General features: G+C 38.8%; 1 protein-coding gene, 1 non-coding gene and 3 pseudogenes across 5 annotated transcripts; 3 read left to right on the forward strand and 2 right to left on the reverse strand.

Annotated features, from left to right (window-relative positions):
* LOC110132255 (actin-related protein 2/3 complex subunit 1A pseudogene) overlaps positions 1-1,044 on the reverse strand; it is a 2,137-nt pseudogene extending 1,093 nt beyond the window's left edge.
* A 13,889-nt stretch (positions 1,045-14,933) lies between these two features.
* On the forward strand, positions 14,934-15,850 carry LOC110132260 (ferritin light chain pseudogene; annotated as a pseudogene).
* A 6,437-nt stretch (positions 15,851-22,287) lies between these two features.
* LOC139034168 (TAF5-like RNA polymerase II p300/CBP-associated factor-associated factor 65 kDa subunit 5L pseudogene) lies at positions 22,288-24,194 on the reverse strand (annotated as a pseudogene).
* Positions 24,195-49,591: 25,397 nt separating this feature from the next.
* Positions 49,592-194,170, forward strand: LOC110132251 (ubiquitin carboxyl-terminal hydrolase 9X-like). Of its 4 annotated transcripts, XM_020885471.2 has the most exons (45): positions 49,592-49,956; positions 77,314-77,565; positions 84,543-84,688; positions 87,586-87,665; positions 90,186-90,298; positions 91,624-91,842; positions 94,729-94,844; positions 95,043-95,294; positions 95,370-95,508; positions 98,775-98,927; positions 100,164-100,268; positions 107,158-107,364; positions 108,416-108,552; positions 110,238-110,371; positions 117,454-117,541; positions 125,427-125,769; positions 126,962-127,057; positions 127,454-127,665; positions 128,845-129,085; positions 129,392-129,541; positions 130,303-130,423; positions 140,414-140,544; positions 140,720-140,998; positions 144,396-144,521; positions 146,694-146,819; positions 147,855-148,024; positions 150,966-151,074; positions 151,411-151,557; positions 152,581-152,727; positions 154,646-154,868; positions 158,505-158,725; positions 160,453-160,643; positions 165,843-166,016; positions 170,497-170,638; positions 171,811-172,558; positions 172,851-172,974; positions 173,931-174,156; positions 174,650-174,779; positions 182,415-182,600; positions 182,988-183,208; positions 183,293-183,381; positions 190,104-190,260; positions 190,416-190,628; positions 191,012-191,107; positions 192,613-194,170. In XM_020885471.2, the coding sequence occupies exons 2-45, from the start codon at positions 77,473-77,475 to the stop codon at positions 192,748-192,750; spliced, it is 7,659 nt and encodes a 2,552-aa protein (XP_020741130.2). In that variant the 5' UTR covers positions 49,592-49,956; positions 77,314-77,472; the 3' UTR covers positions 192,751-194,170. The 4 variants fall into 4 exon arrangements, 3 of the variants coding, with proteins under 3 accessions (XP_020741130.2, XP_070320707.1, XP_070320706.1); XR_002312416.2 differs by lacking the exons at positions 182,988-183,208; positions 183,293-183,381; positions 191,012-191,107; positions 192,613-194,170 and having other exon boundaries at positions 190,416-190,504; XM_070464606.1 differs by lacking the exons at positions 140,720-140,998; positions 190,104-190,260; positions 190,416-190,628; positions 191,012-191,107; positions 192,613-194,170 and having other exon boundaries at positions 182,988-183,377.
* Positions 187,608-187,714, forward strand: LOC139034170 (U6 spliceosomal RNA). Its single transcript, XR_011486598.1, has one exon. It is a non-coding gene; the product is annotated as a U6 spliceosomal RNA (small nuclear RNA).
* Positions 194,171-288,358: the final 94,188 nt, after the last annotated feature.

The raw sequence follows: 288,358 nt of genomic DNA on the forward strand, positions 1-288,358 counted from the left end.
TTGAGAGCCCAGTTGAAACCTTTGATGTGTCCATTATGTTCTTTGAGCTGGTGAGATTTCACCCACTGGCCCCCATTCTTCTTATAGAGGTGGACTTCATGATTACTGGGGCTAAGGGTGATCTGGGTAAGATCCCTGTTCCAGGCACGACAGGTGATTGGCTCCAGTTAAAATTGATGCAGGGACATTATTGTTAGTATTTTCAAAGGATAGAAAGTTGGGATTGGGCTGTCTGGACCAACTCAAAATTAAATTCACAGACTGGTCAGTCGAAGGGAACAGGCTCCCACGGACATGGGCAGAGGACCCTCAAGTTAAATTTTTTAATACCTGTAATCTCAATTGTTAACTAGAAATTATTCAAGAGTCAACTGCAGCAAAGCTCTAAAAGTGGCATTTATTGAAAATAGCTAAAAGTGTTGAGTAACATAGGATCCACTTTTTTTTTTAAACAAAATACATAAAAACTAAATCTCCATTATCTTGTGTGTTCCTTCAACAAACAACTACATTTAACAGAAAATGAATATTTAACAATTTACTGAAAAATGGAAAAATTTTCAACAATTCTCCCTAGTTTGACTAAACTTTTGGAAAGAGATAAATATCTAACACTACATTTGTAGGGTAAGGGAGTTAGAGAAGGCAAGGTTCAGAAAAAGAACAAGACTGGACTTTACAGGAACAGATCACCTTTAATGAGGTGAGAAGGGGCAGCAGTCAGATTAGTGAGCTGCTGCACTAACCCAAGAAAAGTATATATATGTGTAAATCTTGGAGAAGGAAATAGCAACCCACTGCAGTATTCTTGCCTGGAGAATCCCAGGGATGGGGGAGCCTGGTGGGCTGCCGTCTATGGAGTCGCACAGAGTCAGACACGACTGAGGTAACTTAGCAGCAATATGTGTAGATTTACCATCTTAAAGGGGCCAGTTCTTCTCCAAGGTTGTTGGAATTAGTTAAAAGGCTGGGGCAAGGAATTCTGGAGATTGGCCAGAGGCTGGGATTGGCTGGGAGCTGGGCGTAATCAACCTTAATGTCCATTTTTTCTTTGGGTGAGAGAGTTCTTTGTTTTGCATAGAATGGTGGGGAGGACCTGGAGGGGATTTTAACTCCAGGCTGTTTTGAACTGTGTGACTTCCCTTCATTCCAGACCCTAAGGAATGTATATAAAAAGAGAAAACAGAGGTGGGCGTCCTAATGTTCAGGGCTTCTTCATGCTGATAAATGTGGGTCAGGGGTTTGGGGTCTGGGAGGAAGGAAGTCTAAGGCCCATAGTGTTGATTTTCTATTCTACTGTCAGGGTCTCAAGCAAAAGAACAGTCTTGACTTGGTCTCAGGAAATGGCTCGGATTTGGTCTTGGAGGAATCCCTGGAAAAGATTAAACAAACAAGGCCCAAAGGTGAGTAGGAGGATGATAAAAATGAATGGTCCAAGAAGGGGTAAAACCCAAGGCATCCAGTTCCAATCTGTTAACCATGACTGCCAGGAGTTGCTTGATCTCTGGTGGATTCGTGAGGCTTGATCTGTAAGGTTTTTTGCAGCTCCTTGGACAATACCCAGACTGGTTGGCATAGAAACAGCAGGATTCGTCTAGAAAAAGGCACAGACCTCCCTTCTCTGCAGTGAGTAGATCTAATCCCCTTCTATTTTGTAATACTATGGCCGCCAAGGAATCAAGTTGATTTTGGATAGTTATTAGGCCTTGAGCTATTTCCTGGAGGCTGTCTGATAGGTCTTTAGATAGTGTCTAATAGTTTTGGATGGAGGCGGCTAACTGGCGGTTCCTGTTCCAGCTCCAGCCGCTATTCTTAGTCCTACTAAGGGGAATGAAATGAATGGCTCGTTTTATTTGCTTGTGGATGAGAGGAATAGGCAAGGGTTGATCATTGGGGGCTATTAAAATGTTTGGACTGGAGTATACCAGGGTGCAGGTTCTGGTCCAATTAGTAGGTAGACAGAGGTATGTAGACATCCCACACAGGAAAAATAGGCCAGGTGTCATAATACAACAGCTGAAGTCGATGGCGAAGAGGAGTCGAGGAGGGTTTTGATTGTTTGTTCAGGATGCTCTGAGACCCCTCTAAGGTGGCTCCAGCAATGGGAAAGGCGGAGGAATTGGTTGAGCGAAACCACTTGTAAAGGTTAAAGAGTGTCCTGTGGGACCAGAAACATTATATATAGCCTTTCCAGTGGCAAAGAGTAAGGTGGAGGTATGGTTGCACATGGAGTTAGGGATTGTGCCCACGGGTTGGTCATATGAACTGTTTTGGGAATTTCTGGATATGCAAAAAGGAGCTGGTTGTAACAGTGTTACTCTCTGGGCAATAGGGCCTCCTATTGGATTTTTTTTTTTTTTCATTTATTAGTTGGAGGCTAATTACTTTACAATATTGTAGTGGGTTTTGTCATACATTGACATGAATTAGCCACGGATTTACATGTATTCCCCATCCCGATCCCCCCTCCCAGCTCCCTCTCGACCTGATCCCTTTGGCTCTTCCCAGTGCACCAGGTCCGAGCACTTTTCGCATGCATCCAACCTGGGCTGGTGATCTGTCTCACCCTAGATAATATACATGTTTCGATGCTGTTCTCTTGAAACATCCCACCCTCGCCTTCTCCCACAGAGTCTAAAAGTCTGTTCTGTACATCTGAGTCTCTTTTTCTGTTTTGCATATAGGGTTATCGTTATCATCTTTCTAATTCCCATATATATGTGTTAGTATGCTGTAATGGTCTTTATCTTTCTGGCTTACTTCACTCTGTATAAATGGCTCCAGTTTCATCCATCTCATTAGAACTTATTCAAATGAATTCTTTTTAATGGCTGAGTAATATTCCATGGTGTATATGTACCACAGCTTTCTTATCCATTCGTCTGCTGGTGGGCATCTAGGTTGCTTCCATGTCCTGGCTATTATAAACAGTGCTGCGATGAACATTGGGGTGCACGTGTCTCTTTCAGATCTGGTTTCCTCGGTGTGTATGCCCAGAAGTGGGATTGCTGGGTCACATGGCAGTTCTATTTCCAGTTTTTTAAGAAATCTCCACACTGTTTTCCATAGTGGCTGTACTAATTTGCATTCCCAACAACAGTGTAAGAGGGTTCCCTTTTCTCCACACCCTCTCCAGCATTTATTGCTTGTAGACTTTTGGATAGCAGCCCTTCTGACTGGCGTGTAATGGTACCTCATTGTGGTTTTGATTTGCATTTCTCTGATAATGAGTGATGTTGAGCATCTTTTCATGTGTTTTTTTGCCATCTGTGTGTCTTCCTTGGAGAAATGTCCATAGTTCTTTGGCCCATGTTTTGATTGGGTCATTTATTTTTCTGGAGTTGAGCTGGTGGAATTCCTTGTATGTTTTTGAGATTAATCCTTTGTCTGTTGCTTTGTTTGCTATTATTTTCTCCCAATCTGAGGGCTGTCTTTTCACCTTGCTTATAGTTTCCTTTGTTGTGCAAAAGCTTTTAAGTTTCATTAGGTCCCATTTAGGTTTATTTTTGCTTTTATTTCCAATATTCTGGGATGTGGGTCATAGAGAATCCTGCTGTGATTTATGTCAGAGAGTGTTTTGCCTATGTTCTCCTCTAGGAGTTTTATAGTTTCTGGTCTTAAATTTAGATCTTTAATCCATTTTGAGTTTATTTTTGTGTATGGTGTTAGAAAGTGTTCTAGTTTCATTCTTTTACAGGTGGTTGACCAGTTTTCCGAACACCACTTGTAAAAGAGGTTGTCTTTTTTCCATTGTATATCCTTGCCTCCTTTGTCGAAGATAAGGTGACCATAGGTTCGTGGATTTATCTCTGGGCTTTCTATTCTGTTCCATTGATCTATATTTCTGTCTTTGTGCCAATACCATACTGTCTTGATGACTGTGGCTTTGTAGTATAGTCTGAAGTCAGGCAGGTTGATTCCTCCAGTTCCATTCTTCTTTCTCAAGATTACTTTGGCTATTTGAGGTTTTTTGTATTTCCATACAAATTGTGAAATTATTTGTTCTAGTTCTGTGAAAAATACCGTTGGTAGCTTGATAGGGATTGCATTGAATCTATAGATTGCTTTGGGTAGTATAGCCATTTTGACAATATTGATTCTTCCAATCCATGAACACGGTATATTTCTCCATCTGTTTGTGTCGTCTTTGATTTCTTTCATCAGTGATTTATAGTTTTCTATGTATGAGTCTTTTGTTTCGTTAGGTAGATATACTCCTAAGTATTTTATTCTTTTTGTTGCAATGGTGAATGGTATTGTTTCCTTAATTTCTCTTTCTGTATAAAGGAGATTTCTGTATGTTAATTTTATATCCTGCAACTTTGCTATATTCGTTGATTAGCTCTAGTAATTTTCTGATAGAGTCTTTAGGGTTTTCTATGTAGACGATCATGTCATCTGCAAACAGAGAGTTTCACTTCTTCTTTTCCTATCTGGATTCCTTTTACTTCTTTTTCTGCCCTGATTGCTGTGGCCAACACTTCCAAAACTATGTTGAATAGTAGTGGTGAGAGTGGGCACCCTTGTCTTGTTCCTGATTTCAGGGGAAATGCTTTCAATTTTTCACCATTGAGGGTAATGCTGTGGGTTTGTCATATATAGCTTTTATTATGTTGAGGTATGTTCCTTCTATTCCTGCTTTCTGGAGAGTTTTAATAATGAATGGATATTGAATTTTGTCAAAGGCTTTTTCTGCATCTATTGAGATAATCATATGGTTTTTATCTTTCAATTTGTTAATGTGGTGTATCACATTGATTTGCAGATATTAAAGAATCCTTGCATTCCTGGGATAAAGCCCACTTGGTCATGGTGTATGATTTTTTTAATATGTTGTTGGATTCTGTTTGCTAGAATTTTGTTAAGGATTTTTGCATCTATGTTCATCAGTGATATTGGCCTGTAGTTCTCTTTTTTTGTGGCATCTTTGTCTGGTTTTGGAATTAGGGTGATGGTGGCCTCATAGAATGAGTTTGGAAGTTTACCTTCTTCTGCAATTTTCTGGAAGAGTTTGAGTAAGATAGGTGTTAGCTCTTCTCTAAATTTTTGGTAGAATTCAGCTGTGAAGCCATCTGGTCCTGGGCTTTTGTTTGCTGGAAGATTTCTGATTACAGTTTCGATTTCCTTGCTTGTGATGGGTTTCTTAAGATCTTCTATTTCTTCCTGGTTCAGTTTTGGAAAGTTATACTTCTCTAAGAACTTGTCCATTTCTTCCAAGTTGTCCATTTTATTGGCACAGAGCTGCTGGTAGTAGTCTCTTGTGATCCTTTGTATTTCAGTGTTTTCTGTTGTGATCTCTCCATTTTCGTATCTAATTTTGTTAATTTGGTTCTTCTCCCTTTGTTTCTTGATGAGTCTTGCTAATGGTTTGTCAATTTTGTTTATTTTTAAAAAAAAACAGCTTTTAGCTTTGTTAATTTTTGCTATGGTCTCTTTAGTTTCTTTTGCATTTATTTCTGCCCTAATTCTTAAGATTTCTTTCCTTCTACTAACCCTGGGGTTCTTCATTTCTTCCTTCTCTTGTTGCTTTAGGTGTAGAGTTAGGTTATTTATTTGACTTTTTTCTTGTTTCTTGAGGTAGGCCTGTAATGCTATGAATCTTCCCCTTAGCACTGCTTTTACAGTGTCCCATAGGTTTTGGGTTGTTGTGTTTTCATTTTCATTCATTTCTATGCATATTTTGATTTCTTCTGTGATTTGTTGGTTATTCAGAAGCGTGTTGTTTAGCCTCCATATGTTTGAATTTTTAATAGTTTTTTTCCTGTAATTGAGATCTAATCTTACTGCACTGTGGTCAGAAAAGATGACTGGAATGATTTCAATTTTTTTGAGTTTACCAAGGCTAGATTTATGGCCCAGAATGTGATCTATTCTGGAGAAGGTTCTGTGTGCACTTGAGAAAAAGGTGAAGTTGATTGTTTTGGGGTGAAATGTCCTATAGATGTCAGTAAGGTCTAGCTGGTCCATTGTGTCCTTTAAAGTTTGTGTTTCCTTGTTCATTTTCTGTTTAGTTGATCTATCCATAGTTGTGAGTGGGGTATTAAAGTCTCCCACTATTATTGTGTTACTATTAATTTCCTCTTTCATACTCGTTAGCGTTTGCCTTACATATTGTGGTGCTCCTATGTTGGGTGCATATATATTTATAATTGTCATATCTTCTTCTTGGATTGATCCTTTGATCATTATGTAGTGTCCTTCTTTGTCTCTTTTCACAGCCTTTATTTGAAAGTCTATTTAATCTGATATGAGTATTGTGACTCCTGCTTTCTTTTGGTCTCTATTTGCGTGAAATCTTTTTTTCCAGCTCTTCACTTTTAGTCTGTGTCCCTTATTTTGAGGTGGGTCTCTTGTAGACACCATATATAGGGGTCTTGTTTTTGTATCCATTCAGCCAGCCTTTGTCTTTTGGTTGGGGCATTCAGCCCATTTACATTTAAGGTAATTATTGATAGGTATGGTCCCGTTGCCATTTACTTTGTTGTTTGGGGTTCACGTTTATACAATTTTTCTGTGTTTCCTGTCTAGAGAATATCCTTTAACACTTGTTGAAGAGCTGGTTTGGTGGTGCTGAATTCTCTCAGCTTTTACTTGTCTGTAAAGCTTTTGATCTCTCCTTCATATCTGAATGAGATCCTTGCTGGGTAGAGTAATCTAGGTTGTAGGTTATTCTCTTTCATTACTCTAAGTATGTCCTGCCATTCCCTTCTGGCCTGGAGGGTTTCTATTGATAGATCAGCTGTTATCCTTATGGGAATCCCTTTGTGTGTTATTTGTTGTTTCTCCCTTGCTGCTTTTAATATCTGTTCTTTGTGCTTGATCTTTGTTAATTTGATTAATGTGTGTCTTGGGGTGTTTCACCTTGGTTTATCCTGTTTGGGACTCTCTGGGTTTCTTGGACTTGGGTGGCTATTTCCTTCCCCATTTTAGGGAAGTTTTCAGCTATTATCTCCTCGAGTAACTTCTCATGGACTTTCTTTTTGTCTTCTTCTTCTGGACTCCTATGATTCGAATGTTGGGGCGTTTCACATTGTCCCAGAGGTCCCTGAGGTTGTCCTCATTTCTTTTGGTTCTTTTTTTTTTTTCCTCTCTGCTTCATTTATTTCCACCATTTTATTTTCTAACTCACTTATCCTATCTTCTGTCTCTGTTATTCTACTCATGGTTCCCTCCAGAGTGTTTTTGATCTCATTTATTGCATTATTCATTTTTAATTGACTCTTTTTATTTCTTCTAGGTCCTTGTTAAACATTTCTTGCATCTTCTCAATCTTTGTCTCCAGGCTATTTATCTGTAACTCCATTTTGTTTTCAAGATTTTGGATCATTTTTATTACCATTATTCTAAATTCTTTTTCAGGTAGATTCCCTATCTCCTCCTCTTTTGTTTGACTTGGTGGGCATTTTTCATGTTCCTTTACCTGTTGGGTATTTCTCTGCCTTTTCATCTTGTTTAGATTGCTGTGTCTGGAGTGGGCTTTCTGTATTCTGGTGGTCTGTGGTTCCTTTTTATTGTGGAGGTTTCACCCAGTGGGTGGGGTTGGACAATTGGTTTGTCAAGGTTTCCTGGTTAGGGAAGCTTTTGTCAGTGTTCTGGTGCGTGGAATTGGATTTCTTCTCTCTGGAGTGCAATGGAGTGTCCAGTAATGAGTTTTGCGATGGGTCTATGTGTTAGGTGTGACTTTGGGCAGCCTGTATGTTGACACTCAGGTCTATGTTCCTGTGTTGCTAAAGAATTTGCGTGGTATGTCTTGTTCTGGAGCTTATTGGCTCTTGGGTGGTGGTTGGTTTTGGTGTAGGTATGGAGGCTTTTGGATGGTCTCTTATTCCTTAATGTTCCGTGTAGTCAGGAGTTTTCTGGTTTTCTCAGGTTTTGGGCTTAAGTCTCCTGCCTCTGGATTTCAGTTTCATTCTTCCAATAGTCTCAAGACTTCTCCAACTATACAGCACTGATAATAAAACTATCTAGGTTAATGGTGAAAAGGTTCTCCACAGTGAGGGACACCAGAGAGGTTCACAGAGTTACATGAAGAAGGGAGAGGGAGGAGGGAGATAGAGATGAGCAGGAGGAGAAAAAGGGGACTCAAGAGGAGAGAGACAGATCTATGCAGTTATCTGTTCCCAAAGTGTTCTCCATAGCCCAGACACCCACAAAGATTCACAGAATTGGATTGGGAAGAGAAGGGGAAAGGAGGAAATAGAGGTGTTCTGAGGTAGAAAACAGAGAGTCAAAAGTGGGAGAGAGTAATCGACACACTCCTGAATAGAAATGGGAACTGAATATTGGATTCTTAAATGTCCAAAATTTATATCACATACTGAAAAACAAAGATTAAAAATCTAGCATAGAGGTTAGACTCTTTGAAATACAATATTTAAAAACAAAAACAAAAACACAAAAAAAATTTAGAAATATATATGAAGTTTGGTTTAAAAATAGGGCTTCTCTTTTTTTTTTGCAAGGTTATAGTGAAATGAAAATGAAAATTAAGGAATAATAGAGGAGTATTAGAGGACTTTTAAAGGAAATGGGAGAGAAAAACAAGAAAAAGAAACAAAAAAAAAATTTTTGGTTTTCCCTAATTAAAAAAAATAGTAAAAATATATGAAAATGAAAGTTGAGGAGTAATGGGGGAGTAATACGGAATTTTAAAAAAAATAGAAAAAATTTAAATAAAAGGAAAGGAAAAAAAAATTTTTTTAAATTAAAAATATATATACATATATATCTAGGAATTTCTCTGGGGTTGTTTCGGTCAGCGTAGGTTCAGTTCAATTTCAGATAGCTCCTCTTTCCAGCTTACACTTCTCGATATCTGTAGGCCCCTTCCCGTGTAGTCGGTGTTACCTTCAGAGACTTTAATCTGTTGCACCGGTCCTTTCTGAAGCGGTTCCCTTTGTTTATTTGGCTTCTGTTTGCCGTCTCTTTGGTGTCTAATTTCCACCCTGACAGGCAGGCGGAGGTGATCTCTTATTTAGGTTCGCTAGTTCAGTTCAGTCCTGCTACGGGGAGGGCGGGGCGCTGCAGACAGATACCGCTCTGTGTGGATAGCGCTCACCGTGTTCCGGCCACACTGGGTTTGCCCCGCTCATGGGTGTCTGTGCTTTCCCTGTCTACACTGCTCAGGCTCCCGGCTGCTCTATATGGAGCGGGCCCTGCGTTGAGTGCAGTTCCAGTTTTCGGGTACTCCACAAAAGCGCAGATTCGGTTGCGCCTGCGTTTTGTGCCTTCCCCGGCCTGAGCGGCTCTGGCAGCCAGGGGCTTGGGCGCACTCTCCCCGGGTGCGGCGCGCCTTTTCCCTCCGCGGCCCCAGCGCGCGCAGGTCGGGTGCCTGCGGCTTGTGTTTGTTCTCAGGAGCCGGCAGAGGATGTCAACCATCCAGAATCTCAGGAAGTCTTTAGATAGAACCCAGAGGCCTGTTTGCAGGCCCACCTCCCCTGTGGGAGGGGGTGGCTTCTCTGGGGCTTGTGAGGAGAGCAGAAGTAACGCAGTTTAGATTAGGAGTAGGCCTTCCTACTTAGTAAGATTATCAGGCCACCTGGATACAACCAATTAGCTTTCGCTTAACACTGACCACTGTTTGCCAATTAGGAAATTAGGAACGGGGCGGAAACCCCCAGGAAAGTCCCGCCCGCGCGAAAGTTTTGACCAATGAAATTGCTTTGCAAACTTGTAACCAATCCGCTTAAACCAACGGCGTGTGCTCACCCTATAAATTTGTGTAACAGCTTGGGCTCGGGGCTCTCTGACCTGCACCACTGCGTTGGATGCGGCAGAGGGCCCTGGCTCAAGTCAGTAATAAACTTCCCCTTTTGCCAATTGCATTGTCTTGGAGGCCTTCTCTCTTCCCGCTCGGGGATTTGGACATCGGGCACAACAGAGCTGAGTTTGCCCCTTTCCCTTACCCCCTGCCTCCTACCTCCAGCGGGGACGGGCCGGCTCTTCTCGAGTTTCTCAGTCCCTTTGTTTTGCGAACCGCCGGCAGTGTGTTCGGGCCGGTTAATTTTGTCCCTTGCTATCCCACAGTTTAAAAAAGCTCCCTCCGATTGCTCTCAGGGTCTTCGGGCCGGTCCTTACCCTAAGCAATGCCGCCCGCTCCTCTCCGTTCCGCCCCCACTTGTTGGTGGCGGGTGCGGGCGTCTGGGGTACTTTTCTGCTGGGAGTTGCTTTTAGGCACGTAATCTGTGGGCCTTATTTAATTTTTCCTCCCAGTTAGGTTGCCCTCCGAAATTCGAAAACTTCCCCCAGACCCGCCAGTGCGAGGGTTTCCTGGTGTTTGGAAAGTTCCTCTATTAAGACCCCCTTCCCGGGAGGGGGGCTCTGTCCTTAGCTCTTTTGTCTCCGTTTTTTTCTTTTATATTTTGTCCTACCTCCCTTCGAAGACAATGGGCTGCTTTTCTGGGCGCCTGATTTCCTCTGCTAGCGATCAGAAGTTGTTTTGTGAAATTTGCTCAGTGTTCAATTGTTCTTTCGATGAATTTGTAGGGGAGAAAGTGGTCTCCCCATCCTATTCCTCCACCGTCTTGGCTCCTCCTCCTATTGGAGGTTTTTTGTTGAAGGAGGGAAGTTTGGTGAGTAAAGATTCTAAGAGTATGTCTGAATTTCTGATTTGGTCACTAGTGTGAAGATATTTGGAGAAGGCAATGGCAACACACTCCAGTACTCTTGCCTGGAAAATCCCATGGACGGAGGAGCCTGGTGGGCTGCCATCTATGGGGTCACACAGAGTCAGACATGACTAAAGTGACTTAGCAGCAGCAGCCATGGCAGTGAAGATATTTAAGATATGAGATGACTAAAGGCTCCCCATGGTATGAGTGGTGTAGGGACATGTTACCTGTGGTCCAGTCGAGGATGGATGTGGGGAGGGCTGAATCTCCCAGAGGAGTTACAGATAGACATATCCAGCAGTCTTTAGCCAATTGTGGGTTAGAAGCATTGAGAAGGGTATGGGTTAAATTAAGGGTCTGGAATAGATAGTTGAGGTTAGGATTTTGAAGGAGTTTGTGGGTCAGAGGAAGAAGGGAGGATAAGAAGATGTTAAACAACATTTGAAGTGAGTATAAGATAGATTACTATGGAAAAGAATTGGATTTCAAAGGGGTAAAAGTTATAAAAGGTTCCCTGCAGCCACAGGGTGGAGATGTAATCTTTAACGTGTTTGAACGTGGATCCTTGAGGACTTGAGACCCAGATATCTGCCAGAAGTTGTTCCAGGAATAATTGCAGCCATGAAACCAACAGGCTCGTCCGTTGCAAGTTGGGGCGGGTAGAAGCCATGAGTTGCACAGCCTGTGTGAGAAACTTGATAAGTATTAGTCTGGCAAGCATTTTCATCATTGGGCTGCATAACCTTTTTTAACTGAGTGATGTGTACCCAAGGGGTGATTTCTTTTAATTTTGCAGTGGTAGGGGTCAGCAGAATTACCATGTAGGGTCCTTGCCATTTTGGGGTTAGATCTGGGTGGGACTGAACTGTCATATAGACTTTGTCTCCTATTTGAAGGGATGGGTATGGAAGATTGGGGTGTGGTCGAGGGAGTAAGTTATCCATATGTTGCCAAAGGGCATCTCGTATCTGGGCAAGTAAAGGAAAAGGAAGGTGGGAAGGCAGTTTGGGACTGTCCTGGGAGGGGGGAAGACCCAAAGGTATTATGGGCCTCCCATACATGGCCTCAAATGGACTGATATTTAAGGGTTTTTTTTGGTAAGGCCTGGACCTTTAAGAGGGCTAAAGGGAGGAGTTTAGTCTGGTCTTGACAAAGTTTGATCATTAATTTGGTACCAGTTTCTTTTAGGACTTGGCTCTCTCAACCTTACTGGAAGACCTGGGATGGTAAGGAATGTGAAATCTCTAAGGAACTGGAAGGGCTCGTGCAGTATTTTCAGTGATTTGGGATGTGAATTCAGGCAATGGTCAGACAGTGGAGAGGAAGGCATTCCAAAACTGGGGAGGATTTCAATAAGATTAAGGCGAGCCATAGTAGAGGCTCCTTTGTTAGTCGGGAAAGCTTCAATCCATGCAGAAAATGTGTCTACGAAGACTAAGAGAAATTTAACCCTTTTTATGGGTGGCATGTGGGTGAAATCTACCTGCCAGTCTTGTCTGGGAAGATGTCCATGAATTTGGTGGGTGGGGAAAGGAGGGGGGCGAATGTTAGAATTAGGATTTGTCTGCTGACAAATGGTACAAGTTTGGGTCAGATTATTTAAATAAGTCCTTAGTTAACTCAATAAAATTCTGAAGGAAAGCCTTAAGTACTTTTGTAGAAAAGGCAATGTAAATATGAAAGTAACCTGTGGATGTTAGGCTCGTCAATTTGGGCTATAGTAAAGACAGGACTAACAGATGAACTGACGCTTTGCTTTGTGATCTACTATATTGTTATAAAAGGAGATAGGACCATGTCACTGATGTCCCTGGCAATGTATTACAGCAGCTTGTTTTGGGAGCTGAGCCTGCATGGAGGAGTTCAGAAATAAAAGAAGCATTGAGAATAGGTGTGCCCTTCTGAGTGAGGAATCCCCTCTCCCTCCAGATTATAATGTTAGAATGTAATATGTTATAGACATATTTGGAGTCAGTGTAAATGTTTATCTTTTGGTCTTTGGCTAGGGTCAAAGCTTGTGTAAGAGCTATCAGTTCAGCCTGTTGTGAGGATGTGTGAGCTGGGAGTGTGGCTGACTTGATGAGGCGAGGGGGAACAATATTATCAGGCTGTCCCTGGATTATAGTGTATCCAGCCTCAAATGGGGATTTCTCTGGGTAGTGTCATTTATGAACCAGGATGGGACTTTGGGGTCAGTAAGGGGCTGATCGGTTATATGTTCAAAGGGATTAAGTGTCATATCTAAGGTCTGAACACAGTCATGAGATAGGTGTTCTGCTTCTGGATCTGGTGTAGGGAGTAAGCTAGCAGGATTAAGAGGTTTACAAGGCATAAAAGAAAGGGATGGGTCAAGGAGGTGTGTGTGGAGGATCTGTAGTTGAGCAGGGGCAGAGAAAGGAAAGCCTGATGAGAGAGTAAATCTTTGAAGGAATGAGGTGAGCATACATTTAGAAGTGCATTTCAGGTTAGTTTTTGGGTTTCAGGAATTAAGACAGTGGTTGCAACTAAGGCCTGGACACAAGATGGCCATCTGAGCCTGACGAGATAGAGTTGTTTAGATAAGTAAGCTAGAGGCCCCATATGTACCCCCTCTTTTGGCACAGAATCCCTAAGGCATGTCCTTGTCGAGAATGTACAAAAAGGAAAAAAGGCTTGGTGTAATCAGGTAAGTAAAGAGAAGGGGCCTGTAGTAAATGTTTGATAAGAGTCTGTATTGGGGTGTGGAGAGAGGTGGGGGCCAATAAGGGTTCATCTAAGTTTCCTTGAGTAGCTTGGTAGAGAGGTTTTGTGTGGAGGGCAAAATTTGGGACCCATATTTGGAAGAAGTTTAATAGACCTAATAGAGAAAGAAGTTCCCTCTTGGTTTGGGGCCTGGGGGTCTGTGTCAAGGCTCGAAGTCTCTGAGCTGGGATTATTTTGGATGTGGGAGTGAGAAGCAATCCCATGTAACTGACAGTGGTGGAAGCAATTTGTGCTTTGGAGAGCGAGACTCTGTAGCCCCAGTTGCCTAGGGCATTTAATACTGTCGCAGTGTGGACTAGGCAGTTGTGGTGAGAGGAACTACATAACAATAAATCATCTACATATTGGAGTAAGGTAGTAGAGCCTACATCTAAAGTTTGTAGGTCTCTTTGGAGGGCTTGACCAAAAAAATGAGGGCTATCTCTAAACCCTTGTGGTAAAACGGTCCAAGTTAATTGTTGAGATTGATATGTGTCTGGGTCTGTCCAGGTGAAGGCAAATAGGGGCTGTGAAGAGTGGTGTAGAGGTATAGTAAAGAAAGCATCTTTGAGGTCTAATACCGTGAAGTAGAGTGTGTCAGGGGGAATATGTGAGAGAAGGGTGTAGGGATTAGTGACCACAGGGTATATAGGTATTATGGCCTCAATGATATTGCGAAGATCTTCGACTAAACATCAGGAGTGGGGTCTCTTTTTGACTGCCAGTATAGGAGTATTATAACGAGAACAGATAGGCCTCAAAAGGCCGGCTTTGAGCAGTCCAGAGATTATTGGTTTAAGTCCTTGTCGGGATTCTGTGGTCAGGGTATATTGAGTTTGGGTTATTACTTGAAGAGGGATTTTTAAGAAAGACCTGCACAGGGGAATGGTGTCTGGCTACTGATGGGGCTTCAGTGTCCCAGATCTGAGGATCTATCGGGGGAAGGTCAGGGGGCAGGTTTTGGGAGTGAGGGCTGGCCAAGGGTTCGGGTGCCATTTGGATGCAAAGAATTGATATGGGATCTAAGAATGGGAGGTTTATAGAAGTTTGTAGCTTAGCCAGAAGATCACGTCCCATCAATGCCATTGGGCATTGAGGAACTACTATAAAAGAATGTGTTAGTGTTGCCTTACCAAAGGAACAAAGGAGAGGAGGGGTTATTTTGGGATAAAAAGGCGATGCCTGAGACCCCTTTAAGCAGGTCAGGAAGCAGCAGTTAGAACTGGACATGGAACAACAGACTGATTCCAAATAGGAAAAGTAGTATGTCAAAGCTGTATATTGTCACCGTGCTTATTTAACTTATATGCAGAAAGTACATCATGAGAAACGCTGGGCTGGAGGAAGCACAAGCTGGAATCAAGACGACAGAAAATATCAATAACCTCAGATATGCAGATGATGCCACACTTATAGCAGAAAGTGAAGAACTGAAGAGCCTCTTGATGAAAGTGAAAGAGGAGAGTGAAAAAGTTGGCTTAAAGGTCAACATTCACAGAACTAAGATCATGGCATCCGGGTCCATCACTTCATGGCAAATAGATGGGGAAACCTTGGAAACAGTGTCTGACTTTATTTCTGGGGGCTCCAAAATCACTGCAGATGGTGATTGCAGCCATGAAGTTAAAAGACGCTTGGAAGTGTGATCCGTGGCCCCGCGGAAATGTCTGTTGCTTTAACAGTGCTTGGACGGAACAGACCCAGGGACGCCCCTTGCTCCAGCCTCCGACTACCCTCCAACCTTTTTTCCAGTCGCAACCTCCGGAGTCAGCCACTCAGCTGTCCGCGATCACCGGGACCAGCCACCATTTTTTAACTCCTTATTACCGACCAATCATGAGCTCCCAGATTCGTCAGAATTATTCTACCGAGGTGGAGGCCGCCGTCAACCGCCTGGTTAACATGCAACTGCGGGCCTCCTACACCTACCTCTCTCTGGGCTTCTATTTCGACCGACGATGTGGCTCTGGAGGTTGTGACAAGTCACTTTTTTCGCGAATTGGCCAAGGAGAAGCGCGAGGGCGCGGAGCGTCTCTTGAAACTGCAAAACCAGCGTGGCGGCCGCGCCCTCTTCCTGGACGTGCAGAAGCCATCTCAAGATGAGTGGGGTAAAACCCAGGACGCTATGGAAGCCGCCCTTCTCGTAGAGAAGAACCTGAATCAAGCCCTGTTGGATCTGCATGGCCTGGCTTCTGCCCGCGGAGACCCCCACATCTGTGATTTCCTGGAGAACCACTTCCTAGATGAGGAAGTGAAACTCATCAAGAAGATGGGTGACCACCTGACCAACCTCCGCAGGCTGGCTGGTCCCCAGGCTGGGTTGGGCGAGTATCTCTTCGAGAGGCTCACCCTCAAGCACGACTAGGAGCTTCTGGAGACCAGTGGCCTTTGAAGAACCCACCTAACATCAGGGCTGCCTGAAGCCCCTCTCTGCAGCTACTAGGCAGCTTTTTAACATCCTGGAGCCCTCTCTCAAGCCTTGGACCAAATGGAAACAATAAAGCTTTTTGCAGCATAAATAAATAAATAAGTAAAAGACGCTAACTCCGTGGAAGTAAAGTTATGACAAACCTAGACAGGAAATTAAACAGCATAGGTATTACTTTGTCAACAAAGGTCCGTCTAGTCAAGGCTATGGTTTTTCCAGTGGTCATGTATGGATGTGAGAGTTGGACTATAAAGAAAGCTGAGCACAGAAGAATTGATGGTTTTGAACTGTGGTGTTGGAGAAGACTCTTGAGAGTCCCTTGGACTGCAGGGAGATCCAACCAGTCCATCCTAAAGGAGATCAGTCCTGGTTGTTCATTGGAAGGACTGATGCTGAAGCTGAAATTCAGATTCCAATACTTTGGCCACCTGATGCAAAGAGCTGACTCATTTGAAAAGGCCCTGATTCTGGGAAAGATTGAGGGCAGGAGGAGAAGGGGACAAGAGAGGATGAGATGGTTGGATGGCATCACCGACTCGATGGACATGGGTTTGGGGGACTCTGGGAGTTGGTGATGGACAGGGAAGCCTGGCATCCTGTGGTTCATGGGATCACAAAGAGTCGGACACTACTGAGTGACTGAACTTAACTAAACTAAGACCCCTTCGACGGCCACTTCTGAAGGTTGGAGAGGGCCCTTAAAGGAGGTTAAAAGTGAAAAGGCTGCTCCAGTGTCTATTAGGAACGAGACTTTGTGTCCGGCCACCATGCCAATTACCCGAAGCTCCGAGTCTGTTTGTATGCAGCATACTTGGAGTCTGGAGCTTGGGCTCCATCCCTGGAATAACTCAGGCACAACTGGATCATCTCTCACTTCATCCAAGGAACCATGGTCTGGGGTGCCAGGGCCTCCCTGAGTCTGGTTCCTGGCTCACTGTTGTTGGGCCTGGGGTAGGTCCCAGAATTTGGTGGGTAGTGTCTGAGGACAGTCCATCTTCCAGTAGCCCCATTGTTTGCAGGTGGAACAGGGTTTGGTGGGTGGCTGTGGGTTTGGGCAGGACATAGCCCAGTGTCTTGTTTGGTTACATCTGAAGCAGGGGCCTGAAGGGTTAACTCCTATCCGGTGGGCCCAGGTCGATGGGACAAAGGGCTTGAATTTTTTCTTTGGATAGCTGCAGGAAATAAAGCATAGTTGGCCTTTCTTTCCTTTTATTTTTGTTGTTTCACTTCTTCCTCCCAATTCTTGAAAACTTTAAAGGCTATTTATAGGAGACCTCACTGAGGGGTTTTGGGGCCCTTCTGAAACTGGCTTAGTTTTTGGCAAATATCAGGGGCTGGCTGGCTTATGAACTGGACATGTAGGTACAGAAGTCTGGCAGGGGTGGAAATATCTAGATTAGTGTATTTTTGGACTGCCTCAGTAAGCTGTGAAAGAAAAAGGGCAGGATTTTCATCTTTTTCTTGAGTCACTTCCCTAATCTTATCGTAGTTAACATGAATGTGAGAGCTTTTTAGCATTCCTTCTAGTAAACAGGTGATCATATGATGTAGGTACAGATGCTGGCATTGCCTGCTTGATATGTCCACCGTGGCTCAGTTAAAGGGACTGCATCATCAGCCACTGGATTAGTCCTATCTTGGTTATGGAGCTGATCAGCATGAGTCTGGGCTGCCTGCCATATCCGTTTCTTTTCATCAGGGGTTAAAGTGGCATTTAGGATGTAATAAAGATCATTTCAGGTTAAATGATATGCTTGTGTAAGGTGGAGGAATTCTTTTCTATATCTAGTAGGATTTTCTGAAAAGGATCCCAATTTTTCTTCAATTTGGCTCATATCAGAAATTAAGGGCCCATGTAGGGCCTCTCTGAGAGGAAACATGTGTTTGCTTCAGGTCCTGGCTGATGGAGGGCAGGGGTGGAAATCTCTTTTGGGGTTTTGGAGTCATCGCTTTCTGTTTTGGAGGAGGAAGGGCTAGAGGATGGGGTCTCATCTCCAGAAGCTTTTTCTCCAGGGCGGTAGGGAGGAGGCTCATCTGTCTGGTCAAAATTGGGGGCTGAGGGTTTAGGGGGCCTTTTAGGGGCTTTAGATTTGGATTCTTTTGTAATGGAGGGGGAGAGAGAGCAGAGGAGGATTTGATAGGTAGAACAGTCCTTGCAGAGAGAAGGATGGCTTCTGTGGTCTCAGATGGCTTGATTATAGGGTACCTCCGACCACTTGCTATTCCATTTGAGGAAGTTTGTGAGATCTGATAAAATATTGAAATCAAAAGTCCTGAACTCAGGTCAGTGATTCTGGTTATCCAGTTTGTATTGAGGCCAAATTTGAGTGCAAAGTGACTCGAGTTTATGAACCTTGAGATCGGTCAAGAGTAGAGGTTTGAGGTTTCATTTTACGCAGGCCAAGGGAGAGTCCCGTGGGATGGATTGGCTTGACCCCATAGCAAATGGCTAGCGACTGTCCGGTCGAGAGAAAAGGTCATCACCTAATCTTTTGAATGGTAAAGAGAGAGATACTCTGAAGGAGGGAGGGACATCCCCGAAGTACCTCCCTGGACATCCCCCAAGTACCTCCCTGGAGGGCCTTTTGGCTGGAGGGTTCCCTGGGAACCCTGGAAAGGACGATAGTCTATGGCGCCCTAGAGTACCGTCTGAGCTTACCTGGGCTACTGGGTCAGGCGAGAATTCGTGGTGGATGGAGGGAGGTCGAATGGCAAAAGGCCTCTGTCCTGGAGTTGGTCAGTCTCGTGGAAAAGAAAGTGTAGAGAAAAGAGGAAGAGAGAGAGAGAGGCCAATATTTGTCGGGTTACGTGGAAAACCAATAAAGCCCTTACACAGGACTTGTACCGCTCACGAAGGCACAGGGCGTCCTCTTGAGGAGGTCTTGAAAGCCTGGGCAGGAAAGTGAGCTCAGCAGGCTTCCACGCTCCAAAGAGCTGGCTGTGGAGAATGAGAAGCAACTTCAATTTCCCGGTTTCGTCAGCGAAAAATGTAGGGTAAGGGAGTTAGAGAAGGCGAGGTTCGGAAAAAGAATGAGACTGGCACTTTACAGGAACAGATCACCTTTAATGAGGTGAGAAGGGGCAGCAGTCAGATTAGTGAGCTGCTGCACTTACCCAAGAAAAGAGTAAGTATATATAGGCATGTATGTGGGAAGTTACTGTCTTAAGGGGGCCTGTTCTTCTCCAGGATTGTTTGGAGTAGTTATCTCTTAAAACAGCTGGGGCATGGAATTCTGGAGGTCAGCCAGAGGGTGGATTGGCTGGGAATTGGGCACAATCAACCTTAACGTCCTTTTTTGGGGGGGTGGGTGGCGGTGAGATAATTCTTTGTTTTGCATAGAATGGTGGAGAGGTCCTGGAGGGGACTTTTAACTCCAGGCTATTTTGAGCTGTGTAACTTTCCTTCAACATTGGTGTGCAGGTGTATATTGTAACTGTAGCCTGAATATTCTAATAATCACAACAAAGCTTAAATCCAACCTAGCATATGGAGTATTAAGGGACCAAATGATTATAACTACAAAGATACCTCAGTGAATGTGTCTTTGCCTTCAAAGAAAAATGTGTTTTTTTTTTTTTATATATGAAACAATCTATGTAACTTGTCTCAGGTTTAGACTGCCTTAATAATAATATTTAGTATAAAATAATCATTGGTCCAGCAAAGTCACATAGTCATTTATGTTTAAACAATTCATAACTTCAAGAAGGGTGTCTGGTGTGTGCGTGTATTTTTTTTTCAAGCTTCAGCACAGCCTTAAATTTACATTAATATGATAATGCAGTATATTGACCAGTATATACTGAAATGCTGCATAGCTTGTGGTTTTATAAAACCAGGTTTCACATTATAATTTGTTTCCTTTGCCAAATACAGTATTATAGTAAATACATGTTGACTGATTTTAAAATTACGTACACAAGTATCACTTTAAGAGAACTCTCAGACTAAAATATCCATAAAGGGTCTTTAAGTCCCTTGATTAATTCCTTTGGTTAACCAAAGTTTGAAGTGATAATATTAAACAGTAATAATGACATCATTTAACACTATTAGTGTGTAAAATGGTATAAGAAGTCATCAACAGGGGAGGAGAGTTATGTAAGCCTAATTTCTTCAAGAACTTGATACAGTGTTTCAGCTTCCTGTGGAAGGAAAATGTGACACTCTGGTAAGCACATGGGGAGGCTAGAGAATGTGAAATTGACACTGAAAGGTGACTGTTTTAGACAAAGAAAAAACCTGTTTAAAGAGAAAATTTCAATAGTACCAGAGCATTCCACTAGTGATACCAAGTGGTTATTTAGAGTTTGGAGCCTAAGACATCTGAGATAGACAAGTACTGTTTTCAGCATTCCTTTCCACTGTTGCTAAAAGACAAAAATCAGATCTATTGCAAACTTACTGGCCATTTATGAAATCACTGTTACTAGTTTACATATAGGAAGGATACAGTGTTAAAAATTCAAATCCTAAAAAAAAAAAAAAATTTTTTTCAAATCCTTTTTCACAAATAGAAAGCAGATGAATTAGTGTTTCCATGTCCAAAATTCTTCAAATGTAATTGCTCATGCTCCTTGCTAGACACATACTTTAAAATATCTATTCTTGTTACTTTTTTTACTCTGTTAAACTATCCACAGAAGGAAGCCTTTGGAAACAGTCAGCAGCCTCACCCTTCAAAGTGAAACTTTAAGGCAACACACAGAGAGGATGCTCTAGGACAGAAAACCCTGTGTGATACTGATACCTATTCTTAAAATTCAAAGGAGACAAAACAGCAGAAACTTCCTAAAAAAAAAAACAAAAAACAGACTTTAAAAAAACTTTCTGTAGTAGCACACTGTATTTTAATGGAAAGATATTAGTAAATATCTAGTAAATAAATAAAAAGTTACTTTGCCTCCTAATCATGATATAGCATAAAAAAGGGGAAATAAAAATTACAGTACATGCATACATGTGTGTGTGCTCAGTCATGTCCAACTTTTTGTGACCCCATGGACTATATACAGCCCACTGGGTTTCTTTGTCCATGAGATTCTGCAAGCAAGAACAGTGGAGTCAGTAGTCATTCCCTTTTCCAGGGGATCTTACTGACCCAGGATTGAACCCAAGTCACCTTGGTCTCCTGCACTGCAGCCAGACTCTACCATCTGAGCCACCTGGGAAGCCCCCAAATCACAGCAAACTATAAATTTTCAGAACTTTTTGTTTAACTGTGTATGGAGATTACAGTGTTTAAAATAAATGCTTTAGCTTTATAATCTGTTTCATTCTTTGAAAAAAAAAGGTAATTCTTACCTCATGCTGGTATCTAAGATAAAATAATGTAAATTTCTCACTTGCTAGCCCTATTCAAACACTTCATTTAAATGAAAACAGTAAGAATGGAAATAACTTATCTCCATAACATTGGGATTGGACACTGGACATATTCTTTTTTTTTTTGAAACTAAACACATTTTAATAGAAAACGAAATACAAAATAACTCTTTTCAGAAAACAGAATATTTAATCCTTTTCCCACAAATTGGAAGTCGCTTCATCCTCAGAGCATAGTTTTCGACGCATGTGTTCGTACTTATGATTTGTTTCACAGACGGTTAGATAAACTGCTATCGCAAAGCAGGTGGGAGGGATGATCTCAGGAGGAAAAGATGCTGGAAAAGCCACACCTTGGAATCATTTGGAAATTCAACATTTTTTAATTCTTTCTTTTGACTTTTCACTTCTAATCATTTTCATTTCTTTACCACAATCCGACCTTTTGGGGGAGAGAATTGTTAATAGAAGTGCAGCCACAAAAAGAATCTTTCTTTCACACCACTGCTGCAAGAGCCCAAGACTTTCTCAGTCAAATCCGCCCACCCACTTCCAGAAACTCAGGAGTGATCCAGCTGTCACTCAGGAGATTTCCCTTTCTCCCAACACACTGTGCGACCAAGTTCTCTCAATTCCCTGAACCTCAAAACTCCAAGTGTCACAGCCAGTGCCAGGAGTTAAGACCTGAAAGATGAGAGCAGAGAAACCCCCTCTGCCAGTGCTAGGTCTCCTCTTCTCAGTAATAATTATAATAACAATAGTAAACAGTCCTGGTTCTCTGTAATCACAGAAAAGGAAGAACATTTGCCAGGATGACCCTGCCCCTTTGCCTAATTCTCACCCCCGCATTCCTCCCTGGAGAGAGTCCCTTCCACCCGGTGACCCTGCGGCACTGCTCCTGGGGAGGGTGCCTGGCAAACATCCTCAGGTCAAGTGCAGCCCCAGCGAGGCAAGGGCACCTTGGTGCCAGAGATACGGAGGGGCCACGCGAGGACACAGTGGGATCTCTGTGATTCCTATCTCACCTTTGCTCCCCGTCACCACCCTTCCTGCCCCTGTGCTTCCACACCTGGGGGCTGAGTGGAGAGTGGTGGGTTCGGGACACCGGCAGGGCAAGGGGGGACATGGGGAGTCTTTCACAGTCAGTCAGTGATTCTGTCTGTCCTAAGACTTGCCATCTGGAGCCCTTCGTATGCCCCAGTCCGTCATATCAAAGATCCAAATCAATGTTCCTGACTTTCTTGTGTGATTCCGGTCACCAGCAGGAGGTTGCAGGCCATAAACTGCATGCTCAGAACGTTGCTCATCTGGCCAGTGTAGACACCCACGAGCTTGCTGGACGAGCCGTCCACGGGGGTGCTGCAGTGCGCTCTTCTGATGTCCCAGACGTGCACGGAATTGTCCATGGACGCGGACGCGATCAGGCTGCTGTCCGGGCTGAAGGTCAGGCTGGTGATGTTGTCCGTGTGGCCCCGCAGCTCTTTGTAGAGGGTCCCGGATGCCAGGTCCCACAGCTTCAGCCGCTGGTCCTCGCCTGCAGATGCCAGGTACTTACCGTTGGGGGAAAAGGCCAGGGAGAGCACAGGGCCGTGGTGGCCCGTGAGGAGCCTCACTGAGTTCCCCTGCTGGGTGCTCCACAGCCGCACCGTCTTATCGGTCGAGCCCATGGCTAAGTAGTTTGAACTGGGGTGGAACTTGACGCAGTCCACGTCTGCCAGGTGCCCGGCGTAGATTCGCAGTGGGTACGTCTGATCAAATGACCACAGCCGGGCCGTGTGGTCGTGGGACCCGCTGGCGAAGTACAGGCTGTGCGGGCTGATGTGCAGGTCCCATACGGGGTAGGCATGGCCCTGGTACCGCATGGTGTTGGTGAAGCTGCCCAGGTCCCAGTACCTGATGGACATGTCTTCGGAGCAGGAGAGCAGCCCCGAGCTGTCCACGAGAAACCTGGTGCTGTACACTGGCCCGCAGTGTCCCCGCAGGACCTTCATCTCCGTGCCTGCATTGTCGTCCTCGTCATCCTCCTCCTCGAGGATATCACAAGCCAAGTGGATGCGGGACACGTCTACTTGATGGGGTTCTGACTTTAACTTCTTGGAGCGCAGACTCCACAGTTTTATACAGGAGTTGTCGAAGCCTGCCGCTAGCAATTTGCTGTCCGGGGAGACCTCTGCAGTGTTCAGCAGCTGCTCTGTGTTGTAGAAGGCGTAGAAGCAGATGGTGGTGAGTGAGGCGGGTGCCGTCCTTGACGCGCTTGATGCTCTCCTGCAAGAGCTCCAGCGCGGCCTCATTCTGCAGGATGGGCGCCGGCACGTCGGCGGGCTCCAGGCCACCGCCCTCGCCGCGGGAAGAGCCCACGCTGGCGTAGAGCTGGTAGTCCGTCCTCTTGGCGGGCTGCACGTCCAGGTGCATGTGCCAGCCGAGGACCCTGCACAGCGCGGTGTTGTTGTCACTCTGGAGGTAGCGGAGGAGGTAGTTGTAGCTGTCTTCCTGCAGACGAACCAAGTACTTGTTGTCCAGGAAGTCTCGCAGCTGGAAGTTAGGATGTCCTGGATGGTCTGTGTGGTCTGGAGCTGTTCGATGACATCCTTCTGGCTGGCTTTCTGCAGAAACATTCCATGGAAGCGGCTGTAAAAGCTTTCCACTGTGCTCTTCGGACTGTTCTGGACCAGGTTGAGATGGAGGTAGACAAAGAGAGGGTAGAGGAGAGGCATCACTTCGTGGCTGTGCTGGGAGTCAGAATCGGTGAGAAAATTCCGCAGCCGTCCGAACTGTACTTCATACTGCTGGGGCTCTGCCTGGCAAGGGGCTGCGGACACTATGTTGGCACAACCAGATTCTGATTGGACTGCGAGGCTGGCAGCCATCTCCTCGGTGCTCTGTGACAGCCGCAGGCCTTGCTTCAGTGGGCCATCCGCATCCCCGTACTGCCGGCGTTTGAGGTAGCAGGACACGGCCATCTGGATCTGCTCGGTGCGGACCCGTTTCATGACCCATAGGGTAGGGAACATTCCTCAGATGAGAAAGTTGAGGCTCACAGAAGTCAGACAGGTGCCGTGGGGTCCACAGTGCCAGGAGGGGCGCTTCGGTCACCTGGTTGCTGGGTCTGAGCTCTTCCCCTGTATGTCTTGCTGTTCCAAGGGTTCTCTTCGGCTCCCCGCCCACGCCTCGCCCAGGCGCTCTGCGGCCTCGGGCTCTGCGGCGCACAGCCCGCAGCCGGCTGTCAGGGGTGCGGCCGCCTCTAGGGCGCCCTTGCAGGTGGGCATCGCCGGGCTCGTTAGCGTCCTCCCCGCCACCATGTGCCAAGTTTCATCCCGACTTTGGCCCAGAGACACTCCTCTAGCTTAAACGCCCGAGAGAGCGGGCCCGCTCGCCGGGCCTCTGGACATATTTTGACAGTAAACTACTTTGAGCATCTTTGATTTTTCTTTTTGATGTTAATTTATTTAATTCAGACTTAAGTTTAAAGTCTAGACATAAACATGGATCATATAGTACTTTTCCATTCATAATAAAATATGATTCATGCTTCATTATAAAGTACACATACAACTTGTGGACTTCCCTGGTGGTCCAGTGGATAAGAGTCTGCCTGCTAATGCAGGAGACAGGTTCGATCCCTGATCTGAGATGATCCCACATGCCTCAGGGCAACTAAGCCTCTGTGCCCCAGCTACTGAGCCCATATGACGAAATCACTGAAATCCTGTGAGCCCTAGATATGGACCTCCACAACAAGAAAAGCCACCACAATAGAAGCCTGTGTACTGCAGTGAAGAGTAGCCTCTGCCTCCTGCAACTAGAGAGAGCCCATGCACAGTAGCCAAGAATCAGCACAACAAAAAGTAAACGCTGAAAAACATTTTTAAGTATATACTTTAAAAAGTTTCAATATTTTATAAAACAAAAATTTAGCAAAGCACAAAATACAGTAAACTGAAATATACTGAAAGCATATTACCAAATCATAACATATTACCAAACCAAGAAAAAATATTTAGCTATAAACCAATGAAGTTTTTTAACATTTAAAATGAGGGCTAACAACTCTAAAGGATCACTAACAAAACAACAAATAATGTACAAAGTATTTTTCTCACATAGTTGTCACATCTTAAAGAGACATTGATATTAGATTTATAGCACAAACATGACTAAATAACACATTCATAATTTTTCAATTCCTTAACTGTTCAACCTTAAAGGTTACATAATGGTACAAATTAATATTACATATATATTATTTCCACATACACTTCAGTGACAAAAGTAGGCTATTCATTACAACACATATACAGAACATTCTCATACTATGTTTTAATTTTCTTGAATGTATCAACATGTTTAGACAAAACCACTTGGCTGATAACACCGCTTCCGCTAAAGCCTTATTTCAGCTTTGTTTTCTTTAGTAAACATTTTAACAACTGCAGGTTTTATGCTTAATAAGATTAATCATACTTCATTGATAATAAAATTAGTGCTGCTGCTTCTTAAAAGATACATTTACTTAAGATGAAATATTACTCAAAGGTTCATAGATCTAAATTTTTTAAGTGGGAGGATTAAGCTGTATCATAATTTATAGGACTCCCTTGATGGTCAACTGCAGGGAAGCAGATTCTGTCTTTGCTCTGGGAAGTTTGTCATGCCACAGGGGTGACCAAAAATAAATCACACAGAGAACAAAAATTGTTTAATGGGATTAAAGCTGCAGACTGGAAAATAAAAAACTGTAAGTTTCCTGGTTTTTCACCAAGCTGAAAAGGTTTTTGTGGGTTTTTTTTTTTTTAATAAATATATCAGGTGTTTATTTTTTTTCTGTTATATGTGTTTCATAGTACTCAAGGATATTGAAGTATTCATAATACGGAAATAATATAAACTGATACAGACAAAGATTTCTACAACATTTTATTCACAGTGGAACAAAAACTTAAATTTCAGGCTTCTTGTAAGATTAAATATTACTTTCCTTTAAAAGAATGCCCAGGAGGTGAGAATCACTTCTTATAATTCTACTTTATTATGTAATGGTAACAGTAATTATCTAAGTGATAATTCTACATCCTATAAAATCCTAAAGGACTGTATTTATTAGTACTCTGAAAGATTTTCAGTATAAATTGTCTGATGAATATGGAGTTTAACAGAAACTTAAATGGAATAGTTCATCCTGCCCATTCATAAGGATTACACTCATGACAATCTTATTACAAAAAATAAAGAAATTCAGTCCCTTCATGAAAATTATTATAGCCTAGAGTAAATTAAAATCTTCCATTTATAGATCACAGAGGAAATGTCTCCTAAGGAAAAGTGGAAAAATACCCCCCCAAAAAAGAAAAAGTGGAAAAGGAAAAAAAATTTTAAAAGTGGGAAAAAAATGCCAAATAATGTAATTTGACATTTTATATAGATAAGAAATTTTGAATTATTTGTTGTTGCTGTTCAGACACTAAGATGTTTCTAACTCTGTGATACCATGGACTGCAGACACCAGGCTTTCCTGTCCTTCACTATCTCCTGGAGTTTGCTCAAACTCACATCCTTTGTTGGTGATGCCATCCAACCATCTCACCCTCTCTTGATCCTTTCACCTCCTGCCTTCAGTCTTTCCCAACATCAGGGTCTTTTCTAATGAGTTGTTTCTTCATATTAGGTGGCCAAAATAATTGGTGTTTTAACTTTACCATCTGTCCTTCCAATCAGTAGAAACTAAACTGAAGTCATTCGGTTATGTCAAACTCTTTGTGATCCATGGACTATAGTCTACCAGGCTCCTCTGTCCATGGGATTTCCCAGGCAAGAATACTGGAGCGGGTTGCCATTTCCTTCTCCAGGGGATCTTCCCAACCCAGGGATCGAACCCAGGTCTTCCACATTGCAGGCAGATGTTTTACCATCTGAGCCACCAAGGAAGCACTCAGTATTCAAATATTCAGTATTCCAAATAGAATGTGGGATTAATTTCCTTTAGGAGACTGGTTTGATCTCCTTGCTGCCCAGAGGACTTCAAGAGTTTTCTCCAACACCACAGTTCAAAAGCATCAGTTCTTCTGCACTCAGCCTTTATTGTCCAATTCTCACATCCATATATGGCTACTGGAAAAACCATACTTTTGAATATATGGACATTTGTTGCTGAAGTGATGTCTCTTTTTTAATATGCTGTCTAGTTTTGTCATAGCTTTTCTTCCAAGGAGCAATTGTCTTTTAATTTCATGGCTGTAGTCACCATCCACAGTGATTTTGGAGCCCAAGAATATGAAATCTGTCACTGTTTCACTTTTTTCCCATTTTTTGGTATGAATTGATGGGACCAGATGCCATGATCTAAATTTAACTATTGGGCTTGAAGCCAGCTTTTTCACTGTCCTCTTTCACCTTCACCAAGAGACTCTTTGGTTCCTCTTTGCTTCCTGCCATTACAACGGTGTCATCTGCATATCTGAGGTTATTGGTATTCTCCTGGCAATCTTGATACCAGCTGCAATTTACCCACCCTGACATTTCTGATAATATACTCTACATACAAGTTAAATAAACAGGGTGACCACAGACAGCCTTGAAGTACTTCTTTTCCAATTCTGAACCAGTCTCCTGTTCCATGTCCAGTTTTAAGTATTGCTTTTTGACCTGCATGTAGGTTTCTCAGGAGGTAGATTAGGTGTCTGGTATTCCCATTTCTTTAAGAATTTCCTATAGTTAGTTGTGATTCATACAATCTGATGCTTTATTGTAGTCAACAAAGTAGATATTTTTCTGGAATTCCCTTGCTTTTTTTTGATTATACAATGGATGTTCAAAATTTTATCTCTTGTTCTTCTGCCTTTTCTAAATTCAACTTGTACATCTGGAAGTTCTAAGTTCTAAGTTCACATACTGTCAAAGCCTAGCTTGAAGGATTTTGAGCATTATCTTGCTAACTTAAAAATGAAAACAACTGTACAGTAGTTTGAGTATTCTTTCAGTTCAGTCACTCAGTCGTCTCTGACTGCGGCCCCACGGACTGCAGCTTGCCAGGCCTCCCTGTCCATCACCAACTCCCGGAGTTTACCCAGACTCATGTCCATTGAGTCGGTGATGCCATCCAAACATCTCATCCTCTGTCATCCCCTTCTCCTCGCACCTTCAGTCTTTCCCAGCATCAGCATCTTCTCCAGTGAGTCAGTACTTCACAAAAGGTGGTCAGTGTATTGGAGTTTCAACTTCAGCATCAGTCCTTCCAATGAACAACCAGGACTGATCTTTAGGATGGACTCTTTGCATCCATCCTCTAGGATCTCTTTGCAGTTCAAGGGACTCTCAAGAGTCACCAGGGAAGCACTCAGTATTCAAATATTCAGTATTCCAAATAGAATGTGGGATTAATTTCCTATAGGAGACTGGTTTGATCTCCTTGCTGCCCAGAGGACTTCAAGAGTTTTCTCCAACACCCACAGTTCAAAACCATCACTTCTTCTGTGCTCAGCTTTCTTTATAGTCCAACTCTCACATCCAAACATGACCACTGGAAAAACCATAGCCTTGACTAGACAGACCTTTGTTGGCAAAGTAATGTCTCTGCTTTTTAATATGCTGTCTAGGTTGGTCATAACTTTTCTTCCAAGGAGTAAGCGTCTTTTAATTTCATGACTGTATTCATCACCTGCAGTGGTTTCGGAGCCCCCGAAAATAAAGTCTGACACTGTTTCCACTGTTTCCCCGTCTATTTGCTGTGAGGTAATGGGACCAGAAAACATGATCTTACTTTTGTGAATGTTGAGCTTTAAGCCAACTTTTTCACTCTCCTCTTTCACTGTCGGTGAGGCTTTTTAGTTCAAACAACCACACTAAAGCCTACTAAAAGAGGCTTTTTAGTTCTTTTTCACTTTCTGCCATAAGGCTGGTGTCATCTGCATATGTGAGGTTGTTGATATTTCTTCTGGCATTCTTGATTCCAGCTTGTGGTCCCTCCAGCCCAGCGTTTCTCATGATGTACTCTGCATATAAGTTAAATAAGCAGGGTGATCAGCCTTGACGTACTCCTTTTCCTATTTGGAACCAGTCTGTTCCATGTCCAGTTCTAACTGTTGCTTCCTGACCTGCATACAGATTTCTCAAGAGGCAGGTCAGGTGGTCTGGTATTCCCATCTCTTTCAGAATTTTCCACAGTTTATTGTGATCCACAGAGTCAAAGGCTTTGGCATAGTCAATAAAGCAAAATAGATGTTTTTTCTGGAACTCACTTGCTTTTTTTGATGATCTAGCAGATGCTGGCAATTTGATCTCTGGTTCCTCTGCCTTTTCTAAAACCAGCTTGAACATCTGGAAGTTCTCAGTTCACATATTGCTGAAGCCTGGTTTGGAGAATTTTGAGCATTACTTTACTAGCATGTGAGATGAGTGCAATTGTGTGGTAGTTTGAACATTCTTTAGGATTGCCTTTCTTTGGGATTGGGATGAAAATGCATGTTTTCCAGTCTGACCACTGCTTAATATTCCAAATTTGCTAGTATACTGAGTACAGAACTTTACAGCAGTATCTTTTAGGATTTGAAATAGCTAAGCTTGAATTCCACTAACTTTGTTCATAGTAAGGCCCACATGATTTCACATTCCAGAAGATCTGGCCATAGGGGAGTAACATACATAGTAGTTATCAGATCATTTAATATTTTTCTTGTATAGTTATTCTGTGTATTCTTGCCACCTCTAGAAATCTCCTGCTTCTGTTAGGTCCTTGTTGTTTCTGTACTTTATTCTGCTCATCTTTGCATGAAATACTCCCTTCCTTATCTCTAAAGCTTCTTGAATAGACCTCTAGTCTTTCCTATTCCACGGTTTTCGTCTATCTTTGCAGTGTTCATTTTAAAAAGGTTTTCTTATCTCTCCTTGCTATTTTCTGGAACTCTGCAATCAGTTATGTGTATCTTTCCCTATCTTACTTGCTTTTAGATTCTCTTCTTTCCTCAGCTATTTGTAAGGCCTCCTTAGACAACCACATTTCTTTCTCGCATTTTTTTCCCCTTTGGCATGGTTTTGTTCACTGCCTTTTGTACAGTGTTTTGAACCTCTTTCCATAGTCCTTCAGGTCCTCTGTTTACCAGATCTAATACTTCAAATGTACTTGTCACCTCTTCTGTATAAGGGGTTTGATTTTGTTCATACCTGACGCTCCAGGTCTTGTTTTTGTATATCTTTGGCAGCCAAGAATATAATCAATCTGATTTCAGTTTTAATTTTAGGCAAGGGTTTATATCCAGTAATCTATCTTACTGTATTTAAATAAGAAATTGATGTTAATCAATTCTGAAGATCATTCTTAAAGAAAATCCCTGCTCATTGGTTTTGTTGTTGCCAAGTCCTGTCTTTGTGACCCCATGGACTGAGCGCTCCAGGCTTCTCTGTTCCTCACCATCTCATGTCCACTGGAACAGTGATGCCATTCAACCATCTTATCTTCTGTCCCACTCTTCTCCTTTTACCTTCAATCTTTCCCAGCATCAGGGTCTTTTCCAGTGAGTCAGCTGTTTGCATCAGATAGCCAAATTATTGGAGCTTCAACTTCAGCATCAGCCCTTCCAAAGATTATTCTGGGTTTATTTCCTTTAAGATGACTGGATTGATCTTCTTACTATGCAAGGGACTTTTAAGAGTCTTCTCCAACACCACAGTTTGAAAGCATCAATTCTTTGGTGCTCTGCCTTCTTTATTTTCCAGCTCTCAAATCTGCTGGAAAGACCGTAGCCTTGACTATATGGACACTGTTGTTGACAAAGTAATGTCTTTGCTTTTTAACACACTGTCTAGGTTTGTCATAGCTTTTCTTTCAAGAAGCAGTTTTCTTCTAACATCATGGCTGCAGTCATTGTCTTAGTGATATTAGAGCCCAAGAAGAGGAAATCTATCACAACTTCCACTTTTCCCCCTTCTATTTGCCATGAAGTGATGGGACTGGATACTGGATACCATGATCTTAGTTTTCTGAATGTTGAGTTTTAAGCCAGCTTTTTTACTCTTCCCCCTTCACTCTCATCAAGGGGCTGGTTAGTTCATCTTTGCTTTCTATCATTAGAGTTTCATCTTCATATCTGAAGCTGTTGATATTTCTCCCAGCAATCTTGATTCAAGCTTATAACTCACTGAGTTACACAATTCACATGACATACTTTGCATATAATTAAAATAAACAGAGTGACAATAAGAAGCCTTCTCATAGTAAATTCTCAATTAAAAACCAGTCTATTAGGCCATGTTAGTTTTGAACCTTTGCTTCTTGACCCACAAGGTTTTTCAGAAGACAGGAAAGATGGTCTGGTATTTCCATCTCTTTAAGAATTTTCCACTGTTTGTTATGACCCACACAGTCAAAAGCTTTACCACAGTCAATGAAACAGAGGCAGGTATTTTTCTGTAATTCCCTTGCTTTCTCTGTGATCCAGAAAATGTTGGAAATTTGATCTGTCTGGTTCCTCTGCCTTTTCTAAACCCAGCTTGTACATCTGAATATTCTCGGTTAACATAATGCTGAAGCCTAACTTCGAGGATTTTGAGCATTATCTTACTCGTGTAGGAAATGAGTGCAATTGTTGTGTGGTTTTAACCTTCTTTAGTACTTCCCTTTTTGGGAATTGGGATGAGAATTGACCTTTTCCATTCCCCTGGCCACTGCTAGGTCTTCCAGATTTGCTGACATATTGCATGCAGCACTTTAATAGCATCATCTTTTAGGATTTTAAATAACTCTGCTGGATTCTATCACCTCCACTAGGTTTTTGGCAGGAACACTTTCCAAGGCCCACTTAGCTTCACACTCCAGAATGTCTGGCTCTGAGTGAGTGACTATACCATCATGGTTATCTAGGTCATTAAGATCTTTTTTGTAGAGTTCTTCTGTGTATTCTTGCCATCTCTTCTTGATCTCTTCTGCTTGTTCTAACAGTCTAATGTTTTCCCCTGTTTCTTTGCACTGATCACTAAGGAAGGCTTTCTTATCTCTGCTTGCTATTCTTTGGACTCTGCATTCAGATGGGAGTATATTTCCTTTCCTCCTTTGCCTTTTACTTTTCTCAGCTATTTGTAAGGCCTCCTCAGACAACCATTTTGCTTTTTTGCATTTCTTTTTCTTGGGGATGGTCTTGATCACTGCCTCCTGTACAATGTCATGAACCTCCATCCATAGTTCTTCAGGCACTCTGTCTATCAGATCTAATCCCTTGAATCTGTTTGTCACTCCACTGTATAATCATAAGGGATTTGATTTAGGTCATACCTGAATGGCCTAGTGTTTTCTTTACTTTCTTCAATTTAAGTCTGAATTTGGCAGTAAGGCGTTCATGATCTGAGCCACAGTCAGCCTGTGGTCTTGTTTTTTGCTGACTCTATACAGTTTCTCCATCTTTGGCTGCAAAGAATGTAATCAATCTGGTTTCGGTGTTGGTCATCTGGTGATGTCCCTGTGTAGAGTTTTCTCTTGTGTTGTTGGAAGAGTTTGTTATGACCAGTGCGTTTTCTTGATAAAACTCTGTTAGTCTTTGCCGTGCTTCGTTTTGTACTTCAAGGCGAAACTTGCCTGTTACTCCTGACTTGGGTGTCTCTTAACTTCTTACTTCTGTATTCCAGTCCCCTATGATAAAAAGGACATCTTTTTTTGGTGTTAGTTCTTGAACGTCTTCATAGAACTGGTCAATTTAAGCTTCTTTGGCATTAGTGTTTGGAGGTAGACTGGGATTACTATGATTTTGAACGGTTTACCTTGGAAACAAACAGATCCTTCTGTCATTTTTGAGATTGCACCCAAGTACTACATTTCGGACTCTTGTTGACTATGAGTGCTACTCCAATTTTTCTAAGGAATTCTTGCCCACAGTAGTAGATCTGAATTAAATTCACCCTTTCCCATCCATTTTAGTTCACTGATTCCTAAAATATCGATGTTTACTCTTGCCATTTCCTGCTTGTATACAGCTAGTATACTGGAGTGGCTTGCCATTTCCTTTGGCGCACCATATTTTGTTGGAACTCTCCTCTATGACGCCTTCAGGCAGCCCTACACGACCATGGCTCATAGCTTCATTGAGGTATACAGGCCCTTCTCCATGACAAGGCAGTGATCCACAAAGGACTTCATTGGGGGAAAACCTTAAAAAAGAGATCTGGAAATCTACCAAAGTAAATGTATCCTTTCACCAATTTTAAGCTGCTTCCCATGTTTTAAATAATTAGATGACTCTAGTGTGGAAGAGTTAGGCTATGAATATATAGCTTAATGATATTTTATATTTAAGACTAATGTTCAAAAGTTTCAGACTGATGTTAATTATAGAAGCCCATAATAAATGATCTTACTTTGTTCTTTCAGAGTTAAAACAAGTTAAATATGTATTCAGTATTCACAAAATCAGTACAACTTGTGAGTTACAAAGAATCAGGAAGTGATACAAGCAAAATGGCAAGAGTATACATCATCAAAGTCTCATTTATCCACAGAAACAACTAGAAAAATGCAGAATTGTCAAAATTAATTTTGTCAGGATTCTAGAAACCTGTTATGCTCAGGAATTAAGAAAAATGTATGAAGAAAGAGACAACTAGAAAATACTACAGAAGCTTTGTACTATTCTACATGCTCTTTACCCATCTGTTTTATGGTACACTGGTATTTTTAAGGTGGCAGCAGCTGAGTTCTTAGTGTAGGACCCTGATCTGATTCTGGAAGGAGGAAAGCAGAACTTGTTTGTAAATTATTGTATATATTTGTTGTAAACTGCCGGTTATCTGAGGAACTGATGGAGGGCAATCATCTTTGTTTCATTTGGGTTAATGGGGAAGGGCCCTGGGCAAAATCAATATAAAGCAAGTGCAGGTTACTTAGGAGAGAGTATGACCTATAGCTTACTGCTAGGAAGGAAAACCTACAAAAGATTTCTTTGGAAATTAGGACTCTTGCAAAAATGGAAGAGAATAGAACATTTCTTAACTCATATTATGAAGCCAGCGTTATTCTGATTCAAACCTGGTAAAGACATCACAAGAGAAGGACAAAGAAAGAGAAAAACATCAAAACTCCAAATATTTGTTCTCCCATGATTACATCAATTACTATAGACCAGGTTAGCACTGAAACCTATAAAAACAGCAATTAGGAAGCTGCAGCAACCAACTAAACAAGAAAAGGCTGGATTCAAATGGTAGGAATAGGAAATTCCATGTTACCTTTTCTTACCCTTACCCAGCAAAACTAGAAACAGTAGGATGGAAGCCAACCAATTGCTGACTACTGCCTTGGAGAGAAAGAAAGAAAAAAGAAAAAAGGATGGAACTTTCCTGCATTATCCTGACTTCTCCAGGGCTACCCAAGGGAATAGTATCTATTTCAAAAAACTTGGAATGCTGATGAGAATAATAAAATTTGGATATCAGTCTGGAAGTTGCTGAAAGTAGTGCCAGCTGCCAGAGTTTGTGAAGGAACTTCAGGGAACACTGCAAACTCCATGAATGCCTGGAAACCAGGGATTACATGCAAAAACAAGGAAAAAGAAAACAACCAGAACAGAACAGAACAGAACAGAACTGCAGATAAAACTTTCTGAGGAAACTAAAACATTTAAAATCAGCAATGCATATGTGGTTTCAAGTTACTGTCTGTACTATTTATTTTGTTTCTTTGTTCCAACTTGGATGCCTCTCTGTCCTATTTCCTAAGATGAGGTGTAGCTAATGAAATCCCTTGCTTTTTGTATTCTGTGTTAATTTCCCCCTCATTTACAAAAACTGTGTTGTTAGATATGGAATTGATGCTGAGCCATTATACCAGTTAACTGGTAAAGAGTCAGTTCATGAAAAGTAAGAGGGAAGGCTTTTTATCAGATGCCAAGTTTTGAACAAAAGATTACAAGGTATGTCAAGAGACAGGAAAACATGACATGACAAAGTCAAAGCAACAAAATACATTTCCAGAAACTGGCCAAAAGAAACATAGTGCTCTGTCTTAAATGTGATAGACTTTATTTTTTTTTTCTTCTTTTTTAAGAATAACGAAATGAAAAAAAAAAAGAATAACGGAGTTGGTTGCCATTCCCTTCTCCAGGAGATCCTGAACCAGGGATCAAACCCAGATCTCCCACACTGTAGGTGGAAAGCTTTACTGCCTGAGCTACCAGGGAAGTCTCTGGTGATAGACTTTAAAACACTGTCTTAATATGCTCAGAGACCTAAAAGAGAACACAGACAAGCAACGAACTCAAGAAGTGATCTATTACAAAATGAGAATATCAAGAGACACAAAAAATTGATAGAAGAAAATAAAAAATAAATATTGGATCTGAAAATACAAGTGAATTGAAAAAGTTACTGCTGTGTTCAAGTGCAAATTAAACATTTGAAGAATCAGACCTGAGCACAAGACATTTGAAGTTACTATACTACAGAAGCTAAAAGGAAAAAAGACTGAAGAAAAGTGAACATTAAAAAAAAAAAAAAAGAAAAGTGAACGTAGATTAAGGGATGTGGGCAATGTCATCAACCCAACCAATGTATCATGGGGTCTCAAGAAAAAGAGAAAAAGAAAACAGGAGAGAGTCTTTTTTAAGAATAGTGACTAAATTTCTCAAAATCTGAGAAAAGACACGGCTATACAAATATAACTAGACCAAGATACTCCAAGTAGGATAAAACCAAAGAGGCTCACAGCAAGACACAATATATTCAAAATACTCAAACACAAGGACAAAGAATATTATATTGAGTGAGAAAATGTGACTTTTCCCATCAAGAAATTTCTGTAAGATTACCAGTGAATTTTTTCCAGCAGAAATTGCTGACAAGAAGGCAATATGATGATATATTTAAAGAGTTCAAGAAAGATTTGTTCATCATGGTTCCATAACTAGCAACACAGTTTTTATAAATGAGGCAGAAATTAATACAGAACACCAAAAGCAAGCACGTTCATTATGGTACACCTCACCTTAGGAAATACTACGGAGAGGCATACAAATTGAAACAAACAAACAAAATAAATAGTACAGAGAGTAACTTGAAGTCATATGAAAATAGTGAGCTCCCCATTAGGGAAAATACAAAAATGAATGTGTTTTGTAATGTCTATATTATATTGATTTGTATAATTTTGATAACTTTAGTGTTGTGTTTTAATTGATTTTAAGTGTATAAATTCCACTTATATTGTGTTTTAAATGATATAAAACAAAACATTAAAAACAACTGAGAAATCTGTATTAACAAACAACATATAAACATATAATCTGTGACATCAGTTAACATATAAGTGGAATGAAACAGAGCTATAGAGCTTTTGTATGCAGCTGAATTAAGCTGTTATCAGTTTAAAACACATTGATATAGCTGTTTTTATGCTATTTTTAAAAGGTGTTTTAATGTAATTCCCACGGTAACCACAATGAAAGTAGTATGGAATAAACTCAAAAGTAAATAAGTGCCACTGCACTCACACTCAGCAATGGCTCATACTTTGTGTGGTGTGTTTCTCTCTGAATAAATTCACCTCTTACCTGTGACTTTGTCTCTCACTAAATTCTTTCTGTGATAAGACATCAAGAACCTGAGCTTCATTTGGTCCTAAAACCAGGCTCAATGGTAAAGAAGGCCTCCCCATGCAGGAGACATCAGTTCAGTCTTTGATCCAGTAAGATTTCACATGCCTTGAGCAGCTAAGCCCCATGCACCACAACTACTGAGCCTGTGCTCTTGAGCTCAGGAACTGCAACCACTGAGTCCATGTGCCACACTACTGAACCCCTCACCCTAGATCCCATGCTCCACAATAAAAGAAGTCACCACAATAAGAAACCCTCAAACTGAAACTGTTAATAGAGAGTAGCCCCTGCTCGCGGCAACTAGAGAAAAGCCTGCACAGCAACAAAGACCAGCACAACCAAAAAATAATTACTTCAAAAAAAGTAAATGAGAAGAGAATCAAAATGTAGCATTGCAAATAGTTAACCAAACATGCGACACAGAAAAAATGAAGTGAGGAACAAAACTACTGTAAGGCATACAAAAAAATTTAACAAAATGGCAACAATAAACAAAAAGTACAGACTGGTAAATTAGATTAAAAAAAAACAAAAAAAAAAACGGACCTGACTGGTGCTCTCTACAAGAAACTCACCTTACGTCTGACAGTCTAAACAGTCTGAATGTGGAAGGACTGAAAAAGATATTCCATGCAAAGAATAACTGTAAGACAATAGGAATAGCTATAAGAATATAAGAAAAATAGACTTTTAAGTAAAAAACTCTCACAAGAAGCAAAAAAAACCCCACCCCATTCTATATTTATATGTATTGACGTGATGAGAAAGGAAGATATAACAACTATAAGTATGCTTGGAAGAATCCACTGGAGTGGTTTCAATTCAGTTCAGTTGCTCAGTCATGTCTGACCCTTTGTGACCCCATGGACTGCAGAACACCAGGCCTCCCTGTTCATCACCAACTTCCAGAGTTTGCTAAAGCTCGTGTCCATTGAGTCGGTGATGCCATCCAACCATCTCATCCTCGTCATCCCCTTCTCCTCCCATTTTCTCCCCCCCCCCCCCCATTTTCAATCTTTCCCAGCATCAGGGTCTTTTCCATTGAGTCAGCTCTTCACATCAGGTGGCCACTGTATTGGAGTTTCAGCTTCAGCATCAGTCCTTCCAATGAATATTCAGGACTGATTTCTTTTAGGATGGACTAGTTGGATCTCCTTGCACTCCAAGAGACTCTCAAGAGTCTTCCCCAAGAAGTTCAAAAGCATTAATTCTTTGGCACTCAGCTTTCTTTATGGTCCAACTCTCATATCCATAAATGACTACTGGAAAAATCATAGCTTTGATTAGATAGACCTTTGTTGGCAAAGTAATGATCTTGTTTTTTCAATATTCTGTCTAGGTTGGTCATACCTTTTCTTCCAAGGAGCAAGTGTCTTTTTATTTCATGGCTGCATTCACCTTCTGCAGTGATCTGGAGCCCCGCAAAGTAAAGTCTCTCACTGTTTCCACTTTTTTTCCCATCTATTTGCCATAAAGTGATGGGACTGGATGCCATGATCTTCATTTTCTGCATGTTGGGTTTTAAGCCAGCTTTCACTCTCCTCTTTCACTTTCATCAAGAGGCTGTTCAGTTCTTCTTCACTTCTGCAGTAAGGATATTGTTATCTGCCTATCTGAAGTTATTGATATTTTCTCTTGTCAGTCTTGATTCAGCTTGTGCTTCATCCAGCCCAGAGTTTTTCATGATGTACTCTGTTTATAAATTAAATAAGCATAGTGATAACATACAGCTTTGACGTACTCCTTTGCCAACTTGTTTCATCTCTGGGTCTAACTGTTGCTTCTTGCCCTGCATATAGATTTCTCAGGAGGCAGATAAGGTGATTTGATATTCCTGTCTCTAAGAATTTCCCACAGTGTGTTGTGATCCACATAGTCAAAGGCTTTGGCATAGTCAATAAAGCAGTAGTTTTTCTGAAAGTCTCTTGCATTTTCAGTAATCTAGGGGATGTTGGCAATTTGATCTCTGATTCCTCTGCCTTTTCTAAATCCAGCTTGTACATCTGAAAGTTCTCAGTTCATGTACTATTGAAGCCTAGCTTGGAGAAGTTTGAGTATTACTTTGCTAGTGTGTGAGATGAGTGCAATTGTGCGGTAGTTTGAACATTCTTCAGCGTTGCCTTTCTTTGGAATTGGAATGAAAACTGACCTTTTCCAGTCCTGTGTGCACTGGTGAGTTTTCAAATTTGCTGATATATTGAGCTGCAGCACTTTAATATCATCGTTTAGCAAACCTTGAGCCTGACATTTGTATTAATCAGATTACCTTAGATTTGAACAAGGGGAGAAAAGATTTACAACCTATGTAGACTGAAATGAGTCCTCAACCTGTAGAGTCACAAAGAAATTGTAACAATTATTAGAACAATCCAAAAATCATTAACAGGATACTTGGAAATGTATGATTTGACAATTTAGCTTCATTAAAATTGTCTTAAGGATGCTCATTTTATCTCACTTAAAATGATTAGGTGGCAGAAAATATGGCTATATTTTTTTATTTCAAGTGCGGCACAGTGTGTGTTTTGAAAGAGTTGGTAAACAGCATAGGAGCCAAGACACAAATGAAAGCAGTTAGCAGAATTTGGAAAAGAAGAGCCTCTGTATTTCTAGATATTAAGATTCTGCAACCTGCAAGGTGCCAAAGAAACCAGGAAGAGAAGTGTGGAAGGGCATGGAGAGGGAAGAACAGTGAAGGGGGAATGGAGAAGGGTGGTGTGTTAGTCATTCAGTAGTGTCCCATTCTTTGCCACCCTATGGACTTTAGCCCACCAGGCTCCTCTCTCTTGCCTATTCTCCAGGCAAGAATACTGGAATGGGTTGCCCCACGGGAACTTCCCCATGCAGGGATCAAACCTGTGTCTCCTGCATTGCAGGTGGCTTCTTTACTATCTGAGCCACCTGGGAGGGAGTGGGAAAGGGGGAGGATTCAGATTTGCTTAGGAAAAGTAGGATATGGAACTAAGCAACAGGACAAATAGTTTCTGTAACAAATTTTCTACTTGCATGGAAGTTTCGCTACTGTATCGAGTATTTATCCCAACACTCTGATTTTGTTGCAAATCCTGGAGATTCATATTAAAAACAATGAGCTCAGCCACACAGCAGCCAGGGTTCAGGGCCAGATGAACCTGTGGATGGGGAGACAGTGGAAACAGTGTCAGACTTTATTTTTCTGGGCTCCAAATTTCCTGCAGATGGTGATTGCAGGCATGAAATTAAAAGACAATCCTTGGAAGGAAAGCTGTGACCAAACTAGACAGCATACTGAAAAGTAGAGACATTATTTTGCCAACAAAGTTCCATCTAGCCAAGGCTATGGTTTTTTCCAGTAGTTATGTACGGATGTGAGAGTTGGACTGTAAAGAAACCTGAGTGCCAAAAATTTGATGCTTTTGAACTGTGGTTTCGGAGAAAACTCTTGAGAGTCCCCTGGACTGCAAGGAGATCCAACCTGTCCATCCTAAAGGAAATAACTCCTGAATAGTCATTGGAAGGACTGATGATGAAGCTGAAACTCCAATAGTTTGCCCACCTAATGCAAAGAGCTAACTCATTGGAAAAGACCCTGATGCTGGGAAAGATTGAGAGCAGGAGAAGAATGGGATGACAGAGGATGAGATGGTTGAATCTCATCACTGAGTTAATGAAAGTGAGTTTGGGTGGACTCCAGGAGTTGTGATGGATAGGGAGGCCTGGCATGCTGTGGTTCATGGGGTCGCAAAGAGTTGGATGTGACTGAGCAACTGAACTGAACTGAATGCCTAGAATATGGTATTTTTTTTGGATGGAAGAATGGTTGAATTATGTCATCCAAGTAACTTGTAAAGAATAAGATGGGGAAAATTGCACCCCATAGCATTTCAACAGTTGATTTTTTTCATGTCAAATGCTCTTATGCAGCAACTTAAGTTCCTACAAAGGAAACAAAAAATGTGTTTGTGTGTCATAGTGTTATTGTCAAAATCTTGGCTTTTTAGCCCATCAAAGTAAATGAAAAGTACAGAGGAAGTGTTTGGAGGAATAGAAAGATGGCTTTAATGCGCAACCAGCAGAGATGAGAACACAGCAAGTTAGTGCCTCAAGAACTGTTCCCCGCTTTCCCCTGCCACGGAACCAAGAGACTTTACAGATGGTGTTCCCAGTCTAGGATATATGATAAAGAGCAGGGAAGTAAGAATCTTGCAGTCATCTTCTTGCATTGTTTCAAAACAGTCAAGAGGCCGAAAGTAGTTCAGTTCAGTCATTCAGTCCGACTCTTTGTGACACCATGGACTGCAGCAACCAGGCCTCCCTGTTCCATCACCAAGTCCTGGAGCTTACTAAAACTCATGTCCATCAAGCTGCTGATGCCAACCATCTTATTCTCTGTTGTCCTCTTCTGCTCCTGATTTCAATCTTTTCCTGCATTAGGGTCTTTTCCAGTATGTCATTTCTTTGCATCAGGTGGCCAAAGTATTGGAGCTTCAGTTTTAGCCTCGGTACTTTCCAATGGATATTCAGGGCTGGTTTCTTTTAGGATGAACTTGTTGGATCTCTTTGTAGTCCAAGTGACTCTCAAGAGTCCTCTCCAACACCGCAGTTAAAATGTATCAGTTCTTTTCCGCTCAGCTTTCTTTATAGCCCAACTATCACATCCATATGTGACTACTGGAAAAGTTGGGACCCCCAGGGTAGAGCAATTGGAGATTCATTCTCTATTGCCCACAAGTCCAAGACAAGAGTAGCAAGGCAATTGAGAGCGGAGGCTGTTCCCTGCACAGACCACTTGACACTGAAGTCAGAAGACCCCGTTCACCAACATGCACAGAAAATGCTCCTTGGAGGCCAAAGGAGAATCAAGGCAAGGGATGTTCTACCCAGACATCTTTGTGGTAGAATCCGTCTTGACTAAGAGATGCCTGTGCTTACAAGGGAGGATCCTGAGATATACCAAATGTGGACTGTGAGCCAGTAAAATCATAATGGCTGGCCAAAGGAAAACACCAAAAGAAATACCACTTTTAAATGATTTAACCTGCCATGCTGATGCAAATCAGGGACTCACCCTCTGAATCTGCCCATATGCTGCCTGTGTGCATGCAACTATACTCGTTTTCCTCCAAGTAAATACTTTACTTGCTTCTTTACATTCTGTCTTAATGGAAATTCTTTTCTGCAAAGTGAAAGGGCCAGGGCCCTTGTCATTGACTACTGATATACTGCCTAGTATCTGATGCTTTCACTGCTATGACGGAACCTCAGTCTCTGGCTAGGAACCAAGCCCCACTTAAGCCTTTGCTGGTGGAGGACACTAGAGATCAGTCATAAGTAGCCCAGTAACTAGATCCTTTTGTGTTTGGTTTCTTGTACTGCAGCCTTCTTTCTGAAATTAAAAAAAATTACAAGGACTGGCTGCAAAGGCAACTTGCTAAAGGTAAATGCCAGGTACAAGATGTAATTAGCATACAGTTAAAGGATAATAGGTCTAGAGTGTAGCTCATACAGAGTTAGAAGGTGAAAGATGCAGGATGTAAATTATCTTAGTGTCAGATTAGTTCTGAGAAAAGCAAACTTAGTTATAGATGTGTTGTTTAATTGCTAAATTGTGTCTAACTCTGCAATCCCATGGCCTGCAGCATGGAAAGCCTCTATTTTCTACCATCTTCTGGAGTTTGCTCCAATTCATGTCCTTTGAGTCAGTGATGCTATCTGTTTTATCCTCTGCCACCCTTTTCTACCCCCCTTTTAAAAAATATATAAGCTTTAAAAATATTTTTATATATTAAATTTTTAAAATTTATTTTAATTGGAAGATAATTGCTTTTCAATGTTGTGTTGGTTTCTGTCATATGTCCATATGAATCTTCCATGTTGATTGAATAAATCAGATAGTAGTTATACATGCATCCTCTCATTCTTGAACCTCCCTCCCTCCTTTTACCTCCCCTCCCATCCCACTCTCTAGTTTGTCACAGAGCATCAGGTTTGAACTCCCTGCATCCTACAGCACATTTCCATTAGCTATTGAACTCCCTGCATCCTACAGCACATTCCCATTAGCTATCTGTTTTACACATGATACTGTATGTTTCAATATTGTTCTCTCCATTTATCCCACCCTCTGCTTCCCCTGTGTCCACAAGTGTGTTCTGTATGTCTGTATTTCCATTGCTGCCCTGCAGACAGGTTCATCAGTACCATCTTTTTAGATTTCACATATATGTGCTAATATACAATATTTGTTTTTCTTCTCCTGACTTCTCTCTGTGTAATAGGCTCTAGATTTGTCCACCTTGTTAAAACTGAGTCAAATGTGTCCATTTTATATATGTACCACAACTTCTTTATTCATTCATCTGTTGATGGACATTTAGGTTGCTTCCATGTCCTGGCTATTGTAAATAGTGCTGCTGTGAACACTGGGGTACATGTGTCTTTTTCAATTTATGGTTTCCTTAGGTATATGGTCAGTAGTGGTACAACCCTCAGAATGGGAGAAAAGAATAGCAAACAAAATAACTAATTGAAGATTAATCTCCAGAATATCCAAGCAGCTCACTCAGCTCTATACCAGAAAAACAAAAACCCAATAAAAAACTGGGCAGAAAAAAAAAACAACAACTGGGCAGAAGACCCAAAGAGACATTTTTCCAAAGAAGACATACAGATGTATAATCAACCCATGAAAAGATGTTCTCCATTGTTCATTATTCAGTTCAGTTTAGTCGCTCAGTCATGTCCAATTCTTTGTGACCCCATGGATCACATCATGATACAAACGCAAATCAAAAATGGGGTATCAAAATCCATCATCAAAAAAATCTACAAACATTAAATGCTGGAGAGCAGGTACAGAAAAGGAAACCCTCTTGCACTGATGGTGGAATGCAAATTGATACAGCCACTATGGAGAAATTAAAACTAGGAACATAACTACCTCTTCTTTTGGGCTTCCCAGGTGGAACTAGTGGTAAAGAACCTGCATGCCAATGCAGGAGACATAAGAGACGTGGGTTCAATTTCTGGGTCCGGAAGAGCCTCTGAAGGAGGAAATGGCAACCTACTCTGGTGTCTTTGCCTGGAAAAATCCCATGAACAGAGGAGGCTGGCAGGCTGGAGTCCATGGGGTTGCAGAGAGTTGGATATGGCTTAAGTGACTTAGCACTTCTCTTTTTGCCTTTAGCTTTTGCAGTATCAGGATCTTTTTTGGTAAGTTAGTTCTTTGCATATGCTGGGAAGGGGTATGGCCAGAGAGAAGGAAGGGAAGAGAACTCAGGCAAAAGGTAAAAGAAGAAGGAGGCAACTAATGATGGAATGGTTGAATGGCATCACCAGCTCAATAGGCATGAAACTGAGCAAACTGGGAGACAGTGGAGGACAGAGGACCCTGGCATGCTGTAGTTCACAGGCCACTTAAGAGTCAGATCTGAGTTAGTTACGAACCAACAACAACAAAAACAAATACTTTAAAAACTTTTTCACTAAAGTCTGACTCCAAGACAGCCTAAAACTATGTGCTGGCTGAGATATTCCCTTTTGGGATACTGGACTTGGCATACTTTTAGTTATGGGGAGTTATGAAAAATAAAATTGGCTACTTGAACGTCACAAATGTTTGTGACACAAACAAGAGTTAGTGCAAGTTTAAACAATGAATTTTCAACTCCTGTACAAGGACATTCTCTCCAGACTGGGAGTGGTTAATTGATTTATCTAATGCATAGAAACCGACACAAAGGGTTAAGAGAAAAAATGAAGCTACAGAGAAATATGTTCCAAAGAAAGTAAGGCAAAAAAGTCCTTAATGAAACAGAGATAAGAAATTTACCTGACAAAAACTTTGGGAAGAGCATGTACAGATATCTGTGTTTAAAATGGATAACCAACAAGGACTTACTGTATAGCACAGGGAACTCTGCTCAGTGTTATGTGGCAGCCTGAATGGGAGGAGAGTTTGGGGGAGAATGGATACATCCATGTATATATATGGCTGAGTCCTTTCACTGTCTGCCTGACATTATCACAGCATTGTTAATTGACTATACCCCAATACAAAATGAAAAGTTTAAAATTTGAAAAAAAGAAAAGCTATAACAAAAAAAGAACTTCAAAATAATGATTATGAAGATGTTCAGTGAACTTAGAAGAGTGGGAAAACACAATGAAAACTGTAGTAGAGAGAGACAGAAAATATAAGAAAGGAAATTACCAATAGAGCTTCCCTGGTAGCTCAGTGATAAAGAGTCTGTCTGCTGATGCAGGAGACACAGGATCTATCCCTGGTCCAGCAAGATTCAACATACCTCAGGGAGCAACTAAACAAGTGTACCACAGCTATCGAGCCAGTGCACCCAGAGCCATCTCAGCAACAGGAGAAGCCACCACAATGAGAAGCCCAGTGGCATTAGGAAAAAGAATTATATAGTGCCTTCACTATTTCACCTTTTACAAAAGTCTCCTAGAGTCCTGTGAGTCTGCTTTATGAAAAAGATGTTTATTTCAGCTTTGCAGATACTTGTCGAAGTGTTTGTTTCATTTTATAGTATGAAATTATTCATTTTATTTTTTCTTTCTACTATTTTGCATATTGCTGTTAATCAGCATTGTAATAATTCTAGCATTTTGAAATCCCAGTTGGCAAATTGAACTGCATATGCTTTCTAAAAACTGAAGGAAACTTACTGGGGAATTAGAATAACAATCTCCATTTCTTCCCTCCTCTATCCAAATGTTTATCACCATATTAAGATATGGCTGTTTAAAATTCTACTTACATAAATAAACAGATACAATGGCTAGTAGTCTTTGACCTAAAAAGGAGAGTGCCTTTTACCAGAGTACCAAAACTTTTTAAAAGTTTTGACCAAAATGGACAGGTATGCTTTATCTCAGCATATTTCCCACAAATTGTATTAGAAATGTTTGTTATCCTCAGAAACAGAGTATAATAAAATGGTCTACTTGTTTGTTTCAAAATGTTTAAAAAAGCTTAAAGAGGACAATCATTGAAATTAATAGCATTTTTAGTCTAATAAAACATAATAATAAAAAAAAGAAGCCCACACACCACAACTAGGGAGTAGCCCCCATCCTCTGTAGCTACAGAAACTTCACACACAGCAATTAATACCCAGCATAGCCAAAAATTAATAAATAAAAATTTATATAACAAACAGAAATCACTGAGTTGAAGAATATAAGAATTGAACTAATTCACAGATTCAAAGCAGATAAGCGGAAGAAATAATCAATACCTCGAAGATAGTGTTATACGAAAAAAGAATGAAAACATTGAGCTAGTTTATGGGACTTATGGCACAATATCAATCAGGTACACCAATATTCAAATCACAGGAGTCTCATAGTAGAAGAAAACAAGAATGGAACAGAAAGATTATTTGATGAAATAATGGCTAAAAACCTGGGGAAGAAGAAAATCACCCGGATTCAAGAGGCCGAGAGTTTCAAATGAAGTAAATCCTTTTTATTTTTATTTCTTCAGTAACTTGTTTTTACTTAGAGACATATTGTTTAAGCTCCATATGTTTGAGTTTTTTACAATTTTTTCTCTGTAATTGATATCTACTCATAGCATTCTGGTCAAAAAAGATGCTTGATATGATTTAAGTTTTCTTAAATTTACTGAGACTTGATTTGTAATCCAAGATGTGGTCTGTTGTGCTGAATGTTCCATATGTACTTGGGAAAAAAGTGTATTCTTTTGCATTTGGACAGATTGTCCTGAAAATATTAATTAGGTTCATTGGCGTATTGTGTCAGTTTACACATTAAAACTTTTTTTTATTTATTATTTTTGGCTAGGCTTGGTCTTCGTTGTTGTGATTGGTTTTCTGTAGTTTCAGCAAGTAAGGGCTACTTTCTAGTTTCAGTGTGTGGGCTTCTCATTGTGGAGGCTTCTCTTATTGTGGACCATAGACTCTAGATAAGTCAGCTTCTGTAGTTGTGACTTCTGGACCCTAGATCACAGAGTCAGTTGTTGTGGTACACGGGCTTAGTTGCCCCCAAGTCATGTGGGGTCCTGGGTTCCCTGCATTGGCAGACAGAATCTTAACTACTGGATCAGCAGGGAAGACGACAAGTCCATTTTTTGACGTTTGTATGTGTGTGTTAGTTGCCAGTCGTGTCCAACTGTTTGTGACCCCATGGACTGTAGCCCTCTAGGATCCTCTGTTCATGGGATTCTCCAGGCCAGTTTTCTAGGCCTAATTCTTCACATTAGGCCAATGAACCTACCTAATATTTTCAGGACAATCTGTCCAAATGCAAAAGAATACACTTTCTTCCCAAGTACATGTGGAACATTCAGCACAACAGACCACATCTTGGGTTACAAATCAAATCTCAGTAAATTTAAGAACACTGGAGCGGGTAGCCATTCCTGGTTCCAGGGGATTTTCTTGACCCAGGAATTGAGCCTGGGTCTCCTGCATTGCAGACAGATTGTTTACCATCTGAGCCACCGCAGAAGTCTTGTAGTGTTTTTGTTTTGCTTTTCTTAATGTTTGCCTGCTGACAGTTCATAGCCTCATCTCTCCTTTGTGTCTCTTCTGCGTGTATTGAAGCAATTTACTACAATCTTTGATATCAGCAAATCCCTACCATGCAAATCCCCACATCAGCCTTACTCCCTAAACACAGTAAAACCCCAACCAATTTCCTTTCCTTGGGTTCTACACATATTTTTTTACCAATTTTGGAAGGCTGTACCCCCAAAATTTCATTATGCAAATGTAAACCTTTTTATACCCTCTAGGTACTTGTGTGGTAACATCAGTCTCAAAATGTACTGCATTTTGGAATCCTGCCTCTTTCAGCATTTAAAAAGACAACAACTTTTAAAAAGCAAATAAATCCTCTGGTGATAACAGTTTGAAGGATGCTCCACTTTAATATCCATGAGACTTGGAAAACAAGAGAAAATACAAAGATTTTGTTGCCTGCTCTGCATGTGTGTAGGCAAAAAAACTTTTTCAATAATATGCTCCATGTGCTCATCTCTTCATATGAGATTCATGCAACAGTACTAAGTGAATTTCATGGGTTGCAGAAAGCATAAAATTTTAGTCTTGAGAGTTTTTGATAATTATGATAAAACAAACTTTCTGCTCTCATGGAGTTTATACTGTAGTACTGGTGTAGGTGGAACCACTGATGTAAGTGGTACAGGTGTATACTGTAGGTGGTAAAGGTAATGTACATATAATGGGGAAGAAATAAATCATTCAGACAACTACAGTTATGAAAAGGGATTGTGATTATGGGGCACTTTAGATTTTATTGTTAGAAATAAATCTCGAAACAGTGAGGAATGATCAGGTAATTCAGTTATAATAAAGATACTACCATCAGTGGAAATATTGGTGGAAATACATCCAGTATTGAGCAATTACTCGAATCAAAAGCCCTGGATTAGGAACCTGTGATCTTGAGAAACTTACTGGAGGCAAACACAGGTTGCTATAACTTGAGTCTGGTAACATGATCTTAAATGAGATTATAGATCGTATGAGACATTGTAGGCCTCATTTGAGTGTTTGGGTTTTATTATGGTAACAATAGAAATTTCCTGGAGAGTGCAGCTTTTCATGAGTTATAACATTATCTGATTTTCATTTTAAAAGTTAACAGTTTGCTTCATGACGGACAAAGTACATAGTACATAAAGTACTTTGAAAAACAAATAAACCTGTGATGACCTTTGATGTAGATGCAAACTTAGGTGAAGTTTTAGAATTTAAGAGGACAGACACAGCTCAAACATGAAGTTTATGATATAGTTTCTGGAATGGAGTGGGAACAGGACAGAAAATAACTGTGAATATTACAAGCTTCATGCATGTTACTTCACTGAAAAAAAAATTTAAAGAAGATAAAGTAGAATTGCTATGTAATCTTTATATTTCAACAATATAATTTATTTGGGAGAGGGTTTATGAAACTCCTCTTGCTATCAAGTCCTTGCATCTATTTTATATGATTAGTTTCGTAATAGGTGTACTTACGAGTATTTCTGGGTGGAAAAAGTGCAATGGGAAGTTCTGATTAGAAATACAATGTAGTAACAGTTTATTTCTAGTAAGGAGGAGAAGGGGACGACAGAGCATGAGATGGCTGGATGGCATCACCGACTCGATGGACATGAGTTTGAGCAAACTCCAGGAGTTGTTGATGAACAGGGAGGCCTGGCGCGCTGCGATTCTTTGGGTCGCGAAGAGTCGGACACGACTGAGAGACTGAACTGAACGGAAAGGAACTGAACTGAATCGCAGGACGCCAGGCCTCCCTATCCATCCACTCAAACCCATGTCCATTGAGTCGGTGAGGCCATCGAACCATCTCATCCTCTGTTCGCCCCTTCTCCTCCTGCCCTCAAACCCTCCCAACATCAGAGTCTTTTCAGATGCGTCAGCTCTTCGCATTAGGTGGCCAAACTACTGGAGTTATAGCTTCAACATCAGTCCTTCCAATGAACACCCCGGACTGATCTACTTTAGTATGTACTGGTTTGCTCTCCTTGCAGTCCAAGAGACTCTCAAGAGTCTTCAACACCACAGTTCAAAAGCGTCAATTTTTCGGCGCTCAGCTTTCTTTATAGTGCAACTCTCACATCCATACATGACCACTGGAAACACTGGAAAACCTTGACTAGATGGACCTTTGTTGACAAAGTGATGTCTCTGCTTTTTAATATGCTGTCTACCTGCTCATAACTTTTCTTCCAAGGAGCAAGTCTTTTAATTTCACGGGGGAGGGGAAGGCTAAAGTAAGGTCCCGCGGATTGATCAAGTACTACGCAAGATTAAGGGGCGTGGTCGAGAGGCGGGACTTCGAGGGGGCGACGCGACGCGGCGTGGCGTCATCCTGGAGGCTCCGACTGGCGCTGAGGCTGGTGGGAGTTTGCGTCGCCGCGGTTGCCGCTGGTTCGGCCGTTTTTTTTTTTTTTTTTTTGGCTTGTCGGATCCGCCATATTGAAGAGGGCCGGGGCGGGCGACTTCTGGAGCTCCAGCGTCCCCTTATCCCGCCCTTCAGGGGTTCTGTGGAGCCCAGCCCTTTCAAGCGTAACACAGCTCACAGGCCTTTGAGGAGCTTGACTGCTTTTGTTGCCCTCTCTTTTACGGGAGACTGCCGCCTGAGCCACTCATTTTAGTGTTGGCGTTGGCAGCTAGGACTGAGTCGGAGTGAGGAGACCAGGCCCTAAAAGGTGAAACCGCAGCTGCGGGAGCAGTAAGCGGACGTTAAACAGGAGAAACGGTCCGCCTGGAGCCCATCTAAGGAAAGAGAAACGCCACCGCGAGGAAAAAAGAGGTAAGAGGGCCACAACGTGTAGAGAAGGGAGCAGGGCCTTTTTCCTCAGGCTACAGGCCGGAGCTCGGCCATGGCATTTTTTTTCCCGGTACTAGGGATTGAGTTTTGTGTTTCCTTCCGCTCTCTCGTAGTTTGTTTTTGATGTAAAAGGCCCTGCATTAAACAATGAGTAGCCTACCCCTTTGCATCTCCTGGGATTCAGCGGCAGGAGGTTGTTAAATATTACTTTCTCTTGCTGGGCTGGGTGCTGTTAGGCCGTCTTTTGTCCGCCCCCACCCGGTGGAGTGTCCCTAACCACGCTAATGGGTGCGGATCCGGCTTTAGAAAAGTGCCTGTGTTTTGAACTGTAAGGGAAAATGGCTGTTGGCTCGGTCTCTCTCCGCCCCGCCCCCCATTCTCCGGTAACCTTTTTTTTCTTTCTGTGCGGGGAGGCTAACCGCCCCACCTTCGGGACTTGTGGCACAGTCCTCAGAGGAGACTGGTCTCTTCGTTGCACTTAACTGAAAACGCCATCACTGAGACAGAGCGATCTGAAGTGGAGTTGGGCTCCAGCTCCGCATGTCTGTCAGATTTTGGCGTTTGTTCACTTAGCGAGATAGCCTGAGAAACCGCTAGCGTGATATACTACACCAAAGTGATGATGTGTGAGGGATGATGGAAGATGTGGTGATGAAAATCATCTGTTCCACACTTGCTTTTATCTTTTTCTGTCTTTGCTACAGAAATATTAGCATCACTTAGTTTCTTAAGTAGTAATATTTCATTTTTGTTATGTGATTCGTTACGTTTCAAATATATAAATTTTTTCGTTATTATGAAATATTACATTTCTGTAGCACATACTTAGGAAATAATGCTAAAATGTTACTTGAATATGCCACTGTGCACATTCTCCTACAGGTGTTTTAATTAATATAAGAGCATTTAAAATCTTAATGACTTAAAAAAAAATCTTATTGACTTTTACCTTTTAAATGTGGCTTAAATTTGCATTCTGTTTTTTTTAAATTGTATATGCCCCCTAACGTTTTCTTACCAGGGAAGGCAGGCATTCGTTCCTTAAAGCTGCATGACATTCGTGTACATAAAAAACAGTTTAGTATGCTCTTCTTAGAAAAGACTTTTTTTTTCTAGTCTTATTAAAGATTATGTCCTGTAAGATTATTTTCTGACAGTAACCTTCGGTGCCTAGCTTAATAAGTTTTCGTTCTGCTCATTTGAAAATTAAAGCATGTAGCTTTAAGGATCTTAATATTTAGGAGCTATTTGCAATTATTGTTTCAAAGGACGCCTTTTAACATGTTATATTTCATACATTTCAAGATAAGATATGTAGACTGTAATTATTTTTCTTCTTAACATTTTTCCCATATATAAACATTTAACCTATATTATCTTGATATTTTAAAAGTTACTCCTTTTTTCTGTTGGACAGTAATATCGAATGTTTCTTATGAATTTGCAGAGAATTTCTAAGGCGACTGCATAACAGCAAAACATTAATTACGTTTAAGAGTCTAAGTTCTAAAGTAATTTTTAAGAGCAGATTTTTACTGTAAATTATATTAGTGTGTAGAAATGGGTCTTTTTTTCTGGTTACCTTGAAATGCATTTTCAATATTTCAGTAAGATAAAGCACTTCCATGAATAATTTTTCTTTGATGCAGCTTATTGTGTTTGAAACTGGATATTTCTCAAATGTTGGTGTGTGAACAATATGGTTTTGGGTTGGCTAGTACCTAGGAGCAGAATTACTGGTTTGTATTTTAAATTTAAGATGAATTTAAAAAATTAATTTGAACTGTACAATCTTGTTCCTCACAAGATTGCCCCATTTACCAACAGTTTATGAGATTTCCAATCCATTTTGACTAATTTCAATTTTCTGGTTATACTGATTTTAGTGGATTTGTAGTGGTGTCTTATTGTGGTTAATTTGCATTTCCCTAATGACTAGTCATATTGAGCATATTATCTGCTTGTTGGCTGTTTGTAGATCTTCACTTGGAGAAATATCTATTTAAACTCATTGAAAATTTTTTTTCGCTTTATATTGTAGCTTTTCTCTGGTATGTGACTTGCAATATTACTCTTAATCTGTGTTTTCTCCTTTCACTTTCTTTATGGTGTCTTTAGAAATGCAGTATTTTTAAATTTTCATTAAGTTCAGTTTCTTAGTGTTTTCCTTTTTATCACTTTTCATGTCTAGCCACGAAATATTTGCTTAGCTGAAGGTCGTAAAGATTCATATTTTTTTATGGATTTTATGAAGTATTTATGTCTTGGTCTGCCATCCCTGTTAACTTTTGTTAATTGTGTAATTCAGGAACCCAGATTCATCTTTTGCATTTGGCTCTCCAGTTGGTTCAGGGAAGGTTGTTTAAAATATTTTTCTTTCACACTGCAGTAGTCTTGGCACCTTTGTTGAAAATCATTTGACATATTAAAAAAACGTTTTATAAATAAGGGCTTATTTCTGAACTACACTTGATGTGTTGGTGTGTCTTGTGTATCCTGCAGAGTAGCTTTGCATAAGTTACATTGTAATGACAGTGACAGTGAAATTGTTAAAAATTGTGGTGGTGATGGTGGTTTAGTTGCTGTGTCATGTCTGACTCTTTTGTGACCCCATGGATTGTAGCCCACCAGGCTCTTCTGTCCATGGGATTCCCAGGTTTTCTTCTCCCGGGGTTCTTAACCAGCCCAGAAATTGAATCTACATTTCCTGCTTGACAGGCAGATTTTTACTACTCGGCCACCTGAAAACCTCGGGTGAAATTAAGTGCTATTGTTGGGCAGCTGTCGTGATAGTGACACTTTTATGTTTCCATTGCATTTTTACTTTTACCTAATGTTTCCTGAACCTTGATGTATTTCCTTACTTCAGTACTCAAGAAACAAATTTTTAGTTTCCATTTTGCTCTGTTAGAAGTTGTGTCCTTAAAAACATTGATTATCCCAGAGGGATCGGGTGGAGAGGGAGGTGGGAGGGGGGACCGAGATGGGGAATACATGTAAATCCATGGCTAATTCATTTCAATGTATGACAAAAACTACTGTAATGATGTAAAGTAATTAGCCTCCAACTAATAAAAATAAATGGAAAAAATTAAAAAAAAAACACATTGATTATCATTAATTAGTCTTATTTGAATATAGGGTCTGACAATATTTGGGAAAGTGTTAACAGAGTTTTTTAGCTCTACCCTGATACATTAAAAGTCTTGTGGAGCTTTTAAAATATCCTGGTAATTATTTATTACACTCTCCTCCCAACTCCCCAGCAACAACTCCCACTTAATTTGTCTAATATGAAGCCCTTAAAGTGACCTTTAAGAGTACTGTGGGCAAGAATCGCTTACTTACTATTTCTAAGCATGCAGTTTTAATTTTTTAGTGTGTTACTCACTCAGTGTCTGACTCTGCATTCTCATGGGCTGTAGCCTGCCAGGTTCCTCTGTCCATTGGATTTTCCAGGTGAGAATACTGGAGTGGGTTGCTATTTTCTTCTCTTCTGATCCAGGATTTGAACCTGGCTCTTGTGCATTGCAAGCAGATTCTTTACCAGTTGAGGCACAAACTGTCATTTTTAAAGTTGTGTTTTGCATTTTAGGCCTTTCCTTGTGGCTCAGCTGGTAAAGAATCCGCCTGCAATGCAGAAGACCTGGGTTCAATTCCTGCATTGGGAAGATCCCCTGGGGAAGGAAATGGCTACCCACTCCAGTATTCTGGCCTGGAGAATTCCATGGACTGTATAGTCCATGGAGTCGCAAAGAGTCAGACAGGACTGAGTGACTTTCACTTTTGCGTTTTAACTATGTTAGAGCTATTTAGCACTTAGTATGCATTGTTTTATTAAGATACTGTTATTTCCACAGACCTGAAAATTGAGTTCTGAGGTCAGCTAGTGGTGATTCCATCTTTTGTACAAATTATTGTCATAATATTCTGTAATCACAGGTTCGTATTTCTCATCTTTAAACATTGAAATGTGACAATCAGAATAGACTCAGGTTTGATTAAAAAAATTTTTTTGTAATATTGTCTTAAAGATTATTATTTTAAAAAAAGATTATTAAATTATTTCAGTACTGATAAGTAGCCACAGAGATGGGTATTCAACAGAGTTAAAGTTCTCTTTTCCTGTGGCTCCCAACATATACAGAATATTTTATTTGGTGAGTTTATTGTTAAAAATGTTTGGATAACTTTAATTATAAAAGATGCCAAATTGAGGCATTGTCTTCCTGTTAGTTACTTATGTTATCTGTAAAAGACTTTTTGGTGTTTTGAAATTCTCTTATCTCACTTTAAGTGTTCGAAGTTTCATGTATGTTTAAAATTGGTTTGTTTTCTATAAGTGCTTTGCTACCTTAGGTTGTGTGTGAAAGAGAGTTTTCAATGTTTATGAAATTATTTAAATAAAAATAGTTGAAATAAAAAAGATTACATTAAACTTACAATGTTTTCTGTGAATTGGGGGTTGAATTTATCAGTAAATATCCTTATTTTTATTTTTCCATTGAGTGATTATAAAGTGATTGTTATACATATTTAAGGAATTACATGTGAAAAAATATTGTAGTTTGATGCAGGAACATGTCCTGTTCCTATATTTTATTGAAACATATGCATGTAAATTGTGTGGATTTGATAGTAAGTTTTTTTTTATTCAATCTTAAAAGTCATTGTATAATTACAGTTTTCTGCCTTGGCTCAGAATTACTTGTGGAATTGCTTGAAAAATGTAATTAGTAATGTAATTAGGTCTCACTCAGATAGAATCTAGGGGATTCTAATTGTATAATTCTAGGGTGGAATCTAAATATTGGTGGGCAAGAAACTTAATGGATAATCATGATGTGCAGTTAATTTTTGGGAAAGGGGAGACCTGACATGCTTTGAAAATTTTGTTACTCTGCAGCTAGGCAGCTGTATCCTCTTGTTAGAATTGTCAGTGGTGGTGTCAAAAATCTCATCCAAACTTATAAGACACACAGTGAAAAGAATTGTGGTGTAATACATGAGGAACTGGGTTCTGCTTAGAACCAAGGTTTGGTTATGTGTTTCTTACCAAGTAGTTTCCCCTCTACTACTCTTTTTTTCTCTTAACACTGGTTTCCTTTTACTTTGAACAAATATTTGTTCAGGATCTGCTTTTTACCTGGTCATGTCCTAAATGCTTGTCACATATCTGTGTGCAGAATAGAGATAGGTTTTATTTTCAGATGTCATGTCACGTGAATTGGATGGGAATAGTTAGGACAGGCTAATTTTGCTTGCTTTAGTATTCCCTCTTAGTTCTCCTTTGATGAAAGTGAAGTGTAAACTGTTATTAAGCCAGTGGAATTTCCCTTGTACTTTTCAGTTTATGTCAGTCAAAAAAATTAAACTTCAGTTTTCTGTCATGCAGTGCAAATATCAAATGTACTAGAAAAGTGAAACCTGGAGTTCATAAATTGGCTTTATGAATACTTGATAAAGATTTTAAACTTCTTTCTCTTGTTCCTCTCCTTTTTTGTGTTTATGTTCTGTCTTGTGTTTTCATGGTATATGTGTGTCCTTCTAGCTTTATTTTAATATTTTATTCTGATTTGATTAATGTGTTCCTTCAGATTCTTTTAAGTTGGTGGTGTCCACTGGATCAGGTTAAGGTCCTGAGCCACTTTTCCTAGTACTGAGGAGTGTCTAGCATGTTGGTAGTAACCATTATTGAATAATCATCAGATCAGTTGACCATTGTCTACATGATTTCTCCTTTGTTTCTCAGAGATGTGAAATAGTTTTGACAAAGATGGCATGAAGTCCATTATTTTCTTTGTGAAGTTGTTGTCGTAAAATGTCATTGATTATTAACGGTAAATGTTAACAGTGACAAGTCTAAAAAGTTATTGGTTATTAACCTTTCTAGATCCTATTACCTGTTTGTCTTTTTACTTAGTAGTGAGTTATTTTGTATATGTAAACTTCCTGCCTAGTACTGGATAATAATCTTGGAAAGGTGAGGAATCTTCTCCTGTATTTGTGTGTTTTCCAGAAAACCTAGGATAATACTGTGCCTGGTAGCAGACAACCATTTTTACTTGATTTCCAAAAACCTAGAAGTACTGTGCATATTGATGCATTATTTGATGGTACCTCACAGTTTAACATTTTTTATGTATTTTTTTGGCTAATTAATCACATGATGACTAAACATATTGAATACCAAATTAAAGAAATTATTTTGTTTTGAGTAATATTTGAGCTAGTTACATGAAGATTGGATTTCAATTTCTGTCAGCCCAGGTGAAGTCAGAGACAAGAAAAAAGGAAGTAAGGAAATCTCCCTTTTCCATTTTGTATGCCAGCTTCATTTCTACTAATTGCCCTTTAAAGACTGTAAGGTTACTGATCATCATTCTCTTTTCTTAACATTTTCGTTAGGTAGCTGTTACCGTGAACTTCTAAATGAAGCTAGTTTTCACTTTGGCATAAGACCCATGCATTTTGTAAACAATATATATGTATATATATTTTAGTATTCTATTTGTATGAATGTGATAAGCCCTAGTTATGGCATGTGGGTTCTAGTTCCCTGACCAGGGATTGAACCCAGGTTCCCTGTATTGAGAGCATGGTCTTAGCCAGCGGACCACCAGGGAAGTCCAGAGTATGTTTTTATTGTGAAGACATTTTGTCATTTTTGACATAGTTCTTCAGGAACTAAAAATTGTAGTCCTTTGTGTTCTAGGAAATCCTAGAAGAATTTACCTGTAAAAATACACAGTTGTACTCTGTCCTTAGATTTTTAGATAACAGATCAGTTGTACAGAATCTGCAGAAGACCCTGGTTTGATTCCTGGGTCAGGAAGATCTGCTGGAGAATGGATAGCCTGTCCACTTCAGTGTTATTGGGCTTCCCTTGTGGATTAGCTGGTAAAAAATCCCCCTGCAATGTAAAAAATTTGTGGGTTGGATCCCTGGGTTGGGAAGATACCCTGGAGAAGGGAAAGGCTCCCCATTCCAGTTGTTCTGGCCTGGAGAATTCCATGAACTGTTTAGTCCATGAAGTCTCAAAGAATCAGACATGACTCAGTGGTTCACTTTAGTCTAGAGTGGTACTCTTGAGATTCTGCATTTCTGATAAGTTCTCAGGTGATGCTGAAGCTTCTGATCTTAAAGGATATGCAGAGAGCCCTTGGCTTTGAGTGTATTTCCAGTGTAGCCTACAATTTATTCTAAGCACTTACGCACACATGTATTTGGGGTGCATGTGTCTATGAAAGTTAACGTTTATTGTTGATGGGTGAAAAGTTTTGGGCCCCATAAAAGAGAAATAGAAGACAAAACAGACAAAATATTTGTGTGCAAATATTTTATCTCTGATAGCATCATGGAGAAACAATTGTATAATTAGTTAGGTATTTCTTCGTGTGCACTTTTTAATTTAAAAAATAAGTGAAAATACTGTAAGTACAAGTTACTACTTATGTTGTCATTTAAAAAGTTATCTGTAAGTGGGATTATTCAGGCCTGTTATTGCTCCATCTAATAGATGTATTGTGATGTAGTTAGTCTTCCACTTGATGCCCTTTTTAGATTGCGGTTTTTGCTGTATATGCTGTGATGATTATTTTTGTTTTGGTAAATACCTGAGTATTACCTGAATCAAAGTTTTTATTAGTTGCTGTGTATTTCAGTTTAATAAAAATTTTCTTGTTTGCCTCTGTTTCCTTAAAGTTTTAGTGCTTAGATATATACTATCCGTTCTTCATGCCTGGAAGATTCATAATGCTTGTCTCTATGTCGGATACTGATGCTGCTTCCTCCCCCAAACTTCTCACTATACTGCTTAAAACACCCCTGATGAAGTTAGTTTTAACAGAACTTTCTGTTTCCAGCTCTTAAAATCTCACACATAACCAAAAAATTCTTTGCTATACTCCATTTACTTTAACTCAGGTGTTTCCATGTAAACTTGAGGTTTACAGTTTTACAACTTCATTCTCTTTTTGGGGGGAGGATTTTTCTTGTTCTTCACTTCAGTCCAGTCCCTCAGTCCGACTCTTTGCAACCCCATGACTCGCAGCATGCCAGGCCTCCCTGTCCATCACTAATTCCCGCAGTTTACTCACATTTAACGTCCATCGAGTCAGTGATGCCATCCAGCCATCTCATCCTCTGTTGGCCGCTTCTGCCCCCAATCCCTCCCAGCACCAGGGTCTTTTCCAGTGAGTTAACACTTCGCATGAGGTGGCCAAAGCATTGGAGTTTCAGCTTCAGCATCAGTCCTTCCAATGAATACCCAGGACTTACCTGCTTTAGGATGGACTGGTTGGATCTCCTTGTAGTTCAAAGGACTCTGAAGAGTCTTCTCCAACACCATAGTTCAAAAGCATCAGTTTTTCGGCGCTCAGCTTTCTTCACAGTCCAACTCTCACATCCATACATGACCACTGGAAAAACCATAGCCTTGATCAGACGGACCTTTGTTGGCAAAGTAATGTCTCTGCTTTTTAATATACTGTTTAGGTTGGTCATAACTTTCCTTCCAAGAAGGAAGCATCTTTTAATTTCATGGCTGCAGTCATCATCTGCAGTGATTTTGGAGCCCCCAAAATAAAGTCTGACACTGTTTCCACTGTCTCCCCATCTATTTCCCATGAGGTGGTGGGACCAGATGCCATGATCTTAGTTTTCTGAATGTTAGCTTTAAGCCAACTTTTTCACTCTCCTCTTTCACTTTCATCAAGAGGCTCTTTAGTTCTTCACTTTCTGCCAAAAGGGTGGTATCATCTGCATATCTGAGGTTATTGATATTTCTCCCAGCAATCTTGAATTATTGTTCTTAGTGCTAGTTTTCATCTTCTCTGGCTGACGTTTACAGAATGGTTTACATATAACTAAAATAGCCTTTGATTCTTTCTCATTTTTTCAATATTCGCTTATTTGAGTCTGTTAGTTCTTTGTTGCAGCATGAGGAATCTTTAGTTGTGGTGTGCCAACTCTTAGTTGCAACATGTAGGATCTGTTTTCCTTACTAGAGATCAAACCAAGGATGTGTACATTGGGACCAACGAATCTTAGCCACCTAACCACCAGGGAAGTCCTCATCTTAGGTTTTTTAAAATAGCTGTCTTTCTCCTTGATATTTTATTTCTCGTCTGAGAGGTTTTCCCGTTGTGAGTTCAGTGTCTGTTTCCGCCTTTGATACGAGATTGATTTAATGTATTTTTTTTTCTTTTTTTCCTTTTTTTCATTTATTTTTATTAGTTGGAGGCTAAGTACTTTACAATATTGTAGTGGTTTTTGTCATACATTGCCATGAATCAGCCATGGAATTACATGTATTCCCCATCCCGATCCCCCCTCGCACCTCCCTCTCGACCCGATCCCTCTGGGTCTTCCCAGTGCACCAGGCCCGAGCACTTGTCTCATGCATCCCACCTGGGCTGGTGATCTGTTTCACCCTAGATAATATACATGTTTCGATGCTGTTCTCTCAAAACATCCCACCCTCGCCTTCTCCCACAGAGTCTAAAAGTCTGTTCTGTACATCTGTGTCTCTCTTTCTGCTTTGCATATAGGGTTATCATTACCATCTTTCTAAATTCTATATATATGTGTTAGTATACTGTAATGGTCTTTATCTTTCTGGCTTAATTCACTCTGTATAATGGGCTCCAGTTTCATCCATCTCATTAGAACTGATTCAAATGAATTCTTTTTAATGGCTAAGTAATATTCCATTGTGTATTGTACCACAGCTTCCTTATCCATTTGTCTGCTGATGGGCATCTAGGTGGCTTCCGTGTCCTGGCTATTATAAACAGTGCTGTGATGAACATTGGGGTACACATGTCTCTTTCAGATCTGGTTTCCTCGGTGTGTATGCCCAGAAGTGGGATTGCTGGGTCATATGGCAGTTCTATTTCCAGTTTTTTAAGAAATCTCCACACTGTTCTCCATAGCGGCTGTACTAGTTTGCATTCTCACCAACAGTGTAAGAGGGTTCCCTTTTCTCCACACCCTCTCCAGCGTTTATTGCTTGCAGACTTTTGGATAGCAGCCATCCTGACTGGCGTGTAGTGGTACCTCATTGTGGTTTTGATTTGCATTTCTCTGATAATGAGTGATGTTGAGCATCTTTTCATGTGTTTGTTAGCCATCTGTATGTCTTCTTTGGAGAAATGTCTGTTTAGTTCTTTGGTCCATTTTTTGATTGGGTCATTTATTTTTCTGGAATTGAGCTGCAGGAGTTGCTTGTATATATATTTTTTTGTTTGTTTTGTTTTAAAGAGGTTATTATTTCTGATTAAAACAATATTTTTAGCAAGTGATACATAACAGTAACAAGAAAGTAAACATCTTCATATCTAATGTAAGAGCAAAAACTCTTTACCAGTATCTTATTTTAAAATACAGCAAAGGAGTCAGTAGTGTCTATAAACAGTAGAGAGTTCTGCTATAGGGAATCAGAAAAAGAGCAAAATAAGGCACAGCCTGTTATTGTCACAGATTTGTGTTAGGCAGTAGTGTTCTTGAGATTAATCCTTTGTCTGTTGCTTCGTTTGCTGCTATTTTCTCCCAATCTGAGGGCTGTCTTTTCATCTTGCTTGTAGTTTCCTTTGTTGTGCAAAAGCTTTTAAGTTTCATTAGGTCCCATTTGTTTCTTTTTGCTTTTATTTCCAATATTCTGGGAGGTGGCTCATAAAGGATCCTGCTGTGATTTATGTCGGAGAGTGTTTTGCCTATGTTCTCCTCTAGTAGTTTTATAGTTTCTGATCTTACATTAGATCTTTAATCCATTTTGAGTTTATTTTTGTGTATGGTGTTAGCAAGTGTTCTAGTTTCATTCTTTTACAGGTGGTTGACCAGTTTTCCCAGCACCACTTGTTAAAGAGGTTGTCTTTTTTCCTTGCCTTCTATGTTGAAGATAAGGTGTCCATAGGTTCGTGGATTTATCTCTGGACTTTCTATTCTGTTCCATAGATCTGTATTTCTGTCTTTGTGCTGATTTATTGTATTTGAATGTAGTGTCCTCTTTTTACTTGAGGTAGTTGCCCAGACCTTTCTGTAAATAATTATAATCTCTTATATGTGATTGATATGTTTGTTATTCATAGTATGTCTATGAATTGATTGAAACAGGATAAAAATAAATGATTATCTGAATGCTTTATGTAATTTAGGACTTCCCTGGTGGCTCAGATGGTAAAGCATCTGCCTACAATGTGGGAGACCCAGGTTCAATCCCTGGGTTGGGAAGATCTCCTGGAGAAGGAAATGGCAACCCACTCCAGAATTCTTGCCTGGAAAATCCCATGGACGGAGAAGCCTGGTAGGCTATAGTCCATGGGGCCGCAGGAGTTGGACGTGACTGAGCGACTTGACTTTCACTTTTGACTTTTATGTAATTTACTATAGTCGTGGTTTTCACTTCGGGCTAATTTTGCCTTTTTTTTTTAGATGTTGTGCAATGTCTAGAAATACTTTTTTAAAAAGTTACTTTATCATTTTTTACTGCCCTGGGTCTTTGTTGCATGTGGACATTCTCTGGTTGTGGTGCATGGGCTTTTCACTAAGGTGGTTTCTCTTTTGGCACTTGGGCTTAGTTCTGCAGCTTGTGGGATTTTCCCAGACCAGGGATAGAACTACAGTCCCTTGCATTACAAGAAGCCCTGGTAGTACTTTTGATTGTCATGAGTTGTGTGGTGGGAGGAATTGACTTGGACTGGTTGGCAAGTTCAGTGGTTACAGAACAGAGTTGTTGTTAAGCATCTTGGAATTCACAAAATATTCCCCAACCCCCTGAGTTGTTTGGTATTTGTAGTGCCGAGATGCCCTGGTCTGCTGAGTGTTTTGGAATCATAATTCTATTAAGTTTGCATTCCCATAGCTTGAGGGCTGTTAGAGTTGTTGACTTGTACCTTGTGAGCTGGAGGTAGAGGGCTTGAGAGTTAGAGGAGACTAATGTAGTAGTGTCCACAGGTATATCCATTCCTTGTTGGGAGAAGGTGTTATCTGAGCCATAGAAACTGCTTTAACTTGAATTGTTGTCGGTAAAGGGTTAGTTTAGTAATCCTCAGTGCTGGCTTTGTGGAAATTACATTAGTAGAAAGAGAATCATGGGAGGCTTTCCTGGCTTCCTTTCAACTAATGTAGCACCATTCAGTAGAACCCTGATTTATCTTCCTTTTGTCTCCTGTGTTAACTCATCAAAGTAATATATTGATAGTTTACATTGCCAGCAAGGCAACTGATGGCTTATTGTGACCTCTATTGAGAAAGAAATACTATCTGCTAAGGAATTAGTTTATTGGTGCCAGGAAGAAATTGCCTTTCCCCCCACTTTTTGGGTGTTCAGGCCATTCTGTGTCTTCCGAGGGAATCTAGTAAGGGTGTAGTACAGATGCAAACTAGAGGGGAGGGAGGAGGTGGTGACTCATAAAATACGGGGAGAATTTTGCGTTTAGAAATTTTCTTTCCTGCCTTTGTTGTTCAGTTGTTAAGTTGTGTACAACTCTTTGTGATCCCATGAACTGCAGCACACCAGGCTTCCTGTCCTTCACTATCTCCTGTAGTTTGCTTGAATTCATGTACATTAAGTCAGTGATACCATCTCATCCTCTGTCATTCCCTTCTCCTCTGGCCCTTAATCTTTCCAGCATCAAAGTCTTTTCCAGTCAGTCAGCCCTTTCCATTACTATTTACAAAGTATTCCAATACTTTGGCTAAAGTATTGGAATTTCAGCATCAATCCTTCCAGTGGCTATTCAGGGCTGATCCCCTTTAGAATTGACAGGTTTGATCTCCTTCCTGTCCTGCCTTAAAAACAATTTTATTTCATCAAATTTAAGTCCATTTGTAGTAGCATGTTCTCTTACTTGCTAAATACTATTGAATAACTGAGTTTTTACTTATTAACATTTATACAGTGATTATGTATACTCTCAGATTGTTGTTATATAATCTAAATTACTTTATCACATTGTTAATGAATTATTAATATATTATTGATTTACTGGATACTAAAGAATCTAAAGAAACAGAGCTATAGTATATGCTGTTCAGAAATTTTTCTGTAATATCTCTTGAGTGAAGTTCTTGGTTTCTGAAGTGAAGTTATCCATTTCGAGATCAGCATATGTGACTAGTTGAGGGGGAGTTTGGTAGTTAATATAAGTATCCTTTTGTCTGTTAAGAGACTTGGATTGCAGTACTAGGGCTTCAGCCACTTTGTGAGTTATTTAACCTCAAAATGAGAGACTTAAGAGACTTCCCTGGTGGTCCAGTGTTTATGTCTCCAAGCTTCCACTGCAGGGATTGTGGGTTTTCGGTTCCTTATCTGGAAACTAAGATCCCAAATGCTTCAAGGTATGGCCAAGTGAAATAGACTTGGACTCACTGTTGGAAATCTTGAAAGTGAAGTGACAGTCAGTTGTTTTTGACTCTTTGTTGCCTCATGGACTATCCAGCCCTGGAATTCTCCAGGCCAGAATACTGGAATGGAATCTCCAGTAGATCTCCTGGGGAACTTTGCAGCCCAGAAAATTCCAGTAGATCTCCAGAACATCTTCCCAACCCAGGGATTTGAACCCAGGTCTCCTGCATTCCTGGTGGATTCTTTACCAACTGAGCTATGATGGTTAGCTATCTTATTTTACTGTAGCTCTTGGGTTGTATTTATTCCTTTAACACCATTGATAGTTTTGGTTCAGGCTCTCTCTAGACAATGTACTCAGTGTCACCTGTGGTAGCAGTCTTCTACCTGAAGGCTTAGACAGTTGAATCGATGAATTCCTTATACGACTATTGATAGGGGCCATCAAATTCTTGCCTTGAGGATCTCTCTAGTGCTACTTTCTTTCTAGAGCAGATAAAATGTTGGTTGCCTTGCTGAGAATACCTTTGTTAAGTGTGAAGAATGTTAATGGAGCTAAAAAGTAATCTGTTAGGTAAAGTAACATTAAGAGAAATCTTAGTTTTTTCTCATAAAAAGAGTAGAGACATGCAGTGATTAGATTTTGGTGTAAATAGTTGCATGTAAAATTTTATGTTGATTCTTTGTTTTTTATCACTAAAAGAGAATTTTTTTTTTCTTTTTTTTTTTTTTAAATTTTTATTAGTTGGAGGCTAATTACTTTACATCATTACAGTAGTTTTTGTTATACATTGATATGAATTAGCCATGGATTTACATGTATTCCCCATCCCAGTCCCCCCTCCCACCTCCCTCTCCACCCGATCCCTCTGGGTCTTTCCCAGTGCACCAGGCCCGAGCACTTGTCTCATGTACCCAACCTGAGCTGGTTATCCGTTTCACCCTAGATAATACACATGTTTCAATGCTGTTCTCCTGAAACATCCCACCCTTGCCTTCTCCCAGAGTCCACAAGTCTGTTCCATACATCTGAGTCTCTTTTTCTGTTTTGCATATAGAGTTATCGTTACCATCTTTCTAAAGTCCATATATATGTGTTAGTATACTGTAATGGTCTTTATCTTTCTGGCTTACTTCGCTCTGTATAATGGGCTCCAGTTTCATCCATCTCATTAGAAGTGATTCAAATGAATTCTTTTTAATGGCTGAGTAATATTCCATGGTGTATATGTACCACAGCTTCCTCATCCATTCGTCTGCTGATGGGCATCTGGGTTGCTTCCATGTCCTGGCTATTATAAACAGTGCTGCGATGAACATTGGGGTGCATGTGGCTCTTTCAGATCTGGTTTCCTTGGTGTGTATGCCCAGAAGTGGGATTGCTGGGTCATATGGCAGTTCTATTTCCAGCTTTTTAAGAAATCTCCACACTGTTTTCCATAGTGGCTGTACTAGCTTGCATTCCCACCAACAGTGTAAGAGGGTTCCCTTTTCTCCACACCCTCTCCAGCATTTATTGCTTGTAGACTTTTGGATAGCAGCCATCCTGACTGGCGTATAATGGTACCTCATTGTGGTTTTGATTTGCATTTCTCTGATAATGAGTGATGTTGAGCATCTTTTCATGTGTTTGTTAGCCATCTGTATGTCTTCCTTGGAGAAATGTCTGTTGAGTTCTTTGGCCCATTTTGTGATTGGGTCATTTATTTTTCTGGAGTTGAGCTGGAGGAGTTGCTTGTATATTTTTGAGATTAATCCTTTGTCTGTTGCTTCATTTGCTATTATTTTCTCCCAATCTGAGGGCTGTCTTTTCACCTTGCTTATAGTTTCCTTTGTTGTGCAAAAGCTTTTAAGTTTCATTAGGTCCCATTTGTTTATTTTTGCTTTTATTTCTGAAATTCTGGGATGTGGGTCATAGAGGATCCTGCTGTGATTTATGTCGGAGAGTGTTTTGCCTATGTTCTCCTCTAGGAGTTTGATAGTTTCTGGTCTTATTTCAAAGGGGAAAAATTTTTAATAGCTATTTTGTGAGGGAGTTTTAGATTTGCAGGAAAATTACATAGAAAATAGTTCCTATTTGCCCTCTCTGTGTTTACAGCTTACTTTAATATGTTTGTTGCAGTGCATAAATCTATATTGATACATCAATATTAACAAGGGCCCGTAGTTTATGTTAGGGTTCACTCCATGTTGTACAACTCTATTGGTTAGGGCAAATCTATAATGTCATGCATTCATTATTATATCATATGGGAACATTCCAGTTCCTTAAAATGTGCTGTGCTCTACTCCTTCATCTCCTCTCCCCTTTCACTGAATACTTAGCAGCCACAGTCAATTTTGCTGTCTCCGTAGTATTGCATTTTTCAGGATGTTACTTAGAATGTTCCAGAATGTTGTCTTTTCATACTGATTAAAGAAACCACTTTACAGCAGCATGGATTTGAGATTTCGCCGTGTCTTTTTATTGTTTATTGTGCCATGTCTTTTATCTATGAATAATATTCCACTGTGTTTTGGTGCCGCAGTTGTTAACTTTTTGAAGGACATTTTGGTTGCTTCCAGTTTTTGGTCAGTGTGAAAAGAGCTGCTCGAAATGTTTATGAGCAGTTTTTTGTTAGGAGGTAAGTTTTTGTTTGGTTGAATAACCAAGAGTATGATTGCTGGGTTGTATGGCAAACCTATTTTTACTTTAGTAAGAAACTGTGAAATTGTTTTTTAAAATGATGGACTGCCAGTTTTTCATTCTCACCAGTAGTGTGTGATATGTAGTTCAGTAAGGAGAATAAAGCTATCATTTTGGTATTCTGTGTATGGGGACTAAATAAAGGTAACTGATTTAATGTTCTATTTTGGTAGCCATTACAGATCCCTAAATTTCTAGATTTTGAGGTAAGAAATGAGTGAAAAGTGATTCAGAGATGGTTTTTAATTAATATATGAGAAGATTCTGGATTTGTGATGAGTTTCTTAGCATCAATTAGTGGATACAGTTGCAAAGGACATAGAAAGATTGGGAGTCAGTGATTTTCAGTGTATTTTTGTGAAATTTTGATAGTGGTTGCTAGATTGGTGAAACATTTGACATAGCTCATTTGACAGGCTTCTTGGAGTTCACGCTGAACAAAATAAAGCCACTGTCATTGTTATGTAGTTTGTCCTATCATCTTACAGAGGGATAGTCATATAGATGCTCAAAATAGGAAGTGCAATGCAACAGGCTTTGAGAGCTGAGTATAAGGGGAGTTGATGAGACTTGCGAAGGATACCTCTCACAGAGCACCCATTTGAGTTCAAAGATGGAGAAAGAGAGAGTGAGATGAATTGGGAGAGTAGCATTGCAATATATACATTGTCATTTGTAATGTAGATAACTGGTGGGAGGCTGCTGTAAACAGGGAGCTCAACCAGTTGCACTGTGGTGACCTAGAGGAGTAGTATGGTGGGAAGGGAGGAAGATTCATGAGGGAGGGGGTATATGTATAAAATCACTGACTCAATTGATACGAATTTAAGCCAACTCCAGAGGTAGTGAAGAAGGAAGCCTGGCATGCTACAGTCCTTGAGGTTCCAGAGAGTCAGGCATGACTTAGCAGCTGAACAGCAATATGGCTGATCCACATTGTAACCAGCACAACATTGTAGAAAATGAATTTAATAAAATGGGTAAAAAAGAATGAATACAGATTAAAAGTCCCAGGAATAACATCCGGAGTAAAACCTAAAGTAACTGATGGGGAAAATGTTACTTAAAAGTTATGTTCAAATTCTTTCTACTGAAAACAGGATTCTCATTCATGTTTTTGTTTTTATGAGAGGAGGAAAAACTCTTTAAGTTCATTTCTAGGTGGTTAATTGATTTCCACTATTAGCATCTAGCCTTATAACCATCTTGAGAAACCATTTATTTGTATGTAATGTTCAATATAAACTGCACTTCTTAGTAAAGGTTTGCATTTTAGCATTGCATCTCTGTGACTATAGACATATGTTAGTAAGCCTGTACATTGTGTATGAGGCTTATCATACATGGTAGTGGGAAAAAAAATCAGGGAATTGCTGCTTTGTTGAAGATTTTCTTTCAGACTACAAGTCTTACATGCCTTTAATCATACTAAACGTACTGTAGCAATTCATTTTAAATACCTTTATTAAAATTTATATAGTAATTTAGAAATAAGTATTTTTGTACTTTGCTTTAATTTACATAGGGCTCATAATGCCATTGAATTATAGCACAGAATTAACTGCTATTTTATATGTCCTTAAACATTTAACTCACGTTTTACATTAGTACAAGATAGTTGATATTAATGCTTACTGTTGCAAAATGATGTGCAAGAGGAGTAAGGTTTAGGTAGCATTGTGAAGGATAAATATAACTTGAGCTTTCCTATTTCATAATGCTTGCATCTGCGAGCTTTCCTATTTCATAATGCTTGCATCTGCTAAGTCCAGATTATGTATCTATTATTTAAATTAAAACATGCAGAAGAAAATTTACCATTTTCCTGTTTCAGTTATGCAGTTTAGTAACGTTATACCACAAAGCTACAGTAATCAAGACGGTATGGTACTAGCACAAAAATAGAAATACAGATATATGGTACAGGATGGAAAGCCCAAAGATAAATCCTCACACCTCTGCTTACCTAATCTATTACAAGGAGACAACAGTACACAATGAAGACAAGACAGTTTCTTCAGTAAGTGGCACTTAGAAAACTGGACCAGCTGCATGTAACAGAATGAAATTAGAACACTCCCCAGCCACACAAAAATAAACTGGATTAAAGACCTAAGTGTAAAAATTCTTAGAGGCAAACAGGAAAAACACTCTTTGACACAAACCTCAGCAAGATCTTTTTTGACCCACCTCCTAGAGTAATGAAAATAAAAACATAAACAAATGGGACCTAATTAAAAGCTTCTGCACAGAAAAGAAACCACAAACAACATGAAAAGACAACTCTCAGAATGGGAAAAAGACCCATTTGCAAATATTTGAAAATATGTGCAAACAAAGCAACTGACAAAGATTTCCCTCCAAAATACAAGCAGCTCATGCAGCTCAATATTAAAACAAACAACCCAATCAAAAAGTGGGCGTAAGACCTAAACAGACATTTCTTCAGATAAGACATGCAGACAGCCAAGAGGCACATGGAAAGATACTCAACATCACTAATTTTTAGGGAAATGCAAATCAAAAGTACAGTGAGGTGTCACCTCACAGAGGTCAGAATAAGTCCATTTACATTGTTATGCAACTAACACCATTCATTTCCAGAACTTTATTCATCCTGTAAAACTGAAATGAAACTCATTAAACAGTATTCATTGCCCTCTTCTCCCAGCTGCTTGCAACTACTTTTCTACTTTCTCTATGAATTTGATTACATGCTTCAAGTGGAATCCTACTTTATTCTTCCTTTTGTGATTGGCGTATTCCCCTTGACATAGTGTCCTCAGGGCTTATCTATGTTGCCACATATGTCAGAATTTACTTTTTCTCAGGCTGAATAGAATTCCACTGTGTATAAATCAATTCAGTTGCTCAGTCGTGTTCAACTCTTTGTAACCCGGTGGACTTCAACATGCCAGGCTTCCCTGTCCATCATCAACTCCTGGAGCTTGCTCAAACTCAGGTCCATTAAGTTGATGATTCTATACAACCATCTTATCCTCTGTTGTCTGTATCTCTTCCTGCCTTCAATCTTTCATAGCATTCAAGGTCCTTTCTATTGAGTCAGTTCTTCCCATCAGGTGACTAAAGTTGGGTTTCAGCTTCAGCATCTGTCTTTGCAATGAATATCCAGGACTGATTTCCTTTAGGATTGCCTGATTTGATCTCCTGCAGTACAAGGGACTCTAAGAGTCTTTTCCAACACCACAATTAAAAATCCTCAATTCTTCCACTCTCCTCTTTTCTGTAGTGCAGCTCCCACATCTGTGCATGACTACTTGAAAGACCATAGCTTTGTCTCAGTGGACCTTTGTTGGCAAAGTAATGTCTCTGCTTTTTGAAATGCTGTCTAGGTTGGTCATAGCTTTTCTTTTAAGGAGCTGGTGTCTTTTAATTTCATGGCTGTAGTCACCATCTGCTGTGATTTTGGTGCTCAAGAAAATAGTCTCTCACTGTTTTCATTGTTTCCCTATCTGTCTGCCATGAAATGAAGAAACTGGATGCCATGATCTTCTTTTTTTGAATGTTGAGTTTTAACTCAACGTTTTCATTCTCCTCTTTGCCTTTCATCAAGAGGCTGTTTAGCTCTTCTTTGCTTTTTGCCATATGGGTAGTGTCATCTGCATATGTGAGGTTATTGACATTTCTCCTGTTAGTCTTAATTTCAGCTTGTGTTTCATCCAACCTGGCATTTTGCATGATATACTGTGCATATAAATTACATAGGCAGGATGAGAATACACGGCCTTGATGTACTCCTTTTCCAGTTTTGAACCAGTCCGTTGTTCCATGTCTGGTTCTAACTAACTGTTGCTTCTTGACCTGCATACAGATTTCTCAGGAGGCAGGTAAGCTGGTTTCTGGTATTCTCATCTCTTTAAAAATGTTCCACAGTTTGTTGTGATCCACATAGGCAGAAGCTTTGGCGTAGTCAGTAAAGCAGAAGTAGATGTTTTTCTGGAACTCTTGTTTTTTCGATGATCCAGAGGATGTTGGCAATTTGATCTTCGATCCCTTTACCTTTTCTAAATCTAGCTTGGACATCTGGAAGTTCTTGGTTCATGTACTGTTGAAGCCTGGCTTGGAGAGTTTTGAGCATTACTTTGCTAGCGTGAGAGATGAGTACAATTGTGTGATGGCCTTGCCATTCTTTGGGATTGGAACAAAAACTGACCTTTTCCAGTCTTGTGGCCCTGCTGAGTTTTCAAATTTGCTGGTTTACTGAATGCAGCACTTTAACAGCATCATCTTTTAGGACCTGAAATAGCTCACCTGGAATTCCATCACCTCCACTAGCTCTCTCTGTAGTGGTGCTTCCTATGGCCCACTTGACTTCACATTCCAGGATGTCTGGCTCTAAGTGAGTGATCATACATACCATCATGGTTATCTGGGTTGTTGTTATTTTTTGTATACTTCTTCTGTGTATTTTTGCCACCTTTTTTTAATATCTTCTGGTGCTGTTTAGGTCCATGCTGTTTCTGTCCTTCATTGTGCCCATCTTTGCATGAAATGTTCCTTTGGTATCTCTCAGTTTCTTGGAGAGATTTCTAGTCTTTCCCGTTCTCTTATTTTCCTGTTTCTTTGCATTGATCACTGAAGAAAGCTTTCTGATCTCTCTTTGCTGTTCTCTGGAACTCAGCATTCAGATGGGTATATCTTACCTTTTCTTCTTTGGCTTTAGCTTCTCTTCTTCTCTCAGCTATTTATAAGGCCTTCTCCAAGAACCATTTTGCATTGTTGCATTTCTTTTTCTTGGGGACGGTCTTCATCACTGCCTCCTCTGCAGTGTCACGAACCTCCATCTGTAGTGCTTCGTACACTCTTAATCTGTGAGATCTAGTCTAGTGAATCTATTTGTCACTTCCAGTGTATAGTCATAAGGGATTTAGGTAGATCATACCGGATTGTTCTATTGAATTTGGTAGTAAGGAGTTCATGATCTGAGCCACAGTCAGCTTGTTTTTGCTGACTGTATAGAGCTTCTCCATCTTTGGCTGCAAAGAATATAATCAATCTGATTTTGGTGTTGGCCATCTGGTGATGTCCCTGTGTAGATTTTTCTTTTGTGTTGTTGGAAGAGGGTATTTGCTATGACCAGTGCGTTCTCTTGACAAAACTCTGTTAGTCTTTGCCCTGCTTCATTTTGCACTCCAAGGCTAAACTTGCCTGTTATTCCAGCTATCTCTTGACTTCCTGCTTTTGTATTCTAGTCCCCTATGATGAAAAGGGCATTTTTTTGGGGGTGTTAGTTCTAGAAGGTCTTGTAGGTATTCCTAGAACTGTTCAACTTCAGCTTGTTCAGCATTAATGTTTGGGGCATAGACTTGTGATACTGATTGTGAGTTGAATTACATTTAATTTGGAAATGAATAGAGATCATTGTTTCATTTTTGAGATTGCACCCTAGTACTGCACTTTGAACTTGTTGGCTATGAAGACTTCTCAATTTCTTCTAAGGGATTCCTACCCACATAATAGATGTAACGGTCATCTGAATTAAATTTTCCCATTCTGGTCCATTTTAGTTCACTAAAGAGGGACTGGTGGTGTGAAAATCTGGGCCTTGGTTTTGTGGGAGGGCCTTGCTCATTAAAGCCTCAGTCCAGTTATCTACTGATGGATGAGGTTGCACTCCCTCCCTGCTAATCGTTTGACCTGAGGTGACCCAGCCCTGGGGCGACTGGGGGCTCTGTGGTAGGGTTAATGATGAAATCCAAGTGGGTTTATGCTAAGGGGGAGATTCCTTCCTTGCCGTTCCTGTGTGAGCCCCTGCCAACCCATGCCTTCTCCGGAGTTTTTGCAGCACTAGCAGGTAGTTTTGGTTCAGTCTCCTGTGGAGTCACTGCTCCTTTTCTCTGGGTCTTGGTGCACTCAAGATTTTGTATCCTTCAAGATTGGAGTCTCTGGTTGCCTCAGTCCTGCAGAAGTCTTTTAATCAAATCGCACTGGCCTTCAAGGTCAGATTCCCTGGGAATTCCCAGTCCTTTTGTCAGGTCCCAGGCTGGGAAGCCTGATGTGGGGTTCAGAACCTTCATAACAGTGGGAGAACTTCTTTGGTATTATTGTTCTCCAGTTTGTGGGTCACCCACCTGGTGGGATGGTATTTGAATTCACCATTTATGTGCCCCTCCTGCTGTCTCACTGCAACTTCTTTGTCTTTGGACATTGGGTATCTTTTTTTGGTGGGTTCCAGTGTCCTTCGGTCCATGTTAAACAATTCATTGTGATGTTGTTGCTTTTGCAGTAGGAGATGAGTGCACTTGCTTCTGCTCCACCATCTTGAACCATAAGCCCTGTAGTTTGTTTTGAATCAGGAAAGTTGACACCTTCAGCTTTGTTCTTTTCAAGATTGTTTTAACTGAGTTGACTTGAGATTACATTTGAATTTTATGATTAATGTTATTGTACAAAAAATGTTGGTATATTGAATGGGATTGCATTGATTCTACAGCGTTGACATCTTCTAAATTTTTTTTTTTTAGTTTTTTTTTTAGACATTTTATTTTATAATTTTTTTTTTTTGACATCTTCTAAATTTTAAAAACAATTTTAAATTATTTAGTTGGCTGCATCGGCTGTTAGTTGCAGCATATTGGGAGCTTTTTTTAAGTTGTAGCCTGCAGAGTCTTAGCTGAGGCATGTGGGATCCTGCACCCTGACCAGGGAAGGAACCTGGGACCTTGCATTGGGAACCCAGTCTTGCCACTAGACCACCAGGGAAGTCCCTAGATTGACATTGCTTTTTATTGTTTATTTATTTTTGGCTATGTTGAGTCTTTGTTGCTGCATGCAAGCTTTCTCTAGTTGACTCAGACAAGGGCTGCTCTTCACTGTGGTTGTGGACATCTTATTGTGGTGACTTTTCTTGCTTTGGAGCATGGGCTCTGGGTTCACAGGCTTCAGTAGTTGCAGCAGAATTCTGAAACGCACAGACTTAGAAGATGTGCACAGGCTTATTGGCTCTGTAGCTGACATGTGCAATCTTCCTAGGCCAGGGGTCAGACCCATGTCCTGTGCAGTGGTAGGCAGATTCTTATCTGCTGTACCTAGATTTGATATTAATAAGTACTCTAATCTGTGACATGGGTTATCTTTCCATTTATTAATAGTTTCTTTGATTTCTTTCAGAAATGTAGTTTTTAAGGGTACGTGGAACCTTTTTTCTTTGGTTAAGTTTATTAATGTTATTACAAATGGAATTATTTTCTTAATTTCCTTTTTGGATTTTTTTACTGTGAACTGGTTTTTAGGGTGTTGACTTTTGTATCTTGAAACTTTAGTGAAACCATTAATTCTAATAGTTTTTGTATTGTGGAAGCTTTAGTGTTTTGCCTACGGTTCAGTAATAGCAACATTTATGTATGAGATTAGGTAATTTCCTGCAGGCATAATTTATTTCCCTTTTTTGATTGTGATCCCTTTTGTTTTTTCTTACCTAAATACCCTGACTCAAGAGTTACGAATCTGTATTAAATAGGAGTGGTGAAATAGCATTGCCAATTCCTAATCTTAGAAATCTTCAGTATTACGATTTTTGCTGTGGATTTTTCATATTTGGCTTCTTATGTTGGGTTTCCTTCTCTTTATTATTTATCATAAGAGGATGTTCAGTTTTGTCTAATCATTTTTCTCCATCAGTTGAGATGATCGTTAGTATTTCTCCCTTTATTCATTTTCTGTGGGGTATTACATTATTTGAAAATCCTCCTTGTAGTGTTTAAAACATAATGTGCTGTTGAATTTGATTTGATAGTAAGAGTATTTTGGTGAGGATTTTTGCATCAACATTCATCAGGAATTTTTGCATCAATATACTCGTTCCTTGTTGTTAAAGTATATTAAGAAAAGATCTTAAATAACAGTCTTACTTGATGAATTAAGGTACTAGAAAAAACTTACCCCACAGTTAGCAAGAGGAAGGAAATAATAAAGATAGTACAGAGAGGAAGAATAGAACTAAAATAGAGAAAATCAGTGAAACCAAACTGGTCTTTGAAGAAGTCAATAAAATTGACAAATGGGAGTGATAATAAAGAGAAGACTGAAATTACTGAATATAGAAATGAAACTGGAGATATAACACTTAAAACACATATGCCAAAATATGTTGATTTCTAAGAAAATAGTATGTACTATTATATACATCACCAAATTAAGTAAACTAGAAGATGCGGAGAAATAGCTGGAAACATTAAAACCTATCAGGATCAAATCATTGCATAGACATAAAACTACTAAGAAGATGTCATCAGTAATCAAAAATTTTCAAACAAAGAAAAGCACTGAACTGGATGATATTACTTGTGAGTTCTTTCAAACATTCAAGTGATATGTATTTGAATGTTAAATATTTAAATGATATCTTTCTAGCAATGTTCTGAAATACTTAAAAATTGAAGCGGAGGAAATGTTTGCTATTTGAGTCCAGCGTTAGACTGTTGCTTCAGCCAAAGACTGAAGAAACCTATAGACTAAAAGACACTTATAGACCAGTATCCCTTGTACACAGTGATGCAAAGTAAACAACAAAATACTAACAAAATGAATTCAACAGCATATTAGAAGGATTATACACAGTGATTAAGTTAGTTATTCCTGGAGTATAGGTATGGTTCAGTGTACAAAAATTAATCAATGTAAGCAAGCTAATAGCGTAAGGGGGTAAAGTACATAATAATCTCAATTTCTGGAGATAAACATTTGATAAAATTCTTTTCAGCATTTTGAGTATACCATCATTCTTGTAGCCTGCAAAGTTTTGGTAGGGAAATTTCTAATAATCATTTATAGGTATTTGACAAGTATGACAAGCCTTGTATGTGACAAGTCATTTTTCTCTTACTCCTTTTGAGATTTTCTTTTAGTCTGACTTCTGATTGTTAGGTGTCTAGGCATGAGTGTCTAGTGTGCATTTTGGAGTTCTTTGTTGAAATTCTCTCTGGTATTTTCTGGTTTTGTTTATCTGTGTTCTCTTTCAGGTCGTTCTGCAGTTTTAAGATATTTGAAAAACACTCTACAGGGTTGGTTGTCTATTCCTTTGATCATGCCTTATTTCCCTATTTTTTGGTGTGCTTTATGATTTTTTGTTGTTGAATTAGGGTTCATTGGCGAGAACAGCCAGAGTTGCAGACTGTACTGATTGTGCAGAGGGAAACCATCACCAGTCAGGCCGCCTAGATGGAGGATCTCTCAGACCTTCTTAGGCATTCATGTTATTGACTTTGGGGTGCTTTTCTCCTATGCCTCTGTCAGGGTACTTGGGAATCCCTAGGAAAGCCAGAAATCTGGACCTACGTTCCACTTCCATTACTTCTGTCCTGGGAGAGGCATCAGTTGGAACCAAGAATTGGGTACTATTTCTCTCTTCTACTTTGAGCTGCATTGGGTTGGGGAATGAGCCAGTGTAAATAAAACTCAGTGAACTCTTAAGCTCCTCACAGTTCTCTTTTCTGTTACTTAATAACTCTCCTGAGTCTGGAAACTCTATATTAACCAGTTTCTAGCTGTATTAGAATTGTGTTTTGATCCACATATTGCTGTTAACTTACTGTCTATATGGGAGAACCAGAGCCTGTAGCTGTCCTTTTGCTGATGTCACTCTTCTAGTATTAACTTTTAACTGAAGAAAAGTGATACTTTTCTAGTCCTGAAAATGTGTTGAAATACTGAAGTTTGAATATGAGGGAAAATGCTGTGATCTAAAGGAAATCTAACATTGCTGTTTTGAATTCAGGTCATTTTAACTGATTTGAACAGTAGCTAAATTGCTCTTTAGTGTTTTAGGATATAATGTCCTTGTAGTGTTGAATTGCTTCCTAGACAAAGCACTGAGACTTTGCAAGAAATAATAATTCTGATCTAGGAGAAAGGTATTTTATTTGAGGGGAGGGAGATTGCATTGCCACTTTCTTTCCCTTTGCACTGATTGCTACTCTTCAGTTGTGAATGACTTATTCCTTTTGCTAGGTTACTTAAGATGTGTCTCTAGATAGAGGGATATGGGCAGATATAAAATGGCACAGTAATACAGTTTTAACATGCTTTAGTTCAAGTAACCTCAAATGTCAAAGAAAATACAAAGCAAGGGAAAAGTGTGTGAAGAAAAATTTTAAGTTGGACCCCTCCCCCATGTCAGGAAATAGTATTGTTTTAGAGAGAAATAGGATTAATTCTAGGCTTGTATGCTTTCTTACAAATCCTTTTCCACAAACTTCTTATTTGTGCTTTGGTTAAATTACTTAATTTAAGTGATAGAACAAATATCACAAAATCTGTGTAACCTCAAAAGAGTTAGGGAAAGCCTAGTAGGGTCTTGGTTCTGGAACAGGTGTCCTCTCTATTGTCCTCCCCCAAACACTCGTATACATAAAATTTTGACTGCAGTTTTAGACAAACTAGTTTCTTTTCAGAGCCGGCCACGCCTTAAGTGAGTAGCCTTAAAAATAATTTTAAACACATGATGAGAAACCAGAATGACACTGACATTTTTTCAAGAAATGTGTGCAAAAGGACAGATATTTGTGTTTTTCAGTAGGGGAGATTTAAGCACATTTTTGACCAAGAGAAATGGGGCAGCTGAATCTAAGGTCAAGGCTCTTTTACATGTGGCGCATACACAGTGGAATTAGAAGTCCACATAAAGAAGGATAGAGAGTTCATTTTTTTTGAGATGTAAGAAAAAAATGATTTAATTTTTGTTAGTAATCGTTCTCAAAAGATGATAGAATTTCTCCAAGTTTTAAAAATGATCTGTATAATACAAAATTTGAATGAGAGTGTCTTGAGTATTGAAAGGCATTAGGTGAAAGATTCTGATATTCGAGTGACCTTGTGGAAATATGTGTGTATATGTTTGTTTATGTAATCTGTATTGAGTACTTCAGGTGTTTTTAAAATTAATTTTCTTGCTCTACTAACCTTAGACATCACATTCTCTGTTAACTTGGCTTTTCATTTTATTTACTTAAGAGCAGTATACCTTTAAGTGTTTATATTTTTGCAGTATGTTTAAGGCAAAAACTGATCATTCTCTAGATTCTTTTGTAAGTAAAAAATGTTAACTAAGAACTTTGCTTTTTTTTTCTTGAATATTACATATAAAGGCTTTATGTAAATTTATTGAGTAACAATATTTATAAAAGTTTATCTTTTACTTCTATCTCTCATTTTTTCAGTCATCTATTACTGATTGTAGAGGTTGGTGATGTTAACAATACATATGTTAAAATTAGAATGATTCATTATTTATGAATAATTTTTTAATATTTTAAACAAGTATACCTTTTATTCCCTCTACTTTTAGGTAATGAAATGATCTCTGCAAGAATGGTCTGTCCTTGAATTGGAAATATTTAAGGCTGATATATCCTGGTGCTTCATCTCCTATAAGTGAGCTGTAATTTCTTCTCTTTCGACAACTAAATAAACAGACAAAATAGCAAAAATCTTTTCTGTGTTGAGTATGACAGCCACTACTCGTGGCTCTCCAGTAGGAGGGAATGACAGCCAGGGCCAGGCTCCTGATGGACAGTCTCAGCCCCACTTCCAGAATCAGGTAGGACATGAAGGCTATTTTGTTTTGGGTGCTTTGAATTAGTTAACAATGACAGATATCCTGAGTAATTTGTTAAGTAATCATAAAAAAACCATTATCATTTTAAGTAATACTTAAAAGAAGTCACTGAGGCTTTTAGTAACAGGAAACCTACTTTATATATGCTTGAGAAGGAACTTTTTTTTTTTCAACATAAGGCTCTGTATGAATGTAAGGGCAAAATTGTTAAATCAGTCATTTCTCCTTTAGCTATCAACATACACTCAAGTCAGCTGTTGGTGTTCATGTCTCATCTTTGTACTCACGTTTACCTTATACCTTTGACTACGTAATAGAATGTTTAATCTTCAGATTCCATATTTTTAAAATAACCATAGAGGAGATAATATTAGTAAAGAGTTTAATACAGATTTTAGTTATCAGAGTTTTGTGCTGGCTGACAAAATTTTTTTTGTTCCCTTTTCTCTGGAAGAATTTGCATGTGATGAATGTATTAAAACCTTCATTAACTAATTCTTTGATTCTGATATCTGATAATGGTAACGTATTTATTGTCTTAAGAGGTTAATGCATTTCATTGAATTTTGCAAAAGAGTTTTGCAAAAGTATTGACTTTGACTTTTCTCCTCCCATTTATTTTATTTTAAATTTTAATAGTCATTACTTTTGCTTTCTTATGGTTTAATTTGTTGTTCATTTTCTAGTTTAGGTAAGTGAACTTTCTGGTTTAGATAAGGTGATTGTTCCGCTTTTATTTCAGTTTTTCTGTTCTCTAAGGCATGTATTTTGTACTATAAATTTTTGCTACACCATATCCCATGACTTTTGTTGTATATTTGCATTTACTGTTGTTTAGTTAATGTTTTAAATTTTGTGTGGTGAGTTCTGTTTGTAAAGAATAAACATGATTGCTTCATTTGCAAGCAGTTAGAGATTTTCTGGGTAGTTTTTGTCTTGGTTTGTAAATTAATTCCTTTGTGGATGGAGAGTCTATTCTCTGGTGTCTCACTTGGAAATTTATTGAGGGTTGAAATGTTGCTAAAGATCCCCTCCAGAAAGAAATAGATACATTTCTATTACATTCTTTCTAATAGAGAAAGAAATACACCCATTCCAGTATTCTTGCTTGGAAAATCCCATGGATAGAGGAGCCTGACAGGCTAAAGTCTGTGAGGTCACAGAGAGTCAGATAGAACAGAGAGAGGGAGAGAGACAGTGAGAGACACATCCCTGTGGGGGGGGCGGGGGGGGGGGGGCGGCGCCCTGCCCAGCATGTGGTCGATTTCAATTTCCACTTCTTAAAAAAAGCTGTCTGTTACTGTTAACAGCATTTATTGTACTGTCAGTTACATGCAGTTTCCTCAGTATATTCTGTTCAGTATATTCTGTTCAGTATATAACCTTATTTCTTTATATAATTTTATTTTTGGCCATGTTGGATCTTTATTGGTGTGTGGGCTTTTCTCTACTTGCTGCAAGTGAAGGCTGCCATGTAGTTGTAGTGGGGGTGGGGTGGTTTCTCATTGTGGTGGCTTCTCCTTGCAGAGCACAGGCTCTAGAGTGCTTCAGTAGTTGCAACACATGGGCTCAGTAGTTGCAGATTCTGGGTCTAAAAAGCAAAGGCTCAGTAACTGGGATATACAGGCTTAGTTGCTCTCCCGCATGTGGGATGTTTCTGATAGGGATCAAAGCGTTGTCTCTTGCATTGGCAGGACTCTTCTACACTGAGCCACTGGGAAGCCCTAACCTTGTTTTATTTAGTTTGAAATCTGCTGGTTTGTTTTTTTATTTTTTTACTAGTTGAGAAGTCTGTTTATCTCTCCCTTGGATTGTGGATTTGATCACTCTATTCTTCTGTGTTATATCAATTTTAGCTACACGCATTTTTAACCAATAAGATGCATTCACATTGAAAATAGTGACTTGGGAAGATAGGGGATAATTGAGTCATTGATCTTTATGTTCAGATCTCATGTGTGTAGAGATTTCTTTTTAACTCGAATAATTCTTCTACCTCTAGCTCTCACATATTAATATAGGTAAACCACTTTGCCAGGAGAAAGGAAGGTTATTGTATCCTTTTTTAAACAGCATTCACTGTTTTTGTTATTGTCTTTCATTATTCCTCTGAGTACTACCACTTAAAATTGTTCTTGATTGCACTTTTTGTTTTTAATGGGCTTTTAGAGTCAGGGCAGACTTGAGCAGAAAGTACAGGTTTTTATATCCTGCTTACACTACCTTCCCACTCCTTGCCTAAATCTTCATTTACCAAAGGTGGTACATTTATTATAATCAGTGAAACTATATAGATAAATCATTATCACAAACCCCATAGTTTACGTTATGGTTCACTTGGTCTTTTCTGTATTCTGTCAGTTTTGACAAAAATACCTTAGTATAGTATAATAAAATAGTTTCACTGCACTAAAATCTGCTTGGCCTTTTCATCTCTACCTTCTCTGAATCCCCAGTGACTACTTGGTGTATTGATGGTGTTTATTTAATTGCTAAATTGTGTCCAACTTTTTGTGACCCCATGAACTGTAGCCCTTCAGGTTCTCTGTCCATGGGATTTTCCAGGCAAGAATACAGGAGTGGGTAGCTGTTCCCTTCCTCACGGAATCTTCCCAACCCAGGGATTGAACCTAAGCCTCCTTAGGTTTCCTGTATTGGCAGGAGGATTTTTTTTTTTAAATCACTGAGTCTCAAGAGAAGCGAACTTGGTCGTTTACTTCCTTCTATAGTTTTGCCTTTTACAGAATGTGATGTAGTTGGAATCATGCAGTGTGTAATCATTTCAGATTAACTTTTCACTTTTATATGCATTTACAGTTCTTTGTCTTCTTATAGCTTAGTAGCTGTTTTTTAAAAAATCACTGTGAAACATTCCATTGTCTGGGTGTTTCACAGATTTTATCTGTTCATTTACTGAGGAACAGCTTGGTTGCTTTCAAGTTTTAGCAATTACAAGTAAAATTACGACTAAACAACAGTGGGATTTTTGTATGGACCTACATTTTTCAGCTTGTTTGAATAAACACTAGACTGTAATTGCTGGATTGTATAATAAAAATATGCTTAGGTTTGTAAAAAGCAAAACAGGGCTGCCAGATGGTTTTATAAGAAGCTGTACTAGCATTTGGCTTTGTCAAGATTGTAGATTTTGGCTATTCAAATGTGTATATTTTGGTATCTTGTTGTTTTAGTTTATAATTGCTTCGTGACTTGTGATGTTAAACATCTTTTCCAGTGGTTTGTTAATACTTGTTAGTCCTTTTTGATGAGGTGTTTCTTCAGGTCTTTTGCCTATTTTTGTATCAAGTTGTTTTCTTACTGTTGAATTTGAGGAGTCCCTAGTGACGCAGATGGTAAAGCATCTGCCTACAATGTGGGAGACCTGGATTCGATCCCTGGTTTGGGAAGATCCACTGGAGAAAGTAATGGCAACCCACTCCATACTCTTCCTTGGAAAATCCCATGGATGGAGGAACCTGGTACACTACAGTCTGTGGGGCTGCAAAGAATCAGACCAGACCAAGTGACTTCACTTTCACTTTGTTTCATTTTTATGTTTTGGATAGCTGTGCTTTATTTTGCAAATATTTTCTCCCAGTCTCTGGCCTAGTAACTTGTCTTCTCGTTCTCATGACAGTTTCTTTCATGAAACAGAAATCACTAATTTTAGTGAAGTCCAGCTTGTTTTACTGCCTTTGGTGTTATATCTGAAGTTAGCATCAAACCCAAGGTCACCTAGATTTCCTATTATTTTATCTTCTGAGAGGATTACACTTTTGTATTTTGCATTTAAGTCTGATCCATTTTCAGTTAATGGTGAGGGTTACAGTCTATGTTCTGAATTCTTTTTGTTTTTTCATGTGCCTGTTCATTTGCTACAACATTATATGTTGTAAGCCTTTCTTTTCACCATTGTTATTATTTTTGTGTTTTTGTCCGTTTGCAAAAGATCAGTTGATTTGCTTGCTATGGGTCTGTTTCTGTATCTTTCTTTTTTCCTTGAACTTTATGTTTGTCTTTGGCAAATGTAGCATAAAGTTGAATTTTCTTTTTTAAAAACTTGTTTCTTTAGATGCATTAGGTCTTAGTTGCAGCACATGGATAGTTTGTTGCATTCTGTGGGATCTTTCATTGCAGTGCACAGACTCAGTAGTTTTTGGCTCACATGCTTAATTGCCTTACAGCATGTGGGATCTTCGTTCCCTGACCAGGGATTGAACCTGAGTTCCATACTTAGCAGGGCTGATTCTTAACCAGGGAAGTTGCTCAATTTTGCTTTTTTATCCAATCTTTGCCTTTTATTTAGTGTATTTAGACCATTGATGTTTAACGTGATTATTGAAATAGTTGGATAAATACTTTCCATATTTGTTACTCTTTTCTGTTTTCATTGCTCTTGTCCTTATGTTTGTGTTCCATGTTCCTTCCGCCTTTTGTGGTTTTAATGATTCCCATTTTTCTCCTGTTTTAGCATACCATTCATATCTTTTTTTAAAACTTTTTTGGTGGTTGCCTTAGTGTTTGCAGTATACCTTTGTAACTGATCTGTACATTCATTGTTATATGGGTGGTTTTAAGTTCTTTATAATAATAACTCCTCCTTCTGGTCCTTTGTATCATTGATACTGTTGTTTTCATTTTCCCAAATCTAAAATTTGTAAATATGTTATTGCTTATATTGAACAAATTATGAGTTAATGCAAGTAACAACTAAGATAATTCTTCAGCACTCAAGCTTTCTTTATGGTCTCACAACCATATGTAGCTGCTGCTGAGTTGCTTCAGTCGTGTCCATCTCTGTGCAACCCCATAAATGACAGCCCACCAGGCTCCCTGTCCCTGGGATTCTCCAGGCAAGAACATTGGAGTGGGTGCCCATTTCCTTCTCCAGTACATGAAGGTGAAAAGTGAAAGTGAAGTTACTCAGTCATGTCAGACTCTTTGTGACCCCATAGACTGTAGCGTACCAGGCTCCTCCATCCATGAGATTTTCCAGGCAAGAGTACTGGAGTGGGTTGCCATTTCCTTCTCCACCATATGTAACTACTGGAGAAAGTTAAGTTGATTCAGGGGATCTTCTCTCCCACATTGCAGGCGTATTCTTTACCATCTGAGCCACCAGGGAAGCCCAAGAATACTGGAGTGGGTAGCCTATCCCTTCTCCAGGGAATCTTCCCAACCCAGGAATTGAACCAGGGTCTCCTGCATTGCAGGTGGATTCTTTACCAGCTGAGCTACCAGGGAAGTTGCAAGTTGGTTAGGTTCTAATAAAAAACCTAAGAGTTGACTTGAGGGTACTAGGGAGGAGCTCAATTAACCTTAATTCCTCTCCTTGCACTGACCCTCGACTGAACATTCCTTCGCAAGGAACAATGCTCTTCCTCCACCCTTAGAGAGAAGGCCTAAAGTAAAAGTGGGTATCTCATGGGCTTCCGTGGTGGCCCAGTGATTAAGAATATGCCTGCCAATGGAGGGGACATGAGTTTGATACCTGGACCAGGAAGATTCCACATGCTGCAGGGCAACACAGCCCGTGTGTTCACCACAGCTAGTGAAGCTCATATGCTCTAGAGTCCTGGCTCCATAACAGAAGAAGGCACCACAATGAGAAGCCTGAGCACCGTAACTAGAGACTAACCTCCACTTGCTGCAACTAGAGCAAGGTCCTGCGTAGCAATGAAGACCCAGCACAGCCAAAAATAATAAATAAATACATTTTAAAACATAAAAAAAAAAACAAAACACCTAGTAGGTTAGGCAGTGGTTTCTGAGGATCAGCCCTATTACAAATAGAATGCTTGAAGAACATATTTCAGAATGGCTACCTTGTTCATCTTAGTGGGAACACCAGGGAATTTTTTTCCAGTCTTCATTTTGAGAGCTTGATAGGACTTTCTGAAAGTAAAGCTTAGAACATGTACTGAGTCCCCTCAAGTTTTGACCCCTTGGAATTTTTAACTCTCAGGCTTACCATATTCAGCTTCTAGCAATTAATCAGTTACAGTTTAGGTTTTCTTACCTCAATACAATAGTACCTCCCCCACCCCAAGCCCCATTATTCCCAATGAAAAGATTCCAGGACCCTCAGTGAATGCTTGAAACTTGAAGGTGGCAAAAGTTTTTTCCTGTACTTTCTTTCTTCTCAGGTTCTTGTTTTTAAGCATCTGTATTTTATGTAGCCTTTCTACCCTTTCTTCTTTTTTTGTAACTTGAAGTAACAAGCACCCATTTTGTCATAGTTTTGGTGCATGAAGATTTTGGGAATGATTTAGCCAAATGGTTCTGTCTTAGTATCTTGTGGTTTTGGACAGCTTGTCACCTTGGATTATATTATTCTGAAGATTTGATATTTGGGTTTGGGGACTCCTTTCCATGTGGCTCTCTCAGATGTCTGTTGCCTGGAGGCCTCAGTTTCTTACCACATGGTCCTTTGCATCTGTGTACAGTATCAGTGTATCTGATACACAGCATACACAGCATCTGTGTATCAGTAATCAGATGTGTGATTAAGAGTTTTTAGGACCTGGTATGTAACTTTTAACAAAAAGATTGCCCTAAGAGAGGAGGAGGAAGAAGTCATGATGACTTCTGTGATGTAGTCTCAGAAATCTGTCTCTTTTCTGTCTCTTTTTATAAAGATTTGTAATTAAGAAGGCTCAGTGTGATTATACTGTTTGGCAGCAACTATTACAGAACTTGTGTTCTGTAACTCATCAAGTTATTTCATGTAGTATTATATAGCCATTAATTCACTCATTATAAGATTCTTAATTACGTGGAAAAATTCTCATAGATTGACAGGAAAAGAGAAGCCATGTGATCTCCATTTTATCAAGTATTTACAGATATATGTTGACAATTAAAAATATGTATTTTTCATCTAACTTGTGTTGGCATCTGAACTGCTATATATAGTACACATACTATAAAAATTTAAATCTGTAATATTTCATTTTAAGACCTCATCACCTGATTCTTCCAATGAGAATTCCCCAGCAACTCCTCCAGATGAACAAGGTCAAGGTGATGCTCCACCACAACATGAAGATGAAGAACCTGCATTTCCTCATGTTGACCTGGCAAAGTTGGATGACATGATCAACCGGTAAGGTCATTGTTTTTTTGGGGTGGAGGTGGTGGTGCTTTTTGTTTTTTTGAGGCTTTTTTTGTTTATTTAGGTTTTTTTAAATTTATTATATTGAGGCATGATTGATTTACATTGTAGTGTTAATTTCTTCTTTACCACAAAGCAAGTCCATTGTGCATCTATATTTTTCATCGTCTTTTCCATTATAGTTTGTCACAGGATATTGGATACAGTGTACTTGAAAGTAGGATCTTGTTGAGATGATTCAAGAATGTTGCATTTATTGGGCATTTCTATTATTACACTGTAATATATAATGAAATAGTTATATAGCTCACCATAATGCAGTATCAGTGGGAACCCTGAACTTGTTTTCCTGCAGTTAGACAGTCCCATCTGGGGATGATGGGAGACAGTGACTCCTGAAGTGTCTTGCTTACATCCAGTTTACTCCATACTCTGTTTTGGTTGCTCTCACTGTAGAAGAAGAAAGGATGCTGGAAATGGAGGCATACTTTTGGGTACTTTTGTGACAATCTCAGGATATTCCACCTTGACTTTAATCCAGAATGTATGGAGATTTGAAGTTGTCTCAAACATACTTTTAAGGCCACTGTCATTTGTGACCTCAAGCAGTTGATCCTCTTCTAGCATGGACAAAGTTGATTCACCTGGCTTATTCACAAATAGGTCATGGATCCATTCCTTCCCATCTTGTGGGTCTTTTGTGTTGGAAAGTAATATTCAGACTCCTTTGAAAGCTGAGATAGGAGATCAGGTATTAGCTAGGATAAAGAAGTCCCTGTCTCATTCTCTTTCAAAATCTCTGCTAATGTTAGAAATGTGTCAGAATTCCTAGTGTTCACTCACTGTTGCCATGGTTTTAGTCTGTTTTTAATACAACTACTTTATCTACTGACCTGAGCACAGTTGAAGTGACAGAATGAGTTCATTGATCAGATTGAACATGTCACACAAGTGAACAGTTTTGTGACCCATTCTGTGTCACAAAAATGGCTGCCATTGGTGACAGTTTTCTAAAAGAAATAACTGGAGTGGCGCTTATAACTGAAAAACTCTGGCTTATTGACCTGCCTTTAGAAAGCAATGTCACGTCTTTGTATAAGAGAAGAGATACGTGCTTTGCATTGATCTCCTCACAGAGCTGTGTCAACAGGCTTGAGTTAAGGGTATGTTGTTTAGTGCAGTTGATCATTTTAATCACATCCTGTGTAACTTTATGTTTAAATGACATTTTTCAGGTACCCAGCATTTCTCTAAGGATAATACTATGTAGACACACTCAGAAGGAACCTCTTTGACAAAGTAGTGAAACCAGAAAGCAGACCAGTCATGGCAGCTTCTCCATCTGTGCATATGCCAATACAAAATGACCCATTCTGTTTTCCTGATATGTAGTTAAAAACTTGAATAGTTCTGCATCTGTACTGTTGGCTGGCAGCAGAAGTGCACACAACATATCCTCTTGCCTTGTTAACAAAGGAAGACTTGTCAACCTGGATTGTGTACCACAGTGACTCATTAATCCTCTCTAACAATTGTGCCTCAATATCCTCTGCTGTTTCATCAATTTGTCTAGTTATGGTGCTAGCCGAAAGAGGAACATGTGCCACCTTTTGAACTGCAGCTTCTAAAAGTTCAAGGCCAGTGTCTTTAGCAGCAGGCAGGATCAACTTTTCATCAATAGTAAAGGGCTTCTTAGCTTTAGCAATGCAGTTAGCCAATAAGAATGATGATCTTCGTGCAGACATATTCAGTGAAGTGGTGTCCTTCAGTAGAAGGACACTTTTGTTCTTTGTTCACCTTATTTTCTTTTGAAAAATTCTAGCAGCTTGTCTTCTAATGCAGGGTGCTTGGTCTCCATGTAGTGATGCAGTTTTGAAGATCTCATTACTTTGATGTATAGCTGGTTGCCACATATTATACATAGTGGGCTTGGAGAATGTGAATCACCTGTTGCAATGAACCCATAATTTAAGTAGGACTCTTGGTATTTCCCCTGTATTGGCAGCCTTAGAGTCTTCTGCTGTCTCATCACTGGGTCTTCACCCCTTTCAAAGAAGCTCTCCAGAGACATTTATTTTTTACTCACTGTGGCTAGGTTAGCTTGTGGTCTTACGAAAAGTACAGTTGAGACAGGTGCATGGTGCACCTGTGCACAGGTGCCTCCTGAGAAAGAGGCAGGGCTGAAAGTGTTAGCTAAAATACTGGGAGGCCACATGTGGACTAAAACAAGTGTGGGATTCTAACTTAAAGCCTGCCACCCTGTGCGGCTTAATTGTCACTTGCCACTCGCTGATGGGCTTTTGATATGACTCTGCAAGTAGTTGATGTGTCATGGTCTCTGTTTAGTCAACTTCATAATTGCTTTGATGCTGAAGTGTACTTACAGCATAAAGTCTTGGAGAACATATAACTCACATAATCTTCAGGAAGGGTTGATAAATTGTCTGTTGAGGTGAATTGAGAAACCAGCCGTATTTCTTTCTCCTCATTTCTTTTGTTGTGAAGAAGACAAAAGAAAAATGCTGTCAGACTGTTTCTTCTTACTAGTAAACCTGAACCACAAAGCAGCACTTTTTCTTACTTATTATAAGTGATTATATAATTAATTAAGTATTATTAGTTGTCACCTGTGAAAGTTATTAAATGAATTCTTCCTTAATGTTATGTCTGAATTTTGATAGTGCTTTACAAAATTGTGTTTGTAATGTAGTAGCACTAGGCATGTAATTTGCCAAACTCTTTTAATTTGTATGATGAATATATAATACAGTCAGAGTTTTTAAACTTTTTCTTAGTAAAGTAATCACAACAGGTAAATTAAAGTTATTTATGATATTTTATTTGTGCTCAACAACTGCAGCATTTTTAAGTTCTGTAATAATTTTTAGGCCTCGTTGGGTGGTTCCAGTTTTGCCAAAAGGGGAATTAGAAGTGCTTTTAGAAGCTGCTATTGATCTTAGTAAAAAAGGTGAGTTTGTATTTTTATGGTATTTTTCATTATGCATGCTATTATACATATTTCCACACTGTTCTTGATGATTTTGCTTTTCTTGGTTACAAAATTTTACATTACTCTATATATGACTAAACTTCCCAGTAGAACTTATAGATATTAAACTTAGAACAATCATTCATGGAAACGTTTGGATAAGCTTTAAGGACCTTAAGACCTTATTTATTTATTTATTTTAAGACATTTAAAATTGAATGCAGAATTTTGTGATCATTCATATTTCTAAGGACAAGATCTTTTTTCCCCTCATATTTGTAAAGAGGTTGTCACTCAAAAGTTAGAAACATTTTCTAGCACATGTGTGTGCTTAGTTGCTCAGTCATGTCCGATTGTTTGCAACTCTATGGACTGTAGCCCTCCAGGCTCCTTTGTCCATGGGGATCCTCCAGGAAAGAATACTGGAATGGATTCAATTGCCATGCTGTCTTCCAGGGAATCTAACCAACCCAGGGATTGGACCCAGGTCTCCAACATTGCAGGTGGATTTTTTATCATCTGAGCCATCAGGGAATCCCAAGAATAGGACTGGCTAGTCTATCCCTCCTCCAGGGGATTCTTTCTGACCCAGGAATCAAACCAGGGTCTTCTGCACTGCAGGCGAATTTTTTACCAGCTGAACAACCAAGGTAGCCTGTGAAAGAGCAAACGTTCTAGTATATTTTATAATTTAGAAGTACTGTAAGGCCATGTGACTTCACTTATTTTTGTGGACTTTGTTTTGTACCTCAACCATTAATATTTGAGAAATACGTTAAATTTGCAGATAAATTCAGTAATATGTATTTTACGTTCCTTTTTGAGTCATTTAGTAAAAAAGCCTGTGAAAGCAAAGCAGATGCTAATGGACATCCCATCTGTTATTGTCTTTGTAATAAACTTTCAAGATAGTATATTTGACTTTTTTTTTAAAGACTAAAGTTTTTTCTGAGAAAGAAAAACGGTCTTGAGAAATAAAGATTGCCTGCGTATGTTTGTGTTTGTTTTAAAGCAATTAACAAAATCTCTTAACCCAGATATAAAAATTTTCTGCTGCAATTCATCATTTTTCAGTTACTTTGCTCAAAAACAATAGCTGAGTTCTTGTAGCAGTTGACTGATTTTTGTTGTATATTCTACTTACTTACAGCCTTTAAGGCTAAAACAAAGTAGAATAGCATTATGTTTTCTGAGTCATCCAATGAAGATTTGAAGTCAACTCTTCAGAGATATAATAATGTTAATGTTTTAGGTAAAATATTTTAAGTATAATGTTTTAGGCCCATTTTTAACATCTGTGGTACCTTGAGAAATCTTTCTGACTCTATAGCAAAAGTAGTAATTTTATCTTCACAGCAGCTATCTTAAACATTTAATATTTTTTTTCTCAGATTGTACAAACATACTCTAATGTCTATGAAAATATCTTTTACCATATTAAAAGTTTCTCCTTTTTTATCAACACGGTGGTTAGTTTGCATTTTACTTATTTATTGAAGGGCTTATTTGTTCTAGGTCCTAGCAATATTAGATCAATAAAAACTGGAAATGCTATTTTGTTTAGTAGCATTCAGTGAGTGTGTATCATTTTTTTCTTCTCTTGTTTCTGGGGTCATGGTTACTGTGACACGAAGTCTACATTTTTGTGGGAAATCTGGGTTTAGCTGACATTAGTTTATCAATAAGTAATCAAAAGAACAATATACTTTATTGTGTTAATTCAGTATTTCTGAGTTGTCAAGAATTACAAGTCTTATTTTGGTGATGGACGCATATGAGTTTGTTCTATTAAATAGCATGAAGTTAAAAAAGAAGATGCTTTAGATTGCAGAACACGAAAGAACTAGATTAGAAGTACAAGACAGGATTCATCTTTATAGACAGTTTCTAGCCAAATGAAAATTTTAAATGATTAATATTTAAAAGTTCTGAGCTACATTTTCAGTAAGTGAATGGAGTGGTGTTCTTTGTTTTAACAAAGTATAGTATTGTATTTCAGAGCTCTTTGATTAATTTGATATAGTTTTACATTCACTAATTTGATGTGGTTTAATACAGCTCAGTGTTTCTGAAGTTTACTGAGTTTATTAATACTTAATTTTCCCGGTGCACTGGGATGACCCAGAGGGATGGGATGGGGAGGGAGGTGGGAGGGGAGTTCAGGATGGGGAACACATGTAAATCCATGGCTGATTCATGTCAATGTATGGCAAAAACCACTACAATATTATAAAGTAATTAGCCTCCAACTAATAAAAATAATTGGGAAAAAAAATAAAATCCTTATTTTTATGCATGCAGAAAAACCCACTTTTTCAGAGTTGCATGTTTTTAGTGTAAATAAGTTATCTTTTAACCTCTTTCAGTAATTCAGTGTCTTGTTTCAAAAGCTACAATACTGTTTTTCAGTTGGAACTAAACTAGTTTATAACAGTTTATTTTTAATGATGTATTGAAATTTTTACTTTGTGTCATGCTTAATTTTTCACCTTTTCTTAGGCCTTGATGTTAAAAGTGAGGCATGTCAGAGGTTTTTCCGAGATGGGCTAACAATGTCTTTCACTAAAATCCTTATGGATGAAGCAGTGAGTGGCTGGAAGTTTGAAATTCATGTGAGTCTTATCCTTTACATTGGAGACTGAAGTCTTGTTTATGTGGTGGTCCCTGTGGGTTTTCCTTTGGAAAACATTACTGTGAATAATGTATCGGGTCTACTGATACATTTAATAGCCTTAAAAGTCTTTAAGAATGAGCTTGGCATTTTGAGTTGTGAAAACTTCGTTTTATCTATTCCCTGGAACCCCTGTGCTTGTGACTTTATGCAGGGTACTGTATTTCATAAAATGTTTGTTGGTTGATTAGAAGAGTCCTTCTAATTTATGTACTAGTAAGAAAGAAAAATACTCCAGATGGGGAATATAATAGGAGACCCCTAGTATAGCTGGATAGCAAAAGGTGTGTGAGATTTCATTGCATATGTAGCTGATAAACTATAGCAGAAGTGACAGTCATGGTGTCTTGCAGAGTTTGACCTTTGCAGTTAGTAGAGAGAAAGAAAGTCTTCACTGAAAATTTGAATAACTAGTATTCCTGCAAGTTTGTGATTTGACTTCACATTCATTTCTAATAAAAAAATTCAAAAGGAATTTGAAGTATTTTCAGATTGGTCATGTATTGAAGTGACTGGCATTAGGAAACACAAATACTCTAAGGCAGTATCTTCAGTCTAGGACAAAAGTAATTCTTGTTACTGTTAATTTTAAGATACCTTTGTATTCCAGAGAATTTGAAAGTGTTAAAGGTTTGCATCTTAGTAGAAGCATTGAAGCACTGTAATTAGTCCATACCTCTCTTCATTTTTGAAATTGAATTAATCAAAAGTTGTGAGGTAAACATAATTTTTCTGAGCTTCAACCTAGAAAGCAGAACTAGCACATTTTGCAGAAATAATTCTGGCATAATTATAAATGCTTACATTTTCTGATTTCACATGTGAATTTTTATTTATAGAAGTGTACATTTTGGAGATGATCTCTGACTTTTTAATTGAGGCTTAGATTACATGTCTCTATAGCTGTTAATTTACATGACTTAAAATATTTGAATTTTTGAATTACTGACTGTAGAGTATGAACTCCAAAAAAAGAAAAGTATAAATTGTTTCCTGTGCACATGGAACAGAAATAGACAACCTCTGGGGCATTTGTAACCCTTCTGAAAACAGCTTTGAAATGGGTAAAATACAATTATGAAGTAAATAACTATGAATTTGTTTTACTAATATGTCAGTTTGATCTCAGTGTTTGTAAAATTGACTGAAATTCATATCATCAGTATATAAAATGTTGTCAGATCATTAACAAGATTTTAATCTTTCTGTGTTTGAAATTTCTGTTTTCTCTTTCTAAATCAATCCCTCCACCCCCAATATAAACAGAGGTGCATTATTAACAACACTCATCGCCTAGTGGAACTTTGTGTGGCCAAGTTGTCCCAGGATTGGTTTCCACTTCTAGAACTTCTCTCCATGGCCTTAAATCCTCATTGCAAATTCCATATTTACAACGGTACACGTCCTTGTGAATCAGTTTCCACAAGTGCTCAGTCACCTGAAGATGAATTATTTGCTCGTTCCTCAGATCCTCGATCACCAAAAGTGTGTTGGTTTGTTAATTTCAGAATTAAATATTAAAATTGTTCTGTTTTATCTTAGAACTCCAATGGCATTAATCTCCTTATTTTAGTTTTGTTAAATGTAGGTCTCTGATTAAAGACAAATTATTTAATGTGAATTATTGAGTTATTACTGTTGAACTCATAGCCAACTGTACTAAATGTAATTTTATGCTTGAACAAAGCTTAATTTTTATTTATTTGTTGATGAAGATGCTCATAGGAATCTTATCTATGTTTCCCTGCATAGCAGTGATTCAGTACTTTCTACTTTAGAGGACATAAATAACTGCTATAAATGATGAACATTAACCATACCTTGTTTGTACTTACATATATATATTTTGTACTTAATATATATTGAACAATTAAAAACATTTAAGTAAAGAATATGTTAACACTTGACTTTCTGAGTTCTATTATTTTGCTTTCATACTTTTTTTTTTAAACAATGCATTCAGTTTCTTAGAAAATGTTAGCATTGATGAGCATCTGACTTTTGAGTCGAGTAAATAATCTTTTAATTTGTCCTTATTTTATAAGGATTATATAATTTCCTTTATATTAACCCAAATTATAGCCAGTTTCAAGGAGACAGGGTGGGAAAAAACAGGAGTTAATTATATCAGTAGAGATAAGAAAAACAGGCAAAAGCACAGAACCAGTAGACCTGGTTAGGGAAGTAGGCTCTTAGGGACTTACATATATGTCTATTCTCATGTCTGAGTGACTGAACTGAACTGAACTGATTTTCATGTGTTAGTGACTTAAGCATTACCTTAATGGCCTTTTAATGTCTCAAAAGGCTATTGACTATTATAAATAAATTTGAATATTTATTTTAATTAATGTTTAAATATATGGAAGACATTAGTATTAGAAACCACAGGACATATCTTTGGTGTGCATATGTATGCGGTCATGCTCATTAAAATAGAGTATAAAATTAATGCAAAACAATATAGAATCCCTATAAAAGGACATGCAGTCTCTAGGTAGAGTTAACTTCCCTGTTCTTTTAGCAATTTTGAATGTCTTGCATTTCTTTTTCTTGCTTAACGTCTATGGCTAGGACTTCAGTGATATGTTGAACAAATTTAATGAAAACAAACATCGCTGTTTGTTCCTGAACTTGGAGGAAAAGCTTTCAGTATTTCACCATTGAGTTTCATCTTTTCTCTGGGTTTTTCAGTTCAGTCGCTCAGTCATGTCCGACTCTTTACAGCCCCATGAATCGAAGCACGCCTCCCTGTCCATCACTAACTCCTGGAGTTTACTCAAACTCCTGTCCATCGAGTTGGTGATGCCGTCCAGCCGTCTCATCCTCTGTCATCCTCTTCTCCTCCTGCCCCCAATCCCTCCCAGCATCAGGGTCTTTTCCACTGAGTCAACTCTTCGCATGAGGTGGCCAATGTATTGGAGTTTCAGCTTCAGAATTAGTCCTTCCAGTGAACACCTTCAGAGTCAGTCCTTCCAGTGAACACCCAGGACTGATTTCCTTTAGGATGTACTGGTTGGACCTCCTTGCAATCCAAGGGACTCTCAAGAGTCTTCTCCAACACCACAGTTCAAAAGCATCAATTTTTCGGTGCCCAGCTTTCTTCACAGCCCACCTCTCACATCCGTACGTGACCACTGGAAAAACCATAGCCTTGACTAGACGGACCTTTGTTGACAAAATAATGTCTCTGCTTTTTAATATGCTGTCTAGGTTGGTCATAACTTTCCTTCCAAGGAGTAAGCATCTTTTAATTTCATGACTGCAGTCACCATCTGCAGTGATTTTGGAGCCCCAAAAATGAAGTCTGATACTGTTTCCACTCTTTCCCCATCTATTTTCTCAGTGATGGGACCAGATGCCATGATCTTAGTTTTCTGAATGTTGAGCTTTAAGCCAACTTTTTCACTCTTCTCTTTCACTTTCATCAAGAGGCTTTTTAGTTCCTCTTCACTTTCTGCCATAAGGGTGGTGTCATCTGCGTATCTGAGGTTATTGATATTTCTCCCAGCAATCTTGATTCCAGCTTGTGCTTCTTCCAGCCCAGCGTTTCTCATAATGTACTCTGCATATAAGTTAAATAAGCAGGGTGACAATATACAGCCTTGACGTACTCCTTTTCCTATTTGGAACCAGTCTGTTGTTCCATGTCCAGTCCTAGCTGGGTTTTTATGTGGCCCTTATTATGCTGAGGCAGTTTCCTTGTGTTTTTACTTTGTTGAGTGTTTTTGTCAAGATAAGGTGTTGAATTTTGTCTAATTAACTTTCTGCATGATTGCGGATTTTTTGTTTGCTTTTTTCTTCATCTGTAATGTGGGATATTAGATTGATTTTTCTATATTGAAAGATTCTTGTATTCTGGGAGAAAACACTGCCTTGGAATGTCATATATTTAATATGTTGGTAAATTTGAATGCTAGTGTATCATTGAGGGCAGTTTCCTTACAGTCTTTGCTTAGCTTTGGTGTCACACTAATGTTGGCCTCTTATATTTAATATCATTATTAATTGTAGATTTCATTCTGTTGAGCAAGTGTTGTGTTGAGTTACTGTTTCCTCTTTTCTGTCTCCTTGTCCTTGGCTTCAGACAATTTCATTAGTGTGTTTTGGCAGTCTTACTTTCTTTTCACCAGACCTATGGGATGTGAACAAATACCATTTTGTAAACCCATGCTGCTTTTGGCTCAAGCTATACAGAGAACAGATCTCTGAAATATATCTGTGACCGTTTCACAGGGACAGTTTCTGTTCTTTTAAAATATAACTATGTATTTATTATATTGAAATTTCCTACTTATGACTTAATTCAAACAAAGCTATTTCTAATAGTAACTTTTAACAATTTTCTTAAACAACTCATTTGTATTGCAGGGTTGGCTAGTGGATCTCATCAATAAATTTGGCACGTTAAACGGGTTCCAGATTTTGCTTGATCGTTTTATCAGTGGATCAGCATTAAATGTTCAAATAATTGCAGCTCTTATTAAGTAAGTTATTTTGAAAAATTAATATTCATTGTCTATAGAAATGTAGTTTAATACCTTGGAAATAATTGTTTCCATTTTCTACTCTGCTTTTTTCTTGTTTTAAACTGTTAAAAAATTTAAGTGTTGAAATTAGTTCAGGATTTAAGTTTTTGTAAAAGCTTGGGATATTTCAGAAATAATGTTTTTTTCTTATTTTAGACCATTTGGACAATGCTATGAGTTTCTCAGTCAACATACAGTGAAAAAGTACTTTATTCCAATTATAGAAATAGTTCCACAATTTTTAGATAATTTAACTGATGAAGAGCTGAAAAAAGAAGCAAAGAATGAAACCAAAAATGACGCCCTTTCAATGATTATTAAGTCTCTGAAGAATTTAGCTTCAAGGATTCCAGGCCAAGAAGAAACTGTAAAAAATTTGGAAATTTTTAGGTTGAAAATGATACTCAGGTAAGATACCTCCCTCTGTAAATAATTACTTGCCTAGTTTCTTACAATGATACTCAATCCCAATGTTTCTTGTAGATTGTTGCAAATATCTTCTTTTAATGGGAAGATGAATGCCCTGAATGAAATTAACAAGGTGATTTCTAGTATATCATATTATACTCATCGGCATGGTAATCCTGAGGAGCAGGAATGGCTGACAGCTGAGAGAATGGCAGTAAGTCCCTTTGCTTCTTTTGTGAATAAAAATCTGCTTATTAGTTAGTACCTGTTAATGTTAGAAATAACAACAAAATTAATTCATATATTAAGAATTTGACTTAATTATGGACTAATTTAAATATGAAAACTTGTTTATAGCAGTAATAGCAAATGATTCATTGTTAGGAGTGGTAGGCTCTTATGATGCAAGTATAGTTTGATGTGTTGGTTGAAGTGAATAAGGTTACCTTTAGAAGGGATTGGTAGATCTGGAATTTAGTAATGAATTGGTGGGGTGATAATTTGCCAATTCAGTTTTAGAAGTTTTAAAAAGCAGGTGATAATTAAAAGAATAAAATTTTGAAAAGTAACATGATTTTTATGATCTTTGTTTTTAGAATACCTGTTTCAGCATCATCTTGACATTGATACACCACAGATACTTTTTAAAATTTTTTTTTTACCATAGATACTTTTATACATTTTTAGGGTTAAGTGAGTAGCATCTAGTAAGTTGTAATGATAAATTACTCAGTAATATTTTTTGAATGTGTGTTCTTTGCCAGCATTGGATGTGTGTATCTGTAAAGAATAACCTTTACCTTAAAGGGATCTTCATTTTTTTGTGGGAATAATCAAAATGTGAAAAAAGTAATATGAAGGCATTTGGTTGATATTGAGAAGCGTATATAACCTAGAGCCAGGTTCTAAATCAGTGTTGGGGGTCAACATTCGTATATGCAGTTTGCTTGCCTTGGGATGTTGAGCATTGACTACTCAAAACTGTTGTCTGGTAGGCTTCTTACCAGTTTTTGAGAGATGAAGAAACTTAAGTTTTCAAAAAATTTTGAAGCAATTTGTCATTGCTGTGTAGTTTTTTTTATTATTTTTGTAAAAGAATCTAAGGCAGATTGTAAATACAACATTTACTGTTCTCCAAAGATAGTTAAGAGATGTTTTCTCTCTTGTATTTTTAGGAACATTTTCTGTATGTGAAAAAAGTAGATTTTCTGCTTTTATGTAGTACAGTTTTTAATGAATTTATATTAAAATAACAATAAACACATTACATTAGTGAGATATAATTGTATGTTTAGCACATCTGTGGGAATGCTTATGTTTAAAATTGGATCCTATAGAGTTATTGTAATATTAAATTATTGCTGTCATTCAGTCACTAAGTTGTGTCCAACTCTTTCGACTGAATGGACTGCAGCACCCCAGGCTCCCCTGTCCTTCACTGTTTTCCTGAGTTTGCTCAAATTCATGTCCATTGAACTGGTGATGCCATCCATCCATGTTATCCTCTGTTGTCCCCTTCTCCTCCTGCCTCTTCTAGCATCAGTGTCTTTTCTAGTGTGTCACCTGTTTGCATTAGGTGGCCAGGGTATTGGAGCTTCAGCATCAGTCCTTCCAGTGAGTATTCAGGGTTGATTTACTTCAGGATTGACTGCTTTAATCTCTTTGCTGTTCCTAGGGACTCTCAAACTCTACATCACCACAGTTTGAAATTGTCAATTCTTTAGCACTCAGGCTTCTCTGTTGTTCAAATCTCACATCTGTTCATGACCTGCTGGAAAAACCATTGCTTTGTATGGACTTTTGTTGGCAAAGTGGTGTTTCTGCTTTTTCATATATTGTGTAGGTTTGTCATATCTTTTGTCATAGTTTTTCTTCCAAGGAGCAAGTATCTTTTAATTTTGTGGCTGTGGTCTCCATCTGCATTGATTTTGGAGCCCAAGAAAATAAAATCTGTCGCTGTTTCCATTTTTCCTCCATTTATTTGCTATGAAGTGGGACTGGATACTATGATTGTAGGTTTTTAATGTTGTTCTAAGACAGCTTTTCCCCTTTCTCCTTCACCTTCATCAAAATGCTCTTGAGTTTCTCTTCACTTTTTGCCTTAGGGTGTTGTCATCTGCATATCTAAGGTTGTTGATATTTCTCGCAGAAATCTTGATTTGAACTTGTGTTTCATCCAGCCTGGCATTTCTTATGCTGTATTCTACGTATAAGTTAAATAAGCAGGGTGACAGTATACAGCCTTGACTACTCCTTTCCCAGCTTTGAATCAATCTGTTCTTTCATGTCTGGTTGTAACTGTTACTTCTTCCCTGCATATAGGTTTCTCAGGAGCTGTGTAAGCTGTTCTGATATTCCCATCTCTAAAAATTTTCCACTTCGTAGTGTTCCACACAATCAAAAGATTTAGCAAAGTCAGTGAAGCAAAAGTAGATATTTTCTTGGAATTCCCTTGTCTTTTCTGGGATTCAATGGATGTTAGCAGTTTGATACGTGATTCTTCTTCCTTTTTGAAATCCAGCTTGTACACCTTGAAGTTCTCAGTGAAGCATAGCTTGAAGTGTTTTGCATATTACCTTGGTAGTGTTGAATTGAGTGCGGTTGTGTGGTAGTGTGCACATTCTTTGGCATTGCCCTTCTTTGGGATTGGAAATCGACCTTTTCTAGTCCTGTGATCACTGCTGAGTTTTCCAAATTTGCCGGCATATTGCATGCAGCACTTTAATGGCATTTTCTTACAGGATTTGCAATAGCTTAGCTGATATTCCAGCACATCCACTGACTTTGTTCATAGTAATGTTTCCTGAGGCCCACTTGACTTCACTGTCTAGGAAGTCTGGCTCTAGGTGAATGACCACATTATTGTGGTTATCTGGGTTGTGATGATCTGTTTTGAATAGTTCTTCTGTGTATTCTTGCCACCTCTTCTTTTTTTTTTGAAAAAGGTAACTTTATTTATCTACTCCAGTATCAAGTTACTTAATAGACACAGGATGGTGGGAGGCTGGCATACACAGTCCCATTTACGCTGGGGCCTTCAGGGTGCAGAGCATCACTCCTGCAAGGGTTACCATACCTCTTAATCTCTTCTGTTTCTGTTAGGTCCTTGCTGTTTCTGTCGTTTAATAATGAGCACATCCTCTGACACATGATACTATATGTTTACTGTATACAGTATAATGACTTTCTTAACATTATCAAGTGGTTATAACAAATTTACTTGGCACCCACTGTTGCTTAAAGAAAATTTTTTTGTCCTTATGATGTGACACATGATCTGATTTCTTAACTTTCAAGTAAACTCTTCAGTGGTGTTAACTCTAGTCATCATCACTGTTGTCCCTTATATCCCCAATAGTTATTTATCTAACAACTGGAAGTTTATACCTTTTGATCACCTTTTTCCAATTCCCTCTCCCTATTTCACTTCTTAAAAAATGTTTCTTCCTGCTTTGAAATAAAATTTTGTATTATATTTAGGAATGGATACAGCAGAATAATATCTTATCCATAGTCTTGCGAGATAGTCTTCATCAGCCTCAGTATGTAGAAAAGCTAGAGAAGATTCTTCGTTTTGTGATTAAAGAAAAAGCTCTTACATTACAAGATCTTGATAATATCTGGGCAGCACAGGTAAGGAATTTAAGATACTGTTTTATTTTTTATAAGCAGGACACTAAAAATTAAGTATTTTGTGGTACTCATTATGTAATGGTATATGAGTTTCTTGATATAAACAGAAAGCTTGCCAAGAATATTTTTATTGAAAATTAAAAATTTTTTTTAGCAAGAATATTTTAAAAATAAATTTCTCCCATTATGACACCCTCTCATAAAGGGTGTAATTGTATATTATATAACAATTATATATAATGCCTAGATTTACAACAATTATGTCTTCAATGTTTGAGGTTTATAAGTTACAGATTTCACATTTTCTCTGAATTATGTAAAGAAACAAATGTTACAAGAATGGTATTACTGTGTTACTTATAAAGCTTATGATTATAGTGGAACATTAAAACTTTTTTTTTTTTTGGCTGCACTGGGTCGTCTTTGCTGTGCAGACTTCCTCTAGTTTCTGAGAGTGGCGGCTATTCTCTCATTGTGTGTGGGTTTCTCATTGCAGTGTCTCTTGTTGTGGAGCACAGGCTCTAGGCACATGGGCTTCAGTAGTTGCAGCAAGTGGTGCCAGTAATTGTGGCCCCACCGGCTTAATTGCCCCATGGCATTGGGATCTTCCTCAATCAGGAATTGAATGTAAATTAACTGGTGGATTCTTAACCACTGGACCACCAGGAAAATCCTAGACCATTTAAACTTTCCATGAGGACAAATAAATTTTTGGTTTCTGAATTATTTCCATGAGGATAGATACATTTTTGTATTATTTCTGAATTATTAATGTATAATTTAGTTACCTGATGGCAAGTGTTCTGGGTTGGTCATGTGGTAAGTACAAGTACGCTCTGGATTACAAAGCTTATTTTAAAGAGAAACCAATGAAATGTTCATTTGCCATTGTTGAGCACTTAAGTTTCAATTTTGAAAGACTCCATTATTTTGCCTTATTTTTTCTTAATTTTATTAAAAAAAATTCTGTCATAAACTTTCCTATGAATTCCTGGAGCTTATTACTAACTATATCATGAAATTGAGTTTAAAATTTATTTATACAAATGGCAGCTTTAAAGCATTTATAGTATTTGTAATTAAATTTATATCTAGATTAAGCAGGTAGAAATATTTTACTGACTAATAGAGTTTGACACAGTAGAGGTTATTTCCTGTTTCTGTTCAGATTTGTGTGATATGACTTTGATTTTATTTATGTCATAAATAAATACTACTGTTTTGTTTTTTCATCAGGCAGGGAAACATGAAGCCATTGTAAAGAATGTACACGATCTACTGGCAAAGTTGGCATGGGATTTTTCTCCTGAGCAACTTGATCATCTTTTTGATTGCTTTAAGGTAGAAATTCAAATAGTAAAGTTGTACCATTTCATTTTCAGTAGGTTTAATTAGTTAGATGTGTTTTATGTTGACCTGTATACTAACAAACAAATTTCATTAAGGAATCTCTGAGAAGGAATTAGTTTGTTATGTGTTCCAGTCAGAATGTAACAGTTTTTATTACAGTAATTTTCTTCACAAATACAGAAATAGCTATTTTTCTTTTAGATTTAGTTTCACCTGCCAATTATTGATTTTGCCCTTTTTCTTTAAAAATTTTTAAATCTTTATCCAGTGTGGGTTTATTTGTTTGTTGGCTGCACTGGGTGTTTGTTGCTTTGCATGGGCTCTTCATTGATGACTTCTCTTGTGGAGCATGGGCTCCAGGTCCACAGCCTTCAGGCTTGTGGTTTCTAGAATGTGTATTTGGGTAGTTGTGGCTTGCGGGTGTGGGGAATCTTCCCAGACCAAGGACTGAACCCATGTTCCCTGTGTTGGCAGGTGGATTACCATTCCCTGAGCCTCCGGGAAAGTCCTTATTTTACTCTAGGTTAATATAAATTACAGAAATGTAGGGAAATATGTTATAGTGCAAAGTGAGACATGAACCAAGTGTGGAGACAAATGAGACACTAAAAACAGTTTTGCTCTGGGCTGATGTATATAGGGAAATAGGAATTAGATTTAGAAAGAAGTTCAAGAGACTCACATATCTGCATTGGGATATTTGGGGACTTGAAAACAATGTTTCTTTATAGTTTTTAAAATTGAGGATTATGGCTCAAGAACTTAAAATCATATTTTATTGTTCCTGAATGAATATTCTAGTAACCATGTTCCTTGGAACTACAGGATTTTTTGCTGAAAATAGCTGTTGCATTTAGGTGACACCTTAGGTTGGTTCAATGTCTTGAGAAAACAGTTTGGCATTATTTGTTAAAGTGTAGGTTTTTGTGTCCTACAACACAGCTTTTATATTCCTGAATGTATTCTCTGGAGAAACTAATCATACGTATACCAGAATACATGTTTGATAATGTCTTTATTAGAATTATTTCTGTTTATTCCAAGTGGGAAGATTCACATGTTATAAATGGTAAAAGGATAAATAAAAATGTGGTCTAACCTAATAGTGGAATGCTCCATGTCAGTGAAATTAATACTTTTAGAATTGTGAACAAATGGATGAATTCACTAATGTGAAGGAATCTTTCATACATTTTTTAAAAAATTCTACTGAAGAGATTAACCACTGAACAAGAAAATAAACATTGGGAAGTTGTAAATACTCTAAAACTTAATTTCAGAGAAAACTTTTGAAATATTTATGTCAGAAATACTAGCCATGATGACATAAGAATGGAATGGCATCAGGTCTCCTTTGAATTCAAAGATTTTCAAGATGGTCTGACTATAACTGTAGTAATTCCTTTATGTAGTATTCCATTATTCCATTAGTGCACAATTCCAAAGTGCATTGCTACTTTGGCTTTCCAGGTGTTCACTGAACATCTTTTATTCATTAAGAAGCATCAGTTTTTGAGGTGTTAATAAACAAACTGATAATTCATATAGTGTTTCATTGTGTCTTAAAGATAAGACTAAGAATGTCTTAAAGAAAGCATAGAGTATGGGTCTGTTAGCAGTTCTCTATAGTTTGTAACTAAATGATCCTGACATATCCTCAGTTAAAATAGTTACTCCTTACAGGAATTTTTATTTTTTGTCTTCTCTGTGTTTGTACTGATTTACAGTCCTGTGGTAACAGAATTGGTAGTTTTTCACAGTGTGGTAAGTTTGAAATTCTTCCTCATGGAAGCACTAGTCTTCATAGTCTTAGTCGATAATAAGACTTAAGATATTTTTACATGACCTATTTGCTTTTACTGTTTGTTTCCTTTTTTTCTGGACTCCAAAGAGTTTCTTTGTATATATGATGCTCAATTCTTGTCAGTGTTTTAAAAGTATTTCTCAGCTTTATTAGCATTTTATTTCTGACTCAGTAACCAAACATGAACTAACTGTATGGTTAGCTCATATATCTTTATTATCTTTATCATACTAGTGGAGGTAAAGTAATATCCCAGTGGTTCTGATTTGCATGTTTCTTGACGCATGTTTCTTGATGTCTGATGTGAGGCATCTTCTTACGTATTTAGTGATCATTTGTTTATCATCCTTAAGAAATTCCCTTTTAAATCATATATCCGACTCTTTGATTTCTAAGAGTTCCTTGTACATTGTATACAGAGCCCCTTATTAAATTATGATTTGCAAATATTTTCTTTTTGATAGTTTACTTTCTTGATGTCCTTTTTGTGACAAAGTTAATTTTTTTTTGTCCAGGTGAATTTTGTGTTAATGAAATGTTTTAAATACCCATTTTAAAGTATATGATTCAGTGAGATTTCATACATTCCTGGTGTTGTGCAGTCACTGCCTTTGTCAGAATCCAAAACATACTCACAGTCCTGTTATTCTCTTTCTGCCCTTCTTCCTTTACCCTGGAAACCAAGAGTCTACTTTCTTTCTCTAAAGATTTACCTATTTCTGATAAGTGTTTTTAAATTTTTATAAAGTTCAGTTTATTTATTGGAGGGAGAATTCAAAAAGTGCAAGGAGTCTTATAGTTTTGGTTTCATATTTAAGAAGTTGTTGCTTTATCTGCAGTCTCAAGAATTTTTGAAAATGATTTTAGCTTTTATCTTAAGCTTGTAATGAGTTTTGAGTGATATTTTGTGTGTGGTTCAAACTTCAAAAAATTACAAGGTCATTTTGGCTATTGACAGGTCTTTTGAAATGACTTAAAAATTTAGCATTAGTTTGACAGTTTCATAAAAGAAATTAGCTAGCATTATGATAGGATTATGATAGGCAGTTGTAGCTTAGTGTGCATTATATTGCCATCTTAACAATATTAATCTTCTAATGCATGAATATGGAATGTTTCTGTTTATTTAGAGATGACTTTTCATTTACTTAGGTCTTCTTTAGTTTATCAGTTATTGAAAAAGTGCTTATTGAATTTTGTAACCAAAATGTGATTTCTTTTTCCTTGTTACTATAACTGGAAGTTTTTTCCTTTTTGGGGGGTTTGTTCCTATCTAAAAACATAACTAGAATATGGAAATAAAATTAATACTTTAAAATTTTTCTTGGATCATTAGCCTTATTAAATTCACTGCTTTGATGCTTTTTGGTGAATTTCATATCATTTCCCAATAAAAGGTAGTTGTTTTTCTTCTTCCTTTTCAATATGAATATCTTTTCTGCCTCTCTACAGTAGTTTCCCTATTCAGTTTAAACCATGATGTTAAAAAGAACTGGTGAAAGTGAGCATTCCTGATCTTAAGTGGAAGCTGTTAGTTTTTCACTTATATATCACAATGTTATATATCACATTTATATACATTGTATATCATTGTAATGATATCACACTGTTTTATACAAGTTAGCTATGGCATTTTGTAGATGCCCTTTGTCAGGTTTAGAAATTTACCTCTTATTTCTAGTTTATTGAATATTTGAATCTAGAAAGGGCATTGGATGTTATTGGTTACTTTTTCTTTGTAAATAGATGTTCTTGATTTCTGGTCATTTTTACCCTATATTACATTAATTGATATTTGTATGCTCAAATAATCCTGTACTTTTGGAATAAATTCCACTTGTCATGATGTATAATGCTTGTGCATGTTTCTGAATTTAATTTGTGACTTGATATTTTTAGGCTTCTTGCTGTCAAACTTTTTCTAGGGTGATTGTACTATCTTATATTCTTAGCCACAATTATGAGTAATCCATTTTCTCTAGATCACTGTCAGATTTTAATATATTTACTTTTTTTTTCTGTGATAGATGTGCAGCAGAATCTAATGGTTCTGATTTGTATTAATGGCAAATATGTTGAACATCTTTGATGCACTTACTTAATATATGTGTTGAAGTATTCATGCCTTTTGCCTGTTTTATTGTTGGGTTGTTTGTTTTCTTTAGTTTACAGAGTGTACTTCATGTGTTCCCCATGGTAATTACTTTTTAGATATGTCCAAGCATTTGCTCCCAGTCTTAAGTTGTTTTATCCTTTTACTAGGATATTTTGATAGCAGAATTTGTTCAAGTGAAGTTCTATTGATTACCTTTTAATGGGTCACACTTTCAGTGTCAGCCAGGGAGTTGTTTACTAAAAAATAAATCCCAAAGAATTTTTACTGCATTATGTTTTCTGAAAATTTTATAATTTATAGTTAAGTCATTCATTTGATCTAAATTCTGTGAGAGTTAAGATTTCAGGGATTTTGATTGTTGTGACAGTTTTTTGGTGTGTTTGTTTTGGTTTTGGTTCCCTCTGTATGTTCAGCTCTTCTACCATTAGGGAAAAACCATCTTTCTTCTTGCCTGCATTAAGATTACTTCTGCATCTTTGTCAAATATCAGTTGGGTTTATTAGTAAGGTACTATTTCTAGGTTCTCTGTTTTGTGTCATTTTCTGTGCCTCTCAGTATTAGTTTTGATTAGTGTTTGCATATCAATTTTGTGGTCAGGCTCAGAGATTCCTCTCATTATATAATATCTGTCTTTATTCAAAATTATGTATTTTAGTTCCCTTGTCTTTACATGTACAATTTTAGCACAGTCTTGTCTAATACGGAGAAAATATTGCTGGGATTTGTCAAATATATTAAACCTGTGTATCAATTTAGGGAGACTTAACATTTCTGCTATCTTCAGTCTTCTGTGAAAACCATATTGCTTTTTGTTAGAATGTTGAGTTCCTTCTTCTGCTTCTGAACCCTGTAACAACATTTATTTTATAGTTAGGAGTATAAATATATTTTCTGAAGCAATTATAGATGTTCCTATTATTTCTGATATTCATAAGTTGATCACTACTATATAGAAATAATCTGTTGTGTATACTTAACATCCTGTGGTCTTAAATACGGTAGTCTTTACATTTTTTCCTCTGAACTCCTTGAGATTTTTCACATATAAAATCATATGATCTTCATGTTTTTTCTTCTTCCTACATGGTTGTCTTTTTTAGTCTTCCCTTATATCTAGAATTTCTTATACAGCATTTTCTTAGTCAGATATTAAAGAGAAAAAGCATTCATGTTTCACTAATAATAATGATAACTGTATTTTTCATAGATGTCTTTCATTAGAGTTGAGGAAGTTCTACTCCATTTCTATTTTGAGTGTTTCTGTCATAAATAGATGTTAAATTTTGTCAGATTTTTTTCTACATTGATTAATATGATTGTTTTTCTTTTTTACTGTTAATGTAGTGGGTTACAGTAATTATTTTTCCTGTATTGAATCAGCAAGCCATCCCTCCCTTGCTGATGGTCATGTCCTATTACTCTGTTGTTGCTAAATTCCAGTTTCTAGTATTATATTGAGGAAGTACAAATCTGTATTCATGAGGGGTTGGTCTGTAGTGTGGTGTGTGTGTACATCAAAGTAATCTTTTGTAAAATAAATGGGAAATTGTGTTCTCCTATTATATGGAAGAAATTACATACAATAGGTGATAAAAGTGCTACGTAGAAATCTTTCATGAAACTATTTTGGTCTGTTGATTTTATTTCTGGAAATTAGTAAATTATGAATTTAATTTTTCATAAGTTCTTCTACAATTATGTTGTATGAGTTGTAGTAATTTGTATTTTTTCAGTGGTGTAGTTCATATCATATAAATTGTCAAGTTTATGTTTGTTGAGTTGTTTCTGTTATTCCCTATTATCCTTTGACATCTGCAGCCTGGATAGTGATATATTTGTTTCATTTTTTATTTTAGTAATCTGTATATTTTTCTTTTCACCTTGTTCAAATATTGGAAGTTTGTTAGATTCTTCCAGACCACCAAGTATTTCTTTCATTGTCTTCTCTGTTGTTTTTCTGATATACTGTACCCAGACTAAATAAGAACCACCCATTCTCACTCATGCCAGAGCTGGAAACTACCCTGCTAATTTCATCTGTATGATTTTTACTGCTCTAGGTACCTCATTCAAGTGGAATCACATAATACTTGACTTTTGGTATCTGGTGTATTTCGCCAACTGTCATGTCCTCAAGATTCATGCATATTGTAATATATATCAGTTTTTTTACATTTTAAGTGAATAATATTTCACAGTATGGATATGCCACATTTACTTATGGGTTCTTCCATAGATGGACACTTGGATTGTTTCCATATTTAGCTGTTGTGAATTGAAAATGTCGCTGTGACTGTGGGTATAGAAATGTTGGTTTGAGGCCTTGCTTTCAGTTCTTTTGCATACATGCCCAGAAGTGGAAGTGCTGGATCATGTGGTAATTTTATTTTTAATTTTTTGAGAAACTGGTGTACTGTTTTCTGAAGCAGCTGTACCATTTTACATTTACACCAGCAGTACACAAATGTTCCACATTCTTATTGATAGTTGTTATTTTTTTGTTTTTCTGAAAACAGCCATGGTTATGCAATATGAGGTAGTTCCTCATTGTAACTTTGATTTGCATTTCTCTGATCAGTGATGTTGAGCATCTTTTGTGTGCTTGTGGTGCATTTGTGTCTTCTTTGGAGAAAAAGCTCTTAAGTTCTTTGCCAATTTTTGAACTAGGATGTTTTGTTGTCGAGTTTTAGAATCTCAATGTATTTTGTATTAGGTATCTTTTCCCATCTTTTTATTATAAAGTCTGCAGTGTTAGAAGTAAAGTAAATACAAATTTTGCTTCTTCTGCTTTTTAGTCTTATTTTGAACACTGTTCCCTCAAATGGGAAGTAAATTGTGCCCTTGAGGTGTATATGTGGGTGTAGTGAATTGACTATAATTTATCAGTCATGTAATTAAAGCAGTGGTGACCTAATAATACATGTCTAAACTGACATTGATGTGATTTTTTTTTTTTCTAGGCAAGTTGGACAAATGCAAGTAAAAAGCAGCGTGAAAAGCTACTAGAGCTGATACGACGTCTTGCAGAAGATGATAAAGATGGTGTGATGGCACACAAAGTGTTGAACCTTCTTTGGAATCTGGCTCATAGTGATGATGTGCCTGTAGACATCATGGACCTAGCTCTCAGTGCGCACATAAAAATACTTGATTATAGTTGTTCCCAGGTATGTTAGTGCTTCTTTGCTTTTTTTTCTGACTTCCCCACACAAATAGGATGACTTTGTCACAGAATAATTCCATTATTTAATCATTCCAAGAGTAATATTTAAGGATTGTCTTAACTTATATTGTCATATAAGTCTAGTTTCCTCCTTTAACTTTTTCTAACAAGTTCTTGTGTCATTCACTGAACATTTTTAGTACATTGTGAGAGGGTTTGTGCAGATGAAACAGCTCATTATAATAATATTGGTGATGGTCAAATGAAATTGTGATTCACTAAAACCAATTATTACTTTGGAAGTAAGGATAATTAGATTTTTTTGCTCAAAACAAGTTTTGCTTGTTTTTGCAAGTTTGCTCTAAAACAGAGGTTTTTCTTATTAGCAAGTTGTAACAGCTTCCCTGCATTTATCTTATGAATGAAAGTTTACTATAATCATAGACAAAAGGACTAAACACTAAATTATACCAGATTTTTAGAAAAAAAACTTAGCATACTACATTGTCCAACATTTAAAATTATCCTTTTCTGTGAAAACATGTGCCTGTTTTCTCTTCCATTCTGTTTGTGTGTTGATTTCTTTTTATTCTTATGATAAAGTGGTATTTGTTGATCTTTTTAGAAAAAAATACACCAACATCACACGCACATATAATAATACTTGGGATTGTATGTTTTGCCTTTTATATAATTAAGAACCTTATAAAACAGTTAAAATTCAATGCTCACCTATAAGTGTGTCTTAAAAATCAGATTTTCTGTTAATATTCATGAGCTTGGAATTTATACCATATTTCAGATATATCTGAATCCGTGGAACACTGACTCTGTAGTAGTTTCTTACAGTTTAGAGTTCATGTGATAATTTCAAATGAAAAACATATTGAAAGTGTTTTATTTCATTAAATTATTATAATTACATCATCATTTTTATGAGGCTTAGCTTAAAAGTTTTTCTACTTTGTATTCTCTAAGTAATTTGGAGGTAGAGTTATATTGAACATTGGTCCTTAAACCATAATTTTATGTGTGTGTGTGTGTGTGTGTGTAAGGATCGAGACACACAAAAGATCCAGTGGATAGATCGATTTATTGAAGAACTTCGCACAAATGAAAAGTGGGTAATTCCTGCGCTGAAACAAATAAGAGAAATTTGTAGTTTGTTTGGGGAAGCACCTCAGAATTTAAGGTAAGGATTTTACTTCAGAAAATTATTTTTATTTATCTTATGTTGAAAACAGTGTATCAGTAATAGATTTTAACAAAAATAAGAGTGGGAAAACAGGAAGCTTAATGAACTTAAGATTTATTGATTGTATTTTCCTTTATATTTAGTGTCAATTAATTTATCCAGTTTTATGTAGCAATTAAATATGAATTAAGATATTGCCTTCCACACTTAGTTCAGAATTATCCCAATTCCAGTAGATATTCCAGATATTATCACAGACTAGATGTTCTTTATCTCATTTCTTATTTCATCTTAACCTTTTCTCCCAGTTCTCCCTTCCTTGGCTTTATACACATTCTTAGTCCCATATGATAGTATTTCATGCAGTCTTTATTATATTCATAACTGGTTAACTCTGATATATTCTCAGTATTTTTTAAAAATTAATTTAAAATTTCATACTAGTGAATAGTATTTTTCAAATTAGGGTGGCAGGGTTTTACATTTTCTTGAATTTTTAATAGTTAATCCTCAGAGATAAAACTAAATGTGATATAAACTATAGAAGATGATCAATCTTTATTAAAAGATTTTTTTTACTCTATTTTGGCTGATTTTCTTAAATAGCTAATTTTTTGCATTTGAACTTGATGCTAAATTATTAGTAGTTATTATAATTATCCTTTTATATTCTTGTAATAAATGTTGAGTTAATGACAGGAGAGAAGAAGGAGCTCGTAAAAAGTTCAGTGCAGTGGCAGGAATACTCACAGTACAATCAGGACTTGTGATGGTGAACTCCAGTGTTGACTGAGTTGTGTGGTTCTCTAGCTGTGTAATCTAAGAATGCTTCTCCAGCATTTAAAAATATTTTTCCTCTATATAAGACAGTTATGTGATTGCCAAGATCCTTTATAACTTAAGACTTGTTATTATGTATATAAACAGGATTCCTGTTTAAAAGACTTATTTAATGCTGCTTTTATATTTTTCAAGTTGTATTTTTAATCTTTTTTGTCCCCCTAATGATGAAACAATTACATGAAATTAGGAAATTCTATGGAGATAAATAACTGCAGGAAATACTGAAATAGTATAATAATACTTATTTGTGAGGCTATATCTTTATTATGTTTGATCTCACATTCATGCTTACCTTTTGTCTTTTTTCAGTTGTATCCTTTTTTGTATTGCTTAAACATGCAGCACTATATTATGACGACTTGTCATTTGATCAGTAGATTTATAATGATGTGACAGTTGATTGATTTTGTTGAAAATGCAAAACAGGAAGGAAACTAGGTGTCTTTCTGGTGGTTTCCAAAGGCAAATCTGGCTACAAATTTGGTGTACTAGAGTGAGCCTCCGTGGCTAATATCCTTGATAATGTAAATTTGCACCTAACTGCACAGTAGTTGTGCTTTGACATCAGTATCATGTACATTTAGTATCTTGGGTGAAATTGGAAAATACTGATATAGTTTTCAAGTAAAAGCTTTAGAATGAATATTTATGTTTTGAGGCCATAGTTACTGTCAGATTCCTTAATGTTTTGTGCTTATAAAGGAGACTATTGACCAAGTTTATAACAAATATAAAATATTTTAACCTATTTAAAGTTGCAGTTAGAATTTAATATCTATAAACTTAGTTATAGCAGTGTTCTTTTGCCTAATTATACTGCTAAGTTCTTCTCATTTTAGTCAGTCTCAACGAAGTCCCCATGTATTTTATCGTCATGACTTAATCAATCAGCTTCAGCACAGTCACGCCTTAGTTACTTTGGTAGCAGAAAACCTTGCGACTTACATGAATAGCATGCGACTATATGCTGGAGGTATGTATTATGGACTGATATTAAATTTTGGGTCAACCTGGCCTTCTTTCTCTATATTTTGTTTGTCCTGATGTTAATTAGACATGACAAATTTTTAAAAGGACGAAGAAATGGAAGTGAATAGGTCTACAAGCTTTGCAGGGTTCTTTAACAGGTGCTTGTCTGTCTTCCTGCTCATCTTTGTTAAATTGATTTCTTTCCTTTTGTACTTTGGAACTTTATCTTGTACTTATAAACTAAGTTGTCGATTTTATAAGTTGTTACCTCTAAGTTGTTGTGGTTGTTACATTCTGGGGTGTACTCCTTTTAAATGTTTTCTTTGTAATTGCTGTCACTTGTAATTGCTTTACAAGAAAAACTGATTTTCCTATTGTTCATTTTGTCCAAGCCTATTGTTTACATGTATTAGAGTTGTTTTTAGTAAGTTAAATTGATGTTTTCAGTTCTTTAAAGAACTTGATTAAAAGAAACACTCTGCTAGAGCACAGAATACTCTGTTAACTTCTACCTCTATAGTATAATACGTAATTTTTAGGATAAATAAAACCTCAGCCACCTTGTAGGTGCAGTTTTTTATATTTGAGTATGAATAACTTTCCCTTATTCATTGTTGAAGATAGGATTAAGCTCAGTGTTGAAGTGAAAGTGCCGCTCAGTTAACAACACGCATTCAGATGTGTTAAATTCAGTCACACATTCAGGTTTTGACACAGAAGTGTGGATGTTTGTAATAACTCGTCATTGGAATAGAACGGTAGACTGTGTATGTCTCTACCTTTAATGCTTGTGGAGTGGAGTGTAGTTGAGTAAAACAGTGTTTGTAGACATACCTTAGTGTTTGCTAGTAAATACTTCACTGTATAAGTTACATAAACCTGTTGGAAAAATTTAGCCTCTCTTGAAGTAACCTGATAATCACACTGCATTATCTCATATTTTACTCATTTTGTCCATTCTAGCTATAGTGCTAGAAAAGCAATCAAAGAATCAGGTACTAAAATGATCCCACTCAATGTATTTATTAGATACCAAACTTTATTCTTAGCAGAATGTTAGGATGGGAAAGAAACTGTAGGCATAAAACTATGTAGTTCATTTTGTCTAGCAAAAGTTGCCCAAATCAGCAACATAGATGAGAAATTTGCATGTAGTTCTCTTCAGCTTTTCTTGAGTTAAGAGTCCTCCTACATGCTAGTTAGGACTTCCTCTAAAAGTCCAGTCAGCTACATATTTAACTGGAATTTTTATTAATTTTTGTGTGAATTACTATGTTATTTTACTGTCCGTGACATGAATTGAAGCCAGAATTGCTACAGTGGGGTGGAGCAGGTGTGCATTTCAGCCTTACTATGATTATATATTCTGTTTAGTCACATTACAGTTGTGCTCTTGAGTTAACTCACTTGCGTGATCTTAGGAATGTCAACATTCTTCCTTAAATCATATTTATGATGCTTCTTTTCAAGTTTTACCAACTGTGTAGATTTAAAAACTAACATCACTTCATAGCTGTATAAATTGTAAGTTAAATGGTGAGGATTTATCATATCTGTAAAATGAGGACAACAGTAGTTATAACTTAATGGCTATTTTAGAAGTAAGAGTTAATGCTTGTTACTGGACTGGTGCAAATGTAGTTGCAGTTTCAGAACATGATTTTTATTTTTATTTATTTTTTTAGAACATGAATTTTTAGTCATTATAACTAGGCTCAAACACATCTTTATTAATCAGAATAGGAACCATTATAATCAACACATTTTGCCAGCACGAAGTAAGTTTATTCCTATAGCTTAAAAATCTGTGCCCCAGGATTTGATACACACTTGAAAAGCATTTTCTGCCTCCTGCTGGTTGTGGAAGCATTTTCCCTTCAAAAAGTTGTTGAGATGCTTGAAGAAGTGGTAGTTGGTTGGCAGAGGTCAGGTGAATATGGCAGATGAAGCAAAACTTTGTAGCCCACTTCTTCTGAAGCACTGGTTGTGTGATGTGCTGTTGGACGCTGTGGAGAAGAATAAGGTGCTCTCTTGACCATTGCCGGCTGTAGGCTTTGCAGCTATTCGTGCATCTCATCAATTTATTGCACATACTTCTCAGATATGGTTTTGCCAAGAATCAGAAAGCTGTAGCAGATCAGACTGACAGTAGACTGCCAAACATTGGAGCTTCTTGGTCCAGCTACTGAGCTGGTTGTCATACAAATCCACTTTTCATTTCATGTCACAATCCAGTTGAGATACGGTTCTTTGTTGTTGCCTGGAAGAAAGATGACACTTCAAAACTAATGTTTTTGAATTGTGGTCACCTCAGAGATATGCTTATTGAGCTTTTTCACCTTTCCAGTTTGCTTCAGATGCTGAATGACCATAAAGTGGTTGATGTTGAGTTCTTTGGCACTTTCCTCTGTAGTTGTAACAGGATCAGCTTCAATGATGACTGTTGGTTTGTCATTGTTAACTTCTAGTACCTAGACCCTGCGTTTCACTTCTTCAAAACTCTAGGCTCTTTTGCAAAACTTTTTGAATCATTGCTGCACTGTATGTTTATTAGCAGTTGCTGGGCCAGATGTGTTGTTGATTCTACAAGTTTTCTCCATGGCTCTATGACCTGTTTTGAACTGCAGTAAGAAAATCATTCATTTGCTTTTTTTGTCTAACATCATTTCCCTAGTCTAAATAAATATAAAATAAACAGCAAGTAATGTCATTAGCAAAAAAACATAAAGTGAGAAGTATGCATTTAAAGGATGTATAACATAATTCACATTTACTTGGCAGTGGATTCCAGTATCAAATGACAAAGTTCATCAGTGCAAAACTGTAATTCCTTTTGCACCAATCTACTAGGATTTTGGCTGGCACATAGCAAGCTCTTGAAACTTTTTTGTATTAATGAGTTTCTCTGAGTTAATTGATTATGTGTCATTTGCTTCTAACCTTTTCCATCTTAATATACTATTTGTATTTCTTACTAGTACTCTTTAGCAGTTGATCTTTAACTGTAGGGACAAAATTATTTATTAAATTCTATGATTATGATGCACAACTAAAAAACATGACAAACCTTTGTGGTAGCTTCTGTCTAAGAAGCCTATTGCATGGATCTAAAGCATATGACAAAATATGCAACAGGATATTGTGAGATTCTTTGCAGTTCATGGATGTTTTCTGAGTTTCATTCCAAGAGTGTTTTGCATTTGCCATGACTACTGCATTTGGGATTTTTGGTTTTGGAAAAATCATTTCTGTGATGGCATGATCTTATGACTTTTACATGTGAAAGGTGAAAATGAGCTCTTTTTTACATGAAGTTATGGCCCAATACTCCAGGAATTACAGTTGAAGAAAAATTGTTAATGTTCATCAGCAAAATATCATATCTCATGTAGTTCATTAGAAGAAATATCCTGTGTTGATTTGAACTTAATGAGAATTTTATGTGTCATTTTTCCCATTTCTGAGCAAAGTTTATAGGATTTACACTTAATCATACAACCATTGGAATTCAGTTAAGCTTTTGTTTCCTAAGGATTGCCACTTTGCATTAATTCTCTTTGTTTTTATTATGACTGGCTATTTTCAAGATCAATTACCAAAAAAAAAAAAAGCAGCCTCTTTACAAGTCATTTCATAACCACACTGTGATAAAATGTGTATTCTATGGTTTTTGCTTATTAATGATTTTTACTCATTTCTACCCGTTGGCCATTAAGTACTGTTAAATATTTGTGTGTTCTTACGAAGCTGTTTCTTTGGAGAAATAACTGTTTCTAGGACTACCACAAGAAAGAATGGATAAGTCTTCAACAGGATAAGTGTTTTTAGAGAATCATATTGCAGTGTCAAAAAGGAGTCACTTCTCAAAATAATGATACTGTGGATGATAGCCTGAATTTTCAATATATGATTCCATTGGTTCACAGTGATATGAATAAATGTCAGCTTATAAATGTAGGAAAACATAGTCAATAATAAAATGAGTGAAAGTTTATTGAGGATTGGAATACTGACATAGTATCAGAGTATTCTTTGACAAATTATTCATTAGAGAGAAAAAAGTTGTAACTGTGTATTGGATCAACTTGGTAGAAACACCTTAACTAAGCAATTTAAGTTAAATTAACATTATTAATGGTAAATTGATATCTTAACTTATGTTTAAGGAGATACAGGAAAAGATACAATGTTGTTCCTGTTTTATTTCTTGGCAAATATAAATAACCTATATCTAGCTAGAGGAAGCATGAAGCAAACACAAATTGAATAACTTTAGACAAATGGCTTTATTCTTGAAAATGGCCTAGGTGGAAAAAAATAACAGACCTTAAAGGAACAAAGGAAACTAAGAAAACAGCCACATTAGATATGTGAGCCTAGCTTTGATTTTGGACTGGGGAAAGGAAAATAATAAAGAATGTTACTGAGATAGTTAATGAAATTTGAATATATGCAATAGTTACATAAGAGTCTTTAATTAATCTTAAAATCAGTTAAGTACTATGGCTATGTGCGTGTTTTCAGGAAATAAACCTAATTTCAGAGAGACCCTTTAGATGGTTCAAAAAATGATTTAAAAGCATTTTAAAAAGGAGGACCTGATAAAACGAGTAGATTATGAACAAGTGAATTATGTGGGCAGAAAATAATTGTATGATTTGACACTTGGAATTATATTTTTTAAAAAACAAAAGTTACACCATGCTTTCTACTCCTGTGTGTGTTTGTGTGACCCCCTCTGCCCTCTGCTGCCCCTGGTCCTGCCAAGTAAGCACACACAGAGAAGTTTTCAAACAGAAGTCTCTAAAGGATGAAAAGCAGCTGAAATGGTGGTGTAGAGTTTAGTTACTTCAGGATCAGTGCTCTTTAAATACCAAAAAACAAAACCATGTATGTAATAGAGAATAATTTTCTGCAGTTTGAAGGCTGGACCCTTGATGTCCCAGCAATTGATGAGTTGATGGGGCTACTAAGATTTTATAACTGATGGTAGATGTTCAGGTATCTAGAAGTGCAAAGCAGTTGTTATATATGGCCTTCTTTCTCAAATCTGGGCTTCCCTGATAGCTCAGTTGGTAAAGAATCCACCTGCAATGCAGGAGACTCTGGTTCAGTTCCTGGGTAGGGAAGATCTGCTGGAGAAGGGATAGGCTACCCACTCCAGTATTCTTGGCTTCCCTGGTGGCTCAGCTGGTAAAGAATTCACATGCAAAGTGGGAGACCTGGGTTCGATCCCTGGGTTGTAAAGATTTCCTGGAGGAGAAAGGAAAGACTCCAGTGTTCTGGCCTGCAGAATTCCATGGAATGTGTAGTCCATGGGGTTGCAAAGAGTCAGACAGAACTGAGTGACTTTAATTTCAGTTCCCAAATCTAGCCCTAAAGACACCTTTAAACATTCCCTTTGTTCTTCTGTAACAAGTCACCATTTTACTTCTGAATCAGGTTTTTCTGATATGTAAAATGTTGACGTTTTGGTGATCTTGGTTGCCTTTTCCAGCTCCAAAGTTAGCTCAATTAGAATTCTTTGGCTTTATTACTGACCATCAGACTGACCATCCTGGTCCAGTGGTTGAGCACAAGCCTGTCAGTGAGGAGACGCCAGTTTGATCTCTGGTGTGGGAAGATCGCACACTTTATGGAGCAACGAAGCTGGAATGCCACAACTACTGAAGCCTAGGCACCCTTGAGTCTGACGTCTGCAACAGAAGACACCGCAGTGAGAAACCCACTCACTGCAACTAGAGAGTAACCCCCAATTAACCACAAGCTTGCACACAGCAATGAAGACCCAGTGTAGCCAAAAATAAAAATTTTTGAAGTAATAATAAGTTCCAAGAGATGCATAATTGAGAAGTACCTGTACTTCAAAATTTTAAAATAAGTACCATTGATTCCTGAGTGGTTGACAGCACTGTCTGAGGCATTTACTATTTCTACTGTCCTCTGTTCCTTTCAGATCAGTTAGGTCATTTTCAGGCAGAGGGTTTATCCAGTCTTATTTCATTTATGATTTTTGTTTTGCTTAATACTGGCGTAAACAACCTGATGAGTAGTTCTTAAGACAGGCTTATAAAACTCATGGTTTAGTTGAGTTCTACCCTTTTTTGAGGAAGCATCTTATACACAAAAACACTATAGTATTTTTAGAAAAGTGTGTGTTTTTGTTTTTTTCCTTTGATTTCTTATGGACAGATACTGAGAATTTTCCCCACAGTATATAGTATTGATGGTACAAGTACTTACCAGGTCTGTATTTAAGAAGCCAAGAATTTTCAACCTACTATTAAGCCTTCTTACCAGTATACATATTCTTGGTCAGAATGAGAGACTAGGTTTGTTTTGATTTGTTTTATTTTATCTAATGTTTTAGGCATTCATAGTCTGATGATTAAAGTAATTATTAACTTTATCAGATGCTGTTAACAACTGTTTCTTTGTTTGGCTAATGCTCTTATTGATGTTCTGTATGCTGAAAAATGGAGAAGGAAATGGCAACCCACTCTAGTACTCTTGCTTGGAAAATTCCATCGATGTGGGAGCCTGGTAGGCTACAGTCTATGGGATTGCAAAGAGACTGGACACAACTGAGTGACTTCACTTTCTTTCTTTCTATAGTTCCTTTTGGAGAAGGAGATGGCAACCCACTCCAGTGTTCTTGCCTGGAGAATCCCATGAATGGGGGGGCCTGGTGGGCTGCGATCTATGGGGTTGCAAAGAGTTGGATGTGAACAACTAACACACACACACACTCACACTAAAATATGACAATTACAGGTGTTATATAACAGAAGGGAAAGTTAAGGGGATAAAGTCATAGAATTTTCTCACAGAATTGCTTTAATATATATGAAAAGTAGAGGACTACTGTGCTGGAAAATTAGTTTTGATATCACATTCCACAGATCACATTTTCCTTTTGACTATAGGAAAAGCAGCAGTTTATTTTTCTGGGGAAAACAGATATATTTAAATATATCTGAAACCTATTGCATATTAATAAGTGATTACTGGATTCTTAACTCTTTTGATTAAAGACAGCCATGATATGGATATGCATGTATAATACAAGTTTTTGTTAATTTGCAGACCATGAAGACTATGACCCACAAACTGTGAGGCTTGGAAGTAGATACAGTCATGTTCAAGAAGTTCAAGAACGGCTTAACTTCCTTAGGTTAGTTTTATATCATTAGTGATGGTTTCTTATAAGGCACATATAAACAATGCAATGATAATATTCTTCACAGCTGAGTCTTTTTTTTTAGGTAGCCATTTCACTCTGAGTATTTTCCCACATAAGAACCATGGCCAATGATAGGTAATGTAACATTTCTTATGTGTTCATTACTAAATACCTGTTAATTATTGGCTTAGCTTTAACTTTATCCTTTTATTGGAATTTGAAGAAAATACATTTTAAATTTCAGAGTGGTGCTTATTTATGTATTAATTATATTTTATTCTTCATACATTTTCATACTTTGAACTATTGGACAGGAAAATAATCAGCCAGGGAATATTTTCATTAATGCTGTCATGGGCAATAAGGAACAGGGTGGTTGGTATATGTGTGCTTTGTTTATACTAATAGTAACTGATAAAGGTAAAGTAAATCCGTATATAATAACGTTACTTAAGATGGGAGTAAAGAAAAAGAGCCTATTTTTAAAGACAGAGCTAATATTAAATTTGCTCAGTAATGTTTGGCTTTTAATGATATGTATACACAGGTTCTCAGTTCTTCATAAAAACTTGTGTTTTTTAATATATATTTACTCTTGGTAGTTTTCTCTTTAGATTTATAATGTTATATGCTATATTTCTTTTGCCAAACCATGTAGTTATTTATGGGAGAATATTTATATTTGCATACCTACTTTCTAGGTCAGACTGTAGCTACTGCTGACTAAAAATTAAGTTGCCTGTGAAAACTGCTCTGAGGAAGCCTGAGATGGGGTCAGGCTGTATATGTTTGTAGTAAAGCATGTGGGCAGTCTGAACATCAGTGATTATTGCTGAGTTGTAAGGAAAACCATGCAACCTATGCAAGCCTTCATCCTATGCAAGCCTCTGAACTCATTTAATTCATTCCTTTCATATACTCCTCAGCTATCTGGGGCAAAATCCTATTTCTTGTCACATTGAGGGGTGGCAGGTATGGCACATGGCTGCTTCTGCTATATTGTAGACATTGTGTTTCCTTTTGGTAACCCTCATTCAAATTTGTTGTTCATTCACTCAGTCATGTCCAAATCTTTGCAACTCCATGAACTGCAGCACACTGGGCCTTCCTGTCCTTCACCATCTGCCAGAGGTTGCTCAAATTCACGTCCACTGGAGTTAGTGATGCCATCCAACCATCTCATCTTCTGTTGTCCCTTTCACATCCTGCCTTCACTGTTCCCCAGCATCAACGTCTTTTTTTAGGAAGTCAGCTCTTGGCATCAGGTAGCCAAAATATTGGTTTTAACCTGAGTTGTCCGTTCTTCCAAGGAACACTAAGAGTTGATTCTCTTAGGATGGACTGGTTGGATCTCGTCGCAGTCCTGGGAACTCTCAAGAGTCTTCAGCACCACGGTTCAAAAGCATCAATTCTGTGGCGTCTTTTAGGGTTCAGCACTCACATCCATATATGACTGCTGGAAAAGTCATAACTTTGACTATATGGACTTCTGTTGGCACAGTGATGTCTCTGTTTTTTAATATGTTCAGTCTCTAGGTTTGTCATGGCTTTTCTTCCAAGGAGCAAGTGTCTTTTAATTTCATGGCTTCAGTCACCATCCGCAGTGATTTTGGAGCCCAAGAAGATGAAGTCTGTCATTTTTTCCAGTTTTTTTTTTTTTTTAATTAATTAATTTATTTATTTTTTCCATTTATTTTTATTAGTTGGAGGCTAATTACTTTACATCATTACAGTAGTTTTTGTCATACATTGAAATGAATTAGCCATGGATTTACATGTATTCCCCATCCCGGTCCCCCCTCCCACCTCCCTCTCCACCCAGTCCCTCTGGGTCTTCCCAGTGCACCAGGCCCGAGCACTTGTCTCATGCACCCAACCTGGGCTGGTGATCTGTTTCACCCTAGATAATATACATGTTTCAATGCTGTTCTCTTGAAACATCCCACCCTCGCCTTCTCCCAGAGTCCACAAGTCTGTTGAATTTTAAGCCAGCCTTTTCACGCTCCTCCTTCACATTCATCAAGAGACTCTCTAGTTCCCCTTTGCTTTCTGCCGTTAGTATGGTGTCATCTGCATATATGAGGTTGTTGATGTTTCTGTCAGCAATCTTGATTCCAACTTTGGCTTCATCCAGCCTGGCATTTCATATGATATACTCTGTATATAAGTTAAATAAACAGGGTGACAATATACAGTCTTGTCATACTCCTTTCCCAATTTTGAACCAATCAGTTGTTTCATATGTCTGGTTCTAACTGTTGCTTCTTAACCTGCATACAGGTTTCTCAGGATGCAGTTAAGGTGATCTGGTATTCCCATCTCTTTAAGAATTCTTCACAGCTCCTTGTGATCCACAGAGTTAAAGCCTTTAACTTTAGTTAAAAGTAGTTTAAAAGTAGTTAAAAGTAGTCACTGAAGCAGAAGTAGATGGTTTTTCTGGAGTTCCTTTGCTTTCCTGTCATCCAGCAGATGTTGGTAATTTGATCTCTAGTTACTCTGTCTTTTCTAAATCTTGTGCATTCGGAATTTCTTTGTTCATGTACTGTTGGAAGCCTAGCTTGAAGAATTTTGAGATATCCTTCAAGTTTTTTACCTCTTCTTACTGTTCTCTGAACTCAGTTGGGTATATCTTTCCCCTTTTCCTTTGCCTTTCACTTGACTTCTTTTCTCAGCTATTTCTGAGGCCTCCTCAACCAACTACTTTGTCTTGTTGCATTTCTCCTCTTGGGGGATGGTATGCTCACCAACTCCTATGTGATGTTACCAACTGGTGTCAGCAGTTCTTCAGGCACTCTGTCTACCAGATCTAACCCCTTGAATCTATTTTGTCACCCGTACTATGTAATCATAAGAGATTTGATTTAGGTCATACCTGAATGGCCTAGTGGTTTTCCCTACTTTCTTCAATTTGAACCTGAATTTTGCAGTAAGGAGCTGATCTGAGCCATAGTCAGCTCCAGCTTTTGTTTGTGCTGATTGTATAGAACTTCCCCATCTTTGGCTTCGAAGAATATAATCAGTCTGATTTTGAAATTGACCATCTTGTTGTGTCTGGTGTTTACTATGAGCAGTGCATTCTCTTGACAAAACTGTTAGTCTTTGCCCAGCTTCATTTTGTACTCCAAGGCCAAACTTGCTTGTTAACTCCAGGTGTTTCTTGACTTCCTGCATTTGCATTCCAATCCCATATGATGAAAAGGGCATCTTTTTTTCCATGTTACTTCTAGGAGGTCATGTAGGTCTTAACAGAGCTGGTCAGCTTCAACTTTGTCAGCATTGGTAGCTGGGGATAGACTTGGATTACTGTGATGTTCAGCGGTTTGCCTTGGAAACAAAGCAAGATCATTTTGTCAGTTTTGAGATTGCACCCAAGTACTACCTTTCAGACTCTTGATGACTGTGAGGACTACTCCATTCCTTCTAAGGGATTCTTGCCCACAGTAGTAAACATTTGGTTATCTGAATTAAATTCACCCATTCCCATTCATTTTAATTCACTGATTCCTAAAATGTCAGTCTTCACTGTTGCCATCTCCTTTTTTCACCGCATCAAGTTCACCTTGATTCATGGGCCTAACATTCCAGGTTCCTATGCAGTATTGTTCTTTACAGCACTGGACTTTACTTTCACCACCAGATGCACCCACAAGTGGGTGTCATTTTTCCTTTGGCCCAGCCTCTTCATTCTTTCTGGAGCTGTTTCTCAACTTTTGTCCAGTAGGATATTGGAGACCTTCATTCTTTCTGGAACTGTTTCTCCATTCTTGTCCAATACCATATTGAAGACCTACCAACTTGGGGAGTGCTCATCTTCCCGTTTCATCTTTTTTCCTTTTCATACTGTTCTTGGGTTCTCAGGGAAGTAATACTGAAATGGTTTGCCCTTGTCTTCTCCAGTGGACCACAGATTTTCAGAACTCTCATTATGATCCATCTGTCTTTAGTGGTCCTGAATTTTATGAGTCATAGTTAACACTGAGTTATACAGGACTTTTCCTGGTGGCCCAGTGGTAGATCACTCACCTAGAGCCAGACATCCTACCTAGAATGCAAAGTCAAGTGGGCCTTAGGAAGCATCACTATTTACAAAGCTAATGGAGATGATGAAATTCCAGTTGAGCTATTTCAAATTCTGAAAGATGATGCTGTGAAAGTGCTGCACTCAGTATGCCAGCAAATTTGGAAAGCTCAGCAGTGGCCACAGAACTGGAAAAGATCAGTTTTCATTCCAATCCCAAAGAAAGGCAATACCAAATCAAGTTACCACACAATTGCACCCATTTCACATGCTAGTAAAGTAATGCTCAAAATTCTCCAAGCCAGGCTTCAGCAATACGTGAACCGTGAACTTCTAGATGTTCAAGCTGGTTTCAGAAAAGGCAGAGGAACCAGAGATCAAATTGCCAACATCCAGTGGATCATCGAAAAGCAAGAGAGTTCCAGAAAAACATGTATTTCTGCTTTATTGACTATGCCAAAGCCTTTGACTGTGTGGATCATGATAAACTCTAGAAAATTTTGAAAGAAGTGGGAATACCAGACCACCTCACCTGCCTCTTCAGAAATCTGTATGCAGGTCAGGAAGCATACAGTTAGAACTGGACATGGATCAGTAGACTGGTTCCAAATAGGAAAAGGAATATGTCAAGGCTGTATACTGTCACCCTGCTTACTTAACTTATATGCAGAGTACATCATGAGACACGCTGGGCTGGAGGAAGCGCAAGCTGGAATCAGGATTGCCAGGAGAAATATCAGTAAGCTCAGATATGCAGATGAAACCACCCTTATGGCAGAAAGTGAAGACCTAAAGAGCCTCTTGATGAAAGTGAAAGAGGAGAGTGAAAAAGTTGGCTTAAAGCTCAACATTCAGAAAACAAAGATCAGGGCATCTGGTCCCATCACTTAGTGCAAATACATGGAGAAACAGTGAGAGGCTTTATTTTTGGGGGCTCCAAAGTCACTGCAGACGGTGACCGCACTCTTGAAATTAAAAGAAATTAAATTTCTTGAAAGTTAATTAAATTAATTGAAATTAAATTAATCTTTGGAAGGAAAGTTATGACCAGCCTGGACAGCATTTTAAAAAGCAGAGACATTACTTTGTGAACAAAGGTCCATCTCATTGAAGTAGTCATGTACAGATGTGAGAGTTGGACTATAAAGAAAGCTGAGCACCAAAGAATTGATGCTTTTGAACTGTGGTGTTGGAAAAGACTCTTGAGAGTCCCTTGGACTGCAAGGAGATCCAACCAGTCCATCCTAAAGGAGGTCAGTCCTGAGTGTTCATTGGAAGGACTGATGTTGAAGCTGAAACTGTTAATACTTTGACCACCTGATGCAAGAGCTGACTCATTTGAAAAGACCCTGATGCTGGGAGGGATTGGGGGCAGGAGGAGAAGGGGATGACAGAGGATGGCATTGTTGGATGGCATCACCAACTCTGAACATGAGTTTGAGTAAGCTCTGGGAGTTGGTGATACACAGGGGGGCCTGGCCTGCTGCAGTCCATGGGGTCGCAGAAAGTCAGACACAACAGTGACTGAACTGACCTGAGCTGAACTGAACAGCTTGCAATATAGGAGACAGCTTGCAATATAGGAGGGCTTCCTAATTGCAGGAGGGCTGGTAAAAAAAAAAACTGCCTACAATGTGGGAGACTGGGATTCGATTCTTGGGTTGGGAAGATCCCCTGGAGCAGGGAAAGGCTACCCATTCCAGTATTGTGGCCTGGAGAATTCTTATAGTCCATGGAGTTGTAGAGTCAGTCATGACTGAGTGACTTTCAGTTTCTTTCACACAGGACTTTGATCCGTGTGATCCTTTTGGTTAGCTTTCTGTGATTACAGTTTTCGTTCTGGAAATGGGGATTTTGATTCTTGCTGCTTTTGTCTGCCTTCTGATATATGAAGATAAAAGGCTTGTGTAAGCTTCCTGATGAGAGGGACTGGTTGTGGGGAAAACTAAGTCTTGCTCTGGTGGCCAGGGCCCTACACAGTAAAGTGTAATCCAGTTTTCTGCTGATGGGTGGGGCAGTGCTGTAGTTTGGCCTGAGACAGTCCAGACTGGAATATCTGTATTAGGCTGTAGGCTCTGTGGTAGTTGTAAAGGAGACCTCCTCCCCAAGAACTTAGGCCCACATGCTGCATCTCTGAGGACTGTTGCCTGCTAGTGCCCTGACCCTGCAGCAGTCCACTGATGAGCTGCGCCTCTGCAGGAGACTTCCTAATGCCATGGGCAAGTCTGACTCAAGTCTCTTGTGAGGTCACTGCTCCTTTACCCCAGAGCACAAAGTTTTGTTTGTGCCTTCCAAGAGTTTCTTTCCCCCCAATCCTATGGAAGTTCTACTGACCTTCGTATTTGGAGAGCAAAAATCACTGATGACTCTGATATTTCTTGCCTGCCAACATGACTGGAAATACATAATTTCACACTACCTTTAAGAATATTATAATCTCTCGGATTGAGCTCATCTCCCCAGATGCGACTGATTACATATTCCGTCTTAGGAAAAATTGTAGTCATCAGATCTCATAACATTTATTTAAAGTGATTCTCAACTCACTGCCACACCCACCCCTGGAAACATCCAAGGAAAAATACGCACTTCATCGAGATTGTCTCCTGTATTTGGGCTAAAATTATTGATGTTTGTATACTGTATCCCTTAGGTTTACTGGAATAGAAAGGTGTTTTAGAACTTATCTGTCCTGGATAAATTAGAACAGGCCTTTTATAGTTCCTGTTGTTTATACCTGTAATACAGTTCACTAAAGGAAAGCTATGTTTTATTACTGGACTTCATGTTGCTCCTTTGTTAATAAGAGGGATTACGTAGCATTAGAAATTTAAGGATACCTTTATAATCAGACCTAGAATTACTGATATATTGAAGACCTGATTAAGACACAAAAGAAGAAAACCACCAGCATTAAAATGAATGTACCATATTGTGTTGAATATGAAGCCATCATAGCCATTAGCTAAGAATGAAATGTAAATTATTCAGATTAAATTCAGATTCTGTTTTCTTTCACTGTCATTTAGAGAAATAAGACATAGTGAGTAGAGAAGTACTAAAAGAAACTAAGAGTCTCAAATGACAAAGGACACTACCTGAGAATTATCAGCTTCATTATGTTTTAATGGAAACTAACAGTCACACAACTGAAAAGCATCAGAGGACATCTTGAATTGTCACAAACACAATGATTACTGACCTAGAAGTAAGGTTGAATTATGTAGGTAGTTTTGTTTACTGTGTGCAGGTAATATTGTGAGTGTAATATTTTAAGAAATTAAAAAGCTTTGAGTTTTCTTTTTAATAACGTTTAGGGGTTGCTAAGAGTCGGACATGACTGAGCGACTTCACTTTCACTTTTCACTTTCATGCACTGGAGAAGGAAATGGTAGCCTACTCCAGTGTTCTTGCCTGGAGAATTCCAGGGACAGGGGAGCCTGGTGGCTGCAATCTATGGGGTCGCACAGAGTCGGACATGACTGAAGTGATTTACCAGCAGCAGTTAGCTGAAAGTCATTGTATGTAATATCTCCTTTTGCATGGAAATCATATAAGCTAAATTAGGATGTGCCTTCAGAGTCTGAACTTTTGAAAACAAGGAATAAGCTTCTATATTTAGATGAAGTCATATAGCATAGTTCCTGGAGCTTTGTAGTTGGCCAATAAATAGATATTTGTTAAATAATTAATAACTGCCAGAGATGTGGTTAAAAAAGTATTTCTGAAAAGATGCCTTTTTAAGCTGTAATTAAAATGTGATTATGCTAAGTGAATTATTTCAAATACTTGCAATAAACTGTATTTGAGGGCAAAATTTTATAAACCTAATTACTGATTTCTTATATTTTTTCCAAGGTTTTTATTAAAGGATGGCCAGCTGTGGCTATGCGCTCCTCAGGCAAAACAAATATGGAAATGCTTAGCAGAGAATGCAGTTTACCTTTGTGATCGCGAAGCCTGTTTTAAGTGGTATTCCAAGTTAATGGGGGATGAACCAGACTTAGATCCTGATATTAATAAGGAATTCTTTGAAAATAATGTGCTTCAACTTGATCCTTTCCTGTTAACTGAAAATGGAATGAAATGTTTTGAACGATTCTTCAAAGCTGTTAATTGTCGAGAAGGGAAACTGGTAACAAAAAGAAGAGCCTATATGATGGATGATTTGGAACTAATAGGATTAGACTACCTTTGGAGAGTAAGTAAAGAATTAGGAACCCCTGTGAACCCCTGTGTACAAACATTGTACTTGAGGTGGCTCCTATAAAATGTAATTGAGGAGTCATGATTTTGCTTTTAATTTATGTGTATTTCTCCTCTTTGGTGTTTGTGCTAGGAATTGAGGGGTAGCAGGGAGGGATGGGTGGGAGCTGTTCACCCCTAAGTTCTTGTTATGTCATTTTTATTTGCTACTATTTTTGAGTTCATATTCCCTCCCCCTTACCTCTCACCCTACCGCCCCCGCTGTCACCACCAGTGCATCTTTGTGCTTAGAATTATTTGAGATGTGTGCAAGTAGAGTAACCATTGCCTACCTTCACATCTTTCACATTCCCTTTGAAAAGGTCATTGGCTACATTTCTTAATAGTTTTATCTTTGGGCTTATTGTACATTTAATCCCAAAAGAAATGAAGGACAGAAAAGAGGACTGTTAGTTGGACGAAGTCATTAGTACCTTTATGATATTGTTTGATTTGTGATACATTTAAATACCTAGGAGTAAAATGCTGTATTGTATTTAGGGCTTTTCCATCTTGGTAATTAAATCTTAATTACCATCTCAAAATCTAAGCTATTAAACTTCAGCTTATATTGTGTTTTGTATGTGGGGTTTTTTGTTTCATTTCTCATTCCTGGACAAACAAAGGTGTTTGGTCTGTCTTTGATATTAGTGGTTTTTTGACTCAGTCTCCCCCTATTCCTTTCCTTTTGCCTCCCTGGGCCCTCGAAGGATCAGCCCTGAAACACCCAAATAACCATAGAATTCTCAACATGTGAACATCTCTGATGCAGTTAGATAAGTGATAAAGATGTTCAAAAGTTTTTGGAGTTGACTGAATTGTTTTCTGTGATAAATGATTTTTCATGGAAAATTTTCAGCTTCTTCGAATTACTCCTTGAAAATCTCATAGCCTGGCTGCCAAATTGCAGAATTATGTAGTATTGATTAAAGTATATGGTTTTCATTTTAAAGCAAATTACTCAAGAAAATTTGTATATAGTAATTATTAATATTCTACTTAATTCTGTCACTTAATTTTATTTGGCTTGCATATTAAAAGCAATTTAGTCTTAGATTGTTCACTTTAAAAAATTATAGCATTTGCATTTAAGTACCAAATGAAAACATATCTTAAATGTTACTAATTACTTTAATTTTTGGACCTAGGTTGTAATTCAGAGTAATGATGATATTGCCAGCAGAGCTATAGATCTCCTTAAAGAAATATATACAAATCTTGGCCCCCGATTACAGGTCAATCAGGTGAGGATTGAGATGCATAAACACTTTCATTACAGTTAAATTGAGAAGTTATTTTGTGTTAAGTAGAGTCTTTTAAATGTAAATACTTAATGCACATTTGTCCCTTACAAAATGCCAACTCTTTATAATTATCTTTAGGTGGCTAGGATAATCTTGACTATAATGATTTATTATTGTTTGCTGAGGCAATCAAAATACTTGGATTGACATCAATCCAAATTTTTTTTTTCATAGTTGGTTCATACTTGTTTATTATTGACTTCCTTTTGTGTTTTATTACTGATTAATATATGATGTGATTAGGAATTACCTAAAGGTTGTCTTTAATTGCATTGCTGTCATTTGGTTTTAAATTTTGAAGCAGTTTACTGTCTTTATTTGGCTTATTATTTGTAGGTGGTTATCCATGAAGACTTTATTCAGTCTTGCTTTGATCGTTTGAAAGCTTCATATGACACATTATGTGTTTTGGATGGTGACAAAGACAGTATTAATTGTGCAAGACAGGAAGCTGTTCGAATGGTTCGAGTATTAACTGTTTTACGTGAATACATAAATGAATGTGATAGTGATTATCATGAGGAAAGAACAATTCTACCTATGTCAAGGTTTGTAAGAAACTGATCTTTTGGTATTAATTTGAAGTTATTTATATTTTATTAGCCAGCTAATTGGGAAAGTTACGACATACAGATTAAAAAGACCATAAGCAAAGAATGTATTTCTGGTGGTCAGTGTCCTGCATTTTAAAAACATTATTTGGATCTTACAGACACTGTTAAGTAGAAAATTTTAAGTTATGTTTTGGAGAGGTGCTGTTTTCCAGGCTATTATCTGTTAAGTGTGGCCTTGGTTTTGGCAGTTGATATGTTTTTATTTTGATATTATTTGTTTATGGTGTTGTTAATAAAGTTTTTTAGAGACATCACTGGCAGTTCTGTGGTTAAGCCTCTACTTTCAGTGCACAGGGCTCTGTTTTCACTCCCTTGTTGGGAAACTAAGAACCTATATTCTGCACAGCCAGACCATAAAGAAAAATCTTTAAAGTTGCTTATGTAAATGTAACAAAGAATATATTTTTAAATCATCTTTACCAAACTTTCCTAAATTTAGAAACTCATAAAATAATTCATTAAATCATTTTGGTATAATTATGAATTAATATATTACAAATTATAGGATATAAATGATATGTCATAAATAAACATACTAAATTATTTAATAATGCTTTAAATGGAAGTTCTAGTTTTGGGAAAGTTTGTAGGATAAGTATCATTAGATTTTTTAAAACTGAGGACATTTTTCAAATGAAAAATGTAAAATAGTTACTTTAATGTGATTTTTACTTTGTATCTTACCTGTGGGAAGAGAATATACTAATAAATATTTTGGGGTGAATTTTTAACAAAATTTTTTTAGTGGAAAAATCCATTTTTTAATGTTTTTGTTTACACTCAAGCTGAAGCATATGTCTCTTTCACATTTAAAAATATTCCTGGTGAAGTGAGCTTTTATAGCTTAAGATTAACTGATGTGTTATTTGTGTCTGTATTATAGTTTAATGTAAGAAACCTTTTTCTGCAGGGTAGAGAGAAAGGTTAATAGCAATGGAGTATAGTCACATTGTGCTTTCAAGATTAGTTACATTGTTAATAATTAAACATAAAATTGTTATTTTCTATAATCTAAATGCAAAATCAGTCTACCTTCCTCTTAGGAAGGAAATGTTAAATTCTCAAATTTTTGTCTTGACCATCTCTTGAATATTACTGTTTTTTCTCTCACAGAGCATTCCGTGGTAAACATCTCTCTCTCATAGTTCGGTTTCCAAACCACGGCAGACAGGTTGATGATTTGGATATATGGTCTCATACGAATGATACTGTTGGTTCAGTACGACGATGTATTCTCAATCGTATTAAGGCAAATGTAGCCCATACAAAAATTGAACTCTTTGTAGGTGGTGAATTAATAGATTCTGAAGATGACAGAAAGCTAATTGGACAGCTGAACTTAAAAGACAAATCAGTAAGTACACATAATTTTCAAATATTCTCCCAAAATTAAACATGGAGGCTGTTTTTCACTTGTTTGTAAATATTTATTTAGCATCTAATTGTGTGCAGTCTTGTCTGTTAGGTGTTTTGGTTATAACCTTAAGTAGGAGATGTCTTGACAGTAGTGTTGTGGAGGAGATAACTACGTTTATTTTAACTTTTTAATCGGTTGTCTAAAGTTGAAGCAGGAAATATTTTTTAGCTTTATGATATAGTTTATATTTTGTGCAGGTATTTTCCATTATCTTTTGTACTTATATATGCTGTCATTTTTCAGATAATTACGGCCAAACTTACACAAGTAAGTTGCAATATGCCTTCCAGCCCTGATAGTTCTTCTGATTCCTCAACTGGATCTCCTGGGACTCATTGTAATCGTTACAGTGATGGCCCTAAACCAGAAGTGGAAAGTTGTTTGCCTGGGGTGGTGAGTAGATATTGTATGCAAAGCATTACATTGTTCTTTGATAATACAGAGAAATGTGTAGAATGGCTGTTTTCTTAACAAGTTTACATGTTTTTTAGATTGGGCAAATATCTAATAAATATACAGTTAAATATTAACTTCTTGTTGAATTTTTTGGTGTTGGATTTTAAAATAAAATTTCCCCATGGATATAGGATTATATTTGGAAAGAATTAATTGATTACATTTGGATAATACAAAACATATATTCTAGAAAATTAGCCTTTCCTTTGAATCATTTTTACAGAAACATACAATCTGCTGTTTTTTTTTCATTTTCTTAGTAATTTTACATCTGAAGGAACAGCCCTTTCTCACTTTTTGTCTACCCCTCTTTCATAAGACTTATTCTGGGATAGTACCACTTCTGTGTAAGAGGAATTTTGACTCCTTGCAACAGTTAGATTAGGAATTTAGTCTGTAGTAGTTACCCCTGAAGGATGAAGTGTCTTCTATAAATAGCTTTGAGAACTGTATAGAATTCAGAGAAGCATTGAAGGCTTATTTAATAAATGATTGTATTTTCATTATGAAGAATCAGTGGATTTGTAAAAGTGACAAGATAAGGAAGGCCAACAGTTTCAGATAGTAAAGATGGCATAGGCAAAAGATGATATTTATAAGTAGAAAATTTATTTAGGGAAACTGTATAGGTTAATTTTGAATAACAAAATTTTTTGACCTAATTTATAGGTGTATACTTTTCGTATTCTGTATTTCAGATAATGTCACAACATCCCAGGTACATCTCTTTCCTTTGGCAAGTCGCTGACTTAGGTAGCAATCTGAATATACCACCTCTTAGAGATGGAGCCAGAATACTTATGAAACTTATGCCAATGGGTAAGAAAAATACCTCCCCATTTCCCTCCGCACTCTGCTGCTAATTCTGACACATAATTAATAAATAAATACTGTTTTTTTAATACATATCTTGTGGTATAGTCTGTAGTGTTGATCATATATCATTCATACCATTGCTGATGAGAAATTTTCTGGGAACCATTTAAACATATTTAAGGGCATATAGTTAAAAAACTTAAAAAAAAAAATCACTGCCTATTATTTGCTTGATTTTCTCTGCTGTTTATTATTAAATTTTCCACATTCCCTGCAGTAATTTTTTAAAACAATTTTCAACATGGTTAGATGTATTGTTTCTTAGTTTTTCTTTTGCTCCAGTCTATTTCTCCTGGATATCATTATTCTCAGACTTCTTTATACAACTTTTGTATGATAGACCCTCTGGCACACCTCTGTCTTCACACTTAGTCCTCAGTTTGCTGAAGCATAACCTTCTGAAACAAACAGAAAGCTATATGGGAAGCAAATTTTTTAACATAAAAAATTATTTTTCTCAACGCAACTGAACTCTAATCTATTATAGTGTTTTTGTTCATTTCACTTATAATAGTTTGAGCGTAGAATTAAAGGCTGAAACTTTCCATAGTAATTTCGTGCAGTATTGACCATCTGGAAGACTAAAGCCAGTTTTATCAATCTTTTTTCTGTGGAGAAGCTTTTTTCTCTTTTTTCTTTCTCAACCTTTAGTTGAGATCTGATGACTTGTCTTTATATGAATTTTTTTAGGAGAGGAAGAATTGTTTTATTTTTATTGGTGGTGACTGCTTAGTGCACTTGGTCAGTCAAGTGATTTAACTTCTTACTTCACACACGAGAGATTTGGAAATTTTTAATATTTTTGGCATTGTTTTATTTATGCTTTTGAAAATACATTATGCATCACAAGGTCCTGTTGGATTTACTAAATTCATTTTCATGTTTTGGCTAATTACAGTTTTCTTTTGAAGGTTATGTTGATGTAATTCTCAATTGACTTTTTTAGCTTATTGTAACATTTTCACTATCTTTTTTTTTTTTCCTTACAGTTTTGTTGTATTTTATGAACACTTTGATGTGTTTGTACCGTAATAGAATATTTGTTCATCTAAGCCTTATGTTTTGTAAAACCAACCATGTCTTATTACTGGGAGGAATTCACAAAGTTACAGAAAATTAGGAAATATATTACAAAAACTTTTTATTTCTTAACTATATGAGAGTAATTGATCTGATATTTTGTTATTCTCCAGAATGATACTGTGATTTCCTTCAAATAAAGACAGTCTACTGTCTAATACAGAATTAAAAATGTAAAGCAGAAAATTAGCAGCCAGATTTTCATCATGTAATTGATTGTATCCATTCAAGATGCACCAGTTATTCCAGTAACATTTTTAGCAAAGATTAGAAAACTTTCCCTGTTAAAGACTGGTAGCAAATATGTTAGGTTTTGTGGACCAGTAGATGAAAATCAAGGATACCATGTAGGTACTTAAATAAAGGAAAACAAATTATCACAGAGGTTTTTATTAGCACAATTCAAGCTAAAAATCATATAGTGCAGTTTTTATGATATGGGTCCACTAATGGAAGTCGTGGAACTCTTTCAGGCATTATAACACTTTTTGAAGTTCAAAGTCTGTGTTCCATTTTATCAAATCAGTTGCAAATGTTCATTTGTTATTGCTTGTCTCTAAAATACAGATTATTTTGTCTTTGGCATGGTTTTCACGCAAACAGGTAATGCTCCATGAGCATATATAAAAGGCATTTATATTTCTTTAATTTTTCTCTTAATATTTGATTGTTGTTATGTCATTGCATTGCAGCTTAATCACTTTGAATTTTAGGCTAGATTGGAAGCTTTTCAATTACGTTGTTCATTGGACTTTGAAATAATGGAGTTTCCTTTGCACTTAATTCAAGGTTTGAAATGCCACAGGAACTGTAATCTCAGTTTGGAAAATATATCTGTTGAATTTAAATCATCTCTACCTTACTTATAATACCTAACAAGCTGCAAATGGTTGTTGTCTTGTTTTGTTTAGTGAATAATGACAAGAAAAGTTTGTGATTGTTTGGTACAGATGCTAGGTCTAACTGCATAGTAAACAGAGGCAGTGGCATAACTAACTCTGAGGCGAGCGCAGAGAAAAAGAGAGTGAGAGAAAGTGACTGGCTTTAGTGAGAAACCAGTGCTTACCCTACAGCCAGCTCTTCTTATAGAGTGTGTGTGCTTATAGAGTGTGTGTGTGTGTGTGTGTGTGTGTGTGTCACTGTGTGTGTGTGTGTGTCACTGTGTGTGTGTGAGTGTGTCTCTCACTGTTTACAGCCAACCCTTCTTATACTCTGTGGTGTGTCACCATTTACAGCTAGCTCTTATATTCTGTGTGTGTGTTTCCTATCACTTCAGTTGTGTCTGACTGTTTGTGACCCTGTGGACTGTAGCCTGCCAGGCTCCTCTGTCCATGGGATTTTCCCAGGCAAGAATACTGGAGTGGGTTGCCATTTCCCTCTCCATCTTATACCCTGTCAATGGGAAATTGTGCCCTGAAGGCCTTAGTTTATCCTTCGCCTCTTGGAGGTATCTCACTGTTGGGTTGTCATGTAGTCTTGATAAACTGGCACCAGCAGACAAAAACAGGCTATTGCTTTAAGGAAAAAACAGGATGCCCACCAGGGCACTGTGGCCACTGTGACTTCATCCCTTGTTTGTCAGGTTACCACAGTGGGCCATTTTTTAATAATACTCTGTGAGCCCCTTTTGGACCCTAAGCATAATGTTTCTTACACTTATAAATTGCTTTCTAATAATGAGCTGAAAGAAAACTGACTGAATAAAACAGTATTTAAAGCAAAAGTATATATAGAAAATTTAAGTATAAGAAAATAACAAACTTTCACCATCTACCACCATTATGCTACAAACATATGCTATGTTAACATTATCCAATATTTTTTCTTTTTTAAATCTCTCGTAATGATAATGATGACAGTGTTCATGACAGTACATGCCTACAGACCTGATGTTGTGAAGAGTAAGATGTGTGACACTGTCGTTAAGGTGTTCAACACCAGGGTAACTCCAATCATTGATATATATTAAAGGATCATATATTGGAAGGACTGGGTTCAGATTCTAAACTCTGAGATTTTGAAGAAGTTCAGATACATTGTTGTCAGGATCAGCAACAGTTAAAGACTAAGAATCTTTAAGAGTACAAGGTTGAGACTTCATAACTATAGGTGCTTTAGTTAACAAACATTGACATAAGAATTTGTTTCTTTTCTTCTTTATTTGGATCATCAAACAAATTAACAGTAGTTGTAAGTCATATTGTTATACTTTGGGTGACATAGAGGCTTCCTTAACCTCTAGGGAAAGATTGTATATGAGGACTGTATTTTTTTATACAGTCGGTGCCTGGAATTTCCCTTGTGGTCCAGTGCTTAAGACTTTGAGCTGTGCAGCAAGTAAAATAAAGCAAGGTAGGGTAAACTGTTGCCTGCTGAAAACGTGCTGCATTTTTCAGGTGTCCAGATTGATGGTTCTGTTTCTGCTTAATCTCCTGCCTCATTATCATTATCATCTGTAGAAGATGTTAGCAGATTTCTGAGTTCCTTTTTGGTAGAAATTAGAGATCTCCAACTAGAAAATTAGAGATACCAAGGGACCATTTCATGCAGAGATGAGCACAATAAAGGACACCAATGATACGGACTTAATAGAAGCAGAAGATATTAAGAAGTGGCAGGAATACACAGAACTATAGAAAAAAGATCTTCATGACCAAGATAGCCACGAGGGTGTCATCATTCAACTAGAACCAGATCCTGAAATGTGAAGTCAAGTGGGCCTTAGGAAGCATGACCATGAACAAAGCTAGTGAGATGGTGGAATTCCATTTGTGCCCTTTGAAATACTAAGTGACACTGTTAAGGTGCTGCATGGAATATGCCAGCAAATTTGGAAAACTCAGCAGTGGCCACAGGACTGGAAAAGGTCAGTTTTCATTCCAGTTCCAAAGAAAGGCAATGCCAAAGAATGTTCAGACTACTGCACAATTGCACTCATCTCACACACTAGCAAAGTAATGCTCAAAATTCTCCAAGCCAGGCTTCAATGTACGTGAACCAAGAACTTCCAGATGTTCAGGCTGCATTCAGATGACACTGAGGAACCAGAGATACATTGCCAACATCCTCTGGATCCTCAAAAAAGAGAGTTCCAGAAAAACATCTACTTCTTTATTGATTATGCCAAAACCTTTGACTGTGTGATCACAACAAACTGTAGAAATGGAAATATCAGACCACCTTACCTGCCTTCTGAGAAATCTGTATGCAGGTCAAGAAGCAACAGCCAGAACCAGACATGGAGCAAAAGACTGGTTCCAAATTGGTAAAGGAGTACGTTAAGGCTGTGTATTGTCACACTGATTAACTTATATGCAGATTACATCATGAGAAATGCTGGACTGGATGAAGCATGAGCGGGAATCAAGATTGGTGGAAGAAATATCAATAACCTCAGATACATCCTTATGGCAGAGGCTCTTGAGGAAAGTGAAAGAGGAGAGTGAAAAAGTTGACTTAAAACTCAACATTTTGAAGATCCTGTCATCTGGTCCAGTCCCTGTGTGGTAAGTAGTTGGAGAAACAATGAAAACAGTGACAGACTTTTATTTTTTTTGGGCTTCAAAATCACTGCAGATGGTGGCTGCAGCCATGAAATTAAAAGATGCTTGCTCCTTGGAAGAAAAGTTATGACCAACCTAGATAGCATATTAAAAAGCAGAGATATTACTTTGCCAACAAAGTTCATCTAGTCAAAGCTATGGTTTTTCCAGTAGTCATATATATATATGAGAGTTGGACTTTAAAGAGAGCTGAGTGCTGAAGAATTTGATACTTTTGAACTCTGGTGTTGGAGAAGACTGTTGAGAGTTCTTTGGACTGCAAGATCAATCCAGTCAATCTTAAAGGAAATCAGTCCTTAATATTCATTGGAAAGACTGAAGCTGAAACTAATACTTTGGACACCTGATGGGAAGAACCTGGTTGGAAAAGCCCCTGATGCTGGCAGAGATTGAAGGTGGGATGAAATATTTAATGACCATCACCAACTTGATGCACATGAGTTTGAGTAAGCTCCAAGAGTTGGTGATGGACAGAGAACGCTGCCCAGCATGCTGTAGTCCGTGGGGTCACAAGGAGTTGTACAGGACTGAGCAATTGAACTTACTTATTGGTAGAAATTTGTCTGTGCTCTTTAATCTGTTCCTCAGTTATCCTGTGTCATCCTAGGAAGAAACTTCCAACTTATTGATGCATTGGAACATTCAGGGTATTCTTTTTTATTATTATTACTCTTTTCCATTATTGTTTATCACAGAATATTGAATAAAGTTATGACCTAGATGGCATATTAAAAAGCAGAGACATTACTTTGTCAACAAACATCCATCTATATTTTGTCAACAAACATCCATCTAGTTAGTCAAGGCTGTGGTTTTCTAGTTGTCATGTATGGATGTGAGAGTTGGACTATGAAGAAAGCTGAGCACCGAAGAATTGATGCTTTTGAACTGTGGTGTTGGAGAAGACTCTTGAGAGTCCCTTGGACTGCAAGGAGATCCAACCAGTCCATCCTAAAGGAGATCAGTCCTGGGTGTTCATTTGAAGGACTGATGCTGAAGCTGAAACTCCAATACTTTGGCCACCTCATGTGAAGAGTTGACTTATTGGAAAAGACCCTGATACTGGGAGGGATTAGGGGAAGAAGGAGAAGGGGATGACAGAGGATGAGATGGCTGGATGGCATCACCGACTTGATGGACATGAGTTTGAATCTCTGGGAGTTGGTGATGGACAGGGAGGCCTGGCATGCTGTGATTCATGGGGTCTCAGAGTCAGACATGACTGAGTGACTGAACTGAATTGATTGAAAAAAGGCCCCTGTGCTATATATAGTAGGACTTTGTTGTTGCAAGAGGTTCTTGACTCCTTCATTAATTGTGAGGAAGCCCTTGAAATAAATGACTTTCTTTACCCCATAATGATTTCGGAGGTCCACTGATTGTCTTGGGCTGTAAAGTGTCATTAGTCTGCAACTTAGTAAGCACAGTTGTTTCTCCAGTTGAAGCTTTTTAGATTCATGGTGTTGCAGGGAAATTTACCTGGAAGAATGGCATGAATCTCCTGAAGATGAAGTATAAATCATCTTGATACATTTGATGAATTGTTTAATCTCTTGGTTTCAGCAGTGACATAGAGTTAGGAGTCAGGAACACCATTTCCACGTGATGCAGAGATTAGGGGTGGTTGTAACCATTGTCTGTTAGGAGGACCATGAAGGAAGTCTCCTTCTCACGATGTATTTATTCACCTCGGTAATGAAGCACTTGTGAAGTCATTTTGAGGACAAGATAGCTAAGCCCCAGGCACACTTTTTTTTTTTAATTAAAAAAAAAACCCTTTAATTGGAGGCTAATTACTTTACAATATTGTGATGGTTTTTGCCATGCATTGACATGAATCAGTCATTGGTGTACATGTGTCCCGCATCCTGAAACCTCCTCCCCTTTCCCTCCCCATCCCATCCCCCTGGGTTGTCCCAGTGCACTGGCTTTGAGTACCCTCTTTCATGCATCAAACTTGGACATATGGTAATATACATGTTTCAGTGCTACTCTCTCAAATCATCTCACCCTCACCTTCTCCCACAGAGTGCAAAAGTTTTTTCTCTAGGTCTGTGTCTCTTTTGCTGTCTTGCATATATGGCTATTGTTAACCATCTTTCCAGAGTCCATATATAGGCGTTAATATACTGTATTGGTGTTTTTCTTTCTGACTTACTTTATTCTCTATAATAGGCTCCTGTTTCCTCCGCCTCATTAGAACTGATTCAGATGCGTTCTTTTTTAAGTGCGTTCTTTTTAATGACTGAATAATATTCCATTGTGTATATATACAACAGCTTTCTTATCCCTTCTTTTGCCGATGGACATCTAGGTTGCTTCCATGTCCTAGCTATTGTAAACAGTGCTGCAATGAACATTGGGGTACATGTGTCTCTTTCAATTCTGGTTTCCTCAGTGTGTATGCCCAGCAGTGGGATTGCTAGCCCCAGACATTATTGAATTTGTTTTTGACGGCTGGATATTGTTTCCTCAACAAAGGAAGCTTGGCTTGGTCATGAGACCCACTGCATTGCCACACACAAACTAGTAATGTGATCTTTCCAGGCCTTGAACTTTAGCTTGGTATTCTGATAAATAGAAGTTGAGTTGAGCATGTTTTTCTGGAACAAAGTTGTTTCATCACAATGGAAAACTTGCTCTGAATGTAGCCATTTTCTTCCATGAATTCCTTAACCCCTTCTGCAAATGATGATACTCTGTCAGCATCAGCCATGCCTGTTATCACGTGATATTTAAATTCTTGAGGCCATAGTGCTTTGCATAGATTACCTGTGTCCCTTACTAGCCTTGAACTCTTTGCTTTTGTTCCTCTGAACCCCCTCAGTTCTTATGGAGTGCCAAATGCTTTTTTCCTGTAGTTTTCTTTTGGTCAGAATATGCTCTCTGAACATATCATCTAACCACATGCTTAATGTTTTGCCAGTGGTTGCAAGAAGATAACAATGAAATAGACTAGATTAGCCACTGCAGGGACAGTGATAACAGAGATTTCAGCTTCTTTCTGCTTTACTGTGTGAATGCTCAGTTTATTTGTAACAATTTTATGGCCCTTAAAGAACTAAAAAACTGAAGGCCCCAAAGAACTAAATTTTTGATTTTCTTGTTGACAGCACTTTGTGCTGCTTAGCCTCTGACAGTTCAATTAATTATTTGGGAGCCATTTTTTCACAGAAACAAACTATGCCCAACACGAACAGCAAAGATAAGAGGTGAGATTTGAGGCAGTGTTCAAAACAATAGAGACTGAGATTCTTTGAAGTAGTGGTAGACTATGGAAGAGTATGCTTACACAGCACTTAATTAGCTTGGTTTTAGTGTAGTACTCACTGCATGGTCAGTTCACATTTTGCTTTTTGGAACCATGTAGGGGTTTTTACTTTGCTTGCATTTTTAGCCATGCATTGTCTGTGTGGAGTCTTAGCTCCTTGACTAGGTATCAACTGTAGAAGCTTAGAATCTTAACAACGAAATCCTTGGTTATTTTTCATTTTGTTTTCTGTTTTTTTATTGTTGACTCACTTTTCTTGAAACATTTGAATGCTAAAACCTATAGGTGTGGACGGCGAACTGCTTTTTCTAGTTGGTATCTTAATGATTTTACTGCAATATTTTTAGCACTGTTTTGTAATTGTAGGTTAAATTCACTAAGAAATATCAGACCTGCAGCATAAACTAAATTTCTAAACCAGTCTGTGGTTTTGTTTACAGTGTTTGAGAATATTTCTCTTTGTTCAGAAAATTTTTTATTATTTACCCTAAGCTTTAACAAAAATCACTTTGCTAGTAAAGCAGTTAAAACATTACTATTTTGCTAAAACACTGCACTGCTATATGGTAGGGCAAATTAGAATACCCATATTATATTTCCAGTAAAAGTTAATAAAGATTGTTAAGTCCATGAAACTAAATGAAGTTCACTATTGACACTGCTGCTTAATAGTACATTGATAGATTGACATATTTTCCACAAACTACTTGCTGATGAGCAATGCGGTGAATGAATGACCTAGGTTTTAAATATCTTACATTTCAATAAGCTGTTTTCTTTTTCCACAAGCTTTTTAAGATTTTTCCTCCTAAATCTTTTTCTGTGATTATTTTATCAGACTTTGCTCTGGTTGTATTAGTTTTCTCAGTTTATTTGAACATATTTTTATTTATAATGCAAACAACAAATTAGCAGTTTTCTTAATCACTGCAAACTTAACATTGCTTTTCCCTGAACTACTGAGCAGCATAGTTAATAAATACCAACTCATTACATGCCCCCCCCCCCCCAACCCCCAAAATCACTTACTCAAAATCATTTGCTTAGTTTTGTTTTGGTTTTCTTGTTGTGGTAAAATATGTGGTACATTTCCTATTCCCAGGATAAGGTATGAGGGTTCCAGTTTCTCCACATTTTGACCAACATGTGAAGGTGGTGTCTTTATGTGATTGTGATTTGCATTTCCTTGATGCCTAATAATTTAGTTACTAACAGTTGGCATATCTTTGGGGAAATGTCTGTTCACAGTCTTTGCTTATTTTTATTTGGATTATTTGTCTTTTTATTACTGTTTCATAAGTGGTTTTGGTAAATCCTGATAAAATCCTTTATTAAATCATATAAATTAAAGTCTTTATATTCTTTTCAACTGTCTAAATAGTGTCCTTTCATGTAGTTCAGTTTCTCTGTTTTTTACCTCTTGTCACTTGTCCTAATCTAAGGTCATGCAGACTTGCTGCTAAGCTTTTTTTCAAAGAGGGCACTGTCTTTTTAGTGTTTCTTTATTGTGTATATTGTTTTTAAGCTTCATATCTTTATATATGACAAAAGAAAATAAATTGCCTTTCTTACTTCAGCTTACATAAGAAAATAATTGTTTCTTTTGTCATTTTCTTTTCAACATACACCTCCCCTTGAAGCTAAAAGTTTTTGTGTAATGTACTGTGAGACAAGTAATTTAAACCTTGTTGGGAGGAGCTTGCATTGTTTATATTTCAAGCAGAACTAATTCCTATTCAGTGTTGTGTTTTTTTGGTTTTTTTTTTTCTGTCTCCAGTGGATGAAGGAGGAGATATTCATTTGAGGTCTCTCAATAGCAGCTGTGCACATCACATATTGAGTTGACAAAGAGGCCTGGTTGATCATTAAGCAGTCCAGATCTGGTTATTTCGCGTAACATTTGAACTTATAGTTCAACTTTGTTGAATTTATAGATGTTTCAGTTTAATACTCTAGTATATTGAATATGAAATATTAACAGCACAATTCTTTTTTACTTTATGTCTATTTTGTTTACAGATAGCACAATAGTAGAAAAACTAAGAGCTGTTTGTTTGGACCAGGCAAAACTTGGAGAAAATAACCTTGGACCATCTCTTGATTCACTTTTCTTTGGTACTTCTGCTTCCCGAGTTTTATATCTAACAGAGGTTGGTTCTTTCCTTTTCAAAATTAGAATTTTTCATCATGTGGTGACATCATGATTTGTAATTTTTTGGAATGGTTAGGAATTTCTTAGCAATAATAAGGGAAATAGAAGTTACAGATTATTTTAAGTATACTTAATACAGTCTCTGTCCCTCCCCACCCCCTCCTTTTTTTCAGGTCGTTTATGCCTTGTTAATGCCTGCTGATATGCCTCTGGCAGATGATTCTTGTGACTTTCAGTTTCACTTCTTGAAAAGTGGTGGCTTATCCCTTGTACTGAGTATGCTAACAAAAAACAACTTCCTGCCAAATACAGATATGGAAACACGAAGGGGTGCATACTTCAGTGGTCTTAAAATAGCCAAACTCTTGTTAACTGCAGTAGGTTATGGCTATATTAGAGCTGTAGCAGAAGCTTGTCAGCCAGTTGTAGACGGTGCAGATCCCGTAACACCGGTAATAATTTTTTGAAATGCTTTGTGTTTAGGATATAATTTTTAAAATTAGACCCTTCAGTGGCTTAAGTACAGAATGCAAGTTCAGTTCAGTTCAATGTATTGTTTTATTTATACTGAAATGTAAATTTTATTTTGGCTGTGAGGTACAACATTTGGGATCTTAGTTCCCAGACTGGGGATCAAACCTGTGTCTCCTGCATTGGAGTCATAGTACCCTGACCACTGGACTGCCAGGGAAGTCCCAAAATGTGAATGATATGTACTGATTACACTCACCTCAGAGAATATTTCATTACCTTTAAGTATTTTATTGTTTTGACTTTTCCTTTAAGTCTCAAAAACTTCACACTAATATTTTGTTACCTGGTACCTGAAAGGCATATACTGATAAGTGGTTATATAAAAAAGATTTATTTTGCAAATTGCCCACCTCTCTTCCCACCAACCAGCTTAACCACTATGACTGCCAAAGACTGTTTATGTTGGTAGCATCCTTAAAGCAAATCAAGACATGAGATTTGGTGCAGAGGTTGAAAGTGTCATCCTTTCTCATTGAGTTTATTCACATTAAAAGCGATGACTTGATTAAATGGTCAAGAAAAACTGGCTTAGAGGTACAGATTTTTTTCTTTAGAAATGAGTTCTTAACCAGGGAAATTTAAATAATCCCTAGATTTTTGATGTTAAAATTGTTTTTTATTATTTAGGTGGGATGTTAGTATTTCGGGTTTTTTTTAAAAGAAGAGTTGTTAGGAATTACCTGGTTGTCCAGTGGTAAGGACTCAGCACTTTCATTTCCAGGGCTCAGGTTCAGCCCCTCATTAGGGAACTAAGATTTTTTGAGCAGCATAGGGCAGCTAGAAAAAATAATAATAAGTAATTAAAATAAGCACGAGGTTTTTAAAAAATAGGAGGGAGTCATATGCTCAGTCATTTCTTTTGAAATGTCTTTTAGAATGTCTAGAATTTTCTCAGATAATTCTGGGGTGATGTGGGCAGCAAGATTAGCTTTTTGTTTGTAATTATTGATGCTGGATAGTTAGTACTTAAAGATTATTTATATTCTTTGTTTTTGCATGGTTTTCAAAGTTTCATTTAAAAAGTTAAAATTTATATAAGTAAATTTTTAAAAAGTTAAGAGTGCTGTGTTTTCACTGTAAGTTGGACTGCTTTATACTGTTCCTTTTGTGTATATTTACATAAAAACTGATAGGTTTTGGTCATGATCCTTTCTGTGGGGGCTTATTGAAGTAGATACAAGACAATTTTATGTCTTCTTGGCTTTTTCCCTAAGACTTACTATTTAGAAAATGTTATAAGGATCCAAAGGTACATGTGTGCTGGTGAGTCACTTAAGTCACGTCCAGTGCTTTGTGGACTCATGGATTGTAGCCCACCAGGCTCCTCTGTCCATGGGATTCTCCAGGCAGAATACTGGAGTGGGTTGCCATGCCCTTCTCCAGTGGATCTTCCTGACCCAGGGGATCGAACCCATGTCTCTTACGTCTCCTGCTTTGTAGGCAGGTTCTTTACCACTAGTGCCACTTGGGAAGGCACATTTCAAGTTTACCACGTTCAATTTTTTCTAAGTGAAAAATTAGTGTTTAAAAAAATGTTTATTATAGGACCACATATAATATTGAAGTGGGTTACAGTTTGATGAATACTGTAACTGATAAAACTAATTCCATGTTTTTTTTCCTCATGGATTTAAGAATTTATAATCTTAAGTAAAACTTCATAGTGTTTTTTTCACATTTATACTTAAAAAAATTTTTTTTTACCTTAATTGCTTTTCAGTGAACAGTTTGAGACCTTGTTTTTTTAAAGGGAATATTTAGTTCTGTCAGTTTGATAAGTGAAAGGAAATAGTTATTTTTATCTTGCAAAACTTGCTTAATCCACATCTCAGTTTAATGAACTAGAAATCAGCATATCAGTGGTGACCTTAATTAACAACAATTTCAGTATAAAAGTGCCATAAGACTTTGACTGAAAAATAAACCCTAATAATTAGATTGAATTAACAGTTTGAAAATGGTTTTATTCATTGCATAAACAAGGCATAAACAATGTTACATGCCTTACATTGCTTAAGGCACCGTATGACGAAAGCTAACAGAAGCTTACATGATTCATGTATGTGTTCAGGCTAGTTTATTCGAAATTTGTAATCATCTAAATACATTGAGTCTTTTAATGTTAATCATTATACTTCATCTCATTTAATCAATATATTTGCTCAGTCTGTTTTATTTCTCTCTTTTTTTAAGTGAAACAGTCTAAGCAGATAAAGTAACTTGGCTCTAATATTAAAAATGACCGAAGAGTTTAACTGATTGAAGATGCAGTGGATTCTGAAATTGTACTAAAACTCTGCTTCATGCAATTTTTGTTTGAAATCTCATTTAGTAGCACCTAGCAAGTAGATCTTGGAGAAGGACATGGCAACCCACTCCAGTATTCTTGCCTGGAGAATCCCAGGGACGGGGGAGCCTGGTGGGCTGCCGTCTATGGGGTCACACAGAGTTGGACACTACTGAAGTGACTTAGCAGCAGCAGCAAGTTGATCTTTAAATAAAATGTGCTTGATAATTATAATAACAATATAAATAATAAGTTAAACAGAAGGTTAAACTTCTTTGATTTGCACTTAAAAGAGAACAACTGGAAGCCTTAAAGAGCTGTAAATTTTCCTCGTCTACCTAGAGACTGTGGCAGCACCTCCACAAACTCTTGAACTTCTTAAAATATCTGTTTTTGGAAAGATTTGCTTACTAGAACTTAACTGTAGAAGGTTGATACAGAAAACAGGGAAGATTAAGTTGTGGGGACTTACTCATGATTTTTTGGTGATGAAGTTTAAAACATGGGTAGAGAAAATACTTTTGAACAGGACATAAAAAACAGTTTAAAGACTGAAAGGAAAGGAAGTGAGAAATATGAATTTAGAGTTTAGGTGGGTAAGAAATCAAAAGTCTCTTTATCTGGTACCCCCACTTTTCTTAGTCATATGATGACAACTATGGTCATTTGCTGAGTAGGAGGGCTAGCAAAGGATTTAACTGGAGACATGTAGGTTTGTTCAGAACCCTGTCAGTATCTTACGCAAGTGAAACTGAACACAGTTGTAGAAACATTGAATTCATATGATATTGGAATTTGCAGAGGAAAATTGTGACTTTAAAAGGCAGCCAATGATAGAAGTCCACTGGATGATAATCTGAAATGCTTTTTATGCTGAAGACCATACATTCTACTGTAGATAAGTGAAAGGATGATAGAGATGATGGAGAAGGAGCGTATGGATAAATTTTTTTGCATACAAATTTTTGAAGTTTAGTTATAGACAAGTTTATACTCCAAGTAAAAAGTTGTTTTTTTTTTTTTTCAAGATTAATCAGGTTACTCATGATCAAGCAGTGGTGCTACAAAATGCTCTTCAGAGCATTCCTAACCCGTCATCTGAGTGTATTCTTAGAAATGTATCAATACGTCTTGCTCAACAAATATCTGATGAGGTTAGTATCAAATGTTGAAAGTTCTTAGATCTTGGATGGCTAACTTTTTGACTGTTCTTGACACGGTTTCTACCACAATTTGAGGTTGAATACTCTGAGGTTTTTCACGTTAGATTCTCTTACATTAGCTAAAATTTAATAAAATTTAATGTTAAGTATCAATATTAATACTTTAGAAAGTACTTTTAAAAAACCTTTGAATAGGCTTTCTTGAGCTATAATTTGTATTGAATATACTAGATCAAAATACAACATATACTGAGTTTTGACATAATGTTTAAAGTAATGATGCAGTCAAGAAACAGAATATTTCCATTAGTCCCAAAAGTTCTTTCTTACTGAGCCTAGACATTTATTGTTGCTTTTGTCACTGTAAAATTGTCATATTTTAAAAGTTTCCATGAATCATATTATATACTCTTGTGTTTGGATTATTTTAATCAACGTGATTGTAAAATTATGTGTCAGTAGTGAATTCATTTTGAGTAGAACCACGTTTTATTGTCATTCTGTTTGTTCTGCTAATGAACATTTGTGTTATTCCTAGTTTTCTTTACTATTGAAATGATGAATTTTAAAAATTCATCAGTATGTCACAATTGCTTCTTGGGCATATATTTTCTTATTTCTGGGTGAACTTACAGGATTGGAATGGCTGGGTAATTTGGTTTCTGTATTTGTACAAGTCTTGTGAAGAATGTTTCAGCTAGATTAGATCTTAACCTGAAGCCTATATTGTTGCTAAAGCTGAGAAGCATAGTTTTGCTTCATCACCATACATACTCAGACTTCATTTGAAGATTTAGAAAAATGAGACTAAAACTTAGTTTTTATTTTATTCATTTTTAAAATTTTCTTAAACATTATTGAAGTATAGTTGATCTACAATGTTGTGTTAATTTTTGCCATACACTAACAAAACACATGAAAAGATGCTCAACATCACTCATTATCAGAGAAATGCAAATCAAAACCACAATGAAGTACCATTACACGCCAGTCAGAAATGGTGCTATCCAAAAGTCTACAAGCAATAAATGCTGGAGAGGGTGTGGAGAAAAGGGAACCCTCTTAACACTGTTGGTGGGAATGCAAACTAGTACAGCCACTATGGAGAACAGTGTGGAGATTCCCTTAAAAAACTGGAAATAGAACTGCCATATGACCCAGCAATCCCACCCCTGAGCATACATACAGAGGAAACCAAATCTGAAAGAGACACATGCACCCCAGTGTTCATCACAGCACTGTTTATAATAGCCAGGACACGGAAGCAACCTACATGCCCATCAGCAGACGAATGGATAAGAAGCTGTGGTACATATACACAACAGAATATTACTCAGCCATTAAAAAGAATTCATTTGAATCAGTTCTAATGAGATGGATGGAACTGGAGCCCATTATACAGAGTGAAGTAAGCCAAAAATACAAACACCAATACAGTATACTAATGGATATATATGGAATTTAGAAAGATGGTAACGATAACCCTATATGCAAGACAGAAAAAGAGACACAGATGTACAGAACAGACTTTGGGATTCTGTGGGAGAAGGTGAGGGTGGGATGTTCTGAGAGAACAGCATTGAAACAAGTATACTGTCAAGGATGAAACAGATCACCAGCCCAGGTTGGATGCATGAAACAAGTGCTCAGGGCTGGTGCACTGGGAAGACCCAGAGGGATGGGATGGGGAGGGAGGTGGGAAGGGGGATTGGGATGGGGAACACATGTAAATCCATGGCTGATTCATGTCAGTGTATGCAAAACCCACTACAATATTGTAAAGTACTTAGCCTCAAGTAATAAAAATAAATGGAAAAAAAAATTTTTTGCCATACAGCAAAGTGATTCAGTTATGCATATGTGTGTTTGTGTATTCTTTTTCACATTTTTTTCCCTATTATGGTTAATCATAGGATATTAAACATAATCCTTGTGAATGTTTATTCATCTTATATGTAATAACTTGCATCTGCCAGACTTTACCTACTTTGGACCTTAAAGAAAATATAGACTGTCAGAAGAAGGAGGCATAGTTACTTTATGTATAGCTTTTTATCCTACTACTTTCACAATAAAGAAATTTTTGTTTTCTGATTATTTCTCTCTACTGTCTAGTAGAGTCAGCATTAGTGTCAGCACTACTAATTATTCGTTTTCTTTCAGGCTTCAAGATACATGCCTGATATTTGTGTAATTAGAGCTATACAGAAAATCACCTGGGCATCAGGATGTGGGACACTGGAGCTAGTATTTAGCCCAAATGAAGAAATCACTAAAATTTACGAGATGGTAAGAGTCATTACAGAAATGTATTACTTTATGTAATATGTAAATGTTAATTTTGCATATGATTAAATTTTTGTCTTGTCTGCCCTCTTTGAAAACTAAGTCACTTGTGTATCTAGTGGTTTAAAATAAAATTCTGTAATTAACATGAGAATATGAAAATTTTTACTTTGAAAAAAAGCTACTTATGGATCTCACTGTAAGGAAGCTTTTTCAAAAAATTTTTTTTCCCTAACATCTTATTGAGTTGAATATAGTTAAGTTGTAAAGAATTTGCTTTTCCAAGTTTCCTTTAATTGTTGTGCTTCCTATGAGTTTGTGGAATCATAACATTCAGATATTTTACTTGCTTGTTTATAGCCTTCAGGTATAGCAACAATTTTTACTCTTTTTGGTATTATCCCTCTTCCTTATTTGATAAAGTAAATTATTTGCAGAAATGAGACTACTTTGCTCCTGGATTTTCTATTTACTTGTCTGGAGTAGTCACTTCTGTATAGTTGAGAGGAGAGAGTGGATATTGGAATTGTAAAGCTCCTCTTTTTGGATATTTAAATGACTGGTCCATTCTAGGCATATATTATATTGAAATTGATTTTATTTTTTGATAAATGGAAATGTATAAAATTATTAACTAGAGGCAAATATATTTTACATTGGGAAAATCTTCTATAACCTTCCTCAACATTTGTGTAAGCTAATTGCTTTCTTTAAATGGCATTGTAGATAAAGCTATAAAATAAAACTAATCAACATTCCAAGTACAGTGCCAGAGTTATGCTTTGGAAAGGCATCATGATAAGTACAGAAATATACTACTCATACCCAGAAGGACAAGGAAGCAATACTTAGCTTTTATTGAACATGTTCCTTTAATCCATTTTGGGATATATTCTAAAGAGTCTCAAAATGTACAGGTAAAGAGACTGAAGACCAAATAGTCTTTAGTGGGTATAGGTAAGTTTTAAAAACTAACTAGAAGATTTTGAATGTTTTCTTCAGTGTATCACCAGTACTTTATACCTCATCATTTTACAGACCAGCAATCAAAGCCATGAGCCGGATGTAGAAGATGAACAGGTTTGCTGTGAAGCATTGGAAGTGATGACTCTATGTTTTGCTCTAGTTCCAACAGCCCTGGATGCACTTAATAAAGAAAAAGCTTGGCAGACATTTATCATTGACATATTATTGCATTGTCCCAGCAAGTAAGTGATTGTCTTTGTTGATTTGCAAGAAAACTGACATTCTTTAGGCAGACATGAGTTAATTTTGATCAAAATCTCAGAAGTCAAATAAGAAAGCATTTTTCTTGTTTTCGTAGCATTTTGATATTTTGAAAACATTTTTTTATGTTTTTCATGTAAGCTGAATATGTTTTCTTGATTTTTTTCTTGATTTTTTTTCTTTCGTCGTTTTCCAGTTGCGGTAAAGTATTAACATATAGTTACATCTCTGGTAGTTCAGTGGAGAAGATTCTGCAGGCAGTGTAGGAGATAAAGGAGATACCAGTTTGATCCCTGGGTTGGGAAGATCCTTTGGAGGAGGAAATGAAAGCCTATTCCAGTGTTCTTGCCTGGAGAATATCATGGACAGAAGAGTCTGGCAGGCTATAACCCATGGGCTTGCAAAGAATTGGACACTACTGAGCTACTGAATAGAAAGATACAGTTATTTATAACTAAAAATTAGAGATTTTAACAACTTTTATGTGAATAACATTGAGTAGTTACAGTGTTGGGCAATTATTCCTAAATTTTTCATTATCCCAAACATATTTTTTAAGCCAAACTCAACTCCCATTTTCAATCTCTCTACACCTGTTTATCTCTCATTTGCATTCTGTGTCTTTGTATTCACCTATTGTCAGTACCTCATATAAATGGAATTACATATTATTGGTCCTTTTGGGTTATCACTTGTTTTTGATTTAGCATAATCTCAATGTTCAAACATGTAGCATGTTAAGGAACTGTCTTTATTTTTAATGTTGAATAATATTTCATTCTGTATATGTATTTATTGTTTTTGCATTCACCTTTTGGTGAACACTTCAGTTTCTATTTTTGGCTGTTGTGAATAGTGCTGCTGTGACTATTGTGAAGTAGAAACTGGTTGAGTTCCCATTTTCAGTTCTTTTGAGTTTGTAATTTGGAGTGGATCTCTTAGGTCATGTAGTAATCCTTTAGCTTCCTCAGGCTCCACAAGAGTTACAGTGTAGGCTTACCAGCAATGTAAAGAGTTTTCCATTTTTCCATGTCCTCTTCCCGTATCTGTTTTTTTATACTGATCTTGAGCAATGCATTGTGAAACACCTTTGAAAATTTGTTTAAAGTATTTAGTCACCTGTGCAGAGAATTGTGAAGAAATCTATACATGTGCAACATTTTAAGTACTATTTGGAGGTTTTTTAACTCTTGTTTCTGTTTTTTGTAAATCAGAGGGACTTTTAAAAGTTCAGAAATTGCCTCAGTTTATATTGGGGCAAGTTTATGTGGATTGAAGTCAGGCCAGTAACCTGACTTCAGATATACTTTATTTGAACCATTTATTCTTCTTCTTCATCTTCCTCCTCCATTACTTGTTTATACTCCTGTGAGAGTGTCAGTGAAAGAAAAATCATACAACTTTCTAGAGTAATGAAGAGAGGAACAGGAGAACTGGACTTCTGGCATTGCTTCTTCTAACACAACAGTTCTCCAGACACAATCCAGACAGTGGTTTCTTCAGGATTATGGTTGGTGTTCTCAGAAGTTTTGCACTTAAATTGTTAGGTAGGATTAGTAGGCAGTCCTATTACCTGGTGGCTCAGTGGTAAAGCACCTGCCCACCTGTAGTACAAAACAAACAAATTTATTTCAGAGCTTTAGCAGCTAGCAGTTAGAAATACGATATTTATCCACATTATAATGTTCACACACGATTTAACATCCAACATGTATTTGGCTCTATTCTGATGTCAGGACTCTCATCAACAAAGCTTGAAAGAATCAAAATTTAGAAAATTTAGAGAGATTACTATTCTGAAATAAAAAAACATAATTGAGTTTATTATTTACGCTAGTAAAGGAAGGCCTTGCCATTGAAACACATTGTCCAAGCAAAACAGACTGTAGTTTTAAGCATTACCAGTTTTACACGACTGTCTGTGAATTGACATTATTTGTAGATCTGGATTATTCAGGTAAGTTTGAGTTGTTAGATTAATAATTGATGTTATTCAATATAATGTTTTAATGGTCCTCAAACTTCTATCAGAATCTTTGGAATTGGTATTTAAAGTGTAAATTACTGGGCCTCTCTCCCTGAGTTTGTCATTTAGTAAAGCATGGACTGAAGGAGAAATTCACTCAGTTGTGTCCGACTCTTTGCTACCTCATGGTAGCCTAGCCTGCCAAGCTCTTCTGTCCATATGATTCTGCAGGCAAAAATACTGGAGTGGTTAGCTGTTGCCTTCTCTAGGGCATCTTCCCAGCCCAGGAGCTGAACCCCGGCCTCCTGCATTGAAGGTTGAAAAGCATGGGGTAGGCCCCTATGTTTGTGTTTCTCCACAGTTTGAGAATGCTTGTAGTCTTAAATTACCATGTTGTTTGCCTGAAAGCATGGTTCATTTAAAAGATGTCTATGGCGTCACACAGAGTCAGACATGACTTAAGTCACTAAGCAACAACAATATAGCTTACTACATGGCATCTTATATCCTTTAGGGTATATGTGTTGTTCCAAGAGAAGTTTGAAAGATATCCTACAAATATAGACATACATTGTTTCATCTGTTTGTTGTTCACAAAGATTCTGAAAGTCACATATTAAGAGATATTAGTTATCTGTTGTGCAGTAAAGCAGAAACTGACAACATTGAAATCAACTGTAGTCTGATAAAAAATTTCAAAATGGAAAACATGAGTAATAAAAAATAAAAGTGAAAAAAGACATTTTAACTCAATAATTTCCAGCCTGTGTGGGTGTAATGTGAGGTTTTATTTCATGAAAAATAACTTTGATTTTTTTTTTTTTAGTGCTAATGGTGAGTTATCTTGTAATTTTACTGTTAATTTATTTTCCTTGTTAAAGATAAACCAGTGTTTGAAATAATTAGTGTCAATTTTATTCATGAGAGCAACACATTAAATAAACTTTTTATTTCAGAATTGTTCGTCAGTTGGCACAGGAGCAGTTTTTTTTAATGTGCACCAGATGTTGCATGGGACAGAGACCTCTGCTTTTCCTCATTACTTTGCTCTTTACCATTTTGGGGGTAAGACATTTTTTAATTGACTTATCAGTATGATTTATTCTTTAAGGAACATTAAGGAAATTGTGGTTTTAGATTGTTTTTTAGTTATGTTTAATAAATAATGAATATTCCTTGTTATTTCCTTTACTGGTTATACATTGGCTTTTATTTTCTTTTTATAAATACTTAAGGGGAAAATACTCGATTTTACCTGAAAAATAGAAATAGAGATCTTTTTTATGCAATTAATACTAGAATTTTTCTCCTTAACTTACCCGTTCTCTGGGGTTTTTTAAAAAGTTAAAATTAATTTTGAGCATGGACTTGTTAATTCACATTTCAATTATTGTATTTCAGAGCACAGCAAGAGAGAGAGGTGAACATTCAGGTGACTATTTTACTCTTCTTCGGCACCTTCTTAATTATGCTTTCAACAATAATATTAATGTGCCCAATGCTGAAGTTCTTCTCAACAATGAAATTGACTGGCTCAAAAGAATTAGGGTAAGTTGTTCCATTTACTGTTGTTGTTGAATTGCTAAGTTGTGTCTTAACTCTTGGGACCCCATGGACTGTGTAGCCCGCCAGGCTCCTCTGTCCTTGGGATTTCTCACCCAGAATACTGGAGTGGGTTGCCGTTTCTTCCTCCAGGGGATCTTCCCAACCCAGAGACTGAGTGCACGGCTCATGCATTGCGGGCGGATTCTTTACCACTGAACCACCTGAGAAGCCTGTTCAGTTTATTACTTCACTGTTAAATCTTTTTTCTTTAAAAAAAAAAGGGCGGGGGGGTTTATAAGTTTTGAGTCATGTTAAGCCAAAAAAAGAAAAAAGAAAAACACTGCAAGGTACTAAAGCAAAATATATACTTTTCATTGATGAACTAATAACTCGTGACTGATAGAAGCAACATACAGATATATTTGTATAAATGTTTTACTTCATAGTTGGGACTTAGAGTGCTGATGTTTACTTTCCTCCAATTTATTTTTGAATTTTTTTTCCCTCCAAATTATCATAATAAGTTCTTAAAAGTTTTTTAAATAAAAAATGTGTGATTAATACTTATATTTCATCATTTGCTACTTTTTATATGTACAGAGTTCTATGAGAATATATTTCTGAGATTTGTTAAGCAGTTTTCCTCTTGATTAGTGTTCTCTGAAAACTGTTCTTCTTCACTTTGGTACCGTTAAAATTTTGGATGAAGCATTCTTGTTTTGAGAAGCTGTATTATGTATTGTAATACAATGAGCAGTATTCCTGGCTTCAAATCAGTAGATAACGCCTTAGTTAATTCCCCTTTCATCCCAGAAAACTGGAAGTAGCTTAAGATCGTGTCTGTCCTATTGGGGCAAAATTCACTGTTTAAGATACAGTTGTATCAAAGAAATACAAAATTACTTGAATGAACAGGTTTAGCAGCATTATTATCTGAGATATCACTCTCCTCTAGTTCTCTTTTATTCTTATCTTTTTGGTCCTTCTTTTTCTTAAATCAGATCTATTATATTTTTCCTTTGACAGGATAATGTTAAAAGTAGAGGTGAAACAGGTGTTGAAGAGCCTATCTTGGAAGGCCACCTTGGGGTAACAAAAGAGTTACTGGCCTTTCAAACACCTGAGAAAAAGTATCATATTGGTTGTGAAAAAGGAGGTGCTAATCTTGTTAAAGTAAGTTCTACATTTTAGTAGTAAGTAGTTATCTTGAATTTTTGAATGCTTGTTAGCAGATCTGTGTGGTTTCTATACTATTCCATCTCTAAGGTATCTTGACCTTTTTTGTTAATTATTTACATTAGAAAAACTTTTATCTCTGTGAAGTTTACAGTAATTTTGAAGTGTTGAGTCAGCCAAAATATTCTTTTTTAAAAGTGAAAATAAGATACATTTTTCATGAAGAACTTTTATCAAACAGTGTATGCGTCTTTCTGTTCTACTAACTTCTGCCATTTTTCAGGCAGCTCCATAAATCCATCTTCCCCAAACTGTTTTATCTTTTTGAGCAAAGAACTCTTCCAGGTGTCTTTTATAGTCTTCCAGGGAATTGAAATTTTTTCCATTAAGAGATTTGTAAAGATCAAAATAAATAGAAATCCAAAGATGCCATATCTGCTGATTACAGTGGATGAATCAGAACTTCCTAGTCAAGCTGTAAAAGTTTTTGCCTGATGATCAAAGAAACATGCAGTCTTACATTATCCTGATGGAGGATCATACATTTTCTGTTCACTAATTTGAGACACTTTTCATTGAGTGCTGCTTCCAGTTGGTCTGATTGGGAGCCGTACTTGTTGGAATTAATCATTTGATTTTTTCTGAAAGGAGCTTATAATAGAGGACTTCTTTCAAATCTTGTCATATACACAACATCGCTTTTGGTTGAAGACCAGTCTTTGGTGTGGTCAATGGTAATTCATTTCACTTGCCCTGCAGTCTCTTTGGTTCCATGTTATTGTACTGTGTATCCCCTTTTCATCACTATCACAATTTATTTTAAAAACAAAATGTTTTCCTTAAAGAAACAAATGGAAATCGATCAAGAAGGAATTTTTTTTCCTTAACTTGTGTGAAATGAAAACATCAAAGCAATTAACATAACCAAGTTGGTACAAATGATTTTCAGCACTTGATTTGGATATTTTAAGTATGTCAGCTATCTATTGGGTGGTAGGATGTTGTTCCCAGTGTCTTGATTTTATCACTGTCAACTTCACCTGGTCTACCCGATGGTGGAGCATCATCCAGTGAGAAATCTCCACAAAACTTAATCACTTTTTAACTTGTTTGATCAGTCACAGCATCTTCTCCCTACACTGCATGAATCAGTTTTTGCATTTCAGTTGTGTTTTTAATTTCTTGAAAGAATAAAGTATAATACGATGAACATGTTTTCCTCCACCTTCAGCATTGATATGACTACATTAAAAATGGCCACTTATGATTTTTTTTTTCAATACACGCTCTTATGATAGCTGTCACAATATAGTCTAATAGTTGCTTCAAATGAAGTTAAGGACAGCTGAGAGCTAATAGAGCCAACTTACGGGAAGCAGTGAACAAACTATTTGGTCAACCCAGTAATCTTGGGTTCAGATAAAGTGTTTTAGAAAGTTAACAAGCAGTATTAATTGACTTTGCTATTTAGTAAATCTGAATTTTTATTCGATAACTTTGAAAGTGAAAACTTTTATCTTAACAAGACTTTATTTTTTACATCATATTTATTCCATGAGTTTCTTCACTTAGCCCTTACAGTTTAAGGAAAGAGTGCCATTTGATGTATTTCATTTTTATTCAAAGTGCATTAGTTTCAGTTCATATTTAATTAAAGCAGATTTATTTAGAATATATTTTTCTTAATAGTCAAGGTTTTTTTAAAAAAAGCTTAATATCAAAAAAAGTGAGTTTATTAATTATACTCAGTATGTTTTTAAAATGGAATTTTATATTACTTGAAACTCCAGAATTGTATTTGAGATGAGACATTTGATTGTATCAAATAATTAGAAGACTTTTCCTTCTAAGGAATACTTTTTTGTAAAGTAAATATTACAAACAATGTATGATCTGTTTTCTTTCAACTCTTTAGGAATTAATAGATGATTTCATCTTTCCTGCCTCCAAAGTTTACCTGCAGTGTATAAGAAATGGAGACCTACCTGCTGAACAGGCTATCCCAGTCTGTAGTTCACCAGTTACCATCAATGCTGGGTTTGAACTACTTATAGCATTAGCTGTTGGCTGTGTAAAGAATCTCAAACAGATAGTAGATTGTTTGACTGAAATGTATTACATAGGAACAGCGATAACTAGTAAGTATTTTAACTTCAAAAACTTCTTTTGGTTAGTAATATTTCTATGTTTAAAATACTGTTTTTTTTCTTTTAGAAAACATTTATGTTTTTTTAGCAACTTTTTGTTTGTTTTTAGCTATCATTTTAGTATAATGATTTCAATAATCATACATAAAGGCCATTATGAGGACAGAGCCTTTATACAGAAAAATTTCCAAGTGTACTTTAGATGTCTCTAGATGAAAGAAAGAATGCTTTCTTTCAACATGTATGAAATTAAATCCAAAGCCCAGACTAATAAACCAAATTTGATGTCCTAGACTTGGACTTAAAACCTAAAATATGTTCATGGGAAAGATCTTTTTTTCAAGCTTTTTTTCTAGCTTTAGTTATTTTGATCTGAGTTTTAAGAAAGTTATCAGATGTAAGGTTTTATTTTAGTGTTATATTTTGTTCTCAGTTAATGTGGACATCTGTCTCATAAAGGAGAACATTTTCTTTAGACCTATTAAGAACTGAAACTCAAAAAGTGGAGAGTAATTTAAAATAATAGGAAATATGGTCATAAAATCTAATGTTAAGAAAATCAGTTCACTTTAGCTGTGTCTGACCCTTTGCGACCCCATGGACTGCAGCGCGCCAGGCCTCCCCGTCCATCACCAACTCCCGGAGCCTGCTCAAACTCATACCCATTGAGTCAGTCGTGCCATCCAACCATATCATCTTCTGTTGTCCTCTTCTCCTCCTGCCTTCAATATTTCATAGCATCAGGGAGTCAGTTTGTTGCATCTGATGGCCAAAGTATTAGAGCTTCAGCTGTAACCTCAGTCCTTCCAGTGAATATTAAGGACTGATTTCCTTTAAGGTTGAGCAGTTTGAGCTCTTTGCAGTCCAAAGTACTCTCAAGAGTCTTCTCCAACACCACAGTTCAAAAGCATCAATTCTTTGGTGCTCAGCTTTCTTTATGGTCCAACTCTCACATCTGTACATGACTACTGAAAAACCATAGCTTTGACTCTATGGACCTTTGTCAGCAAAGTAATGTCTCTGCTTTTTAATATGCTGTCTAGGTTGATCATAGCCTTTCTTCCAAGGGGCAAGCATTTTTAATTTCATGGCTGCAGTCACCATCTGCATTGATTTTGGAGTCCAAGAAAATAAAGTCTCTCACTGTTTCCACTTTTCCCCCGCCTATTTGCCATGAAGCGATGGGACCAGATGCCATGATCTTGGTTTTTTTGAATGTTGAGTTTTCAGCTAGCATTTCCACTTTCCTCTTTTACTTCCATCAAAAGTTTCTTTAGTTCTTGAATTAGAGAAAGCCAAGACATGGCAAAGTAATATATAGCGTCTCTTAACTGCATCTGAAATTATCTTTCTTATACTTTCTTTCAGAATGTAAATAAGTTTTCAGTCACATTTTGGGAGTTTCTTACTGAACTTACTTATACTGTAGAATCTACATAAAGAAGTGATTCTAGAACTCTTAATTAGTTTAAGAATTTAATGACTATATTATTCACTGTATGCACAAACATTAACTTTGCACACTATCCTGGTTCAGACATTGTCTCTGCATATGCAGGTTGTAACTATGGATAGCCTTTTTCTTAATTTGTTTCATTTTGTCATAAAAGACAATACTTTTACTGTACACATATCCTTTGTTTTATTTAAATTTTGCACTTAGTATAATAATATGCCTGTCAGCATAATAAAGGTGTATATAATTCCGTTACTGGCCATATAGTTTGCACTTCAGTGTAAATTATGTATTACTGAGAAAAAAAGTAGATTGAAAGGCAAAGGAGAAAAGGAAAGATAAAGTCATCTGAATGCAAGGTTCCAAAAAATAGCAATAAGGTAAAAAAGCCAATTTAAGTGAACAATGTGAAGAAATAAAGGAAAACAATAGAGTGGAAAAGACTAGAAATCTGTTCAAGAAAATTAGAGATAATTTTCTCTAAATGGCAAAAAACCTAAGGGGAACTAAGGAAACTGTTGATGATGGAAGAGGAGGGTGGAAAAACTGGGTCAAAACTCAATACTCAAAAAACTAACATCGTAGCATGTGGTCTGCCATCACTTTAAGGCAAATAAGGGAAAAATAAAAAGTGACAGGCTTTATTTTCTTGGGGTCTGAAATCACTGCAGATGGTATGAAATTAAAAGACCCATTTGATAAAAGAGCAGACTCATTGGAAGAGACCCTGGTGCTGGGAAAGGTTGAGGTCAGGAGGAGGAAGGTGCAGCAGAGGATGAGATGGTTAGGTAGCATCACCAAGCCAACGGACGTGAGTTTGAGCAAACTTTGGGAGATAGTGGAGGGCAGAGAAGCTTTGTGTGCTACAGTCCATGGAGTTGCAAAACTGGAGACACTGAGCATCTGAACAGCAACAACAATACTTTATGTAATCCATCTCCAGCTTAGTGATTGATGGTTGTTTTTCATTATATGAGAAGTGGCCAGGGTTATAAAGTATTTTACATTTCTCACAGATCTTTCAAGTATACGTTTGTTGAATTCTCAAAATAAAACTTGACTGTAGCTAAAGCAGTTTTTACTTTTCCTTCATTACTGTATAAGGAAGGAAACATTCACTTGAAGTTTAAGTTTTTGTTATGTGGAACTATGACTTGAAACTGACATGATCTTAAGTCACTAACATGTAATTAATTATAATTTAATTATAAAATAGGGGAATTAAAATGGAAAATTTAAATACATGTATATAGTCACATGGTTTTTATTGTTTTGAATGACTTTATTGGGATATAATTTCAGTTGCCTTGATTTTTTTGGGTCTATTTTTAGTGCTTTGCATCCATCACCTAATCTAATTTCAAGACATTTTCCATTATCCCCAGAAGAATTTTTGTGCCCTTTTGTAGTCATTCATCATCTTCAGCTTCTCTGTCCCTCCCACCACAGCGTTTAATTCACCTCATGTGAAGAGTTGACTTTTTGGAAAAGACCACAGCCTTAGGCAGTACTAATTGTTTTCCTTATAAACAAGCTTATTCTGAATATGTTGTAAAATATGTAATCACTTATAACTTGCTTTGTTCACTGAGCACAGTGTTCGTAGTGTTCCTCCATATGTTTTATGTCAGCTCTGTGTTTCTTTTTGTTGCTTTATACATATGGTAAGTTATCCATTTATCAGTTGCCGACATGTAGATACTTTTAATCCAGTGTTTGGCTGTTATGAATAATGCTGTTATTAACATCCATGTGCACATTTAATGTGGATGTGTGTTTTCATTTTTTTAGAGTAGACATCTTGGAGTAAAATTACAGAATCATTTGTAACTCCATAGAGAGCTGCCAAACTTTTTGCATGGTGTCTGTCTCACTTTCATTTTAAAGTCCCACCAGGAGTGTTAAAAATTGTAGTACTTTTTATTGCCTATTGTTCTTTTAATTTTTAAAATTATTATTCTTGGTATGAAATTGTAATGTTTCTCATTTTAAGATCTTGAAAGCAACTCAGCACTGTATAGTGGCACATATTACTAAAATCATGTAGTCTATTAATGTACTTTTGTTATGATGGTAATGGAATTCTTGCTAATTTTAATTTGTAGTGCAAGAAATCTACCAGTGGACAGGATCATTATTTTCATATTATAAGCATCTTTTTTTTCTTTTAGCTTGTGAAGCACTTACTGAGTGGGAATATCTACCACCTGTTGGACCCCGCCCACCAAAAGGATTTGTGGGGCTCAAAAATGCTGGTGCTACTTGTTATATGAATTCTGTGATCCAGCAGTTATACATGATTCCTTCCATCAGGAATAGTATTCTTGCAATTGAAGGCACAGGTAGTGATATAGATGATGATATGTTTGGTGATGAGAAGCAGGACAGTGAAGTAAGTTTTAATTACAGTTTATTTCCTTTGTTGTTAACATCTTCATACTAGGTACTGTTTCTCTCTCCTAGAATGTTGTACATAGAACTAGTTTAAACTGCATTTGATAGAACACGACTATCTGATCTCCTGTCTTCAGCACGTTATAATGCTCATTTATCTGATAGACTTTAAGCTGCAGTTGATAATCTTTATTACACATTTTCTGTTTGTTTTTTGAAAGCAGCAGTTAATGTAATCATGTCTTGTGGGCCTTGGTAAGTACAAATTATAAAGTGATCAATATTTTCATTTAAAATAATGAGATTATATTTTCATTTTTTATCTTTTAAAAGTTCATTATTTCATTTAATTGATTTCACTTCCCGTTTTATAATCTGCTTATTCTTAAGATGGTTTAAATATTTTTGTCGAATAATGGCTTTTTCTCATAAGGAAACAAATTGGTCTGCTACTTTAAATCAAGCTAAGTATTAGGTAACAGAAATAGATAATCAGGCTACATATCGAGAGTATCCAATACAGATTGAAGTAATAGAAAAGTTAGGTTTTAGTAACTGCTCAGAGTAAGTGAGGCTGAGATGAGAACTTAAGTAAAGGAGTTTTGCTGATATTTATGTAAAATCAGTGAGGTTTTTGTTTTTAAGTCTTTCACTTTTTCCTTTAAGTAAGTTTTTAGAAATTGAAAAGACAGAGTATTTCTAAATGTAGTGAATGCTTTTTTCCTCATTCCTGCGTTTCTAGCCTTTTCTTGCCAAGAATATTTTGGCTCTCAAGTAGTGGTCCATCACTTAGAAATATTTTGAAACATGTACCTTACTGTCCTCTTCTCAGATCTGGTTAATCATTGGGATCTGATTAGATTTACCTTTCTTAGAATCATCATATGGGGTGCACAGACCAATACTTGCTTAATAACCACTCTTTGAAAGAAAATTGGAATTTTAAATACCTAATTCTATAGCCCATGTTACTGCTAGGATGCCAGGTTGAACATAAGAGATAGCTAGTCATATACCCAAGAAGAAAATAAGGCAGAAGAAATAGTAGAATCTCAAATGAGATAGCTACCATTGCTACTTGATCCCTGTACTTTATGTGTCTCAGCCTTGCAGAATGGTTTTCTAGCTTTTTATGAGTTTCTTTTCCTAGACTGTGAGCTTTTTAAGGGCAGAAACTGAGTATTTACTTCTTTGTCATAAGCCTCAAACTTGGAACAAAGAGTATAAAAAAATACTCAGCTCTCTATAAAACAACTGAATTCTTTGTAGAGTGATAAAGACCTTTACAACTCTGTCTCTGTTTCGGCCAAAGGTACTCTTAATTACTGTATTCATAATTCAGACCATATCACATAATTTATCTCTTGTAATCTGTGAAGAAAATATTATCTCACAAGAAGAAACTGAATATTAGACTAAGTAACGTATATCCCCAAATGTTTTTATATAAAACACTCATCTATAGCCAGTCCGTTCTACTCAAATCTTTGTCTCGTATACTATCTCTAGTGGATATTATGGTTTTTAATGTTATTATTTTTTTAATGTTAGTCCATCTGTGAGTTTGGGGGACAACCACTGATATTATAAGATGAATTTTATGTGCTTTAGATACTCAATATAAAATACTACAAATCATTACTCATTTATTTGTATTTGTCTCAACTTATTTCACTATACTTTTAAAGTTAAATTAGGTCATCAGTGATATTTTTTGACCTTCAGAGTAATGTTGATCCCCGAGATGATGTATTTGGATACCCTCATCAATTCGAAGACAAACCAGCATTAAATAAAACAGAAGACAGGAAAGAGTACAATATTGGTGTTCTGAGACACCTTCAGGTTATCTTTGGTCATTTAGCTGCTTCCCGGCTACAATACTATGTCCCCAGAGGATTTTGGAAACAGTTCAGGTAAATTATGGGTGAATGATGATTTTAGTTTTATTAAAACCTCAGTATACTAAGAGTAGGGGTGGGGGTTACTTTGTGTTGTTTGTTTTTTTGTTTGCTTGCAGTTAAGAATAATTTAGGGACTTTGCCCAGTGTGAATTTTATTAATTGCATTTTGGTGCTGACTTAGGTGTGTTGTTTTCTTTATTTTTAGGGTTTTTTGTTGTTGTTTTTTTTGCCCCTGTATTTTTTAAGTTTCCAGGTCATATGGTTTGTCACACCTACTCAACTCTGCTGTTACAACAAGAAAGCAACTATAAACAATACATAAATGAATAAGGTGTGGCTCTGTTAAAATAACTCTTTTTTTATGGACACTGCAATCTCAAATTCATATTATTTTCAGTTGTTATGAAATATTATTGGCTTTTTTTCCTCTGGCCATATAGTATATATAAAACCATTCTTAGCCCAGTGATGGATGGTATGTAGGCAGTGGAGTTGACTTCACTCATGAGCTTTTTAACTAGGATTACAAGGCTTCAGCAGATTCAAGTATACTATTCCCTGTTTGTGAATGGACAGTCCTACTTCATACATGATTTTATTTTCCTGGTGAAGATGTATATTTTTATAGATTGTATATCTTTATGTTTATGATATGAGTCACTCAGCATAAAGAAAAGTGTCCATCAGTTCAATAAATTTAAAATAATATCTACATCAGAACTGGGACAGACACGGTTTCATTTTTTCTTATATTTATGTTTATAAAGTAATCCTGTAATTTTTTAGCATCCTACTCAAGTGACCAATAAAATGTATTCTTTTTTATTTTAAAAGCTCAATTACATCTTGATCTGGTTTCTTTTTCACTAATTTTATCAAGACTTTGTATTACGCCCAGCTATGGCTGTTAACTAAATAGCACTAATCTCTGAATAGAGAAAGGCTACTGTCCTTTATAGGTGTTAAGACTTATTTTAGCACAGGACCTCCTAAATTGTTGGAGGTGGATAAGCAGAGGATTCATGTAACTTCTGGGTCACCTTGTGTTTCAGTCAGGACAGTATTTTATATATACTAGGATATAGATTTTTTTTTAAACTCATGAATTTATAGTACCCCCCATTATCTTTCAGTATAACTGTTATGTATTCCCCTCCAAAAGGAAATCCTCATGCCTTATTAAAGAGTCAGACAAGTTAAACTCTCAACTTAGGTCAGAAGAATTATTTGTCTTTATAATGTTTCCTACCAAATATATACATTTCCTCTTTCAGTTCTCTCACCTGGCAAATGCATCTATCTTCTCTTTACATGTTACTGTACAGATTTTTATTAAAATCTTATTCTGTCAGTGACTGAAGATTTTTTTAGTATTCTGGTCAACATTTCTGTTCTTATTCTTCCAGATTACCATATAATGAGTGTTCATCTTAAAATCTTTCATTCAGTTATTTGTATATGTGCAGGTACATGTAATTGTAGTTAGATAGCAAAAGTGTATTACATGCATGTATGTATCTTTGTATTTCTACCTATAGGTGTAGCTAGATACATAGACACATAAAGTTTTTTTATTGTAACACAGAATTAAAATGTTTGTACTTTAATGTTCTAAATTGTAATTTGTACTTAAATATGATGTTTCTGATTTTTGCCTTTACAGTTATTCCCTCCATATAATGGTGGGAAACTTACAATTTAAAAAACACCTTTGTATTATCTACAGTTTAGACACACACTCTGTTCTCAATGTGTTCTTTTCCTTTCTGGCAAAGTTTGGGTAACATAAAATTAACCTTTGTAGCAACCATTTGAAAGTTCAGTGGCACTTAACACAGTGAAAATGTACTGTCATTAGTGTTATTATTGAGCTGTCTTGTTCCACAATATTCTTAACACCCAAAAGGAAATCTTCATGCCTGTTAAAGAGTCATTCCTCATCTCCCCTTCTTAAAACAAAACCCAGCATTCTTTATATGAATTTGCCTGTTTTGAATATGGCATTTGGGGACTAGTTTCTTTCTAAGCATATTTTAAAGTGTGCCACTGTTTTAGCATGTATTGGAACTTCATTTAATAGCTAAATGATAATCCACTTTTTATGAATTACACATTCTTTGTTATTCAGTCATCAGTGGATGGATCTTTGGATGGTTTCTATCTTTTACCTGTTGTGGATAGTACTTCTGTGAACACTCATATCCTATAAGTTTTTGTATTTACATAAGTTTTTATTTCTTTTAGTATATATTTAAGAGGTATATTTGGTGAATCATGTGGTAATTCTCTGTTTAACCTTTCAAGGAACCATCGGACTCTTCCTCATCCTTTGTACCGTTTTATTTTTCCACCAGCAGACTGTGAGGAGTGCAGATTTTCAGCATTCATACTGATTTTTGTAGGGAGTTTGTGTTGTTTTTGTTTTTTTTTTTTTGTTTTTTTTTTGTTTTTAATGATTGCTTTTCTGTGCATGTTAAGTGATATATCCTTTATGTTTCAATTTGTATTTCTCTCTAATAACATTGAGCATCTTTTTATTTTTAACAGTTTATTTTGTTTTAGGGTACTTTGTATTCTGGTACACACTGTCTTTTTGTTGTTCTTTTACAAGAGTTCTTTATATAGTCATCATACTAGGTTTTTAGATAAATTACCTATAAACATATTCCCCCCACATTGTCTTTTTCCTTTTTCAGTGGTGTGTTTTGATGCAGAAAAATTTTTAATGAAATTCTCTTGACTTTTAATTTATTAACTGTTTTATTATGGTAAAATTTGTAAAACACAAATATTTACCATCTTAAATGTCTTCAAGTATATAGTCCAGTGACACCAGTTATGTACATTCACATTTGTATATCACTAGCTTTTTTCACCTTCCTAAAGGTGAAATTCTATATGAATTAATAATAATTCTCTATACTGATTTTTAGGTACTGATTTTAAGCTTTTTAAAAATACTTATTTATGACTATGTTAGATCTTTGTTGTGGCAAAAGGGGTCTTTCATTGTAGTACACAGGCCTCAGTCTGGTTATGGCATGCAGGCTTCTGTAATTGTAGCACATGGACTTTGTTGCCCCATAGCATTTGTTGTCTTAGTTTCCTCATCAGGGTTTGAATTCTCATCCCCTATATTGCAAGGAAGTCCCAGTGTTGATTTTATAATCCTGCAACTTTGCTAAATTAACTAAATTCTAACAGTTTTTTGGTTGAATCTTTTGAATTTTCCAATTTGGATGTTTTATTTCTTGCACTTGCCTAATTGGTCTGAGTAGAACTTCTAGTGCTATGCACCACAACTGCGGATACTTAAGCACCCTAGAGTGTGGGCTTCAATGAGAGAAGCCACCACTCTGCAACTGGAGAGTATCCCCTGCTTATGGCAACTCAAGAAAGCCTGTCTGCAGCAGTGTAGACCCAGTATAGCGAGAAATAAAAGAGTATTTCAAAATAAAGTTAATGCTGTAAATTAAAACTAAAGGAATGGAAAGGAATTCTCTGGCCACCTAATGGTTAGGATTTGATCTCTAACTGTCAAGGACCTAGGTTCAGTCCCTGGTTAAGGGACCAAAATCCCCCAAACTGCATGCCACAGCCAAGAAAAGTAAGAGGATGAAGGCATACCTTGCTAGGATGCAGAAAGTCTGGGTCACTTGTTGCTAGCATGAATGTAAAATAGTCAAATAGATAATTCTGCAGTTATCTCAAAGTAAAATTAATTTTAAAAAAATCTTAAATGGTAGAAAAAGGTAACCTATAATCACTAATACAAAGAAAGTTAAAGAAAAAGAAATTTAGAACAAATTCAGGTAACTTCAAAAAACAGTAATTTCATTGGGTTCCTGTAAAACTTTAAAAATTTGATTTAAAAGGAAAAAGAGTCCAGAAGTCTGACTGCCGACATAGTAGCATTGAGAAATTTAGTGTGAGAATTGGTATGATTTAGTATCTTAGGGGTGGTATTAATAATTGTTACACCATTGCCTGTGTTTGGTAAAGATCATATAGTTTGCTTCTAAAAGATTGAATGTTACTGTATATAAATTCAAAGTTATTTTAAAATTAGCAGCCAGTTTTTTAAATTGCAAAAGCACACCATGCACCTAAAATAAACCTCCTTTGCAGGTTTAAATTTTTGCCTTGTCTTTTGGTAAAAATAAGTATGTTTCTATTCTTTTACATTTGTTTGCATGTGTACTAGCTGGTAAAAATAAGTGTGTTTCTCTTTTATGTGTGTGTGTGCATGCAAGCTAAGTCACTTTAGTTATGTCTAGCTCTAGACTATAGCTGACCAGGCTCCTCTGTCTATGGGATTTTTCCAGGCAAGAATATTGGGGTGGGTTGCCATGCTCTCCTCTAGGTGATCTTCTCAACCAGGTATTGAACCTGCTTCTCTGACGACTCCTGTGTTGGCAGGCAGGCCTTTACCATAAGTGCCATCTGGGAAGCCCTTTCTTTTATGTAGGTTATTCTTTAAATGTTAAATTAGATGTTTTAGGTTTTCCAGTATGACTTGGCTTTTCTAGCAGTAGTTCTCATTTTGTGTACACACAAATTGATAACTTTGATTTCTCAGAAATGGTTTACTTAGGTTTTAAATCCATTCACCTTTCAGAAAATGCATTCACTGTAGAACAGAGCAAATCTTTGTTTTTTCTTTTGAAACAATCACTTTAGGAATAAATGGCCGTGAACTTTGCAGTATAGCACCAACAATTTAAGCAGATTTAAATAACAAAGTAATCATTACAAATTCTGTATAACTTATATTGCACATAAATTCCATGTAACATGACACTTTTAATGTTAATGGTCTCTTTAATTCAGAATGCATGATTATACTGTTTCATAAAGCAGACAGCATTCTAAATGCTTGCTACTGTAGTAACAATTATAGTATGAGATTCTTTTACATTGCCACCCAATGCACAATATGTACTGGTTTATTCCTACTTCCTATATCAAGGGATAAAGCCTCAGCTCACATTTCTTTTTTTTTTTTTTTTTTCTTTTCCATTTATTTTTATTAGTTGGAGGCTAATTACTTTACAGCATTGCAGTGGTTTTTGTCATACATTGAAATGAATTAGCCATGGATTTACATGTATCAGCTCACATTTCTAATGTCATTGTCATTTTTGCTGTTTAGAAAAATATAATAGTTTGGGAATAGAGAATACCTTTTGTTTTATTCTATTTTTCTCTTAGGCTTTGGGGTGAGCCTGTTAATCTTCGTGAACAACATGATGCTTTAGAATTTTTTAATTCTTTGGTGGATAGTTTAGATGAAGCTTTAAAAGCTTTAGGACATCCAGCTATGCTAAGTCAAGTCCTGGGAGGTTCCTTTGCTGATCAGAAGATTTGCCAGGGTTGCCCACATAGGTAAGTACTAGTTAACATTTTTAACATGTACTTTATATTAGTCTTTATTTTTTTAGTATTATCAGTATAAATAAAATTTCCACCAGTGTTTATGTATGGAAGCAGATAGTACCAATTATTAAATGCTTATGGTATACCCAACTGTTGGGTGGGTGTTTTGTTTTCAGTGTTACTCAGTATCATTATCTTTCTCTTATATAAACCTGTAGTTATTGTAAGGATACTTACCTGGTTGTTATAGTGAAAATAATAATTGAAATATAGTAACTTTAGGGAATTCCCTGGTGGCCCAGTGTAGTGAAGACTTTGCTCCCACTACAGGATGAGTCCCTGTCAGGGAGCTAAGATCCTTCAAGCTACATATCACAATCACAATCACAAAAAAATTAAACCAACTGAATTTTTGCAAATGGTACCTGGCATATAGTTAACACCCATTGACTGTTAGTAGTTAATCTCCAGCATGCATCCTTGGGAGTTTGGAGTTTGGTTAGTTACCCAACAAACATTTTTAAATAAGTAAGTAAATAAAAATAGAGTAAATTTAGAAAGTTAGTGGTTAGTCTAGAGTAGTATTTCATGTAGCAATTTTAAATTACCATTGATTCTTACCATTCTTAAGATGTTAGATATATTTGCACATCTTTTTCTGTGTTTTACAGCAGATTAGAAAAGATAACTTATTACAGGTTCCTGAGGAAAATAAGTAACTTTTGTTAATAATTCAGAAGGTTTAATGATGAACGCTCTTTTATGCCTGTTTTGGAAGTTTTATTACACATTCACAGATACAGATATGAAATCCTTTCTCATACAAACAAAATGATAGTTTATCTAAAATTGTTCTGTTTAGTAATTAGTTTGGAGTGAATAAAGCAGATTTTTTTTTTTTTTTTTTAATTTTTATTAGTTGGAGGCTAATTACTTTACATCATTACAGTAGTTTTTGTTATACATTGATATGAATTAGCCCTGGATTTACATGTATTCCCCATCCCAGTCCCCCCTCCCACCTCCCTCTCCACCCGATCCCTCTGGGTCTTCCCAGTGCACCAGGCCTGAGCACTTGTCTCATGTACCCAACCTGAGCTGGTTATCCGTTTCACCCTAGATAATATACATGTTTCAATGCTGTTCTCCTGAAACATCCCACCCTCTCCTTCTCCCAGAGTCCACAAGTCTATTCCATACATCTGAGTCTCTTTTTCTGTTTTGCATATAGGGTTATCGTTACCATCTTTCTAAAGTCCATATATATGTGTTAGTATATTGTAATGGTCTTTATCTTTCTGGCTTACTTCACTCTGTATAATGGGCTCCAGTTTCATCCATCTCATTAGAACTGATTCAAATGAATTCTTTTTAATGGCTGAGTAGTATTCCATGGTGTATATGTACCACAGCTTCCTCATCCATTCGTCTGCTGATGGGCATCTGGGTTGCTTCCATGTCCTGGCTATTATAAACAGTGCTGCGATGAACATTGGGGTGCACGTGTCTCTTTCAGATCTGGTTTCCTTGGTGTGTATGCCCAGAAGTGGGATTGCTCGGTCATATGGCAGTTCTATTTCCAGCTTTTTAAGAAATCTCCACACTGTTTTCCATAGTGGCTGTACTAATTTGCATTCCCACCAACAGTGTAAGAGGGTTCCCTTTTCTCCACACCCTCTCCAGCATTTATTGCTTGTAGACTTTTGGATAGCAGCCATCCTGACTGGCGTGTAATGGTACCTCATTGTGGTTTTGATTTGCATTTCTCTGATAATGAGTGATGTTGAGCATCTTTTCATGTGTCTGTTAGCCATCTGTATGTCTTCCTTGGAGAAATGTCTGTTCAGTTCTTTGCCCCATTTTTTGATTGGGTCATTTATTTTTCTGGAGTTGAGCTGGAGGAGTTGCTTGTATATTTTTGAGATTAATCCTTTGTCTGTTGCTTCATTTGCTATTATTTTCTCCCAATCTGAGGGCTGTCTTTTCACCTTGCTTATAGTTTCCTTTGTTGTGCAAAAGCTTTTAAGTTTCATTAGGTCCCATTTGTTTATTTTTGCTTTTATTTCTGAAATTCTGGGATGTGGGTCATAGAGGATCCTGCTGTGATTTATGTCGGAGAGTGTTTTGCCTATGTTCTCCTCTAGGAGTCTTATAGTTTCTGGTCTTACATTTAGATCTTTAATCCATTTTGAGTTTATTTTTGTGTATGGTGTTAGAAAGTGTCCTAGTTTCATTCTTTTACAGGTGGTTCACCAGTTTTCCCAGCACCACTTGTTAAAGAGATTATCTTTTTTCCATTGTATATCCTTGCCTCCTTTGTCAAAGATGAGGTGACCATAGGTTCGTGGACTTATCTCTGGGCTTTCTATTCTGTTCCATTGATCTATATTTCTGTCTTTGTGCCAGTACCATACTGTCTTGATGACTGTGGCTTTGTAGTAGAGTCTGAAGTCAGGCAGATTGATTCCTCCAGTTCCATTCTTCTTTCTCAGGATTACTTTGGCTATTCGAGGTTTTTTGTATTTCCATACAAATTGTGAAATTATTTGATCTAGTTCTGTGAAAAATACTGTTGGTAGTTTGATAGGGATTGCATTGAATCTATAGATTACTTTGGGTAGTATAGCCATTTTGACAATATTGATTCTTCCAATCCATGAACATGGTATATTTCTCCATCTGCTTGTGTCCTCTTTGATTTCTTTCATCAGTGTTTTATAGTTTTCTATGTATAGGTCTTTTGTTTCTTTAGGTAGATATACTCCTAAGTATTTTATTCTTTTTGTTGCAATGGTGAATGGTATTGTTTCCTTAATTTCTCTTTCTGTTTTCTCATTGTTAGTGTATAGGAATGCAAGAGATTTCTGTGTGTTAATTTTATATCCTGCAACTTGACTGTATTCGTTGATTAGCTCTAGTAATTTTCTGGTAGAGTCTTTAGGGTTTTCTATGTAGAGGATCATGTCATCTGCAAACAGAGTTTCACTTCTTCTTTTCCTATCTGGATTCCTTTTACTTCTTTTTCTGCCCTGATTGCTGTGGCCAAAACTTCCAAAACTATGTTGAATAATAGTGGTGAGAGTGGGCACCCTTGTCTTGTTTTTGATTTCAGGGGAAATGCTTTCAATTTTTCACCATTGAGGGTGATGCTTGCTGTGGGTTTGTCATATATAGCTTTTATTATGTTGAGGTATGTTCCTTCTATTCCTGTAAAGCAGATATTTTTGAAACTAATAAAATAAAGGTAAGGTCACATAAATGAGAAATTCTTTTTACAGTGCCATTCATTTGGAATATGAAGAGAGATTTGTTCACCTAGCATGGGCAGTTTGGATTCTTATGGAAGATATTTTACATTAGAGAACCAATAAAATCTAGCTCTTTGTCACCAATCAGCCCTCAAGTTTTTTTTTTTACAGATTTTTCAGAATACTTGTAAATTCTTTTTTTCTGACACATGTATCGTGCAAATGAAGTAACATTTCCAACAAGACTAGTTTTAGTATTTATTAAGAGTATGTAAGCATTCCGAGTCTTTCTGGTATTACAGAACATTGGTTTTTTTGAGTGTACCAAGCTGTGGATGAAGTTTGTTTACCCCCTAAGACCATTTTTCTCCTCCTTGGACAGGTTTCTGTCACAATATGAATATGTGTAATAAATACTTACGTAGTGTACTTCCATTTTTTGTCTTTCTGTACTATAAGCTTCTAAATATGAATGACTGTCTAAATCATAATATCCTCTGTGCTTTACACAGTGGGCTTTTTTTTTCCTTGCCACTCCTGTGGCTTGCGGAATCTGTTTCCTGACCAGGGATTAAACCCAGGCCCTTGACAGTGAAAGCACAGGGTCTTAACCACTGGACCATTAGGGAGTTCCCAGGCACTCTTGATAGGTGGGTTGGTTGATTTACTGGTTGAGAGTATATGTTCAGAATTTATTAGCATATCATTAGAAGTTTCTGAAAGCTGCTTTTGTAGAAAATCTTCACATTGTGGGTTGCTGACTCTTACCACGTTACTTAACCCACATTGTAAATTTTTTTGCAGTTCTGTAGTTGTAAAAGTACATTAGATAGTTGAACTTGTATCATACCTTAGGCTGGAGCTTGGCCACTAAGTGCCTTAAACATTAGTTGCTATTTTATGCTACATAAATAGAGGAACATTTAAAAATTCAGTTCATAAATACTTATTTTCTAAACCTGATGAACATTTACCTTTTCTCTCCTGTAAATCAGTACTGCTTAACACAGCTAGCAGTATTAAAAAAAATGTAAAGAACTTAAGCAGTGCAGTCAGAAAAACCTGTCTTTAAATCGTATTCTACCTAGTAAACTGAACTATATTCATCTCTTCACCATGACTACCACTCCCTCCCATTTCTGTATCTGTAAAATAGTGACAGATATGTATCTTTAGCAGGTTTTTTCTGAAAATAAGCAATGGAATAAATCCTTTTAATGTTTCTTAAATGATTTTTTCAGATATGAGTGTGAAGAATCTTTTACAACTCTGAATGTAGATATTAGAAATCACCAAAACCTTCTCGATTCTTTGGAACAGTATATCAAAGGCGATTTATTGGAAGGTGCAAATGCTTATCGTTGTGAAAAATGTGATAAAAAGGTATGTTTTGCTTATTTTTATGATTGCATTTAACATAACTGGGAGACATCAAAGCTGTTTCAACCTCAAAGTTTACCTCTGCTGTGCTGAAACAGTAGTCAACATGATAACTGATTAAGAAAGATTGTCAGGGAAATAATACTGAAAGAAACCAATAATAAATTGAGAAAAGTCCTTTAAATTGGGTGAATAATTTTAGAAGTCATGACAAGTTAATGTCACTGTTTCTTATAAATTAGGAAAGTGATTTTTTTTTCTTGCAGTTTACAAAAGTCAGTAACTTTTCATTCTTTCCTGAATCCCATAAGCATTGAATTCCTCAAACCTGAAGAGTTTCTAACAGAAAATATGTTTCCCCTTTCATATTCAGGCTTATTTTTCAACTCTAGTAGAACAACTGTGTTAATTTTATTTGGTTATGTAAGATTTTAGAACAGCTTGCAGTTTTAAAGATCAGGTGTGATTGTAAAATCTCACCAACTAATTTTATTTAGGTGGCCACCTAAATATCCTGTGGGATGAAATTATTACATGTTTTTGAAAATACATACTCTTTTAAAACTAGTTAATATTTTTCTGGACTCACTGTACCCTCTCATCTCCAAGTTACTTGCATTGCTTGAATTTTAACAGCATTGTGGCCTCTAAAGCCATACCTATCCATATCTTTGATACAGTTTTTGCTCGGGCAGTTTCTTCTTCCACAAGCTGCTCTTAATCCATGTATTTTAAAGAAAGGAGTTTGGTAGCAGTGTTCCAAAAGATGGTGTGAATTAAATGCAGCATGGTAGTATGTTATCTGGCACTGCACTCTGTATATATTAGTATGTTATTGCTTATATTATTTCTCCTGTTTGCTCATAGCAGACTCTACTCATTAGCGTAAAAATAAAGTAAAGAAGTATATCATGATCAGTTAGCAGTGACAGTGGGAACCAGGTAGTCATTAGTTTTGTCCGTCACTATTTTTTTTTTTTTTGGTATCACTTTGCAACAGGTGAGTGATTATATTTTTTTTGGTTTGCTGTAAATATTTTTAAAAAGTCAGTGATAGTGAATAATTATGTTTATTATCATTTGTAAATTTAGCTGATCATAAATTTTAAATTATACTATTATAAAGTTTTTTGTTTTATTGTAGAACATTCAATTATATTTAATATTTATTGTAGGTTGATACAGTAAAACGGTTGCTAATTAAAAAATTGCCTCCTGTTCTTGCTATTCAATTGAAACGTTTTGACTATGACTGGGAAAGAGAATGTGCAATTAAATTCAATGATTACTTTGAATTTCCACGAGAGCTGGACATGGAACCTTACACAGTACCAGGGGTTGCAAAGCTGGAAGGAGATAATGTAAACCCAGAGAGTCAGTTGATACAACAGAATGAGCAGTCTGGAAGTGATACAGCTGGAAACACGAAATACAGACTTGTGGGGGTGCTTGTTCACAGTGGTCAAGCAAGTGGTGGACATTATTACTCCTACATCATTCAGAGGAATGGCAAAGATGGTGACAGAAATCGCTGGTATAAATTTGATGATGGAGATGTAACAGAGTGTAAAATGGATGATGATGAAGAAATGAAAAATCAGTGTTTCGGTGGAGAGTACATGGGAGAAGTATTTGATCATATGATGAAACGCATGTCATACAGAAGACAGAAAAGATGGTGGAATGCTTATATACTGTTTTATGAACGAATGGACACAATAGACCAAGAAGATGAAATGATAAGATGCATATCAGAGCTAACTATCACAAAATCCCATCAGATTATGTCACCAGCCATTGAGAGAAGTGTTCGAAAACAAAATGTGCAATTCATGCATAACAGAATGCAGTACAGTTTAGAATATTTTCAGTTTGTGAAAAAATTGCTTACATGTAATGGTATTTACTTAAACCCTGCTCCAGGTAAGTTTTTTTCATTAAGTTATTTAGACTCATTTTAATTTAAATGTGTCAGCATATTCAGGGCCAGTTAATTAAGTTACCCATACTTTTCAATAGTGATAGTCAGTATCTGGAGACAGAAAAACTTGAACTTAGAATTTGGACCAAGCATTAGTTTGAAACGTGGATTGGTTAAGTGCTGAGGTAAGTGCTAAAGATTACTTTTAGCTAAGGTTTTAAAAAAAGCATAGCATTTATTTAAGCACTTGTAGACAAAGAGTGTGTTTGATTGTTAATGTGCTTTTTATTGAAGGACAAGATCACTTATTGCCTGAAGCCGAAGAAATTACTATGATTAGCATTCAACTTGGAGCTAGGTTCCTTTTTACCACTGGATTTCACACCAAGAAAATAGTCCGTGGTCCTGCCAGTGATTGGTACATGGCTTTCATTTTATTTACTTTGTACTTAAGAGTTGGTAAAGTTCCTGATTAGATTGCTTTTTCTCCTGAATGTGGGAATCATTTCAAATTTTAAATATAAAATAAAAGTCTTGATAATAGTGTTGAGAGAAATTGTGTATTTAAAATGCTTGTTAAGTCTTTGCTATGTGGATTCTGGCTTACGTTTAAAAAGTTATAGGAATTCTAAATGATTGTATGTTAAGCTTGGGCTTCCCTGGTGACTCAGTGGTAAAGAATCTGCCTGCCTATCTGCCTGCTGATGCAGAGTCAAACCCATTCAGATGGGGTTCGATCCTTGGGTGGGGAAGATCACTGGAGAAGAAAATGGCAGCCTACTTCAGGATTCTTGTGGGAAAATTCTATGGACATCGGAGCCTGGATGGCTGCATTCCATGTGGTTGTAAGGAGTTGTACACGTTTGAGCAGCTAAATAACAATAATAGCTTGTTTATATTTATAAAGGTATGGAAGACACTATAACACCTTAGTATGATAACTGTTCGTAGCATCTCAGATTAGAAAATGTTAAGGAGATATCACTAGGTCAAAAAGAGATTAATAGATTTGCATTCCCCTGCTTACACAGTTCTCATTAATTTCATTTTGGGACTCTGGGAGTAGAAAAGTCAGAGGGCTGGTATTCATATCAAAACCAACTGTGACTGGGTATTCCCTGACAGTCCAGTGATAAGGACTCTGTGTTTGCATTGCGAAGTGCCAGGGTTCAGTCACTAGTCAGAGAATTAAGATCCCACAAGCTGCTTGGTGTGCCCCCCTCGCTCTCCCCACCCCCCAAAACCCAAGATTATTAATTATAGAGATTATTAATTATAGAGATCTTTCCTCTTTATTTGGTTCATAGCAACCTGTTCACTAGCGTAATCAAAATGGGGCCACATGTTGAAAATTTATTTATTTTTCTTTTTCAGGTATGATGCATTGTGCATTCTGCTCCGTCATAGCAAGAATGTACGTTTTTGGTTTGCTCATAATGTGCTTTTCAGTGTCTCAAATCGTTTCTCTGAATATCTTCTGGAGTGCCCTAGTGCTGAAGTGAGAGGTGCATTTGCAAAACTTATAGTATTTCTTGCACATTTTTCTTTGCAAGATGGGCCTTGTCCTTCATCTTTCACATCTCCAGGACCTTCTAGTCAGGTAATTGAAAGGTTTGCTTTAATTATGAAATGCTTAAAAGTAAATTATATTTTCTTCCAGATGAAATTAATAAACATGCATTGCTTGAGGTATGTACTGTATATGAAGGTACATACATATTATTGGATTCATTAAAATTATTTCACAGTAAGGTATGGTAATTAGGTACTTAAAAATATTAGGAAAATTTCTTTGATTGAGTTATTAGAGGCTCTGTACTACATTTTCAGTTAATGTTAATTTTATAAAGGCTGAGTGTTTTTGGTGACTACATTTTTAGCATAAAGCTCCACATTGTTTTTATTTTATTATTCTCTAACACTTAGAATATAAAACATCTGATATGAAATCTATCCAGCTCTTCCTCTCTCAAAAAGCAAATGTATTTAATAAGTTTCTATGTGATACTTCTGTGGACATACCCTTTTAATGCAAATAGAAGTATACTATTCTGTATCTTGTTGCTGATAAAACAGTAAATTATGTTTCACAGGCATGTGACAATTTAAGTTTGAGTGATCATCTCCTAAGAGCAGTATTAAATCTCCTGAGAAGGGAAGTGTCTGAACATGGTCGTCATTTACAGCAATATTTCAATCTGTTTGTCATGTATGCCAATTTAGGTAAGAATTTCATGATTCTTTTTAATGTGTTTTGTATTTACATAGCAAGTGATGAAATAATTTATTGCAGTGTTGAGAACTAATCTTATCTAAAATACAAGCAGTATTCTATGTTTATCCTTGAAATCCTTTGCAGATTTTTTGTATAATTTTTTTTTCCTTAAGATTTAGTTTTTTATTTTTTCCTGTACTGGGTTTTCTTTGCTGCATGGGCTTTCTCTTTCTAGTTGCTGTGAGCAGAGGCTATTATCTAGTTGTGGCATGCAGCTTCTCATTGTGGTGGCTTCTACTGTTATGGAACAGGGGATCCAGGGTGCCCAGGCTTCAGTAGTTGTAGGTCCTGGGCTCTAAAGCACAGGCTCAATAGTTGTGGTATATGGGCTTGGTTGCTCTGTAGCATGTGGGATTCTTCTAGAGCAGAGATTGAACCTCTCTTCACTGCTGAGCAGTCTAGGAAGCCCATGTATAACTTTTTAATGGCATTTCTCAAGTTGTATTCTAAGGTAATTTATGCACTTACTGTCTCAGTAGTCTTTAAGGTCATAGATTATGTTCATGTTTTATCTTAAATCTGGCTTTAAAAAACTACACTTTCCCAAACCACATCTCATGCTGTCTGAATCAGAATTCCTAGGACTAGGAAAAGAAATCTGTATTTTCTGAAGGAGTGCAAGTAATTGTACCTTTCAGGTTTAAGAGTCACTTTCCAAAGAAGCTGGCCTATTGTGCATATATTTTGGTTAAAATAAATTGAAATCCATGAAAGTGTTATGTAGTTGTTTACTTAAAAGTTCTTCTGTTTAAATCAATACCAGCTAGTAAGTATCATTTTCAATATATCCTTTTTAGAATAGCCTACTTTTTTTCTGAATGGTCTAGTGGTTTTCCCCACTTTCTTCAATTTAAGTCTGAATTTGGTAATAAGGTATTCATGATCTGAGCCACAGTCAGCTCCCCGTCTTATTTTTGATGACAGTATAGAGCTTCTCTGTCTTTGGCTGTAAGCAATATAATCAGTCTAATTTTGGTGTTGACTCTCTGGTGATGTCCATGTGTAGAATCTTCTGTTGTGTTGTTGGAAGAGGGTATTTGCTATATGACCAATGTGTTTTCTTGGCAGAACTCTGTTAGCCTTTGCCCTTCTTTATTCTGTACTCTTAACGCCAAACTTGCCTGTTATTACAGGTGTTTCTTGACTTCCTACTTTTGCATTTCAGTCCCCTGTAATGAAAAGGACATCTTTTTTGGGTATTAATTCTAGAAGGTCTTGTAGGTCTTTACAGAATCATTCAGCTTCAGCTTTTTAAGCATTACTGGTCAGGGCATAGACTTGGATTTCCATGATATTGAATGGTTTGCCTTGGAAACGAACAGAGATCATTCTGTCATTTTTGTGACTTCATCGAAGTACTACATTTCAGACTCTTGTTGACTGTGATGGCTACTCCATTTCTTCTAAGGGATTGTTGCCCACAGTTGTAGATACAATGGTCATCTGAGTTAAATTCACCCATTCTAGTCCATCTTAGTTCGCTGATTCCTTTAATGTCGATGTTCACTCTTGCCATCTCCCGTTTGATCACTTCCAATTTGCCTGCGTTCACGGACCTAACATTCCAGGTTCCTATGCAATATTGCTCTTTACAGCATCGGACCTTGCTTCCATTACCAGTCACATCCACACCTGGGTGTTGTTTTTGCTTTGGCTCCATCTCTTCATTCTTTCTGGAGTTATTTCTCTACTGATCTCCAGTAGTATATTGGGCACCTGCTGACTTTGGGAGTTCAGCTTTCAGTGCCCTGTCTTTTTGCCTTTTCACACTGTTCACGGGATTCTCAAGGCAAGAATACTGAAGTGGTTTGCCACTTGATGCGAAGAGCTGATTCATTTGAAAAGACCTGATGCTTAGGAAAGATTGAAGGCAGGGGCAGAAGGGAACGACAGAGGATGAGTTGGTTGGATGGTATCACCGACTCAATGGGCATGAGTTTGAGTAAACTCTGGGAGTTGGTGATGGACAGGGAGGCCTGGTGTGCTGCAGTCCATGGGGTCCCAAAGAGTCAGACACGACTCTTTGTCGTGAACTGAACACGACTGAGCGACTGAACTTTTTTCCTAACACCAATTTACTTCTTTTCGGTGGTTATGGAATGCTTACTTTAAGAGTGTGGGAGGGAGAGGATATAGTTTAACAGCTGATTCACATTGATGTACAACAGAAATTAACATAATGTTACAATTAACCTATTATATTCCAATAGATTTTCTTGTCTGGCTGTCTAGGAGACTGGAAAACTCTTTTGATGGGGACTTTGCTTGGTAGCAGTGAACCAAGAATACATAAATATTTTTTGTGATATTTTCATTATTAATTTAGGTTCTTGTTTACTAAGAGAGGAAGGAGAACCAATTTTTATTGAAGTATAATTTTGTATAAGTTATAGGCGTAAGGATAGTAATTCACAATTTTTAAAGGTTATACTCCATTTATAGTTATTATAAAATATTGGCTATATTCCCTGTGTTGTACAATAATATATCCTTATACGGTAGGTTATCCCTCTTCCTCCTTTAACTGTATTGCTCCTCTCCTTTCCTTCTCTGCAGTGATAAGCACTAGCTTATTTTTTGTATCTGTGAATCAGATTCTTTTTGTTACATTCACTAGTTTCTTTTGGATTCCAATATGAATGAGATCATACACTATTTGTCTTTTTCTGGCTTATTTCAGTTAGCATAATGCTGTCCAAGTGGATATATATTGTTGTAGAAGGCATTATTTTATTTCTCTCTTTTATAGCTGAGCAGTTTTTTGTTGTAGAGATATACCACATCTTCTTTATCCATCTATCCATGGACATTTTGGTTGTTTCCATGTCCTGGCTACTGTAAATAGTGCTTTAATGAACTTGACATGTCTTTTCCAATTTCAGTTTTCTCTATGTAGATGTCCAGGAGTGGGATTGCTAGATAATATGGTCATTCTGTTTTTCAAAGTTTTTAAGAACCTCCATGCTGTTCTCCATAGTGGCTGTTCTCACATTACATTCCCACTGATAGTGCAGGAGGGTTTATATATTCTATTTTGCTTAGTTTCTTAATTGTGATATCCTAGTTGTGTCAAATGGAGCCTTTCATTGTAGCACACATGGTCTGTAGTTGTAGTGAACAGGCTCAGTAGTTTTGTCTCACAGGCTTAGTTGCTTCACAGCATGTGGGAGTCTTAGTTCCTCAACCAGGGATGGAACCTGCATTCCCTGCATAGTGAGGTAGGTCCTTAACCACTGAATCACCAGGGACGTCCCAGCCCATTTCTTAATTGGGTTGTGTTTTTTCATGTTGAGTCATATGAACTCTATTTTGAACCCCTTACTGGTCATACCATTTGTAAGTTATCTCCCTTTCAGTAGGTTGTCTTTTTTTGTGTGGATGATTTCCTTTGTTGTGTGTTAGTCCCCTCATTTGTTTTTGCTTTTGTTTAATTTCTTTTAGGAGATGAATCCAAAAACATGTTGGTATGATTTATGTCGGTGTTCCACGTTTGTATTCCACTGATTTTGTAGTATTTGGTTTTATATCTAGGCCTTAAATCGTTTTGAATTTATTTTTGTATAATGGTTTTAGAGAATGTTCTGCTATCATTCTTCTGCATGTAACTGTCTAGTTTTCCCAGCACCTCTATTGGAGAGACTGTTTTAAAAAGAGTAAAAAGAGTAAATTTATCGGTCCAGTTAGAAAACTTTAATGGTTTAGACATTGGTGCACCAGCAGCTTAGAGTTGTTAATTTTTTATTACATTTTTGAGATGTAGTCTAGTTAAAAGTTTTGCGGTCCTAATATATATTGCTTGTATATGTTGTTTATGAGGAATTGATTCAAGTAATTAGCAGAGCATTTTGAATAACTTCTTTTTAATCTCAGTTACCTCTGTCCAGAAAATAAGTTTTGTACCCAAGCTTTCCTCTTTAAAGTATTACCTGTTTGGATTTGTTACTCAACTTTTAATTTGTGATCCTTTAATAGGAAGGCTATTCTTTTAAGTCTCCTCTTTCTTACTGTCTTACATAGTTTAATTTGTGGTGTCTTATCAGTAACTAAGATTCTTAGATCTTATAGTTAACAAGGAAGGAAATTACAACAGAAACAAGCGTAAGTAAAATTCCATTTTCTGGTCCTGTTTTTTAAATGCAAAATGCCAGATTTAAGAACTCACTAAAAGTCTATATTGTTTCCATTTTAGATATTATGCCTGTTCAGAAATCAGTCATCATTGGTCCGTATTTTTTTTTTTTTTATGGTAGGCATTTATCAGTATACATTTATAAAATTCCATTGGCCTAGAAGAAGCTAGATTTAGATTTTAAAAGTAATGCTTTTAGCAAGTAAGCATTTTAAGTAATAACTGAAATTAAGGCTGATGAAACTAAACTATTATTTCCTAAAATCTAGAAAAACACTGTGAGGACTCATAAACAGGAATACATTATGGGATAAATGCATGCTCAGTCACTCATTTTCATTGCCACAAATAAGTATGTTGATTGATTGCTTCATCTTGAGTCAAATCATATTTTACCAAAAAGTGTGTCATAATACCCAATTTATGAAAAGGTGCTTTTTTTGTTTAACAGTTTTTTGATTTTCTGATAAAACACTGTAAACCTGTCTTCAGTGTGGTTTAGTCCAGCAATGAATAAAGAATGTTAATGGGATACAAAGTGTTATGATACACAAGGAAAATAAGAATAAAGAATGTTAATGGGATACAAAGTGTTATGATACACAAGGAAAATAAAAGGTGCACATTTGAGCAAGTATCTAACCTACATTTATAGAGTAATAGAGTAAGAAATGAGTTGCTGGAGAAAATGATACAGGAAATTTGTAAACAGAGCTCACAGTAAATGCAAAGATTTTGCGTGACGTAGTGGCTCATTGGGCAATACGAAAGTTTTTCTCAGGTGTCTTGATATAGTGAAAGACATTGAGATAAATACCAGACCTCTACTCTTTTGGCAGGTCTTTTTTAAAAAAAAAATTTATTTGTATTGGAGGCTTACTTTACAACATTGTAGTGGTTTTTGCTGTACATTGACATGAATCAGCCACAGGTGTAAGTGTGTCCCACATCCTGAACCTCTCTCCAGCCTCCCTCCCCATCCCATCCCTCTGGGTTGTCTCAGTGCACTGGCTTTGAGTGCCCTGTTTCATGCATCAAACTTGGACTGGTCATCTATTTCACATATGGTAATATACATGTTTCAATGCTGTTCTCTCAAATCATCCCACCCTTGCCTTCTCCCACAGAGTCCAAAAGTTTGTTTTTTATATCTGTGTCTCTTTTGGTGTCAACACATACAGGGTTGTTGTTACTATCTTTCTAAATTCCATATATATGCATTAATATTGGTGTTTTTCCATATATATGCATTAGTATTGGTGGTTTTCCTTCTGACTTACTTTGCTCTGTATAATAGGCTCCAGTTTCATTCACCTATTAGAACTGATCCAAATGAGTTCTTTTTAAAAACTGAGTAATATTCCATTGTGTATATGTACCACAACTTTCTTATCCATTTGTCTGCCGATGGACATCTAAGTTGCTTCCATGTCCTAGCTATTGTAAACAGCGCTACAATGAACATTGGAGTACACATATATCTTTCAGTTCTGGTTTCCTCGGTGTGTATGCCCAGCAGTAGGATTGCTGGGTCATATGGCAGATCCATTTACAGTTTTTCAAACAATCTCCACACTCTTCTCCACAGTGTCTGTACTAGTTTGCATTCCCACCAGCAGTGTAAGAGGGGTCCCTTTTCTCCACACCCTCTTCAGCATTTATTGTTTGTAGACTTTTTGATAGCACTATTCTGACCTCCTGTTTGTGGTTTTAATTTGCATTTCTCTGATAGTGATGTTGAGCATCTTTTCATATTTTGTTAGCCATCTGTATGTCTTTGGAGAAATGTCTGTTTAGTTCTTTGGCCCACTTTTTGATTGGGTCATTTATTTTTCTGGTATTGAACTGCATGAGGTATTTGTATATTTCTGAGATTAATTTTTTGTCAATTGCTTTGTTTGCTATTATTTTCTTCTACTCTGAAGGCTGTCGTTTTACTTTGCTTATAGTTTCCTTGGTTGTGCAAAAGGTTTTAAGCTTAATTAAGTTCCATTTGTTTATTTTTTCTTTAATTTCCATTACTCTGGGAGGTGGGTCATAGAGGACCTTGCTGTGATTTATGTCAGAGTGTTTTGCCTATGTTTTCCTCGAGGAGTTTTACAGTTTTTGTTTATTTAGATCTTTACTCCATTTTGAGTTTCTTTTTGTGTATGGTGTTAGAAAGTGTTCTAGTTTCATTCTTTTAGAGGTGATTGACAAGTTTTCCCAGCACCACTTGTTAGAGATTGTCCATTGTATATTTTGTTTTGGCAGGTCTTGTAACAGAGTCTGCAGGTTACTGTGAGGGCACCGAGAGTCATCATAACATTGCTAATGAGGTTCACCTTAGAAAGATTGTACTGGCTGTAGACTAGAATGGAATGTAATGGTACAAGACTAGAGATTGTAATATAATGATATGTAGATAGAGATCATTATTGCCCATATATTATGGAATTGGCAATGAAAGATACACTTGGAATATTCAGGAGTTTTTAATGAGAGCATCAGCAGATCTTGGTGATTCATATTTGAGTGAATGGATCAGGGAAAAGACCTAAGTTCAGAGTTTGTCTTCAGGAACTGAGAGAAGACTGTTGCCGTTTACTGAGAGAAAACCTAGATGGAGGAACTTATCTGAGCCAACAAATTTTAAAGGCCTGTTGCACAGCTTACTGAAGAAGTCCAATAAACATTGAGATATATACATGCAAAATTTGGAATCATCCTTATGTATGCAAACTTACAGATTTAGCTACAAAAGAGTAAGTAGTATTAGAAGATAGTGTAGAATGAGAACAGGGGGAGAGAAAAAATCTGCAATTAATAGCAAGAAATAGAAAGGGGAGAAAATAAGAAGAAAAAACCATGGAAGGTGAGAAGAAATAAAAAATGAAGATGAGAGAATCCAGGTAAAAGATTCAAGAACAAAGAAACAGTTGAATTTGAGAACTGTTTTTTACCTTTAAACCTGAATGAGATTCAAACTTAATTCAGACCTGAATTAGGAGAGAAACTGAATGGTAAAATTAGGGGAAAAAGCAATAGGAAATAGGCCTTTTTCCCCAAAAAGATTTTTTTAGAGTGGGAAAAAATAGATTACAAAAGAGATGTTATTTCTCATTTAGCAGTTTCTGTCTTTGTCATCTACCTTATTGTCATGAGAAATACTATTTAGTTTCTTCTGGTCACTTTAGGTTCTGTGAAGTGTACTTTTCTCTAGTATAATTGTAATAAAAGAGACATGTCACTGTATCGTAGTAGGGATAGTTAAATTTAGCTTAAGTAAATCAGTGTATTTTCTGTTCCATCTGTATTGTATATGTATTTCTGCAGTCTAATCAAAAGAGATGAACTTTAGTCATAAAAATTATAGGCAGCCGTATGACATAATTATTTATTAAAGCAGCACTTGCTATTCTTACTATTTTTGCTTTTGTTTTTGATAAACATTCTTCTCCTCCCTTTTTAATAGGTATGGCAGAAAAGACACAGCTTCTGAAATTGAGCGTACCTGCTACCTTTATGCTTGTGTCTTTAGATGAAGGGCCAGGTCCTCCAATCAAATATCAGTATGCAGAATTAGGCAAGTTATACTCAGTAGTGTCTCAACTGATCCGCTGTTGCAATGTCTCATCAAGAATGCAATCTTCAATCAATGGTAAAGTAATATGTCCTGTTATTTATAATAGTTTAAAAATAATGGTAAGCTTCTGTAGTATTAAAATTATGAAATTTATAAAATGGGATTATATGCTTTAGTATATTTATTTATAACTAGCTTTTTTACAAGTTTGAGACCTTTTACAAAATTCACCTGCTGTAATAAAATTAGTAGGGTTGAAATGATTTAAGAATTTTAACTTTAATTTTTTTGGTCTTCATTATCAGCATTTATATTTTTGCATCTTATCATCTTAGTATATCCTACCATTATGAGTGTTTGTGTTTAGAGCACTTAATTCATATTTTTTTTTAATAAAAAATTCAGTATTACAGTTTTGCAAAGGCATCTATTGGCTGTTCATTGATGACAAATCTGTTCTAGGTAATCCCCCTCTTCCCAATCCTTTTGGTGACCCTAACTTATCGCAGCCTATAATGCCAATTCAGCAGAATGTGGCAGACATTTTATTTGTGAGAACAAGCTATGTGAAGAAAATTATTGAAGATTGCAGTAACTCAGAGGAAACCATCAAATTGCTTCGTTTTTGCTGCTGGGAGAATCCTCAGTTCTCATCTACTGTCCTCAGTGAACTTCTCTGGCAGGTTAAAGGAAAATAAACATTCATATGCCTATAATTTGATTAGTCTTTTAAATAAGAAATTCAATTATGTCCCATCCGTTTTTAGGTTGCATATTCATACACCTATGAACTTCGACCATATTTGGATCTACTTCTGCAGATTTTACTGATAGAGGATTCCTGGCAGGCTCACAGGTGGATACACTTTTTGCTACCAAAATAATGATAATTTTGTAGATTCTAAAAACAAACTGAAATTTTTAGTAACCGAATATATTTTTACTTCTCGAACCTGTTAAAATACATAGTAGCACAATGCATGAAATATTTCCCCATCATAGTTTTATTTCATTGTTATTTTCTCTTAAAGCCACAGTTTTATGCTTATTAGTAATTTTTTTTGCTTCCACTTAATGCTTTTTATTTTTTTTAACTAAGAGTGAGTAATACAAGCTTTTCATGAATTTTTAAATTCTGTCAATTTAGAAAAATAATAATCATTTATTACATGTTTTAAATTCATTACACTAAGGAACATTTCGTTACCTAACAATAATCCTTGCCTGGTGGAAGTTTTATTACTATATTTGGGGACAAGAGTAATGTTTGGAACTAATGTTTCCCCAAATTCTGCTGTGTTCTTTGAAGTAAAACTGAGCCTACAAATGCTGATATAGAATTAGTTGCCCAACTCTGCTAACTGATCCTCACTTTGCTCTTCACAGGGATTGATTATAGTTGATTTTAGAAACAAGCATGTGTACATATTGCCAACTGTTAGTCATTCTAATAACCAAAAAAATTTTTGTGCACTCGGTAACATCTTTGGTCCTTGTAATCTGAATTTCTGTTAACTTTGTTGATGTAATGTGAATGATTGACAGTTTGAGTTTGTATTGTATATGATATAAAATTGTGAATTAGTGGGACTTAGGATGTAATACCACATCAGTATTTGAAGATACTGGTACTTGATAATCCTGTCAAGGAAAATTTAGCTCCAGATTTTAAGCTGGAAATTCCCTCGTATAACTTGATTAACAAGTACATGATTTTTTAGATTTTCGGTAGGTGTGCTAAGAATTGTGTTTGGATTGAAATGTCTGTGTACTGATCCTCAAAGCAACCTATAAATTCTCAATTATGAAAGAAAAAATAAAATTTAGAAGTAAAATGACCTTAGAATGACATAAGGTCATTCTAAATTTTTAGAACAGATTGTTAAATCATCTTAATCTCACATTTCAGGGGGATTGAAAATATTCCACTTATTAAACTATTATTTTCAAAGTATCACCTAGTTTATCATCTTATCAGATAAGCAGCAAATCAAAATTAGTGTTGTCAAAATAGAGTGAAGTGAAAGTCGCTCAGTCATGTCCGACTCTTGCGTCCCCAGGGGACTGTACCATCCATGGAATTCTCTAAGCCAGAATACAGTAGTGGGTAGCCTTTCCCTTCTCCAGGGAATCTTCCCAACCCAGGGATTGAACCTAGTCTCCCACATTGCAAACAGATTCTTTACTAGCTGAGCCACCAGGGAAGCCCAAAATAGTGTTGCTGCTGCTGCTAAGTCACTTCAGTCCTGTCCGACTCTGTGAGACCCCATAGACGGCAGCCCACCAGGCTCCCCCGTCCCTGGGATTCTCCAGGCAAGAACACTGGAGTGGGTTGCCATTTCCTTCTCCAGTGCATGAAGTGAAAAGTGAAAGCGAAGTCACTCAGTTGTGTCCGATTCTTAGCGACCTTGTGGACTGCAGTTTCCCAGGCTCCTCCGTCCATGGGATTTTCCAGGCAAGAATACTGGAGTGGGGTGCCACTGCCTTCTCCCAAAATAGTGTTAACAGAAGACAAATCACCATGAAACAAAAATGTTACATCCTATATTCATTTATTAGTCAATATCTATTTTGGTATCTTGATAGAATTTGTTGATTTGTCTTAATACTTGGTTTAGTGATTTAATTTGCTTTAACCAGAATTTGTTTTAAAATTTTGTTTTTTACTTAAGAGAAATTAAAAACCTACGTTGTTTAGTATATGACTTCACCTTATAGATGTGTTCAACTCATCAGTCTCATCATAGCCTTTTTCTCCAAAGAAAATAGTAAATATTTAAATATTTAAATTTTATTTGAATGTTGTGAAAAATAGTGAGGTTTTATGAACAGACTAATATGGGATTGTTACTATCTTAAGCAAAGAGCCTACTATATGCCAAGCACTGTCACTGACAACAGAACAAAAAAAAAGGGTAAAAACAATGTTGATTATAATGGCATAGGAAAAGCAATTGATACTAATGTCTGTGTTGCAGAAACAGACACCATTTTGTTATCACTGCAAAACTAAAGAATAAAAGTACAGTATACACTACAATACTGCAAGTGTTCCAAGATAAACTGTGCCTAAGTGTGTTATTTTTGCTGGAATGATGAGACTTTGAAAAATTAGTGAAATAATTTCTCAAAAAGAGTAATATTATGAATGTATATTGCAAAACAGAAATACATTAAACAATAAAATCCCTGCTTTTGGTTTGGGGTATATTGCTATTAAGTAAAACAAATGGTATAAAAGAGAATTTTTTTCTAGATGCTTTCTATTCAGGTACTGATACTAAAGATACATTTTTATCTGTAAATAATTTACAGATTGTCTACTGAGAACAAGAATCAGTCTACTATATAAGACTAGAGTTGAAATTAAATCATGTATCATTAGCAGTTCAACAAGTTCTTATTCAGTCAGTTCAGTTGCTCAGTCATGTCCCAACTCTTTGCGACCCCATGGACTGCAACACACCAGGCTTCCCTATCCATCACCAACTCTCGGAGCTTGCTCAAACTCATGTCCTTTGAGTTGGTGGTGCCATCCAACCATCTCATCCTGTGAAATCTCCTGCTTTCAGTCTTTTCCAGCATCAGGGTCTTCTTTTTTTTGAAATTGTTTTAATTGGAGGCTAATTACTTAACAATATTGTAGTGGTTTTGCCATACAGTGACATGAATCCACCAATGGTGTACATTTGTTTCCCATCCTGAACCCTCCCTCCCACCTCCCTCCCCATCCCATCCCTCTGGGTTGTCCCAGTGCACCAGCCCTGAGCACCCTGTCTCATGCACTGAACCTGGAGTGAGGATCTGTTTCACATATGATAATATACATGTTTCAGTGTTATTGTCTCAAGTCATCCCACCCTCACCTTCTCCCACAGAGTCCAAAAGACTTCTATACTAGGGTTATTGTTACCATCTCTAAATTCTGTATATATGCGTTAGTATATTGTATTAGTGTTTTATCTTTCTGGCTTACTTTACTCTGTATAATGGGCCCCAATTTCATTGACCTCATTAGAACTGATTCAAATGTATTCTTTTTAATGACTTAGTAGTATTCCATTGTGTGTTTGTACCCCAGCTTTCTTGTCCATTTGTCTGCTGATGGACATCAAGGTTGCTCCCATGTCCTGGTGATTATAAATAGTGCTGCAATGAACATTGGGGTACACATATATCTTTCAGTTCGGGTTTCCTCGATGTATGTGTTCAGCAGTGGGATTGCTGGGTCATATGGCAGTTCTATTTCCAGGGTCTTTTCCAGTGAGTCAGTACGTAGCATCAGGTGGCCAAAGTTACTAGGTTGGTGCAAATATGATGCTATTTCAGACCATGGGTTTTAAATGATTATAAGTTCAGTCAAGCATATCTTTATTAAAATAAGAACCATTAAAATCACATTTTTGCCAACAAAAAATAAGTTTATTTATTCCTATTGCATAAAATTACATGCTGTGGGATTCAGGGATGTCTTGGAAAGCATTTTCTGCCTCCTGTTGGTTGTGGAAGCGTTTTCCTTGCAAAAAGTTGTTGAGATGCTTGAAGAATTGATTGTCAGTTGGTGAGAGGTCACGTGAATGCAGCAAAATGAGGCAAAACTTTCTTGCCCAATTCATTCAGCTTTTGAAGCGTTGGTGTGTGATATGTGGTTGGGCGTGGTTGACTGTTGTTACAGAGAAGAATTGGTCCCTTTATGCAATTTTTCGTGGCTTCTTATCAGTTTCCTGAGCATACTTTTCAGATGTCATCGTTAGCCAGGATTTAGAAACCTGTAGTGGATCAGATGGGCAGCAAACTACCAGTAACTGTGAACTGTTTTTGGTGCATGCAGTTTTGGCTTTGGGAAGTGCTTTGGAGCTTCTTCTCAGTCCAGCCACTGAGCTGGTCATTCATTGCTGGTTGTTGTATAAAACCCACTTTTTGTCTCATGTCAAAATCTGATCAAGAAATGGGTTTGTTGTTGTTGCCTATATTAAGAGTGTACGACACCTCAAAATGACAGCCCTTTTCTGATTTTTGGTCAGCTCCTGAGGCACCCATGTATTGAGCTTTTTCACCTTTCCAGTTTTAAATGTCAAATGAGTGCTCACTTCGGCAGCACATATACTAAAATTGGAACGATACAGAGAAGATTAGCATGGCCCCTGCGCAAGGATGACACGCAAATTCATGAAGTGTTCCATATTTTTTTGATATGACTTTTTAAGTACCCCAGTTATTGCCCACTGACTGTCCTAAGTGAAATAAACAGAATAACCAAAACCTTCAAAAAAAAAAAAAAGTCAAATGGTCATTGAATGGTCAAGTTGAATTCTTTGGCAGCTTCTCATGTAGTTGTATGAGGGTAAGCATCAATGATGTTCTCGGTTGTCAACTTTCAATGGCCAGCCCCTATACTCCTCCTCTCTTTTGCAGAACTTCTTGAACCACCACTGCACTGTCTGTTCATTAGCAGTTCCTGGGCCAAATGCGTTGTTGATGGTGTGAGCTATCTTGCGCTGCTTTCTGGTTCATTTTGACCCATTTGGGACTGAAATAAGAAAATCACCTGAATTTGCTTTTTGTCTGACATCATTTCTCTAGTCCCTAGTCTGAAATAAATATAAAATTAAGTAGTAAAATCATTAGAAAAAAACAAAGTGAGAAAAGGGCATTAAAAGGATGTGTAACGTAACTGTATTTAATTTTTAAATTTGGAGGCTAATTACTTTACGGTATTGTGATGATTTTTGTCATCTGTCAACATGAATTAGCCACAGGTGCACATGTGTCCCCCTATCCTGAAACCCCCTCTCACCTCCCTCTCCACCTCATCCAAATGGGTTGTCTCAGAGTACCTTGCTTCATGTATTGAACTCATATTGGTCATCTCTTTTACATATGGTATTATACATGTTTCAATGCTACTCTGTCAAATATCTGACCCTTGACTTCTCCCAGAGTCCAAAAGTCTGTTCTTTACATTTGTGTCTCTTTTGTTGCCTTGTGTATAAGATTGTCATTACCAGCTTTCTAAATCCCATATATATGCGTTAATGTACAGATTGGTGTTTGTTTCTGACTTAACTTCACTCTGTATAGTAGGCTTCAGTTTCATCCACCTCATGAAAACTGATTCAGATGTGTTCCTTTTTATAGCAAGTCATTCCACTCTGTATGTGTACCATAACTTCCTCATACATTCATCTGCCAGTGGACATCTAGGTTGCTTCCATGTTCTAGCTATTGTAAACAGTGCTGCAATGAACATTGGGGTACCTGTTTCTCTTTCAGTTCTAGTTTCCTTGGTGTATGCCCAAACCCAGTGGGATTGCAGGGTCATATGCCAGTGCTATTCTCAGTTTTTTAGGGGATCTCCACACTTCTCCATTGTGGCTGTACTAGTTTGCATTCCCACCAACAGCGTAAGAGGGTTGGTTCCCTTTTTACCACACCCTCTCTAGGATTCATTGAAGAGTTTTTGATGGTGGCCATTCTGACTGATGTGAGATGGTTTTGATTTGCATTTCTCTAATAATGAGTGACGTTGAGCATCTTTTCATGTGTTTAGCCATCTGTTTGTTATCTTTGGAGAGATATCTGTTTCATTCTTTTGCCCATTTTTTTTTTTTTTTTTTGATTGGGTTCATTTTTCTAGTATTGAGCTTTATGAGCTGCTTGTATATTTTAGAGATTTTAATTCTTTGTCAGTCATTTCATTTGCTCTCCCATTCTAAAGGCTGCCTTTTCACCCTACTTATTGTTTCCTTCCTTGTGCAAAAACTTTTTAAGTTTAATTGGGTCCCGTTTGTTTATTTTTTTTCAATTTCCATTACTGTGGGAGGTGGGTCATAGGGGATCTTGCTGTGATTTATGCCAGAGAGTGTTCTGCCTGAGTTTTCCTCTTAAGAGTTTTATAGTTTCTGGTCTTATATTTAGATGTTTAATTTCGAGATTATTTTTGTGTATGGTATTGGTGTTCCATTTTCATTCTTTTACACATCATAACCACATTTATTTATAAATGTATTCCTGTATCAAACAGCAAAATTCCACACTAAAATAAAGCTTCAGTAATTTTTGCACCAAACTAATAGCATAGTTTTGAACCCACCGGGTGTGTTTTAATGATTAGAATTCAGGTTAATTTTGTACTGCTGGATTGTATCACTTCAACAGAAACTAGACTTTATACTCTGAAATGCTTTCTTCAGGTAGTGATCTAAGTAAATCTGTTCTCAACTGAAGCAGTTGTGAAGACATACTTCATGGTAATTTTAATAAGAACAATTTAGTATTGGTATCTTTAATTGTTTTAGTAATTCATTTAAATTACTGTAAAGCAAAGTCATTTTGGATTGATAATAATTTGGTGGAACTTCAGACTCTTGAGTCAGACTTAGTCAGCTCCCTATATTGCTATCTGTGTGACAGTAGTTTGACTTCTGTATTTATTTTCTCATCATTGAAGTGACTTTATTAATGGGACCGACTTAGCAGTTAACACTAGACTTAAAAAATACATTGAATATATAGGCAGTGGACTTCAAAATGTTAGCTAAGAGACACTATAAATTTATGTATCTGGTTCTTTTCTAGAATTCATAATGCACTTAAAGGAATCCCAGATGACCGAGATGGATTGTTTGATACTATCCAGCGCTCTAAGAATCACTATCAAAAAAGAGCATACCAGTGTATAAAATGTATGGTGGCTCTTTTTAGCAGTTGTCCTGTTGCTTACCAAATATTACAGGTAAGAATTATTTTTTAATTTTATAATCTGGATCATAATTAATTGATGCTTTCCAAGAAAAGAATCATGAAAATTTGGAGTCTGCATTTTAAGTTAACATTTAAAATTTTTATGTATTCTTTTACATAATTGTTTTGTTTTATTTTATTTTGAAGGGCAATGGCGATCTTAAAAGAAAGTGGACCTGGGCAGTAGAATGGCTTGGAGATGAACTTGAAAGAAGACCATACACTGGCAATCCACAATACACTTACAACAATTGGTCTCCTCCAGTGCAAAGCAATGAAACATCAAATGGTTATTTCTTGGAGAGATCACATAGTGCTAGGATGACACTTGCAAAAGCTTGTGAACTCTGTCCAGAGGAGGTAAAAAAAGTCACCCATGGGCAACAAATAGAAATGGAAGAAAGAAAAGTAATTTTTTTCTTTATAGGCCAGTGTTTATTGTATTAAAAATTTTGTCATGCAGTTTTATTGGCTTTAATGTTTAGTATTAATTTTTCTTAAGTAATCAGGAAACTTCCTGACACCTTTGTTGAAATTAGTTTCAAGAAATTTCAGTGAAATTGTTCTAAACATGTTTAGGTGAATCAAAATTTTTTTCTCTGAATTATTTTATTGGCTGTAAATGAAAAAATGTTTTTAAAAAAGATCAGCTTTGTGGTTTTAAATTTTTTTAAAAGATTAAAAGTGAATTTAAAGTTGCTTTGTACTCACATTATTAATCTCTTTAAACATCTTAATAATAGGAGCCAGATGACCAAGAAGCACCAGATGAGCATGAATCATCTCCACCAGAAGATGCCCCATTATATCCTCATTCATCTGGATCTCACTATCAACAGGTAAACATGAGTTTATCTTCATTTTAACCCCCTAATTTTTGTGATTATTTGCTTATTTTTCTTAAATATTTTGTAGCTTTTAGTTGTGCCTATGAAGGAATAAACTATTTAGAATAACTTTGACAAGATGATCAGAAGAGTGGATGGAGTGGAATGATACTACAGCATATTTTGACCACTCTTAGGGTATTTCCTTTGCCCACTCGGCACCTCTCTTGCACCAAAAACTGCACTTAATCGAGATGTATATTTTGCATTAACATGAAAACAGCCAATGTAAAAGTGTCTTGATTACTTTGGTGCAATGTTTAGTTGCAGTAGGAATGTCTTTTAAACAATGATATTTAAGCCTCAATTCTGTCAAATTAGCCTTCAGTGCACAGGAAGGACCTGGGAATATGATCACAGTACTAGTCACATGACATCCAGCTAACACAGCACATTTTAGTCCGTAGTTCATTCTCAAAGAACCACCAGAACTAGAGATTTAAAAGTTGCTTATGTTCTTCACTGGATAAAATAGTCAGTATTCTCCACTGGAAAAAGTATTCAACAGTGCTGTGTTTCCTGATGGACAATAACAGGCCAGTCTGATACACATGATTGCTGGTGTGGGAAAGTAAAAATAAATGTAAATGTCTTCCAAGTTTAAAAAAAGATTATAATAATACTGACAATTTTGAACACTTAAATGTATATCTCCTCTGAAACATCAAGAGTGGAAAGACTATAAGAAGACTGAACATGACAGAGATCCCAGTTGTTAAGATTCTTGAAACTATAGACTAATAAACTTGATGTGTGTGCCCTAGCCAAATTCTGTAAGAATTAGAGAGGAACACACACACACACAAAGCAACAAAAAACATACACACAAGTAATCATAGAAACCACTGTAGCTTCATGAAGAAAGCATCATGTTCCCTTCCTCCTATTAATAGTTTGACTCATTTTAATAGATGTTTTGTTGCACGAAAAGGAATAACTGATAAAAATTTTATCTGAAGGAACTTTGATTTGTAAACAAGAATTTGGGGAGAAAGTTTCTAAAAAGGTTGTTCTGAATTATAAACTATAAAGGTGACTAATTCAGCTATTTAAAATTGTTGAGTAGACCAGTGGTCTTTAATATTCCTTAAATCATCTACAGGTCCTTGTTAAAATCAGAGATTGCGGAGTACCACCCCAAGGAAAATAGACTCATGGCTGCTTTTCGACTTGGTAGACTCAGTTTGCTTAGTCGTGGCCAGTTGTTTTACAACATGCTAGACTGTTTCTTCGGTTCCTCTGTCTATGGGATTTTCCAGGCAAGAATAGTGGAATGGGTTGTCATTTCCTCCTCCAAGAGACTTTCTTGACCCAGGGATCAAACCCGCATCTCTTGTGTCTCCTGCATTGCAGGCAGATTCTTTATTGCTAAGCCACCAGGGAAGCCTTTAGACATACTTTACCATGTGAATTTTTCATTTTCATTTCTGACATACCAATCTGTTTCACCTTCTCAGAATAGTCACATACATGGACAGCCATATACAGGACCAGCAGCACATCACTTGAATAACCATCAGAAAACTGCCCAGCAGCAACAAGAAAACTGTGAAGGCAATGAAGAAGTATCCTCATCTGAAATGAAAGATCAGTGAAATGTCCATAATTAACTGGTTCTTTAAGACCAGGCTGTTAGGCCTTACAGTCCAGACTTTTATGTACTTGGATAGTATTTAACAAAATAGAGAAATTGTTCAGCATGGAGTGGAGAGTTGATTCATTGTCTCATTTGCAGATGTTTGGTGTCAACAGGGAATCCACCTGCGGGAGAAGTGTATAGTGTTTTGTAATAAATGGGTGATACTGATATGTAAATGGGAAAGTTGTATATAATGTTATTGTTTGACGGTTAATGCTTAAGCAACAAAAAATTTTTGGTGTCTATGAGAGATCTACAAAAAAAGTCTTTTGATTTTTTGGGTTTCTATTTTGTTATGTCTGATGCACTTGGCAACCAGTATTCTCAGCTTCATGGCAATTGGAGCAAAGCCTTTACAAAAAAAAAAAAGATGGGGAGAAGAAAGTTAACATGAACGAGGCCATTCGTATCAGTCACACCAGTAGCTGCTTACTAACTCTTAGTTACTGGAGCTTTGAATTACATGGGTGATGTTGGAAATTGGTGTTGTAATAACACTGTTTATGCATATTTTCATTACCTTTTTATTCCAATAGTACACGATCACTTTAAAGCTGTAGTAATACTGTATTTAGCTTGGCTTCACACTATGTTGGTGTAGCCAGCGAGAACACTCACTAAGTTTATATAGCCAGTGAGAACAAAGTTATATGAATGATAGCAGTTTCCTCAAAGTGACAGGTATGTTGCCCAGAGCTTTTATTTCTTATACCAGGAGTAAATATAAAATGAGAAATGTAACAAACAGTTTTTGGTTATATGTATGTTCTTCATATTTAATATTTGACACTTGAGTCTCTTGATGGGACACAGAAATGTGAAAATATTGATAATAGAAATATTAAAATATTAAATATGCAGAATTTTGCTATGCTATGATATGGAGCACATAAAAGAAGACTGTACTTGCTGTGCTTGTTTTTTGGATTTTTTTTTTTTTTTCAAGTAGATGAAGGTTCTAAAATTTTGCTTCAACTGGAGGCCAATGATTAGTGGACTCTTGCACCAAGATGTCTGGCTGATAAGTCTAGTCAGTCAGAATTTTACTTGGTAGCAAAATTGTCCCAGGTTCTTTTCCATTCTAAAACTTACTTTTGTGAGGTTTAATTAAAACATAAATGTTTGGTTAGTTATTATAATTCTGAAGTACTATCTTAAAATAAACATTTGTTTCAGGATTTCAGGAAACTTGGAAATAAATACTATATTTAAAAAAGAATTGGTAACTTTAAAATGTGTGTAATATTTTGGAGCCTGTCTAAAAACCAAATATCCCTGCAAACAAATACAGCCCATCTTATACTATTTAAATATTTTGCTGTTTTGTTTTATAGAAATTATTTTGCTGAATTCACAAATAGAATTTGATTTAAGAAGACTTTGTCCTCTGTTGTTTTTGTTTCCTGTCATTTTTATTTCTTCTTAAAAACCTCATATATACTGAAATTTACTCTTTGCATAGCATACCCTAACATGACACTGAATTCAGAATTTCAGATACATTGGGATTTTCTGTTTAAAATGATTTACCTTTTATTCTTTAGAGAATTACAGAAAAAAAGAATTTAAAAATTTCCTAACGTAACTGATCTTGTTTGTGCTTTCTTTTTTTTTATGAGAAGTCTGTGACTGTAATTGTACTTTATAAAAGTATTGTGATTAACAGAGAAGATACTTATCTCCACTGCTCATTTAGCTACTATATATATATACACACACATATATATATGTGTGTATATATATATAATTATTCTGGGTTTTCTGTAACATTAAGAAATTTAAAATCAAAGCTAAAGAGATTCTACATTTTAACTTTTAATTATAATATGTTTTTTATTTTATGATTATGTTACTTAATAGTAGTGAACTTAGTAGGTTATAAGGCTACCTCAGAGACATTGCAGGTTTAGCAATGCAGACCACTGCAGTCAAGCAAGTTTCACAGTAAAGTGAGTCACATGAATTTTTGCTATTCTGTTACATAAAAAATTAAATAGTGTGCAGTAACAGCATTGTATGTTGAAAAAATGGTTTTGTTTTTTTTTTGGCCATACCATGCAGCATGTGGGATCTAGTTTCCTGATAAGGGATCAGACCCTTTCCCTCTCCATTGGAAATGTGCAGTCTGGACAACCAGGGAAGTCCCTGTCTTGATGTTTGAATGTTTTATTCCTACGGGTAAAAAAATTGCTAACCATTATCTAAGTCTTCGGTGAGTTATGATATCTGCTGGCAGAAGATCTTGCCTTGATGTTAATCACTGCTGACTGATTAGGAGTATGTTTGCTGAAAGTTAGAGTTGCTGTGGCAGTTTCTTAACAATGGCATTTGCTACATTGATTCTTCTTTCCCAAACTCTTTCTGTAGCCTGCTTTGCCATGTTTTAGTCACAACTTCTTTTCAAATTGGAGTTAATCCTCCCAAGCCATTCTGCTGCTTTATGAACTACATTTATGCAATAACCTAAATTGTTTCTTTTGTGTGTGTTGTTATTTTTTATTCCTTTTTAAAAAAAATAAATTTACTTATTTTAACTGAAGGCTAATTACTTTACAATAATTGTAGTGGTTTTACCATATATTGACATGAAACCGCCACGGGTGTATGTGTGTTCCCCATCCCAAACCCCCTTCCTAACTCCCTCCTCATCCCATCCCTCTGGATCATCCCAGTGCACCAGCCCCAAGCACCCTCTTTCGTGCATCAAACCTGGACTGGCTATTCGTTTCACATATGATAATATACATGCTTCAATGCCATTCTCCCAAGTCATCCCACCCTCACCCTCTCCCACAGAGTCTAAAAGACTGTTCTATACATCTCTGTCTCTTTTGCTGTCTCATATATAGGGTTATTGTTACCATCCTTCTAAATTCCATATATATGTGTTAATATACTGTATTGGTGTTTTCCTTTCTGGCTTCTCTCTGTATAATAGGCTCCAGTTTCATCCACCTCATAAGAACTGATTCAAATGAATTCTTTTTAATGGCTGAGTAATATTCCTTTGTATATATGTACCACAGCTTTCTTATCCATTTGTCTGCTGATGGGCATTTTAAGTTGCTTCCATGTCCTGGCTAATGTAAACAGTGCTGCGATGAACATTGTAGTACACGTGTCTCTTTCACTTCTGGTTTCCTCGGTGTGTATGCCCAGAAGTGGGATTGCTGGGTCATATGGCAGTTCTATTTCCAGTTTTTTAAGGAATCTCCACATTGTTCTCCATAGTGGCTGTACTAGTTTGCATTCCCACCAACAGTATAAGAGGGTTCCCTTTTCTCCACACCCTCTCCAGCATTTATTGCTTGTAGACTTTTGGATAGCAGCCATCCTGACTGGCGTGTAATGGTATCTCATTGTGGTTTTGATTTGCATTTCTCTGATAATGAGTGATGTTGAGCATCTTTTCATGTGTTTGTTGGCCATCTGTATGTCTTCCTTGGAAAAATGTCTGTTTAGTTATTTGGCCCAATTTTTGGTTGGGTTTATTTTTCTGGATTTGAGCTGCAGGAGTTGCTTGTATATTTTTGAGATTAATTGTCAGTTGCTTTGTTTGCTATTATTTTCTCCCAATCTGAGGGCTGTCTTTCCACCTTGCTTATAGTTTCCTTGGTTGTGCTAAAGTTTTTTACTTTAATTAGATACCATTTGTTTATTTTTCCTTTTATTTCCATTACTCTGGGACGTGGGCATAGAGGATCTTGCTGTGATTTATGTTGGAGAGTGTTTTGCCTATTTTTCCTCTAGGAATTTTATAGTTTCTGGTCTTAGTTTATATCATTGATCCATTTTGAGTTTATTTTTGTGTATGGTGTTAGAAAGTATTTCATTCTTTTACAAGTGGTTGCCCAGTTTTCCCAGCACTACTTGTTAAAGAGATTGTCTTTTCTCCATTGTATTTGCTTGCCTCTTGTCAAAGATAAGGTGTCCATAGGTGCGTGGATTTATCTTTGGGCTTTCTATTTTGTTCCACTGATCTATATGTCTGTCTTTGTGCCAGTACCATACTGTCTTGATGAGTGTAGCTTTGTAGTAGAGCCTGAAGTCAGGCAGATTGATTCCTCCAGTTCCATTTTTCTTTCTCAAGATTGCTTTGGCTATTCGAGGTTTTTTGTATTTCCACACAAATTGTGAAATTATTTGTTCTAGTTCTGTGAAAAATACTGTTGGTAGCTTGATAGGGATTGCATTGAATCTATAGATTGCTTTGGGTAGTATACTCATTTTCACTATATTGATTCTTCTGATCCATGAACATGGTATATTTCTCCATCTATTTGTGTCCTGTTTGAGTTCTTAGATCAGTGTTTTAGAGTTTTCTGTATGTAGGTCTTTTGTTTCTTTAGGTATATATATTCCTAAGTATTTTATTCTTTTCATTGCAATGGTGAATGGAATTGTTTTCTTAATTTCTTTTTCTGTTTTCTCATTGTTAGTGTATAGGAATGCAAGGGATTTCTGTGTGTTAATTTTATATCCTGAAACTTTACTATATTCAATTATTAGCTCTAGCAGTTTTCTGGTAGAGTCTTATACAGTTTTCTACATAGAGGATCATGTCATCTGCAAACAGAGTTTTACTTCTTTTTTTTCCAATCGATTCCTTTATTTCTTTTTCTGCTCCGATTGCTGTGGCGAAAACTTGCAGATCTGTGTTCAGTAGTACTGGTGAGACTGGGCATCCTTGTCTTCTTCCTGACTTTAGGGAAGTTTGCTGTGGGTTTATCATATATAGCTTTTATTATGTTGGGGTATGTTCCTTTTATTAGTGCTTTCCGGAGGGTTTTTATCGTAAATGGATGTTGAATTTTGTCAAAGGCTTTCTCTGCATCTATTGAGATAATCATATGTTTATGATTAAAAATAATATATTAAAAGTTTATCTTTCAACTTTTTAATGTGGTGTATTATGTTGATTGCTTTGCGGATATTGAAGAATCCTTGCATCCCTGGGATAAAGCCCACTTGGTCATGATGTATGATCTCTTTAATATGTTGTTAGATTCTATTTCTAAAATTTTGTTAAAAGATTTTTGCATCTGTGTTCATCAGTGATATTGGCCTGTAGTTTTCCTTTTTTTGTAGCATCTTTTGGCTGATTTTGGTATTAGGGTGATGGTGGCCTCATAGAATGAGTTTGGTAGTTTACCTGCCTCTGCAATTTTCTGGAACAGTTTGAGTAGGATAGGTGTTAGCTATTCTCTGAATTTTTGGTAGAATTCACCTGTGAAGCCGTCTGGTCCTGGGCTTTTGTTTGCTGGAAGATTTCTGATTACAGTTTCAATTTCTTAGCTTGTGATGGGTCTGTTAAGATTTTCTGTTTCTTGCTGGTTCAGTTTTGGAAAGTTCTACGTTTATAAGAATTTGTCCATTTCTTCCACGTTGTCCATTTTATTGGCATAGAGATGCTGATAGTAGTCTCTTATGATCCTTTGTATTTCAGTGTTGTCAGTTATGATTTCTCCAATTTCATTTCTAATTTTGTTGATTTGATTTTTCTCCCTTTGTTTCTTGATGAGTCTGGCTAATGGTTTGTCAGTTTTATTTATCTTCTCAAACATCCAGTGTTTAGCATTGTTGATTTTGCTGTGGTCTCTTTTGTTTCTTTTGCATTTATTTCTGCCCTAATTTTAAGATTTCTTTCCTTCAACTAACCCTCGGATTCTTCATTTCTTCCTTTTCTAGATGCCTTAGGTGTTGTTACGTAACTTTTTTTTTTGTTTCTTGAGTTAACCCTGTATAGCTATGAAACTTCCCCTTAGCACTGCTTTTACTTAATCCCATAGGTTTTGGGTTGTTGTGTTTTCATTTTCATTTGTTTCTATGCATATTTTGATTTCTTTTTGATTTCTTCTGTGATTCGTTAGTTCAGCAGCGTGTGTCAGCCTTCCTATGTTGGAATAGTAATAGTTTTTCTCCTGTAGTTGACATCTTAACTGCATTGTGGTCAGAAAAGATGCTTGGAATGATTTCAGTTTTTTTTTTTAATTTGCCCAGGCTGGATTTATGGCCCAGGATGTGATATGTCCTGGAGAAAGTTCCATGTGCACTTGAGAAAATGTGAAATTCATTAATTACTTTGGGGTGAAATGTCCGATAAATATCAACTAGGTTTAACTGGTCTATTGTATCATTTAAAGTTTGTCTTTCCTTGTTAACTTTCTGTTTAGTTTATCCATAAATGTGAGTGGGGTATTAAAGTCTCTGACTGTTATTGTGTTATTGTTAATTTCCCCTTTCATACTTGTTAGTATTTGCCTTACATATTGCATGCTCCTATGTTGAATGCATATTATATGTAATTGTTATACCTTATTCTTGGATTGGTCCTTTGATCTTAAATAGTGTCTTTCATTGTCTCTTTTCACAGCGTTTATTTTAAATATAAAAATTCACCTGATATGAATATTGCTACTGCTGATTTCTTTTTGTCTCTATTTGCATGGAATATCTTTTTCCAGCCCTTCACTTTCAGTCTGTATGTGTCCCTTGTTTTGAGGTGGATCTCTTGTAGACAACATATATAGGGGTCTTGTTTTTGTATCCATTCAGCCAGTCTTTGTCTTTTGGTCAGGGCATTCAAACCATTTACACTTTAATTATTGATAAGTATGATCCCATTGCCATTTACTTTGTTGTTTTGGGTTTGAGTTTATAAACCTTTTCTGTGTTTCCTGTCTAGAGAAGATCCTTTAGCATTTGTTGAAGAGCTGGTTTGGTGGTGCTGAATTCTCTCAGCTTTTGCTTGTCTGTAAAGCTTTTGATTTCTCCTTCATATTTGAATGAGATCCTTGCTGGGTACAGTAATCTGGGTTGTAGGTTTTTCTCTTTCATCACTTTAAGTATGTCCTGCCATTTCCCTTCTGGCCTGAAGAGTTTCTATTGAAAGATCAGCTGTTATCCTTATGGGAATCCCCTTGTGTGTTGTTTTTCCCTTGCTGCTGTTAATATTTGTTCTTTGTCTTTGATCTTTGTTAATCTGATTAATTAGTGTCTTGGGGTGTTTTGCCTTGGGTTTATCCTGTTTGGGACTCTAGGTTACTTGGACTTGGGTGACTATTTGCTTCCCCATTTGGGGGAAGTTTTTAGCTGTTATCTCATCAGGTATTTTCTCATGGTCTGTCTTTTTGTCTTCTGGGACTCCTATGATTTGAATGTTGGGGTGTGTTAACATTGTCCAAGAGCTCTCTGAGGTTGTCCTCATTTCTTTTTATTCTTTTTTCTTTTTCCTCTCTGCTTTTTTGTTTCTACCATTCTATCTTCTACCTCACTTATCCTATCTTCTGCCTCCATTATTCTACTGTTGGTTCCCTGAAGAGTGTTTTTGATGTCATTTCCTGCATTATTCATTATATGTGGGCTCTTTTTATTTCTTCTAGGTCCTTGCTAAACATTTCTTGCATCTTCTTAATCCTTGTCTCCATGCTATTTACCTGTAACTCCATTTTGTGTTCAAGGTTTTTGATCATTTTCACTTATCATTATTCTGAATTCTTTTTCAGGTAGGTTCCTTATCTCTTCGTCTTTGGTTTGGTTTGGTGGGCCTATATCCTGTTGCTTTATCTGCTTAGTATTTGTCAGCATTTTAATCTTGTCTATATTGCTGTGTTTGCGGTGGCTTTTCTGTTTTCTGTTTGTGGTTCCTCTTAGATGAGCTTTTAACGATTAATATTCCATGGAGTCAGGAATTCTCTGGTGTTCTCAGGTTTTGGTAAGCCTCCTACCCCTGGTTTATAGACTTAAGAGTAGCCTCAAGCCTTTGTCTCCATCTATACAGCACTGATGATAAAACATCTAGGTTAATGGTAAAAAGATTCTTCACAGTGAGGGACACCCGGAGAGGTTCAGAGTTACATGGAGAAGAGAAGATAGAGGAGGAAGATAGAGGTGCCCAGGAGGAGAAGAGAGGGGATCAAAAGGGGAGAGAGCAGTCTAGCCAGTAATCAATTCCCTATGTGCTCTCCACAGTCTGGACCCCTCAGAGATGTTCACAGAGTTACATAGAGAAGAGAAGAGGGAGGAAGGAGACAGAGGTGACCAGGAGGAGAAAAGGGGGAGTCAAAAGGAGAGATACTGATCCAGCCAATTATCAGTTTCCTAAGTGTTCTCCACAGCGTGGAATACAGTATTCACAGAGTTGGTTAGGAAGAGAGAGGGAGGGAGGAGATAGAGGTGACCTGGAGGAGAAAAGGAGAGTTGAAAGGGGGAGAGAGCAATCAAGCCAGTAATTGCACTCCCAAGTAAAAATGGGTACTGAAGATTTGGTTCTTAGAGAATTGAAAACAAATACCAAGAAACAACGATTAAAAATCTAGAGTAGAGTTTAGATTATCGAAAATACAATATTAAAAAAAGTCAAGATCTATAGGCCCCTTCCTATGCAGTGGGTGCTAACTACAGGGTTTTAATCTGTTGCACCTGTCACTTCCAAAGCAGTTCCCTCTGTTTATTTTAGCTTCTTCTGTTTGCTGGTCTCTTCAGTGTCTAATTTCCGCCCTGACACAAGGGGGCGGTGGTGGTCACTTTTTTAGGGTGCTGTTCAAGTCGTGCGCGGGGAGGGAGCAGCACTGCAAACAAATATCACTGGCGTGTGTGGGGAGTGCTCGCAGTGATTCAGCCACACTGGGTTTGCCCCTGCTCACGGCGTGTGTGCTTTCCCAGTCTACACTGCTCAGGCTCTAGGTTGCTCTGCCGGGAACTGTCTGATGCGGGCCCTGGGTTGCATGCACTTCCCAGGTCTAAGCCAGGCTCAGGTTCTCGGGTACTCCACAAAGGCGCAGACTTGGTTGGGCCTGCGTTTTGTGCCCTTCCCAGGTCTGAGAAACTCAGGTGACCAGGTGCTTGGCAAGCACAGTCACCCCAAGGTTTGTGTGTGGGGTGGGGGGTGTGTCTTATCGCCTACCCTGTCCCAGCCTCTCTGTTTTCTGGGTGTTCAACGGGCATGCCTTCTCAGGTATGCCGTGTGTCCCTTCTGAGGAGTTGATCTATGGCTGCGACCCTCACAGTGAATGTCAACCATCCAAAATCCCAAGAAGCCTTGGTTAGCAATGAAGCCTGCTTGCAGTTTGGTACAGGATGCCTATCTGAGGCCCGGATTGTGTCTTTGTGGCTGTGACTGCCCTTCGCCTGCTTGTCTGCAGCAGTGGATGGGCCTGTTCGCCGCCTGCTGGCTTTTCTCTGGTATTTGCTTAGTCCTTTGTTCTGTGACCAGGCCTGGCATTGTCTTAGTTTAGGGCTTTTTGCAGGATAGCTCTGTCTCTTTCTTTTCTCTCTCTCTCTGGCTATCCCACAGTCTGGGTTGCTATCTCATGTTAGTTCCCTCAGATTGCCCTCAGGGCATTCAGGCCAGGTCCTTACCCTAAGCAATGCAGCCCGCGCCTCCCTGTTCAGCCCCCGCTTGCTGGTGGTGGCTGCGAGTGCTGGGAGTTGCCAGTTAGGCACGTAACTTGTGGGTTTTAATTATTCATTTGTTTATTTTTCCTCCCAGTTTTGTTGCCCTCTGAGATTCCAAGAGTCCCCACAGACCTGCTGGTGAGTGTTCCCTGGTGTTTGGAAACTTCTCTCATTTTTAAGACTCCTTTCCTGGAAACCAGATCTGAAAGAGACACGTGCACCCCAATGTTCATTGCAGCACTGTTTATAATAGCCAGGACATGGAAGCAACCTAGATGCCCACCAGCAGACGAATGGATAAGGAAGCTGTGGTACATATACACCATGGAATATTATTCAGCCATCAAAATGAATACATTTGAATCAGTTCTAATGAGGTGGATGAAATGAGCCCATTATACAGAGTGAAGTAAACCAGAAAGAAAAATATCAATACAGTATACTAACGCATGTATATGGAATTTAGAAAGATGGTAATAACTCTATATGCAAGACAGAAAAAGAGACATGTATAGAACATCTGTGGGAGAAGACTCTTGGACTTTTGGACTCTGTGGGAGAAGGCGAGGGTGGGATGATTTGAGAAAATACCATTGAAACGTGTATTATCAATTGTGAAACAGATCGCCAGTCCAAGTTTGATGCATGAGAAAAGTGCTTGGTGCTGGTGTACTACGATGACCCAGGGGGGATGGGAGCAGAGGGGAGGGGGGTTCAGGATGGGGAATACATGTAAATCCATGGCTGATTCATATCAATATATGGCAAAACCCACTACAATATTGTAATTAGTCTCCAACTAATATAAATAAGTGAAAAAAAAAAATAAAACTCCTTTCCCAGGTTGGATCTCTGTCCCTATCCCTTTTGTCTCTCTTTTAATCTATATTTTGTCTTACCACCTTTTGAAGACAATGGGCTGCCTTTCTGGGTGCCTGATGTCCTTTGTCAGCATTCAGAAGTTGTTTTGTGGAGTTTGCTCAGGATTCAAATGTTCTTTCGGTGAATTTTTTGGGGAGAAAGTGGTCTTCACCTCCTATTTCTCCACCATATTAGGACCGCCCCTCTAAATTGTTTGGTTTATAGTCTTCATAGAATCTTCAGCAGAGTTAGGTCATGAGAAACCACTTTAAAAAATATTTTAATTAAAATATCAGATGGTTAAGAGTCTGCCTGCAGTGTGGGAGACCTTGGTTCCATCCCTGGACTGGAAAGGTCCTCTGGAGAAGAGAATGGTGTATATATACAACATACACATACATGGCAATCTTTATAATTTTTTCCATTATGTTTTATCACAAGATGTTATATGGTTTCCTGTGCTGTGCAGTAGGCCTTTGTAACTTATCCATCCTGTATGTAATAGTTGCTATGTGCAAACCCCAAACTCACAGTCCTTCGTTCCCACACCTCCCTTCCAACTTGCTTCCACAAATCTCTTGGCTGTGTTACTCTGAAGAAACCAGTTTCTTTGTACATCCATAAGAAGCAAGCCTGCCTGTTAAAACTTTTAACATGGTCAGTTCAGTTCAGTCGCTCTTCGAGTCTGACTCTTTGTGACCCCATGATCCATAGCACGCCAGGCCACCCATCACCAACTGCTGTAGTCTACCCAAGCCCATGGCTATTGAGTTGATGATGACATCCAACCATCTCATCTTCTGTTGTACACTTCTCCTCCTACCTTCTGTCTTTCCCAATATCAGGATCTTTTCAAATGAGTCAGCTCTTTGCATCAGGTGGCTGAAGTATTGGAGTTTCAGCTTCAACATCAGTCCTTCCAGTGAACACCCAGGACTGATCTCCTTTAGGATGGACTGGTTGGATCTCCTTGCAGTCCAAGGGACTCTCAGGAGTCTTCTCCAACACCACAGTTCAAAAGCATCAATTCTTCAGCACTCAGCTTTCTTTATAGTCCAACTCTCACACTCATACATGACTACTGGAAAAATCATAGCCTTGATTAGATGGACCTTTGTTGACAGTGTCTCTGCTTTATCATACATTGTCTAGGTTGGTCGTAACTTCCAAGGAGTAAGCGTCTTTTAATTTCATGGCTGCAATCACCATCTGCAGTGATTTTGGAGCCCAGAAAAATAAAGTCAGCCACTGTTTCCCCATCTATTTGCCATGAAGTGATGGGACCAGATGCCATGATCTTAGTTTTCTGAATGTTGAGCTTTAAGCCAACTTTTTCACTCCCCTCTTTCACTTTCATTAAGAGGCTTTTTAGTTCCTCTTCACTTTCTGCCGTAAGGATGGTGTCATCTGCATATCTGAGGTTATTGATATTTCTCCTGGCAATCTTGATTCCAGCTTGTGTTTCATCCAGCCTAGCATTTCTCATGATGTACTCTGCATAGAAGTTAAATAAGCAGGGTGACAATGTACAGCCTTGATGTACTCCTTTTCCTATTTGGAACCAGTCTGTTGTTCCATGTCCAGTTCTAACTGTTGCTTCCTGACCTGCATATACAGTTTCTCAAGAGGCAGGTCAGGTGGTCTGGTATTCCCATGTCTTTCAGAATTTTCCACAGTTTATTGTGGTCCACACAGTCAAAGGCTTTGGAGTAGTCAATAAAGCAGAAATAGGTGTTTTCCTGGAACACTTGCTTTTTCAATGATCCATCGGATGTTGGCAAATTGATCTCTGGTGCCTCTGCCTTTTCTAACATCAGCGTGAACATCTGGAAGTTCAAGGTTCATGTATTGCTGAAGCCTGGCTTGGAGAATTTTGAACATTACTTTACTAGCATGTGAGATAAGTGCAATTGTGTGGTAGTTTGAGCATTCTTTGGCATTGCCTTTCTTTGGGACTGGAATGAAAACTGATCTTTTCCAGTCCTGTGGCCACTGTTGAGTTTTCCAAATTTGCTGATATATTGAGTGCAGCACTTTAACAGCACCGTCTTTTAGGATTTTGATTAGCTCAACTGAAATTTCGTCACCTCCACTAGCTTTGTTTGTAGTACTGCTTCCTAAGGTCCACTTGACCTCACATTCCAGAATGTCTGGCTCTTGGCAAGTGATCACACCATGGTTATCTGGGTCATGAAGATCTTTTTTGTATTATTCTGTGTATTGTTGTCACCTCTTCTTAATAGCTCCTGCTTCTGTTAGGTCCATACCATTTCTGTCCTTTATTGAGCCCATCCTTGCATGAAATATTCCCTTTGTATCTCTCTCTCTTTTTTTTTAAAGATATCTCTAGTCTTTCCCTTTCTGTTGTTTTCCTCTGTTCCTTTGCATTGATTGCTGAGGAAGGCTTTCTTATCTCTCCTTGCTATTCTTTGGAACTTTGCATTCAAATGAGTATATCTTTCCTTTTCTCCTTTGATTTTTGCTTCTCTTCATCTCACAGCTCTTTGTAAGGCCACCTCTGACAGCCATTTTTCCTTTTTGCATTTCTTTTTCTTGGGGATGGTCTTGATCCCTGTCTCCTGTACAAAGTCGTGAACCTCCATACATAGTTCATCAGGCACTCTATCAGATCTAGTCCCTTAAATCTATTTCTCACTTCCACTGTATAATCATAAGGGATTTGACTTAGGTCATACCTGAATGGTCTAGTGGTTTTCCCCACTTTCTTCAATTTAAGTCTGAATTTGGCAATAAGGAGTTCATGATCTGAGCCACAGTCAGCTCCCAGTCTTGTTTTTGCTGACTATGTAGAGCTTCTCCATTTTTGGCTCCAAAGAAAATCAGTCTGATTTTGGTGTTGACCATCTGGTGATGTCTATGTGCAGAGTCTTCTCTTGTGTTGTTCGGAGAGGGTGTTTGCTGTGACCAGTGTGTTCTCTTGGCAAAACTCTTATCAACTTTGCCCTGCTTCATTCTGTACTGCAAGGCCAAACTTGCCTGTTATCGCAGATGTTTCTTGACTTCCTGCTTTTGCATTCCAGTCCCCTATAATGCAAAGGACATCTTTTTTGGGTGTTAGTTCTAGAAGATCTTGTAAGTCTTCATAGAACTGTTCAACTTCAGCTTCTTCAGTGTTCCTGGTTGGGGCATAGACTTGGATTATGGTGATATTGAATGCTTTGTCTTGAAAATGAACAGAGATCATTTTGTTGTTTTTGAGATTGCATCCAAGTACTGCATTGCAGAGTCTTTTGTTGACTATGATGGCTACTCCATTTCTTCTAAGGGATTCCTGCCCACGGTAATAGATAATGGTCCTCTGAGTTAAATTCACCCATTGCAGTCCATCTTAGTTCACTGATTCCTAGAATGTTGACTTTCACCCATGCCATCTCTTGTTTGACCACTTCCAATTTGCCTTGATTCATGGACCTTACATTTCAGGTTCCTATGCAGCATTGCTCTTTACAGCATTGGACCTTGCTTCTATCACCAGCACACCCACAACTGGCTGGTTTTTGTTTGTTTGTTTTTGTTCTGTCCTTTCTCTCTTTCTGGAGTTATTTCTCCATTGATCTCTAGTAGCATGTTGGGCACCTACCAACTTGGGGAGTTCATCTTTCAGTTCGTCTATCTTTTTGCCTTTTCATCCTGTTCATGGGGTTCTCAAGGCAAGAATACTGAAGTGGTTTGCCATTCCCTTCTCCAGTGGGCCTCTCCACCATGACCAAGCCGTCTTGGATGGCCCCACATGACATGGCTCAATTTCATTGAGTTAGACAAGCTGTGGTCTGTGTGATCAGATTGGCTAGATTTCTGTGATTGTGGTTTCAGTCTGTCTTCTGATGCCCTCTCTCAGATCCTATCATCTTACTTGGGTTTCTCTTACCTTGGACATTGAGTTTCTCTTCATGGCTGCTCCAGCAGAGCACAGCTGCTGCTCTTTACCGCGGATGTGGGGTACTCCCCTTGGCCGCTCTTGCATTGCTCCTGTTTTAACATGAGGTTGCCACAGGCAGTGACTTTACTACTGTGTGTCATAGTCATGTCAAAGTGTTTGTGACCCCATGGACTGTATCCTGCCAGGCTCCTTTGTCCAAGGAGTTTTCTAGGCAACGGTGCTGAAGTGGGTTACCTTTCTTCTGACTCAAGAATCAAATCTGTATCATCCGCATTGCAGGTGTATTCTTTACCCCTGAGTCATCAGGGAAGTCCTTGCTTCTTCAAGCTTCACTTTTAATTCTGGTTCTCTTGTCATTTCCACCAAATCTACATTTACTTTCTCCACTGATATCTTCAACTGTACAATCATGAGGATTGGAATAAAGTTCTTCCAGACCTTTTTTTTTTTTTTAATATAATCATTTAAAATCACTGATTTATTGATGTTTATTGTGTTTGGACATGGAGAGTTTGTCTAAGCACAAAGTGTGCTCAACTGACTGGAGATGAGGCAGAACACATGTTTTGGTTGTCAGAAGTTTCAACTGTAGTTCACTTTGCCTAGGATTCCCATGCTAAAACTTCCAAGTAAATTCCAGTAGGGTGTTGGAACCTGTAATCCAGCCCAATATGGGCCAGAAGGTTGAAGACAAATCTCTTTCCCTCTCAGCAAAAAGAAAACATTTGCCAAGGCTTTTTGCTGCAACCTGGCCCTGAGCCAAGAAATTTGACAACAAATGTGTCTGTAGGAGACTGGTCATTTGAAGGTCTAGCAATCCAAACTCCTTTTAATGTTCATATTTTGATCTCTTCTGCATATCATTAATTTCTTCATGGCATCTGTAATGGTGAATTCTTCAAGAATATTTTCAATTGACTGTCCAGATTCATGAGAGTAGTCCTTTTCTATATCTGTCTCACAAAATTTCTTATGTAGTGAGTCTTGAAATCAAGTCAAAATTATCCCTTGATCCTTGGGCTACAGATTGGATGCAGTATCAGCAGGCATGGACAATAATCATATATCTTCAGGGATCTTGGATGCCCAGATGCATTGTCAAGGAGGAATTTAAAAGCAGGAATTCCTGCTTTTAAAGGAATTTTCAAAAGCAGTATGTCTCAAGAGCAGCCTTTAAAAACTTTGTTTAAATTAATGTGCTATTTCACAAATCCCACAGACTGTAGGCAGAATACATACAATTTTTAAGGGCCTTGTGACTATCCGAATGGTTAGTGAGCATTGCCTTCAAATGAAACACCAACTGCATTAGGCTCTAATGAGAGTCAGCCTGTCCACTGATGCTTTAGAGGCAGACACTGACTTCTGCCTACCTTGGAAAGTCTTACATAGCATCTTGCAACTGAAGGCTGTTACGTCTGTGTTGAAGATCTGTTCAGTGTGGCCGCCTTCATTAAAATCTTAGTTCCAGGTAAGTTGCTGCAGCTATCATGCTGGAACTTGATACTTACTATCCTCAAACCTCATGAGCCAACCTCTGCTAGCTTCAGACTTTGGTTCTGCAGCTTCCTCACTTGTCTCAACATTCACAGAGTTGAGTTAGGCACTTGCTCTGGATTAGCTTTTTAGTTAAGAGAATGTTGAGGCTGACTTCTGTCTAGCCCATTGAAACTTTCTCCATACAGAATTAAGGATGTTTTACTATTCTAACACTTATGTGTTCAGTGAAGTAGCAATTTTAATTTCCTTTAAAATCTTTTCCCTTGCAGTCATGACTTAGCTAAGCTTTCATTCAGTCTTGATTTTCAGTATGTCTGCATCACTAAGCTTAATCATTTCTAGCTTTTGATTTAAACTGAGAAACATATGACTCTCACTTGAAGACATAGGAGGCTATTGTAGGGTTATTAATTGATCTGATTTCAGTATTGGAGTAGGGAGGCCAAAGGAAAGTGAGAGAGAAGGGAACAGCTGGCCAATGGGGTAGTCAGAATGAAGAGGAAAAGTTAAAATTTTACCTCCTTCTGCCTCTGTAACTCACCTTGCCCCTTGCAAAGTCTGGATCACGTAGGTCACATAATCTCAGAAAGTGGGGACTTGCAATACTAGGAACTGGAGTTTATCTCACTCACCCTTGTCCTACTCTGTGCAATCACCCAGCCCCTGCGAACCTGCTTAATCATGACTGTCCAGGTCAGGCAGCCCTCTCCCCATCTTGACCACTGTTCCTGAGGAGGAAAACCTTAGTTTAAACCAGCCTATTAACAGGTAGTGTCACCCACTGCAGTCTGTCTGTAAAAACTCTGTACTCCCTTTGTTCAGGGCTCAGAGCTTGGGCCCACTGGTGTAATAAACTTGAGCTCTCCAACTCTCTTGAGTGTGGTGCTTGGTTTCTCGATTACTGGTTTCTGTGGCAAGAACACATATCGGTTAAATTTGCCTTTTTGTATGAATATAATCCATACACCCCAAATCAATTACAATGGTAACATCCAATATCACATCACCATAACATGTAAATAATTTTTAAAAAGTTTGAAATACTGTGAATATTTCCAGAATGTGACACAAAGTGAGCAAGCACCGTTGGAAAAAAAGGCATGTGCAGGCTTTCTGGACACAGAGTTCCCTCAAAACTTTAGTTAGAAAAACAAATGCTATATCTGTTAAGCACAGTAAATTGAAATGCAGTGTAATGACATGTGTTTGTATTTTCTTTGAACCATTAACACATACACTGGGAAGTGCTTTTGGTACTTCTGTGCCATAGGAAAACTTTATTGACATCCTTAGCTATCAAAATTTTTCAAAAAAAAAAAAGGTTGCTTCTTTACTACTCTTAAAAAGTGCCCCCCCCCCACAAAAGTTTACAGCCAAGGCATTTTGAGTTGATGAGTCTCTATATGACAGGTAAAAGCTCAGTTTTCCTCTCAATTTGAGGAACGTTGTATTAATACAAGAAACTTAATTGAAAGTTTTTCTGTGTCCAGTTTCTTCATATTTAACTATTGTACATTAATTTATAAACAAAATTTTAAAAAGTTAGCTTTGGCTTTGCTAGGTCTTCATTGCAGCAAGGGCTTTCTCTAGCTCTGCTGGATAGTGTGTTACTCTCTAGTTGCAGTGCACAGACTTTCATTTCTATAGCTTCTCTTTTGGAGCATGGGCTCTAGGGAGCATGGGCTTCAGTAATTGTAGCACATGGGCTCAATAGTTGGGGCACATGTGTTTATTTGCCCTGGGCATGTGGGATCTTCCCAGATCAGGAATCAAGCCTGTGTCCTGTACATTGTCAGGTGGACTGTGGACTCTTCAATAACTGGACCACCAGGGAAGTCTACAAACTGAAATCTTAAGTATGTTACTGTAAGAACAGCATAGAGTAGTTTTTGATGTCTTTTACTAACGTTTTAATTTCAAATTTTCAAATGAACTAGCGATTATTTAATTCTTCAGATTATGTATTGAGCACTGTATATGCTCCTTTAAATGTTTATTAAGATATCAGGCTTACGCAGTCATCAAGACAGTATGGTACTGGCAAAGATAGAAATATAGATCAATGGAACAGAATAGAAAGCCCAGAGATAAATCCACGAACCCATGGTCACCTTATCTTCGACAAAGGAGGCAAGGATATACAATGAAAAAAAGACAACCTCTTTAGCAAGTGGTGCTGGGAAAACTGGTCAACCACCTGTAAAAGAATGAAACTAGAACACTTTCTAACACCATACACAAAAATAAACTCAAAATGGATTAAAGATCTAAATGTAAGACCAGAAACTATCAAACTCCTAGAAGAGAACATAGGCAAAACCCTCTCCCGACATAAATCACAGCAGGATCCTCTATGACCCACATCCCAGAATTTTAGAAACAAAAGCAAAAATAAACAAATGGGACCTAATAAAACTTAAAAGCTTTTGTATAGCAAAGGAAATTATAAACAAGATGAAAAGACAGCCCTCAGATTGGGAGAAAATAATAGCTAACGAAGCAACAGACAAAGGATTAATCTCAAAAATATACAAGCAACTCCTGCAGCTCAATTCCAGAAAAATAAATGACCCAATCAAAAAATGGGCCAAAGAACTAAACAGACATTTCTCCAAGGAAGACATACAGATGGCAAAAAAACACATGAAAAGATGCTCAACATCACTCATTATCAGAGAAATGCAAATCAAAACCACAATGAGATACCATTACAGGCCAGTCAGGATGTCTGCTATCCAAAAGTCTACAAGCAATAAATGCTGGAGAGGGTGTGGAGAAAAGGGAACCCTCTTACACTGTTGGTGAGAATGCAAATTAGTACAGCCGCTATGGAAAACATTGTGGAGATTTCTTAAAAAGCTGGAAATAGAATGGCCATATGACCCAGCAATCCCACTTCTGGGCATAGACACCGAGGAAACCAGATCTGAAAGAGACACGTGCACCCCAATGTTCATCGCAGCACTGTTTATAATAGCCAGGACATGGAAGCAACCTAGATGCCCATCAGCAGACGAATAGATGAGGAAGCTGTGGTACATATACACCATGGAATATTACTCAGCCATTAAAAAGAATTCATTTGAATCAGTTCTAATGAGATGGATGAAACTGGAGCCCATTATACAGAGTGAAGTAATCCAGAAAGATAAAGACCATTACAGTATACTAACACATATATATGGAATTTAGAAAGATGGTAACGATAACCCTATATGCAAAACAGAAAAAGAGACTCAGATATATAGAACAGACTTGTGGACTCTGGGAGAAGGTGAGGGTGGGATGTTTCAAGAGGACAGCATCGAAACATGTATATTATCTAGGGTGAAACAGATCACCAGCCCAGGTTGGGTGCATGAGACAAGTGCTCGTGCCTGGTGCACTGGGAAGACCCAGAGGGATGGGGTGGAGAGGGAGGTGGGAGGGGGGACCAGGATGGGGAATACATGTAAATCCATGGCTAATTCATTTCAATGTATGACAAAAACCACTGCAATGATGTAATTAGCCTCCAACTAATAAAAATAAATGAAAAAAAAAAGATATCAGGCTTAATAGTCAAGGCTATGGTTTTTCCAGTGGTCATGTGTGGATTTGAGATTTGGACTGTGAAGAAAGCTGAACATTGAAGAATTGATGCTTTTGAGCTGTGGTGTTGGAGAAGACTCTTGAGAGTCCCTTGGATTGCAAGGAGATCCAACCAGTTCATCCTGAAGAAGAGCAGTCCTGGGTGTTCACTGGAAGAACTGATGCTGAAGCATCAGTTGACTCTTGGGTGGAGCTTGGTTTCAGAGTAGGTATGGAGGCTTTTGGTTGAGCTTTTATCACTGAATATTCTCTGGAGTCGTGAATTTTCTGGTGTTCTCAAGTTTTGGACTTAAGCCTTCTGCCTCTGGCTTTCAGTCTTATTCTTACAGTAGCCTTGAGACTTTTCTATTCATACAGCACCGAAGATAAAACATCTAGGTTAATGGTGAAAAGATTCTCCACAGTGAGGTACACCCAAAGAGGTTCACAGAGTTACATGGAGAAGAGAAGAGGGAGGGGGAAGATTGAGGTGACCAGGAGGAGAAAAGGGAGGTCAAAAGGGGAGAGAGCAATCAAGCCAGTAATCAAATCCCTATTTGCTCTCTGTAGTCTAGAACACTCAGAGAGGTTCACAGATTTCCAAAGAGAGAGAAAAACACGGGAGTAATGAGACAGAGGTGACCAGGAAGAGAGGAGGGGGAGTCAAGAGCAAGCCAATCTAGCCAGTGATCAGTTCCCTAAGTTCGCTGCAGCCTGGAGCACCAAAGAAATTCACAGGGTAAGTAGAGAAGAGAAAGGGGAGGGAGGAGATAAAGGTGACCTGGGGGAGAAAAAGGAGAATCAAAAGGGGAGAGAGCAATCAAGTCAGTAATCACACTCCTAAGTAAAAATGGGTACTGAAGATTGGATTCTTAAAGGTACAAAATTGATAACAAATACCAAAAAGCAAAGATTAAAAATCTAGAGTAGAGGATAGACTCTCAAAAATACAATGTTAAAAAAACAAAACAAAATCATAAAAATTATTGAAAATATGTATGAAATTTGCTTTAAACATAGGGTTTTTTTTTTTTTTTTTGCAAGGCAATAGTAGGTTATAAAAGTTAAAGGAGTAATAGGGGCTTTCAAACTAAAAAAATTAAAATAAAAAAATGATAATAGTAAAATATATCTAAGAATTTCTCTGGTGCTGTTTAGGGCAGTGTGGGGTCAGTTCAGTTTCAGATAGTTCCTTGTTACAGCTTGTATTTCTGAAGGTCTATAGGCCCCTTCCTATGTAGCCAGTGCGAACTACAGGGTTTTAATCTGTTGCAGATGTCACTTTCAAAGTGGTTCCCTCTTCTTGGTTTCTTTTGGCCTCCTCTGTTGAGAGGTCTCTGCAGTATCAAACTTCGGCCCTGACACAGGGGGCAAAGGTGATCACTTATTTAGGCTTGCTTGTTTAGTCGTGCTATGGGGAGGGAGGCGCACTGTAAACAACTATCACTGGCGTGTGTGGGGAGTGCTCACAGTGTCTCAGCCACACGGGGTTTGCCCCCCCTCATGGCGTGTGTGCTCTCCCAGTCTACACTGCTCAGGCTCCAGGTAGCCCTGCAGGGAACTGTCTACAGTGGGCCGTGGTTGTGTGCACTTCCCAGGTCTAAGCCGCTCAGGTTCAGGTTCTCGGGTACTCCACAAAGGTGCAGACTCGGTTGGGCCTGCATTTTGTGCCCTTCCCAGGTCTGAGCAGCTCAGGGGGTTGGGTGCCTGGCAAGCGCACTCTGGCCAGGTGCGTGGTGCGTCTTAGAGCCGTCCCCGCCCAGCTGCTCGGTTTCCTGGGTGCAAATCGGGTGTGCGCCGCCTTAGATGTGACGTGTGTCTCTTCTGGGGAGCTGATCTCTGGCTGCGACCCTCCTGGCGGATGTCAACCATCCAGAATCCCAGGAAGTCTTGGTTAGCAACTGGGAGCCTGCTCGCAGTTTGGTAGAGGATGCCATCTCTGGGGCTGAGTTTGCCCCTTGCCTTCTGGCTCTGACTGTTGGCCGCCTGCCTCTGGTTAGGGGAGGGGCCTGTCCACAGCCGGCTAGCTCTCCTTTGGTATTCACTCAGTCCTTTGTTCTGTGAGCAGACCAGCAGTGCCTTCTGTTGGAAATTTCTCTCATCTTTTTTTTTTTTTTTTTCCTCTCTGGCTATCCCACAGTTTGGGTTGCTATCTCACATTAGCTCCCTCAGATTGCCCTCAGGGCATTCAGGCCTGGTCCTTATTCTGAGCAGTGCAGCTGGCACCTCATTGTTCAGTCCCTGCTTGCTGGTGGTTTATAAGAGCATCTCAGCTACTTGTCCACTGGGAGTTGAGGTTAGGCATTTAATATGTGGGTTTTATTTATTTAGTTTTCCTCCTGGTTATTTTGCCCTCTGAAATTCCAAAACTCCCTACAGACCTACTGGTGAGAGGGTTTCCTGGTGTTTTGAAACTTCTCTTCTTTTATGAGTCCCTCCCTGGGATGGCTCTCCATCCCTAACTCTTTTGACTCTCTTTTAATTTTTTATATCTTGTACTATCTCCTTTCAAACACAATGGGCTGCTGTTCTGAGTGCCTGGTCACTGCCTCCATCAGCATTCAGAAGTTGTTTTGTGGTATTGCTCAGCGTTCAAATGTTCTTTCCATGAATTTGTGGGGGAGAAAGTGGTCTCCCCATCCTACTCCTCTGCCAACCTGGGAACTCCCTTCCAGCCAGACTTTATTTTCTTGGACTACAAGATCACTGCAGACAATGACTGTAACCATAAAATTAAAACATGCTTGCTCTTTGGAAGAAAAACTATGAGATACCTAGACAGCCTATTAGAAGACAGAGACATTTGCCAACAAACTCTGTCTATTCAAAGGTATGGTTTTTCCAGTAGTCATGTATTGGTTGAGAGCTGGACTATAAAGATAGCTGATAGCCAAAGAATTGATGCTTTTGAACTGGGGGGGCGGGGGGGGGGGTTGAGAAGACTTTTGAAAGTCCCTTGGACTGCAAGGAGATCAAATCAGTCATCCTACGGAAAATCAGTCCTGAAAATTCATTGGAAGGACTGAAAGGGAAGCTCCAATACTTTCATCACCAGATTGGGAAGAAATGGAAAAGCCCCTGATGCTGGGAAAGATTGAGGGCAGGAGGAGAAGGGGATGACAGAGGATGAGATGGTTGGATGGCATCTCTGATTCAATGGACATGAGTTTAAGCAAGCTCTGAGAGATGGTGAAGGACAGGGAAACCTGGCATACTGCAGTCCGTGCAGTTACAAAGAGTAGGACACAACTGAGTGACTGAGCTGAACTGAACATTCAGGAAATGTCCTGGGGTCTATAATGCAGAAATAAATTCCAAGCACAAAGGACTTTCAGAAGCCACTGCCACAGTTACATTTTTCTCATATCCTTTAGGAAAATAAAAACAAAATCCCAAACCTCCACCAATAACAAGATACTCCACATTCTTAATTAGTTCAGGAATGTTAATCAGAGGTAAAATGAGAAATTAAAGCTGACCAGTCCCGTAGGCATCAGTATGGGGCTACAAAGAATAATTCTAGGATAGAGTCTGGAAAAAGGGAATTCCCTCAACAGTGTCAGAGAGAAAATACACTGGAAACACCAAGTATAACAGAGAATCTCCAAAAGCCTGAACAAAAGCTATCAGGAGAGGCTAAGCCTAGGATCTGGCATTGCCACATCTATACTGTATCCTCAGAAATCCATCATTCAAAATGACCCATACCTTGACATGCACTGCAGCACTAATTACAAGAGGAACAGCAGAGAGACAGCTAAATTTTCACCAACAGATTAAAACTTGAAGATGTGCTACATCTATACAATGTATTATAACAGCCATAAGAAACTGGCACTGAAATTAGGAAATATGTCACTTGTAGCCACAGGGATGAACTTTGAAGGATCTCAGCCAGACAGAGAAGACAATAGCACATACTGTCTTTGCCAGGGAGAATAAAAAAGAGGAACAAAGGAACAAAATTAAAGCCAATGAGAGACCCTGACAATTTGAATTCAAATAAAGTCTTCAAAAAAATATTTAAGGGTCAGGGATCAATTATGATGCCGGGACTAACATACACACAGAAATCTATATCTGTAATAGAAAATCCATAAGGATTATAAATTTTCTTTCTTCCTTCCTTTCTTCTATCCATATACACACAGATATATCTATCTTTCATGCATATGCAGAAAAGTGTTTCTAAGAGACAATCCACAAGGATCATCTCTTTCCTATCTTCATTTCTCCTATAGAGAGAAACCTGCTTGTGAAATAGATAATCCACCAGGATCTGATATTCAGCATGTTGTAATATACCCAAAAGGAAAGAATCCAAAAAAGAATAGATACACATCACATATGCATCACACTTGAACTAGGGACAGTGTACTGACAACCAGCACAGCTTGACGAAATGATTATACTCCAACCTGCCATCACTCTGATGTAAAAAAAAAGGAAAGAAAAGAAAAGCAATGCCTCGTTTATTCTATCTGACCTCTGTGACCTGGGCAATTATTCCATCCTGGTAGCCTGAGTAGGTTGGGCCCCAGGGCTGGACTGAGTTGGGATCAAGATACCTTCACTTAGCCAGTTTTTAACCTCTATTGTCTGCTGGATATGGCTGAGACTAGAGTCCCCTGTGGTATCAAGGCCTTGAGGATTTGGGAGGCAATAGTCACCTAGCCTTCAGTTTTCCTGGTACTGGCATTCTGAGTTCAAGACTCCTTCCTGAGACTGCAGCCTCCTAGGACCCTTTAACATCTAAATCTGGGTCCTTTGGCCTCACTGGGATTTGTCAAAATTTGTGGTGTACAGCTTTATGGAGAGGAAGTTGTGCAACATAAGATCCTAGGTGTTTGCTCATATATATTTAACTAGAATGCACAGCCAAGGAACCTGACATTCCCTAAGGCTCTGGCTCCAGGAGGAACCAAAGGTGACTATGTAAGAGTGCTGCCTCCTTGTTGACATGTCCTGTAACTACAATGGACCACCTCGGTTTATGGGAACCTGGAGTACACAAGGCATGGTTTGGGGAGAGTTGTTAATGATAACAGCTGCCCTTAGGATATGGCCTGGGGTAGGTAGCGCAATAATACATTCCAAACACAAGGGACTTTCAGGAAGCCAAATGACACAGGTAAATGTTCCTGACACTCTATTGGGGAAAAAAAAGAAGAAGAAAAAAAAAAAATATAAAACACCCCTCAAACCTCCCTACAGGCCAAGATATTCCACATTCCTTCCTAACTACTGCAGGAATATCAATCAAAATGAGAATGAGAAATCAAGTCCCCCTCCTCACCACCCTCCTCCCCCATTCAGGCTGGTCATCCTCACAGAGCTACAAACTATAAATTTGGGACAGAGCCTTGAAGAAAGGAACACCCTACACTGTTGGTGTGAATGTACATGGGCAGCTGTCAGTAAAATGGACAGTCTTTCAATGTCTGCTAAAAAACTATCAAGAGAGTCAAAGTCTAGGACATGACATTCCCACACCTGGGCCTAGATCTCTAGAAATGCATCATTCAAAAAGAGACACTATGCATCTCAACATGTACTGTAGCTCTAACTACAATGGCCAAGACAAACTGCTAATCTTCAGCAGCAGATGTGCTACATTTGCATGATGGAGTATTATTCTACATAACAACCACTGAAATTAGGAAATATGCCACTAGTGGCTATAGGGATGGACCTTGAAAGATAATAAACTAAGGGAACTCAGCCAGACAGAGGAAAACATAGCACATGTTTTCTCTAAGAAGCACATGATGTCGCTTCTTAGCAATATAAAAAAGAGAATCATAGGTGGAATTTGCAACCCAAAGAAACACATTGAAAATTCAAACTCATAATAAAGGTTCAAAAAAAATATGTGAAAAGCCAGGGGTGAATAAGGAGGTCAGGACTAACATAGACACAGAAATCTGTATCTGAAATAGATAATCCATATAGATAATATCCAAATAGATGATCAGCTTCCTTTCTTTTTTTTCTTTCTTCACTCCTTATTTCCATACTCACAGGAAATTCTCTCACCTATAAACAGAAATGTGTATCTCTAAGAGATAAAATCCACAAGGATTAACTTCTTGCCTCCTTCCTATGTAGGAGGAAGGAAAAACCTTCTTTCTACACTGAAAGCTGCATGTGAGATAGATTATCCATGAGGACCTGATGAGAAGCAGTTTTCTCAGTCTTCTACAATAAGCTATATGGTAAAAGAATCCAGAAATAATAGATACACTCCATGGATACTTACCATATGATAAATGCTGGGCTGGATAAAGCCCAAGCTGGAATCAAGATTGCCAGGAGAAATACCAATAACCTCAGGTATACAGATGACACTACCCTTATGGCAGAAAGTGAAAAAGAACTAAAGAGCCTCTTGATGAAAGTGAAAGAGAAGAGTGAAAATGTTGGCTTAAAGCTCAACACTCAGAAAACTAAGATCATGCCATCTGGTCATACTACTTCATGGCTAATAGATGGAAAAACAGTGTCAGACTTTATTTTGGGGGGCTCCAAAATCACTGCAGATGGTGATTGCAGCCATGAAATTAAAAGACATTTACTCCTTGGAAGAAAAGCTATGACCAATCTAAACAGCATATTAAAAAGCCCTAGACATTACTTTGTCAACAAAGGTCCTTCTAGTCAAGGCTATGGTTTTTCCAGTAGTCATGTATGGATGTGAGAGTTGAACTGTAAAGAAAGCTGAACACTGAAGAAATCGATGGTTTTGGACTATGGTGCTGGAGAAGACTCTTGAGAGTCCCTTGGACAGCAAGGAGATTCAGGCAGTCCATCCTAAAGGAGATCAGTCCTTCAAGGACTGATGCTGAAGCTGAAACTCAAATTGCAATACTGTGGCCACCTGATGCGAAGAGCTGACTCATTTGAAAAGACCCTGATGATGGGAAAGGTTGAGGTCAGGAGGAGAAGGGGATGACAGAGGATGAGATGGTTGGATGGCATCACCGACTCAATGGACATGAGTTTGAGTAAACTCTGGGAGTTGGTGATGGACAGGGAGGCCTGGCATGCTGCAGTCCATGGGGTCGCAAAGAGTTGGACATGACTGAGCAACTGAACTGAACTGAACTCAACTGATGGATTCTTAAGATCTTAATCAGGTAACTGTACCCTGACAACAAGCACAGCATGGCCAATGGAAAATAATCCAACATAGCATGTTGTTAGGGAAATGAAATAGAAGTAGTCTCACTCAGGTGTCAGAGGCAAAGGGGCAGAGTAGGCTTCTGACCATGCTTCTGACCTACTTGGACACTGCTCTGACTACTGCTGTGAATGTAAGCCATACCTGCTGTGAGTGTTGGAAGAGAAACACAATAGATAGATAGGAAGAGGATCTTGGAATTTGTGAAGTCTGTGGAAGTCTGGCCAACTACTCCCCAGACTTAGCAACATTTCAAGATTTGCAGAACAAAGCCAACAGCATTGTAAAAAATTAACGTAACACCAGGGCTGCAGTTTTGCTCACAGACTAATAATGATATCAGTTTGTAACCTAGGAACTATAAGTGGTTGCCAGAGAAACAGCAGTTCAAAGTTTCACCCATGGAGTGGACATACTGCCTGGGACCTTTCTCCAGTTGGGGCTTCAGATGTGCTGTGAAAAGGGATTTCCCAGTGCTGTTTGGGTCTGGATGTTGATAAAAACCCAGTTTGATGATTTATTTTCTGCTGTTTCTATATTGCTTTTCTTTTAATATTAGTATATTGGAATAAGGTAGATAATCCTCTAATAATTATTGATATTATTTATTATATATAATGAGTCACTTAGTTTGTTCACAAATCCTTTGAATATGAGATGAAAGTGAATGGTGCTGTGAGCAGAATTTGTGAGACAAAATGCCACTCTAAAATAAAAGAGATTAAGGTTGATAAAGTTTTTATTGCCAGATGGGCAGATTCATCTTATTTTTCCTTACCTAATGAATGGGATGTATTCTCTGTGTGAGAATTGGAACCTTAAATTAAAGTGCGTCAGACATGAATGTCTGTGGCTTTTGCTGGTTGAGAAAAGATAAGAATATGCTGAATTGGGTGAGAGGCTAGATCTTACTCTCTGCCTACTGTGAGGTACATGAAGCTAACTTAAAATTTTCTGAAGAGACTTTATAATTGGAAGAAAGAATTATGTGATTTGTGAATATATTTGTCCATGTTACACAGGCAAAATTATATTTCAGTTGATCAAGTCTTCACCTGGGTCAGTTCTCCCTTGAGCCTGCCCACAGCCCTAACAGTGTCCCCCCACTCACCTTGCTTTCTCCTTTCTTTGTCCTGTTGCTACCTTGCACTACCCCCATCCCCCTTGATCCCCCTCTCCATCAGCTAACTAATCCACTTCTAACTTTTATTTCTCAGGGGAGAGGGAGAACCTAGCTTCCTCCACTTCCCCCACTCCAGCAGGTTTCTTTCTGCTCCTGTTACCAGTCTATTTGCGCACTATTTGTTCTATAGTTTAGCTATAAAACTATGACTACAGAAAGGAAAGATTTTTTTTTTGACACAGGATGTCTGTGATATTCTTTAGATTGGACAAACTGTTTAAACTATATTTTATTTTTGATACAGGATGCCCATTTTATATATATATATATATATAATATAAAAATATATATATTATCTATAAAATAAATACATATTTTAAATATATATATTTTATAAAAATATATAATATATAATATATCAGCCTACCTTATACATATATATATTTTGACACAGGATGTCCATGATATTCTTTAAACTCTGGAGAAAACTGTTTAAAATATATTTTATTTTTGATACAGGATGGCCATGATATATATATATATATATATATATATATATAAAACATTAGCCTACCATATATATATGTGTGTATATATATCTCTTCTTGTGCACACAATTAAAACCAGCTAGCTTGTTTAAAAACTCTGCCTAGGAAAAAGCTTGAAGTTAACCTTTGATAGGGTTTCCCAGATGTCACTACTGATAAAATCCTGCCTGCCAATGCAGGAGATGTAAGAGACATGGGTTCAATCCCTGGGTTGGGAAGATCCCCTGGAGGAGGGCATGGCAACCCACTCCAGTATTCTTGCCTGGAGAATTCCAATGGACAGAGGAGCCTAGCCTGCTGCAGTCTATGCAGTCACAGAGTTGGAGATGATTGAAGTGACTTAAGACAGCATGCAACCTTTGCCATGTTCTTGAAATACACAGCCCAATTTGCCTAAGACCTCAGTCTTGGATAGATTAGAATTTCAAGCCAAAAAAAAAAAAAAGGTGGGGATTGGGGGGTGGCTCAAAGAGACATCTTAAATCTCAACTGGAAAACTATGAGAGAATATTTTCCTGGGCCAAGAGGCTACAGGAACAGTCTGAAGATTTTACTAGCACACTGAGTGGTCTATCAGTGGAATCTTTTCTAGACCTGGAAATGATCCTTTCCAACACGGTGGGCTACAATGACCATAAATGCCCCCCAAACATGGTCAAAGCTGTTGCTATGAAGTGGCCCTGATGACTGGGAACTACTATTTGCAGACTGTCTCTGCAAAGACTAGATCATGGCCACTACAACTGCTCAACTTCAATCCTCCATAGAAGGAATTCAAGGTGGATATCAGAAATTAGGCACTCAATCTCTACTCTGGGGAGAAATGGACAAAACAGATCTCCATATACTCAAAAGTTTTCAGGTAAAAACATTTCTTTTTATGAGCCCAAATTCTTGCATCTTCTCATACCTAGAGAAACACTAACATCATGAGACCAATGTCTGGTCCTGGTTCTCCTGGCTAGCCTTTCTTCTAGGCACCTTGACAGCTCTTCTACTTTTATGCATCTTTAACTCTCTTGTTAAGTTTGTTTCTTTGAGAATGCAGCAAGTGGATCTCCCAGTGGTAATATAAGAATATTACGTGCCCATAATATCCAAGAGAAGCTCACCCACCCTACCACTGGTCAGCAGAAACGTAACATTGCAGACTCTTACAAAGGTGATTTTAATGTTACTCTTCCTGAACACTCCAGATGTAGGGTGAATGGACACTATGTGCCAAATTCATGTGTTGCCTGTTGTTCTTTTAGAGAAAAATATTTGTTGCCTCATTTTTACTAAAAATTATCTAGACTATGATAATAACTGTACCCATTTACTGACAGACTATAACAGGACTGTGGGAGGACTGCTATATGAATTAACATCTCAAGTTTGAAAACTCTGCTATGGGTACACTCCATCAATTACTGTGAATGGACTAGTTTCACTAGAAGCTGCAGTATGTTCTACATTTGTTACTTAAAGAATTAATGACTGCTTATGTTATTTTGCCTTGTTCCTGTGCTCTTTGGCCTAAAAAATCCTGGGAAATCAAATAGAAGTAGTCTTGTTCAGGCTTCAGAGGCAGAGCAGAGCAGGCCTCTGACCTTGCTTCTGACCTACCTGGACACTGCCCTGACTACTGCTGTGGGTGTCAGCCACACCTGCTGTGAGTGTGAGAAGAGAAACACAATAGATAGATAGAAAATGGCTCTTGGGTTTGTTAAGTTCCCGGAGGAGGTTCTGTGAAACACTCCCCAGACTTAGCAGCATTCCAAGTTTTACAGACAGAACAAACAGCATTAACATGAAACCAGAGCTGCAATTTGCTCACAGACTGATGATGATATCAGTTTGCATCCTGGGATTATAAGCAGGAACCCCTGAACTGCAATTTTTGAACTTTCATTCAATGTAAAGCAATGAAAATTAAGTCAAAGAAACAATTTTCACCATGGAGCCAGAATTGGCTTCTTCTCTGCAACAAGGTGTCCAGGGTGTGAAACTTTAGGGAGTGGAAGTAATGAGACACAAGCCTCTAGGTGTTTGCTCGAGCACAATTCATTTGAAAGCGTAGGTCAGGAAGCTGACTTTTCCTAAGGATTTGGTTACCAAGAAACAAAAGGTAGGCATGAAAGAGAGCTTCTGAAAAATGGACACTTCCTGTAACTGATCACTTACAGTGAACAATGTTAGATTCTTGATCTCTGAAGGAGAAAATTTCACTTTGGGACCAAAGAGGCAGCTTCAGTCATTCAGAGCTTTGTACAGCAAAAGTTTTATTAAAGTGAAAATGGATAAAGAAAGCTTCTGACACAGACATCAGAAGAGGGCAGAAAGAGTGCCCTTGCTAGTCTTAACAAGGCACTCATACACTTTTTCAATCGGCTATGAACAACAGATCAAAAGAATGTCTCAAGATTGTAAAGACTGTACCAGACTCACTGCCACAACACACATCTTAAGATAATAGGATTAGCCAGAAGAAAGGGGGTCCTGTTAAGAAAGAGAAACCTGTCCTTGAGCAAGATACATTGTTGTTATTTAATCTAGAGCTTAAGGAAAAATATAACACTGAGCAAGGTATTTTATTGTGTAATCATTAGGTCTGGGCTTAAAGAATGTTAATTTTAGGCAAAATAGGTAGTTGTCATAGCAACTCACAGCTTAAAAAAAAAGAGTCCTTTAAAAATTTATTTTACTTTATTTATTTTTATTAGTTGGAGGCTAATTACTTTACAATATTGTAGTGGTTTCTCCCATACATTGACATGAATCAGAGGGTGTGGAGAAAAGGGAACCCTCTTACACTGTTGGTGGAAATGCAAGCTAGTACAGCCACTATGGAGAACAGTGTGGAGATTCCTTTAAAAACTGGAAATAGAACTGCCATGTGACCCAGCAATTCCACTCCTGGGCATACACACCGAGGAAACCAGATCTGAAAGAGACACGTGCACCCCAATGTTCATCACAGCACTGTTTATAATAGCCAGGACATGGAAGCAACCTAGATGCCCACCAGCAGACGAATGAATGAGAAAGCTATGGTACATATACACAATGGAATATTACTCGCCTTTAAAAAGAATACATTTGAATCAGTTCTAATGAGATGGATGAAACTGGAGCCCATTATACAGAGTGAAGTAAGCCAGAAAGAAGAAAAAGAGTCTTATATGACAAAGGAGAAATTGAAAGTTGCTCAGCTCCATCTGACTCTTTGTGACCCCATTGACTACAGAGTCCATGGAATTCTCCAGGCCAGAACACTGGAATGGGTGGCTGTTCTCCAACTCCAGGGGACCTTCCCAACCCTGGGATCAAACCCAGATCTCCTGAATTGCAGGCAAATTCTTGACCAGCTGAGCCACCCTGGAAGCGACTAAGGTGAAAGAATATAGATAAAATTTTTTGCCCCTTCCTCCTCCTCAAGGGTCCTGAACTCTTTATCAGTTTACCTAAGAATTATCTCTTCCATAATTACAACTGGGCATGTCCTGGGGTAGGTGATACAGAAATAAATTAGAAACACAATGGATTTTCAGGAAGCCAACAGCCACCGGTATATTTTCCTCATCCCTTTAAGAAAACAAACAAACAAACCCAAACCTCCACTACAGAATAAGATGCTCAGCATTCCTAATTACCACAGGAAGTCTATCAAAGTGACAAAAAGAAATCAAATCCCACCAATCAGGTTGGGTATCTTCATAAAGCTACAAACTATAATTACAGGAGAGAGCTTGGAGGAAAGAGAACTGGGGGAATATACACTGGCAACATCAAGTATAATGACAAGTCTCCGAGTGTCTGCAAAAAGACTATCAAGAGACTAAGCCTAGGATCTGATATTCCCACACCTGGGCCTAGATTCCAAGAAATCCATTATTCAAAGAGACACCAGCACCCCAACATGTACTCCATCACTAACTACAATAATCAAGACATACTTAAATCCTCATGGACAGATTAAAGCACAAACAAGATATGCTACTTTCATAAAATTGACTATTACCCAGCCATAAGGCAGCACTGAAATCAGGAAATTATGCCATTGGCAGCCACAGGAATGAATCTTGGAAGATCATACCCTAAGGGAACTCAGCCAGACAGAGGAAGACAATAGCATAAGATGTCTCTTCTAGGCCAAATAAAAAAACAAATAAAGGAATAAATTTACAGCCCAAATAGACGTACTGAAAATTCAAATTCAAACAAAGGGTCCCCCCCCACCCCCCCCCCCCAAAAAGAAGGTTAAGGATGCGGAATCAATTTTGAGGTTGGGACTAGCATACACATAGAAACCTGTATCTGTAATAGAAAACCCACAATGATTATCAGTTTTCTTTCTTTATTTCTTCATTTCATCTTTCCACATACACATAGAAAATCTATCTCTCATTTATATACAGAAATCTGTTTCTCTAAGAGATAATCTACAAAGTCATCTCTTTCCTTTCTTCCATCCTCATATGATGGATAATCCACAAAGATCTGATTCTCAGCACATTGATAAACCATTTGGAATACACTCAAAGGCAAAAGAATCCAAAAAAGAATAGAAACACACCATGAATGTATCATACCTGAACCTTGGGTCACTATGCTGACAACAAGCAGAGTTTGGTCAATCGACTATACTGCAACATAGTATAGGTATGATGTTAAATGGGGGAAAAAAAAAAGATAAACAATGCCTACTTAATTTCCTCAGATCTCCCTGACTTTAGGTTCTATCCCAATCCTGGAGCCTGAGCAGGCTTGGGTCCCAGGGCAGGACTGAAGTGGTGTTGAGACAGTCTAGCAGGGTGCTTAACTGAGCCCATTTAAAAATCTTTGCTGTCTACTTTACTCTGGCTTGGACCAGAGTGTGGGTGAGATCAAGACCTGGAGAATCTTGGAAAGCATTAGTGAGTTAACCTCCACCTTGGCTGGTACTAAGTTTTAAACTCTAATCTCCTTCCTGAGAGTGAAGCCTCCTAAGCACCTTAGTATCTACAGTTGGGTGCTCTGGCCCTAGATTAGTTAATCTCACTCTGGCCCTGGGATTGGTGAAGGATTGGGTGAAGGTTTACTTTTTACCTAAAAGTAAAGGTTTAGGAAGAGGAAGTAGTGGGACACGAGACCCTAGGTGTTTGCTCAGATTTTTCACTTGAATGCACAGCTCAGGAAGTCAACTTTCCTTAAAGCTCTGGTTGCCTGGAAAAACTTGATAGTCATGCCCCCTTTGTCAAGAATAAGGTATCTATAGGCGTGTGGATTTATCTCTGGACTTTCTATTTTGTTCCTTTGATCTATATTTCTTTGTGCCAGTATCATACTGTTTTGATAGTAGCTTTGTAGTAGAGACTGAAGTCAGGCAGGATGATTCCTCTAGTTCCATTCTTCTTTCTCAAGATTGCTTTGGATATTCGAGGTTTTTTGTATTTCCATACAAATTGTGAAATTATTTGTTCTAGTTCTGTGAAAAATACAGTTGGTAGCTTGATAGGAGTGCATTGAATCTATAGATTGCTTTGGGTAGTATACTCATTTTCACTATATTGATTCTTCCAGTCCATGAACATGGTATATTTCTCCATCTATCTGTGTCATCTTTGATTTCTTTCATCAGTGTTTTACAGTTTTCTATACATAGGTCTTTTGTTTCTTTAGGTAGCTTTCTTCCTATTTTATTCTTGCAATTGCAATGGTGATTTACATTTTTTCCTTAATTTCTTTCTGTTTTCTCATTGTTACTGTATAGGAATGCAAGGGATTTTCCATGTGTAAATTTTATGTCCTGAACCTCTACTATATCCATTGATTAGCACTAGTAATTTTCTGGTGGTGTCTTTAGGGTTTTCTATGTAGAGGATCATGTCATCTGCAAACAGTGAGAGTTTACTTCTTTTCCAAACACAAAAATAAACTTAAAATGGATTAAAAATCGGATCCAGAAATGATAAAACTCCTAGAAGAAAACATAGGCAAAACACTCACTGACATAAATCACAGCAATATCCTCCATGACCCACCTCCCAGAGTAATGGAAATGAAATCCCAAATAAGCAAATGGGACCTACTTAAACTTAAACTTTTGCACAATGAAGGAAACTCTAAACAAGCTGAAAAGGCAGACTTCAGAATGGGAGAAAATAATAGCAAATAAAGCAATTGACAAAGAATTCTCCTCAAAAATATACAAGCAGCTCCTGTAGCTCAATACCAGGAAAATAAAAGACCCAATAAAAAATGGGCCAAAGAACTAAACAGACATTTCTCCAAAGAAGACATACAAATGGCTAACGAACACATAAAAAGATGCTCAGTGTCACTCATTATCAGAGAAATGCAAATCAAAACCACAATAAGGTACCATCTTACACTGGTCAGAATGGCTGCTATCAAAAAGTCTACAAACAATAAATGCTGGAGAGGGTGTGGAGAAAAGGGAACCCTCTTACACTGTTGGTGGGAATGTAAACTAGTACAGCCACTATGGAGAACAGTGTGGAGTTTCCTTAAAAAACTGAAAATAGAACCACCATATGACCCAGCAATCCCACAGTTGGGCATATATAGCAAGGAAACCAGATCTGAAAGAGACACGTGCACCCCAATGTTCAGTGCAGCACTGTTTATGATAGTCAGGATATGGAAGCAACCTAGATGCCCATCAGCAGATGAATGGATAAGAAAGCTGTGGTACATATACACAATGGTATATTACTCAGCTATTAAAAAGAACACATTTGAATCAGTTCTAATGAGGGTGAAACCGGAGCCTATTATTATACAGAGCAAAGTAAGTCAGAAAGAAAAACACCAATGTTTATATATGGAATTTAGAAAGATGGTAAATATCAATATCATGGTAATCCAAGTCTATGCCCCGACCAGCAATGCTGAAGAAGCTGAAGTTGAACGGTTCCGTGAAGACCTACAAGACCTTCTAGAATTAACACACAGAAAAGACGACCTTTTTGTTATAGGGGACTGGAATGCAAAAGTAGAAAGTCCAGAGACACTTGGAGTAACAGGCAAATCTGGCCTTGGAGTACAGAATGAAGCAGGGCAAATGCTAGTGGAGTTTTGCCAAGAGAAAACACTGGTCAAAGCAAACAATCTCTTCTAACAACACAAGAGAAGACTACACATGGAAATCACCAGATGGTCAATACCAAAACCAGATTGATTATATTCTTTGCAGCCAAAGATGGAGAAGTTCTATACAGTCAGCAAAAACAAGACTGGGAGCTGACTGTGGCTCAGATCATGAACTCCTTATTGCAAAATTCAGACTTAAATGAAAGAAAGTAGGGAAAACCACTAGACCATTCATGTATGACCTAAATCAAATCCTTTACAGGGCAAATCGCAAATAAACTCAAAGGATTAGATTTGATAGAGTGCCTGATGAACTATGGATGGAGGTTCATGACATTGTACAGGAGGCAGTGATCAAGACCATCCTCAAGAAAAGAAATGTAAAAAGGCAAAATGGTTGTCTAAGGAGGCCTCACAAATAGCTGTGAAAAGAAGAGAAGCAAAAGGCAAAGGAGAAAATGAAAGATATACCCATTTGAATGGAGTTCTAAAGAATAGCAAGGAGAGATAAGAAAGCTCAGTGATCAGTGCAAAGAAATAGAGGAAAACAATAGAATGGGAAGGACTAGAGATCTCTTCAAGAAAGTTAGAGACACCAAGGGAAAATTTCATGAAGAAATGTGGATAATAAAGGACTGAAATGGTATGGGCATAACAGATGAAGAAGATATTAAGATGAGGTGGCAACAATTCACAGAAGAACTATACAAAAGAGATCTTCACGACCCAGATAATCACGATGATGTGATCATCAACCTAGAGCCAGACATCCTGGAAAGTGAAGTCAAGTGGGTCTTAGGAAGCATTATGTTGACCAAAACTAGGGGAGGTGATGGAATTCCAGATGAACTATTTCAAGTCCCAAAAGATGATGCTGTGAAAGTGCTGCACTCAATAGGCCAGCAAATTTGGAAAACTCAGCAGTAACCACAGGGCTGGAAAAATTCAGTATTTATTCCAATCCCAAAGAAAGGCAATGCCAAACAATGCTCAAACTACCTCACAAATGCACTCATCTCACACACTAGTAAAGTAATGCTCAAAATTCTCCAAGCCCGGCTTCAACAGTGTGTGAACTATGGACTTCCAGATGTTCAAGTTGGATTTAGAAAAGGCAGAGAGACAAGAGATCAAATCTCCAACATCCATTGAATGATAAAAAATGTAAGAGTTCCAGAAAAACATGTACTTCTGCTTTATTGTCTATGCAAAGCCTTTGACTGTGTGGACCAGAACAAACTCTGGAAAATCCTGAAAGAGTTGAGAAAACCAGACCACCTGACCTGCCTCTTGAGAAATCTGTATGCAGGTCAAGAAGCAACAGTTAGAACTGGGCGTGGAAAAACAGGGAAAGGAAAAAAATTCCCTGTTTTCCAAATAGGGAAAGGAGTGTATATGTGAAGTGTATACCGCCTTCATCTATATGTGAAGGCAGTATATTGCCACCCTGCTTATTTAACTTATATGCAGAGTACATCATGAGAAACTCTGGGCTGGATGAAGCACAAGCTGGAATCAAGATTGCCAGGAGAAATATCAATAACCTCAGATATGAGGATGATACCACCCTTATGGCAGAAAGTGAAGAACTAAAGAGCCTCTTGATGAAAGTGAAAGAGGAGAGTGAAAAAGTTAGTTTAAAACTCAACATTCAGAAAATGAAGATCATGGCATCTGGTCCCATCACCTCAATGCAAATAGATGGGAAAAGAGTGGAAACAGTGACAGAGTTTATTTTTGGGGGGCCGGGGGGGGGCGCTCCAAAATCACTGCAGAGGGTGACTGCAGCCATGAAATTAAAAGACTCTTGCTCCTTGGAAGAAAAGCTATGACCAAACTAGGCAGCATATTAAAAAGCAGAGACATTACTTTGCCAACAAAGGTCCATCTAGTCAAAGCTATGGTAGTCATATGTGGATGTGAGAGTTGGACTGCAAAGAAAGCTGAGTGCCAAAGAGTTGGTGCTTTTGAACTGTGGTGTTGGAGAAGACTCTTGAGAGTCCCTTGGACTTCGAGGAGATCCAACCAGTCCATCCTAAAGGAAATCAGTCCTGAATATTCACTGGAAGGACTGATGTTGAAGCTGAAACTCCAATACTTTGGCCACCTCATGCGAAGAGCTGACTGATTGGAAGAGACCCTGATTCTGGGAAAGACTGAAGGTGGAACGAGAAGGAGACGACAGAGGATGGGATGGTTGGATGGCATCACCAACTCAATGGACATGAATGTGAGTAAACTCCAGGAGTTAGTGAAGACAGGGAAGCCTGGCATGCTGCAGTCCATGGGGTCACAAAGAGTTGGACATGACTGAGCAACTGAACTGAATTGCTAGGCAGTGAGATGAGTGCAACTGTTCAGTAGTTTGAACATTCTTTTATATTGCCTTTCTCTGGGATTGGAATGAAAGCTGACCTTTTCCAGTCCTTTGACCCTGCTAAATTTCTCAAATTTGCTGGCATATTGAGTGTAGCACTTTCACAGTATCATCTTTCAGGACTTGAAATAATTCATATGGAATTCCATCACCTTCTCTAGCTTTGTTTGCAGTGATGCTTCCTAAGGTCCACTCATTCTCATTCCAGGATGTCTGGCTCTAGATGGGTGATCACACCATCATGGTTATCTGTGTCATGATGGTCTTCTAGTTCTTCTGTGTATTCTTGCCACCTCTTCTTAATTTATCTTCTGCTTCTGTTAGGTCCTTGCCATTTCTGTCCTTTATTGTGCCCATATTTGCATGAAATGTTCCCTTGGTGTCTCTAATTTTCTTGAAGAGATCTCTAGTCCTTCACATTCTATTGTTTTCATCTATCTTTTTGCATTGATCACTGAGGAAGTCTTTCTTATCTCTCCTTGCTATTCTCTGTAACTCTGCAGAGTTGAGTATATCTTTCCTTTTCTCCTTTGCCTTTCACTTCTCTTCTTTTCTCAGCTATTTCTATGGCCTACTCAGACAATCATTTTGCCTTTTTACACTTTCTCTTCTTGGGGAAGGTCTTGATCACTGTCTCCTGTAAAATGTCAGCAACCTCCATCCATAGTGATTCATGTACTGTGTATAGATCTAATCCCTTAAATCTGTTTGTCACTTCCAGTGTATGATCATAAGGGATTTGATTTAGGTCATACCTGAATTGTGGAGAAGGAAATGGCAACCCACTCCAGTATTCTTGCCTGTAGAATTCCATGGACAGAGGATTCTGGCAGACTCCTGTCCATGGAGTTGCAAAGAGTTGGACACGGCTAAGCAACTAACACACACAGACACACATCCCTTAACAGTTTAGTAGTTTTCCCTAATTTCTTCAATTTGAGTCTGAATTTTGAAATAAGGTGTTCATGATCTGAGCCACAGTCAGTACCCAGATTTGTTTTTGCTGACTGGATAGAGCTCCTCTGTCTTTGGCTGCAAAGAATATAATCAATCTGATTTTGGTATTTGACCATCTGGTGATGTCCATGTGTAGAGTCTTCTCTTGTATTGTTGGAAGAGGGTGTTTGTTATGACCAGTGTGTTCTCTTGGCAAAACTCTGTTAGCCTTTGCCCTGCTTCATTTTGTATTTCAAGGCCAAATTTACCTGTTACTCCAGGTATCTCTTGATGTCCTACTTTTACATTCTAGGGCCCTATAATGAAAAAGACATCTTTTTAGTGTGTTAAAGAAGGTCTTGTAGGTCTTCATAGAACCATTCAACTTCAGCTTCAGCATTACTGGTCAGGGCATAGACTTGGATTACTGTGCTATTGAATAGTTTGCCTTGGAAATGAACAGAGACCATTTTGTCATTTTAAAGATAGCATCCAAGTACTGCATTACAGACTCTTTTGTTGACTATGATGGCTATTCCATTTCTTCTAAGGGATTCTGGCCCACAGTAGTAGATATAATGTTCCTCTGAGTTAAATTCACCCATTGCAGTCCATTTTAGTTCACTCATTCTTAAAATGTCGATGTTCACTCTTTCCATCTTCTGTTTGACCACTCCAATTTATCTTGATACATGGACTTACCATTCCAGGTTTTTATGCAGTCTTGTGTTTTACAGCATCAGACTTTACTTCCACCACCAGTAACATTCACAACTGGGTGTTTTTTGCTTTGGCTCCATCTCGTCTTTCTTTCTGGAGTTATTTCTCCACTCTCCTCCTACAGACCTGGAAACCTACCCACCTGGAAAGTTCATCTCTCAGTTTCTATCTCTTTCAGTTCAGTTCAGTCGCTCAGTCCTGTCCAACTCTTTGCAACCCCATGGACTGCAGCACTCCAGGCCTCCCTGTCCATCACCAGCTCCTGGAGTTTACCCAAACTCATGTCCATTGAGTCGGTGATGCCATCCAACCATCTCATCCTCTGTCGTCCCCTTCTCCTCCTGCCCTCAATATTTCCAAACATCAGGGTCTTTTCAAATGAGCTAGCTCTTTGCGTGGGGTGACCAAAGTATTGGAGTTTCATTTCAACATCAGTCCTTCCAGTGAATATTCAGGAGCGATTTCCTTTAGGATGGAGAGGTTGTATCTACTTGCAGTCCAATGGACTCTCAAAAGTCTTCTCCAACACGACAGTTCAAAAGCATCAATTCTTCAGTGCTCAGCTTTCTTTATAGTCCAACTCTCACAACAACACATGACTACTGGAAAACCCACAGCTTTGACTAGAGGGACTTTTGCTGCCAAAGTAAAACCTATCTTTTTGCCTTTTTCCTACTGTTCAGTGGGTTCTCAAGGCAAGAATACTGAAGTGGTTTGCCATTCCCTTCTCCAGTGGACCACATTTTGTCAGAACTCTCCACCATGACCCATCCATCTTGGGTGGCCCTACACAGCATGGCTCATAGTTTCATTGAGTTAGACAAGGCTGTGGTCCATGTGATCAGTTTGATTAGTTTTCTGTGATTGTGGTTTTCATTCTGTCTGCCCTCTGATGGATAAGGATAAGAGGTGTATGGAAACTTCTTGATGGGAGAGACTGAGGGGGAAACCGGATTGTTCCAAGCGGAAGGGTCATGCCCAGTAAACCTTTAACCCAGTATTCTGTTGATGGTTGGAGCTGTGTTCCCTCCCTTTTGTTTGACCTAAGGAGAAACTATGAGGGAGGTATTGACCTCCTTCAAAATGTCTCATGCACACTGCAGCACTCAGTGCCCTGACCCTGCAGCAGGCCACTGCTGACCCACACCTCTGCAGGAGACACTCAAACACTCAGAGGCAGGTCTGGCTCAGTCTCTGTGGGGTCTCCTGGTGTGCACAAGGTTTTGTTTGAGCCCTCTGGGCATGCCTGGTGGGTATGGGGCTTGATTCTAAATGCAATTTCACCCCTCCTACCATCTTGCTGGGGCTTCTTCTTTGCCCTTGGACATGGTGTATGTTCTTTTGGTGGGATGCAACATTCTCCTGTTGATGGTTGTTCAACAGCAAGTTGTAATGTTGACGTTCTCACAGAAGAAAATGAGCACACATCCTTTTACTCTGCCATCTTAGGCATTGCAGGCACTTTTACCTGCTGGATATCCTGTTGCTTCTTCTTCTGTAAATCCTCAGGGTCCTCTTCCTCCTGGGTATCCTGCTGCCTCTTTTTCTTTGAAGGCTCTTGCTTTTCTATTTACTGTGTATGCTGTCACCTCTTCTGGGAATCTCAGGTTTTTCACCTGTGCAGTACCCTGCTCACACTTCTGTGGAGTCCCAGGCTACCCAACAAGCTGGGTATCCTGATGATTCTTCTGTAGAGCCTCAAGTTCCTCTACCTGCTGGGAATCCTGCCTCCTCTTCTGTGGAATCTCAGGCTCCTCCACCTACTGGTTATCTTCTTGACTATGCTTCTGTGGAGCCTCAGACTCTTCACCATGGTGGGTATCCTGCTCTCTCTTCATCTATGGAGACTGAGGCTCCTCTCCCCTCTGGGATTCCTGTCAACTCTGCTTTTTGGAGTCTCAATTCCTCTACCTGCTGAGTATCCTGTTAACAGTTACTATGTGGAACTTCAGGCTTCTCTACCTGCAGGATAATCTGCCAACCCTTCTTATCTGGAATCTCAGGCTCCCCTATCTGCTGAGGACCCTGGCAACTCTTCTGTGAAGCCTCAAATTCCTCTACCTGCTGGATATCCTTATGATTCTTTTCCTGTAGTGTCTCAGGTTCCACAGCTCTTCGGTATTTTGTTGCCTCTCTGTGGAGTCTCAGGCTCTTTGACCTTCTGGTTGTGGTTGTCCTTTCCCCTTTTCTTATGTAGAGCCACATGCTGCCTTATCAGGTAGGTATTCTGCCTCCTCTTCTTCTGTGGAGCTACATGCTAGCCTACCTGCTTGGTATCCTGTTGCAACCTCTGTGAAAACTCAGGCTTTCCTACCTGCTGGGTATCCTCACCAGGCTTTACCACCTGCTGGGCATCTGGTCACCTCTGCCAATGTGGAGGTTAAGGATTTCATACTACTAGGCATCATGTTGACTCTTCCGTGGAGCCTCAAGCTCTTCTTCCTTCTGAGTATCATCCCGCCTCTTTTTTTTTTTTCCCATTTATTTTTATTAGTTGGAGGCTAATTACTTTACATCATTACAGTAGTTTTTGTCATACATTGAAATGAATTAGCCATGGATTTACATGTATTCCCCATCCCGGTCCCCCCTCCCACCTCCCTCTCCACCCAGTCCCTCTGGGTCTTCCCAGTGCACCAGGCCCGAGCACTTGTCTCATGCACCCAACCTGGGCTGGTGATCTGTTTCACCCTAGATAATATACATGTTTCAATGGTATTCTCTTGAAACATCCCACCCTCGCCTTCTCCCAGAGTCCACAAGTCTGTTCTATACATCTGAGTCTCTTTTTCTGTTTTGCATATAGGGTTATCGTTACCATCTTTCTAAAGTCCATATATATGTTAGTATACTGTAATGGTCTTTATCTTTCTGGCTTAGTTCACTCTGTATAATGGGCTCCAGTTTCATCCATCTCATTAGAACTGATTCAAATGAATTCTTTTTAATGGCTGAGTAATATTCCATGGTGTATATGTACCACAGCTTCCTCATCCATTCGTCTGCTGATGGGCATCTGGGTTGCTTCCATGTCCTGGCTATTATAAACAGTGCTGCGATGAACATTGGGGTGCACGTGTCTCTTTCAGATCTGGTTTCCTTGGTGTGTATGCCCAGAAGTGGGATTGCTGGGTCATATGGCCATTCTATTTCCAGCTTTTTAAGAAATCTCCACACTGTTTTCCATTGTGGCTGTACTAGCTTGCATTCCCACCAACAGTGTAAGAGGGTTCCCTTTTCTCCACACCCTCTCCAGCATTTATTGCTTGTAGACTTTTGGATAGCAGCTATCCTGGCTGGCGTGTAATGGTACCTCATTGTGGTTTTGATTTGCATTTCTCTGATAATGAGTGATGTTGAGCATCTTTTCATGTGTTTGTTAGCCATTTGTATGTCTTCCTTGGAGAAATGTCTGTTTAGTTCTTTGGCCCATTTTTTGATTGGGTCATTTATTTTTCTGGAGTTGAGCTGGAGGAGTTGCTTGTATATTTTTGAGATTAATCCTTTGTCTGTTGCTTCGTTTGCTATTATTTTCTCCCAATCTGAGGGCTGTCTTTTCACCTTGCTTATAGTTTCCTTTGTTGTGCAAAAGCTTTTAAGTTTCATTAGGTCCCATTTGTTTATTTTTGCTTTTTTTTCTAAAAGTCTGGAATGTGGGTCATAGAGGATCCTGCTGTGATTTATGTGGGAGAGTGTTTTGCCTATGTTCTCCTCTAGGAGTTTGATAGTTTCTGGTCTTACATTTAGATCTTTAATCCATTTTGAGTTTATTTCTGTGTATGGTGCTAGAAAGTGTTCTAGTTTCATTCTTTTACAGGTGGTTGACCAGTTTTCCCAGCACCACTTGTTAAAGAGGTTATCTTTTTTCCATTGTATATCCTTGCCTCCTTTGTCGAAGATAAGGTGACCATAGGTTCGTGGATTTATCTCTGGGCTTTCTATTCTGTTCCATTGATCTATATTTCTGTTTTTGTGCCAGTACCATACTGTCTTGATGACTGTGGCTTTGTAGTATAGTCTGAAGTCAGGCAGATTGATTCCTCCAGTTCCATTCTTCTTTCTCAGGATTACTTTGGCTATTCGAGGTTTTTTGTATTTCCATACAAATTGTGAAATTATTTTTTCTAGTTCTGTGAAAAATACCGTTGGTAGTTTGATAGGGATTGCATTGACTCTATAGATTGCTTTGGGTAGTATAGCCATTTTGACAATATTGATTCTTCCAATCCATGAACACGGTATATTTCTCAATCTGTTTGTGTCCTCTTTGATTTCTTTCATCAGTGTTTTATAGTTTTCTATGTATAGGTCTTTTGTTTCTTTAGGTAGATATACTCCTAAGTATTTTATTCTTTTTGTTGCAATGGTGAATGGTATTGTTTCCTTAATTTCTCTTTCTGTTTTCTCATTGTTAGTGTATAGGAATGCAAGAGATTTCTGTGTGTTAATTTTATATCCTGCAACTTTACTGTATTCATTGATTAGCTCTAGTAATTTTCTGGTAGAGTCTTTAGGGTTTTCTATGTAGAGGATCATGTCATCTGCAAACAGAGAGTTTCACTTCTTCTTTTCCTATCTGGATTCCTTTTACTTCTTTTTCTGCCCTGATTGCTGTGGCCAAAACTTCCAAAACTATGTTGAATAGTAGTGGTGAGAGTGGGCACCCTTGTCTTGTTTTTGATTTCAGGGGAAATGCTTTCAATTTTTCTCCATTGAGGGTGATGCTTGCTGTGGGTTTGTCATATATAGCTTTATTATGTTGAGGCATCCCGCCTCTTTTTAGAGTCTTTGGCTACTGTACCTTCTGGGTAATGTCAGGTTACTCAGCATGTGGGGGAGCTTGAGGCTCACAGATGTAGAGCCACTGCTAGGTAGGCTGTCACATCTTCTTCTGGATACCTGACAGGTATCCTGTCTCCTCTTCTACTCCAGTTTTAGGCTACTGTGCCTACTAGGCATGCAACCGCATCTTCTGTCGAGCATCAGGCTGCTTTACCTGTTTGTTATCCTGTTGATTCAGCTTCTGAGGGCCTTTGCCTTCTCTACCAGTTTGTGTATCCTGGCATCTCTTTTTCTGTGAAGCATCAGGTTCCTCTACCTGATGGGTATCCTGCCACTTCCCCTTCAATGGAGCCACAGGTTATTTTACTCTCTGGATATTCTGCCTCTGGTTCTTCTTTGTAGTCTGTGGCTTCACTACCAGCTGGGTATGCTGTCACCTCTTCTTCTGTGGAACCACAGGTTCCTCTACCTTCTGGCTACCCCCTGATCCTTCCTATGTAGAGACCAGTCTCGTCTACCTGCTGGGTATCCTGTCACCTCTACTTCTGAAAAGTTTCAAGCTCTCCTACCTGCTGGGTATCCTAATGACTCTTCTGTGGAGATTAAGGCTATACTACCTGATGGGTATCCTGTTGCATTCTCTGCATTCTCAGGCTCTCCTATCAGCCAGGTATTCTGTCACCTCTTCTGTAGTTTCTTATGTTCCCCAACCTGCTAGATATCTATCTCCTCCTCTTCTGTGGAATCTCATGCTCCCCTTGCGGTCATGTGTCCTTCAGCATCTTCTCCCAGGGGCCTCAGGCTCCACTGCCTCCTAAGTAACCTGGCTCTCTTCTGTGGAACCTCTAGCTTTTCTACCTGCTGGATATCTTGCCATCTCTTCTTCTGTGGAGCCTCAGGCTCCTAGTACTTGCTGAGTACTATGCTGCCTTTTCTTCCTTGGAGTCCTGTCACCTCTTTTTTAGTGGAGCCTCAAGCTCTTTTTCCTGCTGGGTATCCTGCTGATTCTTCTTCTGTGGATCCTTAGGCTCCCTTACCAGGTGGGTATCCTCTTGATTCTTTTTGTGTGGAGCCTCATGCTGCTCTACCTTTTGGGTAAACTATGGATTCTTCTGTGGATCCACAGGTCATCCTACTGGATGGGTATCCTGTCCGCTCTGCTTTGTTGGGGCCTCAATGCCTCTACCTGCTTGATATCCTGCTGCCTTTTTTTGTAGAGCCTCAGGCTCTCCTAACCACTGGGTATCCTCTCTTCTTTTCTTTTGTTGAGCCTCAGGCTCCCCCACTTGCTGGCTATCCTGCCAACTCTTCTATTTATGTTCAAACTCCTCTACCTGTTCAGTATCATATTGTCTCTTCTGTGGAGTCGCAGGGTCCCCTACTCACTGGGTAACCTGTCAACTCTTTTTCTACGAAGCTTCAGGCTCCTAAACCACAGGGTAGCCTATCAAATCTGCTTCTGTGGGGCCTCCAAATCCCTTACATGCTGGGTATCTTACTACCTCTTCTGTGGAGACTCAGACTCCTATAACTTCTGGGAATCCAGTCACTTCTTCTTCAGAGGAGCCTCAGGCTCCCCTACCTGCTGGTTAATCTGCCATCTCATCTTCTGTGGTATTCTGTAGACTCTTCTTCTGTGTTGCCTCAGGCCCATCTACCTCCTCAGTACTCTTCTGAATCTTCACTGGAGCCTCAGGTTTCTCTACCTGCTAGATACTCTACCACAGATACCACAGAGTATCTGTCTCTGGATACTCAGGATGCTCTTTCTGCTGGATATTTTGTCAGCTCTTCTGTGGAGCCTCAGGCTTTTCTACCAAATGAATATCTTGCTCTCTCCTCTTCTGTGTAGCCTCAGATTCACCTACCTGCTGGTTAACCCTCTGCTTCTTCTTCTGTAAAGCCTCAGGCTTTTCAACCTGCAGGATAAACTGCCACCTCTTCAGTGGAGCCTAAGTATCCCCTACCTGCTTTGGATCTTGACATCTCTTCTCCTATTGAGCTTCAGACTCCTCTACCTGCTGGGAATCCTGTTGCCTCTTCTCTGCTGCCTCAGGCTCTCTTACCTGCTGGGTATTCTGTTACCTCTTCTTTTATAGTTCCTTATAATCCTCTATCTGCTAGGTATCCTGTCTCATCTCCTGTGGAGCTTCAGGATGCCCTACCTGCTGGATATCCTGCCATGTTTTTGTCTGTGTCATCTCAGTCCCCTCACCTTCTGGGCATTCTGCCACATCTTCTTCAGTGGAGCCTCAGACTCCTCTAAGGGCTAGTTATCCTATTGTCCCTTCTTCTCTGGAGACTCCATCTCTACTTCCCACTGGGCATATTGCTGATGCTTCTGTAGAGCCCCACCCTCCCCTACCCAGTAAAAAGCCTGTTGACTAGGCTTCCATGGAGCCTCAGATTCTTCTACCTGCTAGGTATCTGCCCTTCCTCTTCAGAGGAGCCTCAGACTCCTGAAGCTGCTGAGGATCCCACTGCCTCTTTTGTGGAGCCTCAGCCTTTTCTACCTACTAGATATCACATCACCTCTCCTTCAGTGGATCTGTAGGCTTTTCTACTTGATGAGTATGCCACCACCTCTCTGAATTTCTGGCTCCTGGGAATACTTCTGGGTATGCTCTCCCCTCTTTTTCTGTTGAACCTCAGGGTAATCTGTCTGCTTGGTACCTTGCTGACCCTGCTTCTGTGGTGCCTCAAGCTCCTCTGCCTGCTGGGTATCCTGCTGTCTCTCTTCTGTGGCTCCTCAGCCTCCTCCAATGGGTATTTTCCTGACTCTGCTTCTACAGAACTTCAGGTTTTCTACCCGCTGAGCCAACTGTCAACTCCACTTGCTTATGTGGAGCTTCAGGCTTCTCTACTAGTTGAAATCCTTCACCTTATGTTCTGTGGAGATTCATGTTTATCTTATATCTGGGTATTCTGCCAGCTCTTCTTTTGTGTCGCCTCAGGCTTCTCGTTGGATATCCTTTGGATAGTCCTCGTTGGATAGTCCCCAGTGGATATCCTTTTCGTCTTTCTTTCTGTAGAGGTGCAGGCTCCTCTGTTCAGTTCAGTCACCCAGTCGTGTCCAACTCTTTGTGACCACATAGACTACAGCATGCCAGGCTTCCCTGTTTTAACCAGCTCCTGAAGCTTACTCAAACTCATGTCCATTGAGTCAGTGATGTCATCCAACAATTGTATCCTCTGTTGTCCCCTTCTCATCCCACCTTCAATCTTTCTCAGCATCAGGGGCTTTCCCAACAAGTCAGTTCTACCCATCAGGTGGCCAAAGTATTGGAGCTTCCATGTCAGTCTCAATTCTTCTAAAGAATATTCAGGAGTTATTTCCTTAGGATTGACTGCTTTGATCTCCCTGCAGTCCAAGGGAATCTCAAGAGTCTTCTCCAACATCACAGTTCAAAAGCATCAATTCTTCAGCACTCAGCTTTCTTTATACCAAAATCTCACATCCATAATATGACTACTGGAAAAACCATAGCTTTGACTATACGGACTTTTGTTGGCAAAGTAATGTCTCTGCTTTTTAATATGCTGTCTAGGCTGTGAAAGTGATGCACTCAATATGCCAGCAAATTTGAAAAGCTCAGTAGTAGCCACAGTTTTCCTTCCAATCCAAAAGAAAGGCAATGCCAAAGAGTGCTCGAACTACCACACAATTGCACTCATCTTATATGTTAGCAAAGTAATGCTCAAAATTTTCCAAGCCAGGCTTTAGAAATACCTAAACCGTGAACTTCCAGATGTTCAAGCTGGTTTTAGAAAAGGCAGAGGAACTAGAAGTCAAATTGCCAACATCTGCTGGATCACTGATAAAACAAGAGAGTTCCAGAAAAACACCTATTTCTGCTTTATTAACTATGCTAAAGCCTTTGACTGAGTGGATCACAATAAACTGTGGAAAATTCTGAAAGAGATGGGCATAATAAACCACCTGACCTGCCTCTTGAGAAACCTGTATGCAGATCAGGAAGCAACAGTTAGAACTGGACATAGAGAAACAGACTGGTTCCAAATAGGAAAATGAGTACGTCAAGGCTGTATATTGTCACCCTGCTTATTTAACTTATATGGAGAGTACATCATGAGAAATGCTGCACTGGAGGAAGCACAAGATGGAATCAAGATTGCTGGGAGAAATATCAATAACCTCCGATATGCAGATGACACCACCCTTATGGCAGAAAGGGAAGAGGAACTAAAAAGCCTCTTGATGAAAGTGAAAGAGGAGAGTGAAAAAGTTGGCTTAAAGCTCAACATTCAGAAAACTAAGATCATGGCATCTGGTCCCATCACTTCATGGCAAATAGATGGGGAAACAGTGAAAACAGTGACAGACTTTATTTTTCTGGGCTCCAAAATCACTGCAGATGGTGACTGCAGGCCATGAAATTAAAAGACACTCCTTGGAAGGAAAGTTATGACCAACCTAGACAGCATATTAAAAAGCAGACATTACTTTGCCAGCAAAGATCTGTCTAGTCAAGGCTATGATTTTTCCAGTAGTCATGGATGGATGTGAGAGTTGGACTATAAAGAAAGCCAAAGAATTGATGCTTTTGAACTGTGGTGTTGGAAAAGACTCTTGAGAGGTCCTTGGACTGCAAGGAGATCCAACCAGTCCATCCTAAAGGAGATCCATCCTGGGTGTTCATTGGAAGGACTGATGTTGAAGCTCCAATACTTTGGCCACCTCATGGGAAGAGTTGACTCATTGGAAAAGACCCTGATGCTGGGAGGGATTGGGGGCAGGAGGAGAAGGGGATGACAGAGGATGAGATGGTTGGATGGCATCACTGACTCAATGGACATGAGTTTGTGTAGGCTCCAGGTTTTGGTGATGGACAGGGAGGCCTGGCGTGCTGTGGTTCATGGGGTCACAAAAAGTCGGACATGACTGAGTGACTGAACTGAACTGAACTAGGTTGGTCATAGCTTTCTTTTAAGGAGCAAACATCTTTTAGTATCACTTTCAAGAGGCTACTTAGTTCTTCACTTTCTGTCATAAGGGTGGTCTCATCTGCATATCTGAGGTTATTGATATTTCTCCCAGCAAACTTGATTCCAGCTTGTGCTTCCTCCAGCCCAGCATGTCTCATGATGTACTCTGTACAGAAGTTAAGTAAGCAGGGTGACAATATACAATCTTGATGTACTCCTTTTCCTATTTGAAACCAGTCTGTTTTCCCATGTCCAGTTCTAACTATTGCTTATTGAACTGCATACAGATTTCTCAGGAGGCAGATAGAGTGGTGTGACATTCCCATCTCTTTAAAAATTTTCCAGTTTGTTGTGATCCACACAGTCAAAGTTTTGGTGTATTCAATAAAGCAAAATATATGTTTTTCTGAAACTCTTTTGCTTTTTCAACAATCCAATGGTTGTTGGCAATTTGATCTCTGGTTCCTCTGCTTTTTCTGAAACCAGTTTGAACATTTGGAAGTTCCTTGTTCACATACTGTTTACTTAATGAAGATTGGATTGCAGAATTTTGAGCATTACTTTGCTAGCAAGTAAGATGAGTCCAACTATGAGATAGTTTGAACATTTTTTGGCATTGCCTTTCTTTGGGATTAATGAAATGAAACAAAATGAAATGAAATGAAATTAATGAAAACTGACATTTTTCAGTCATGTGGTTACTGCTGAGTTTTCCAAATTTGCTGGCATATTGAGTGCAGCACTTTAACATCATCATCTTTTAGGACTTGAAATAGTTCAGCTGGAATTCCATCACCTCCACTAGCTTTGTGCATGATCCTTCCTAAGGCCCACTCATTCTCATTCTAGGATTGTCTGACTCTAGATGAGTGATCACAAGATCTTTCTCATATAGCTCTGTGTATTGTTGCCACCTCTTCTTAATATCTTCTTCTCCTGTGAGGTCCATGCCATTTCTCTCCTTTATTGTGCCTATCTTTGCATGAAACATTCCTTTGGTATCTCTGATTTTCTTGAAGAGATCTCTAGTCCTTCCCATTCTATTGTTTTCCTCTACTTCTTGCATTGATTGCTGAGGAAGGCTTTCTCATCACTCCTTGCTAGTCTCTGTAACTCTGCATTCAAATGGGCATATCTTTCCTTTTCTCCTTTGCCTTTCACTTCTCTTCTTTCCTCAGCTATTTGTAAGGCCTCCTCAGACAGTCATTTTGCCTTTTTGCATTTCTTTTTCTTTAGGATGGTCTTGATCACTGCCTCCTGTAATATGTCACAAACCCTTGCTAGTCTCTGTAACTCTGCATTCAAATGGGCATATCTTTCCTTTTCTCCTTTGCCTTTCACTTCTCTTCTTTCCTCAGTTATTTGTAAGGCCTCCTCAGACAGCCATTTTGCCTTTTTGCAATTCTTGTTCTTTAGGATGGTCTTGATCACTGCCTCCTGTAATATGTCACAAACCTCCATCCATAGTTCTTCAGGCAATGCCTATCACATCTAATGACTTGAATCTGTTTGTCACTTACAGCATATAATCATAAGGGATTTGATTTAGGTCATACCTGAATGGTGTAGTAGTTTTCCCTACTTTCTTCAATTTTAGTCTGAATATGTCAATAAGAAGTTCTTAATCTGAGCCACAGTCAGTTCCCAGTCTTGTTTTTGCTGACTGTATAGATCTTCTCCATCTTCAACTGCAAAGAATATAATCAATCTGATTTTGATATTGACTATCTGGTGATGTCCACAAGTAGAGTTGTCTCTTGTGTTGTTAAAAGAGGTTGTTTGTTATAACTAGATTCTCTTGACAAAAGAGTTAGCCTTTGCCCTGCTTCATTTTGTTCTCCAAGATGAAACTTGCCTGTTACTCCAAGCTTCACTTGACTTCCTACTTTTTCACTCCAGTCCCTTATTATGACTCTTCTGCCTTCTAGGTATTTCATCACCTCTTATTCTGTGAAGTCTCAGCATCCTCTATGCAGCGTATTCTGCCACTTCTTCCTTTTGGAACACTAGCACCTTCTATCTGGTGGGTATCCTGCTGGCTCATCTTCCATGGAACCTCAGGATTCTGCACCTCCTGGACATCCTATCATTACATCTTATGTGGAGCCTTAGGCTTTCCACTTGCAGAGTATCCTGGCACTTCTTCTTCGATGGAGACTCAGACTCTTCAATCTGCTGTTTATCATGCAACCACTTTTTCTTTGTTGCCTCAGACTCCTTTACCTGCTGGGTATCCTGCCACCCACTTTGCCTGTGGAGCCCCAGATTCCTCTACATGCTCTTTATCCTGCCCTCATTTTTTCTTTGTTGCCTCAAGCTTCTCTACCTGCTGGGTATCTTGCCCCCTCTTCTACTATGTTACCTCAGGCTCCTCTACATGCTGGGTACCCTGGTGACCCTTCATTTGCGCAGTCTCAGACCCCTCTGCCTTGTGGGTATCCTGTCAACTATTCTGGGGAACCTAAGGTTCCCCTCCCTGAGGAGCTTCCTGATGAGTCAACTGCTCTGGTGCCTCAGGCTCCTCGACCTTGTGGGCACCATGTTGCCTCTGCTTCCAAAGAGTTTCAGGCTCCTCTACCTGTTGAGTATCTTGTCAACTCTGCCTCTGTGGAGACTCAAACTTCTCTACCTGCTGGATATCCAGCTGCCTCTTTTTCTACGGAGTTTCAGGCTATTCATTTCACTGGGTGTCTTGTCATCTCTGCTTGTTTAACTCCTCATACTTCCCTCTCTGCTATTATATCCTGTTTCCTCTTCTTCTGGGGACTTCCATTGTGGTTCAGCTGGTGAAGAATCTGCCTGCAACTCGGGAGACCTCGGCTCAATCTCTGGGTTGGGAAGATCCCCTGGAGAAGGGAAAGGCTGCCCAATCTAGTATTCTGCCTGGAAAATTCCATGTATTGTGTAGTCCAAGGGATTGCAAAGAGTCAGACACAACTGAATGACTTCACTCACTCACTCCTCTTCTTTTGTTGCACTTCAGGATTCTCTACGTCCTGGATATTCTACTGCCTCTACTTACGTGGTGCTCAGAATCCTCTACCTTCTGGGTATTCTGAAGCCTCTTCTATAATTGCTGCAGTCCTCGATCAGCTCAGTTCAGTTCAGTCCAGTCACTCAGTTGTGTCCAAGCATTTGTGATCCCGTGGACTGCAGCATACCAGACCTCCTTATCCATTACCAAATCCTGGAGCTTCCTCAAACTCATGTCCATCGAGTTGGGGATGCCATCCACCATCTCATCCTCTGTCATTCCTTTTTCCTCTGCCTTCTGTCTTTCCCAGCATCAGGGTTTTTCCTAGTGATTCAGTTCTTTGCATCAGGTGGTCGAAGTACTGGAGCTGCAGCTTTAGCATCAATTCTCCAATTAATTGAGTTCCTTTAGGATTGGCTGGTTTGATCTTCTTGCAGTCCAATGGATTCTCAAGAATCTTCTCCAACTCACAGCTCAAAAGCATCAATTCTTCAGTGTTCAGTTTTCTTTATGATCCCACTCTCACATTCATACATTACTACTGGTAAAATGATAACTTTGATTAGACACACTTTTGTTGGCAAGAAGTGTCTTTGCTTTTTAATATGCTGCCTAGGTTGGTCATAGCTTTTCTTCCAAAGAGCAAGCGTCTTTTAATGTCGTGGCTGCAGTTGACATCTGCAGTGATTTTGGAGCCCAGAAAAATAAAGTCCTGTCACTGTTTCCATTGTTTTCTCATCTATTGGCCATGAAGTGATGGGACAAGATGCCATGAACTCTGTTTTGAGTGTTGAATTTTAAGACAACTTCTGAATTCTTCTCTTCCACTTTTATCAAGAGGCTCTTTAGTTCCTTTTCACTTTCTGCTATAAGGATGGGGTCATCTGCATATCTGAGGTAATCGGTATTTACCCAGCAATCTTGATTCCGGCTTGTGCTTCATCCAGCCTGACATTTTGCATGATCTGCATACAAGCTCAATAGGCAGGGTGACAGTATACAGCCTTAACCTACTCCTCTCCCAACTTGGAACCAGTCTGTTGTTCTATTTCCAGTTCTAACTGTTGCTTCTTGACCTGCATACAGATTTCTCAGTATACAGGTAGGGTGGTCTGGTATTGCACTCATCTCACATACTAGCAAAATAAAGCTCAAAAATTCTTGAAGAGAGGCTTCAACAGTCCACAAACCAAGAAATTCCCAGATGTTCAAGCTGGATTTAGAAAAGGCAGAGGAACCAGGGATCAAATTTTCAACATCTGTTGCTTCATAGAATAAACAAAAGTGTTCCATGAAAACATCTAATTTTGTTTTATTGACTATGCCAAAGTCTTTGAATTTGTGATCACAATGAACTGTGGAAAATTCTTCAAGAGATGAGTCCTCTATACTGTCTAGATATTCTGCCAAAATATCTTTCTCATAGCCTCAGGCTCCTTTACCTTCTAGGTATTTTGTTGCCTCTTTCCTGGAGCCTCAGGCTTCTTTTTGCACTGGGTATTTTGCCCACTCTTCTTCTGTGGAATCTCAGGCTCCCTAACCTGTTTGGAATCCTTTCAATTTGCTCTCTGTGGAACCTCAGGCTGCTCAGGGTATCCTGCTGGGTATCCTGTTGACTCTTCCTTTGTGAGCCTGTCTCCTACTGCCTGGGTATCCTGTCAACTCAGCTTTTGTGGCACCTCAGTCTTCTCTGCTTGCTGGGTATTCTGATACCTCTCCTTCTGTGGATCCAAAGCCTCCCTTACCTGCTGGGTATCCTGCTGGCCCTTTTTTTCTGTGGAGCCTCAAGCCCCTCTAGCCACTGGTTATCATGTTGCCTCTTATTCTGTAGAGGCTCAGGCTCCTCTGCCTGTTGGATCCTGCTGACTCTTTTTTCTGTGAATCTTCAGCCTCCATTACCTGCTGAATATCCTGCTTTCTCTTCTTTATCCTGAAGCTTCCCTATCCAATGGGTACCCTGTGGACTCTGCTTCTGTGGAGTCTCAGGAGACTTTATGTGAGATAGGCTGTCACCTCTTCTTTTTGGAGTGCCAGCCCCCAGAACCTGCTGAGCATCCTGCTGCCTGTTCTTCTGTGTGGCCTCAGGCTCTCATACTGGCTGGGTATCCTACCACTTCTTGTGTGGAGGCTCAGTCTCCCCACTTGCTAATTTGCTGGGTGTTCTGTCCCTCTTTCTTCTGCGGATCCTCATATCCCCTCCCTACAGGGTATCCTGCCGCCTCTTCGGTGTCACCTCAGACTACCCTAGCTTCTGGGTATCCTGTCAAAGTTTCTTCCATTGATACTCAGGCTCCTCTACATGTTGAGTATCCTGAAGACTCTTCTGTGTAACCTCAGGCTCCCCCACTTCCTTGGTATCCTACTGACTTTCATCTGTGTACACCAAGTCTCCTCTCCCTGCTGGCTATCATGTCCACCCTAATTCTGTGGGGTTTCATGCTCCTTTACCTGCTGAGTATACTGTTGACTCTTCATCTGTGGAGCCTCAGTCTTCTCTACCTATTTGATATCATTCCCCCTTTTTTTTATGTGGAATCTTAGGCTCCTATATCTGCTGGTTCTCTTGATGGCTCTTCTTTTTTTTTTTTCATTTTGAGAGATTGCTTCTGGGACATTGGGTCCTTTTTTTGTTTATTTGTTTTTATTAGTTGGAGGCTAATTACTTTACAACATTGCAGTGGTTTTTGTCATACATTGACATGAACTATCCATTGATTTACATGTATTCCCCATACCGGTCCCCCCTCCCACCTCCTTCTCCACCCAATCCCTCTGGGTCTTCCCAGTGCACCAGGCCCGAGCACTTGTCTCATGCACCCAACCTGGGCTGGTGATCTGTTTCACCCTAGATAATATACATGTTTCAATGCTGTTCTCTCAAAACATCCCACCCTTGCCTTCTCCCACAGAGTCCACAAGTCTGTTCTATACATCTGAGTCTCTTTTTCTGTTTTGCATATAGGGTTATCGTTACCATCTTTCTAAATTCCATATATATGTGTTAGTATACTGTAATGGTCTTTATCTTTCTGGATTACTTCTCTCTGTATAATGGGCTCCAGTTTCATCCATCTCATTAGAACTGATTCAAATGGATTCTTTTTAATGGCTGAGTAATATTCCATGGTGTATATGTACCACAGCTTCCTCATCTATTCGTCTGCTGATGGGCATCTAGGTTGCTTCCATGTCCTAGCTATTATAAGCAGTGCTGCGATGAACATTGGGGTGCACGTGTCTCTTTCAGATCTGGTTTCCTCAGTGTGTATGCCCAGAAGGGGGATTGCTGGGTCATATGGCAGTTCTATTTCCAGTTTTTAAAGAAATCTCCACACTGTTTTCCATAGAGGCTGTACTAGCTTGCATTCCCACCAACAGTGTAAGAGGGTTCCCTTTTCTCCACACCCTCTCCAGCATTTATTGCTTGTAGACTTTTGGATAGCAGCCATCCTGACTGGCGTATAATGGTACCTCATTGTGGTTTTGATTTGCATTTCTCCGATAATGAGTGATGTTGAGCATCTTTTCATGTGTTTTTTTGTCTTGATGGCTCTTCTTCTGTGGAACCTCAGCCTCCTTAACCTGAGGGGCATGCTATCACCTTTTCTGTGCAGCCTCATATTCCTCTATTGGCTGGGTATCTGGTTGACAGTTCTTTGGTGGAGCCTCAAGCTTCCCTACCACTCGGTATCCTGTCGACTCTTCTTCGGTGGAGTCCCAGGCTCCATTACACATTTGACATCCTGTTGACCGTCTTCTGTGGATCCTCAGTCTCCTTTCTCAAAGAGTGACCTGCCACCTTTACTTCTGTGAAGCCTCAAGCTCCCCTAGCTGCTATGCATCTTGTTGACTGTTCTTCTGTGCAGCCTGAGGCTCTCCTACTTGCTGGGTACATCATCACCTCTTCTGTATTTCCTAGTACTCCCCTACCTGGTAGGTATTCTATATCCTCTTCTGTGGAGCATCAGCTCCCTTAACTGCTGGGTATCCTGCTGCCACTCTTTCTGTAGAGCCTCTGTCTCCTTTCCCTGCTGCGTATACTGCTGACTCTTCCTCTATGGAGTCTCAGCCTTTTCTACCTGCTAGATATCCTGCCGCTTTTTCTTGTGTGGAGCCTCTGTCTTTTCTACCCTCTAGATTTTTTTTTTTTTTTTTTTTGCCTCTTCTGTGGAGGCTCAGGCTCCCCTTCCAGCTGGGTATTTTCCTGACTGTTCTTCTGTGGAGTCTCAGGCTCTCCTACCAGATCGGTAGATTGTAGATAATGCTTCTGTGGAACACAGGAACTATACCTAGTAGGTATCCTGCCCTCTTCTTCTGTGGAACCTCACGTCATGTACCTTTTTGGTATCCTATTGCCTCTTCTACTGTGGAGCATCATGTTCCTTTACATGTAGGTGCCCTGCCAAATCTATTTCTACGAAGCCTTAGACTCATCTACCTGCTGAGTTTTCTGCTGCCTCTTCTTCAGTGGAGCCTTTTTCTACTCTACCCGCTAGGTTTCTTGTTGATTCTGCTTCTGTGAAACCTCAACCACTCTACCTGTTGCTTCTTCTTCTGTGGAGTCTCAGCCTCCTCAACTCCCTGCATATCCTGTTCATATATGTTGATATATGAAGTTCCTCATATATCCCTACCTGCTTGGTGTCTTGTCTCATCTTCTGTGGAGCTTCAGGCTCCCCTTCTTTCTGAGTATACCTGCCACCTCTTCATTTGTGGAGCCTTAAACTCTTCTACGTTCTGAGTATCCTGCTGCCCATTCTTCTATCTCACCTCAGGCCTCTATCTGCTAGGTATCTGCCACATCATTTTTTTTTTTTTTGGAGGCCCAGTCTCCTCTACCTTCTAGGAATTTATCATCTCTTCTGTGAAGCATCAAGCTCCTCTTCCTGCTGATATTTTGCCAACTCTTCATTGGTGTAGCCTCAGGCTCCCTTCGGTTCAGTTCAGTCACTCAGTCATGTCTGACTCTTTGACACTCCATGAACTGCAGCACTCCAGGCCTCCCTGTCCATCACCAACTCCTGGAGTTTACTAATTTTTTTCTTTTTAAAAAACTTTTAATTGGAGGCTAGTTACTTTACAATATTGTGGTGGTTTTTGCTGTACATTGACATGAAGCAGCCATGGGTGTACATGTGTCCCCTATCCTGAACCTCCCTCCCATTTCCCTCCCCATTCCATCCCTCAGGATCATCCCAGTGCACCAACCCTGAGCTCCCTGTCTCATGCATCGAACCTGGACTGGCGATCTATTTCACATATGATAATATACCTGTTTCAATGTTATTTTCTCAAATCATCCCACCCTCACCTGCTTCCATGAGTCCAAAGACTGTCCTTTACATCTGCATCTCTTTTGCTGTCTTGAATATAGGGCACCGTTGCCATTTTTCTATATATATTAATATACTGTATTGGTATTTTTCTTTCTGACTTACTTCACTCTGTATAATAGGGTCCAGTCTACTTCATTAGATGAAGTAGGTTTCATCTACTTCATTAGAACTGATTCAAATGCATTCTTTTTAATAGCTGAGTAATATTCCATTGTGTATATGTACCACAGCTTTCTTATCCATTCATCTTCTGATGGACATCTAGGTTGATTCCATGTCCTGACTATTATAAACAGTGGTGCAAGAAACAGTGGAGTACATGTATATGTTTCAGTTCTGGTTTCCTTGGTGTGTATGCCCAGCGGTGGGATGGCTGGGTCATATGGCAGTTCTATTTCCATCTTTTTTTTTTTTTTAAGGAATCTCCACACTTTTCTCCGTAGTGGCTGTGCTAGTTTGCCACTTTTGGGACTAGTTGTTCCCTTTTCTCTGCACCCTCTCTAGCATTTATTGTTTGTAGACTTTTTGATAGCAGCCATTCTGACCAGCGTGAGATGGTACCTTGTTGTGGTTTTAATTTGCATTTCTCTGATAATGAGTGATGTTGAACATCTTTTCATGTGTTTTTAGCCATCTGTCTGTCTTCTTTGGAGAAATGTCTAGTTCTTTGGCCCAGTTTTTGATTCAGTCACTTATTTTTCTGGAATTGAGCTGCAGGAGTTCTTGAATATTTTTGAAATGAATTCTTTGTCAATTGCTTTGTTTCCTATTATTTTCTCCCATTCTGAAGGCTGTCTTTTCATATAGCTTATAGTTTCCTTCATTGCACAAAAAATTTTAAGCTTAATTAGGTCCCATTTGTTTATTTTTGCTTTTATTTCCATTACTCTGTGAGGTGGGTTATAGAGGATCCTGCTATGATTTAAGTCAGAGAGTGTTTTGCCTATTTTTTTTCTCTAGGAGTTTTATAGTTTCTGGTCTTACATTTAGGTCTTTAACCCATTTTGAGTTTATTTTTTGTGCATGATGTTAGAACATGTTCTAGTTTCATTTTTTTTACAAGATGTTGACCAGTTTTCCCAGCACCACTTGTTTATTTATTTATTTTCTCCCATTTATTTTTTAGTAGTTGGAGGCTAATTACTTTACAATATTGTAGTGGTTTTTGTCATACATTGACATGAATCAGCCATGGATTTACATGTATTCCCCATCCCAGTCCCCCCTCCCACCTCCCTCTCCACCCCATCCCTCTGGGTCTTCCCAGTGCACCAGGCCTGAGCACTTGTCTCATGCATCCAACCTGGGCTGGTGATCTGTTTCACCCTAGATAATATACATGTTTCAATGCTATTCTCTCGAAACATCCCACCCTCGCCTTCTCCCACAGAGTCCACAAGTCTGTTCTGTACATCTGTGTCTCTTTTTCTATTTTGCATATAGGGTTATCGTTACCATCTTTCTAAATTCCATATATATGTGTTAGTATACTGTATTGGTCTTTATCTTTCTGGCTTAGTTCACTCTGTATAATGGGCTCCAGTTTCATCCATCTCATTAGAACTGATTCAAATGGATTCTTTTTAATGGCTGAGTAATATTCCATGGTGTATATGTACCACAGCTTCCTTATCCATTCGTCTGCTGATGGGCATCTAGGTTGCTTCCATGTCCTGGCTATTATAAACAGCCAGCACCACTTGTTAAAGAGGTTGTCTTTTCTCCATTGTATATCCTTGCCTCTTTTGTCGTGTCCATAGGTGCATGGATTTATCTCTGGACTTTCTATTTTGTTCCATTGATCTATGTTTCTGTCTTTGTGCCAGTATCATACTGTCTTGATGACTGTAACTTTGTAGTATAGCCTGAAGTCAGGCAGGTTGATTTCAGTTCAGTTCAGTTCAGTCGCTCAGTCATGTCTGACTCTTTGAGACCCCATGAATCGCAGCATGCCAGCCTCCCTGTCCATCACTGACTCCTGGAGTTTACTCACACTCATGCCCATCCAGTTGGTTATGCCATCTGGCCATCTCATCCTCTGTTGCCCCCTTCTCCTCCTGCCCCTAATCCCTCCCAGCACCAGGGTCTTTTCCAATGAGTCAACTCTTCGCATGAGGTGGCCAAAGTATTGGAGTTTCAGCTTCAGCATCAGTCCTTCCAATGAACACCCAGGACTGATCTCCTTTAGGATGGACTGGTTGGATCTCCTTGCTGTCCAAGGGACTCTCAAGAGTCTTTTCCAACACCACAGTTCAAAAGCATCAATTTTTCAGCACTCAGCTTTCTTCACAGTCCAACTCTCACATCCATACATGACTACTGGGAAAACCATAGCCTTGACCAGATGGACCTTTGTTGGTAAAGTAATGTCTCTGCTTTTTAATATGCTATCTAGGTTGGTCATAACTTTCCTTCCAAGGAGTAAGTGTCTTTTAATTTCATGGCTGCAGTCACCATCCACAGTGATTTTGGAGCCCCCCAAAATGAAGTCTGACACTGTTTCCACTGTCTCCCCATCTATTTCCCATGAGGTGATGGGACCAGATGCCATGATCTTAGTTTTCTGAATGTTAAGCTTTAAGCCAACTTTTTCACTCTCCTCTTTCACTTTCATCAAGTGGCTTTTCAGTTCATTTTCACTCTCTGCCATGAGGCTGGTGTCATCTGCATATCTGAGTTTATTAATATTTCTCCCAGCAATCTTGATTCCAGCTTGTGCTTCTTCCAGCCCAGCATTCCTCATGATGTACTCTGCATATAAGTTAAATAAGCAGGGTGAAAATATACAGCTTTGACACACTCCTTTTCCTATTTGGAACAGGTCTGTTGTTCCATGTCCAGTTCTATGCTGCTTCCTGACTGGCATACAGGTTTCTCTAGAGGCAGGTCAGGTGGTCTGGTATTCCCATATCCTTCAGAATTTTCCATAATTTATTGTGATCTACACAGTCAAAGGCTTTGGAATAGTCAATAAAGCAGAAATAGATGTTTTTCTAAAACTCTCTTGCATTTTCAATGATCCAGCAGATGTTGGCAACTTGATCTCTGGTTCCCCTGCCTTTTCTAAAACCAGCTTGAACATCTGGAAGTTCACAGCTCATATATTGCTGAAGCTTGGCTTGGAAAATTTTGAGACATTACTTTACTAGCATGTGAGATGAGTGCAATCATGAGGTAGTTTGAACATTTTTGGCATTGCCTTTCTTTGGGATTGGGATGAAAAGTGACCTTTTCCAGTCCTGTGGCCACTGCTTAGTTTTCCAAATTTGCTGATATGTTCAGTGCAGCACTTACACAGCATCACCTTTTAGGACTTGAAATAGCTCAACTGGGATTCCATCATTTCCACTAGCTTTGTAGTGATGCTTCCTAAGGCCCACTTGACTTCACATTCCAGGATGTCTGGCTCTAGGTGAGTGTGAGTGATCACACCATCATGATTATCTGGGTCATGAAGATCTTTTTTGTACAGTTCTTCTGTGTATTCTTGCCACCTCTTCTTAATATCTTCTGCTTCTGTTAGGTCTATATCATTTCTGTCCTTTATTGAACCCATCTTTGCATGAAATGTTCCCTTGGTATCTCTAATATTCCTGAAGAGGTCTCTAATCTTTGCCGTTATATTGTTTTATTCTACTTCTTTGCACTGATCACTGAGGAAGGTTTTCTTATCTCTCCTTGCTTTTCTTTGGAACTCTGCATTCAAATGGGTCTATCTTTGTTTTTCTCATTTGCTTTTGCTTGTCTTCTTTTCACAGCTATTTGTAAGGCCTCCTCAGACAACCATTTTGCTTTTTTGCATTTTTCTTGGGGATGGTTTTGATCCCTGTCTCCTGTACAATGTCATGAATCTCCATCCATAGTTCATCAGGCACTCTGTCTATCAGATCTAGTCCCTTAAATTTATTTCTCACTTCTGCTGTATAGTCATAAGGAATTTGATTTAGGTCATACCTGAAAGGTATAGTGGTTTTCCCCAGTTTCTTCAATTTAAGTCTGAACTTGGCAACAAGTTGTTCATGATCTGAGACACAGTCAGCTCCCGGTCTTGTTTTTCTGACCGTATAGAGTTTCTCCATCTTTGGCTGCAAAGAATATAATCAGTCTGATTTTGGTGTTGACCATCTGGTGATGTCCACATGTAGAGTCTTCTCTTGTGTTGTTGGAAGAGGGTGTTTGCTATGACCAATGCATTCTCTTGGCAGAACTCTATTAGCCTTTGCCCTGCTTCATTCTGTACTCCAAGGCCAAATTTGCCTGTTACTCCAGGTGTTTCTTGACTTCCTACTTTTGCATTCCAGTCCCCTATAATGAAAAGGACATCTTTTTGGGGTGTTAGTTCTAAAAGGTCTTGTAGGTCTTCATAGAACCATTCAGCTTCAGCTTCTTCAGCATTACTGGTCAGGGCATAGACTTGGATTACTGTGATATTGAATGGTTTGCCTTGGAAATGAACAGAGATCATTCTGTCATTTTTGAGATTGCATCCAAGGACTGCATTTTGGGCTCTTTTGTTGACTATGATGGCTACTCCATTTCTTCTAAGGGATTCTTGCCCACAGTAGTAGATATATTGGTCATCTGAGTTAAATTCACCCATTCCAGTCCATCTTAGTTTGCTGATTCCTAGAATGTTGATGTTCATTCTGCCATCTCCTGTGTGACCACTTCCAATTTGCCTTGATTCACGGACCTAACATTCCAGGTTCCTTTACAATATTGCTTTTACAGCATTGGACCTTGCTTCTATCACCAGTCCCAACCACAACTGAATTTTATTCTTGCTTTGGCTCCATCTCTTCACTCTTTAAGGAGTCATTTCTCCACTGATCTCCAGTAGCATGTTGGGCATCTACCAACCTGGGGAGTTCACTTTCTGTGTCCTATCTTTTTTTCATTTTCATACTATTCATGGGGTTCTCAAGGCAAGAATACTGAAGTGGTTTGCCATTCCCTTCTCCAGTGGACCACATTTTTTCAGACCTCTCCACCATGCAGGATATGATGTTTCCTCTATTTCTGTAAAGTCACAGACTCCCTACCTAATGGGTATCCTGATGATTCTCCTTCTGTGGAACCTCAGCCTTCTGCACCTTCTGAATATCCTGTCCACTAACCTATGCAGCCTCAGGCTATCCTACAGGCTGGGTATCATGTCACCATGTCTACTGTGGCTACTCATACTCCCCTACCTGTGGTGTATCATGTCTCCTCTTCTTCTGTGGAGCTTCAGGCTCCCTTACTTGCTGCATGTGCTGCCACATCCTTTTCTGTGAAGCATCTTGCTTTTCTTCTTCCTTAGTATCCTGTTGACTGGCTTCTGTGGAGTCTCAGGCTCCTTTCTTTACTGGGTTCCCTGCCCCCTTTCCCTTGTAGAGCCTCATGCTCCTCTACTTGCAGGGTATCCTCCTGCCTCTTCTTTGGAGCCTCAGGTTTCTCTACCTGCATGGTATCCTCTCCATAATTCTTATCCAGTGCATAAGGCTTCCTACCTGATGGGTACCCTGCCCTCTCTTCTACCTTGGGTCCTCAGGCTCCTCTGCCCACTGTATATCCTGCCAATAATTCTTCTGTGGGCCTCAGTCTATTCTATCTGCTGGGCCTACTGCCACCTCAAACATTCCTACCTAATAGCCTGATGATTCTTCTTCTCTGGAGCCTTTGGGCTCCTGTACAGTCTGAATATCCTGTCGATTCTTTTCTGTGCAGCCTTAGATTCTCCTACATGCCTGGTGTTCTGTTGACTCTTCTGTACTTGCTCATACACCTCTGCATGCTATGTGCCCTGTATGTATCCCATGCCATGCATCTCTTCTTACTCTGTGGTGCTTCAGGCTCCCCTACATGCTGGGTATTGACTGCAATTTTCTCTGTGGCTCCTCTAACTTCTAAGTGTGCTGTCTGCTCAGTTTCTATGGAGCCTCAGGCTCTTCTATCTGCTCAGTATCCTGATGCCTCATTTTCAATCTCTAGCTAGGTATTCTGTCTCTTCTTCTTCTGTAGACTCAGGGTACCCAAGGATATTCTGCTGACTCTTCTGTGGACCCTCAGGCTCCTAAACCTGCTGAGTATCCTGTTGCCTCTTAGTTTGCCTCGGGCTCCTCTATCTAATGGATATCCTGTTGACTCTCCTTGTGTGCAGTCTCAGGATTCCTTATGTGGTGTATGCTACCGACTCTTCTTTTTGAGCCTCAGACACTTCGACCTGCTGGGTATCCTACTGCCTCTTCTTCTGTGGAACCTCAGACTCTCCTACCTGCTGGGTGTCCTGTCTCTTCTTTTTTTGTGGATCCTAAGGCTTCCCTATTTGCTGTGTATACTGGTGCCACTTCTGGAGAGCCTCAGCTCTCCAATCCCCCCCCAAAAGTACTGGGTATCCTGTTGGCTCCTCTGTGAAGCCTCAGCTCCCTTACTTGCTGGGTATTCTGTCACCTCTTCTCTGGATCATCATGCTCCTCTACCTGCTGGATATTTTGTCTCCTTTTCTTCTCTACCAGCTAGATATTCTGTCTCCTCTTCTCTGTGGAGTTTCATGCTTTCCCAGCTTCTCAGTATACTGTTGCCTCTTTTTCCTGTGGATCCTTAGGCTCCTCTACCTACTGGATATCCTGCTGAATCTTCTTCAGTGTATCCTCAAGCTACTCTACCTGCTGAGAATCTGCTGCGTCTTCTTCTTTGGCACCTACCCTACCTGCACAGTATGCTGTTGACTCTGCTTCTGTGGAATATCAAGCTCCTAACCTGCTGGTTATTCTGCCACCTATGCTTTGATGGACCTTTAGTGTCCCCTGTAGTTGGGTATCCTGTCAACTCTTCTTCTGTGGAGCCTCAGGCTCCTCTACCTCTGACATATCCTGTAGCCTCTCCTTCTGTAGAGTCTTAGGCTCCTCTTCTTGCTGAATATCTTGTCGACTCAGCTTCTGTGGACTGTCAAGCTTCTTTACTCCTGGTATCCTGTTGACTCTGCTACTCTAGGGCCTCAGGCTCTTCTACCTGCCAGGTATCCTGTTGCTTCTTCATCTGTGGAGTTTCATACTCCTCTACCCACTGGATATCAGGCGACTCTTGTTTTGTAAAGCCCCAATCTCCTCTATCTCCTGGGTATTCTTCCCCCTTGTCTTACATAGAGCTTCAGGGTCCTTGAACACCTGGGTGTCCAGACAAATCTTCTGTGGAGCCTCAATCTCCTTTACCTGATGGGTATGCAGTCGACCCTTCTGCCTTTACCTGGCAGGTAAAGGAACCTCAAATTCCCCCAGCTGCTGTGTATCCTGTTGATTCTGCTTCTGTGGAGCCTCAGGTTCCCCTACCTTCTGGGCATCCTACTGACTCTCCTGCCTTGGAGCCTCAGGCTTTTCTACCTGCTGTGTATCCTGCCGACACTTCTGTCTCTTCAACCCTCTGTTTATCGTACCCCCTCTTCTGTGAAGCCCCAAGCCCCCCTACCTGATGGGTATCCTGAGAGAAATTCTGTGCAGGCTTGGTCTCCTGTAGACTCACCTTGGAATCCTGGATACTCTTGGTATCCTGTTGACTCTTCTTCATGCAGCTTCAGGGTCACCTGCCTCCTGGGAATCTTGTCACCACTTCTCTCCTACCTGCTATGTGTACTACCTCCTCTTCTGTGGAGCTTCAGGATTCCCCACCTGCTTGGTATTCTGCAGCATCCTCTACTCTGAATCTCATGCTTCTCTACTGCCAGATAACCTGTCGATCTTCTTCTGTGAGGCCTCAGGCTCCTCAACCTGCTGGGAATCCTGTCTACTCTATTTCTGTGGAGCCTTGGGTTCTCTACTGGTAGGGTATCACTTTACCTCTCCTTCTGTGGAGCATCAAGCTTTTCTACCTGCTTGGTATCCTTCCGTCTGTTCTTCTATGTAGGCCTCTCTACCTTCTGGGTATTCCGCTGCATCTTCTTTGTTGGCACCTCAGGCTCTTCTATCTGCTAGGCATTTTATTGCCTCTTTTGTGAAGCCTCAGGGTCCCCAATCTGCTTTGTATCCTGCTGCCACATCTTCTGTGTCCCCTTAGGTTTCACAATCTGCTGGAAATGCTGCATTTCTTCAGTGGAGACTCAGGTTCCCTTACCTGTTGAATATCCTGTGTACATCTCTGTGGACACTTCAGCTCTTTTCCTGCTTGGTATCCTGTCCTCTGTGTTTCTGTGGTGCTCAGGTTCCCCTACCTGCTGGGTATCCTACCACTTCCTTGGTCCTTGGAGCCTCAGGCTTCTTTATGTGCTCTGTATGCTGTTGACACATCTTCTGTGAGCCTCATTCTCCTCTAACTGCTGTTTGTCCTGTCACCTCTACTTCTGTGAAACCTCAAGACCCCCTACCTGATGAGTATACTAACTATTCTTCTTTTGTGGATCATTGGTCTCCTGTACCTGCTGGGTATCCTGTTGACTCTTCTGTGCAGTCTCAGGCTTTCCTTCATGCTGCATCTACTATCACCTCTTCTTCTGTAGTTACTCAAACCATACTCCTACCTGCTACATACCCTTTCTCCTCTTCTGTGAACAATCAGGCTTCCCTACCTGGTGGGGAAGTGGCCTGGTGTTCTGCAACTTCTGTGGAGAATCAGGCTTCTCTCCCTGCTGGTTATCCTGTTGATCTGCTTCTGTGGAGCCTCAGGTTCCTCTACCTTTCAGTATCCTGTCTACTCTACTTCTGTGGTGCCTAGTCTCCTCTACCTATTTGGTATCTTGCCTTCTCCTCTTCTGTGGAGCCTTCTGTTTATATAGCTGCTGGGCATCATGCTGCATCTTCTTCTGTGGAGTATCAGGCTCTTATACCTCCTGGTGTCCTGCCTCCTCTTCTTCTGTGGTGTCTCTGGCTCCTCTACCTGCTGGATATGCTGTCAGTACTTCTTAGGTGGAAACTCAGACTCCTCTACCTGTTGGTTACCCTGCTGACTCTTCTGTGGAGCCTCAGGCTCTGCTGCCTGCTGGGCTTCCTGTCAAAGATTATATGAAGCCTCAGGCTGCTCTACTTTGTGTGTAGCCCTCTTCTCCAACACCACAGTTCAGAAGCATCATTTCTTCAGTGCTCAGTTTTCTTTATAGTCCAACTCTCACATCCATATGTGACCACTGGAAAAACCATAGCCTTGACTAGATGGACCTTTGTGGACAAAGTAATGTCTGCTTTTTAATATGCTGTCTAGGTTGGTCATAACTTTCCTTCCAAGGAGTGTCTTTTAATTTCACGGCTGCAATCACCATCTGCAGTGATTTTGGAGCCCCCCAAAATAAAGTCAGCCACTGTTTCCACTGTTTCCCCATCTATTTGCCATGAAGTGATGGGACCGGATGCCATGATCTTAGTTTTCTGAATGTTGAGCTTTAAACCAACTTTTTCACCCTCCTCTTTCACTTTCATCAAGAGGCTCTTTAGTTCTTTTTCACTTTCTGCCATAAGGATGGTGTCATTTGCATATCTGAGGTTATTTTTCCCAGCAATCTTGATTCCATCTTGTGCTTCCTCCAGCACATTTCTCATAATGTACTCTGCATGTAAGTTAAATAAACAGGGTGACAATATACAGCTTTGATGTACTCCTTTTCCTACTTGGAACAGGTATGTTGTTCCATATCCAGTTCTAACTGTTGCTTCCTGATCTTCATACAGGTTTCTCAAGAGGCAGGTCAGGTCGTCTGGTATTCCCATGTCTTTTAAAATTTTCCAGTTTATTGTGATCCACACAGTCAAAGGCTTTGGAATAGTCAATAAAACAGAAATAGATATTTTTCTGGAACTCTCTTGCTTTTTCAATGATCCAGCAGATGTTGGCAACTTGATCTCTGGTTCCTCTGCTTTTTCTAAAGGCAAGTTCCCCTACCTGATGGGTATTCTTACAAGTCTACTCCTATGGAGCCTCAGGCTCTTCTACTCTCTTGGTATCTTGTTGACTCAGCTTCTGTGGAGCCTCAAGCTCCTCTACCTTCTGAGTATTCAGCTGCCTATTCTTCTGAAGAGTCTGAGGTTTCTCTACTTGTTGGTTACCCTGTTGACTCTTCTTATGCAGCTTCTCATATGTCCCTACCTGCCAGATATCCCATATCCTGAGATTCATAGTTCTCATCGCCTGTGTCTCCTAGTCTTTTCTGAAACTTTGGGGTCTCATCTCCTAAGACACCGTGACCTCACATCCTCAATGTCCACTGTCTCATCTCCATAGTCTCTGGACTCTTCTCTAGTGAATAGGCTAAGTCTTTTCTCCTCTCCTGACTCTACTCTCCCAAGTCTCCTATCCTGACTCTCCAGAGTATACTTTCCAACATCCCATCTTCTGAGGATTCAGAGTATAGTCTCTTGAGTCTCCAGCATCCCTTCCCCTGATTGTCTGGGGGGTAGTCTCCCAAGTCTTCAGGGATTCATCTGCAGGGACTTATTTGCTGAGTCTTCAGGGTCTCTTCTCTTGAGTCTCTTTGGTCTCATTTCCAGGGTCTTGTCTGTTGAGACCCTGGGATCTCATCTCCTGAGTCTCTGGGGTCCTGTATCCTGAATGTACAAGGTCTCATTTTCTGGGCATTGTTTACTGAGACTCTGATGCCTCATCTCCTGAGACTTTGGCATCTTGTCTCCTGAGATTCTGGGTTCTCATCTCCCGAGACTCTTGGGTCTCCTATCCTGAGTGTCCACTATCTCATCTCCCAAACCTCGGGACTCTTCCTTACTTAGTAGTCTAAGTCTCTTCTCCTCTCCTGAGTCTCCTAAGTCAGCTCTCCTGTCTTCTATCCTGAGTCTCCAGAGTATTCTTTTTAGGGTCTCATCTCCTGGGTCTCCAAGGTCTCATCTACAGAAACTTGTGTTCTGAGTCTCCAGCATCACATTCCCTGATTTACTAGTGTCTTGTCTTGAGTCTCAAGGCTTTCATCTCCAGGGCTTTGTCTCCTGGGCCTCCAGGGTCTTGTCCCCTCAGTCTCCTGTCTCCACTCCTTAGTCTACTATCCTGAGTCTTTACAGTATGCTGCCCAGAGTCTTGTTCCTTGAGCCCAGAGTCTTGTCTTCAGGATCTTGTCTCCTGAGACTTCATGGTGTCATCCCCTGAGATTCAGGGGCCTTTGGTCCTGAAACTCCCTGGTCTCACCTCCTGACTAGCCCATGTCATGTACTGTCTCCTAAGTCTTCTTTCCTGAGAACTACTATTCAGAGTCTCCAGAGTCTTCTGCCCAGCTTCTAATAGTGGGTCTCCAAATCCTCATCTCTTGAGACTTCAAGTCCTCAGGGTCTCTTGAAATTGTCTCCTAAGCTCCAGATTCTTATCTCTGCAGACCAGAATTATGTCTCCTGAGTATCCTGGGTCTCATATCCTGATTCTCCATGGTCTCACCCCCTGAGTCTCCAGGGTCTTGTATCCAGAGAATCTGGGCTCTCATCTCCTGAGTGTCTGTGCTGTCTTCTCCTGAGTCTCTGGGGTTTTGTTTTCTGAATCTCCAGGGTCTTAGCTCCAGGATCATGTCTCCTGAGTCTTCAGTGTCTTGAATCCTGAATCTCTAGAGTCTCTTCTTCAGAGTCACCAGGGTTTCATTACCAAGGGTCTCATCTCCTGGATCTTCAGCGTCTCATATCCTGAGTTTCCAGCTTCTCTTCTCATGAATCTCCAGGGTCTCATCTTCAGAGTCTCTTATCTCCTGAGTCTCTAGGGTTTCATCTCCAGTCTCTTATGCCTGAGATTCCATGATTGGCCTCCTGAGACTCCAGGGTTTCATTTTGTCAGACTCAGGGGGGTCCCATCTGCTTAGACTTTGGGGCCTGGTCTCTGGAGACCCTTAGGTCTCATGTCCTGAGACCCTGGAGACTCATCTCCTGAGCCTCTGGGGTCTTGTTTCCTCAGACCTGGGTCTCATTTCTTAAGACTCTGGGGCCTCATCTACTGAGTTTCCACTGTCTCTTCTCTTGAGTCTCCACAGTCTTATTTTCTGAGTCTCCTGACTGTCCTATCTGAGTAACCTTAGTCTTGTCTCCTAACCTGAGTCTCCAGAGTGTTCTCTCCTGAGTCTCCTGTCCAGGCTCTCATCTCCAAAGATTCCAGGTTCTTGTCTCCTGAGTCTCCAGGGTTTCTGGCTGTCATCTCCTGGGTTTCCACGGTCACATCTCCAGGGCCTCATATCCCTTGATTTTGGGGTCTAGTCTCCCTAGACTGCAGAGTATGGCCTTCTGAGATTCTGGTACCTCATATCCTGAGTGTCTTCTTCTCATATCCCAAGGCTCTGGACTCTCCTCTCCTTATTGGCCCAAGTCTTGACTCCTCTCTTGAGTCTCCTAAGTCTCATCTCCTTAGTCTATTATCTTGAGTCTTCAGATAGCAGTCTCCTGTTCAGGGCCTCATTTTTAGTCTCCAGACTGTTGTCTCCTGAGACTCCAGGGTCTCATCTCCAGAGTCTCCTGGGTATTGTCTCCTAAGCTCCAGATTCTCCTCTCCAGATTCTCCAGGATTTTGTCTCCAGAACCTCCAGGGTCTCACCTCTTGAGTCTCCAGTTTCTCATCTCCTGAGTCTCCATGGTATTTTCTCATCTTCAGGGTCTCATCTCCGGGGTCTGGTCTTCTGAGACTTTGGAATTTGGCCTTCTCAGGCTCAGGGGGTTCATCTCCTCAGAAGATGGGAGGGGCCTGGGGCCTGGTCTCTGGAGCAGCTGGGGTCTCAGGCCCCAGAAACTCATCTGAGACTCTGGGGTCTCATCCCTCAGTCCTGGGTTGTCTTTCCTGAATCTCTGGGGTATCATTCTGAATCTCCGCTATCTCATCCCTTGACTCTCCATGGTTCTCATCTCCTGAGTCTTTTGATTCTCGTGTTTTGAGTAACCTTCATCTCATCTCTGTCTCCTGAGTCCCAAAAGTCTCCACTCCTGAGTTTCCTGTCCAGAGTATTGTTTCCAAAGATTCTTTAGGTCTGGTCTCCTGAGTCTCCAGCACCTCACTTCAAGGGGCTTGTCTTCCAGGTCTCCACTGTTTTGTCTCCTGAGACCTTGTAGTCTATTCCTCTGAGACTCTGGAGTCTCATATCCTGAATGTACACCATTTCCTCTTCTGAGTCTTTCCTGAGAACTCTCTTCACCTGAGTAGCCTAAGTCTCATCTTATCTGCTGAGTCTCCTAAGTCCCCTCTCCTTAGTTTACTACGCTGAGACTCCAGAGTATCTTGTCCACAATCTCTTCTCCTGAGTCTTAAGGGTCTCATCTCCTGAAACTACCAATTTTCATCTCCTAAGTAGACTAAGTCATGTCTCCTCTCCTGAGTCTGCACTTCTGAGACTACTATCTGGAGTCTCCCGAGTCTTCTTCACAGGGTCTCATCTACAAAGACTCCAGGGTATCATCCCGTAAGTTCCAGATTCTTGTCTCCAGAGTTTCCAGGATTTTGGCCTCTGAGTCTCCAGTGTCTTGTCTCCTGATTCATCAGGGACTTGTCTCCAATATCATCACCTGAAATTCTGGGGCCTCATTTCATGAGACTCTTGGGTCTCATATTCAGAGTCTCCAGGTCTAGCTCTCAGAGAGTATCTGGTCTCATTTCCTGAGTATCTGTGGTTTTTGTCTCCTGAGTCTCCAGCATATTGTCTCCTGAGTTTCCAGGTTCTCATCCCAAGAGTCTTGTCTTATAAGTCTCTGGGGTCTCATCTCCTGAGTCTCCAGTTTCTCCTCTCCTGAGTCTCCAGCGTCTCATCTCCAGCATCTCTCCTCCTGAGTTTTTGTGGCCTGGCCTCCTGAGACTCTAGAGTTTGGTCTCCTCAGCTTCAGGGGATTCACTTCCTCAGACTGTGAGACCTGGTCTCTAGAGGACCCAGGGTCTCATTACCTGAGACTGCAGACACCCATCTGCTGAGCCTATGGGGTCTCATTTCCTCAGAGCGGGGCCTCATTTCCTAAGTCTCCAGGGCCCCATCCCTTGAAACTTCATTTGTCATCTCTTGAGTTTCCACAATCTCAGCTCCTGAGTCTCCTGACTTTGCTATATGAGTCATCTTAGCCTCTTCTTCTCTGCTGAGTCTCAAGAACCATCTCTTCTGAGTCTCCTGTCCAGAGTCTCATCTCCAAAGATTACAGGGTTTCAACTCCTGCATCTCAGGGTCTCCCTAATGCATCTCCAGATTCTCATCTCCTGAGTCTCCAGCATCTCATCTCCAAGATCTTGGCCTCTTAATCTCCAGGGTCTCATTTACTGAGACTGTAGGTTCTCATCTCCTGAGTATCTGGGATCTTGTCTCCTGAAACTCCAGGATCTTGTCTCCTGAGTCTTTGCTGTCTCATCTTCTGAGTCTCAGAAGTCTCCTCTCCTGACTAGCCTAAGCTTGTCTCTTTTTTGAGTCTTCTAAGTATACTTTTCTTGGTCTACTACCCCTAGTCTCCACAGTATGCTTAGTATGCCTAGTCTCCACAGTATGCTGGCCACAGGCTTGTCTCCTGAGTCCATTGTCTAATTACCATGATCTTATCTCTGGGTCTCAGGGGTCTTGTCTCTGAAACTTCCAGGTCTCATATCCTGAGTAACCTAAGTCCTATATACTCTTCTGAGACTACTCTCTAGAGTCTCCAGAGTCTCCTATCCAGCTTGTAACCCTAAGTTTCCAAACACTTGTCCTCTGAAACTCCAAGGTATTGTCTTCAGAGTCTCCCATATATCTTTGGCTAAGCTCTAGACTTTCCAGAGTATCCAGTACTTCATCTCCTGAGTCTCTAGGGTCTCATCTCCTGGGTCTCTGGTTTCTTGTCACCAGAGAATCCAGGGTCTTATCTCCTGAGTGTCTGGGATTTATTCTCCTCTCTCCAGGGTCTTGTCTCCTGAAGTCTTCAGAGTCTCATTTCACGAGTTTCCACAGAATGTTCTGAGTCTCCCCAGTCTCACTTCTATGGTATCAACTCCTGGGACTCCAGAGTCTTGCATTCTTTTCTCCAATTTCTCATCTCATGAGTCTCCAGGATCTCATCTCCAGGGTCTCGTCTCCTGAGTCTCCAGGATCTCATCTCAAGTGTCTCTTCTCCTGGGTTTCTGAGGTCCAGTCTACTGAGACTCTGGAGTTTGGTCTCCTTAGGATCAGGGATTTGATCTCTTCAGACTCTGGGACCTGGTCTACAAAGACCCTGTGGTCTCATGACCTGAGACTTCAGAGAGACTCATCTCCTGAGATTCCATGCTGTCATTTCCTCAGACATGGGTCTTGTTTCCTGAGTCTCCACTGTCTCCTCTTCCATCTCTGAATCCACAATCTCCTCTCCTGAGTCTCCTGACTTTATTATATATTGAGTAAACTTGGTCTCCTCTCATCTCCTGAGTCTCAAGAGTCTCATTTTCTAAGTCTCCTGTCCAGGGTCCACCTTGTTTCCAAAGATTATTGAGTTTTGGCTCCTGAATGTCCAGGGCCTCACCTTGAAGGTCTTGTCTCCTGGGTCTCCAGGGTCTCTTCTCCTCAGATTGTGGGGCCTATGCTCTGGGGTCTGCTCTCCTGAAACTCTGCAGTCTCATATCTTGTTCCCATCTCATCTCCCTTCTCCAGACTCTCCTCTCCTGAATAGCATAAGTCTTATTTCCTGTCCTGGGTCTCCTGTCCAGGGTCTTGTCTCCTAAGTCTCCAGAAACTCATCTCCCAACTCTCAAAATTCTCACTTCCTGATTCTCTGTGGTCTTGTCTCCTGAGTGTCCAGCCTCTCATCTCCATCAATTCTGAGGTGTGGTCTCCAGAGACTCTGGGGTATCGTCTCTCAGACACACAGGTTTCACCTCCTCAGACTCTGGGGCCTGCTCTCTGGAGACCTGGGGGTCTCATGTTCTGTGACTTTGAAGACTCATCTCCAGAGCCACCAGGGTCTCATTTCCTCAGACATGGTGTTGTTTTTTCAGACTTCAGGGTCTCAACTACTGAGTCTTAACTATCTTTTCTCTTGAGTCTCCACAGTCTTTTCTCCTTAGTCTCCTATTTTGAGTAACCTTAGTCTATCTTTCTGGATATACTGTCTTTCTTTCTTTCTCCAGTCTCCTCTCCTGAGTCTCCTGTCCAGGGCCCCTTCTGCAAAGATTCCAGGGTCACCTCTCCTGGTTCTCCAGGGTTTAAATTCCAGATTCTCAGTAGGCTAAGTTTCATCTCCTTTCCTGTGTCTTTTTTCCTCAGTCTCCTAAGTCACCTCTCCTGAGTCTCCTGTACAGATTATTGGTTCCTAAGTCTCAAGGGACTTTTCTCCTGAGTTTGCAGGTTCTTGTTCCCTCAGTCTCTATGGTCTCATATCCTGAGTCTTCAGGGTCTCATCTCTTGAGTTTCCAGGGTCTCATCTCAGAGTCATGTCTCCTGATGCCCCATGTCCTCATCTCCTGAGTCCTGTGGGTCTTGTCTCCTTAGTCTCCAGGGCCTCTTCTCAAAGATACCATCTCCTCAGTCTCCAGGGTATCATCTCCATTGTCTCTTCTATTGAGAATCTGGGATCTGAGAAGCTGAGACCCCAGGCTTTCCTCTCTTTTGTCTCTGCTTTCTCTTCTCTTGAATCTTCAAAGTCTTCTCCCCTGAGTAGCCTAATCTCATTTGCTCACCTGGGCTCACTAAGTCTCCTTTCCTTAGTCAACTCTCCTGAGTCTCCAGAGTACCCTTTTCATAGTCTTATCTTCTGAGTCCAGGGTTTCATCTCCAAGGTCTCATCTACTGAGACATTGTGGTCTCCTCTTCTGAGTCTGAGGAGTCTCATCTCCTGAAACTCCCTGGTCTCATCTCATGAGTAACCTAAGTCTCAAATCTTCTTCTGAGTCTCCCTTCCTGGGACTACTATCTGGAGTCTTCAGAGTCTCCTGTCCAGGATTTAATTCCCGGACTCAAAACTCTCAATTCCTGAGATTCCAGGGTCTTTTCTCCAAAGCCTCCTGGGTATCATCTTCTAAGCTCCAGATTCTTGTCTCCAGAATTCTGTCTCCTGAGTCCAGGGTTTTGTCCTCTGATTCACCAGGGTCCCATCTCCAAGGTCTCGGTTACTGAGACCCTTGAGATTTTCTCCAGAGCCTCTGGAGTTTTGTCTTGAGTCTCATTTGTCTTGAAGTCTCATTTCCTGAGTGTCAGTGGTGTTGTCTTGAGTCTCTGGTGTCCTGTCTCCTGAGTCTCCAGGGTCTCATCTCTATGGTCTCTTCTCCTGAGCCTCCAGGGTCTCAATTCCTCTGTCTCTTCTCCTGAGACTCCAGTGTCTCTTATCATGAATCTCCAGTTTCTTCTTTTCAGAGTCTCCATGATCTCATCCTCAGTGTTGCCTCTCCCGAGATTCTGGGTACTGGTCTCCTGAGACTCCTGGGCTTCATCTCTTCAGATTCAGTGGTTTCATTTACTCAGGCTCTAAGGCCTGGTCTTCAGATACCCTGGGGTCTCATGTATTGAGACTCCTTAGGCTTGTCTCCTGAACCTTCAGGGTCTCATGTTACTGACCTGTGTTTCTTTTCCTGAGTCTCTATGGTCTCATATTTTGAGTCTCAAATATTTTCTCTCTTAAGTCTCCACGATAAAGGCGTCTGCATTTCATGACTCCCATATTGAGTAATCTTAATCTCATCTCCTCTCCTGACTCTCCTGTGCATGATCTCCTCTTTAAGATTCCTGGATCTTACCTCCTGAGTCTCCATGGTCTCATCTCCAGTGTCTCATCTTCAGAGATTCCAGGGTCTCTGCTGCAGAGTCCTTAGGATCTCATTTCCAGGATCTCTTCCTCTGAGACTCTGAGGTGTCATTTACAGAGTCTCCAGGCAGGGTCTCATCTCCTCAGTTTCCAGAGTCTCATCTCCATGTTCTCATCTGCTGAGTCTCCAGGGTCTTATTTCCTGGGCCTCATATCCTGAGACCCTTGTGTCTCATCTCCTGGTCTCTTCTCCTGAGTTTCCAGTTTTCATCTCCTGAATCTAATCCAGGGTCTTGTTTCCTGAGATTCTGAGTTCTCATCTCCTGTGCTTTCAGGTTCTTGTCTTTTGAGACTTCTGGGTCTTGTCTCCTGAGAGGTGAAGCTGTGGGGTCTAGTGCCTGAGACTCTGGGGTCTGATTTCCTGAAATTCCAGGATCTCTTATCCCGAATGTACACCATCTCATTTCCAGGGTCTCTGGACTCTCCTCTCCTAAGTGTCCTAAGTTTTTTCTCCTCTCCTGAGTCTACTAAATCTCCTTTCCAGAGTCTTCTATCTAGGGTTTCCTCTCCTAAGGCTACAGGTACTCATCTCCAGAGTTTCTAAGTTCTCATTTTCTAAGCCTCCATGGTCTCAATCTCCTGAGTCTTCAGCATTATCTCCTGAGTTTCCAGGGCCTCATTTCCTGAGTCTCTGGTGTCTTATCTACTGAATCTACATGGTCTCATCTCTTGAGTCACTATTGTCTCCTCTCTCAAGTCTCTGTACTGTCCTCTTCTGAGTAACCTAAGCCTTGTCTGCTCTCCTGAATCCCCAGTTTCCTTTCCCGAGTTTACTGTCCAGGGTCTCATCTCATAAGACTTTTGGTTTTTCCCTCCAGAGACTCCAGGATCTTGCCTCCTGAGACATCCTGGTCTCATATCTCCCAGGTCTCTCCTGTTTTGTCCTGAGACTTTGAGTCTCTGCCCTGAGTAAGTCTTGTCTCTTCTCCTGAGTCTCCTCAGTTGGCATGCATTAGTCTAGTATCCAGAGTCTCCAGAGTATCCTGTCCAGACTCTCATTCCCTGAATCCAGGGTCTCATCTCTAGGATCTTGTTTTCTGGGACTCCGTGGTCTCATCTGAAAGTCCTAGGTTGTGTCTCCCGAGTAGTCTAAGTCTCATATCCTCTCCTATGTCTCCTGCCTTGAAACTAATGCTGAGAATTTCCAGAGTCTCCTGTCCAGAGCCTAATGCTGCATCTGTAACTCTTGTTCCCTGAGACTCCAAGGTCTCGTCTCCTGAGTCTCCTGGATATTGTCTCTAAACTCCAGATTCTCATCTCCAGAGTCTCCAGGATTTTATCTGTCTCCAGAGTCCCATGTACTGATTCTTCAGGTCCTCATCTCCATGGTCTCATTGCCTGAGACTATTGCCTAAGCTCCAGATTTTAATCTCCAGAGTCTCTAGGATTTCATCTCCTGAGTATCTAGAGTCCCACATCCTGATTCTTAAAGTTCTCATCTCTGTGGTTTAGTCACCTGAGACTATAGGGTCTCATGTCTTAGAAACTTTATTCTCGTATCTTTAGTCTTTGATGTCTTGTCTCCAGAGGGTCTGGGCTCTCATCTCCTTAGTGTCTGTGGTGTCATCTCCTGAGTCTCCAGGTCTCATTTCCTAATTCTCCAGGGTCTAATCTCCTGGATCTCAGCCTGAGTCTCAGGGTCTCATTTCCATGGTCTCATCTCATGAAACTTCAGGGTCTAGTATCCAGAGTCTCCAGTTTCTCATCTCCTGAGTCTCTATGGTATCATCTCAAGATTCTCCAGAGTCTCATTTCCTGGATCTTGCCTTCTGAGCCTCCAGGGTATCATCTCCAGCCTCTTGTCTCCTGAGGTTCTGGGGTCTGGTATCCTGAGACTCCCGTGTTTCATCCCCTCAGATTCATGGGTCTCATTTCCTCAGACTCCAGGGCCTGGTCTCCAGAGACCACGGAGTCTCATGCTCTGAGGCTCTGGAGAAATATCACCTGAGCCTCTGGGGTCTCCCTGTTCTCATCTCCTTGAAAAGCCTAAGCTTCATGTCCTCTCCTGAGTCTTCTCTCCTGGGGCTACTATCCTGATTCCCCAGAGTCTCCTCTTCAGAGTCTAATTCTGAGTCTCCAAACTCTCAACTCCTGAAACTCCAGGATCTAGTCTCCAGAATCCTATAGGTATCATCTCCTAAAGTCCAGATCCTCATCTCTAGATTCTCCAAGATTTCATCTCCTGATTCTCCAGGGTTTTGCTTTGAAAGTCTCATCTTCTTAGACCCCAGGGTGTTGTCTCCTGAAACTCCTAGATCTTTGCTCCTGAGCCTCTGCAGTCTCATCTCCTGAGCCTCCAGTTTCTCATCTCCTGAGTCTCCAGGGTATTGCCTCAAGGGTCTCCAGATCTCATTTTCAGGGTCTCATCTCCTGAGTCTCCAAGCTCTCATCTCTAACGATGTTAGGGTCTGGTTTCCAGAGACTCTGGTGATGTGTCTCCTGAGACCCATGGGTCTTGTTTCCTCAGATGCTAGGGTCTGCCTGGTCTCTGGAGATCCTGGACACTCAAGAGGGGAGACTCTGCAGGATTGGAGAGGAGATGAAAATGAGATTATATAAGATAGGAGAGTCAGGATATTCAGGATATGAGACTGTGAAGACTGGAGAGACAAGACAGTGGAGACTTGGGAGATGAGACTCCAGAGACAGAGAAAAGACCCAGGTCTGAGGAAATGAGACCCTGGAGGCCCAGAAAATGAGTCTCTGGAGTCTCAAGACATGAGACCCTGAGGTCTTCAGAGACCAAGGCAGAGTTTGAGGAGATGAAACCCGAGTTTGAGGAGATGAAACCCTGGATCCTCAGAAGACTGGACCACAGAATTTCAGGAGTGAGAGATTGGAGACCCTGGAGACTCAGGAGATGGGACTCTGGAGATGAGACCTTGGAGGCTGTTGAGATAATACCCTGGAGACTCAGGAGATAAGAAACTGGAGACTCTGGATATGAAATCCTGGAGTCTCAGGGGATGAAACTCAGGAAATGAGACACCAGAAACTCAGGAGATCAGACACCAGAGACTCAGAAGAGATTTGGAACTGAGACCCTGGAGATTCAGGAGAACAGACTCTGGAGACTCAGGAGATAGACCCTGGAGATGAGTCCCTACAGACTCAGGAAAAGAGAGTTTGAAGATTTGTGAGAAGAAACTTTGGTGACTCAGGAGATGAGATCCTTGAGATAAGACCCTGGAGACTCAGAAGACAAGATCGCAGACACTCAGGAGATGATACTCTAGACACCGAGGAGACAAGAGATTGGAGTCAGAATATGAGAGTCTAGAGACTCAGGATGATACCCTGGACAGGAGACTGTGGAGTCTCAGGATAGTAGACTCAGGAGAGGAGACTTAGAAAACTCAGGAGAAGAGTTGAGACTTAGGCTACTCAGGAGGCAAGAGTTTCAGGGGACGAGAACACTGAGAATCAGGAGGCAAGACCATGGAGTTTCAGTAAGAAGACCCTGGGTATGAGACCTTGGAGAATCAGGAAAAGAGACCCTGGAGACTCAGGATGTGACAGCCTGGAGATAAGACCTTGAAAACTCAGGAGAAGAGACTCCTGAGAATCAGGAGACAAGATCTTAGAGGCTTAGGTGATGAGATCCAGGAGTCTTAGGAATGAAACCCAGGAGTCTCAGGAGATGAGACCCTGAAAATGATACTCTGGAGACTTGGGAGAAGACACTCCGGAGACTCAGCAGATGAGACCCTAGAGAATCAGGAAATGAGACCCTGGAGCCTCAGGGGATGGGATTATGGAGATGTAACCCTGGAGACTCAGGAAACGAGACCTTGTAAATGGCAGGAAGGAGAACCCAGAGTGTCATGGGACAAGACCCTGGAAATGAGATCCTAGACATTCAGGAGAAGAGAGAAAGGTGACTCAGAAGAGGAGACCTTTCAGATGAGTCTTTGGAGACTCAGGAGACAAGACCCTGCAGAGTCAGGGGACAGGATTCTGGAGACTCAGGATATGAGAATCTGGGAACTCAGAAGACTGGACTCTGGAGACTCAGGAAAGAATACACTGGAGACTTGGGATAGGAGACAGGCAAGTAGAATTATGAGACTCAGGACAGAATACACTGGAGACGTGGGATAGGAGACAGGCAAGTAGACTTATGAGACTCAGGACAGGAGATGAGACTTAGGCTATTCAGTAAAGAAGAATCCAGAGACTCAGGAGACAAGATGATGGACACTCAGGATATGAGACCCCAGAGTCTCAAGAGACGAGACCTGGGAGTTTCAAAGACAAGATCCCAGAATCTCAGGAGATGAGACCCTGGATACTGAGAACATGAGACCCTCTAGATGAGAAGCTAGAGACCAAGGAGACAAGACTGGAGACTCAGGAGAGGAGACTCAACAGAGAACAAAATGTACACTCAGGAGACAAGACCCAAGACTTTGGAGATGAGACCCAAGAGTCTCTGGAGATGAGACCCCAGAGTGTCAGGAGATGAGACCTCAGAGATGAGGCCATGGAGAATCAGAAGACGAGACCATGGAGACTCAGGAGATGAAATCCTGGAGTCTCTGGAATGCAAGTCTGGAGCTTAGGAGATAATACAAAAGAGACCCTGAAGATGAGACTCTGGGGTCTCAGGAGAAGACAGTCTGGAGACTCAGGATGATATCCTGGAAAAGAAACCCTGAAGTCTTGGGAGAAGAGACTCAGGAGAGGAGACTTAAGAGATTCAGTAGAGAAGAGATTAACTCTACTCATGAGAGAAGACCACAGATTCACAGGAGATGAGATCCAGGAAATGTGACTCTGGAGACTCAGGAGGTGAGGCCCTGGAGATGAGACCATAAAACCTCAGGAAATGAGACTACCAAACACATGGGATGAGACCATGGAGTCTCAGGATATGAGTACCTGGTGACTCCAGGGACTGGTCTCCTGAGTCAGGAAATGAGTCACCTCTGACTCAGGAGACCAATCCCTGGAGTCATAGATGAGACTCTGGACAGGAGATGAGTCTTAGGCTACTCAGGAGAGGACAGTCTGGAGATTCAGGAGATGAGACAATGGAGACTCATGAAATGAGACCATAGAGACTCAGGAAAAGAGACTCAGGTCTGAGGAAGTGGTACAGCAGAAGCTTAGGGAACAAGTCTCTGGAATCTCAGGACATGAGACCCTTAATCTCTGGAGACCAGGCCCTGGAGTCCAAGAAGATGAAACATTGGAGTCTCAGGAGACTGGAGCCTAGAATTTCATGAGATGAGAACTAGAGATGAGACCCTAGAGACTTAGAGTTGAGATCGTGGAGACTTGGAGATGAGATCCTGGAGATGAGACCTTGGAGACTCTTGAGACGGTATCCTGGAGACACAGGAGAAAAGAAACTGGAGTTTCAGGATATGAGATCCTGGAGCCTCTGGAGATAAGGCCCCTTAATGAGACTATGGAAAGTTAGCAGATGAGACCCAGGAGTCTTAGGAGATGAAACCCAGGAACCTCAGGAGATGATACCCTGAGAATGAGACCCTGGAGTCTCAGGAGAAGAGACCATGGAAACTCAGGACCACAGACCCTGGAGATGAAGTCCTAGAGAATCAGGAGGCAAGACCCCAGTAACTCAGGAGATAGGACACCGGAGTCTCAGGAGACAAGGCACAGGTGTCTTAGGAGAGTAGACCAAGTCTCAGCAGATGAGACCCCAGACTCTCAGGAGATGAGACTCAGGAAATGAGACTCTGGATACTTGGGAGATGAAATCCTGGAGTCCCTAGAGTTGACAATCTGGAGGCTCAGAAGAGGAGACCCTGGAGACTCAGGACACCAGACTCTGAAGATTCAGGAGATGAGACTTTGAAGATTCAGGAAACAAGAACTAGGAAACTCTGGGAATGAGACCCCAGAGTCCTGGGAATGAGACTCCAGAGTCTCAGGAGATGCGAGTCTGGAGACTCAGGTTGAGAAGCTGGACAGAGACTCTGGAGACCCCAGATAATAGACTCAGGAGCAGAGATTAGACTGGCTCCTCATGAAACAGGACCTTGAAGTTTCAGAAGAGGAGACCACTGAGACTCAGGAGATGATGCTGCAGAGATGAAAGATTGCAGCTCTAAGCCATAAACATGTCAGGGTTCATGGATACCAGAGGAATGGAATTCATTCTTGGGCCAGAGATGAGGCTTGATCACTCAGAACTTTTGTGTAGCAGAGTTTTATTAAAGTATAAAAAGAGATAGAGAAAGCTTCTGACATAGACATTAGAAGGGGACAGATACAGTGCCCCTTGCTATGGGGACAGATACAGTGCCCCTTGCTAGTTTTAGCATAGAGTTAAATGCCTGTGAGCGAGCTGCTAATCAGATAAAAGAAATGCCTCAAGACAGAGGCATTGGAGAAGGAAATGAAAACCAACTCCAGTATTCTTGCCTGAGAATCCCAAGGACAAAGGAACTTGGTGGGCTACAGCTCATTGGGTTGCAAAGAGTCAGACACGACTGAGTGACTAGCACACACACACAGAGAAGACAGAGAGTTGCACCAGGCCCCTCTCCCATAACATGCATTTTGAGATAGCTTTGGCTCAAGGTGAGTCATGCTCAGCTATAAATCGACATAAATCATGAAGAAAGGCACATTTCCAAGCAAGTACTTAGTTTCATTAACTTAGCTTAAGAAAACATTTCCATGAGAAAAACACATTGGTTTACTGAGCCATTAGCAGCTCTAAGTTAGTTTAAGGGGGAACCACGTGTGGCCATGGCAACACAGAATTAAAAGAAGCCTCCTTTAATTTTGTGTAGAAAGGGGAAAAAGTCTGCCACTTGCAGTTTATTTCCTCCTGCCGCTTGGGGACCTCTCGTCTCCCTACTGAGGCTGCTTAGCCTTTCATTTCCCCTTTTCTTTTACGGTAGTATAGCTGCCAGTGGAAAAGGGATGGTGATTCTCTTCTGGCTGCTTCTGAGCTGGCCGTGGTCACAGACCCTAAATTGTTAAGGTAGCATGTTCTCCTTACCCTCATATTGAGGATCTCTGATCTAGGGCCCCAGGTAATAGTTGAAAGTGGCTGTGGCACTCCTACCAGCTGGGAAAACCATTTGTTACTTATAAGCCTTCATGTTTCAAGGAACAAATCCAGCTACACAGTTACAGATTCAGGGAGCAAGCAGCAAAAAGAGAACAATCAGAATTATTGCAGTTAAGATAGTTTTCCACCATGGAAAGCTGGTTAATGTTTCCCAAAGTGAGGTGACTGAAGCTTCAGGAGTATTCATAGCTGGAATGCATTTATTCATATGGTTAGTGAAATGAGTAATATTAGTGATCATATCTGGTATATATGTACAACATTGGGTATGAATAATGGCACAAGTTCCTCCTTGTGTGGCTGTTAGAATATCTGAGGCCAATCTGTTTTGTAAAACTGCCTCTCAAATTTGTTTTTCTTCAGCTTTAAGGACTGAAATAACTTTTTGAGAATCTTATAAAGCCTTTTCAATAAAGTTGGTAAGAGCATCAACTCATTGCATGACATCTGTAGTTCTCAGAGATGGAATGAATGTTGCAGCCAAATAATCTACAGACCTCCATCTAGTTCTAAGTTATGGGGAATTAGCAGGCTTCTCTGAAAGCTCTGGAAATATGAAGCCATGACTAAACGTTAGTCCTAAGGTGCATCTCCCTATCCTAGGGGGAAGCTATGCCCATAGATAAGAGCCACATATCCAGTAGGCCCCATTTGGAGCAAGCCAGCATGATTGAAGGTTTTCAGTCCCAATCAGTGCCTGGCCAGGCAAAAGGAGGACCTAAACTGGGATTGGAAAACACAGAAAAGTTACATGGCATATTTTTTGAGCAAAAATCCCAGTTGTTTCCAGTCATTATAGTTAAGTTGTTGGCTAACTTCCGGGGATGGCTTTATTTGTTCCCAGCATATGGGGACATTAGATATTAGGCATCCCTTTTTGGGAGTTAGCCATGTGACCTCATCCCATATTTAATAAACATCATGTAAAACACCACCAGATCTAGAGTCATTTGCCTTGTTGTGTGCAACAAAATAATCATTAAACCAAGACAGTGTATAATCAAAGTTAAAAGTCACATTGTGACCATAGTAAGGCACAAAGTGTTAGACTAATCCATTTTAGGATTGTTAGATATCATCAGATTAAGAAGAAGCATCACATGTAATTTCTGTTGGCAAAGGTAGTTTCAGACTTGGAGAAAGTCCTTTCCCTGAAGTGGAGATGCTGCCATAGGAAAGCTTCCATGATGAGGAGGGGACCCAGTCTCCTTCACTGACCCAGAAATTAGACCGATTGTGGATTGTAATGTAAAAATGAGTGTAGGACAGGAAGGCATTATCTTGAGGGTCACACAGCAGACTCAGGATTTTTGGAGTCAGCAGAAGCAGGCCTACATAGATTATCAGGCCCATCTGAAAAGTTAAAAGTAAAAGCATTGAGAAGAAAGACATAAAAATGACATTGCTTAGTCTGGGTCAGGATGTCATCTTTTAACTTGAGTGAGATGCACCCATGACTCAATTTCTGGAACCTTGACAGCTGTGGGCGAATAAAGAATAACCTGGATAAGGGCCTTCCCAGAGGGGCTCAAGAGATTTCCCCCAAGATCCCAATGTCTTTATCAGGACCATGGTTCTTGGCTCATACAGAGCCAAGACTCAGAGGCTGAGTCAGGAGTCATCTCTCAGAGTTTCTGTATTGTCTGTTGAACAGCTGAAAGTTGAGTCATATAGCTAATTCCAAAACTTCACAATCTATGATAATATCTGTGCATAAGAATAGCCAGCCTTAAAGATATTCGAAAGGGGACAATCCCTCATATTTGGTGGCAGTTTGAGTTCTCATTAAAGCTGTGAGTAGAACGTTAAGCCATTTGTTCTGTGTCTCTTGAGTTAATTTACAGATGTCTCTTAATAATGTCATTAGCTTTTTCAAGCTTTCCTGAGGATTGGGGTCTCCAGGTGTCAAAATAGAGCTTTTGACACCATTTGAGTTACAGCAACTTTAAAGGTGAAGCCATTTTCGCTCTAAAGTCTCCATGGCAGCCCAAACCTTGGAATAATTTCATGGATTAAAATCTTATAACTTCCTTAACCTGTTCACTAAGGCAGGGAAAAGCATCAATCCACCCAGTAAATGTGTCCACCAAAACCTGTAAGCAAGAAAGCCTGTTTGTCTTTGACATAGCAGTAAAATCAATTTTCCAGGCATCTCCAGAATATTTTCCACTTCGCTGTAGCCCAGATTTTGCTAGTTTTTCAGTCTTTGGGTTATTTTTTCTGACAAAATACACATCTCTTGATAATATTCTTTAAAGTTTTCATTACATTTCTTACTTTCAAACAAATGAGAAGCCATATGGTAAGTGTTTTTGATGCCTAAATGAAAACTCTAGTGTAAGCCCTTAAGAATTTTCCATTGAGCATTTTCAGGAATTACTAATTGTCCATCCTCAGACTGTAACCATCTTTATCAGTAATCTTTATTCCTCTTTTTATCATATGTTTCTAATTCTTCCTCAGTATATTGTGCTTTATTCCGTTCAGCAGAACCTGTCTAGATCAAAGGCATTGGTAGTGAAGAGTATTCATAAAGTGCTGCTTTTCTGGATTGGCAGTCAGTCAGCTGATTACCTTCATCTACTTTACTCCCATCCCTGTTGTGCCCTTTGCAATGCATAACAGCTGCTTCTTTAGAGAAATACACAACCGTCAAAAATCTTTCAATCTCTTTGAAATGCTTAATAGATTCTCCAATTGCTCTTCTAAATTACCTTTCTTTTCTTTTTTTAAAAAATTACATATTGGGGGAGGAGCCAAGATGGCGGAGGAATAGGACGGGGAGACCACTTTCTCCCCTACAAATTCATCAAAAGAACATTTGAACACTGAGCAAATTTCACAAAACAACTTCTGATCGCTAGCAGAGGACATCAGGTGCCCAGAAAAGCAGCCCATTGTCTTCGAAGGGAGGTAGGACAAAATATAAAAGATAAAAAGGGAGTCAAAAGAGCTACGGAGGTGACCCGTCCCGGGAAGGGAGTCTTAATAGAGGCAGTTTCCAATCACCAGGAAACCCTCGCACTGGCGGGACTGGGGGAAGTTTTCGGCAATCTAACTGGGAGGAAAAATTAAATAAGGCCCACAGATTACGTGCCTAAAAGCAACTCCCAGCAGAAAAGTACCCCAGATGCCGCACCCGCCAGCAACAAGCGGGGGCGGAACGGAGAGGAGCGGGCGGCATTGCTTAGGGTAAGGACAGGCCCGAAGACCCTGAGAACAATCGGAGGGAGCTTTTTTAAACCGTGGGATAGCAAGGGTCAAAATTAACCGGCCGGAACACACTGCCGGCAGTTCGCAAAACAAAGGGACTGAGAATCTCCAGAGAAGAGCCGGCCCATCCCCACTGGAGGCAGGAGGCAGGCGGGAGGGGAAAAGGGCAAACTCAGCCCCTGAGAAGCCACCCTCTCCCACATTGCAAACAGGCCCCCGGTTCCTATCTAAAGACTTCCTGAGACCCGACTGGCGGCGTGCGCTGGGGACGCGGAGGGGAAAAGCGCGCCATACCCAAGGAGAGTGCGCCCAAGCCTCTGGCTGCCTGGGCCGCTCGCCGTGGAGGGAAAAGGCGCGCCGCATCCGGGGAGAGTGCGCCAAGCCTCTGGCTGCCTGAACCGCTCAGGCCGGGGAAGGCACAAAACGCAGGCGCAACCGAATCCGCGCTTTTGTGGAGTACCCGAAAACTGGAACCGCACTCAACGCAGGGCCCGCTCCATATAGAGCAGCCGGGAGCCTGAGCAGTGTAGACGGGGAAAGCACTGACACCCGTGAGCGGGGCAAACCCAGTGTTTCCCGAACACGGTGAGTGCTATCCACACAGAGCGGTATCTGTCTGCAGCGCCCCGCCCTCCCCGTAGCAGGAATGAACTGAACTAGCGAACCTAAATAAGAGATCACCTTCGCCCACCTGTGTCAGGGCTGAAATTAGACACCGAAGAGAAGCCAAAATAAACAAACGGAACCGCTTCAGAAAGGACCGGTGCAACAGATTAAAATCCCTGAAGGTAACACCGACTACACCAGAAGGGGCCTATAGATATCTAGAAGTGTAAGCTGGAAAGAGGAGCTATCTGAAATTGAACTGAACCTACACTGACCGCAACAACTCCAGAGGAATTCCTAGATATATATGTATTTTTTTTTTAATTAAAAAATTTTTTTTTTCTTTTTTTTAAATTTTTTCTCTTTTATTTTCTTTTAAAATTCCCTATTACTCCCCCATTACTCCTCAACTTTCATTTTCATATATTTTTACGATTTTTTTAATTAGGAAAAAAAATTTTTTTTCTTTTTCTTGTTTTTCTCTCCTATTTCCTTTTAAAGTCCTCTAATACTCCTCTATTATTCCTTAATTTTCATTTTCATTTCACTATAACCTTGCCAAAAAAAAAAGAGAGAAACCCTATTTTTAAACCAAACTTCATATACATTTCTAATTTTTGTTTTGTTTTTGTTTTTAAATATTGTATTTCAAAGAGTCTAACCTCTACACTAGATTTTTAATCTTTGTTTTTCAGTATGTGATATAAATTTTGGACATTTAAGAATCCAATATTCAGTTCCCATTTCTATTCAGGAGTGTGGTGATACTCTCCCACTTTTGACTCTCTGTTTTCTACCTCAGAACACCTCTATTTCCTCCATTCCCCTTCTCTTCCCAATCCAACTCTGTGAATCTTTGTGGGTGTCTGGGCTACGGAGAACACTTTGGGAACAGATAACTGCGTAGATCTGTCTCTCTCCTCTTGAGTCCCCTTTTTCTCCTCCTGCTCACCTCTACTTCCTCCCTCTCCTATTCTTCATGTAACTCTGTGAACCTCTCTGGTTGTCTCTCACAGTGGAGAATCTTTTCACCATTAATCTAGAAGTTTTATTATCAGTGCTGTATAGTTGGAGAAGTCTTGAGACTATTGGAAGAATAAAACTGAAATCCAGAGGCAGGAGACTTAAGCCCCAAACCTGAGAAAACCAGAAAACTCCTGACTACACGGAACATTAAGGAATAAGAGACCATCCAAAAGCTTCCATACCTACACCAAAACCAACCACCACCCAAGAGCCAATAAGCTCCAGAACAAGACATACCATGCAAATTCTTCAGCAACGCAGGAACATAGACCTGAGTGTCAACATACAGGCTGTCCAAAGTCACACCTAACACAGAGACCCATCGCAAAACTCATTACTGGACACTCCATTGCACTCCAGAGAGGAGAAATCCAATTCCACACACCAGAACGCTGACACAAGCTTCCCTAACCAGGAAACCTTGACAAACCAATCGTCCAACCCCACCCACTGGGTGAAACCTCCACAATAAAAAGGAACCACAGACCACCAGAATACAGAAAGCCCACTCCAGACACAGCAATCTAAACAAGATGAAAAGGCAGAGAAATACCCAACAGGTAAAGGAACATGAAAAATGCCCACCAAGTCAAACGAAAGAGGAGGAGATAGGGAATCTACCTGAAAAAGAATTTAGAATAATGGTAATAAAAATGATCCAAAATCTTGAAAACAAAATGGAGTTACAGATAAATAGCCTGGAGACAAAGATTGAGAAGATGCAAGAAATGTTTAACAAGGACCTAGAAGAAATTTAAAAAAGTCAATTAAAAATTAATAATGAAATAAATAATATAAAAAACACTCTGGAGGGAACCATGAGTAGAATAACAGAGACAGAAGATAGGATAAGTGAGGTAGTAGAAAAAATGGTGGAAATAAATGAAGCATTTGAGGGACACCTATAGACCTTGAACGGAAGTAACAACTGGAAGAAAGGACTATTTGACACTGAACTGACTCCACACTGCCCACAACAGCTCCAGAGAAATTCCAAACAGAATAAACCCAAGGTGCAACACCCCAAGACAAATATTAATTTGATATTAATCAAACTAACAAAGATCAAACACAAAAGGAGTAAATATTAAAAGCAGAAAGGAAAAAGGAACAAATAACGCAGAGGGGACCACAAGGATAATCACTGATCTTTCAATAGAAACTGGAGCCCATTATACAGAGTGAACTAAGCCAGAAAGATAAAGACCAATACAGTATACTAACACATATATATGGAATTTAGAAAGATGGTAACGATAACCTTATATGCAAAACAGAAAAAGAGACACAGATGTACCGAACAGACTTTTTGACTCTGTGGGAGAAGTTGAGGGTGGGATGTTTCAAGAGAACAGCATTGAAACATGTATATTATCTAGGGTGAAACAGATCACCAGCCCAGGTTGGGTGCATGAGACAAGTGCTAGGGCCTGGTGCACTGGGAAGACCCAGAGGGATTGGGTGGAGAGGGAGGTGGGAGGGGGGACTGGGATGGGGAATACATGTAAATCCATGGCTAATTCATTTCAATGTATGACAAAAACTACTGTAATGATGTAAAGTAATTAGCCTCCAACTAATAAAAATAAATGGAAAAAAAAAAACAGAAAAAAAAAGAAAGGAAAAAAAAAAGAACGTTGTTTTTCTACACTGTCCCTCTATTTTTCTTTTGTGCTGTCTATACTTATATACTTATCCACCTGGGGAGGATTTGAACAGGCTCCATTTGGGGGGTCTTTGGGAGGAAGGAGAAGGCAGCCTGCAGGGGAGCCTGTCACATTTCATAGGCTATATTCCTATTTAGGGGAGATGATGTACTGCATGAAGAGATGACTTACTGTTGTTTAAACAGACCCTAACCTCATCTGCAGTATTAAGAATACTATTTAGAACTTGAGTGACAGCACAAAAAAAAAAAAAAAAAGAAAGAAATAAAGAAATGAAGCTACCAAACTCCACACTAGAAAACTGAAAAGAACAAATTTCAGACAAGGGCTTTGAAAACAGAGGGCTTCTCTGCTGGCTCAGCTGGTAAAGAATTCACATACAATGTGGGAAACCTGGGTTCAATCCCTGGGTTGGGAAGACCCCCTGGAGAATGGAACGGGTACCTACTCCAGTATTCTGCCCTGGAGAATTTCACTGACTGTATAGTCTATAGAGTTTGAGTTTCAGAGTTGGACAGGTATAAGCCACTTTCACTTTGAAAAATAGAATGGTAGGGGAAAAATAATGCTACAATGCATTAAAATTATCTGAAGGCTCAGGACTAAGGGAGTGACATAGCAGGCTCCTGAGCTCCCCCTCCTGCCGTGGACACACTGCAAAGACTGCTTTACACCAAGAAGGTTTTTCTGAAAGAAAAGACTGAGATACTCTTACACATCTAGTGGACAAGAGAATATCCACACTGAAACAAGCAGGGAAGGCTCAAACTTCCCATAAACCCTAACTCTGGCCTAACACCCCACAATCCAGTGGGCATGCCCACCTCGAGTACACTCTGAAGAGCAAGGTGTTCAGACCCTGTATCTAGAACCCACTTTTTATAACATCCACTTCTGGAACAGACTGAGTCCCAGACACCTAGTTTTAGGACTTGGGTCCAAGCAACCCACAAGACTGTGACAGCCAGTTCTTCCCCAGCCCTAGAGGATTCACCAGCTCTTAGTATTTCTCTGAAAAGTGTCTATTTACATATGTTAAATGACTACCTACAGTCAGTCTTCTAATTTAGGACAGAGGGAACTGCCATCTTCCCAGGGTCCAAGGATCCCCTGCACCCATGCTCGGCCTGTTCCACTCACCAGTGTTTTCAGGGAGAAGCTGGTACACACATCTGTGCTCTAGCATCAGCACTTGCCACCCAGGGGAAACATCCCCAGACTGGCTCTGACAGCCACCAGGGCTGGCATTCACAAGGCCTACAGGATATAGCAGCAATTCTCACCAGGCACTGGAGGATCCCTGTATCTATACACCTAGGCCAAGTGCAGAGGGAGCAGGTAAAACTCCCTAGCTCCCAGTTTATTTAAGGAAAAGGGCCTAACTGCCCACTTTCCCAGCTGCCATCTGAGGTTTCAGTTTCCTAGTCAGCATGCACCTACGTGCTGATTGTGATCTTCCCCACTGCTCTACTGCCCAGTCTTGACAATAAACTCAATTACTAAAGAGCACCAAGAACAAAGAAGGTAGTTTGGACTATCATAAAGGTTTGAGGAGCAAACAAAAGCTTGGGCTGGGCTGATTGACAAAGTTCTTCTGCAGAAGACCACAATCACAGTCTTCTGCAGAAGACCACAATCACAGTCTTCTGCAGAGGACCACTCTGTTGAGACTGGGAGAGGTGGTGGTTTTATCTAATGTACAGAAACCAACACAGACAAGGAAATTGAAGAAACAACACACTATGTTTCAAATGACTCCGATTCCAGAAATAGACTTTTATGATATGAAAGTAAGTGACTCACCTGAGAGTTCAGGGTAACAGGCATACAGGTGCTCACTGAGATCAGGTAAGTGATGCATGAACAAAGTGAGAATTTCAAAGAAAATATCTAAAAGCACCAAACAAATCTCATAGCTGAAGAATAACAAAAATTCAAAAGAAGGATTCAACAACACACTAGATCAAGCATATGGATAAGCCAATTTGAATACAGGTCATTGGAATTTATCCAGTTAGAGGAGCAAACAGAAAAAGAATAAGGATAATTTAAGGGACTTACAGGACACCATCAGGTAAAACATTTATATATATTATAGATGTCAATGAAAGAGACTAGAAAGTGGCAGAAAATTTATCGAAACAAATAATGGCTGAAAACTTCCCTCACGTGGAGAAAGAAACAAATATCCAGATCCAGGAAGTCCATGTAGTTCCCCCCCAAAATGAATCCTAAGAGAGACACACTGAGACACAATATTTTTTGTTCTTTTGGCTGCAACACAGTGCATGCAGGATCTTATTTCACTCAACAGGGATTGAACCCTGCACTCCCTGAAGTAGAAGAATGGAGTCTTAACCTCTAGACTTCCAGGGAAATCACCAGTAATTCTGTATTGTCAAAAGCTACAGACCAGATAATCTGAAAAGCACCAAGAGAAAAACTTGCCATATGTAAAGGAATTCCTAAAATATGACAGCAGAAACTGTAGAAGTCGGAGGATAATGAAATGACAAAATCAAACTATTCAAAGAGGAAAAACTTCCAACCAATATCCAGTAATGTTGTGACTCACAGCTTAAGTTGAGAGAGATTTCCTGATAAGCAAAAGGTAAAGGGAGTTAATCACCACCAGAGCAGTCTTAAAAGAAATGTTAAAGGAAATTCTTCAAACTAAAAAGAAAAGATGCTCATTAGTGAAAGGAAAACTTATCAAAATACACAACTCTCTGGTAAAGGTAAATACATAAACTAAAATGCTCTAATGTTGTAATTTAGTTCAGTTCAGTCACTCAGTTGTGTCAGACTCTTTGAGACACAAACTCCGTGAACATAGGCACACCAGGCCTCCCTGTCCATCACCAACTCCCAGTTTACCCAAACTCATGTCCTTTGAGTCAGTGATGCTACCAACCATCTCATCCTCTGTCATCCCCTTTCTTCTCCTGCCTTCAATCTTTCCCAGCATCAGGATCTTTTTTAAATGATCAGAAGAAAAGGGGAAAGAAGAGCTTAACATTAGGGGAAAAAAAATTGGAAGGGCCCCCAAACCCCCCAAATTAAAAAGATAACCGGGCCATTTTTTTACGAAAAAAAGAAAAAGAAAAACCCAAATTTAAACCGGGCAAAGAATGCCCGGAAATGCGTTTGGGGCAAAAAAGAAGGCACATTTTAGAATTGGACGAGAAAAAAAAAGCAAAAACTTTTACATTTCCTGAAGGGGGGGGCCCAGAAGACCGGAAGGGACAAAAAAACCACCCCCCCAAAAAGGAAAAAGGGCCGGGGGAAGAGTTTTGATAGGAAATTTTTATGGCCCCCGGAAAAATGAGGAATCGAAAGGAAAAAGCAGGGGCAAAACCCGTTAATACCCTTTTTCCAAGAAATTTTTTTTCCAGCCCGAACTTTTTTCCCGCCGTTTTAAATTTTAAAGATTAAGGGATTTCCCATCCTTTAAAAAAAACAGAATGTAACAAGTCTAAGAACCGGGTAAGTAATAAAAAGAAATAGAAAAGGGAAGGGGGGTTTTTTTTAACCCCGAACCAGGGAGGGAAAATCTGGCCCCTCCAAAAAGCTTTAAAAATTTTGGGGTTAGTTAGGTAAGGAAGCGGAGAAGAAACGCAGAGGAAATAAGTAAACCGAGTCTAAGGGGGAAGGGATAATGAAAAAAATTTTTTCCGGACGGAAAGCCAAGGGAAAAACCAAGAAATTTGAAAATCAAAAGGGGCCAAATATTGGGTTTTAGCTTCCCCAACCCCCTTGTTTTCCTTCCGTGCCCCCAGGTGATGATACCCTTTGTATTTGCCATGAAGTGATGGGACTGGATGCCAAGACCTTAGTTTTTTGAATGTTGAGCTTTAATTCAACTTTTTCACTCTCCTCTTTCACTTTCATCAAGAGGATCTTTAGTTCCTCTTCACTCTCTGCCATAAAGGTGGTGTCATCTGCATATCTGAGGTTATTGATATTTCTCCTGGCAATCTTGATTCCAGCTTGTGCTTCCTCCAGCCTAGCATTTCTTATGATGTACTCTGCATATAGGTTAAATAAGCAGGGTGACAATACACAGCCTTGACATACTCCTTTTCCTATATGAACCAGTTTGTTGTTCCATGTCCAGTTCTAACTGTTGCTTCCTGGCCTGTATACAGATTTCTCAAGAGGCATGTCAAGTGGTCTGATATTCCCATCTCTTTAAAAATTTTCCACAGTTTATTGTGATCCACACAGTCTAAGACTCTGGTATAGTCAATAAAGCAGAAATAGAACTGGAACTCTCTTTTCTGGAACTCTGTTTTTCTGGAACTCTTGCTTTTTTGATGATCCAGTGGATGTTGGGAATTTGACCTCTGGTTCCTCTGTCTTTTTTAAAATGAGCTTGAACATTTGGAAGTTCATGGTTCAGGTAATGCTGAAGCCTGTCTTGGAGAATTTTGAGCATTACTTTGCTAGAGTGTGAGATAAGTGAAATTTCTGGTAGTCTGAATGTTCTTTGGCATTGCCTTTCTTTGGGATTGGAATGAAAACTGACCTTTTTCAGGCCTGTGGCCACTGCTGTTTTCTAAATTTGCTGTCATGTTGAGTGCAGCACTTTCACAGCATCATCGTTTAAATTTGAAATAGCTCAAATGGAATTCCATCACTTCCACTAGCTCTGTTTGTTGTGATGCTTCCTAAGGCCCACTTGACTTCACATTCCAGGATGTCTGGCTCTAGGTGAGTGATCACTCTATGGTGATTATCCGGGTCAAGATCTTTTTGGTACAGTTCTGTGTCTTCTTGCCACCTCTTCTTAGTATCTTCTGCTTCTGTTAGGTCCATACCATTTCTGTCCTTTATTGAGCCCATCTTTGCATGAAATGTCCCCTTGGTATCTCTAATTTTCTTGAAGAAATCTCTAGTCTTTCCCATTCTATTATTTTCCTCTATTTCTTTGCACTGATCATGGAGGAAGGCTTTTTTATCTATCCCTGCTATTTTTTGGACAGCCCCCTAGACAACAGAGAGCTCTAAATGTGCTACTAAAACATAAGATGACGCTTTCTAAAGTGAATGAAAGAAGGATCAAGAGCAGTGAATGAAAAGTTAAAATTTTATCTCCTTTTCCTTCTGCCTCTGTAACTCAGCTTGCTCCTTGCAAAGTCTAGATCACATAGGTCTCAGAAAGTGGGGACTCACAATACTAGGAACTGGAGCTTATCTCACTCACCCTTGTCCTGCTCTTTGCAATTGCCCTAGCCCCTGCAAACCTGCTTAATCATGCCTGTCCATGTATAAAAACTCTGTAACCCCTTTGTTCAGGGCTCAGAGCTTGGAGTGTTAACTCCTCTGGGTTTGCCTGTGTTGATAAATCTGAGTCCTCCAACTCTCCGGGTGTGGTACTTGATTTCTCAAGTAGTGGTTTCTGCAACAATACCACCAGCACCATCTGAGAGGCCCTAAACCATTTATGAGAATACATGTGTGCTAAATCAATTTAGAAGTAAGAAATAATAAACACCCCTGAATCTCCTTCGTGCTTTAGTATGAAGCTTAATGACCAAGTACACTTCACTAGCCCAGTCTGAATGTGTAAAGAAATGAAACCTCTAGGGTTTCACTGGAAAGACAGAGCAGACTGACCCTGCCTGTGTTATGCTCTGGGTGACCGGTTAGCACTGAAACTCTAGAATAGAAAAACATGGGTTTATATTTTCAGGGACAAACCACAAAGAGAGTATCAAGGAAGATGGCCTCCTGTTTGACAGGTGGGAGCCCAGTTCTGAAGAGGAAGGAACACAATGGAAAGTTCAAAAAGGCAGGCCTTTGACTTGAGCAGTGAGTTTTCAAGTAGATATAACCTAAGACAAAAATGAAGATTAAAAAAACAAAACAAAACAGCTCCTTTCATTGCAATGAAAGGCCTAAGAGTGAGAAGCCCTGAAGAGGTGTCACTTGACTGTTTTTCATTTACACATGAAAGGTTGCTGCTTCAAGCTGAGTGTTAAACATGTCACCCCCGGAGGAGACGATTTCAATCTGGGGTCAAAGACAAGGCTTAATTACTTGGAGCTTTTTGTATAGCAAGATTTTATTAAAGTATAATAGAGATAGGGAAAGCTTCTGAGATAGACATCAGAAGGGGACAGAAAGAGTGTCCCCTTGCTAGTTTTTAGCAGGGTGTTTTATGTCCGTTGAGTGAGTGTGTGAGTGAAAGTTGCTTAGTGGCGTTTGACTCTTTGCACCTCATGGACTGTCCATGAAATTCTCTAGGCCAGAATACTGGAGTGGATAGCCTTTCTCTTCTCCAGGGGATCTTCCCAATCCAGGGATTGAATCCAGGTTCAATCTGCCACACTGCAGGCAGATTGTTTACCAGCTGAGCCACAAGGGAAGCCCAAAGCTATTAATCAGATAAGAGAGACACCTCAAGGCTGAGGGAGTTTCACCAGGCCTCCCTCTCCCACAATATGCATTTTTGAGATAGGATGGCATGAGGTGTGTCATCCCCTGGCCATAAAACAATTGACATGAATACTGGTTTGTTGAGCCATTATCAGCCCAAGGTTTGAGAAAAGAAAAAAAGTTAGTCTTAGGTGGAACCATTTTGAAGAAAGGCAGATTCCAAAGCAAATACATAGTTTCATTAACATAGCTTAAGAAAAACATTTCCATGAGAAAAATGCGTTGGCTAGCTCAAGGCAGAAATAGATATTGTCAATACAGAATTAAAAGAAGTCTGCATGCAAAAAAGGAAAAAAAGGTCTGCCACTTTCAGTTTATTTCCTCTTTCTGCTTGGGGACCTCTGGCCTTCCTGTCTGTTACCCTCCCACTGTAGCAGCAAATAGAACTAGGAATAAAAATCACACTGGATTACATATGAATTTTTATTGAGCAGTTTTTCTCACTACAGAGAGTTCACAGGCCACTAGTTACGATCTCAGAGTAAGAAGCTGGGCAGCAAATGTGGTTACCAAATGTCATCTGGTTCTTCATGAGAAAAGCTCACAAAACTAAATTAGGGAAAGAGAAAAATTTTAAAAATCTGCTACATTCTTATCAAGTTTATTCTGTGATCTCTATCATGTTCTCATTCCTTTTCTGTGGTGTTTCTACCCCTGCTCATGATTTTTATCAGTATTTTTACAGGT

This window comes from Odocoileus virginianus, unplaced genomic scaffold (genome assembly GCF_023699985.2).
Source record: "Odocoileus virginianus isolate 20LAN1187 ecotype Illinois unplaced genomic scaffold, Ovbor_1.2 Unplaced_Contig_32, whole genome shotgun sequence".
NCBI classification, from domain to species: domain Eukaryota; kingdom Metazoa; phylum Chordata; class Mammalia; order Artiodactyla; family Cervidae; genus Odocoileus; species Odocoileus virginianus.

Bases quoted from the DNA above. Each gene is read 5' to 3' on its own strand.
- LOC110132251 (XM_020885471.2), top strand. From the start codon at position 77,473: ATGACAGCCACTACTCGTGGCTCTCCAGTAGGAGGGAATGACAGCCAG. The intron at 160,644-165,842 runs GTAAATTATGGG...TTTTTCTCTTAG, and splicing joins GGATTTTGGAAACAGTTCAG to GCTTTGGGGTGAGCCTGTTA. The intron at 174,157-174,649 runs GTAATTGAAAGG...TATGTTTCACAG, and splicing joins CTCCAGGACCTTCTAGTCAG to GCATGTGACAATTTAAGTTT.